Source organism: Camelus dromedarius, chromosome 4 (assembly GCF_036321535.1).
Source record: "Camelus dromedarius isolate mCamDro1 chromosome 4, mCamDro1.pat, whole genome shotgun sequence".
Taxonomy (NCBI): Eukaryota; Metazoa; Chordata; class Mammalia; order Artiodactyla; family Camelidae; genus Camelus; species Camelus dromedarius.
Genome location: NC_087439.1, coordinates 40,946,195 through 41,234,552, shown reverse-complemented (window position 1 = coordinate 41,234,552; position 288,358 = coordinate 40,946,195). Strand labels below are relative to the sequence as shown.

The 288,358-nt window shown below is 36.7% G+C and overlaps 2 protein-coding genes, 1 long non-coding RNA gene and 1 pseudogene across 11 annotated transcripts; 3 read left to right on the top strand and 1 right to left on the bottom strand.

Moving 5' to 3' along the window:
* The first annotated feature begins 26,340 nt into the window (after positions 1–26,340).
* On the top strand, positions 26,341–74,791 carry SLC38A11 (solute carrier family 38 member 11). Its single transcript, XM_010982455.3, has 11 exons — positions 26,341–26,454; positions 28,282–28,356; positions 34,343–34,477; positions 35,410–35,475; positions 39,641–39,747; positions 42,150–42,229; positions 57,529–57,599; positions 58,283–58,444; positions 61,474–61,586; positions 64,508–64,639; positions 72,365–74,791. The coding sequence occupies exons 2-11, from the start codon at positions 28,296–28,298 to the stop codon at positions 72,656–72,658; spliced, it is 1,221 nt and encodes a 406-aa protein (XP_010980757.1). The 5' UTR covers positions 26,341–26,454; positions 28,282–28,295; the 3' UTR covers positions 72,659–74,791.
* A 23,997-nt stretch (positions 74,792–98,788) lies between these two features.
* On the bottom strand, positions 98,789–135,706 carry LOC116153026 (uncharacterized). 2 transcript variants are annotated; one of them, XR_010380596.1, is made up of 4 exons: positions 135,525–135,706; positions 114,099–114,332; positions 110,961–111,051; positions 98,789–99,883 (listed from the first exon to the last, which is right to left on the bottom strand). It is a non-coding gene; the product is annotated as an uncharacterized LOC116153026 (long non-coding RNA). The 2 variants fall into 2 exon arrangements; XR_010380597.1 differs by lacking the exon at positions 114,099–114,332.
* LOC105091102 (keratin, type II cytoskeletal 7-like) lies at positions 111,316–113,226 on the top strand (annotated as a pseudogene).
* Positions 134,155–275,766, top strand: COBLL1 (cordon-bleu WH2 repeat protein like 1). Of its 8 annotated transcripts, XM_031451566.2 has the most exons (17): positions 134,344–134,407; positions 135,080–135,194; positions 152,547–152,621; positions 216,467–216,655; positions 229,400–229,601; positions 231,229–231,457; positions 232,269–232,307; positions 236,494–236,591; positions 236,704–236,940; positions 254,686–254,839; positions 255,310–255,384; positions 256,587–256,706; positions 260,590–260,824; positions 261,841–261,935; positions 265,560–267,220; positions 269,065–269,241; positions 274,490–275,766. In XM_031451566.2, the coding sequence occupies exons 1-17, from the start codon at positions 134,398–134,400 to the stop codon at positions 274,574–274,576; spliced, it is 3,798 nt and encodes a 1,265-aa protein (XP_031307426.2). In that variant the 5' UTR covers positions 134,344–134,397; the 3' UTR covers positions 274,577–275,766. The 8 variants fall into 8 exon arrangements, with proteins under 8 accessions (XP_064340930.1, XP_064340929.1, XP_064340932.1 ...); XM_031451561.2 differs by lacking the exon at positions 152,547–152,621; XM_064484860.1 differs by lacking the exons at positions 135,080–135,194; positions 152,547–152,621 and having other exon boundaries at positions 134,155–134,407; positions 265,563–267,220.
* The last annotated feature ends 12,592 nt before the right edge of the window (positions 275,767–288,358 follow it).

Genomic DNA, 288,358 nt, shown 5'->3' with positions numbered 1-288,358 from the left:
TTCATTTGTATCCTATTTTAGATTCCACACATAATTGATGTCATGTGGTATTTGTCTTTCTCTGTATGACTTACTTCACTTAGTATGATAATCTCCAGGTCCATCCATGTTGCTGCAGATGGTGTTATTCCATTCTTTTTATGGCTGAGTAGTATTCCATTGTATATATGTATTACAACTTCTTTATCCAATTATCTGTCGATATACATTTAGGTTGCTTCCATCTCTTGGCTATTGTAAATAATGCTGCTATGAACACTGGGGTGCATGCATCTTTTCAAATTAGAGTTTTCTCTGGATATATGCCCAGGAGTGGGATTGCTGGATCATGTAGTAACTCCGTTTTTAGTTTTGTAAGGAACCTCCACACTTTTCTCCATAGTGGCTGCACCAATTTACATTCCCACCAGCAGTGTAGGAGGGTTCCTTTTTCTCCACACCCTCTCCAGGATTTATCATTTGTAGACTTTTTGATGGTGGCCATTCTCACAGGTGTAAGATGATACCTCATTGTAGTTTTGATTTGCATTTCTCTGATTATTAGTGACACTGAGCATTATTTCATGTGTCTGTTGGCCATCTGTATATGTTCTTTTGAGAAATGTCTATTTAGGTCTTCTGGGGAGTTATTTTTTAAAGAATTTCAGTTTTGCAGGATGAAAAAAATTTCTGGAGATGGATACTGGCAATGTTTGCAGAACAATCTGATTATGCTGAAACACCACTGAACCAAACACTTAAAAATGATAAAGATGGTAAATTTCATGTTATGTGTACTTTACCGCAATTTTGAAAAATTGGAAAAATGACTCTGGTACCATATCACTCATCCTAGAACAAGTGGGTATTTTTCCTTCCCTTTGCAGTGTTCTCTCATAATGTAAAACACTCCTCTTCTCAAACACCCCTATTCACACTGCATACATCCAGGTTCTTTTTTCAAATATAATAACTCCAGTTGTGGATTACAGCTTTAGTTAATTCCAAATGGTACAGATTAAAGGATGATTTATTAAACCTTCAGATAACAAGAGACAAGCAACAGAGTTTTAAATAACCTAGCTGGTGATCACTTGCCCACCTGGTGTTTATATTTACTCACCTCACTGACTAGCCATCTGTCTTTTGTCTAGTGAACCTCAGCCTCATTAATCCACTTAGCAGCAAATATGATCACAGCCGGCAGTAATCAAAAGATGCTCCAACTTTAACAAGGCAGCTTGGATTTGTACAGAGTCATCTGAGTCTAAACCTGTGCTCCTAAGCCACTCCACTATATCGCCTCAATGAAACATAAAAACACTTTTTAAATAATAATTTACATTTTCAGCAATATATTCATATTACTTACAATTTTTATATTACAAAGATTTGAGTCATTATACTTATTTAAAAAGAAAAATCTGAAATCATTAAAAGTAGTTTCAAAAGGGTAAAATGTGTGTATCAAATTCAGAAAGCCAATAAAAACACAAAAAACAGTAAATTAAGTCCTTTAAGATAGGAGGAAGGGAGTAATTAATAAAATCAACTTTAGGCATTTTTTTCAGAACTAAAAGGAAAATAAAATGTAGTTGAAGATAATAAAGAAGTTAAGAGACTTGCTAAACAAACCGTGGAACATCAACACCCAGGAATCACTCAGTAATAACAAGGTGCGAACTACTGACACACACAACAGCTTAGACGATCTCAAGGGCATTATGTGAGCAAAATAAGCCAATCTCAAAAAGCCCCATACTATTTGATTCCACTTATATAATATTCTCAAATTACAAAGAAAACTTCCAAAGATACATAATGCATAGGGGAGAAGAAAACAGTTAGTATAAACCATAAATTATAAAATAAAATAACAAACTAAGACCAAAAATGACTTGCCACAGTAAACATAAATGGCCTAAGAGGAAAATACCATCAGATTGGAATAAGAGGTAAAATCGAAGTCATTGTTAATGACAAGAAGAGTAAATTTAAATAAACTGACAGAGAAATGTTGGAGATTTCCTTGGGGCTCAAAGGGGTTCAGAAAGTTTCTACAGTCAAAATGAAGATGAAAAAGTTAGAGGAGCAGAGAGGTAAGAATATTAGAATCAAAGGGTCATGTATCAGGGCAAAAAATATAAAATGAGAAAAATAATTATTACATATTTATGAAAATTACAATGTACAATAAAAATATAACAATTGTGAACAGTCCATATAGTATACAAATACATAAAATAGAAACCATTAAAAAAGAAAGAAAAAATTTACTTAACATTTAGCGTAACTCTTTAACAAGTAGATCAAAGAGATGAAACAGAATTTCAAGAAGAATTATAAGAAAAATCATAAAATATCAGTCATAGGTATGATTAGAGTTGATATTATCCAGAGAACACTCTTCTGCAACATCCACAGAAAAATATTAAAATTGACTCTATCAGTTTTAATAAAGTAGCATTTTTACTCATCTACCCCAAAGGGTTTATTCTTTCCATATCCATTGTGCAGCCCAAGATGGTAAGAAATAATATTTTCCAATCCTTAAAAGATCTTAGCCATGAAGATAAGAGTTAGCCCTGATTTGGTAGCGATCTTGTAAGACTCTTAGAGACCACATGCAAATAAAACTCACACCAGCCTCTTTATACACTTTACCTGACTATACCAGTAAAGGCCTCCAAACACATCCCAATCCTAATTCCCTGAAATTGTGAATGTTACCTTCTACGGCAAAAGGGACTATGCAGGTGTGATAAAGGATCTTAAGATGTAAAGATTATTCTGGATTATTTAGGTGGGCCCTAAGTGAAATCATGAGTGTTCTTACAAGAGGGAGACAGAAGGAAATTCCACTGCAGAAAAGGAGAAAGCAATGGGACCCTCGGGGCAGAGACTGAAGTCGTGTGGCCACAAGCCAAGGAACGCTGGCAGCCACCAGAAGCCGGAAAAGACAAGGAATAAATTCTCAATTCTCCCCTAGGACCGCCAGAGGGAGTGTGGCCCCAATGACATCTTGACTTCAGCCCAGTGATCGCGATTTCAGACTTCTGGCCTCCAGAATTGTGAGTGAATAAATCTGTGTTGTCTTTTAAGCTGTCAAGGGTGTGTTTTAAGCCACCTGCCACGGGAAACTAACACACGGACATTCTCATTGGGTGTCTACCTAGTTCTTCTCTCTGGGATTCTCAACATATCAGCAAATGACACCATTATTTTCCTTGTCACCCAGTCACCACGAACTTCACCCTTCTTGTATCTATGTCCAAAGTCAGAGGAGGAGAGAGAAAAGAGTGAATTTTCATCTTATTTCCTTCCTCTTTCGTGAATAAATCACATTTGAAAATATCTCTACAAGAGATAACTAAATATCACTTTAAAGTGAAATTACCTTAGTTTGTATTCTTGACCTCTCCTGGGGAAACTACCAGAAATGAAGAAAGTATCTTAGCAACCTAAAGGCAGTGGACTGAAAAGAGAGGCAAGAAAAGCACAGAGCCCCAGCCAAGTCTTTAAAACATTTTCTTGCATGCCTTCCTCCTACCAAAACTTGAAGTTGCTAATATACTTATCATTTTAATTTTATTTTTAATTAATGCTCTTAATGGAAAAGCAACGTGTTTGATAGATGCAGAGGCTACAATAAAGCCATCTGTCCTAAGAACCATGAAGCACACAATCTCATTCAGTACTTCTTTAAAGATTTCCCCCACCTTGATTACACAGGCCTTAATCTCAAGAGATTCAAGTTCAACAAAAAGTAGATCCTGTATTTCCTTCAAGATTGACCCAAAGGGACATAAAACAAACATTTCTTTTGATGCCAGTGGCCACTGTAGGAACTAGTTTGGGTCAGCTCAGTGTATCCATGCTTATATTTTCCTTCCTCAATTGTTTAAAGCACTTTCACTGCTCTAAAGTAAATAAGAAACATTTAATGACTATGGATTAGTCATAGGCTAACCAGAAAAACAGAAACCGTTTCCAGTGTTCACAGTGGAAGGAATGGAAAGCACACAGGTTCATGGAGAAAGGAGAGGCTGAGAATTAAGCAGTACCCTGGAAAGTAACCCTGGAGATGGGCAAGAGCAGGAAGTTTTATCAGTCTTCAGCTGAAGGGACAATGGGAAAACAGGCAATTCCTGGAACCAGAAAGCGACAATGGCCCTGTGGAAACTGGAAACTCCAGTGGGTCTGGATGCAGTGGAGCCTGAGCCACAGAGGAGATAAAACCACTAGAGAAGCCATCCTAGGCTGAAAGGGGTGGGGAGGTCTTAATTTCTCCCTCCACCAAACCCCCTCATTACCTTGCCCTCCAATCTTCCACCATCGACTTAAGCCTGCCTCCCCTCGACTTAATCCTGCTAGAAGTCAGCTAACATGGGAGCCTGGAAATGTCACCTGCAGAGGATCATCTGTACAGGAGAGGAGCAAAGGAGAGCCCTGAGGGCAATCAGCCCCAGGACCCAACACTTTCTGACACAATGATTTTATAGTGTTAGATAATGCAAACTATCATTTAATTCAACTCCTTCATTTTACAGAGAGGAAATGAGGTCCAGGGAGATGAAACCATTTACCCAAGTGCAAGCTTTTAGGTCCAGGCACATAGAAGGCTTTTATTAGGATCTACTATTTACTATGACACTGTTTCTGTTTAATTGAAGCCACGTGGCGAAGTGCTTGGTCGCTGGGCCCATTTCCAATTGATCCCTAGTCTCTGATTTGCCTGGTACACAGACAACACTCAAGAAAATATTTATCAAATTAATACAAATTAAAAGAGAAAACACAGCCCATCAACTGATTTGAGGTAGTTTTAAATGTTTTCCAGTTAATATGGGTTCCTGAGCAAGTTAAAAGAAAGAGTCTGCCAAAGCCACATCTCTTAAATGTTTTAAAGAAAGTGCACATTCTCATTGGCCTGTGATGGTTTAAGTTCTGTACCATTCAAAACAGGGACAAAGATATGATCCTCTTTGAACTAGTATTGACCTTTTATCTGAAATCAGTGAAGTCAGCATCAGGATGTCAGCAATGAAAAACTGTACCGGTTGTACAGGAGACAGATAAACAAATTTAAAAACTAATAAATACTTCTGTCGTCATATGTGGGAGGCATTGCCTAGAGTGTTTCCCCCACAGTCATGACTACGGAGCAGAAAAGGAAATGTAGGAAAAAATATATCCCAAGAGGGATATTTAAATAGCATGGTGGGCAGTGGGAGAACGATGACTAATACTGCTGTTAGTAGTGGTTTGGAAACAAAAGAGATAAGTCTGCTAGAGATCTTTTGATTTCCTCTGTTACTGTTCCCCTTTAAAGCTAATGCTGGAAAGGACGAAGAAAGGGAGGGAGGGAAGGAGGGACAGGAGGGATAAATGAAGGAAGGGTGGACATTGGAGAGAATGCCAAGTTGAAAACCTATTTCCTGCCTTTGGCCAAATAGTAATATACATATTTAAGAGCTCATTTTGCTGGAAACCCAACTTAGGTCAAATTAATAGGACTCTAGCATTACTTAAAATTTTAAATTAGTTCACAAAAACTTAACATGCATTGAATCAACATCATAACACCTAATGGAAGTCAAAGAAACTACAGTTCAAAATTTAGGGGAAGAGAAAATACTATTTCATCTGAAGTGGAGAGAATCTGAAAGGTAAAGAGAGAATGGCTAAATAAATAGAAAGGATTTCCTCTGAAATCACAATTGTTGGGAGATTTTTTTTTTCAGAAAGCTTCCTAGGGGTCAGGAAAGAACCTCTGACCCTCAGATCAGCCATCAGTCCACACCACTGACTGATAATTTAGGGGTGAAAGGAAAAGAGACCAAATGCGTAAGAAGGAAGGTGAAGGAGGACAAGGAAGGGGAGAAGGGTCAGGAGGAACTATTCTGTTTCAACAAAACTATGCAAAGTGAAATTCTGTTAGAACTTTCTGAGTCACATTAGGGATAGATGTGATGGTAGGTTTGATCCTTCTGCAAATAATTTTTAAAATACTAATTTTTTTAATATAGGATTTTTTTCTAGGTGACTGAAATAAAATGAAATTTTAAGTATGATTTGTTAAATAAATTTGTTTTCAACAACTTACATTAGAGTACTTATGTCAGGAGAATATATATCATGGGATTAAGTTGAAAAAAAATGGATATTAGACCTCAAAGTAAGTATAGCATAGGAGACAAGTAACTTAAGGCAATTTCAGCTGCTTCAGAGTTTTTCCTTTCTTTTCTTAAAAATAAAAATATAATCTTATTACCTTGCACACAGGTGAATAAACTAGAAAAAAAAATCAGGAGAGGAAATTCAAAACTTGCATAGAACAGGATAAATTCTATTTTAAAAAGGCATGTTTCTATTTCACTTCAGTGCTGGCCAAAAGATGTCATTTCTTAGAATAAATGTAATATCAGAATTAAACATTTTTAAAGTCTGTATTAGAAAGACACATCATCACCTATGTAATATTTTTGTCAACATTACTTTGTCTAAAAATAATCATGAATAAGTAATCAGACAAATTCTAATTTAGAGCAACCTATAAAAGGAATAGCTTGGACTCTTTGTTAACATAAAAACATAAAATAAAATAAACTAAGAAGGTAGAGATACTGTTCTTCCCCTTTTGCATCCATAGGGTCGGATTGCACTTCCTGGCCCCTGGGTGGTGGGTGGGGTTAGGTGATTAGTCCTAGTTGAGGATAAGTGATGAGTAGTTGTGACCAACCACTTGTGGGCCAGAGCATCTAATTGTTGGTGAGAAATTCACCACAGTTCTCTCTTTTGTCTCCAGCACAGTAGACCAGCAATTTTCTAGGTGGTGGTTGCCCTACCTAATGAGTTTCTAAATGACTACCATGAGCAGAGGTCTCCTTGGTACCCATACTGGGTAGTAAGAGCAAGAGTGAGCCACCTAGGATGGGCAAGAAACACACATGTTCAAGCACTAAGCTTTAGGGATGGCTTGTTATCAGAGAATTACCTAGCCTATCCTGACAGATAAATTAATCAGATTGAAGAATGTCCTTGTAAAAGGTGTATGCTTCAATAGCCTGGCCCATCATACAGCAAGAGAAGGGCCGTGGTACAGTACTCATGTTGCTTAAATGTTTAACACAAAACTCCTGGTTTAAATAAACTCTTGAGTTCACCCTCTATTAAAGACATTGCAAGATGCATAATATTTGTGTAATTGGCTTTCTGTAAATAAGATATTCCCACAATTCTTTATAGAGTTATACTAACATTAGATGGATCATTCTTCATTTATCTTTACTGGTTCTGAGCAACTGGAATAAGAAAGAGTTACTAGGAGAGCACATGAATAGAGCCTCCTGAAAGGAAAAGGAAAAGTCCTATTTTGCAGATGGCATTAGGCCCTCTGTCAATTAAATGAAGAGAAACCATTCATGAGAACTTAATCTTAGGGAACCCAAGAACTAGAAGCCAAAGGACAACATGTGGCGAAAGAATAAATTAGCTAGGCTTTATTCCAAGAGTTCCACCATAAACTGTGTGATTTTAGCCAGGTCACTCAGATGTCTAGAATTTCTTTCATGTACAGGTAAGATTACTTTAGGCCAACCAGGACAAAAAAAAAGATCAAACTCTTGTAGGCTCTTTTGCATAAAGTGTGAAAAACCATGTTATTTGAATTATTTATTTATACCTCTACATTGTTACAAAAAGGATTTAAAACAGATTCCATATTATTTTATTAACAACAACAAAAAAAACCCTTGCGGTTTTCTGCTACGATATTTCTGAGTCTTTCAAGCGTATTGTAGAATTTATTCACTCATAGATTGCATACAAGCTAAAGTGAAAGTGGAAATCTCTTCTCTAGAAACTCATAACACTTAGCACAGCAACAAAGAAAGAGGAAGATCATATTTAGAAGTTTCTGTCTGACTTCCTACATGGTAAGTTTTCTGATGCCCTACTCCAGACACCAAAATAACTGCATTTACCCCCAAATAAGATACTCAAATCTCTGTAAATTAAGGATAACCATTTCATAATATATATATTTTTTATTTGTAGAGTATGTGTAAGTTAATGATATCTTTTTTACCAACTAGTATTCAATATAATGGTATGGTTTTAATCTTCCAATATGTATGTATATAATCTAAAATACCAAAATATCACTGACTTTACTGTGGGTTCGTCACCAGTTGTGGGTTCTGGCTGGCAGAAGTCCCACCGAGACGGAATGAATTACTCAAGACTCTGTGGAAAAAGTCAAGAGAGCAAGAGGGAGTCGGGAGCCAACTCCACGAACCTCTCAAATGCTCCCACATTTATTGTGTACAGTCAAAGGAGAAATCACTGACAGTTGTGTGATGGAGTGCAGGAATTTAGGGAAAGACAGGGTGGGATCAAGATTGTAGAGTTTGGCTCAAGGTCAGAAGACCCTTTATGTTTTGGTAAATCATGTTCGTGTTGGCATCAGCGAGCCTTACAGCTTATCAGGGCAGAACATATGAGAAGCAGCTGCTTAACATTTTTCTTGGACTCAGGCGGCTGTGCCTGTCTTAGGTTGCCGCGCTCTGGGGATCTTACCCATCATTGGCTAACCAGCCTTCTCACCTCTGAGTCTGCAGCTTTTTATAACTTGTTTACCATTCCAGCCCAAGACTTGTTCCTTTGGGGGGCCTACAGTTTACCTTTAGGGAAGTCATGGGAAGAGGGGAGCAAGATACATTCTTATAGATATGTTAAAGCAGACCACCAGCCCAGCCAGTTCCTTGCTTTGGGGATAGAAGACTGTCTAACAGCAGGTACGCCCAGCGTTTATAGCCCAGGGCCTGGGTCATTGCTTTGAAAGGAGCAGAGTGCTATCTAAAACCTCAACTATGCAAGCAAGGCAGTTACTAAGCACATTTGCTCTTCTTTAAGGAGACAAGCGGCTGGGGTCTGTTACAATTTGTTAGCCCAATCATGGGCTCCCACACCTTACAGTATAATCATATATAAAGGTGATTAACTTAAGCCAAATGAATTTTAACAGCCTATTTTAAATATTTAAATGCTACGTAAATATTTTAAATTATTCCTTTTGTAAAACACAATTTTATAGGGTGTTGATAACTAAAAATCTACTCTATTATGGATTTTCAGAGGTCTTCATGAATATTAAATCATAAATTCTTATGGATTTCCCAATTGTTAAATGTCTCATTTCATTAGATACTGTATATAAGTTTTTGCAATGGAGTATTGGCCAAAGTATGAACTTTGGAATTCTCCAAAAGGGTTTACCAGCTTAACAAAGCACATATTGTATAGCCTTGGATAATCATCTACGTAAAGTGAAGAGCTTCATCACCAACATTTCTAAATTGGGGATGGTAATCTGCCTTGAGGGTGGTGGGTATAGCTCAGTGACAGAGCATTGCTTGGCATGCATGAGGTCCCGGGTTCAATCCCTAGTGCCTCCGTTAAGGAGAAAAGAAAATCTGCTCTCTCTAAATCAGGGATGGTATTACTCACTCTTCAGATATATTATAAACAATAAATAAATCTATTCAATTACATTCAATAAGTTAACAACCCCCACGTGAAGATGATCCAGGATGCAACAGTAAAGTTATATACGTGTGAAGTTATATACCTGTAAAGCACTGACCAGAAACCAAACACCCATTAGTTAATCCTTACCTCCCCTTTTCCTCAACCCAACCCAAACTCCTAATAAATGTAAGGAGAAATAGGGACAGTTTAAGAAATTTTCTTCAACCAATAAAAACAGGATATCTGAGGGCTCATCCATTTATTTTAGTCTATAGATAGATTCTTTGTGACTAAGAATACCAAAATTAGACATTATTTTTATCTCTAAATTTCAAAGCAGTTGTTAAGAGCTGTGATTAAGCTACCAAAGTGAAGAATCTTAGAAGAATAACGAACATTGACTACAAATTAAACTGATGATTACATATTCCCTCTGGTGATTTGAGAGGCCACTTCTAATTGTACACTATAATTCAATGAAAAAACTAGCTTACACAAAGCAAGTACTTCAGAATAAGAAAAACTCAGACTTAAAATGAGCTGTCAATGTAATGTGAAATGTTAGAGAGGAATAATAATTAAAATATGCCTCAAGGGCTAAGTGAGATTTTCTTCTGTTAAAGAATACTACAAAGGAGGGGGCATGAGGGTAAACAATTCAATCAAAATGGCCAGATGAATGATGCTTATAGGAGTTTCCTGTTCTTGACATCTGAGCCTCATTATAATGCTCTATTTCCTGTATTTCCTTGTCTAAATAGAATTTTGCTTCAGGCAACTTTTTGCTGAACTTCTGTGTGTAGAAACCAGGGACTTTTATTGAATTGTTTCTCACTGGCTACTTAATGTCAACAAAGCATTGAAACAGACTGATGCCCTCAGTTGTGTGACGGAGCATTCCAGCCTAACAGTTGGCTGCACAGAGCACACATACAGCTCATATGAGACAAGGCTAAATGCAGTTACAGAACTCAGAGCTGATACACAGAGGACTATCTTTTTTAGACAATTCACCTCTGAAATGCTTATAAAATAATTTAGTAAAAGATGATAAAACATCTTTTTTTTAGGAAACAAAGATACCACCTAATATGTTGGTCTCCCCAAATACATACTGGTTTAAAGGTTCATTTTTAAAATAAGTTATCTAAAACTTGTAATACATTTTCATGAAGGGAAGTAAATTTTGAGTGATGACAGCAGGAAGAAATAAATGTGGCAAAACAGTAATTGAATAAAACATAAATTCAATAAAATGGTATAGAAAAATCAATGTTTTAAATTTATCCTGATTTAAATATAAAGAGAATTAAATTGAGGATGAGAAAATGTGGTTTCTAATCTTTGTTCTGCCACTACCTATGTGGCCCTGAGCAAACTGCCTGGGGATCATATTTGATAGACACAAAAAATTGTACAATTTCTTTTAAATTCTTGAGAATTAGCTTTAGTTCTCTCCTTTGATAACTTGTTCAGTAACTGATGAATACTAGAGAATGATTTAGACTTGACTCAGTTCCTCAGATGAGCTGCATTTTCTATATTCAGTTTGTGTAAGTTCAACAAATATTTTTTGAGGGGCTTTTGAATTGTGGGTACTGTGTCTAAACAAAATATTTTAAAAGATACTTCATAAAAGATGATATAGGATGCTCAAATCACCAGTCATCATTAAAATGCAAATTAAAATCATAATGAGCCATCACTATATATCCATTAGTTTGTCCAATATTTTAAAGCTGTCAATATCAAATACGGAGAAGGATACAGAGCAACTGGAAGACTCATATGTTGCTGATGGGAGGGTAAAACTGTGCATCATTTATGAAGCTAAACATACACTTACCACATTACCCAAAAATACCACCAAGTGTTCACCAAGAGAAAACAATTCTCCATATTCATAAATGTTCATAGTAGCTTTATTCAGAATAGCTGAAAACTGGAAATAACTCAACTATACAAGTAAATTGATAAAGTATTCTCTGTCAATTAGTGGAATACTACTGAGCAAAAAAAAGGAATGAATTAACAATATACTCATTGACACAAAAGAATCTCAAAATCATTATCCTAAGTTACTGAAGCCAGACACAAATGAATACATACTATATGATTTCATTTGCATGAAATTTTACAATGAAAAAGCTAATCTGCAACAACAGAAAGCATATAAGAAGTTGCCTGAGCTCAGGGGTGGAGGAGGATTGACTGTAAAAATGCACAAGGAAACTCACTGAGGTAATGGGAATATTCTATATCCTGACTGGAAAAATGGTTACAAGAATATATGTCTTTTTCCAAACTCTGAGCATACACTTAAAATATGGATGGCCAGATTGCCAGGGGCTTCTGAGGGAGTGAACAACCTTTGGGGTAAAGTAAAACGTACTTGAATTGAGAGACTCCCAGGAATGGAGGAGGAATATGCAGAGCCCATGAAATCAATCCACAAGAGAAGAGAACACTTTCATCGTTTAAATCCAAAGAGGAGAAGCCTGTTTACAGTAACACCAGTCTTGTATGAGCTTGAAAGAGAAGCCTTTCCTAGACTTTCAAATGCCAGAGCTGCCAAAATCTGTTTGGCAAAATGAAGAGAGCAGAGGGGTCAAGGAAGACAGAGGAAGCCAACAAGTCCTCACTCTGGCTCCCAGACAACCAGTGCCCATCTGCTTCCCTGGAAAGCTTCAATTACTGAATTGAGACCATAAGAGTTTGTTACCTAAACGTCATGGGTGCTGTTGAAAATAACATTTGGTAATGAGGGAACATTTTCCTAATGAATAAATTTTAAGGGGAGAATCAAGGAACAAAAATAAAGTTATGTTCTAATCACAAGGTTTGCTATGCCAAAGTGACTTGGAAACAAGCAAGGTAACATGACCAACCATCCCCGACCCCCAGCCTCCTCATCGCTGGTTCTCAACAGAACGCTGAGAAAATCTTGACGCTTCCATCACTCAGTCAATCAGTTACAACTGGGAACAGAGTCATTTTACTAAAATGCAGATGCTGCTGTTCCTCTCTTTGAAACGTGTGTAGGTATTAAAAATTAAAATGGTAAGAGGAGAATCTTAAAAAGAGCATATAAGGGAACTGTGCACAAAATTTAGGCTACAAGTAACAGTTAACACAGTTAGCCTTTTCTTGCTCCACTGTGCACAATAAGAAGGACCTAAGTTCTTCTGCCCCGAGACAATGAAGACTTGACATCACTACAGCCAGGCTGGAAGCTAGCCTCTGGGAAGAAAGAGGAGGGAAGAATGGATTGAGGAAATTGGTAGAAGGAAGAAATTTGAAAAAAAAAAGAGAGAGAGAGTGGGAAAAAAAAAAAAAGGAAAATTCTCAGATTTCTGAGGTAGATTCTACTTGGGCTACTGGTGACATGATGAGAAAATTTTTTTAATGTTTGTATCATCCTCTGGACCCCAAACACAACTCTTTGGAGATGCTGTAGCCAAATTCACCACATAAAAGTCTGGATGGTCTGAGGTCCCCACAATACTGATCCCATGAGCTGGGCTTCCTACTTCTTTAAGGACTAGATCATGGGACCTTGCAAAATGAATTATGAATCATTTAACCACCAAAGACTAAGTTTCTCTGACTGTAAACATTTTTGTTATCACTGCAATCAGTGAAGGAGTTGCCTCTCTTGAATTTTATCAGCAGACACATCACCCACAAAAAGATGTCAGTTACTGGCTTACCAGAAAAATGATTAGAGATCATTTGAACCAATACAGAAACGTATCACAAATGGATTATGGAACAATAATAATTTCAGAGTTTGTTGCATTTTCCATTTCACTTTTCACATTATTTTAAATCCTACCTTTACCATAATATTTGAGTAGATAGCAAGAGACTTATATAAAACAAGTATATATAGTCACATGATACTTAAAATAGAAAATGACTTCAAAAGGAATTTCTAAAAGGGAGCTTTATCTTCTAATTAGGATACAGAAAAATGTATATATGAAAAAAATGTGGTTGTTTTTCTCTTTAGCTGAATCAATGAAGAGTTAATGTGCCCTGATAATCACTAGGGTAGGTTCTAATCTGTCAACCAGTCAATGGCCAGACCATTGGACCAACTACTGTGGCTTTCCTGCCAAGCACTAGGGATTGGGGTTGAGGAAAATAGTTCTAGCTAAAGGTGGGCCTGGGCCATGGCCTGAACCATGACCAGGATAGATGGAAACACTAGATGGCCTTAAGTGTCCTCTGGAACCTGTAATTCCCCATTCTATGATATGAGGAAGGATTCAAGTTGGACCTTGATCATTAAACGTAAGATAAGGCCGGGTTGTGCCAATTCCCCATATGGGGAAAAGGCAGAAAAGGGCAAAAGTGTACATGATTTATTTTCATTTCATTCCATTTAATTTAATTTGGTGTGTGTGTGTTATGTCTTTGGCGAAAGGGATGCATTCAACTTATTAGCTTACTCTTTTTTTTCCTTAGAAGTCACCCATAGAGAAGATTTGTAGGCTTTTTAGTAGGATATACTTCATACCAAAAAAGTTATCTGATTTGTACATTAAATTTTCCCACACACTCACACCCACACACCCACACCCACATACTTGCACACACACTGTCTTCTTATGGCCTGCTTGCCTTGGTTGTTGCTACTATTTCACATTTCCAATCGTTAACTCCATGGTTTCTTCCCTTTAGATAATTTACACTTTAATTGCAGTATGTTTTACATTCTAAATTACCATTTTTTTCTGCCTTTGTAGTAGGAACACTTAAGGCCAGGGCTACATGACGCATACAAAGATTCAGTATGGGCTTTGCTGTCCAGTGTTTCTCACCACATCTGGGTCAGGTCCCTGCAAAGCAAGGTCGTGAGAATGTGACCGCTGTCTGCACTGCTCTTTTCTTAGCCCTTAGAGACATACAGGTCCTTTTGGACACTAAGTTGAAGAAGGTAGTAGTATTTAGAATAAATACACACAGATTTTTATCATTCTTGCCCATACTATTTTAAAACTTCTTTTTATAATTGGGCTTAGCTCCTGACTGGCTATGTGGCAAGAGGCCACTTTGCTTACACTGACATTTTTCTAGAAAACATCTTAGAGTCTCTTACTGAGAAGGAGATAGGTTGGAATAGCTGTGGGAAAAAAAAAAAAAAACACAGCTGAGAATGGGAAAATTAAAGCAAAATGAACTGAAATTAAAAAATGATTGCCTTTTAAATAAAAGAGAAATAAAAGGCTCAAGTGAAAAAATGCTTTGTTTCATTCTTGCTTTCACTTCACTTTCCCACATGGCTCTCAATACAGAAGAATCAGCCACTAGCAAGAATGAAGCTACTTATTAAAACATGTTATTTCTAACTTTATAAAATACTCATGGGGCTTCATATTTTTTAAAAAAATCTTATATCTTGGCAAATTGAGTACCTTGTCTACTTTTTGTTCAGTAGTATATGTGTGGTACCTCCACACGTAACAGGAAGAAAGTATTTAGTAAAGGTCAATATTACAAACTAAGAAGTAATGAGAATTAATAATAAAGCTAACTAAAATCTGCTTTTACCTAGTTCCAGACACTCCTTTCTCTTTCTTATTTTATTTACTCCAATAAGACCTGGTTGCACTTTATTCCTCATATTGGGAATTGGCATAATCCTCCTCCCATCTTACTTTTCATGATCAAGGTCCAACTCAAATCCCACCTCACATCATGGAATTGGTGAATATCAGATTCCAGAGGACACTTAAGACCATCTAGTGTTTCCACTTATTCTAGTCATGATTCAGGCCACGGCCTAGGTCCACCTTTAGCTCAAATTGTTTTCCTCAACCCTATTCCCCAGTGCTTGGCAGGAAAGCCACAGTAGCTGGTCCAGTGAAAGGTCTGGCCATTGACTGTATGAAAGATTGGAGCTCAACCCAAAAGAGAACTCATCCCTGGGCTCGCAGCTTCCCAGGAGGAGGTGTGGTTCAAAAGGCTGTGCTCAATGGAGGTGAAGGTATTTAGTGAACCTGTCAAATTCACTTCCTCCAGAATTTGTCCAGGAAAATTGAGTAGCTAGCTGGTCAGTTGCAATAGAAGCATGGATAGATCCACAGGGAGAAGCCAAAATTCCATGAACTAAAGGTCACACTGGCCATGAAAGACAGAAGGCAAACATCCAGGGCTATTGAGAACCCTGCCAGATTTTCCAGTGCTAAATCCACTATGTAAATTCTTCTAATAACCACCTCTCCTCATTCCTAAAGAAGCCCAAGTAAATTTCTGTTACTTGCAAGCAAAGAACAACCAGCATCCTTCCTATCCTTCATCACCCCCCACAGCACTCTATCATACAACACCCCTGCCCAGTGATCATGCTCACGTTTAAGTATCTCCAGTAGAAGTTAAACACTCAAATTATCCCAGTATCTCTAGGAAATTAGATTACAGAGCCATTTCTTACACTGAGTGAAGCTTTATTCCCCTGAATCTTATATTATCCAGTTATTTAAATCTTCATAGAGCTGTTCATTATTCTGATTACTCTCTTCTGAAAATGTTGCAGTGTATTCATAAATTTCCCAAACTGTGGCTTCCATAGCTGAAAATAATAGTCCATGTGTGGTATGACCAAAACAGATGGCCTGGACTACCACTTTCCTTGTTCTGTGTAATATATTTCAAGAACTATTGGCTAAGACTTTTTTTCAATGACATTGTTAAATTATTTTAAACTTACTGTTAGCCAAAAGCACTAAAAACTCATTTTTAAATGAGTTTCAGATAACCCACATGTCCCCCCTACCATGGGCCTATGTAGTGGGTTTTTAGCTCCAAGATCAGGATGTTAAGTTTGTAAGTTAAATTTTATCTTTGCTAGGCTAAATTTTATCAGTTTCTAGTCTTCCATCAAATGTCTCTGACCACTGACTCCAGCCTTTTATAATCACTTGATCCTCTGTATTGCTCCAGCAAATACATCTATTTCACTCATTTGGTGCATCACTCATACCACTTAATCAAGTTATTTATCCTTTAATAAAGGTTGACTCTAAAGTATAGATCTGATATATCTTGTTTTCAGAAACTAGCAAGAGCTATACTCAAAAACCTTATTTGCAAATAGTAATAATAATAAAAAATGAGTATTGTGAACATATCCAGTAGGTCTTACACTGCTTTTCTGGTCAATGTCTGTGAGCTTCCAGATATGTGATTCGAGTAGGTCTGGGCAAGGGAGCCTAGAACATTCTTTCCCTTCATTTTGGAAGATGAGAGGATAATCCTCTTGAAAAACAAGTGAATAATTTTTACCTTCAGCTGTTAGTATTTTGGATGTCCTTTGCATCTATTTAAAATATTTCTAGTAAACATTTACAAGACAGCACCTGTCAGAGGTGTTGAAACGGCTTGATTTGTCAATGTTTGAAAATTCTCAGATTTAGACATTAACTCTACATGAAGTTGTACATACAGCTATAGAGATACAATAAAGAGATTAAATTACATCACTCAGAAGAAATTTCAAAATCATGTCCTATTAAAACAGCACTTCATCTTTATGCATTATGAATAAATATATTTTAATATATCCTTATAATTATTGTATGAATCACAGAATGATAATACACTGTATTTTGGAGTTAAAGGCAAAGAATTGATTTGTTAAGTGGAAACATTTAAGACCACATCACAACTTTGTGTCACTCTGCTCCATAATTTTTTTATTTTTTCCAATATTCTGGTTGCATTAATAAATGGAGATGAGCCAGACCTTTCTCAATTGCACAGAGGCCCTCGAGGCAAATGAGCATCACAATTTCATCACGGAAATATTCTCCTGATGGCCCTTATTTCTGGCCACATTAAACTTATTCTCACTTAACAACAAGGCGTTTTACAAGCTGATTCCTCTTGAGATTGTTTCTTCCATTTGGTACATTTTTAACGAGCAGCAGGAACTGTATGAATCACCATACTAGGTTCAGTGAAGAAAAAAACAACATCACTGACAGAACGAAATCAATGTGATCCTCTCCATCAAGGAGCTTACCATTCCCAAAGATGAGTCCGCAATTACCAACAGCACAAAGTAAAGGACTGGGTATTGTATTTTAGGAATAAACAAAACTACATGAGACCAGAAAGGAGACATCAATCAGATTAGAGATTTGGAAAGTTTGCCAGCTCCATATTTCTACAGTATGGGCAATCCTGGCACTAGTAATAAAGTTCTTTTTGGTCCCTTTGCTCTCACTTCCTGATTTTAACCCCACTTGCCATTCTTGGTGAGAAAAGGTTATTTCCGACACACATCAAGCATGAGAAAGCAATGCTGGGAGAGGAAACACAGTCACAGTTGTTGCTAACACTTCTGCTGCCAAAACTGCACCCCACTCTTTGCTCCAGTCCTGCAAGTTCTTGGGCTGATTTAGTCCAAAGTACTGTCCTGACGAGTCTCTGATCTTCCTATCCAGCCCTTTCTCTCAGTCTAATTCAACTGATACAGGGCTGAAATATTGCAAATGAAGCTTAATTAAAACAAAAGAAGAAAGATCAACATAGGTAAATGAGTCCTTCCTTATTTTAGTGTAACCTTCATAGATTACCTTGCCTGAAAGGCATGAACAGGCACACACACTCAATTTCATTTCTTCAACCCTGTCACTGTAAGTGTTTCCTCACCCAAAAATGTGGGCATATTTATTATCGGGTGATAAACACTGATACTCTTTGATTATAAATCTCAGTTTCTCACCTTAGTCATGAATTATGTTATCCACCTTGTAGTGGACATGAAGTGACTAAGCTGTAAGAGCCATTCACCTCCAGCTTCCGGAACTTGGGAAATGGTTCTGATTTTACAAAGTAAATATCGTGAGGTGCAAATATGAGGGATCAAATTTAAGTTAAGATTCCCAATAGAGAGACATACTTCCATTAAGAATCTTAAGTCTTAGCCAACGTATGCAGAGAGTACAAGCAGTAGAGGGGAAGAAGCTGAGCGTACACTCATGTCAGAGTTAGAGCTGCTGTTTTGCTGGGTCAGTCTTCAGGATAATGACTAAAGGCAAAGAATCTCTGTGATGAGTGATGCAGACCCTGAAACAAGACACAGACAACCAGTGCTTCCCAGGCACCCGAGGATCTAAGGATAAGATCAACACAAGACACAGGGAAGGGGACCCACATCATATTGAAGAAAGCATATTTCCCAGACATATTAGCCAAGGTTTATTACCAGTTCATTAGTAAGGCAAAACTAAAAATGTCAAAATCTAACAATTTATAGTTTATTATATATGCATGTAATAGTAAACTGTGTGTATATATATATGTATATGTATAACACACAGTGTTTAATTAAGCAAAATAAATTCTCCTATTACTTCTACAAGGAATTCAGTTAAAGAACCACATTAGGTGCTATAATAAAGAAATATCTGGATTGAATGAATCTTATTTGACTATTATAATCATAGCTTTGTACTCAGAGAAGGAGCATTAATAAAGATTCAATTTTTCTGTAAATGACAAATCACAAATAATAGTACTTTAAACATGATCAAAGTTTACCTCCATTTCACACCACCTGAACAATCCAGATCTGGCAAGACCAGGTCCCTTCTATCTTGTTACTCAGACATCTTCAATATGAAGTTTCCAACAGGTGGTTGGTCCAGGATAAAGCTCCAGTTTCATCCATCATGTCTCTGCACTCCAGCCAGTAGGAAGGAGCAAAATAGAGGTAAAGGCATTACCCTTCTCGTTAAGGATTATATTCCACCTACATTCTTGGCCATGACTTAGCCACAACCAGCTGCAAGTGAAAATGTGAATTTTATTCCTCTTTGTAAGTGGCCATGGTCCAGACAAAAATCAGAGACTCCACCATGGTGGAAGAATGGAGAATGGGTATTTAGAGCCGAACAGCAGTTCCTGCCTCAGTAGCCAAAATTCCCTCTACCTTATATGACTTTGGCCTGACAAATTACATTTCTGTTTGGATAAAGCAGCAGCAAACATTTACTGAGAGCATATTCTGTGTCAAGCACTTAATTAAAACCTTTAATTGTGTCCCCCAATTAAGATATGTTGAAATCCTAACCCAAATACCTTAGAAGGTGATCTTATTTGGAAATAGGGTTTTTCCAGGTGTAGTCAAGTTAAGATGAGGTCATTAGGGTGGACCCTTATCCAATATTGTTGGCATCCTTATAAAAAGGTGAACTTGGACATCGACACAGACATGCACAGAGGGAAGAGTGAGTAAAGAGTCACAGAGAGACTACCATGTGAAGATGGAGCACTGAAGCGATGCATCTACACACCAAGGAACACCGAAGACTCAGTAAACCACCAGAAGGTAGAACGAGGCAAGAAAGGATTTCTTTGCATGTTTCAGAGGGAGCGTGGCCCCAATGATACCTTGATTTAGAACTTCTAGCTTCCAGAATGGTGAAAATAAATCTCTGCTGTTTTAAGTCACTCAGTTTCTGGTACTTTGTTACAGCAGCCATAGGAACCTAACACAAAGAGGTTATCTCATTTAATTCCCACAACTACTGCTATGTAAGAGGTATTCATAGCATGTTATTCTATGTTATTATGGCATGTTATTCTGTTATTCTTCGCTTTTTACAAATAAGGAACTTAAGGCTCAAAAAGTTATGCAACAAGCCAAGATCCATTGAGTTTTGAAAGTCCCCAGGTTTTTCTGATTCCAGACCTGCAACTCCTAATCTGCGATACTAACTAAGGAATTAACCAAAAGCCCTTGTTTTTTAAATCTTCCATCCCTTCCCAGCTTGGGCACCACTAGAAAAAATTATGAAGTGCTAGCAAATATTAAATGGTATTACTATCCCCAGGTAGGTGCCTTTGCAGCATGATGCTGTAACTTTTCCTACAAACTGGGACACTTTCAAGAATGAAAATGATGCTATTCGTAATTACAGTGGAACAAGAAGCCTAAACCAGGACTATCTTGGGCAAACCAGGGCTTACAATTCCACTAATTTTAACTCACTCCAGAGTGTTCCACCCACCCTGACTCCTAACCAGAAATGTCATTATAGTGGCTATACAAAATTCGATTATGTTAGAAAACATCAAAAACCTTAACTATGCAGTAATAATAACATGGTACCACAAAAATAAGATATTCCTTGATAATGAGCAGTATAGAGACCACAGCAGATAGCTACAAAAATAATTTTGTAAGATGATAAATCCACAAAAAGAAAGAATACATTATTGATTATTTAGCCAAAAGCATCTGAGTAACTCTTCCAGACCTCTAAAAACTGAACACCCCCACCTCCGGAAAGTTAAAAAAGTGGGAAAAAAGGTTTATCTTGTTTGCGACTCTGCATGTGAAGGCTCTACTGATGCTAGCAGAATTAATAATCTAATACCGTGGAGAATATTAAGCATACATTTTTATTTAAAAAAAAATTACCCCCTTCTAGACTCCTTTCCAAAGTTGAAGAAAAAGTTAACTTCCCCAGGGAGGTGAGTTGAAAATTGTTGTCTCTAGTCTCATGCAAACTTGAACCTTAACAATGTCAGAAAGAAGTCAGATTAGCCATCAGGAAGAGCTTTGTAAATTCAGACTTCTGCCAAGATAGAGTCTTCTCTGTTTATTTCTAAGAGACCTAGGTGCTCTTAGAGGTCACCTCATCTGGACTGTAACCAAATACTGAAGAAAAGTAATAATTCTACATGAGCATAGTGTACTATTTACATAATTGTACAATCTGCTAGAAGTTCAAATTTAGGCTCTCTACATCCCTGAAAGTCTGGCTTCCATAGCCTTTATCTGGGGCTAAGACAGACTCAATAAAACTGCTGACATGCACATGAATATGCACTTATCCTCCACATCCAACACTGTATAATCTGAGTAAACTGTAAGGTTCTAAAATGTTAACTGTGTTTACCTCTGCATGGAGGGATTTCCAATGATTATGTGTTCTATTCTTTCTTCTTCGTGGTTTTTCATTGAGAATATAGTACTTTTGAAATTGTATTAAATTATACTTTTGAAATTAGAAAAAAAAAAGGTCTTTAAGAAAGATCATTAAATTATATATTAAGAAATTTCTGTTTCTGGTCCAGCCTATAAGAAGCTGGAATATGCCACTCTGTCTTAAACAAGAAGTAAAAAGCTAACCAAACTGAAAAATCAACAACTCCTCTTAGACCCTACAGAGAAGTGAGATCACAGGGCAAACTACTGCCTCCAAAATTACACAGATCATCAGACAAATACAGGAAGCCACAAACCTCCATGGGAACCAGTGCCAGGTAGGGAAACCTGAGCTGAAACTGATGAATTTGTACCGAGTCATCAGGGGCCCCCACACTTCTGTGAATTTTACCTCCAGGAGCTCAATCAAGCTCTCACAGTATATACTGGAGAAAAATCTCCTCTTGCTTCTTGCAGGAGGAGGGGAAAGGAACCATTTTTAAACACTCGAGAGCATTCTGTTCTTCTTATGATGGTCTGCCCTTAGGAGAAACTATTTAACCAGAGCCTAACCTGCTGACATTTTATCAGAGCTTAACTGACCTGGGGGAAGAAAATACATAACCCCAGCCTACTATAACCATTCTGTTCCACCTAAGGAGGAGAGGAGTCCTGAGAAGCATGTGTGGAGTTCACAATCCAGGGGTACCAGCTCACTAAAGGACTGAGATCTACTCGTAGGACCAGCAAATGCTTCCTCTCCCTCCTCTTCACCATCATGTTTCTAAAGGTCTATTTACAGCAGTTCCTTGTTCCCATTACCTCATGTCCAGCTATCAAGGAAAAGTTATAAGACGTACTAAAAGATAAAAAATACAGTCTAAAGAGACAGAGCAGGCATTAGAACCAGACTGTGATGCAGGAGGCACGTTGGAACTAACAGACAAGGAATTTTAAAAACTCTGATTAAGTCGCTAACTATTCTAATGGCTAGACAACATACAAGAACAGACAGGCAATGTAAGCAGACAGATAGAAATCCTAAGAACCAAAATAAAATGCTATGGGTAAAAAACACTCTCTAACAAATACAAATGCCTTGATGGGCTTATTTATAGACCAGATATGGCTGAAGAAAGAAGTTCTGAGCTTGAAGATATCTAAATAGAAACCTCCAAAAATGAAAAGCCAAAAAAAAAAAAAAAAAAAAAAAGACTGCAAAGAAAAAACTCCAATCCCGGAATAGGATATCCCCAAACTGTGGGACAACTACAAAAAGTGTAATACATGCCCAACAGTAATACCCAAAGAAGAAGAGAGAGAAACAGAACAAATATTTGAAAAAACAATAAAAATTGCCTCAAATTAATATCAGATACCAAATCACAGATCCAAGAAGCTCAGAAAACACCAAGCTGGAGGAATGCAAAAATATACTACATGTAACAAATATCATTTTCAAACTACAGAAAATCAAAGATAAAGTTCTGGGGGGAAAAATGGGAAAAAAACAAAAACACCTGACCTATAGAGGAACAAAGAAAAGTAAGAATTATATCCAACTTCTCCTCAGAAACCATGTAAACAAAAAAATGAAGTGAAATATTTAAAGCGTTAAGCGAAAAAACCACCTACTTAGAAGAATTCTGTACCCTGTAAAAAATATCCTTCAAAAGTGAAGGAGAAATAAAGACTTTCTCAGACAAACAAAAATTGAGGGAATTTGTTACCAACAGAAATGCATTTCAAAATATTAAATTAAGTTATTTAAGGAGAAGGAAAATTATATAAGTCAGAAATTTAGATCTACGTAAACAAAAGAAAAGCATTAAAGGAGGAGTAAGTGAAGGTAAAATAAAAACATTTCTTTTTCTTATTCTTAATTGATCTAACAGATAACAGTTTGTTCAAAATAATAATAGCAATGATATATTCAATCATATATGCATAGTGTATACTATTAGAAAGGCCAAAATGTACAACACTGACAACACCAAACACTGGCAGGAACTCTCATTCATTCATTGTATCATTCAATAGAAAATGGTATAGCCACTTTGAAAGACAATTCGGTGGTTTCTTACAAAGGTAAACACTTACCAAAGGACCCAGCAATTGTGCTTGTTGGCATTTGCCCAAAGGCGCTGAAAACTTACATCTACACAAAAACCTACACACAGGTATTTATAGTAGCTTTATCAATAATTGTCAAAACTTGGAAGCAACCAAGATATCCTTCAGTAGGTGAATGGATAAGTAAACTGTGGTACAATGGAGTATTATTTAATGCTAAAAAGAAATGAGCTATCAAACCATGAAAAGAAATGGAGGAAACTTAAATGCATATTACTAAGTGACATAAGCCAATCTGAAAAGGCCACATACTATAGGATTCCAACTATATGACATTCTAGAAAAGACAAAACTATGGAGACAGTAAAAATATCAGTGGTTGCCAGGTATTAGGGGAGGGATAAATCAGCTCAACACAGGATATTTAAGGCAGTGAACTATTCTGTATGATACTACAGTGGTAGAAACATACCATTTCACATTTGTCCAAACCCATCAAATGTAACAACACAAAGAGCAAACCATAATGTAAATTATGAACTGTGGGTGATGATGTGTCAATGTAGGATCATCAGCTGTAATAAATGTACAACTCTAGTGGAGAATATTATTAATGGCGGAGGCTCTGGATGTATGGAGACAAAGGGTAAATGGGAAATCTCTGTACCTTCTGCTCAATGCTGCAGTGAACCTAAAGCCGCTCAAAATAAAATAAATTCAATTTTTAAAACTTAATTAGTAAAGACTAAACACTTCCCCCAAAAAAGTACAGAAATCCTATCTTAGTTTTCCTTCGTTGTGTAACAAATACCCCCAAAACTAGTGGTCTAGAACAACAATAGACATTTTTTATTTCACTTTTGTGGATCAGGAAGGGATAGCTTGGTTGGGTGGCCCTGGCTCAGGCTGCATTTGGAATGTTGGCTGGGGCTGTAGTCATCTGAAGGGTTGACTAGGGTTAAAGGATCATTTTTCAACATGTTTTACTCACAAGGCGTTGGCAGTAGACTCAGTTTCTTGCTGCAGGAGCCTTGAATGTCCTCGTGACACTGCAGCTGGCTTTGCCCAGAGCGAGAGGTCTGAAAGTGAACAAGTTAGAAACCACAACGACTTTAATGACTTAGTATCAGAGATTACACATGTCGCTTTCATCATCTGCAGTTTATTAGAAGCAATTTTGAAGAAAGTCTGACAAAATATTAATATTTGTTACTTCGACAGTGGAGAATATATGAAGTTTATAATTCTCTTTAGGTTTTTCTCTGGTTTTTGCATGTTTCATAATTTTAAATAAATGTTTATGAAAAAAACTTCTTTAATTATTTGATAAGTAGATGTTTTATTACACCTCTTACTATCCCTGAAACTGTTCTTTATGTATTCTGCCTCTTTGTGATTGAATATTCTCTGGGCCTGTTTCCTCACCTTTAAGGTAAGACGGGTGAAAAAAGGGTCATTTAAGATTCTTTGTAGTTCAGATATCTAAGTGCCTTTCCCTTTCCATCCCCTGACACCCCACTCCGCCCGCTTTTAAGTTTCGTTTTGTGATTCCATTATCAATCCATCTTCCTTTCCTTTGTGTAAATCTCCTTTTCTGAAAAGTCACCTGGAAACATTTGACCAAAGCATGCTTAATAATCAGGTTTGCTAAAACTCTAGACAAGTTTTTCATTTTCCATTTAAAAGTTCTACATTTTCATCTGTTATCTCTGACATAAAAGAGGTGTAAGGAGCACGAGGAGGTGGTAATAGAGACGCTCCGTGGGAGCAGGGGTGCTACTGCTATCTTACCTGGACATCAGACTCCAGCCAAGGAGCAGCTAACTTGGGATGGACTAAATGAGTCCGTCTTAACTCTGTGTACAATCTGGGCAGGTCAGCGTGGGCGGAACAAACCGTACTTTGCAGCTGGAGGTTGGGAGGGAGGGTAAAATCAGGGAGGGGTGCGGGGAGAGAGGGCTGCCGGATCAGACACACCCTGTAGCATCTCCGCCTGAGGAAAAAGGTGCCCGTGGCTCCGCAAGCTCCCCAGAAAAACTGCGGAGGGCTGCTCGAGCCAAGGGAGCTCCGGCGGCAGCCCGCGCAGCCCGCGCAGCCCGCGCAGCCCGCGCAGCCCGCGGAGGAGGGGGCGGGGGCGCCCGCGCAGCCTCTCAACCCGACTCTCCGGCCGCGCGCTGACCCCGGCCTGGGAGGTCGCGGAGGAGGCTTTTCCCGCCAGCGTCCAGCACCCGGGGCCGCGAACCTTCCACCTACGAGGGCGCAGGTGCAAACATGGGCTACCAGGGGCAGCGCCAGGTCGTCCCGCCGCAGGTAACGCTGGAGACGGGCGGGTTGTGAAGGCAGGTCCCTTCAAGTTTCATTCACCCTACAACAGAGTTTAGCTGTCTTCATTTGGTGTCTTGATTTAGCACCGCGGAAGGTTCTCCAGGAGAAAAAGTTTTGCCTTGATATGACTTTTTTTTTTTTTTTCTTGGCGGGCGTTTTTCCATATAACCCCTTTAATTTCACAAAATCACATCACTGGTTCCTCAGAGATCCTGTACTCAAGGATTTCATGCAGCAGTCCGAGAACTTGGCGCAGCTTGTTATCAGGGCACTTTAGGATGGCGTTTATTTATAAAGTTCTGTTGAATTACTAGATATTATTGTTACTCTTCATTATCATCCTCATCATTATTTTCTTATCATTATTGAGATTACTTATTACTACTGATTTCTTGTTAGTCTCTTACACTGTGTATTTGTCTTACAATTTTATGATTTTTTGAGCTAGTCAATATGTATTTAATTGCCATTTTATATATAGAGCGATCTAGATGACAGAGAAACCCTCGTTTCGGAACATAAGCACAAAGGGGAAACTTGTCGTCAGTCTGCTGCTGTTTTTAATGTTGTCAACTCGATTATAGGATCTGGTATCATAGGTAAGTTTTTTGTTTTTTGTTTTTGTTTTTGTTTTTTTAAGTAACAAGTCTCAGTTTAAAACATTTATTGTGTTGGTAGTATTCTTAGATTATTTTTAAAGGAAAAAATCTTAAATTATAAAATCGGTAATTTTTTTCCCCATAAACGTCTTTCCTTTCTTCCAATGTAACAATGTGCACACATCAGTCTTTTCTGCTGAGGGTTGTGATTCATACTCTTTCCACGTTTTAGAGCATCCTCCACATGTGGTAGATTAAGGTGAAGCTGACAATGGGAGATGCTGATTTTTTTTTCCATAGGCTTCATGATCAATTGATAATGTTACCTAATTTATTTTTTTCCCCTTTTCCTGGAGTGACCACCATTGCTTGAATCACCTCTGTATGACCTTCTAGAAGTGTAAAACCTCCAGGTATTTGGAAGTATTGGAGGTACAAAAATTTAATGTGAAAACATAACAATCTTGTGAAAAATTAAATCTGTGCAGTATTTCCTTACCCATTTATGTAGTGTTAAACTTTAAAGTACAAACTTACTATGTAATCAATACATAGAAATTGGTTAAATGTTTTTTTTTTTAAATAAAGGACACAAATAGTCAGAATTGAAAGAAATGAGCAGCTCATATTTTCCCAAATTGAAGCAAGGGAAAAATTCTGACAAAATTAAGTGCATGGCATTATAATAATAAAGGCAGTTGTTTTTTTAGTGCTTATTATTCTTTTTATTATTTGAAAACATCCGATTTTAGAAAAAGCAGAGACAAAACAAAACCCTATAAATATTCATTGAGAATATTACTTTTTCCTATAAAGTTTTGACATTTTAGTCACAGTCATCTGGATTGACAGTGGGTGTGGGTGTGTGTGCATATAAAACAATTATTGCACAATTTAAGTTGCAAGAATAAGCAATTAAATAGTATTACTTTTCTTAACTTTCACAAGTTGATGTGTTTCTTGATTTTACTTTCCATATATAGACAATTTGTTTTTCAAATGGTGGATAAAATTTAGGAACCTGAGGCAAAGTAGTAGGAAGTACTGGCAAAGGCTTGTTTGAAATTCTGCCTCCATGTACCACGGAGGTTTGGGCAAAACTCTAGAGCTCATTCCTAATATGAACAATTTAAGCTGATCCATGTCAGCAACTTTAAAAAGTACCTCTTAATTAGGCTCAGCAGATTTTTTCGGGGGGAATTTTTCAGAGAATACAAATCCTGGATGGAAATATTTTAAAGATGTTTTATTTTAAATATTATATTGTCATTAATCTAAAATTGCCCATTTCCAGAGAACTTCATAAGAAATAATATTACTTACCCCCATCAGCTTTATAAAATATATTTTTGCCTCTCCTTTTCCTACAGGGTTGCCCATTTTGACCCCAGAGTTGGTCTTTCCTCATATCTCATAACCCTTCTACCCTCTCATTACCAGCTCTGCTTTTCCAGCCAGCATGTGAAGAGAGCAAGGGCAGCCCTGGGTCATTACCCTCCACAGATTCTAGGTTGTTTGTCCCCCTGACCCTGAAGTGAACATTTCTCATGTGAACTGGCATCTGTTATTCATCTGATGCTTTCTAATTCTTATTCTTCCATTTTATCAACTTGCTTTCTTGACAAGTCCTTAACTTACAACATTTTATTCTGAAATAGGTATTAATATGCTAACATTTAACTTTAGTATTCCTATGCACTGTTTGTGACTATGTGATATAAGCATGCCAATTTACTTAGCCTATTATGTATAGGAATTGGGGGGAAATATCTGTATTTCTGTATATTTTATTAATGTGACAGGTGGGGTATTTTATGTTTTTTGCAGGATTGCCTTATTCGATGAACCAAGCTGGCTTTCCTCTGGGAATATTGCTTCTATTTTGGGTTTCATATATCACAGGTAAAATACTATTTAATTGCTTATTCCTGCAACTTAAATTGTGCAAGAATTGTTTTACATGCACACACACCTACACCCACCCACCCACCCACACACACACACATCCTGTAACTGAATTTTCCAATTAAAAAGTGCATCAAAGGATCCTAAAGAATTTAGACATTTATGTCTGAAGAGATTTTCTTTTCTTGCTAATCCTCTGAACAGATTAGAAAAGCATTATATATTACCAGACCCAAATCCTTTTCATGTGCCTTTTTCACTTTATGCAGAACGTGGTAGATGAGGGAGTCATTTTAAAGATTGATTAAAGCTGAGACTCTCCTCTCAAAATGTAGACTTCAGGGACTCCTTTCCTGAAAAAACCGTGGGCAGACGCACACTAATGAACAACCTTTTCCAGCTCTGTTGGTGCAGGGGGCACCGAGAGCCCTGGTGCTCAGCCAGCCTGGGTCACCACTCCCTCCCCACCCAGCCCTTGTCTGCCCGGGCTCCCTGCCTACCACCGTCTTCAAGTGCAGCAGTAAGGTGCTTCGGTATCCTTTCTTCTGTTCTGCTTCTCACTTTTCATGCAACATGTTCATTCACACCCAGATTTGGCCACTCCACCGTTTAAGCGCAGGCGTTACAACTCCCAATCATCTCCCCTCCTGATGTTCTCACCCCTGCCCCGTCATCCCACCAGCTCACCTCATGACAAATGCAAGTTCTTTCCTCTACCTTAGAATCACTGTGTGTGTATGTGTGTCTGTGTGTGTGTGCGTATGTGTGTACAGCAATCACAAAGAGACACGCCCCTGCAGTGGTGGCCGCTGTGTGGGACCACCTTGATGTCTGTCCCCAGGGAATGCAGAACACCTCAGCTCTCTCCCTCTCCAGAGTGGGGACCTGGACCTCAGTGATATCACCTTCCTGTGGGGTCATGAACCCCAGCCACCATTTCCCCAGAGCCTTCAGTCAAAGACTGACTGGCAGAAGCCCCAAAGCTGGCTTCCCTGCCTCCAGGAGGAACCAATGTGTGGTGCACTTGGAGCTCAGGGCGCCTCTACCATGCTGGGCAAGGCTGCGGCTGGTCTCCACCCAAGACCACATCCCTGCTGAGCTCTCTCCCTGCCCTGTCCCTTTACTCCCCTTCTCCTGGGAGTGCTCCCTCAAATCCCTCACCTAAGAATCTCTGCCTCAGCTCTGCTTCTGGAGACCCTGACCAAGATACCATCCCTCACAAAACCTCAGGTTTCCAAATGCAGCCTGTAATTTGGCTGTTTTTCCTTAGGCTGAGAAAGAAAGTAAAGCATGTGGTAGATAGCAAAGTCAGAGCTGCAGAGACCCTGGCTCCCTTCCTCCCTGATTCTTCTCACCACCCCGACTCCCCAAACCTGAGCTGCTTTTAGTTTTTACAGCTCTTAATTTGTAGCTTAAGACCCATAACTTGGTAACATGGAACCCATTACTTTGTGCTTATTCAGAGTTGCTGGTATTTAAAAATTGCATTTTATTCATGAGAGCATTTATTACACTAAAAATTTCATTCAAGGATTTGCTGTTGTCATTTTTAATTTCCTGTTTCCCAGTCAATCAGCACTGACAAATAATTCATTTCCCCCCAAGTGTAATAACCAGGGCTTATCTAAGTGCATTGTAAACATTTATGCACATTGTAAACCATTAGATAGAGAAAATTTTAAAATATATACCACCTAAGGATTCAATCAATACTTGAGGAGAATGAATAGCTTCTTAAAGCCAAGTCACATTATACATCCATAGATCACAATATGAATAACTTTTTCAGCTGATGCTATACATAAACCTACAGCAATGACTATGAGCAATTCTTTGCAAAGCCATATATTGCAAAATTACTAATCCGTGGAAGTTAGTTACTCTTATTAATTAAGCTGCAAGATAAAAATCCTTAAATGATTTTGATGAATAAAGGATGACCACACAGATGCAAAAAAAAATTGTAGACTATGATTCATTTTTTTCTTTTTTTTTTTTCCATTTTATTTCGAAATTAGGCTTTTAAGAGCAAAATCTACAAATTGGGGTATAATATTGAATTGTTCTTTAAATTGATGCTCTAATTATACAGTGGTTTGTTTCTACAATTATTCTTTTGTCTTTCTAAAGTCTTTGGCTTTTTAAATGAGGTATGTCCAGTTCAACAAGTAGTGTTTCTAAGTTCTGTTTTCATGTTTGTGAAATGTTGGGGAACGAGGAAGAATTGTAAATATTTACACCAAATAGTTTTATTTTAATTTGCTTTAAGATTCTCATATTTGTTGATTAGAGTAAAATAATTTTTATTGTCCAAGCATACATAATGATGGAAAAGAAAATTTCCCTCTTAAATAACACAGATTCATTCACAGATTATCTAAGATTTTCATAAAATATATTTAAAGTGAGATCAAAATGTTACAGGGATTGATTTTGAGATTCTTAAAACTTTTTAAAGAAATTTATTTATAGCTCATATTTAACAAGTAGATGAAAACATTTATTATTAACCAAATTCTTACCAAGTTGTTAACTTTAAGCAATACATTTTGAACTTTTATAAAGTTAAGCATTCTCATCCCAAGCATACAGTTCTTCACCAAAACTTTACAATATCTATGAAACTGGTTACCTCCTGTTACTCAAGGCCTCATTGATTCTCTTCTTCGGCCATTAAGTTGCTGTTGAGTTTTCCTGCCTTTAGCATCTGTCTACTTCCTGATCTGTCCTCCATATTGTTGCAGGAGTTATCTTTGTAAAACTTCAGCATGGTCTCTGTTACGCCCCCACTCAAGACATGTCAACACCCTATAATGACAACAGAAAAAAATATATTGCATTTAAATTCTCGCATGTTTCAGCCACTGTCTACATTTTTTGTCTCATCTCCCCACTAATCTGACTTCTTTCACCCTGTCACCAACACTGCGATGTGTGGGATTTATGTTTTAGCCGTTCTGGACTATTCCATTCCCCACATGTAGAATATGCCTTCACACTGACGTTCCATGGACAGTCCCCCTGCTTGACATTTTTTTTACTTCACTACCTGGTGAAAAACTGTTTGAAGTATTTCAAAGCACTCCTCAGCTCTTCTGTGTAGCTTTTCTTAGTTTTGAACAAAGAACATAGAATTAATTACTATGCCATTTGTGCTTGCAGAATATTTTAAAATATATTTATTAGGTCATTTATCATGTTAAATCTGAATCAGATATGTAGACGTCTAGCCATCTTGCTATACTGATCATAGATTCATTCAACAAATATTCACTGACACTGCTGCCATTATAGCAATGAAGACCATTATTCCTGCCTGCATGAAGCTCACACTGTAGTATGTGAGGCAGGAAAAAAACCCACATAATTATAATATTTCATGAAAAATACCATAATACAAATATGTGCACAATAGGGATACTGGCATTTAACCCAGCTTTAAGGGTGCAGGCATATTTGGAGGAGAAAGAGACACCTTCGCTGACTGTTAATGGAAAAATGTGAGTGAGCAAAGAAGATGAAAGTGTACTCTAAGCAGATGGAAATGTGGAAATGCAGAAGAGAACTGTAGAAGTGATTCAGTCTGGCCAAAGTGTAGGGCTGATGTTCGTAAGTGGAAAGAGACGAAGTTAGGTTTGCAGAGGCATTTATGAAGGTTCCCATGTAATGATAATCATTACCATTTCCTGAGGACTAGCTCAATGCTGAGCATAATGCAGCCACTATACTTTATCTCCTGACTCCATGAAGTAGGTATTTATGTTCTAATTTTTATGGAGGAGGAAATTGAGACTTTAATAAGTTAAAATGATTTGCCCAAAGTCTGCAGTTACTGGCAGCAGAGTTGAGGTTTTGGTTAAGTGCATGGATTCTGGGGCTAGACTGCCAGGACTCTTCCTAAATGGGGCATCATAATAGCACCTACCTAGGGTTGTTGTGAAGATTAAACAAGTTAATATACATAAAGCATTTAGGAAAAGGCCTGACGCACAAAAACTGTTGTGAAGTATTTGCTAGTGTTTACCATTACCATCGGACTTCAAATACAAGGCTTTTTCCACCACCATTTGCAGCCTATAGATAATAACCAAGAATAGCACAAGTTCTCATTCCTTTAGCCTCTAGAGCATGCCAGGCATAGTGGTGGGCATTTAAACATCATCCTGCACACAGACTCTTCAAGGCTGGGCTATTGCCTTACTTTGCATGTGAGACTGAGGAAAGTCAAGTCCTTCACCCAAGATCCCACAGCAAATAAATGATTTTTTTCTGAAAAAAAAAATGAAAAGGAGTTGATTTTTATCCAGAGGCATCAGAGGATTCCCCAGGAGGATTTTAAGCAGAAGGCATGGTGAGATTAATGCTGTGGTCAGATTCATCTGATAGAGGGAGAATGTCAAGAAACTCTTGGGAGGAGATGTCACAAGTTTCTTGATCGGGGGCCAGATTGGTGGAGAGAACTATTAGGAGTTTTTGCAGTAATCCAGGTAAGAAGTGATAAAGGCCTAAGCCCTAAGATTAAGCAGGTTAGAGATTGGAAATGAGGAGACAGAGTTGAATAATTTATGATGCAGTAGTTAATGAACTTGGTGACTAAAGGAATATCGAAGGTGATGGATAATGAGAACTCTAGGGCGATTCTCAGGTTTCTGTTGATATTATTCACAGTTTAGAGAAATATGGATACAGAAGCAGGTTCCCGAACAAATACATAAATTAGAAGTTGGACATTTAAAATCAAGATGCCTATGAGATCTCCAAGGTAAAATGTTTATTAGACAGCTAGATGTAGAAATCTGGAGTTTTGGAGGAATCTGGGCAGAAGATACAAATTTGGGGGTTACTAACATCTGTATGAAAATTGAAACCACAGGCATGACTAAGATCACAGTAGCATATCTTGAAAAATGAGGAAAAAGTCCAAGAATCCAGGGTTTGAAGAGAGTTAAAGAAACTGGAGAAAAACTGAGTATAATTGGCCCAAAATGTAGGAGGAAATCCAAGAGGAAGTGATGTCACAAAGGCCAAGGGAGGATGATTGAGAAAGAGGGGAATGGTAAAGAGGAAAAATGCTCCTGAAAGCAAATATGATTGAGATTTAGGAGGTATCAGTTGGATTTATCAACTGGGAGCTCATGGATGAACTTGGTGAAAGAAGTTTCAGTGAAGCAGGGGGGACTCATAATTTGTCTTTTCTTCTTTGTCTTCAAATACATTTCCAAATAACTTAAAGGATCAAAAATTCAGCTGTGAATTTTGGAAGTGTGAGTGAGAAAAAAATAAAAAGCAGTAACTGTGTACCCAATACAGCAGTTGGTGTTCAAAAAACACCGAGTTAAATGAAAAAAGAGAGAGAGATAAACTTTTAATTATATAATATCTGTATATTTGTATCTTCAGCTTAAACTCCAAAACTGGAACTTAAACATCTAAATGGAAATTAAAAAACAATTCTTAGAGTGCTCTCTTAACCATAATAACTATAAAATAAAGTTACTAGTAGTACTTTGTTATAAACACACGACTTGATTCTTTTAAATCTTTTTTTTTTTCTGAATGCCTACAGCATTTTTTATTTTCAGTCTTTAAGCGTTGAATGCCTGTGAAATATTGGATTAATAACTACTTTCTATTGCTTGGACAGTTGAGCCACGTCTTGTTAATAGTCGTTGCTCTGGTTAGGTTAGGAAAGTAAAATGAGAAACCGAAGCTTTAACTCTGGTCTTCATACCTTCTTCTGTCCAGTTCATTGCATGGATATGTTACGTATCTTTGCATCTCAATTGAAAAACATATAACTGGAAACAGTACAGTTTCATGAAACATAATGTTTTATGAAAAGAAAGTAAGCCTTGCCATGCTAAATTACTGTAGCATTAAATCCTTCTTTAAAGTTTCTCTTTTTCTTTAAGTCAAAACATAAAAAGAAAACCTTTATATTAAATATAATCTGACATTTGTTTAATGGTTATTTTTGCCACAGACTTTTCCCTTGTTTTATTGATAAAAGGAGGGGCCCTCTCTGGAACAGACACTTACCAGTCTTTGGTCAATAAAACTTTTGGCTTTCCAGGATATCTCCTACTCTCTGTTCTACAATTTTTGTATCCTTTCATAGGTAAGATGAATGCAAAAATGAATATTGTAATTATTTGCATAAACACACAGCCATTTCTGAATAGAATAGTTTTAATAGTCATTAAATAGTCATTAAAGAATACTAGCGGTTGAAATATTTTCCACGTGAAGTGTTTATCTTTAGCCGTTTTCCCCTTGTTTTCTGGTTCTTTTGGTTGGTTTTCTACGTATTTCATTGAAATAAAATGAGGGTGATTTTCATTCAGTTAATGGTTGTAATTCCCTAGTTTGGTGAAAAATAGAATGAGCTGGTATTACACTGAATGAAAGAAATAATAGATTTCTTCTGGGGCTGAAATATTTTTTGAAAACCTAAGGATCTGTGGACATGATGTACAAGGTCAACAGGCTATTTATAGTTTGCACCTAGTACTTCTTAAATAAGTAAAATGTTAACATTCACCAATGGCCAAATTGACTTCATTTTAAAATTAGTAACACAGAAGCTATTGTTCAAACCACTGGTTCCTTCTGTCTACACAGAAGGCTAAGGATATATCTTCCCCAAATCTTACTTTTTTAACTGAGGGGATATTTTGGAGCCTTCACAATTTTCTATTGTTGTTCCTCACTTTGAGCAATACATGTGTTCCTAAAACCGTGTTTAGAAACTGAGATTTCATAACAAAACAAATTCCATTTTAAATGACTACCAAAACTCACTATTATTTAAAGATTGATTCTGAAAGAATCGATTTGTAAAATGAAAATCTTTTTGTGATACAAGTTGATATTATCCCATAATCTGTTGTCTAGTTATTTTTAAAGTTGTACATAATTGTTATTATAATATATACTTGAAAGTAAGATTATGCCAATATTTGGGAAGTGATAACAGATTACTTTCAAAATATTCAAGATGAAATATGTGATGGCTTGTTGGTGACTGTATTATTTTAATTATGTTTTTAGCTATGATAAGTTATAACATAATAACTGGAGATACTTTGAGCAAAGTTTTCCAAAGAATCCCTGTAGGTAAGTCAATGAATTTATTTTATATAGTTATTCACAGTTAATGTGGTCCATAATAAATTTTTTTCATAATAATTTTAAAGTAAAATATTTGCAAATGTTGCAATTGAGTGACTTCAAATATCTAGTAACATCTATGATCCAGTCTGATACTAAAGTATTAATCTCCTTTTAGATATAGTTTTGTTCTTATTTAGCTGTTTAATAAATTATTATTTATATACTTTGAATACTTTATTTTTTAATATTTTATGCTACATAGGTACTATTTGTGCTACACCATTTCTTAAATAAGCAAACTGACCTTTGTCCCCACAATTTGTATTAAGATATTTAATATTGTAAAATTAGCCTTTTTTAATGTGTAGTGCTGTGAGTTTTGGCAAATGCATGCAGTCATACAACCATGGCCACAATCAAAATACAGTACAATTCCATTATCCCGCCCCCCAAATTTCCTTGTTCCCCTTTACAATCAAAGTTACCCACATCTCCAGCCCCTGGAAGCCACTGATCTGATTTTTCTTCCTACTTTGGCTTTTCCCTGAATGCCTAATAAATGGCATCATATAGAAGGTAGCCTTTGCAGCTTGACCTCACTCACTTAGTATAGTCCATTTGAGATTCATCCATGTTTTGGGGTGTATCAGTAGTTTGCTCTTTTATCTTTCATTGCTGAGGAATATTCCACTATGTGGATGAATACAGTTTACCTGTCATCCAATTGAGGGACACTGAGATTGTTTCCAGGTTCATGTAATTATGAAAAAGCTACTATGCAGGGAAGAAACTATATTCAATACCTTGTAATAGCCTATAATGAAAGAGACTATGAAAAGGAAGATATATATGTGCAACTGAATCACTATGCTGCACACCAGAAATTAACACAACACTGTAAGTCGACTGTACTTCTATTAAAAACAAAGAAAAAGCTGCCATGAACATTTCAAGCAGAACTTTTCAGCATGCCGCTACCCCATTCCCTGTTGGCCCTTTTACCATATCATGGGCTATTGGAATAATTCAGAGATCATGAGTCTTTTTCTTTGAAGAGTTCTTCATCCAAGCCACATAATCCCCATTTCATAGTGACTTAACTCTATAGTTGTTTTATCGTTGAAACTGATGCAAAAACACCTTTCCTCTTAGTGCATGAATCACTCATTCTAGAGACATCCAAACAGAGTAAAACAAAACCTAAAACCTATTCCTCTCACAGAGTTAAGTGGAAACTAAAACCAGGGACATTTGAGCATCAAATCACAGACCTACTACTTGCTAGCTGTGTGACCTTGAGAAGGCTAATGCCCTCTCTGAGTTCTAGCCCCTCTTCACTAAATTATGAATTAGAGTATCACCTGCTTCATAGAATTAATGTGTGAAACAGGAGAGACAACACAAACAAGGCCTTGCATAGGGAAGGCTTACCCAGCATCATTCCCTGTCGTCTGTAGTTGCTGTCCTTGCCCCCAACCTCCAAATCATGTTTTCATAAACTGAGATCATGTGAGCGGATAGAATGTGAAAGAAAATGAGAAGAATATATACCTTATATACAAAATAATGTCAATTATGTAAAATATCTATTTCCATAAATAAGGACAAAATAAGAAAAGTATATTCACATATAAACTGTGGTTATCTTTTAATTGTGGGACACATGAGATTTTTATTTTCTTTGTTATTTTTCAGTTTTTCAAAAAAGCATTATGATTTAGAAAAAAGCTTTTTATCACCTTATTTTCTTATTTGAGAAGTAATACAATAGTGTGAGGACAATATTAGAAAACACAGCTAAGCAAAATAGAGAAGACAGGACATACTCATAATCTCCTTTTTTTGAGACAACCAAGGAGGGACAATCCTTCTAAGAGTTCATTCCTTCTTTCCTTTTTTCTTCCTTTTTAATGTATGCTTTCAGAGTTTTAAGGACGCATGAAACTTCAGACATTCTTATAAATAACACTATATGTCTTGTGTTATAACATGCCTCTTCACATTCTCATATCAAAATATAGGGATCTGTCCTATTTACTTTAACGGTAGTTCAGTATTCTATGTAGTATCTACTGTACAAGTGAGATAGACCACAATTAATTTAATTTTCTCTGAAACATTTTGATCACTTACTGATTTTTAATTTCACAAATAATATATGAATACATACTCTTCATAAAAATAAAACATCATAGAGAAATCTAAAGTTTCCTTTGAAACCCCCTTCCTGGTTGTTAGTTTTATAATCATCAAAAATGACTTTTAAAAAAGTAAGTCACATAACAAAGAGCACACTTGATTCTTATCACAGTTTTCTCATAGTTGTTAAATGGGATATTTTATCATGTGTGCTTTGTTTGTATGTCTTGTAAAGCCAAATTATTTTTGGAAGTAAGGAAAATCCTTAGCAAAGTCATATTTTTCCCCTGAAATATATCACCAATGTCTTAGACTGGTAAGTGGACAGTTGCTTTTGCTTTTCTCAGATAACCAAAGCCTTGGTTCTTGATACAAGTTAAAGTAATGAGAAATAATTATTAGAAGTAGTGTGTGTAGATAATTTTGAAATTTTTCAAAAATTTCAATGTTCAATTTTCTTTACTATTGTTTAAACATTTAAAATCCTTGTTCAGGCACATTTCTGTTAAAAGACACATGTAGGTAATAGATCTCAGCATTGGATTGTTAGTGAAAAAAGTCCTTTATGCTGATGGAGACCCTCAGTTACTGGGCTCCTCCGTGCTCTAGGGCTGTGAATTTTCCCAGTAGAAGGAAATATATTTTCTACCAAACATATTTGTAGAGCAAATGGTTTGAAGGGATACAAAGACCAGATACACAAATAATTTAATTCAAATTATGTTCACTGAGAACTATGTAAATAATTGAGTTCAAGGTTTTTGGAACTTGAACTTCCTGTTTTATTGTTTTGATTCACAATGTTAAGATGATTGTTTAGTTATGGCTGAATTGAATGAATACCCACGGTAAATTATTTCCATTCTGGTATATACGTGTGTGTGTGTGTCTGTGTGTCTGTGTGTGTACACACGCGTGTGTGTGTGAAATTTATGCCACATTGAAGTTCCCATCTTGGAACTTCCTTGTACGTTAGTGTATTGACCATTTAAGAAAATCAGTCTCACTTCTCAGAGTAATAACTCTTTTGTTTTTGTTTTTTACCACACTCACTTATTTGACAGACTTGGCTTCTACAGACTTCAGAGTCTGCAGAAACTAATGCACACAGACTTGGTACCACTGAGAACATTTCAAAAATAAATGACATGAACTCTGAAGGAATTTAATATGAGCTAAAAAAATTAAACAATGGTGTCTTCATTGGTTAGCTTCATTTAAAGCTGTGACTAGCCAGCTTTAAAAATACATAAATCCTTGTAAATATGTTTTATTTTGTGTTTACTTTTATTTATATTTGATCACACACACACACACACACACACACACACACACTCTCACACTCACACTCTATTATAATTTCCTTGTTATTAAAGCCAGGAGTCTGCAATGTACGCCAGGTTTCAGCAGCTTTCCTATGACATCTTCCCTATCCAAAAAGTTGCTCTGTCTACTTTCCTTCACTTCTTTCTCAGCAGAAGGATGTAAAGATAGTGAATATTTTTGTCTAAACCTTGATCTGTGAAATTTAAAATTTGACTCTTCAAATCTTTCTGGGACACAGAAGTTAAAAAAAAAAAAAAGCCTCAGAATATATCCTGTCCTCATGTAGCTTACTTTCTGACTGAAGGGCTTTGCCCTTAGAGGGTTTGGGACAAGGAGTGACATAATGGTTTTAGCCTTTGGAAAGGATCTCTGTAATTTCTAGGTTAAAAATATACTCTAAGGGGACAAAGGAAGATAAAAGCAGGAAAACTGACTGGGAGGCTATTAAATAATTTGAATGCAAAATATGATAACATTATTTGAACTGTAGGTTCATCCGTAAGTTATTTTGTATTTACATCTTTGTGAATTATTTCTATTTTTACACAGTTTTATGAAATTTATTTACCCAAAATTGTTGTCACTTATGTAGCGTTTTATATTATTTAAGTCATTTTTATAATTAAATATTTGACTGTTTTCTTGTGTCACTGGTGTGTTACTCGTATCTATTAACACTTTATAATATTTATTGTGTTTTTAGTTGATCCTGAAAACTTGCTTATTGGTCGCCATTTCATTATTGTGCTTTCCACCATTGCCTTTACTCTGCCTTTGTCCTTGTATCGAGATATAGCAAAGCTTGGAAAGGTAATTTTTACATTTTAAATAGGCACAGAAATGTACTTTGTTACCTGTGTTAATTCTGTCAAACTGCTGTCTATATGGCCAAGTTCTTAATTACAGTATTCATCTTTAGTTTCGTTTAGTTTACTTATAATTATATTAGAGTGAACTATGTTTGATATTTTATTTTAGGAAACTGATGGTTAACTAATTGATGAATATGAAATAAATATGTCCTTTCTTTTCCTTTTTAAGGTAGATTCTCTGATGTTAGACAGCACACTAAATTTAGAAGATATAAAGAACTCTACTTAAACCAAGTCTAATTTACTAAAAAAGTTCTGTCATTTTTATAGATAGTAAACAATTTAAAATTAAATTAACTTTAAGAAGTAAGAATTAATCACTTCATTGGCTTAAAATTTTTTTATAAATTACAGTGTCTATTGTGCCCGTTTTTTATCCTGTGAATTTAAATGTCAATATGTTGATTAATTAATTGTTAAGAGTCTGGCCAATACTTATGATTCTTATTTGCTAAAGAGAAATGATGATTTATTTCTAATGAAACCACCCAAATAAATATTCAGCTTACCACATATGCTTATCTTCATGCATTAGCATTTATCTGACTGTATTTTATTTTCTTACTCATGGAATGTTTGTATTTACTCAAAATATTATTGGTGTTGCATCTACATTATGCCAAGTATTCTAGTGAAACAAAATTTAAAGAGTTATTCATGTATTTTTTTTATATCCTATTTTGAAAAATTCAACAGTTGATTAAATTTACTTTTCACTGTGATATTTCATGTGTATCCACAGTTGTGAAGTCCCTCAGGTAGAGCTGAGTGTGGAGATGGTCTTCCAAAGTTTTCTGACCACTCTGCCTTCCTTCCCTAACAGGCACACAGAAATAAACCAGAGTGTATTAAGAGGCATTTTTTTGGTGAATTATCTGAAATGTCTGAACTATTTTCCATTTCACATGGTTAATGTAGACATAAATGCTTTCTTCTGAGAGCAGAAGGCAAGAATCTATGAAAAGAAAGCTAATAATCTATCATATTATTAATAACTGAACATTTTATCCCTAAATGTCCCTTAAAAATATCATATTGAAGTATCTAAATAAATCTCCCAGTGAGTGAAGTGGAGGGGTTAGGAACCCTGATCCAGAGTCAGGCTGCACGTTGGGCTCCCCTGAGCCACTTCCTAGCAGTATGACTTTGAGATTCTTTCCTAATATCTCATTGGAATAGAGGACTCGTAATAGAACCTTCTTTCTAGTTAAAAACTAACATCCTAGGGAACAAAATTAATGACAATCAAATGAATAAATGCAATTTTGTACATTATATTTTTCTTATCAGACAAAAAATTCTAAAATACGCTTATCCATTAAAAAATTGAGTAGCAATGCAGATCTAACGTAATGAGTGCACAGAACACATAACACACAGACCAGTTTATATTTTAACCAGTTGAAATAGTGACAGAGGAGAGAGGAAGAAGCAAAGACTTTAGAAACAAAGACCAAAGGGAAAACCCACATAGGAAAAATAGACTAATAGAGGTAGAAAGCTTAAAGAAAAAAGCAGGGCACCACAAAAGTATGTGTGAGTGGGTGGATGTGGGGCCATGTGTTGGAAGGAGCAGGGTAAGATACAGACAGAAGCTAAAGAAGCAATTATAGAGAGAGGAAAAAAAGCACAAGTTAACACTGAAACAGAATCTGAAGGAAAAAGAAAACATAATTTCACTTTATGAAATAGTCATATTTGTTACTTGTTCTATTATGGGGGAAAAAACTAAGACTATGATTCTGACAAAAAGTTACATGCCTGAAAGTCAAGTATCATATGATATCACTTATATGTGAAATCTGAAAAAAAATGATACAAATGAACTTATTTACAAAATAGAAAGAGACTCCAAGGCATGGAAAACAAATTTATGGCTACTAAAGGGGAAAGATCAGGGAGGGATAAATTAAGAGTTTAGGATTAACAGATACACATTACTATATATAAAATAGATAAACCACAAGGTCCTACTGTATAGCACAGGGAACTACGTTCTTGTAATTTCTTATAATAACCTATAATGGAAAAGAATCTGAAAAAGAATTTGTATATAAATATGTATACATACGTGTGTGTGTGTGTGTATATATATATATATATATAGCTGAATCACTTTGCTGTACACCTGAAACACTATAAGTCAACTATACTTCAATTTAAGAACAAAAAAGTTACATGCCTGAGATTATCAACACTAAACTATAGCAATAAACAACTAAAGAATTTTATTTTTAAAACTGTATGTAAGTTTACTCAAGTAAAAAGCAAATCACCTCATATGTTCAATAAAATAATGTCTGTTCTACTTACAGTACATCTTTACATTTTCCTTTGCAGATCTCTCTTGTTTCCACAGTTTTAACAACTCTGATTCTTGGAATTGTAATGGCAAGGGTAGTTTCACTGAGTCCACACATGTAAGTTTTGTTGCTTCATTTGATTTATACTCATCATTTAGATGTTTATATAACACATTATAAATACAGAAATATAAAGTAATGATGGTACCAGAAGCATCATTTATCTTTAATATTTGACAAAATGAGAAGTGATTAAGTTTAAGTAGACCTGTATTTTTCACCTGGACCCTGCATGGCTGATGGGATTAAACTTTATTATTTTAATGGCCTGCTGGAAGAATTAAAATAAGGAAGGGATTTTGAATAGTGAAAAATAGGAACAAAGTAGAGCAGTGGTAGACAGCAGAAGGAGAAGTGGTAGATGGCAGAAATTTCTGTATCTGTCCCAGAGATGGGTTTGTTCTTAGCAAAGTTTTCACCAGTCTAGGCTGAAATGAGAAGAATTAAGAATATAGTGCATGTTTTTCTCCATTAAAAGAAGTGCAATCACTTTGAAAACCCTTGATTCTCTGCTAAGATTATATTCTTCATTTTGTGTTAAAGTACTTTGTCATTTGTGAACTGCTGGTAATAGTTGATAGTGGTATTTATTTGTTTTTTATGTTATTATTCAGCCAAATAAAATGCTGCGAACTTGGTATTGGCTCCCCAGATTTTTAAAATGTTGCTTATCCAAGAAATTCAAAGTGGGGGCACTGCTGATCTAAACTACACAGTTTTTATGCTTTGACAACCCAGGTAAGGCTTGGGTTGTTTATATCCACATTCCCAAGAGAATGCTGGAATGAAACTACCTTAATTGGCTTTAAACACAAAACTGAATTCACACAATGCACAATAAGTATTTGTTGAAATAAATAATACGTTATGGAGTTTCCATGAGACCTTAAATAATATTTTCTTTATCCTAAATTACGCAAATAAAATTAACTTATAACATAAAACAGTACAAGGAACATGCTGGGTCTTCAATTAATGTTATCCATGAAGAAAGAAAAAAACCTGGTAAATAGCTAACATTGATAATGCCGTCCCTAAGGTAACTTACTTTTCCCTGTTGCTTAATTGTTGTTCTGCAAAATCATTTCATGTTCCACTATATATGCTTATATCTGGCTTCTTAATTTAGCAGGAAAATACCAAAAAGTATGCCTTAGATTTATTTGAAAGGAAATATAAAATATCTAGACTAATTGCATTTCATATAGTCTTTTCTTTGAAAAACACTTATTTTGTAAGAATTTTGATAAAAGGGAAAAGTATAAATATCTATCATGTTTATATTAATGTTCTCTTTGAACAATGTAATCCTAGTTCACAGTTGAACTATTCAGCTTGGCCTGCTGGAACAAAATACTGTAGACTGGGTGACTTAAACAACAGATTTTATTTTCTCATAGTTCTGGAGGCTGCCAGCATGGTCACATTCTGGTGAGGGATTTTTCCTGACTTGCAGAGGGCTAATGTCCTGCTATGTCTTCACATTGCAGAGAGTGAGAGAGACAGCAAGCTCTCTGGTATCTTCTTATAAAGGCACTAATCCCATCAAGAGTGTCCCACTCTTACGACCTCATCTAAACCTAATTATTTCTCAAAGTCGCATCTCCAGATACCATCACATTGGGGGGTTAGGGCTTCAACATATGAATTTAGGGGGGGGACAGTTCAGTCCATAGTGATAGTATTTTTGAAATGTACCTAGTTCACTTCAACATGGCCATTTATTCTTTCATTTAGTAAACACTTACTGAATGCCTATTGTTTCTAACCATTGTGCTGTGCCCTGAAAGAAAAAGAGCAGAGAGGCATAAGCCAGCACTTACTACAAGTTGTTCACAACCAAGAATGGAGAATGGATTTATTTTTAAAACAGAAAAGAAAAAGAAATGACAGTACAGTATTAGAAGTACCAAATAGAAGCATAATTGAGGGGCCGTGGCAGCACCAAAGAAGAGAGTCCTTAATAGTCTGAATTAAGGAGAGCTTCCTAGAGGAAGAGAAATATGATATGGGCGTTTGGAAAGATGGATCTGAATTTTTCCAGAGAGTTAAGGGTGTAAAAAGGCCTTGCAGGCCTGGGAAAGATAAGCATAGAAGCACAAACACATATATTAAATTCTACTGACATTTATTGAGCACTTGTTATATTGGTGCTGTATTCAGCTCTGGTTTTCAATTCATAGAAACAAAAGGCTAATAAGTATATTGAATAGAATACAATAAATAATAATTTTTGGTTAAAATTTTTAATTGTATAGGACAACTATTTTAATTGAAGCTTTTCTCAGGAAAAGTGATTCTGGAGAATAAATCATTAAGTTATAATAAAAAGTGTTATAGATTTGGTTAATAGGGTATTATGAGACAACATTGAGGGGAAAAGAAGCAAGTAGCTGAAAGTTGGAGGTAAATAAATAAGTCATTAATTGAGCCCCAGCAGAACAGTTTAATGCAATGATTGTCAACTCTGGCTTCACATTAGAATTACCTGACGAGCTTTTAAAAACATTGATGCCAGGGACCTACCTGCAGCGATTCTGAAGGAATTGGTCTAGGGGCCAGGCGTTTGGATTTATTATTTAACATTTGTGAGTCTGTGAACAAGGGTCTAAATCTACTCTTGGATTGAAGATTAAAGTCATTAGTGCACATTTTAACTAACACATTTCTAAAAACAGACTGAAGATTTTGTTATCTTAGTTATCCTTATATCATTATTTTTCATGATTCAGTCTTCACTTATTTTTTTCAGTATCTTCTGTACGCAAAATGTATTTGAGATACTTCTGTGAATACAGAGAAAAAAATACCTCTGCTCTGAGGGGCTCTCAGTTCAGTGGGGAAGATAAGATGCTACAAATGACTGTCATATAGGCAGTGTATCTTGATACAAAGGAAAGGGGAAGGAGAGACCACTTCCTGGTGGTGCTAAATGAACTGATTTTTATGGCCAAAGAGCTGTTTATTTCTGTTGTAAACAAAATGTGGCCTGTATCTTTTTGACCTTCCTCTAGTGCTGGTATCAAATTTTATCTGAGTCTGAATTTTTTTTTAATAACAAGGATTATTTACTTAGCTCTTTCAATATTTAGATGTTAAAGAATTGTGTTTTTTTAATACTGTGCTGCCTTTTATTTCTGTTTGAATACTATTGCAAACAACTTCTGTTTGTCCAGATCTACAATCAGGCTAATCAAATCCCATGTTCAGGGGTTGGCATAGTAACTAGTTAGGCAGACTTCTTTCTGAAAATATGACAACCATGAATGCTTATCATCCATAAAACATGAAAAATTCAATACTCATTTTTTCGTTCAGATGAATGATCAGAAAAGCTGTACTTTTTCATAGGGCTTTTAAAGTGGTATTTGAAAAAGATCTTTAAATCCACTATCAGAAAGGAGGAAGGTCTGCAATGGCTACTGGTACTGACCTTGTTACCATGGAAACACCTTTTTAGTGGTTGTATTTTAAAAATAAAACATACAATTCAATTTCCTTTTCCATAACTCATAGGGCCATAAATCCTGCTTTTGGATATGATTTGAAATATCTCACAGCCCAATGACTTTCAGTTCTTTTTGGAACTGAAATGTTCAGTTTTATTGTATTTTCTAACCTTTTGCTTTCTAAAAACTGAGGTGGCAAACCAATTTAATTGCTTTCCAGAAAGTGCTAGTATCAAAATGCAATAACATAGTTCTCCCATTTTTTTTCAAACTGCATTCAGAGACATTATCCCTGTGAAAACTTCCCATTCTCTGCCTCATTAATATTCAGTTCTTTACATTCAGGATGGAAATGATAGCATGTAGTCCAAATTTACACCTATTTTCTCTTCATATAACATCTCTTTTATAGCATATAGTCAATCAATAGTGTAGTATCCCAAACATAATTTTTTAAATGTATCTATACTTTAACAGATATTTATCCATATAAACTGTGCCTTTTCCAAGGATCTCAATACATGTTGGCTTTGTTATCCCTTATTCATTCTAACCCTGAAATTCTACAATTGTAGCAATATATAAAGACAAATTAGAGGGCATAAAAGAAAGATGAGAAAAAAATGGGTAAGGACAGAGAAATGGTGCATATTTTAAAAAGGGAGTGATTAGCTTTGGCAAATACTAGCCACTGATTTTTTTGATGGTGCATAAATTACTGCCTTTTTTCTTGTAAATGACAACAACCATAAAACCATAACTGGTTGAACTCACACAGCTATAAAGTTCAAGAGTATTCCTGTTATTGGATTTGATTGGATTTAGGAACTCAATCAATGAAATCATAGTTTCTCTTTTTTCATCTTTTGGCTTTGCTTCCTGTTTTGGCTCTAGTTTCTGAAAGATTTTCCCCTCATTGTAACAAGATGGCAATAGCAGTTCCAGCCTACATCTATTCAAGTCCAAGTCCATAAAAAGAGAAAGAGCTTTCTCTTTAATTTTACCTCAAACCTCACTTCCAGTATTAATTCGGATTGACTCTAATAAGGACGCCCGACGATCATGGCTTGCGTTGAGTTGCTTATGTTTAGGTTACATGCCTACCCGTGATGCTAAGGATAAGATCAGCTCAACTAAAGCACATACTATGAGTAGAGGGAAAGGTGTCCCAAAGGAACTCAAGGCAATGACACCAGGAGAAAAGGGAGTAGCCTTTGCATGATGCAAACTACAGGTGTGCACTTCAGGTGATAGGACGTTACTGGTAACCGTCAGGACATTCACCTACCAAATGATTAGAGAGAATTAAGACTAAGTGAATTTGACATAATCCCTCCTTTGTTTTTTAAGAGCATCAATGAATGAAAAACCACATGACATAAGAGTGGATTAAGACAGTAAGAAATCTAAAGCATACCTTTTTTACCGTGGGAGATACGGAACGTGTTGTAGACTAAGCCAAAAGATGGAGCCAAAGTCCCCCAGGAGATCTTGAAAAGTTGAAATTTATTATGTAGAGTAATCCTTGGAGAGGATTGAAGTAATGGGATAATAAAAACGATCTTAGGACAATAAAAATTTCATATGGAAACATTCTCTGTCGAAGTAAATTTTCCTAAGTCTACTTCCATACTAGCAAAATTTGCTAACTCATTTGCTAGAAGACCATTTGACTCCAAGTTCTGCAGTCCTACTAGAGACAGCTTTGTTTTCCCAGACCAATTGCTGTGGGGAATCAACGTATAGAACCATTGTTTGAATTGAATCTACGTGAAAATTGAAAGAACAGCAGTAAGACAATCTACTCTCAGAGAACAGTAGTCCAGTCCCTGTGTTAGTGGAGCTGGAGGAGCAGCCTAGGCTTCTCAATGATAAGAATTCATTCCACTCATCATCCATTATTTTTTATAAATGGCTGCCTTAGTGAATGAAGCTTGCCACCTGCCTGTTATTTCCAATTAAAAGCCAGACTGGCCTCCAAAGTAAAGTAACAACCAAAGAGCAAAAATAGAGTAGCCTGTTCTTTTGGCCAATAAGCATTTATTAAATGTCTAGCTGATGCCAGCTACTCTTCTAGGTATTGAGGCTACAAAGATTAATAGAGCACAGTCCCTGACCTCAAATATTTATAGTTTTGGATGAGGAGAATAGACATTCAATCTTAATATAACATTTAATAGAATTATGGCAAAGTGCAGTGGAAACAGGAAGAGTCCTTAGCCCACCTGGGATGGCAGGTAATATTTCAAGATATGACAGTATGTGATCTGCTTTCAAAAAATGAGCTGGCATTAGTTGGGTCAAAAAAGAAGAAGAGGGAGGGCTGGGAAGCTCTTGTTTGCGGAAGTGAGTGAGGCCCAGAGGTGTGAAATATATAATGATGGAAAGTTTTAGCACTAGGAGGGACTTGAAGAGGAGGGACACTGCCATTATTTAGGGGAACTGTCAAATAAAATAAAGGTGTCTCCCTGGAGAATTTTCTCAAAACACTATCTTGCTTTTATGTGTCTCCTCAAATATATTTTTTATCATAGTTTTAACAATGATCATGTCTCCATATTATCTCTTTTGAAAAAAATTGCCAAATAGGGTGCTTTCCTAATCCACTGACCTCTGCTCTCCCATCACCACCTTCTGTGTTTAGGAAGTAACTTGAGTGTTGGTGATTCTGAGTTGAAAGTTTGGCTACAGTGAACAAAGAAATGATTGTAGAGAGGCTGGTGGAGAGCAACATGGAAGGAAAGCTTCATGTGTACTGCTGAGAAAGTTGCATTTGTTCTTTGGTTGATGGGGCATTAAAAGTTCTTCAGCAGGACAGTAACCAGAGCGCATCTCCATTTTGGACTTCTCTTGCAACAGAGATGAGAGTAGATGGGGGTATAAAGACCTGCGAGGAGGTGATCTATAGCAAGTGTCCAGGCAGAAGGCAACTGGAACAATATAAAGGCAAGGTTGGTCAAAAAGAAGAAGAGGAAAAAGAGGAGGGTGTTGCTAAGGTCTCCAGCCTGGACAACCAGAACGGTAGATGGTCCAGAACTCCCCATCAACATGAGAAAATGAGACAGTCTGTTTAGTCAGTTAGTATTGACTGAATGCTTACTGGGCCAGTCACTTTTCTAGGTGCTGGGGCTCTGAAGGTCAATATAGCACACTCCCTTACTGCAGGGCTCTTACAACTTACTGGGGACAAGGAGAGGTGGATAAACATAAAAAAGATAACTTCAAAAGACTAACAGAATTATGAGCAGGGTGTTGATGGGAACATAGAGGAAAAACCCGAGCTTTTTTATTGAAGTATAGCTGATTTACAATGCTGTGTTAATTTCTGGTGTACGGCACAGTGATTCAGTTACATATATATATACACACATATTCCTTTTCATATTCTTTTTCATTATAGGCTATTACAAGGTATTGAATGTAGTTCCCTGTGCTATACAGTAGGACCTTGTTGTTTAATCTGTTTTATATAAAGTAGTTAATATCTGCAAATCCAGCTTCTTGTAAGTTGTTAACAAGGATAAAAAAGGACACAGATCTGGGAAAAACATGTTTTTAATATTTTAATATCAATTTTTAGTAACCATTGGAGTGGAGAGCGAGGAAGAAGAAGGAGTTTCGAAAATGCCAGTCTGGCATTTAGGGAGAGTCTGGTATGGCCAGGATTGCACAGGGACAGCATATAAGGTGAAGAGAGGTACAACCCAAGTGGAACCTCAGTGGTAAACACTCTTGACCCTTGAACAGTGCAGGTTTAAACTGCTCAGGTCCATTTAGATTCTCTTTCAATAGTAAATTCTACAGTACTACACAATCACAATTGATTGAATCTGTGGATGCAGAACTCAAGGAGGGTGAATTTAAGTTATACTCATATTTTCAACTGCCCTAAGGGTCAGTGCCCCTAACCCCTGCATTGTTCAAGGGTCAACTATAATTATCTGAAGTTCACATCTGAAATTACATTTGTTTTAATATAAACCTTGAGCGCTTGTGTTTAAAAACAAAAGGATCAGTTTTGATGTTTAGTGATACCCAAGGAGAATTTTCCTCAACAGCTGTACTGTATGTGTTCCTAACAGACCACAGCTGTGTGTAGAACAGACTCAGAAGAAAAGTGATCTGGGAGTGAGGAAATGGCAGAGAGCTGTCAGCTGAGGCCGAGCTGGGAAGTGGGCAGGTCTGCTGATGTCACTAATAGCTTGTGGTGTGACAGGAAATGTGGAGCCTTTGTGTGTGTGCCAGCCACAGCACTTAATTCCCGGATGTATCTGGTTGAAGAGGTTAATATGTAAGGCTCTCTTAACAAAAATGCAGGCTCTGTCGAGATTGTCTGATTTGGAAGGTGCCTGTGTTTAGCCGAAAAGAGTTTGGGCAATTACAACAGAGACGTGATGTCCTGTCCTCCTGATCAGAGGTGTAATGTTCTGGTGATTAGAAGCAGTCCCCCTGAGGCTTGTTTACCCCAGTCTGTGAGGACTGGCAATATATTTGGTAGGACTTACTTCCTACGGCTCTGCCTTATTACTACTTAGCTATTATAAAGATAAGGAAAAGTGTGTCTTTCAAGACAGGATGCAATGCCTGAATCCAGGAATCCAAATGAGATAATTTTGCAAAATGAATTTAATCCCCCAAAACCTCCCCACTCCCACCTCACACACATAAGGAAAAGGCTTCTAAATTTTTTATAACTAAGCATCTGTCTGGATTTTTTCAAAGTTAGAAAAGCAATCACTCTTTTTAAATTATTTGTCATACCAAGGCTGCAAACTGCTACAAGGCAGTCTCTTTTTTTGTTAGTATTCAAATAGGTTAGGACACTGGAAGCATTGCTCCTTAAATGATCTGAACCTTATAGTAAGCCTCCGTTATGTCGCCATGATCTATTTGACGTTTTGTAAGACATTTTAAAAGACCCTGCCTCTTCCTAATATTGCTTTCATTTGGATTTATTTTCCTGAAAAGAATATTCACGTATTTTTACATGACCAAGTATTTCAAATTGCTTTATTTTATTTTTTATTGAAGTATAGTCCATTTGCAATGTTGTGTTCATTTCTGGTGTACATCATAGTAATTCATATATATATATGTATATATATATACACACACATATCCCTTTTCATATTCTTTTTCATTATAGGCTATTACAAGGTATTGAATATAGTTCCCTGTGCTATACAGTAGGACCTTGTTTATCTTATACATGGCAGTTAGTATCTACAAATCCCAAACTCCTAATTAACCCCTCCCCACCCCCTTTCCCCCCTGGTAACCATAAGTTTGTTTTCTGTGTCTGGGAGTCTGTCTCTATTTTATAAATAAGTTCATTTGTGTCCTTTTTTTTTTTTAGATTCCACATATAAGCGATATCATATGGTATTTTTCTTTCTCTTTCTGGCTCACTTCACTAAGTATGATGATAATGAAATAGAGCTGCCTTCTACCAAATCCTTTCCTATTTCAGCTGTATCTTTTGGCATTTACTTTTTTACTTCTAGGGAATATGCTTGTAACTACTATTTCTGGATTCTCACTGCTGTCATATAGTAGATAAGGATCTAGCTCTCTCAGATTATTCTTCCTCTTCTACCATATCAATATGTGAAGACATAACACAACCTTCAAAATTCTATTTCCCTTTCTGTACATTTTTTTTCTAGAATTAAGACTTGCTTCTGTTTTTGCTTTTAATCATGTTTACCTGGATGTCCAGTCTAGCTTTTTTAAAAAAAATAATATATATATTTAAAGCAGTTTTGAGTTCAGGCAAAGTTGTGAGGAAAGTACAAAGATTTCCCATAAACCCTCTGCCCTCACACATGCATAGCCTTGCCCGTGATCAACATCCCCTACTCGAGTGGTACCTTGGTTACAACTGATGAATCTCAATCAGTACATCATAATCCCCCAAAGTCCATAGTTTACATTATAGTTCACACATGGTATTGTACATTCTGTGGGTTTGGACAAATGTATAATGATATGTATCCATCATTATGTTGTCATGCAATGTATTTTCACTGCCCTAAAAATCCCATGTGTTTCCCCATTCATCCTGTCCCCTACCCCAAACCCCTGGCAACTACTGATCTTTTTACTCTCTCCATGGTTTTGCCTTTTCCCAAATAAAATCTGATTGAAATCGTACCATGTGTAGTCTTTTCAGATTGGCTTCTTGCACTTAGTAATGTGCATTTAAAGTTTGCCCATGTCTTTTCATGGTTTGATGGCTCATCTGTTTTTAGTACTGAGTAATATTCTATCATATGGATATACCAGAGTTTATTTAGCCATTCACCTACTGAAGGATAGCTTGGTTCCTTCCAAGTTTTGGCAGTTATGAATAAAGCTGCTATAAACATCCATGTGGCAGGTTTTTGTGTGGAACATATGTTTTCAAATTCTTTGGGTACAGACCAAGCTGTGTGATTGCTAGATCCTATGGTAAGATTATGTTTAGTTTTGTAAGAAGCCATCAAACTGTCTTCCAAAGTGGCTGTACCATTTTGCATTCCCACTGGCAGTGAATGGGAGTTCCTGTTGCTCCACATCCTCACCAACATTTGGAATAGTCAGTGTTCTAGATTTTGGCCATTCTAGTAGTTGTACTTTTTTTCTTTCAAGGTATGTTGTACTATCTCAGTGTTGTTTTAATTTGCATTTCCCTGGTGGCATATGATGTGGAGTATCTTTTCCTATGCTTGATGCTCTCAGAGTATCTTCCTTGGTGAGGGGTCTGTTAGGTGTCAGTGGATCTTTAGCCATTTTAAAATTGGGTCGTTTGTGTTCTTATTGTCGACTTTTACATGTTCTTTGTATATTTTGGAGATAGATGAGTCTTTCATGAGATGTGTCTTTTGTAAATATTTTCTCCTAGTTTAGTCTTTGATTTTGATTGTTTTTATTACTCCTTTTCCAAATGCTCAAACATATAAGAAAATCTACTAATCTTAATATTTTTCCTGGAGCTTTTTTTTCCCTCTCTGAGCCTTTTTCCTCTTGCTCCTTTTTGGACAGAGTGATTTCTCAGTTTGCTGCCCCATTCTAGGACTTCCTTTCACCTCTTTTTTGTGTTAGATACCCTGTATCTAGTTTCTCGGGTCTTTCTTTCTTCTTTATTTTCTCCTTTTGCTGGACATCTGAGTATGTGGTGTCTCTGAGTCCTACACACACAGGGGGTTAGTGAGGTGAATTTCACATCATAGCTCCCTCTGTGTTGTTGTAACTTCTCTTCTCAGCAGTTACTTTGTAAACATCTGATTTCCTATTTTCAAAATGTCTTCTCCACTGATGTCTCTTCTTCTACTAACCTATTCCCTGTGGATTTAGCCCCCTTTTAAATTCCATCAGAGCATCCTAGTGAGATCTGAGGAGAAATCAGATAAATGTATATGTCCCGTCCACCATGTTGAACTGGATGTCCAAGTTTAACACTTGATTTTTAATTTGCCTGCAGACTAAAGTACAAATTCAAATATTTTATTTAAAACATATTTTCATCTTTAAGGAAGTTATTTCATTGTTTGTGGGGCTTGCACTATGCCATGGAGGATAGTTTGAGAATTATTAAAATTTATCCAATTTTGAATTATCTAGTGCCCTTCTTTGCCTCTTAGTTTACAGCTGCTATTGCTGTCTACTTGACTGAGAGATTAGGAAGAGAAAAGAACAAGCACTACCTGTATTAGTACTTAATTGAAAGCTTGTGAAGAGATACCTGTGAAAAACAATGACTGAAATACAATGTCACCTTGTTTTGCAAGCTGTTTCTTTATTTAACACCCAAAATTGGGAATTGATTACTCCTGCCTGTTATTTATGCATTTGGTGAAAGTTACTGTGTCTTCAATTTGGTAAAAATCATGAAAGATTAATTTTACATTGCTTCCAAAGGCAATGAAACAAACACAGATACACACACCTCAAGATTTTATAATAGGTGCAAGGCCATTTCACCTTATTAAAACAAAATACAGGACCTGAAAATAATTCCTGAAAGTGAATGTTTCCTAATCAAGTAAGGTAGCTTCTGTCTCTCTGTAATAAGGTAGTGTTAAGTGTTCAAGAAGTGAACTTGAATGTCCCAGTACTTACATTTAATGATTTCAAAGATAAAATATAAAAATATCCTTTCATAATATTTCCCTGTGATGAAATACAAAAGAAAGACATTTTATCTTTGCAGTATGGACAGAATAAAACCCTTTCTATAATCAGAAAATTATATGCCAAAAAATTAGTAACAAGAATAACCCTTAATTTATGTGTGTGTGTATAGATAGGATCTTAAAAATGTAAAAGGTTAATTTTATACTTTTTTTTCCTTTCAAGTGATTAGTCTAAGACGTTATCCAGTGATTAAATAATCAGGCAATTTGCCTCTCTATCCATTTTAGATGTCAAATATCTTAAGGTTTAATGAGTGCCTTCTTTTATTCAAACGTTTAATTATCTTCCATTGGTGGTGATCTGCACACCAGTATAGCAAAACTTATCATATCACCACAGAGCAGCTACAGCCTTGCTGAGAAAACTGATGGCTGGGCCAAGACACAAACCCTGGAATGAGGTGAGAAGCTCCGAAAACGCTGAGATTCTCTAAGTGGCTTTATGCAGCTGGAATTTGCACCCACTTGATAGACACAGTTATGCAGAAAATTGTTTGGGACATGAGGTGTGGATTAGAGTAGCACTGAATATTTGCTGTGACTATCCAAAGCATAAGTGAACCTTTTTGTCTTTTTCATTATCAAAACCGAAAGGCTACCCTTTTGCTTGGATGTGTGTGATCTGTTATCAAGATTAATTATTCACTTATTTAAAATAAGATAAATTGCCTTTCCCAAGGTCCCTTCGTTCTCTAGAAGAATATGCACACCATGATGAAGATTGCATTTCATGTACTTGCAGGTCCTTACACCCAGACTAAGACCTGTATTGTTATTTTAATGATAACATAAGGAAAGGGAAAAAGTAGAAGGCTGTCCCGTCCAACACTGATTGTCCAGTATACACCACTCTGTCATTAATTGGCTCATAAGCCTTCTGTCTAAAAATAGAATTATTAATATTGTCTCTGTTCTACAGCAGAAAAAACTGAGACCATTGTCGTTAGGTAGTCTGCCCAAAGTCACCCTGCTAGTATATCATAAAGTTAAAATGTGAATCCAAGTCTGTCTGACCCCAAAGCCCATTACTTTTTCCCATTTCAGCTTGCTATATTCCATATATTTTTTTCTTAGTCAAGACAAAAGTTGTCCTTCACAATGGAAGTTAAATTCATTATTGTCCTAGTTGTCACTTATTGGTAATACCAACCACAGTTTGACCTGTAGCCAGCAAATAATCCCATTAAATTAAAGAAGCAGGTAGGAGCCAAAGGAGGGTAAAGAGCTGGTCCATTAACACTTGCTGAAAAGATGCTGTGGACAGCAGAGGGCTAATTTCAGAACTACTGGCTTCCATTGCAAACTCTAGACACATACCAATGAATGCGGTTGGTTTCAGTTCCTCAGGGACATGAACTTTGACTGTGGCAACAGAAGAATCTAAAACAAAAAGAAATTGGACAGTGGCTCTTATTTAGTTTCTTCAGAAGAAAACTAGCTTCTGTTTGTACAAAAGAAATACTTCTGTAGGTTAGTTAAGATGTTTGATTTTGAAAAATTATTTGAAAACCATTTCTTCTTTACAGGTAAATTATTCTTTAAAATTTAAAAAAGGAAATGCTGATCCTATAGTTTGTAATAACAAAGTTTTTAGTTGATTCATATTTTGTAGTATTTCAATATGACTAGTGTGTACTGTTTTTCCCGTGTCTTTATTCATAATGACAATGTCTATTTGTTTCTCCTAGTCTGTTGCTTTTTACATTTTTCTTTTTTTTTACATGCAGATTCCCTAGTAACCATGGTCTTTTATAAGTTAACCAAGTACTCTTCTTGTTCATGGTCATACTCAACTCATTCTTCTACTTGCTTCTCAGAAAGTCCAAGTGGTAAATAGTAGCTGAAACTTAGGGCATAGGCTACACTGTAGGAAAAATGAAACACCTTTAAGTAGTTTCTTTAACAACTTTAGACCATTAGAAGATAATTAATGTTTCTGCAACAAAAATTACCTGTAGGACTCCTTTTAGATCTGTGCTGTCCAATACAGCAGCAATCAGCCGCCTGAGACTATCTAAATTAGATAAAATTAATTAAAATTAAAAATATTCCTCAGTTGCTGTAGCCATAATTTTAAATACTCAATAGCCACATGTCTAGTGGTCACCATATTGGACAGCGCAGATATAGAACGTTTCCATCAGCACAAAAACACATATAGAGGAGCGATTGGACAGGTATGCTGTGATCGGAGTTCACTGCAACAGGAGTAGAGGAGGCAGCAGGTGGCAGCAGCTCCCACTCAAAAAACTGCGAGACTCTGAGCAAACCTTGTAACAGCAGGATGCCTCTCTTTGGGCTACTTAGTTCCTTTGTGCCTGTAACTGCTCATTTCAAATATGGGAAGAAATGATATAATGCATAAACGCCACTAACTCTGACAAAACAAATGAGACTTTCTTGTGTCTACTTTGAGAATGAATAACAAACTTGTGAAATAGATGGGTTTATACCTTGTGCCTTTATGCTTTCTAGGACCTGTATTCCCTGTCCTCCTCTCCTATCTTCGTGTATTCTTCTGGGTCTCACTCAAGCCTTTCCTTTTCAGAGAAGCTGGCCATACTTTTGAACATTTTGCTACCTTTTATTAAATAATAGTGGATAATAATAACAATATTAATACAAAAGCTGTTAATACTAGTGACCATTTATTGAACACTTGCTGTATGCTAGGCTCTCTTCCAAAGTTTTACATATTTTTTTCACTTAATTTACACACTAACTCAATGAATTAGGTACTATTATTATTATCCCCATATTATAGATATCAAAACTGAAGCACAGAAAGGTTAAGTAATTTGCCTAAGATCATACAGCTAATAAGTGGTTGGGGACAGAAGACCAACACAGACTTTCTGACCTTGGAGCCTGTGCTCTTCACTATTACCTAGGGATGTGTTGATCAGGGAGACCAATCCCTGCCTAGAGACAGGTTGGCAAACATTTTAATTCCACTAAGAGAGAGGCTTATTTAAGCTATTTAAAGTGTATGTATTTCCAAAACTTCTTTGAGAAGTGTATCCACAGCTGGGAATTTGAGATGACTGGCAGTCCAGTACAGGAGAGATGGACAGATCAAAGAGACAAATCTCAACTTCTTTACTTACTATTTGTGGAAGCTTGACAAGCTATGTCACCACCCAGAGCTTGACTTTCCTAGTAAATTAAATGCTGATAATAATACTTGTGCTATTGCGATGATTAAGATGGCATGAGCTAGCTCTTGGAACACAAAGTACTTCTTCAGTTAATATTAGTTCATGTCTACCTTTCTCAATAAAGAGTAGTGCCAACTATGAATCTCCCTTGGGTAGGATGAGCCTGGAAGAATGAGTTAAAGCGAAATAAAGGGCAGCACTGATTAGTTGAGGAAGAACATTGCATTATTAATTTTTGAATCTTCCTCAATGAATATCTCAACTGATGAGTGCATAACAAATGTTTGTTGTTAAGTTGGTAAGCAAATGAAGTCACAGAATGGTCATCAGTTTTAAATATGTAGAATTAAGAGTCTTTCCAAGTGTTTGAGATGCATTTTTGAGGACTGGAGTGAACAGATAACGTTGATATTCCTCAGAAATGTACTTACAATTAAAAAAGATTAATAGGGGCCCCTTATTAAAATCTGACTTAAAGATACTCAGTTTGTACTGTGGCATCATTTCTTGTTCTTTTATGTGCTTATGCTTGCATTCATTTAATCATTCATCAAATTAACTGCTTTCTCTTCTAGACCAAAAACAGAAGATGCCTGGATCTTTGCAAAACCCAATGCGATTCAGGCTGTAGGTGTGATGTCGTTTGGTGAGTACATGGTTTCAAAGGCCCTTTCTCAATATGGAGTCTTCTGTGCCATGAAAAAGTGCTGTGTTTCATATTTGTGTCTGGAGAGCAGATGTCCTAAGTTTTAGACTTCCTATTAGCAGCATATGATCTAGTTTGTGCCAATATAAAATTAGTCTCAAACTTTTCTCACTCATCACTAAAATTTGCTTCAATTTGGACCAGGCTTTTGCTCATGCAGAAAATTCAACTAAAGTCATCTTGTTTCTTAACTTGAAATTCTAGCATGTGTTACGGACTTCTTCAAAACCTTGCACATGAAGTATTGTGAATTGGCCAGACATCTAAAGCAAGTCTGTTATATCCCAGATGGGAAAGGAAGTCTAGGACTGGAAATATGGTGTTGTTTAGATTTCCTTTAAGATTGGAAAGGCCACTAAGAAATGGAAAATGGGAGAGAAAGTTGGATAGGCCTGGTTTATATCAAGAGTGACATGAAGAGATCACATAAGCCTAATGTGTATGAAATCTCTCATTTCTAGAGTTGTGAGAAAGATTATTTCTGACATATCTAGTAAATTAGTATAGTTGAATTTCAGTTCATTAGTGTTTTCAAGGTAGCATAGATCTCTGAATTTTCAGAAGTAAAAAGAGAACCCTGGTGCTTGCCTTAACAATGCTTTTTTTTTTTTCTTGTATTGCAGCATTTATTTGCCACCATAACTGCTTCTTAGTTTATGGTTCTTTGGAAGAACCCACAGTAGCTAAGTGGTCCCGCATCATCCATGTGTCCACTTTGATTTCCGTATTTATCAGTATTCTCTTTGCTACATGTGGATACTTAACGTTTACCAGCTTCACCCAAGGTAAAATGAGAGAGTCAATCTTATCATACTTCGGTGCTCATGTGGAGTGGTGCTTTCACTTCTCATTTTAAGTACAATTATACCCCATGTTCTGCTTCAAAGTAGAACCCTTTCTCTCCCTACCTTGCTGACTCTCCTAATTTTCCTAATTTCCTCCTTTTGAAACTGCTGAACTTTTTTCTGTCAACCATGCTTTCTCCTTCCATGAGTTCACTTCAGAGCACACTCCTCCTGGCTTCCCCCTCTGCTAGTCCACTGAGGTGCCCCTTCCAAAGACACCAATGTTCTCTCAGTCTTCAAAGCTAATGGTCTTTTTCTGGGTTCTGATTCTTATGGACCTCCCTGAATCATGTAACAATCCTGAACGTTCTTTCTTTCCTCACATAGAGAAAGAGCAGTACCGTCCCATCGTTCACTCCCTTAATAATTTTTTTCTCTCAGTGAGTCATCTTTGCTCTCTCTTACCTCCTCTCCCCCACCCTTCCACCTCATTAACTGGCTCAGGCAAGCTGGCTTTTTTCTCTCAGTAAATTCTCTGGGAATTTTTATTGTTTTAACTGTAGTTCAGAACTTTCTTTTCATCTCCAGCCTCTTGCCTACAGGACATTTGTACTTAGTTGTTCCAGTCTTGCCTTAAACACAAAACAATCTTTCCCACAAAACCAGCCTCTTCTCTCCCCTCCCCCACCCTCATGGCAGTGCCCCACACTGAATACACCTCTTTTTTCTTCCGTTAATCCCGGCCCAACAACTTAGTGGTCATCTCTTCTATGTCCTTGACCCTTACACTCACTCATCTATGTGGTGTGGTAGGGTATTTGGACAGCTTGCTAAATGCGCTGGTTCATGCATTTCACAGCTTGTGCGGGTCTATTATCTCATGTGTCCTTCAGACAACCCTAGGAAGGTAAGTGGAATAACTAGTTTTACCCCCTGCTTAAACACAGAGAGGTGAAGTAACTTGCCCAAGCTGGCTGGTGACAAAGTAGAAATCAAGTCTCCTGACGTTCAGTCCCGTTTTCTTGACGTTCCATCTTGCTGTCTACCCCGTTTTGGTCACGTATGACCCATTAAAAGCTGTCTCTTAGGCTCTAGTTCTTCTTAGCTTATTTTTCAGATGGCATTGAGGTGGTACTCTTGGGTGGATGGTGCACTGTGCCAAATGGAGGTTATAGGTGACTATGATTATAGGGACAGATTGCTCAAGAAATAAAGAAAGATGGCTTCAGAAAAGATTGATAACATAATTGCAGTGCCATCAAAAACATAATACATGTGTGTATTGTTAGAAGGCAGTAATGAAGTGACCTTGAAAATCTTGATAAAAATTGTATTTCAAAAGATAGCCATGTATCACTATTGCTACATAGTTTGCAAAGACGATGGCCTATAGGCTCCAGGCTGTACAGAATCTTGGTTTTAAAAAGCCTTTTCTGTGAGACATAAACTCTCTTAGTCACACCTTCCTGGTGTTTTTATCGGCAATTGTTCAAATATAGTTAAGTCTTTATATAACAAAGCTGACAGGTTGGTTTTAATTGTCTTTCTTTTTTTTCTCTCTCTAGCTGTAATTACCTAAAATACACTCAGACTCAAGCTAGAATAAGCTGACATGGTTCTTCAGGCCACTTTGCCTCAGGCAGATCTAGTCTTGTTTGTGTAAACGGCATGCTGCTTTTCCCTTTCATCACATGAATTCCGGCTTGTGAGGCAATAAGAACTCTAGATTGTTCTTGATTTCCCAATGACTTTTGAAAAGGTTCAGGCCCATTGTTTAGTGGAGGTTAGTGAACACAGAGCTTGAGTTCTTTTCTTCTCAGAGTGTTGGAACCCTTTGAATTAACCTTTAAGCGGGCCTCTGTCACTACTGCTTTGTGGTTGAAGCTTATTCTGCCCAAAAGGGTGCTAGAAACTAATGTACATTTACTCCAGTTAATAAGGGAAGGGGAAAATAGTCACTCAAAGTTAGTCTTTGGAAGAGGCAGGTCATTTAGCTTTTTAATGAAAAAAAAGTAGAAAAGTATTGTTGTTTTGTTTTCTTTGTAAACAGTGTAGTAGTGTGGCTTTTATCTAATTTTCTATTCAGTCTAACTGAAAAATATGAACAACACTTTAAAATGTAAGCATGTTATATTTAGGAAATAAACAGTCCCAAATATCTTTTGTTTCCACATGGGGAAGTTTTTTACTGACATGACCTCTGTGCCCTCACTAGGATCCTGTATTTCTTTATAGGAATCCAAGAAAATACAGTCTTAAATAAGAATCAGTTCAAGGTTCACATACATGGTTCATCGTTTAGTTTGGAACTGATGAAATATAATACTCTGCCTGGGAAATAACCATATTTTCAGAGTTTTGAATCAGTGCATTTACACTTGGGTTCATCAGAGACCATGGAAGATCCTGCATGTTTGTAATTCCTCGCTGTCGCCCTGAGTTTGTGATTAAACCCTATAGCATGATATACAGGAAACTCAGCTCCCCACCTGCAGTAGTCTACTCTTCCTTTCAGGATTGTCCTTGATCTAAGAATAACATTTCAAAAGGAAATTTGTTTATTTTAACAGACTTTTTTTTTTTTAATAATGAAGTCACTTACTTACGAGAAACAAAGACCAGAAGCAAGTTTATAAAACCAATGCACAAGAATTTAGGGAGTTGATTCTGGTTTGAGTAAGAAGACAATGAATAAAAGTATTTTTCAGAAGTTGATACAAATTTAAGGCTATCTACTAAAAACAAACAAGAAGAAGAAGAGAAAAACTGATGAATTCACTTTCAAGTTGAACTTGTGCTAGTCTTAATATCCAGCAGTAATTACATAGTTATTGAATGCAAAACTTATATTTAGACTTGGCAGTCTATTCTATTAATTAAATTAAATGACATTTACATTCTATTAATTAAATTAAATGACATTTATGTAGCTTCTCTTATCTAATAAATATCCAGTATCTCATTTATCAGGTATTTATTTCAAATACCCAGTAGCTGTTAAAATAAATCTATTTTATATTATTCTCTAGGAGACTTATTTGAAAATTATTGCAGAAATGATGACCTGGTAACATTTGGAAGGTTTTGTTATGGCGTCACTGTCATTTTGACGTACCCAATTGAATGCTTTGTGACCAGAGAGGTAAGCATAGTTTCTCTCAGACACTTTACCTAGGTGATCTCTCTACTACATTAACTTAGGAAGATTCACAAATAATTTGATTCTGCAAATTCCCAAGCACATGGTAAGTAATATTCAAATGTTTACAAGATAAGCTTTCAAAAGTTGGATTTGAAAATCATGTTTGGTGGTTTAGTTTATATTAAGTATAAATATTTATACAATGCATTCCAGAATGAATGCCAGCCTTTAATAGAGTCAAAATGTTTTTTTAAGCGTTCTTTCAAAAAAAGTAAGTACTACGATTTAAAATATGTTTTACAAAATTGTCTTTTTGCTAAGATATTTTATAAGTCAGTATGTATTAAAGGCACCATATAACAGATTCTGATCAGTTTTATTATTTTTAAAAAACTAAAATACCTTATTTTTCATGAAAAACTAAAATTCAATTTAAACCATTAGTTTTATAGATATATTTCATTTATATATTTATTTATATAGATATATTTATTTATATATTTACACATATTTACTTGTATGTGTATATAAATGTTTATTTATATTTATATACCATATAAAATAATATAAAGAGTATGTTATTTATTTACATCTATATATCAATATTTGTACTTATAAAGTCACCTCCAAGTTATTTTATATAGTCCACCTAGACTTGTGGAGGAAGATTAGGTAAAAGAGAACTAATTATTTCTGTGTAAAATTGGATGACATGGCTTGTCAGGAAGCCCTGCTGCAGTAAGCTAAAAATATACTGCACAAGTTAGCAGAAAACATGATCCTGCTTCATAGTGGTTCTTTCAGGAATTGCACTGAAAAGGCTTAGTCTTAGGATCTATTCCTAAAGGCTGTTTACACAGCGCACCACGTCCTTGGGTCTCATGTGTGAAGTGAAATGCCTACAGAGCTTCAGATTCACTAACTAATGGGCAGGCTTCTAGAGGCAAACCAGTGGTTACCTTTTATGCCGATTCTGAGGATAGGCAACTGCACAGGGAAAAGGAATAAGGAAATGTTCAGCCCTATGAGCATCCTCTACAGTTAGCACTTGTCCCCACGTACAAATGCGTAACTCACAGGACAGCTCTCCTCCTGGAACACAGGGAGACGTAGATTGAACTTTATGAATATTTTTTAAATCTAAGCACTTTTAAAAATTTTGCTAACTATTGTTAGATGCAGGAAATGGTTCTATTTTAGCTTCTGCCCAGCACTTTAAGTTCAAATCTGACCTCTAGATCAGCAATAACAGATGGTGCATTCTCCTGTGGTTTCTGGTGAACTGCTCGTAGATGGTCTGAGTCACTCCACCTGCACAGCTTATGTCTTCAGTACTTGGAACTTGTGTTTCCTTTCTAGCTGCCATGACAGGAAGACAGAACTAAATCAAGATCTCTGCCATGATAACAAATACTAGGCAGAGGAACTTTGTATATACCTCACCTACTCACTTCCTTTTTCTTTCTCTCCTTTCTACACACACACACACACACACACACACACACACACACACACACACACACAAATATACAGTTGGCATAAATATAATCAAAGCCATTTCTATTCATAGGTCAAGTAGCCGGCCACGTACAAGGGAGCCAGAAAGCCTGTTTACCCCTAATAAGTATCTCTCACTAGCCTGCCCCATTAAGTGATCTTCCACTAAGGTATGATTACAATCATATCTTAGAAGCATCCATAAGAATGAACTTTAGATAAGATAATATTTGGAAGGATATTACCAATTGTAAAACCATAACTGAGTAAAAGTGATTAGTATCCCCAGTAAATTATTCACAGAGTTAGACAGCATCCAGGCTGTGGGGAATGTTGCTCACTTAGGAATGTTTCTTAGCACAGCTTGTAGAGTTGGCTTCATTAAGGTCCCCCAGCATCTGACCCTCTCCTGCTGTTTTCAATTCTCGTCTTGTGGTTCTTTTGCACAATCACCACCCTATTCAGACTGTCTCCTCCTTGTCCCCCTAGGGTATTTTTCCTGTTCTTACCTCTTTGCTCTTTTTCACACTGTTGCTGCAGTCTGTTATTCTGGTCTAAATCCCATCCATGTTTCAAGCCCTGCCTCCAGTCAAGGTAAGGCAAGCATGTTTAAGGAATGCTGTAGAGCTGATTACTCTCAGGGAGACAGATCTAGATAACTAAAGCTCCTTCTAGTTCTACATTGTATTTGATCTTTTTTATCCTGTCAAAAATTGATCACTGTTTGTTTCATTAGATTAGTTGGCTCTCTCCAATTAGGATGTTAATTCCTGAAAATAGGAACCATCTCCTAGACATTTTCTCTTAGCAAAACATAACACAGTGTGGGACACATTAAACAGGTAACTGTTGATCGTTTTCCTAATCTGAGTGTCAATGGAAAATGGTAATCAACTCTTCTCCATTTTTGTTGAGGAAAGGCAAGATAAGGTAGGCTTAGCTTGTATCAAATAAGATTTAGATTATATGAAATTAATTTCCTGTTAGTAAAGGATATTACACATCCATTATTATTAAAGGATATTGTGGTAACTCCTTCCTTAGAGACCATTCAAACAATCTAAATAGCGTCTGTAGTTAGTGGTAACCTTGTTGGACTCAAAGAAGAAAGATAAGCTGACTTCCCAAGGTCTCTCTTGAGAAATGTATTTATTCACACATTATTATGACATGTTCTGTGTGTGTAATATAATCCACTGCCTGTCTAATAGTTCAACAAAGAATATTTGTTATTGATATCTGTGTGTGTATGTGTAATTACTTTGGAAAAGATAGAATATTTATTCATATGGCTTAAGATTTGATTGATTGCCTTACTGGTAGTATTTTATACAGTCCTGACTACTATAATATGAAATACTCTCTTAATCAATCCTGCATGACTCTGAGAATCCCTCTCTAAATAATCTGTTTATATTTGGCAGGTAATTGCCAACGTGTTTTTTGGTGGGAATCTTTCACTGTTTTTCCACATAATCATAACAGTGATTATCATCACTGTAGCCACACTGGTGTCATTGCTGATTGATTGCCTTGGAATAGTTTTAGAGCTTAATGTAAGTACATTTGAAGATTACTCCTTCCCTTCTAAAAACCCCATTTAAAATAATGTTTATATTCAACAAAAGGTATATTTTTTTCCTTAAGAAAGGTATCACTTTCTGATGTGGAATAAAAATGTGTTTGTTATATTATAGTAAATATTTATAATGATGATATTGTGTACCTTATAAGACTGTATAATTTTAGAGCAATGGTTCTCCAGTGGGGGAAATTTTGCACACACACCCCCGTCAAGAGATTTATATCCATATCCCACATTCACCTACCCTGGCCCAAGTTATTTTTCTTTAAAATGTTTTTTACTCTCTCTAGGCCATTCCCTTGTAATCCTTACTTCTACCCCCCAAATCCAGGTCCTCATCATATCACATCTGAATTAATGCTGGCATTTTGCTTCAACTAGCAGATATTTAAGTTCTGCTTCCAATTTATCACCATCTTGCTTAAAAATCTCCACTTTCCTCCCAATAAGCATAAACTCTATTGCTTCTATAATCTGCCTTCTATGGAAAATTATTTACCATTGACTTCCCAAAATCTACCCTCAGCTCTAGTCAGTCTTACTTTTGACCTATAAGTAAGCCATATTAATTCTTTCTTTTATCCTTCAGTTTATGTTTATCCTTTCCTATAATTATTATTTTCCTTTCATTTCTGTCCAAATCTTACAAAGATTTAAAGTCTAGGGCAACTGCTAACTTGTTTATTTGTTGATCAGATATATAATGAATAATTACAGTTGACCCTTGAACAACATGGGTTTGTGCTGTGCGGGTCCACTTATACACATTGTTTTCGATAACTATGTACTACATGATCCTCAGTTGGTTGAATCCACAGATATGGAAGAACTGAGTATGTGGTGGGCTGGCTATAAATTATACATGGATTTCCAACTGCTCAGAAACTCCCTAACCCCCGCGTTGTTTAAGGGTCAATTATACTATGTGCTACATAGTAGAGTCACAAGGATGGGAGGAAGTCAGAAAAGATCCATGCTTTCTTGGAGCTTACAATCTCACAAATAAACTTAAAAGTTCAGCCACCATATAGGCAATGAAGAAGACAAAGGGAAGTAGGTGGACTCCTAAAAGACATTTTTGAGAAGAGATTGCAGAATTTGGCAACAGATTTAATTGAGAGGACAAGGGGATAGAGAGACACATCAAGAACGACTTTTTGGAATTCAGCAATTCCTCTATCCAAAGAAAATGAAAACACTAATTTGAAAATATGTATGTACCCTGAAGTTCAATGCAGCATTGTTTACAGTAGCCAAGATATGAAAGCAAACTGTGTTTATCGATAGATGAATGAATAAAGAAAATATGGTATACACATGCAGTGGAATGTTACTCAGCCACAAAAATGAAATCTTTTCATTTGCAGCAATATGGTTGGATCCAGAGAGTATTACGCTAAGTGAAATAAGTCAGACAGAGAAAGACAAAGACTGTAATATCTTAGTTATATGTGGAATCTTAAAAAAATTTAAAAAAAAAAACAAGCAAAACGGAAACAGACTCATAGATACAGAGAACAAACGAGTGGTTGCCAGAGGGAAGGTGGGGAGCAGGGTGAAATAGGTCAAGGAGATTAAGAGGTACAAAGCTCCATTCATAAAATAAATAAGCCTTGTGTATGTAATATGCAGCATAAGAAATATGGTCAATAATATTGCAGTCACTTTGTATGGGGACAGATGGTTACTAGACTTACTAAAATGATCATTTTATAAAGTATGTAAATGTCAGGTCACCTGAAACTAACATAATATTGTATGTCAACTGTGTTTCAGTTTTTAAAAGTGACCCAGAACAGAGTGACTCCTTAGTTCTGCTTTGTGGAAGCAAGATAATGATGCCATTTGGTGAAACATGAATAGAAGTGAATCTCCCACTTTATAGTCTTTAATCTTCCCTTTCAACAGTCCTCATGGAATTCTACTCAGAATCACACCACTTAGCATTTGTTAATCATGCACACAGGGAGGGCAGGCTTTTACAAATGGGATCCCAAGTTATCATTTATTCACTCCATTGAGAGTTAAGGGGTAGGTGAAGGTATTATTGTCAGGGCGCAAGATATTATTTCCTCCCAATGTCCTTTGGATTTGAAGTTCTCAACAAAGGCAGTGGGAGATTCAGTCAGGAACACACTATTGGGAATTTTCTTGCCGCAGCATATGTGGAACGTAGGGAGTAGGCAGCTTCCCCAAACCACAGAGGATAAGGGAGACATCTATTCCACCAGCAACAGATAGAAAGCTCATAGAAGGGATGGCCAATTATCAAAGGTAACATTTACCTGCCTCCTAATTTTGCATAGGTTAGTAGGGTCACTCAGAATCATTTCATGTTCCAACCTTGATCTAGGTAAATGGATAATGGCTAACTTAATGCACTAACATGATTTTTGTATTATCTTGTATCATGTATTATTTGGGCTGTCCATACACTTGCCTTCCCTACCAAAGTGCAAGTTCTTTGAAGACAGGAATGGTACCTAGCTGCCTTCTCTATCCTCTTCAGTATATAGCACAGGGCTGAGAACACAGTGTTCAAATTACCATGTGGGCAATTGCCCCTTGGGAACACAGCTGAGGAACTCTTTCTACAAATGCTACTAGACATCAGAGACATTCTTTAGTGTAGCACCAGGAAATTAAGTGTTACAAAAAATTGTTGGTGTTGATAATAATAATGGTAATCCTTTAATTATGCTGAGGAGATGATCAGCATGATTCCCAGCTCTGTTATTTCTTGTTTTGTGTAATGTCTCATTTGAGTTTGCATCTTTGTTGGAATATTGTAGGACTTTGACATGAGAGAAAATATGATTATAAGCTGCTTTACCACTCACTATTTTGATAGCCTAAAGAATTTTTTGTTCCCTTTAAGTTAACCAAGCATACACATGTTGCTTATTTTCCAGGAATGATATGTTTTTGTAAATTTGACCATTACTCTGTCAATTGTGAATCTTCCTGACACTTGGGAAACAAAATTATAAGCACATAATCACATTAACTATTCCCTGTTACAGTTATGTTGAAAATGTTTTGTGGTTAAGATGGTATTCTGGTATTGTAGAGTAATCAAAGAAAAATATTTGGTTAATACCTGTTATAAAGTCAAGATCTGAGCTGGCTTTGGAGAACTATTTTTAAGCATTTAAAACATGATTCTAGGTCCTTAGATTCTTTTAAAACCTGGTAATATAAACATTCGTAAAATACAGGGAAGGTGCTAAATTGTCATCATCTAATAACTCAATTACACTAGTTTTAAAGCACTTTGTAGGAAGTAATAAAATCTAAGATTTCCATTCTCTTCAAGACTACCTGAGTGTGTATTTTTCCAGTCTTTTGGTATGTACAATGTCATATTCAGGTCTTTATTCAACTCCATTTTGTGTGGGCATTTGTCATATTTAATAAAGCCAGATCAAGCATCATGTCTGTCGGTAATGCAAGCCAGGTCATGAGACACTTTAGAATAACTAAAGCATGTGGTGTTTCGCTTCTGAACAATAGTGTGAGCTAACGTGTGTGGAGTATTTACTATGTGACAAGTGTTTTGCATGCATTATCTTCCTTAATCGCATTAATTTTACAGATGAAGAAACTGAGGCACAGAGTGATTAGAGTGATTAAATAGGTCACACTAGTTTTCTTTTTTTAATTGAAATTAGTTGATTTACAATGTTATGTTACTTTCAGGTATATAACTTAGTGATTCAACATTTTATAGATTATACTCCATTTAAAGTTATTACAAAATAATGGGTATATTTTGCAATGTTATACAATATACCCTTGTAGCTTACTATGTTATACATAGTAGTTTGTACCTCTTAATTCCCTACCCCTATCTTGCCCCTGCCTCTTTCCCTCTCCCCACACGGAACCACTAGTTTATCTTCTGTATCTATGACTCTGTTTCTTTTTTGTTATACCCACTGGTTTGTTTTTTTTTTTAGATTCCACATATAAGTGATAGCATACAGTATTTGTCTTTCTATGTTTGACTTATTTCACTAAGCATAATGCTCTATTGGTCCATCCACATTGTTACAAATGGCAGATTTCATTCTTTTTATGGCTGAGTAATATTCCATTCTCTCTCTATATATATACACACACCACATTTTCTTCTTTATCCATTCATCTGTTAATGGACACTTAAGTAGGTCACACTAAGTGGTAGAATCAGGATGTGAACGCAGGCTTTTGAACCCTCTAGCCCACATTTTTAATCATTATGCTAGTCTGAGGTTTCCTAAGGCTTTAAACTGTGTAAAATGTGTGTTTATTTCTCTACCCATTTTTAAGTTAAAAAATCTATGCATTGAGTTTACCCGTAAGTGAGGTTAAGAATAATTCATAAAATATAGGCATAGACTTTAATAATGGGTTAAAATAAATACGAAGAGATGAAATCAAAAGTTTCTCATCTAAGTTCATAATTTTTAGCTAATAGCTTTTACCTTAGTTAATAATTGTAGTACTTTAGGAATTCTTTTCTATTGTGGCTTCTGAATCATGACTAAGTAGAATAAGGATATTTACAGATGAAACATGTAATAGAATCAGACCTTCAACTTGCAAAGTTAGGGAAATGCTATACTTAGCATAACTAAAATAATATAAATTATTCAGGGTTATATTAGTTATTTACTAAGAAGCCAAACCCCATTTAGAACTTAGCTTCCCTTTTATTTCATTGTTTTCATGGCTGCAGACAACAGTGACATATTTTCTAAGGCAAACACACCTTCCATTTTAAAGGATTCATTTTAGAAACAAATAAAATAAATCTAAGTTCCATTCTGAGTAATAAGAATCCAGCCCCTCAGCACTAGTGTTGCTGTTAGAAAAAAGAGGCACCTGCAGTAATTGGGCCCTATGGGTCTCTGCTTGCAGCAGTACAAAGAGAACAGATGAAGCAGCTGGTGCCTGTGGCCAGAGTAACCAGCCCAATCAGTGCCGTGTGCAGCTTGCAGGGGAAGGAAGGAAGCAGACCAGGTACCCAGCGAGAGCCCACATACAGAGTGAGCAAGCTGTGGCTTTGGCTGTCAAAGACCTCCTGAGCTAGAGTTGCTTTTTAAGGTATAGGAACACATTTCATGACTCCAGATTGACTACAAAGTAAAAATTTTAAAGATGTATAGCATTCTTTTAGTTTTCAGCTTCCTTGCATCATTTGAGAGGTTGCTATTCAGGTAGGAGAATTCAGATACTGTTCTACTCTGTACTGCCAGTAAAAATCTTGACACCTTCTGTTTATTTCCCTCTTGCAAACTGCAAAATATCCAGGCATCAGTAGTGTTATTATCAAGGGACAGTGCTACCCTGACTTTATAAATAAGGCTACATTTTACTGTCTTTTTAATAAACAGCTATGGTATTTATGTCCTGTCAAGAAATTTCAAAAATTACTCCAAAACCAGTGGTATATCCTTGGCAAAGCTAGATTAAACAGGTCAAATTAGTCGGACTAATTTATAGAGAATAGAGCAGATGGAACTGTTCTATCATTTTATTAATGATCTTGGATCCTAACAACAATCTCTAGCAAGACGGAGCTTTCAAATATTAGGAAAGTAACCGCTCTCTAGACAAGATACTCAACTGGACTTCTTCCAGTACAAACATCAGCTATATAGTTTTCCCACTAATTGCTACTTTCTCAACTCTTAAGAATTACGACGTAAACAGAACACCCAATGCTCTGCACTGCCCAGCAAGTTAGGTTTGGAAGAGTCCCAGGATGCTGACTGATGGCAGCTTCTTAGCAGCAGCTGGTGGCAGTTTTCATCCTGATAGCACTTTCACACTCCACAGGTCCAGATGACATAGCTTCACATGTTAGCTCCTGTGAAGAGAAGACACTCCCTATACACACATGCACGCACACACTCAACACACACACTTACATATATGTTTTTATTATTGTTTTCAGAATTATTTCATAGAAATAAGAGGATAATAAATATTATAAGCACAGATTGAGTTCTACAATATTTTGCATAATTTTAAAACCATTATCAATTTCAAGTGTCATGATGGAGCCTAAGGAATCCATAATTCATTGAATTCCAGCCATATGAAAATTAATCCTTTATGCACTGTGTAACTTTGTAGGTATTCGTTTGTATTCAGGTGCTGTGAATGGCAAAATTATATTGTCTATATATTTTAAACTAGTGCTTCTTAGTATTTTCTCACATTTGATCTCGGTAGAAATATTTTCCATTAAGTATGATCCCTTTTATTCTTCCCCAGATTTTTAGATGCTGCCAGGCTAGTCTGGTTTAAGTGTGCCCCACCTTAATTGGTATCTCTCTGGACTTTTGCTGTTTCTATAAACAATAAGAAAGTTATATTTTTAAAATCATAATTGTATATTTCTGGCATGAGAATAGTACTTAGTATAAAACACAATAAATTTAGTATGTGATGATACTTTAAAAATCTTTCTTTTAAAACTATTTTTATATAATGTGTTCTTTTAATCATCCAATTTCAAAATCAGTTTTCTATGATTTTTCCCTGGGGACAGTCTACCAAAATAATGTGTCAAAAACCTTTCAAAGTATAGATGATTGGTGTATAAGATTTTATTATTCTATTCTTCCTACTATTCTGAGTATTTACAAACTTCTGTGATAACTTTTTAAAATATGGACAATACGTATTTTATGGAAGATTTCCTTTTAATTCTAAACCATATATTTGTTATTGTATCTGTTTTAAAAGACTTATGTTTTATGATTTAAGAAAGTATTATTTGTCATATGATTATATGTAATATACTTTGCTAATATGTTATATTTTGTTTACTATATAATTAATATTTAACATAAAAAGAAAACTATATTACCTACAATGGATTAAATTTCAACATTATTCTTTTTGCAAAGCTGCTAGTGCAGATTTGGCCTCCTCAAGGGGAAAGTCTCTTTCCCTTTGAAGTGAATAACTCGTGGTCTTTTTATAATAGACAACACTACTCCCCATAATTTTCAGTCTGACATTCCCCCCTCAGGTTGGACTTATCCATAGCTAGTGTGGGGGATGGTGAATGAATCATAGTTATTTAGTTCTGCTGTCAATTTTCTAGGGTAATTAATGTGTTTAGTTTGACTTGAAAGAGGATTTAGAAATGCTTTTTCATGCTAAGTGCCCTTAGGGTTACAGTTTTCCTTCCTCATACAGCCAGGCACCTCCTTTCACAGAAACTCAAGTAAAGGAGAGAGAAGTCATAAGGCCTACATGCACCTCTCAGTAGTCCCTTTTTGTTCACAATTGATAAACAGATCTCTCTGATGTGAATGACATGGTAGATACATAGCAATTTGGAATGAAGATTATAAGGAAATAGAATGTGACTGAAAATATGGGAAATTTTAAGAGTTTGCCAGGAGTCAGTCTTACCATCTGCTTTATTTTCTATATTTTTTCTGATTATTTTTCTCTAGTCTAGTTTACTAGTATATTATTTAACTTTTCCCATTTATAAATATACCATCCAAAAGGGAAAAACCTATTCCTAAGTCTTTCTTGGAATTATTTTTCTCTCCTTCATTTGATTTAACTGAACCTATCAGACTTTTAGCATGTACAATGATAAATACATTTTGTAAATATTTTTTAAAACTGTCCAAGGAATGCTCTAAATGGTAACATTATCTTGTCTCTTGTTTTCAATACCCAGGGTGTGCTGTGTGCAGCTCCCCTGATTTTTATCATCCCATCAGCATGTTATCTGAAACTGTCTGAAGAACGGAGGACACACTCAGATAAGATTATGTCGTGTGTCATGCTTCCTATCGGTGCTGTGGTGATGATTGTTGGGTTCGTCATGGCCGTCACAAACCCTCAAGACTGCACCCACGGGCAGGAGATGTTCTACTGCTTTCCCGACAATTCCTCCCTCACAAACATCTCAGTGTCTCACTTTCAACTGACAACACAACCTCCCATTCTAAACATCAGTACCTTTCAGTGAGGTGACTGCTTTAAAAGACATGGATTTTTCGTAGACTTTTAAACTGCATAATAACATTAACACATGTTTTAGTCTCTATATTATACAGTTGTTACTGGGGCATTGGTGAAGACTTGGTTTTCTTTACTCTTTAGTCCAGTGTAAAAATTAAAAAGGCAAAGAAAATTGAATTTTTTATCTTAAACTGGGACAAAATAAACGCTTTAATGCACTGCACTAACTAATCTTAAATGCAGAAGGAAGAGTGAAGCCTCTGGCATTTGCTGCCGTCCTCTCAAAGCATTATTCTCTATGTAATATGTGAGCTAATATATTGTCTAAAATAAGTGGATGGTTGTGGGTTGGAATTTTGTGTATGTGTCCTTTATGAGAAAAATGTGCTTTTTGTCTTTTAAAGTCTGTGTAATCAAAGGGAAGGAAAACTCAAAGCTATTAATGAGACTAGACATCTCAGGAGCAAAGTAAGCTCTCCATTATAATTTCAGCTGCATTCCTTGTTTAGAGGGTACTGGATCCCTGGAGAAATAAGTAAACTTCTTCCCATGTTACGAAGCATGAATAATAGACTGGATGTAGAGAGTAAGGTGTGTGAGGAATCAAAACTACCTCTCAGGTTTTGATCCTGTGGGAATATGATGGTAGTGCCATTAAATATATTATAAAGCAAGGAAAAACCATAAGATGTTGTGAGGCACAAGCTCAAGAGATCAGTTATGCATCAGCTTTGCACCTGTTGAATGTGAAGTGCTGGCATGAATTATCGTCGGAAGCTGAGCTCTAGACTGGAAGCTTGCAGGAAGAATCAGGGCTACCAAAGTGGCATTCTCACTGCTCCTGGGGATCCTCGAGATTCCTGGGAGCTCTTGTTAACTAGGTTCTCCAGAAGCAGACATTAAGACAGAGTTTGGCATGGGGGCTATATATGAGGGATTATAAAGGAAGGAGGGAGAAAATGGGAGGGAGGGGGAAGCGGGATTGGGCAAGGAACACGGAACTTCAGTGCAGGCTGACAAAGCCTCTGTCAAGTCCGCAAGGAGTCTCGAGCATGCATGGCCCCTCAGATTTGTCCCAGTTCAAATGAAATAGCCAAGTTTTCATACCGCTGCCTCCATCAGTCCTTGAATGTGGGCAGCTCTTTGCAGCTGAGCAAACCCTAAAGGAACTGAGAGCTGAAGGTGGTCTGCTGGTGGCTGGGGCACCATTGCTTCTTTGTAGAGGATTCGGGAGGCACAGCTGTGTCCTCCACAGCTTGCCTCATTTTATAATGAGGATTTTTTATGTCTCTTAATGAGCTTTCATGTTTTCATATCTATGACAATTTTTTCAAAGTCACAAGAAAATTTGGAACCATCTGCGTGGCTCCCTTAAATCAAGTATCATCCAAGATTTCACTTCTCACCTTTCATTTGTATTTCAATCAAGTTGGCAATCCATAGTACTGTATTAGTTGTTGTCAAATCATGAGAAAATATCACCAGCAGAGCTAATACACATGTAATGTGTTTGTACAAATCACAGGCAAAAAAAGAAAAATAATCCCACAGGATCTGTAGAAGGATAGTTTCACAGCAGTTGGAATAAAGAAGTGGTGAGAGCTGAGTTGTCATGTGACTCCCAATAAGAAAGGCCTATTGAAAGCTCCCTTTGCAGGGCCACGCTCAGGCTTTGAGTGGTGATACTTGCTTCAACAAAACATCATCCATGCCACTAAATTAATTTAAATTCTGTTGGCTGTATAGCTTTTCTGTATTTAATCTGTAGAACTGTGGGTTTTTTATAGTCATTTAAGAATCATAAGGTTAAGTAATTCATGTCCATTTTTAGACTGATACATGTTTTGGTAAAGTAATAATAATAATTCATTATCATTTCATTCCCTCCTGGCAGAATATGAGACATTTTTGCAGCTGTCCATCCCTACATTACTCAGGACTGAGAAACACTGACCCACATAGTTGTTAGATAAAGTCATGAGAGATGAGATTTGCAAGGGTGTACAAAGAGAAGTACGTCAAGGATAACGTAATTTAGTACTTAACCTTCTATTATCTTGTACTTTTGGTATTGCTTCAGATACATTAACCTTGACTGAAGTAAGTGAAAAGCTCCTGATAGGAACTGAGTGATGCATTAAAGCCTAATAAATATTTGTTCTGTGTGTGTGTGTGTGTGTTTTCCAGACTCACTGTAGGACAAGACTACCTTTGACCTAGTTATTAGCTACAAGGATTACCAACATCTTTCAAATTATGATATAATAAATGTTAGAAACTCCCATCTGTTTTGCAAGAATACTTGTTTTTTATGTTACCAACATGCAGAACTTCAAGAACCTCCCCCATCTATTTTCTGCCTCAATTTAATAAGAGATTTCCACTGAAGCTCATTCCCTCCCTGCTACTTCTTGCCCCTGACAGAGCAATTTGAATCTTTAATCCAGTTTTTGAAATTGTCACTACATTTGACTTTATAAAGATTTTCTTAATTTACAAAAGGAGGGAAAGGAATAGTATCTTCACACGCGGATGTAAACATCTAGCCTAGCAATACATTTTCTTTAAAGATATAGATTGGATGGCATCTGTATAACTTATAAATTGGGCCCTTGTTCATGTCATGTACAATAGAATCTTTCATCTCAACCCTAACTTGAACCATCTTCAAATATCACAACAGGTAGCCTGCCTTGCATCTGACTGGCTCCAGTGGTATCAAACAATAATTGTTGCCTCTTGTTTCTCCTCAAAGGACTCAAATCCAAGTGATCCCACTAGGAAAATCCTAACCAGTCCTCTGCTGAAGACATACTGCACACATCTACCTAATTAAAGATTAATTCATTGGACAGGAACCAGCCTTCTTCTGGTTTATCTGCTGCAGTCTTCCCAGGGCAGTGGTGCTGGTCTGTTTTTCAAGAGCTGGCCACTGACAGGACCAGGTGTTGTCAGGTATTCTCAAGCATGGACCAGCCAGTGACCATGAGGTAAGGTATCCATAAATGCTTAACTGACTTTGGTGGAGGTAATTATTAGCTATAGTAATCAGATAAACTCCTTTAAGAACTTGTAATGATTCTAAGAAGTGTATAAAGGATTTGCCCGGATAACAGAGTAGACCTGCAGAGTGGACAAGAGACACCGTGAGCTAGAGAACACATAGACCGGGAGAGAAAGAAAAGAGTGCAGTCTTTCTGTAGAGCAGGGGTCCACAAACTTCAACATGTTTCAGAGTCACTGGAGAGCTTGCTTACACACAGAGTGCTGGGCCCCACCTGCAGTGTTTCTGGTTCGGTACTCTGGGTTGAGGCCGAAGAATTTGCATTTTTGTTGAAAGTCCCCAGGGGATGCGGCCGCTGTTGCTTGAAAGATCACATTTGGATAAGGATGGAGATTGGACATAAGAGAGATGCTAGATGGGGCCATCTCTTTAGAGGCTGTGCAAAAATGCAAGCGAGGTGTAGAAATGCCATGCTGGAGTTCAGGGAAGAAACTGAGTGGAGACAGGAGGGAGAGCTATTGGCATATGGAATGTACATATCCTTTGTCTCTTTGAAAAATCATTTGGCGCTTACAGAGAGGAGAGGAGAAACCAAGACAGTAAGATTAGTGAAGAGTAATGACAAGGGAGGGGAAGAGCCCTAACAAAGAAGAAAACAGAGATTACGGTCTAAAATCAACACAGCTGCAGTGGTTAAGCTGAAAGTCTGGTTTGGAACCTACAGGCATTCAGGGAAGGCTGCATGAGCTTCATAGCTCTTATGAGAAGGAAGAAAATATACCAGATCCTCAAAAGGACACCAAGTTTTCCTAGCACTAAACTCAACAAAATGTCTTACTTGGAAAACAAATCTTACTTGGAACATGAGTAAAACTGGGTTATACTTATAATAACATCATGCAGATAAAAGACTGCATGTAACTTTTTTACAGGACACTCCAATAATCATTCCACTAATGTTTGCTCATTGACAATGAAGATTATGAAAAAATTAGCTTTGGAATTTTTATGATGTTGTCCATTTATAGTCATATGCTAAATGTTCCGTTAAAAGAAAAAAAAAAAAACAAAAAACAAAGGCACATACAGATTTCGCCTGTCCTTAATTCCTAACTCCTACCTGATTCTGGTCCTTACCAACTCACACCCAGACTGATGCCACGGCCTCTTACCTGACCGTTCTGCCCTCAGACTGTCCTGTCTTCAAAATGATTTGTGCATCACTCCAGGAAACATCTTCTTAAACAGATGCTTTGATAACACCACTTGACTGCTCAAAAGCTTTCCATGAAACTCTTGTGCTTATAGAATAAAGTACAAACTTCCCGGCCTGTATTCAAAGCTTTTATAATATGGCCTCAGCATTCACTCTGGCCTCATCTCCCATGACTGCTGGAAGGAACCCTTTTTTCTAACATTCACAAAAGCATCGCTTTACACTAAAATTGCTCTCTGCCCCTTTTGCATTACACTTGAATTTGCGCCATTCTCTCACCTGAAATATCCAAACCCTTTTCCCCTACCTCCATCAAAATTCTCTCAATCCTTCAGTCTCCCTGTGCCATCCCTGACAAGTCTAGCTGCAAATTAGTTCTTCCTCCTTTGGAATTCTGTAATTCTTGTAGTTATGTTATATGAAGAAACCATGTCCAGCCAACTAGACTAAAATTTCCTTGAGGACAGTGTGTTTTAAAGCCTCTTTTTACTCTTCGTAGCCCATGGCATGGTGCCTTGAATGTTGTGAACACTTAAGTATTTGAAGGAGATTGATGGTATAAAAGGGAAAATGGCTGATTGTACCAATGGCCATACATATTGTTTTACTGGATTTTTTCAGCTACAATGATTGTCATTTGGTAAAGTAGCAACTTAATGTGATACAGTCATTTATCCAATCAGCCGGTTTAGATAATTAAGTTGGGTGTCTTGTTTTGCTTTATTACCATAGAACCTTCAGAGAAATTATTTGGAATATTCTTAAAAGGACTCTTCAAGTGCATACCAATCAGCACGTATCTTTTCACTTTCGTCTGCTAAATAAAAATTTACTTATCCCTTTCTTAATTATAAGTTCCTTGAGATTTAAGACCATGTCATATATAGTTTTCTTTTTTGCCAGTGTATGCTCATATATCTTACTCATTCAAGATCCTTGTTAAACATTTGATGACATGAATTTACCTTATTTAGATACATTTAACTAAAATTTACAATTTACCAGAAAAACTTACATTAACTCCTTCATTTACTATTATTTCTAAAGAAACAGTCAAAACTTTAAAGCACAATGTGTTTATGGTTCAGATACAATTATCACCTTGTTGAATCTCAGCAGGCAGCTCAGTAATTTGACAGAGCACTGAAAAGAAGAGGTGGTTTAGGAACACACAGGCAGCAATTTAAGAAAAACACCTCAGGCAACATATGAGTTTGCAGTTTAAAATTTGAAAGACTGAAAAATTTTATTTCCAAGGCACAGTGGCAGCTATGTATTTATCATTTTTTAATTTTGTTTTGTCAGAGGACAACAAAGCCAGTTCCAGAAAAACAAATCCAGTCCAGGCTCCTTATAATCAGGTTTGTCTCATAACAATATTGTTCTTTAATTCTTCAGGCTCTGAGAAAAAAAAAATAGTAAAACGTCTTCTAAGAAAAAAAGAAAAATTATTTTATCCCAAAACAGCACCCTTTGGATAACTTCTGACTTTTCTTACACAATTTTGCATTCTTGTAAAGTCTTAAAAAGAATTTTCTAAGTTACACCTTTTAATTGTTGTTTCTCCGCGTGCAAGAGGTAGACAAACTGGAAGCTGAGTAATACGACCTTGAGTTTTATGTGCTGAATGTTTCAAAGCATTTCAAAATGAATTTAGATTTGTTTTAAACACTGCAAGAATAATCAGGGAAGGAAATGTAAACATTTAGGAAAATAGGGCTTAGAAAACTCTTGGGTTTTGTAGAAGAGGCTACTTGATTGCACACAGTGGAAGATGCTTCCTGTTCTAGAAGACAATCTGAACTTTCAAAGTAGACATTTTAAACAAGGGATTAAGAAATTTTAAAATATTAGCTTCTTTTGGGTGGAAATTTTCTTGGAACAAATGCTTTTAAATGTGTAACCTAAATGCCAGCTGGGGACTCCTCACCCCCAAGTGAACTGGTTAAACTTGATCTTAAACCCCATTCCGCACTCAGGAGCCTACTCCACAATTTCAGCAGATTAGTCTGGCTTACTTTCTCACGCTTCTCTATGCCACTAAAAGCCAGTGTTCTTTTGCTCTGTGTCTGAAAAACTCCAAAATACTCCAGATGTGAAATACAATCCCTTCATCAATTTCCATCAAAATCTATTCACATCAAGCAGTGAGTGTATTTTGTATTGTTGTTGCATCTTCTGCAGATTTAGAGTACTTAGAAGGAAGCGTTGACCAATCGTTAGGTTTCGCCTTCTAAACTCCTCCTTTATTCCTTATTTTTCATCTCTTTCTCCAGATGAACAAGCATCTGTCTCCCTCTGACATCCCCAGTGAGGTGCCAGCACCTCCAGGCCTCTAGAAGACCCCTCCTTATGCCACTTTACCCCATACTTGTCACTGTATTTTTTTCAACACGAATAACATTCTCTTCCTAGGAAGAATTCAGATGAAAGCTGTCAGCATATTCATATTTTTCCATTTCCTTACAAATATGTACTCTGCCATTTATATTATGAATTATACTTCTGGTGACTTCACATTCCATAAAAAGAGAAGACCAGAAGACTTCTGCCTTGCATAAAATGAAAATTTGGGTTCATGGCTTCAAATAGGAACTATTCCATCCAAATGGGTTACAGAAAGTTGACCAGTTCTGCTGTGGTTTCCCAACATAGCGAACACACGTAGCTTACAGTTGTGTTCCCGTGGGCCCCTAATGTGTATTTCTAGCCATTGTAGTTATCACCTGTACTGTTCTCCAAGCAACAGATGGGTGTCTACCTACTTCCTTTGCACGTTGGATAAAACTGGCCTTTTGAAATAGCTTAGAGCAGGTCCAGCTGTAGTGGGTGGGTAATCATCTGCTTTATAAGGGAGGAGAGTCTGAAAAGTCTCTCTACTCATTTTCTCAAATATCTTGTGTAAATGATACTATGGTATCTGATATATTGTTGATTAATCTACATTAATTATAATAGAGACATCCCTTAACACTGGGGCATTAACTAGAGGATCCAGATAAACAATTAGAAAGTGTAGCTCTAAGAGGATGAGAATGTTGCTCTCTGCAGTTCTCTCTGCCTCCCTAAATTCCAGCAGCACTTCAAGATTTTGCCCAAATACTTCCTCCTCTTATAACTGAGCAGGCCTCCCCCATATCCTCTGCTGTAGCCCCTCTCTGAAGTGCCCAGACAATAGTATCTCATACATACTTCCTTAGTTTTTCAGGTGTTAAAAACCACCACAAAATCTAAGAAATTAACTATTTGATGATTGTGAGCAAGTAACCCCCAGAACTTCTGGCTCCTAAGTATTGATAACCGATCAGAGAATTGTGCACAGCTGATCATGTACCCTGGGCTGCCCCTCCCTCATTTGGTCTTTAAAAAGGATCAGCTGAAACCGCCTAGGGGCATTCAGGGTTTTCTTGAATATGAGCCGCTCCCCACCCTCAACCCCGCTGTTCCTTACTCGGCCTTGCAGTAATTCTTTCTCTGCTCCAAACTGTGGCGTTTAGGTTTGTTTGGCCTCACTGTGTGTAAGGCATGTGAACTTGCATTTGGTAACAAGCACAGGAGTCTGTGCCTATGGCAGGTCAACTCTGGCCAGAGGCATCCCCTTCCCTGGGTCCCAGCAGCTGCAGGAGCTCACTTTGCTCCCGTGAACTGGGAGGGACTCTCCCCAACAGGCATGGCTGCCCCGTGGCCGGAGGCTGTTGGAGCCCAGAAACATTGGGAGTTGTGGTCCCCATTCGGTGTCGCCTCGAGGTGAGTCCCTCCAGCTCAGCGCAGGCTGGGAATTCCCTCCACTCCATGTGGGCTCAATCCCACCGGGAGGTGAACCACTCTGGTTCCATTCTCTTTCGAGAGCTGGGCCCGTTTGTTTGGAGGCATGTCTGGGAGTGGAAGTGGCATTTTAGACTACACCTCCTCTGATTGTCTGTGCAACCATAGCTTATTTATTGTTTGTGTTTTTGTGTGTGTCACATAGGAGGTGAACCACTCTGGCTTGAGCAGGATGGGGAAATTATACGCACTTCACCTGGGCTCATTCCCTTTCAGGGAGTGAGTCCTTCTGGGCTCACTGGGAGCCACTCTGGGTCTGCTCTCTTTCAGGAGCCATGCTGCTCTGGAGGTCTCCTTCTGGTAGTGTTGTTTGTGTGTGTGTGCTTTGGCTAGTTGAGAGGTCTTTGGTGAGTAACGGGGCTGATGTGTGAAGACACCAGCGTATCCTTCCCTATTGCGCTGCCTTATGCCTTTGGTTGGGATTTTCCCTTTTAGGACTAGCCTTGGTCATTCATTCAGCTTCATCTCTGATGGGGCATTGGTTGGGGTTCTCCCCTTTTGGATTGATGGGGCATTGGTTGTGTTGACTGAAATAAACGCGCGGCCTAAAAGTTAAGAGTTATGTTTTATTTGGCGGGAGGACTCGAGCCAGGATGACAGCCTCTCAGATCGCCCTGAGGGACTGCTCCGAAGAGGTAGGGGAGGAGCTAGGATATATAGGAGCTTTACAACAAAGACCAGGAACAATAAAAGATTACTTGCTATCTAAAGAAAACCAGGCATCTCAAGTTAAAGAATTTAGTGCTTTTCTATGTATGGGAGGAAGCAAACATTTGGGACCACTGAATTCATTCCTTTGACAAGCACCTAGCTATCTAGGGCCAGTATCCTGTCCTTTCTTTTTCTGAGTCCGCTTAGAGTGCACCATTGTGAGTGGCTGCAGAGGCTGGAGTGCAGGCCTGTCCCCACTGGGGGGTGGCAGCAGCTGCTGATGACTTGGTTTCAGCATTCTTTGTTTACTGATATGTTTGCAGTATTTTCACTCACATTGCAGTATTTTCGTTCACAGTTGGAAATCTCTCTTTTGGGCTGGGGAACTGGGACCCTGAGAGATCATTTTTGAATTTTTATTTGCTTGATATTTGATAACATCGACCTTGAATAATTCATAGTCCCCCTACGGTATATTTTGCAAAACTGGGAGATCTTCAGCTATGCTCCTATAAATGAAAGAAAATATTTTTTATTGCAATGCTGTGTGAGCTCAATACTCCTTGAGATCTGGTGAACAATGTTCCCTAATGGCTCTGCTATTATGTCAAAGTGGGACATTTGCAATTTGGCTTTTATTTTGGGTGTGTGTGTGAGTATCTCAGTACCTGAATCCAAGTCCTGTTCTCTCTTCCTGGTTTTGCTGAAAATGAGACATGTGATGCAAGCGAATGATACATATATTATTGTCTATTACTATTATTTCTTTAAACTGAAGTGGATATTTGGGAACTGAAAACAACAATCCCTAAAAATAGTCAAGATAGTAGGGTTTTATAAAAGCACTTAGAGGAGGAATTTGCGTTTCTGTTCCTAAGCCTTTGAGATGTAGCTGATCTGCCTGGACTCTCAAGGAAAAAACACAAGGTTTTTTAAAAAACTGGAAATACTGTGAGATCTCTGGTTCTGTCTGTCTTTGCCTTAGAAAATTAACTTGTAAATGAGCTCTATTTAATCGACTTAAAAGTAAGTGCTTGCAAATTATATAAATTAAATAATTCTAAGTTTAAAAGAAGCTAGGCAACAAATTTCAGATTCATGTGATCTGGGGATTATTCAATACTGAATTAATATCAGTATTAAAAGTAGCTTAAGCTTGTTGGTATAATCAATACAGACATGTCTTTTACTGTACCTAGATTTACTGAAGGTCATTAAGGTCATGTTTCTTTTACAGAGTTTTTCAACAACAACAAAAAAATTAGCTTGGTGTGATGAAATTCTTATGGGTGAATTGAATGCATGTGGGATAAGAGATTTTGGGTAAACTCTTTGGAAATGATTATGTTTTGGAGATGTCTTCTTAAAGGTGATCTCTCTCTCCAGGTATTTGGTGACTTGAAATTTTAAAATTGTGCTGGATTGGGTTAAATGATGGAAATTTATTGAATAGTTAAATAGCTAGTTCATTTCCAAACAAAATAAGACACTGAAATATTCACTAGAAGTTAAGATTTTTAAGGATTGAGGGTTCTAATTTAAATATGTAATTACGGCTATTAGAAGTAATAAAGGAAACATTTTGGCATACAGTAGAAAAGTAGGATATATGTTTTGAGTAAAAAAAAGTATGAGGAATGGAATTGCATTTTGTTTAAAGAGAAAGAAAGTAACTTCATCCTAGAATTGGTTGATTCTAGATGGAAAAAAAATAAGGGACAAATTAATATGGATACAGAAAATTGTAGAATGTTTGTAGAAGGAGAGCCCTAAAACAGGAGTTCTGTGTGGTAGGCTGAGATTAGATTAAACTTAATTAGGTAAATGGACTTTGTTATTAAAAGTGAGCTGGTATAGGACTGGATTTCATTCCTCTCTGTGAAGAGAACAAGTTTACTTAGAGTGCTTCTGACGACAGATTGTGTAAAACTTTGATATTTTTGACAAACTTCCCATCAAGTCCTAAATAAATTTCTTTTGACTTCTGCTGGCTTTGGGATGCTTCAGAGGGTCCCTGAGACATCACAGAGAAAAACATTAAACTAACTGGGATTGGATGGTATGTTTAATTACATAAGGAGCATTGTCAAATGAATGATAAGCCTCCTCAGATTATATGATATGGATAAATGTTGTCAGTATAGGTATTCTAGAAATTATGTGGAGTTTCTGAAATTTGGTTATGTCCTGGTATAATGCTGTCAGTCATTCTAGTTGTTATCTTGGACTGTTGCACGTCGCAGCAACTTGATCAAGCTTCTTTGCCAAAACATTGTAATTGGATAGTTTACCTTCCCTTTTTGGGTCTTTTGATATTCATAGACAGTTAAGAATGCTTTGCAAAACTGCTTCATCTTCAAGAAGATTCATAAAAAGAACTTCTTGACAAGTATAGGTTTCTTTTAAATCATACAGCAGAGTTGGGTAAGATAATGGCGTTTTCACAGAGTACAACAATTCGTGATGTATAACAATGCTTGCTTTAAGTCTCCTGCTAAAAGCACATGTATGATGCTGTGTAACAATTTGGTATAAGTGATAAAATGTATGGCCTATAAAGTATTTCACCACTAACGTACTTCCAAGCCTGCTCAGGATACCTGATTCATATTCCCCCAATGTGGATAACTAGGCAAATATAAAGGAGCCCTAGGACCAGGGATATGATCTGAACCTGGGGCTGGAGCCACCTCCCCAGCACAGAGGGATAGATTTTGATCATCAGTGCTTTCTATTAAAAGATTTATAATCAAAAGAGAAAATGATGGGGAAATCTGCACATACTGAGGTATGGGGAAGTTATTCTGGCTTATGCATGGCTTGACTTAAACTTTACTGACCAACGATGCCTGTTTTATGGCCTTTTGGACATGCATTGTACATCTGCCTTAGCCTTGAGGAGGGGAATGTATTTGAAAGTCAAAATGGAGCAGCTGTGCTTCAGACATCAAAGGTAAAGCTAGGTGGCCCTTGTGGATGTGATTTCAGACATGATACCATATTGTTGAGAACTCTAATTTTCTGGCCTGTGTTGTATTCCATATGCCACCAGCCATTCTCAAAGCAGTGTCTGCTGGCAAGTAGCAGCTACAATCTCATGACCTCAAGGTCTCTTCCTGTAACTATTAAATTTAGACAATAAAATTCTTTAGATCAAATTTTAGCAGAAAAAAGGAGAGATGTGTAGTGGCCAACAGCTCTTCATATATATGTTAATACCACATCAAAAGTTAAAACCTACTCAGATAAAAGTAGGCCACTGGCCACCTGGCTACAGGTCTCCCTCAAAGTGCCAAGTCCAGACTGGTTTTCAGGCTTATTCTCCTGAATTCCTTAGGGAATGAGATCTTAATCATGCAAGACTTGGACCCAGGACTTGGAACTCAGGAATATTTCCCAGTTCAGTGTCCATTCCCCAAACTGAGGCAGGATTACAGCCCCATTTCAGCACGAAGTAGCCAGAGTTGTCACTGCTTCATTCCTTGAAAGATGGAGCAGATGAAACAGGATTATAGATTGAAATTCAGTTCCCCTAAAATCGGGTTCCTCTGCCACATTTATGATTAACCTTTCTATCCAAAATATTATTCCCTTTCTTGTCCAACACCTGATCTCTTCAAGAATGAGGAGTATCCAAGAAAAGGAGGGAATTATAACCAAGCAGGACCCTATGGGGCCTTCCTGGGACAGGCCCCTCCCCCATATCCTCTGTTGTAGCTCCTCTCTGAAGTACCCAGATAATAGTACCTTATGCATATTTTCTGAGTTTTTCAAGTGCTAAAAACCACCACCAAATGGAAGAAATTATCTACTTGATGATCGTGAACACATAGCCCCCAGACCTCTGGTGCCTAAGTACTGATCACCACCAACCAGAATTGTGCACAGCTTATCACATACCCTGGGCTGCCCCTCCCTCAACTGGCCTTTAAAAATGCTCAGCTGAAACCATTCAAGGAGTTCGGGATATTCTTGGACATGACCCCACCACCACCAACTTGTCCTTGTTCAGCCCTGCAATAAACTTTTCTCTGCTCCAAACTCTGGTGTTTGGGTTTGTTTGGTCTCACTGTGCATCAGGCACATGAACTTGTGTTCGGTAACACTCTGAAAGTTCTCCCAGCCTTTTCTAGCAGGCTGTAACTTTTCTTCTTCTGCAAGACAATGGGTATATATCTGACGATTAAAAGAAAGAACAATCCAGTGTAAACAAGAACTTTTTGACAGTGGAGGTAACTGCTGTTTGTATGGGCTACCGTGGGACCTAGTGATCCTTCTGTGCCTGGAACAACTTAGAAGTTAGATGAACAATTGCTCACAATGTGGTAGGTGGTGGGGGCAGTTCATGTGCTGGATAAAAACTGAACTTGACAATCTTTAATGTCTCCCCTTAAATGCTGAGCTTCTGGGTACTGCCTTGTGTCCTCTGATCAAATAAAATAAAAAGCTTTTCTGGAATTCCTTCATTACTTATTTTTGCATGTCTTTTTTTTCTAAATAAATAGTAAACATCTTTTAAAAAGTGGTCAATCATAACTTTTCAGTGCTTAGACCACCTTGCACAAATTACCTAATCAGAAAAATTTCTGGATTAAACCATAAAAGCTGGTTTTGAAAGGAGGTTAAGAAAGGGAAGGAAGGACAACCTGGAGAAGATAAAGCAGATCTGAAGCAGCACCACCAAGCTCCAAATTTCTAGGAATTAGGTTCCACTGAAGAACGAGAGCTCACAGAGAGTTAGAGGGCTCCTTCAACAGCTTCATGTCTTCTACCATCAGGTCTGGGCAGGAATTAGTGCTGCCACTGCTGATGAGCATGTGAGACCAATACTCATCCTCTTCTTCATCATCATTCCTGGTTTTCAATTTATGGGGAAGATATTTGCAATAGACACTAAACAAACTATTTAATAATTGTTGCAAATAGATCTGTAAATTCTTTGATTTCCCCCTTTGAATTGGAGGAAATTCTCTAAAAGCAGACCAGAAACCAACCACGGACAAGACATAGACAAATGCATCAAACCCATAACTGGGTTCACAAATGTACAGCATCTATTGGTGGTTAAGAGCCGGGAGGTGGATATACTGCCCTGCCCAGGAAGTTCGGTCTGTGGACCAGCAGCATTGGCATCACCTGGGAGCTCTTTAGAACTGCAGAATCGGGGGACTGGGAGGGATAGAGCTCAGTGGTAAAGCACATGCTTAGCATGTATGAGGTCCTGGATTCAATCCCCAGTAGCTCTGTTAAAATAAAAAGAGAGAAAGAAATGCAGAATCTCAGTCAGGCCCCTTTCCAAATCAACTGGAACAGAATCTGCATTATAGCAAGAGCACCAGGTTATTCATGTTCAAGTTTGAAAAGCACTAGTGTACAGGTGGCCATGTCCTTGTGAAGGGGATTATCAGAATAAGCTAGGAAACTTAGTTAAATACAAAACCACCTCCCAGAGAGTCTGTTATGCCCACGTCAGGACTTCTGTTACTGATGAGAATGTGTGATAACACATTTCTGGGACTTTGGGGAGGAAAACAACTGTAAATCATTGATTTGTGGCAATAAAAATTAAGCCCATTTCTGTTTATTGTGTTTTTTTCAGAATAATCAAGCATTTTAAAAAAGATTTTCCAAAACTGTCTAAAAGTTAAACACACTAGCCATACATTTTCTTTAGATCATAATGTTGTTTTTGTTTTTGTAACTAAGATAGAAACAATGCTACAAATGAAGAAAACTTAAGACATCCTTTTGGATTCTAGTTTGTATGTAAAGAACCCTAATGAGTAAGTCAGAAAGTTTTTAGCATAGAAATGTGCTTTGAGTTTACATCTGTCATCAAACAAATGAGGGGAGAGAGAATGGAGTCAGGAATATAATGGCAATAAATGTTTAAAGCCTGAGCATAATATTTATATTTGAATGCATAAAGAGGACAACTCAATAAATTATGAAAGTCATCAAAAGTACTCTTTCTGTTGCTTCTAGATTAAGTAGCTGATTAAACAAAATATTCACTATCATAAGATGTGCTCTTTAATTAGACTGAAAAGCAGCTTAAAATTTGTTCAATAAAGATGAACGTGCAATTACTTTGTCAACATTAAAAACTTTATGGAAGAAGTATGCTCTATTTAGAACTAAGCAGTAAGTGAGTCACACAATTTAAATTTAGTGAGGGTCTGGTAACCAGAGAAGGGAGAATATTCCTCATTCTGACTGCAAGAACCAAAGGTCATAGCCAGGTGAGGGCCACTGGGTTTCCTCAGTCACCAGTGTGACAAGGCTTGAGGTCTGAGTCCAAGGTTAGAAGGATGTATCTCAACCTTGTCCTTTTCCAAGTAAGCAAATGAAATCTAATAATGTAATAAATGAAAAGTAAAATGAAATCACGATATCCTGGGTTTCTGTGAGAGCTTTTCCTACATTTATTGATCATTCGAATGACTATCTACTGTATTTCATTTACTTATTTTCTCCCATTGGAGTTGCTTTTTTCTTGATGACTTGATGACATGCCTTTGTGAATAATGTGTTCAGTAACTTAAACAATATTTAGTATTTATCTTTTAATTTTGTGATTGATTATTTACCTGATGAGGTTTTTTGCTTTATATAGCCAAATATATTTTTAAATAGTTTTTGTAAAAGTTGTTCTACTCAAATGTACAGACAGTCCCCGACTCATACTAGTTCTGACTTATAATTTTTTGACTTTATGCCAAAGTGAAAAAAATTCGGTAGAAACTGTACTTTGAATTGTGAATTTTGAACTTTTCTCAGGGTAGCCCTGTGCAGGACGATCCTTCTGGTGATGCTGAGTGTAGCAAAGGCTCCGAGTCAGCCATATGAGCAGGAGGGTAAACAACCAGTACACTTACAAGCATTCTGTACCCGTACAAGCACTCTGTTCTTCACTTTCAGTACAGTATTCAATAAACCATATGAGATATTCAACACTTTATTATAAAATAGGCTTTGTGTTTAGATGATTTTGCCCAGCTGTAGGCGAATATAAGTGTTCTGAGCACATTGAAGATAGGCTCAGCCCCGCTATGATGTTCAGGTGTAGGTTAGGTGTAGTAAATGCATTTCGACTTGCACTATTTTCACCTTAGGTTGGGTTTATCAGGACTTAACCCCATCATAAGCTGAGGAAGATCTAGGATAATACTTTACACAAATCTTCTAGTTTTGAATTATAGTTCACTAATGTCTTTTAAAATACTTTTATTATAAAATTAGAAAGCACACATTGTAAATTAAAATGGAATAACAGCATGAAGGGAAAATTTAAATCACCACACTGTTAATATTTTGGTTTATTACCATACAGCCATTTTTCTATGTATATTTTCTCCAAGGTTGGGATAATGCTATTGTGACATAGCAAGAAATATATATTTGGATATATATTTGGTTTCTATCTACAGTTCCTGACACAGAGCTGCTAAAACCATTGCAATTTTCTAAGTAACAGGGTTCTAGAGGTATCTTTTGTCCTAAGAGTTGGTCTTTGACCCAAATTCCTGACATAAGAGCCTTTAAGACCCTTGGCATCTCTAGAAAGATAAGTGTGGAAGGGGAGTAGGGTTGGAGATAGAATTAATCACCAATGGTCAGTGATTTAATCAGTCATTCTTAAGTAATGGACTCTCCCAAAAGCTAAACAACAGGCTTCTGAGAGCTTCCTCCTCGGCAAGTGGCGTACGTGGAGAGGGCATGGAGGCTTGGTGCCACCCACCAGCCCTATGCATCTCTCCCAGTTGGCTGTTCCTGAGTTGTATCTTCATAATAAGTTAGTAATAGTAGACTGTGTTCCTGAGTTCTGTGACCATTCTTGCAAATTATCTCACTGAGGAGGGAATTGTGGAAACTCGTGATATATAGGGGGCCAGTCGGAAATACAGAGGTTCTGGACTTGTGATTAGAATCTAAAGTAGGGGTGATCTTACGAGACTGAGCTTTTTATTTGTGGGATCTGATGCTAACTCCAAGTGGATAGTGTCAGAATTGAATTGAAATGTAGGACACCAATCTGGCATCAGGGAATTGGTCAGTGTGGAGAAAAAGACTCATATATTTGGTGACTAAAGAAGTGTTATCAGAGAAGCAGATTTTCCTTAAGCTATCTATTAAGTCTGAGGCCTAATTTTTAATATATAATATTATGAGTATTTTCTCTTGTCATAAAGTAAACATGATTTTTAACAGCTACATAATACTCCACATTTCATATGTTCCCATATTTATTCTCCTGTTCTGTTTTTAGGGTGTTTCTCATTTTTGTTGTAAATAACATTAATGGGCATTCTTTAATGTGAAACTGCACCACATTTCATTATATCCTTAAGATAAATTTCTAGGAATAGAATTATTGAGTTAAATAATATGAGTATTTTTAAGGCAACTTTTTTTTCTTGCTGCAGAATTGAAATCTAGGTAAGCTAAAATTTCACAGGTGTACATGAAGTTCCATTTTGCCACACATTAACACTATATATTACCATTTAAACCTGTTAACCACTAGAGAAGAGCTATTCTAAATGACTTTAAAACAATATTTTGACTACTTTGTACATCCCTAAAAGGATTTGCTTTAAAAACAAAAAGAACATTAATAAAACTCCACTCTTTTATATAACTTTATTGATGGCATTTTTGGTAATGTAGGCATTGTTAGTCCAAGGCTCTTACCTGGGTATTGTGGCTTAAGGCAAATGCATAATTATAATGATGTCCTTAAAAATCAGGATTTTTGGACGTGGGATGCAGATGTAACATCTATAAAATTTTATAAAATTTCTGTAGCCCTAAAATTGAATTGAAAATATCTGTACAAATTCAAAAACTATGTTATCTTTAAAGAATTAAAAACATTTTTTGTCTCTGTCCACTGGAAAAGCCTAGAAGCAATGACCAATGTGTAATATATTGAGCACAGCAATGCCAAAACTGTGGGCTCCAAATACCTTTCCCACTAAAAGGAACCAAGGCTCTTTGAAGAAATAGCTCAATGCAGAAGTGGGAAAAAGATGTGCAAGATAAAAAATGGATGACAAAAAACAAAGCAGAACCATCAAAAAAACATGGAAGTCAGCTTGAAAAAATTTGATAGGACAATATGAGCATCAATCAGGATAATAATAGCAGTGGTTTAAAATGAATCCTGTATGTGCTCAAATTTAAAAAAAACTCATTCATCATCTTTGGAGGATTCAAAGGAACCAGTGCATTATTTGAACGCTACTAAATAAGAGGAAAATCAAGCATTTTTATAGTCTTTACAGTCTGTACTACTAGGTAATCAAAGAACTGATGAAAGGAAGTTTCTCTTTATTAAAATATTAATATAGTAAATGAAATAGTAAAATAGTAAATGAAAAGGGAATGATAGAATGAAAATATCCCCATTCTTTGACTCCTGATGACTGAATAAATATAAGCATTGATCATTAATAGCTTCTAACATCAAAATAACCCAATGTTGTTTGTTACCAATGGAAAACTGCAATCCCCCCTATCAAATAGTCCAGAAAAAAAAAATCAAACTCAAATTATCAAGCCTCTAAATCTAACTTCTAATTTTTAGAAAAGAAGGACAGAGAAATCTGTTATGACATCACTGGAATACAAATGGCAAAATTCAGACATGGAAAATTCTACAGAGCAAATGACTCAGTTTCTTCAAGAAATAAACTAAAAAGGGGGAGCAGAGAAAAAAGGAAGGGAGGAGAAGAAAGGCAAAAATAGGGAGAGGGGAAGAGAGATATGGGGGAGAAGGGAAGAGAAACTATCAATTGAATAAAACATGAGACATAATGAACCTCATCTTTAATGGATATGCACGTAACTGTTTATTGGTGAAATATCTGAGATTTGCCTCAAAATAATCCATTGGGTAAAAATAGTGGATGAAGGTATAAATGAAACAAGATTGTCCATTAAGTGATCATTTTTCTGTAAATAGGTGACAGGGACATGGGCATTTGTTATGCTATTTTCTCCTTTTGTATGTGTTAGAAATTTTCCACAATAAAAATACTTTTAAAAGAACAAAACACTTGGAGTATCCCCCATGAGGGGAGAAGAGGGAATGAATCTAATCACAAATAACTTTCCAGGCCTATAGGGAAGAAATTGCATAGTCTGACCCTTTTAGGAACTAATTTTTTAAATTGAAGTATAGTTGATGTACCATATTATATAAGTTACAGGTGTACAACATAGTGATTCACAATTTTTAAAGGTTATGCCCTATTTATAATTATTATAAAATATTGGTTATATTCCTTATGTTGTACACTTTACCCTTATAGCTTATTTTATACAAAATAGTTTGAACCTCTTCGGGAACTATTTTTGTTGAGTATTAAAAAATTGTGTGATACAGAGGGGGAAATCATGACAAAACACTCGAATTTTAAGTGGGGACATGAATAGATATTTGTGTGCTGGTGTTTATAGCAGCGTTATTCACAATAACCCAAATATCTATAAATTGCTGAATGAATAAATAAAACATGGTACACATACACACACACACACAGACACTCAAACACACACAACAAAACCATGTGAGCTCATAATCTTCTGGTCCTTGTGAAAGAAATGTTATCCGTGCCCAACTTAAAGGAGTATAAGATGATAGAGTTAGTTCTTGGAACCCAAATGATAGTAATTAGTAATACTTCATTTCCCTATTTTCAAAATGAAATGGAAGTGAAAAAAAGAGGAAAATGAAATGGAAGTGAAAAGATCATCAAGTATTTTTTCGTAGCTCTCTATTATTAATGTTACAAATGTAGTTGGCTAGAATATAGAATAAGCAAGCTTACCCTCTGTGTTGTAGATTTATAATTATTGTCTGCTGTGATTTTTTTTTTTTTTGGTAAACATAGTTTGCCTGTATACAAATGTGACTAAAAGACATACAGTTTCCAGATGGTGCACTCAAACATAAGGCATAAATAAGTCTCTCCTCAATGAGTTCCCTCTGACACTTGCTTCAGACAAGTTTCTGGGTAATCACAGCCGGGATAGCTCCTCTCAAGACCACACAGGGAAGATCACCGTTTTTTTCTTTTTCTGCATTTCTTCCCAGCAATGCCCAACCCTCGTGCTGTCCACAGGAGCACAACTCCCTCTGGGTACATAACTTAACACAACTCATTTAGGAACCTAGAATCAGAGACTAAATCATTCGAAAAGGCTCCGAATCTCTATTACAATAGGAGAGAATTTCAGAATACAGGTTACATAGTGTTGAGGTAATTTTCAAGTACACTGTCTCACATTCCTCAGTAAACTTGACACAAGTTTAAAGCCTTAAACAGTCTGTTCTTGGACGGCTTCACTTTTATTCCCCTTACAGGCAGCTGGCTCCTCCTTTGGCCTTGACCCAGGGTCACTGTCCTTTCTTGATAGACCTACCATCATCCCAGGCCTCCTCTGAGTTTTACTTCTACAGATTTCCTAGATCGTTAGAGAACCAGGCTCCTTTCCAGGCGGGGGTCCAAGTCAAGCTCTCTGCACTCTCGGGAGAACTGTTCTAGTAGCTCCAAATAGGAGCTGAGAATTTTCTGACCAAACTTCCTCTGGAGTCTGGGCAAAGATACAGTTTCCTGAGTTAAGCATCTTCTCAATCAGTACGTTCTGGGTTTCCTCTTAATTGTTTTACATTTTTCCTCTCTTCCTCCTATGTTTCAAAATTTTAAAGAACTTGTGTTCTCCTCTTCCTTCTAATCCTGATACATACACCTAAGGATTCCCCACCACCACCCTCCACTCTAAATTCTAATCGAAGCTTCTCTGAAAATCCCAAGCTCTAGATGCATCCTTGGACTTGTAACTTCTGCCTCACAGTTGAGTCCTTATCACAGATGCTTTGGCCCAGCAAACTGTGCAGAATTCTGTTTCCCAACTTAAATGGCAGTTTGGTGACAGCCACGTGTAGCACACATCCCTGGGGATCACCCCGAACCATGTGGATCCTGAGAGCTGACCGTGAGCTGTGGAGCCCCTTCTGCATTTGCTCTCTGTAGAGTGAAGCAGAAGCTCCTGAGGGGCACTGCATTCCTGGGAAAAGTTACAGCCAAGTACTGACCTGTGTGCCGGTTGGACAGCCTATCGTTTGCCTCAAAGTGGGACAAATCTAAGATGTCACTTAGGATCCAGAGCACCTCATGGAATCTAAGGCTGAGAAATCACCAGAAATTTCTCTCTTGTTGCCTTCTTCCCCCCTTTCAGTTCTGCTTTCTCCACTTCCTTACCTGCTTCTCCCTGGAGCACCTCCTAAATCTTGAAAATTGATACATCAATCCTCATCTCAAGGTCAGCTTCTGAAGAATTCAAACTGGTCCATGCCATAAAAAAGCCAACATTTAATTACAAACAATCCCCTGAATTCTGTAAAAGTGATCCAAATTTGGGAGATTTACCAAAATTTGGGAGGAGAAAGTTTGTACCTCCATTCTAGCCCCCCAAAACTCTAAAGGTAAAATTATCCCCTGCTAATTTTTCATATTATATTATTTTCTTGGGCATTGGCTTTTTAAAAGACCCATATTTTCATATTTCATATTCAATTCAGTTCAATTTTCATATTTTTAAGAATCAATATTTATGTGGGATTTTTTTAAGTATAAATTAGACAGAAAAGAGACGGATTTTAGTTTATCCATATAGTAACCTGAATACAATCTCTTGACTTGTATTTTTGCTCCCAAATATTTTGGGTTATTTTTCTTTATACCACATGGTTCAGAAATATGATCAGCTCCAGAAGCCATTTCACACAATTAATTTGGTTTATAAGTCAAACCCTAATGCCTTTCTAAGTTTATTATAAAATATTTAAACCTTGTAACCAGGTACATAAAGTTCATAATTTGAATTTTTTCACTTAATGTTATATCCTTAAAGCTTTTTTTGTTACAAATAAAATTTTAAATACATCAAAAAATATATTAATGAACAGACATTTTTATGGTGAATAAATTTACCTTAATTTTAGTTTTTCTGATGTTTCTAAATTATGAATATAATACATTATAAACATTTTTTCAACTATGTGTAAAAAATCTGGAGGGAAATACTCCAAAATGCTATATTTATGTTAGGATATTTTCTTTTTTCTACTTGTCCGTATTTTTGAGATTATTATCATGAGAATATTTTCATAATGATAAATTTTAAATACAACTAGGCATAAAATCAAAGAAAATAGAAATGTTTAAAAAACAAAACTTCTAAAAATATGTAAGCTCACATAATTTTCATAGATTTTTTAAAGACATCTCCTTTACTAAGCCACAAAGAAAATATTCTAGATTATGGTGGTTTATATTGGAAATCACAAGCTATGATTTCTCCACTTAGTAGATTGCCTAATACTAGAGCACAATTCATGTTTGCCAAATAAATTATATTTTATGGTGAAAAAGCTTTTATTTAGCTTTGCGTTCATTAACTGATTAGGCAAGATATGTCACAATGAGCATCACTAGGGTATGAGGCAAGTTTGGTTTTTTTTTTTTTTTTTGGTGCTTATATAACATATAGAGATTCAGAATTCATATCCACATGTAAAAGCCCTTAATCAAGGAAAAACCTGTTTACATAAGCAGGTTGAACATTCAGCAGAAGCAAGATACAAGAGCTTAATGTTTGTCTTCCCTAAATGCAAAGTAATGATTTGTGTTGGAGATTGACACTCATTGATAATCTGGCTATCATTTTACAGATTTAGTCACTGCTTTTAATATCAGTCCTAACAAAACTAAACTTTTGGTATAGAAAGTGCTTTATATACTGTTGAGTCACTTTGACTTCAATTTCAGAGTCCTCATACTTCAAATGCCAACTTGTCCTAATACATTGGAAAGAATGTTGAGATTTATGGTGCTAATTTAAGAAATAGAGCCCTTCTATTGAGAAAAGAGTTTTCTCATATCAACAGGAGATAAAAAATGACTTAGTGTTGATGTAAGAATTTCAGTCATTTGTAGGAGAGGTTGCACAATTATTCTTCCCTTAAATTTGTTTCCAATAAATTAAATGTGTGACATCTCTATAACAACACTCAAAAGCACTAAAACATCTAAAATAGTAAAGATCACCAAACTTTAGCTCCCACTTAATTTTCACTCAGGAATCACTATCATAGCATTTCTTTCGTTCAGCTGTTCAGTCTGCCAAGAGAAAAACCATAGTAAGAATGAACATAATTCTTGGTAAAAGAAATAAAAAAGAAAAAGCTTAGAAAAAAGAAAAAGCTTAGTAGAACAAACACTCCACCCCACCCCCCACCCCCTCCAGAAAAAAAGGACAATTACCATGCAACAGCTAGGCTACCATAGCAAGAGGCTCTGGGTAGTCTGTCTCAGGGGTCTGAACGATAGAAGAACTGTCAGTGTGTGGTGGACCCATTTGGATTCAGGCTGAACTGTGTCATTTCTTGAAGACCTTTCTAATAGCATGATCTTGTGATTATTCATGGACGAAACTCTTCTGTGTCATCTACAAAATTTGACCTCTACAGCTTTAGCTTTATGGAAAAAGTGAAACCGGAAAAATTGATTTTCCAGGCAATGATTTCAGAAGGAAAAATATGTATGTGATGTCTTGCAATTAAGGTGCAGTAAAACAAGCTTTTCTTCACCTAAGAGGTACTTTCATGGATTCAGATTAAAGTATATATAAATACTTACACACATATACATTACCGAAGTATCTGAAGGGAGAGTTAACATTTGAAGAGCACGCGTAGTTAATGATATCTTACATGAATTCAAAGCAAGAGAAGTCAGTGTGAACAACCTTTGAATTGGGAAAAAAAAAAAAGGCAGGTTGAAATGGCCCCAGTAATTATTTCGGCTGAATAAAGTCCAAAGCCAAGAAAGAAGTTCCAAAGATTTTTACAGAACCCATAGGACTCAACACAATTTATAAGCAGTGAAGTGTTGGGAAGAATCATAGCTACGTATTTAAATTAAAATATAACAACCAGTAGAAACATTATTCTGGCTGTAGTCATCATGCACAATCCACCTTCACCAACTTTGTGAAGCAACTAAAAAGAAAACCAAAAACTTTTTCTATAGTTATTCTAGTAATTTTGATCAGCTATAACTAGTGTATGAGAACATACATTTTCTTCTAAGATACTTTGTCAGGCCCTTTATTTACCAGCCAGTAAATATTCCTTATATTTACATATCAATTAATCTTCTACCTTAGTTCTCAGAAGTATGAATGCAACTGGATGGGCCAAAGACAGTGCCAAGCTTTTCACACAGCCCCTTATTTATTAATCACACGTATGAAACACCTAAGAGATTTTGCTAGTGAAGTGTAGCACTTAGGTTGAAATCCTGGCATGGTTCACTGCCACAGGGATGAAATGTAGAGCACCCCAGGGACCAAGCTTTTTTTCCAGCATGTTAAGGCCCGTTGTAACATTCTTTTAGCTTTTGCTGTCTGTTCAATACAAGCAAGTATATAAGCAAGTAGTGAATTTAGTTCATATTTGTCCTTGGCAAGTTTCCTTTGCCCTGCACTTCTCTCGACTACTTAGAGATTCACCCTAGCTGCCTCTTCCAACTCTAGTCTGAGGAGTGTCCTTTGTTGCCCTGGCTTCCCACCAAATTTACCCTGGAAAGGCCAAAACAAATAGCACCATTGACAGACATTACAAAATGTCTGTCACTTTGCCAGGGGCTCCAGCAGACTCACAAGCCCTCACGGGGTTTCTAGGGGTGAGCTGAGCCTCATATACAAATCTCCAGACTTTCTGGAGCTCTCTGCTGCTATGGATCAATGCTCTTCTTGTAGGTAGGAGGTGAAGATAATTTCAGGATGACTTTTCTGGCTCGTTTACCGAGCTTGCCTATGGGTCTCTGTCTGAGTATATGAGAAGCAGAGATAATGTCCCTTCAAGAGGAGCCAGGCAGGTAAATAAGTGGCTGCCTAGTCTCACCAGAAAAGCAACAGGACTCCAGATGCACTGGGTTATGCCTGTCCACTAAAACCCATGGTGTAATATTTTTAAGTCACGTAGGACTTTATTAAATAACAATGGAAAACCACCAGAGGGCTTTGAGAAGAGGAGATGTGTTTTTAAAAGGTTATTCTGGCTGCTCTATAGAATACAGATCAAAGAGGACAAGAATGGAAGTGAGGGGATGAGTCCAGCGTCCACTGTAGTGGTGTAGGTAAGAGAAGATGGTGGCTTGGTCTGAGGGACTGGCATGTGGGCAATGTCAATAGGAAAACAGTGCTCCAGTTCAGAAGAGTTTCTCTGAGGACCTTCTTTGTGGCAATAATCATATAGCAGAGCTTATCACAAAGGCCACCCCCGAATACAGCTGTGTTATCTCTGTATAACACTGTGTCTATTAGCTAGCCCCTCCAGGCTTCAATTTTCTCTTCCATAAAATAATAGCTAATAGTAGTACTTTTGCCTATGAGGTTATTTTGAGAATGAAAAATATCAATACCTATAAAGCTCTCGGAACAGGGTTTTACATGTAGAGTACAAATAAATACAGCCATTATTATTAACTTTATTACAAAGTGACAAATGGGAGGGCATAAATCAAAGTCTTTCAGTCACTCTAATATAACGTGAAGGATAAAAAGACAACCTTGCTTTACTGCACTGGTAAATATCTGATCTGTGATGAGCTAGTCCTCCTAATTACTGACTCTGGCCTTGCAGCACTATGAATGTCTCTATTGAACAAAATTCAGTTTAGCTCATGGCTGATTCCTGCCCTCAGAGTCAAAACACGGGAGCCTTTGAAAGACACAAGCAAGATTTTGTTATCCTAACAGAGTTATCTTTGCAGGGAGAAATTAGAGTATTTCTTCCCTTCTCTCCTTGAGTCCTACAGGATCTCTGTTAGTGCCCATGTCTCTTCCATGGCTCCAGCTCTTGCTAGTAGCACCCTCACCCCTTGCCCGGCGATCACTGTGCCACCACTTAGCATGGTGCTGGGTCTCCTCTGAGTCCAGCTGCTGGTTCCTGGTAACCACACATTCATATGTCCTACAGTCTGAAGGTGGTCAGAACTTCTCTGAGTTGCCTTCACTAACCCTTGTGTAGCTTCTCTGTTTTCTGTCACCTCGGTAATCAAGTCCCTGTATTAATCCTATTATTTGAAAGTTTGAGGGTGGTTTCTGTTTTCCTGGCAAGATGCTGAATGATAGAACATTCATGGCATCAGTATATTCATGGAGTTGATAAAGCAGAACACATTGGCAAAGATCAGAGCCCGCTATTCATAGAATTACATAAACATTCGGAGGCACGAAATCTCATAGGTGGATGGCGAGGGGAATACTTTATCTACCATGAGCTTCCACAATAATTTTAAATAATGCCTAAACTTTTGTTATAAAGATAATAGCCACTTATTTTAGAAAAAAAAACCAGAGAAGAGTCAAAAATAAAACCTTTTTTATTAGTTACTATTAATATACCTTTCCTGTATTGTACTTGGGTACTTGACAGTAGTGCTTAGGGTAGGGCACAAGGGGAAGCAGTATTCATATTTAACCAATTAAATTTCAGTTTGTTAGATCTGAGCTATTTAAGAGAGCATAGATACCAACTTAACATTAATTCTATGATGGCAGAGTTTGAGAGAGGTGGGGAGGAAAGGAATGAGGATTTATTAAGACTCTTTTGAACCCCTTGTCTGCTGAATGAAAGACCAGCAGGAGGCGGTGACAGTTACTAAGGAGGAACAAGCAGGCTCTGTAATCCAGGAGCTTTCTGCTCAGATGAACAAGAAAATACAGAGAGAGAGAGATCGTTCCTTCCAGGGGCAGAATAGATATATTCCTTTGAAATACACTGAGGTATGCAACCTCATATTCCACCTTAATTCCTAAATAATTTCTCTTCAGAGACACTCTTGACCTTTGTCTTGTTATCCATGTGCATAGAACATTCTTTGTACATTGTATATAAGAATACCAGCTCACGTGGCTGTAATTAAATCTTACCAATTGTATTCTTCATGGTAATTGATAAATCCCAAAGACCTCAAAAATATAAATAATTAAATATTCAAGAATCACTCAATTTGAAAGAACTTACCTCAAAAAATATAAAATATTCTAGAACTTGAAAGAATGTAGAGTTTATCACATCTGTCATTTAGCCAACCAGGAAAGTCTATAAGCCAACCAATAATCATTAATTCATCTATAAAACTCATCATTAAGCTGCATTCCTTAGTATCTCTTCATTACTTGTTTTCCTGTTAGTCTGTGTCACCTTAAGATTCCAGAAAGTGATCAAACAGCAAGTGAGGGTCTCAACCCAACTCCGAGGGAAGAACTACCTTAAGTTTCACAGAGGCTGCAGACAGCCCGCCTTCCGTGCTGGAGGCCAGAGAAGAGTGAACAAACTCACTCCCGCTGGTCAGGCAGAGTTGGCAGCTCTTCTTAACGACTGAATCCCAAGGCCAAACAGCTCTGCAATTCCTTGTTGCATCAGCCTCAGTCCGGTGGAGCGCACTTGGCATGTCCTATTTTTAAAGATTTAAAATAATAATAGATTTTACAATGCTCTACTGCAGTAGTTTAAAATCAGGATGTGTAATCAAAGTCTACCTCAGTTTGAAGCTGATAATAAAACATCAAAAAGTATTACAAAGTTAGAAACTGACTAAGAGAAAGTTGTGAAAATATATGTCTGGTATAGAGTATTAGCTGTGTATAAAAGGACTTGGCTTAATTATATTGCTTTTGGGCCTGAAAAAAATATTTGATTTTAAATTCTTTCCACATTAATTCCTAAGTAATTTTTCTCCGAAGACATATCTCCTGAGCCTCTTCTTCCGATCAACAGCACAGAGCACTGTCTGTACACTACGTAGGAGAATACCAGGATATTACTCACAGATCTTTAATTAAATCATTCGCCTTTTTAATTCTACTTCTCTTCCTTTCAGTCTCCCTCTTCCTTCTTCTTATGTTTCTTTATTTAGCAAAAAACCTGGTCTGTAACACTTCCTTAAGTTCCAACCCCAGTCCTGCTATTCACTCCTTTCCTTTTTCCACAAAGTACCTTAAAAACATATCTACACTCACTTCCTAGCTCTTTAAAATACTTGAAATCAAGACTTTATCACCACATTAAAAAATTTCAACTGTTATGTGTTAAAATTAGTGACAATTCCCCTGTATCTCTAGCAATTGACAAAATTGGCAATAATGCTGTTACAATACTAAGAAAATTCATCAGCTGTTGGAAACCAGTTATGACATACAGTATCCAGAATGTAATCTGTGTGCTCCCATTGCATCATTCACAACTCTCTTTGCTGTTTTCTTTGAGACATAGCCTGGTCTCAGTTGTGCAATGAGTAATTAGGAAAAGATCTGTGTTCAGTATGGAGTAAAAAGGTTCTAAGAGCAGCATTTCCTCCCCTAAGTCTGGAATGGGCAGAGTGGTGGTCTCAGCAGCCTCAGAGCAGCCCCAGAGCAGCCCCTGGGGGGGGGGGGGGAATGAGGAGACCTGGCAGATGAGCCAACTGGAGGGCTTTGTTTCTAAGCACCCCTAGGGCAGTAAACCGAGAAATTCACAAGAAGAGCTGAGGGAGCTCATTTCTGGCAGACTCGTTGGGAACCCAGATCAGTCTGGTTTGGGTTACATGTGTCCCTAACAAATTTAAAGAAGATTAAAACAAATTTGTAGAAGACTCAGACAATAGGAAACCACACAGTGAATTTTCTGAATTTTAATCAAACACTGTAAACATTTGTTCAGTGTTTTCTAAGTATAGGAAAAGAAGGAAGTTGTAGCCTGTGTTCTTGAGAAATTCGCAGTCTATAGTAAAAACTCCAAATAAAAAGAGGACATCATAAGGCCCTTGAAAGTAGCCCAGAATTTTATGGGAGCGCAGAAAAAACAAAAATGTGTTTCTGAGATGGGGATTCAGGTAAGATTTAAGTGGACCTGTGAGGGATGTAGTGCTGGTGTAGTATAAAGGAGAAACCAGGTAACACAGATGCAGGTATGAAATCCATTTCTATCGTGTACCAGTTAGGAATTGTGTTCAGGTATAAGCAACAGAAACCCCAAGGTATAAATTAAGCTTTGGTCTTTTTACCCAGCAAGAATTTCTGGACAGCTGACAGTGCAGAATCTCCTTCCCAGTACCATCAGAGTCCCAGGCTCCTCTCGTTTTTCTCTACCGATTTTAGTGTTAGACTCTCAACCTGGTAGTCCCAAGATGGTCCCTGCTTCCCCAGGCTTCTCAGCCCTACTTCCTAAAGAATAAGGAGGGAAGAAGGGACATGGAAGAGACAACACAATATTGCCAAAATGCCCAGCAGACTGCCACCTAAATCTTCTTGGCTAGAATGACATTAGAAAGCTCACTTTTTGCTACAAGAGAGGTTGAGATACATAGTTTCTTGCTTTCTTTTTTGTTTTAGTTAGTCACACTGTTTTACCCTTTCCCCCAAAAAAAATCAGGGTTCTGCTAAAGAAAAAAAAAGGAAGAAAGTATTAGGTTAGTAACTACCTGGATATGCCACATACCACTTATTAGTTGTGCAGCCAGTGTACAAATTACTAACACTTCTGAATGTCAGTTTCTTCACCTGTGAACTGGTTATAATAATATCTTCCTAGTCGGCATTTGGGTAGGGATTAGAGTTTATATATTTAGGATGGTCCTGATATGGTAGCAGCACAGGGTCACATGCAGCTGCTTTTATTACTGTTTGGTTGGTTGGCTGGTTAGTTGCTATGTTGATTAGGAACTGAAGGAGGAGGCAGATTTCAGTAGGTAAATATTGGAAAAATGAAATTTCAGATGAAGGAAGCAAGATGCCAAAAACGTGGAATTAGGTAAAATACATAAGAAAATCTAGAGTGTGTTGAGAAAAGTTTGTGTAGTTTAGGAAGACTCACCCATGTGAAAGAGAAACAGTGGATGGTCAAGCTAGAAAGTTAGGTTGGAACTGGGTCATAAGATGAATGTTGGCAGTGGCAGGGACAGGGGTGTAAGAGCCAGGTCAAGGAGTTTGGTTGTCTGGGAAGATAGTGAGGAATCTCTGAAGGTTTCAATCCAAGATTAAAGTCCAAGCTGTGCTTTATCCTGACCACCCAGACAGCGATGTATAAGATACTTAGGAGCTGGAGAGAAATCAAAGCAAGGGGAAGAGCAGGGAAATTAATTTGTATCCAAGCAAAACGTAATAAAAGCCTGAAGTAAGATAGTAGCAACAAAATGGAAAAGAGAGACTGATGCAGGTGTCATTTTTAAAGCACTAATGACAGAGTTTGGCATCCAGTAGGATATAAACGGTCAGAAAAAAAGATGGTGCCAAGGTAGTGAGCTAAACTTCCAGTTTAGTGGTGTCATTACCCAGGGTGGAGAGTCAAAGAGCAGGCCAGGGAGAAAGAAGACCAAATTTAAAAGTGAAAGAATGGAGAGGGAATTGAAGGGAGGGGAGAGATGGAAAAGTACTGAGAACAGAAATGTTTATCCATGTAAAGTAAAATGTATAAAAGTAGTTGTATTCTATGTGGTTGTTTAATCTGTAAAAAGAATTTTCTCAGGCAAATGAATGAATCTGCAGCAGCTAGATGCCTAATCCTAGTCACGTGCTAATCTGGCTGCACCGGGAGCTCCACCCTGTACACTTTAGAACAGTACTTGCCAACTGGATTAGCATAGAAATAGACCAAAAGTATGCAAACGGGTTCCTGAGGAATTCCCACTCCTTAGTTTTTCTCTCTCATTAGGATGCAAAGTTATGCCTCTGGAAATATTTGGGCACAGTTTGTCCTTCCTCGAGGCAGAGGGATGAGTTCATTTACCTCTTTGGTATCACTTGCAATGTTCAGATTGTATGATTGATTCTCCATTCTGGGCTCCATTTCAGCAGTTAAACGGTCACAATGGAAACCCAAGGAGAAAGCAGACTGCAGAATCGCTGCTGGAATCAAGGCACTTTGTCACTTTGAGAAGAACAGACTAAGGAACACAAGAGGTCTATTGACAGAATTGTTTGCTTATCATTTTTAGCGCCAGACATTTAAAACTAGGCAGGAAAGACCTTTGAAAAATGATAATCCCAGTTTAGAGTTAATAGAATGCTTTCATCTCCATGTCTGGGATTTTTGGTTATTGAGATTTAACATTGTATGTAGCCTCAAATCATCTAAATACATTCTTAAGGCTGCAGAAAGGGATAATTAGATTCTAGAATCATAATTTTGAAGAGTTATTCTGAAAATGATTTTAGTGAAAGCTTTTATACAGCTGCAATCCTTTTCATTAATTATTCATTATTATTTCAAGTAAAATGTTAGTTCATTTTAACAGAAATTCCTTTAAAAAATGTCATCATATGGGTTTTCTTTCAGTATTATGGTTTACTTTAGTAATAATCATTTCTCCCTGAATGAAACTCCACAGGAATTTACTACAGTAAATTAAATTTACAGTATTTAATTTAGTACCTGTTGTGCCTCAGGCACTTAATTAGCACTGATGTAAAAAGGCACAATTTTATTATGCTAAATCATCTCACTAATAATGTGTGATTAGGACTGAATAGTTTCAGGAGTCAAAGTGATCATAAATAAATTCACATTAGAGGGTGGATGGATTAAAAATCATGTTTTTCTCATCTTTTTGATTTTTATTACATGTGAGGTTACAGAACCCATGAACTTATGGCACTTAACCTAAAAGCAGTAAAAGTGCTAACGTGGGTATTAGCTGATATTCATAAATCACCTGATAGTAGAAAAAGTCTGTGGCACATCCTGAAGTTGGCAGCCATCTGCAACAAAACTAAGCAGATTTCTTTCCTCCTTCAGATTCATGGAGATACTCAGTCTTTGAATCTCACTCTGAGGTTTCCAACTGCTAAAGGAACAATGTCTCAAAGGTATACAGGACCTTCCTTGCAGAATTTTTGGCAAAAATGCCAATGTAGGAAATAGGAGCTATCTGTTACAATCTTCTTCTACATTGCCATAACCACATATTTTATAGACTTAAAAAGTAAGGGTTAAGTCAAGGTCATCCAGTTAGAGATTAATTTTTTAACACAAGTCTAATGTTCCATTTATTACCTTATTTTTATTACCTTAAAAATCACACTCAGCATATAAGTTAGTATCTGAACCAAGGTATCATGCCTTATAAGCAGCTTGTTTAATAAGCGCATTTGCTCAGCACATAATGCTGAGTTAAAAGAATTTAAAGAACTCAGATTTGGTTGCTTTTAGTAATTCTCATTATGACCTACTAGATTAAATTGCAAATTGAAATACAGCTGAAATAACTCTGTCACTGGTGCTGCTGTTATGACTAATGAAAAGATTTCTATTTCAAATACTCATCTCCAGAACATTTATTTTCATGGAAATATTCCATTTGCCAAGTACTAATGAGACATGTGTAGGACTCAAACATTGTGTTTGAATTCTTAAGAAAAATCACAGCTCTAGACTCAGAGAAGTGTGGGGACGTGGATGGGATTCCAAGCAGTTTTATTCCAATTATTTCTGATTTCAGTTAATGCTGTTGATCTTCAACTACATGTCAGAGGCTGTGCTTGACCCCTTCATGAACACGGTGACACCTAATATTCCCTCAAACATGGTGGGGTAGGCATGGCAATCTCCACTTCACAAATGATGAAATTTCAGGATTCTGAAACATAGTGTGATGTCTTATCCATAAGCTTCAGAGTAGCAAAATCAGTTGACATTGTCTGCTTCTGGCATTGGGGCCCAAATAAAAGGTAGTATATGATAAAATTTTAGTATTTATCATGAATTGGTTAATTAATTTATAAACCGGGCTGATAGTATTAGCAAACAAATAAATTTATACTTGAATAAAATGAAACTTTAGCAGGGCTATGGCAGTGGAACATATTGTGGAACTTTATATATTTCCATTTTGTTTAAATGTTTATCAGAGTAAATATTAATTGTAACTAAAACAAGTAAAATATAGGAAAATGGTGACCTTTGGTTAGATTTCTTTAAAACTTGGCATTGTCCTCTTGTTTTAATTTGATGCTGGGTCTCCCTAATATGTGTGGTGAAAATTAATATTAATAATAATAATAATAATAATAATAATAATAATAGAAAACATGTATGTTTTATATACTCAAACATGTTACTACCTGCCATGTATGTTCTATATATATTAACTTACTTATTTCTCACAACTAGTTGATTTAGAGATTTCCATTGTCTCCATTTTAGAGATGGGGAAGTTGCATCACACAGAAAGTTCAAGAACTTTCCAAGCCTACACATGTAGCAAGTGACACACAACCCAAGCAGCGTGCCTCTGAATGCAGACCCTTTAACCCTACTCTCTGTTGCTGTACCAGTTCGAACTCCCCTACAGTGTAGTTCAATGACTTATGAGGCAATAGATCACTTTGATAGTTGTACTTCAGCACTGGGGTCCCAAACTCCTATTCTCTACCTGATTTAGTAATTAGAGAACCAAATTACATTCAATTCATTTCAACACATACTTGCTGAGAACCTGTCAGATGCCAGTCTTCTGGATGCTTAGGATTTATCAGCTACCTTTGGACAGATGAAGTGGTAGAAGACAGAAAAAAAAAAAAATTCTTTGCCTGAATTCTCCATAAAGCAAAGCCTGTGACCAAGGGTTAATTAAGTGTAAGTGGTTAATTTAGGAATATGATCTCAGTGGACAGGAGTTAGATGTGGGATGAGGCTGGGATAAAAGAAGAATGGTGGAAGAATCAATTAATGGATGCACTAAGTTGGCCACCACTCTGGTTGAGTACTGTTCTGTCCCTTGGGATACTTTATGAAAAGCGTCCAGGAACATCTGCCTGAGGGAAGAAAATGCTCACCTCCCATTGGCCAATGGTAGCCCTACAAGATTAACTCCCCCACCTTCAGGTTACACTGATTTTGTACCCAGCTGATTCCCAAAGGAAGTCTGCAAAGAAGCCCTAAGGCCGGAATTTAAGATGTGAGTCTACAATGAGGCAGGGTCAGATTTCAGACAAGCTATCTGAAGCTGGTCAAAGCCCTCAGGGAACCAGTGCCCATGGCCAAAGCTGGAATCATAGGTGAGGCCAGCAGAATGGAGAGCTTTGCACAAACTGTGTTCACTGCAACAATGAACAAACAATAGTAAATCGCATAGTAATTGAGAAAGTGACAAATGCTATTGGTAAACAAAAAATAAAATAAAGCATTTTAAGGAGGTTTGTAATGGAAGGATTGAAAAAATTAGTCTGAAACTTAGATACATTGATCAGGGTAGCCCTCATTAAGAGGAAAGTGATTGAAGCAATGACCTGAAGGAGGTGAAGGAACAAGCCACAGAGATAACTGTAACTTAAACATAATCTGAGTACTATCAATTATTAAGAACTGTTGAATAATTTCCATCTATGATCTTTTTACTTTAGTATTTCTGGTTGAGGGGGTGAGAGGTGGATTTTAAGTGTTCATGCAAATCCATTATTAACCAAAATTTTGGTTTGGTTTTTAGGCATTCCATTAACTTCTTTCAATTTATTCTGTTTTTGTTTCTTTCATGTCAAATAAGGCAACCTTTTATCACTCTTAGGTAAGGAATTAAGAACAACACGGTCATAATGTAAAGAATGTTTCCAACCCAGAACCTCTCCCTTGATTCCAGACCTGCAGATCTAATTGCGGGCTTAGCATCTCCACTGGCATATCCCATAGACATGTCAAACTTATCAAGTCCAAAATTAAACTCCTGATGTCCTCCTCACTGCAAATGTACTCATTTTACTTTTCAGGTCAGTACAATTCCATTTTTTCAAGTTTTCAGTACCATAATCTTGGTGCCATCCTTGTTTCTTTTCTTTCCTTTAATTTCCATATCTGGCTTGTTATTAAATCATTTCAAAACACATGTTTCTATATTTCAAAATAGATGCAGAATTTAGCCACTTCCTCCTAGCCAGGGGCTTGGTTTAAGCCACCATCATCCCTTACTTTTATTACCACAATCACTTCCGACTGTCTCCTTACTTCCCCGTTACTCTCCTACAGACTGTGAAAATTTGCTTCAGATCATGTCATTCCTCACTTCAAAGGCTAAAGTGTCCTCCTGACCCATACAAAAGTCAAAGTCCATCTCTGACTGCAAGGTCTTGTATGTTCTGATTACTCATTACCTCTCTGACCTCATCTCCAACTCCTTTCTTGATCCAAGCAGATACAATGCCTGCCCTTAAGCCTTTGAACTTGCTATTTTTCCTGTCTGAAATGGTCTTCCCCCAGATATTGAATAATGATGTTCTTCAGTTCCTTCAGATTTTTCTCAAATGTCATATTCTCAGTGCCCCCTGACCCCACCTCCCACTCACTCCCCACTCCTAGCCCCAGCTTGAGGACTAGCACAAATTTCCCGCCCAACACTTCCAGTTGCCCTTCTTTGCTTCACTCTCCTCCTTAGCATTTGTCACTTTCTAATACCTTCCTTATCTCTGACTTATTGTCTGCCTCCACCACTACCACATAAGCACCTGACACAGTGCCAAGCACATAATGTATGCTCAAAAAATTTTTTGCCAAATAAAAGAATAAACAAATAGTTTCAGAGACATCCATTTGCCTCCAGGATAGTTATGAAGATGACAGTAGAAATCCAGGGAAAAAGAAAACATTCAGCTTTTGACAACCAAGGTGTAATTTTTCAGCTAGTCAATAGGCTTCAATGTCAAAATATGTTAAGAAACAAAATATTTTACAAATTTCTTTAGCTCCCATTAATGTATTAAGAATAAGTTTGAGCAAATTGCATTGCAGGGTTTTATTACAAACCATGAACCCATGATTTGGCATCAGCAACTTTCTTTCAGAAAGGAGGAAAGAGCAGAAAGCCTTTCTCTTCCTGAAGAGGTGATACTGGGAAGGAAAGGAGAGGCAGAGAAAATAACCTTCCAGATGTGTATTATGATCTACCTACACCTCTCAGGCTGAAAATCATGGGAGATAGGTACTAGTTGAGTTGAAGGGAGAACTGGAAGCAGGAGCTTTGGCCCTATCTTTCACTTTGTACTCTGGGACCAGTAGGTACCGTGAGACCATCCTCTCGCTGGGGCAGGGAGAGGAGAGTTGTAACAGTGTTGATTGAGGCAGTAGGTGGAAATGGTTAAAAAGGTAGTTACAATGAGGAAATCAGTGCATTCCTCAAAGCAAAGAACTTTAAGGCAGGTACCAGGGAGCAAGTGAAAGACACAACTAGAACAAATAAGGGATTTGTAGTGCCATCTAAGATCAAGATAGCATGCAGTAAGAGGGAAAATAATTAGGTTCTGCCCTAGTCAATACAAATAGACCATAATTTCCTAGCCATAGATTTCACTGATGAACACCAACAAGACACCCATGGATTGGATCAGACTGGATCAGACAAGTTGATGGATGTCAGCCATCAACCATTGCAAATCCAAACCAGCACAAAACCATAATGGGGCACTCCATCCCTCCAATGAGGACCCTAAATTTCCGCTTCATCTTGATGCCCTCTTATAAAGGAGACAGGCACAGGACACATAGTCCTGACTAAAAAAAGTTGATTTTTGAATTGACCAATGGTTTATCTAATTAAATTGTTTCAACTAGAAAGAAACTATCTACGCTGAAAGAAAATGATATACTTTGAATTTGCAAATTGAAGTTTTCCCCACCCCAGTTATCCCCACTGAATTATTGAGGTCTCAGATGAATTGTATCCGTTATAGGTAAATAAAAAGCCACACACATTTTTTGGGTACATCCCTGTAATAATGAATTTTCTACCCTACAAAGCAGAAGCATCATCCCTTACCTACCTGACCAGAAATTAAAATACTATGGTCGATCCAAAATGAACCTAATTAATCAATTCTTCATACATTACTTCATACCAATAATTATAGGGACAGGATAGAATTTCAACTCTGTCCAGAGTCTTAGAGTCTACACTTAAAGACAAGAAAAATAAGCTTTCACAGTAATGGAAATGTTGGCTCTCAACGTAATCTGGAATGTATCAAATGTAAAAATATATATGTAGAAAAAAATACACACATAGTTAAGTCTCCTTTCTTCTTCTCCCATGGTTCCAATGAAATTCAGATATATTTTCTGTATATTCATCATGCAGTCAACCAACACATAAAGTAGGAACTGACACCCTAAAGTGTTTCTAAATGGAACACCACCCAAATATACGGTCCTGTGACTGCAGGTAAAAAATACAAATTAGGATATCCCTTAATAAATGTAATACTTATGAATGAAAATATTTTCCTTGAAAATAATATAAAATATCTTTTTTTTATTTAATGGCAATTTCTTCCTTTAACTCTGTATTTATCTGGAAAAGACTAGTTCAGTGTCATCTGTAACAGGATCTCAGCTTTTGCATTGATCATGTAATAAAGAAGTTGAACCTGTCATTTGCTGAATTTAATTGCTATTTTTGAAATAAAAATAGGAGTTATATCCTGTTGTTGTTTTTGTTTGTCAGTAACTGGTTAGGAAGAGTTTCCTGGCTAAGCAATTAAGCTAATACCATAGTAATTACTTAAATTATAGATTGGTATCCAAGACCTACTGAAGAAAATTGATGGTCATGAAGACTTATTGACTAACCAAGACCAACTATTCTATCCAGCTTATAAAATCTCCAGAATAAGGCAGGCAAGAATAATTTAAATATTATTTGACAAAATATAATTTGATCCTGGTTTCCAAGTCATTTAAAATACTGTAACTGGTTTCATTGTGTACATAAAAATGAAAGTCATTCTATAAGAAATCCAAAGGTAAAGCAAAATATATACATATTTCATTGTTCTTTTTCCATGTGCAATTTACTAAAAATAATTAGCTCATGTTCCTTATGAAAAATAATTTAAAAATAAATTTTTTCACTGTTAATACCACTATCTTCCTATTACTCCTACTGACCACATTCTACACTCAACCATTGATATTTACTCCTCTTCCTCCAGTTCCAGCTCTCACTCACTCAATCACAGTTGTTCCTAAATAAGTAGCATATCATAGTCAAAATGCATATTCTCTCAGCTTTCTTTAGTATAGAAATGACTAGAAGGGAATGTAGATATCAAAGCTATCAATGAATTTACTGATTGGAAAATACTGTTGCAAATTTAACACAAGTAAGACAATGATAAATTACCAAGAAATAGACCCAGTGATTTTTATGTTCAAACAGAGTGATAACCTAAATTAATTAGTTGATTTAGAGAAATTTAATCTTTTCCTCTCATTTAACAGAAATTTCCAGGACCAAGAGCAAAGTAATCATCAAATGTTGCCATTTTAAGATTTTTAAAAGCTAATGGTTTAAAAAGAAAATTAAAACAACATGTTGAAGTAAAATTTCAAAGTGAAAAAATTATCAGAATAAAATTATAAAAAGTTAAGTATGAAACCTAAAGTAGATAATTATATTTTTGATCATATATCACTTTTTAAAAGTTGAAAACATGACTAATACAAATATAGTGTTAACTGAAGAAAAACACATAACCTAGAAGATGCAATTTATGTGTTATTCAGAGAGTACTTACTGCGTACTATAGTCTGGGAGACAGGCTTTCAGAGGGCTCTGAGGAATCGCTTCAAAGAAGAGGGAGGAGCCAGGATACATCAGAGTTTTTGCTAGAAAAAAAAATGTAGTCAAACACCAGAAGATTATTGCCGATCACAAAAGACAGACATTTCAAGTTAATGACTTTGTTGCTTTTCTATGTATGAGTAGAAGCAAGAGTTTGGGCTCATTGAAATTATTCCTTAGATATGCATCTTAACTATCTAGGGCCAATATCCTGTTTTCCTCCATCCTGAACTGCCTCCAGGCCTCACCGTCCTGGTGGCTGCTGTGGCTAACGGCTTGATGGTGGGCAACACTTATTGTTTATCAGAATGGCAGGCAATATTTTTTTTGTCTGCAAAAGAATAAACATGTGTCAAAGATTTACTTAGCTCATTAATTAAGGAAACAAGATGTTAAATCTGGTTCCAGAGTCAGAAATACCAAAAATTACCAGTCCAGATCTCAAAAACTTGTTCTTTTTAGTGGATGTAAAGTATGTTCCAATTTCATCTGAACTCACAAATATACAAACAAATAAACACAAAACAAATGATCCCCAAATATTATCCCTGGATCATAAAATAAAATAAAATAAAATAAAATAAAAGGAGGCTTGTCTTATTTCATTTTGACATGTGAGTATAGCAGGAGGAGATAATTAACTATAAGCCTCCTCGCTGAGTTCAGCTCCTCTACAGCCAAATAGCATTGAACAACTATCCAGGCCAGAAAATTAACTTTTGTAAAAATTTCATAAAGAATCTCAGATTGGGAGTTCGGCCCCCTGTCGCCCGCCGTTCAGCCCAGCCCAGTCCAGCCAGCATGTACTTCCACTTCAGCTCCCTCTCCGCCGCCTTCCCGGGGCGCGGCACCCAGGTGCGCCTGAGCTCGATGTGCCCCGGGGGCTTCGGCGGCGGCGGCAGCAGCAGCCGCAGCAGCCGCCGCAGCCGAAGCCGCCTCTACAGCCTGGGAGCCTTGAGGCCGCGCGTGGCCATGCACTCATCCTACGGGGGCCCCGTGGGCGCCGGCATCCACGAGGTCACCATCAATCAGAGCCTGCTGACCCCGCTGCAGGTGGACATCGACCCCTCCATCCAGCAGGTGCGCCAGGAGGAGCGCGAGCAGATCAAGACCCTCAACAACACGTTCGCCTCCTTCATCTACAAGGTGTGGTTCCTGGAGCAGCAGAACAGGCTGCTGGAGACCAAGTGGGCGCTGCTTCAGGAGCAGAAGTCGACCAAGAGCAGCCGCCTCCCGGGCATCTTTGAGGCCTACATTGCCTGCCTGCGGAAGCAGCTTGAGACGCTGCAGCTGGATGGGGGCCGCCTGGAGGTGGAGCTTCGGAACATGCAGGACATCGTGGAAGACTTCAAGAATAAGTACGAAGATGAAATTAACCGTAGCATGGCTGCCGAGAATGAGTTCCTGGTGTTGAAGAAGGGTGTAGATGTTGCCTACATGAACAAGGTGGAATTGGAGGCCAAGGTGGACGCCTTGAAAGACAAGATCAACTTCCTCAGGACTCTCTACGAGGAGGAGTTTAAAGAGCTGCAGTCCGAGGTCTCAGACATGTCCGTGGTCCTGTCCATGGACAACAGCCGCTTCCTGGACCTGGACGGCATCATCGCCGAGGTCAAGGCCCAGTATGAGGAGATCGCCAACCGCAGCCGGGCTGAGGCCGAGACCTTGTACCAGACCAAGTTTGAGACCCCCAGGCACAGGCTGGGAAGCATGGGGATGAACTCCGGAATACCCGAAATTAGATTGCGGAGATGAACCGGGCTGTCCAGAGGCTGCAGGCTGAAATCGACAGCATCAAGAACCAGCGTGCCAAGTTGGAGGCTGACATCTCTGAGGCTGAGGAACGTGGGGAGCTGGCACTCAAGGATGCTCGCGCCAAGCAGGAAGACCTGGAGGCTGCCCTGCAACGAGCCAAGCAGGACATGGCCCGGCAGCTCTGGGAGTACCAGGAGCTGATGAATATCAAGCTGGCCCTGGACATCGGGATTGCCACCTACCGCAAGTTGCTGGAGGGCGAGGAGAGCAGGTTGACCGAAGATGGAGTGGGAGCCATGAACATCTCTGTGGTGAATTCCACCGGCAGTGCTGGCAGTCAGCTGACCTTCGGGGGAACCATGGGCAGCAATGCCCTGAGATTCTCCAGTAGCGGAGGGCCCAGAGCCCTCAAGGCCTATTCCATTAGGACCACATCTGCCACTGGCAGGAGCACCCTCATCTGAGCCCCGGGCATGGGAGACCCTTATCCACACCCCGTAGTTACAAAACAACTCCCATCCCTGGTCCCAAGACTGCAAGGCAGTCTGAAAAATGATGTCAGAATAGCTTCCAATAAAGCAGCCTCTTTCTGAGGCCTGGGTCAGGCCCCCCCAAAGAATCTCAGATTGTATTTTCAATAGGCTCTATTATTGCAGATACAGTTTTTAAAATGCTTTTATTGACTGTTTTATTTGAGACTAAGAAAACAAAATCAAGAAATTCACCTCAACAAAGTTCACCTGTTAAGATCTATAAATTTGGGTAAATTCTTCTTGCTTCAAGGTCCCTAAAATACAATGAGCTATTTGGCCTACCAAGGAGTGACATAATTTACAGCCTGAAAGCTCTAAAATGAATATCAGGCCAATATTCTGGGACTGTTTTATGAGTATTGGTTTCACCTTTGGTCTTCTCTAGTGGGCTGTTAATATTTCAGGATATAGACTTAACAGGTGTAGAATGTGGATCATAAACTGTCACCGCTTAGACTGTCAGATGGTACTAAAAGACTGAGTCTGGAATTTCGATACTCTTTTTAGCTCTGAAGAGGACAACTTCACAAAAGCAGACTGTGGCCTAATTTCATGCTCAATACTCCCTATCTATCCTTATCTAAATATTTTCAGAGCAGTCAGAGTCATTAAAAAATACTAGTGTGGGAGATTTTTACACATCATTTCACATCGTTCTTAAACTTCTCTCTACCTCATGGAAGATGCTGGGTTTGAGTATGAACCTCTTTCCCAATTCACAGCTTCCCTCCCCCAGCCTTTTTCTGTCACCCCCACAAAAGACTTTAAAAGAGAAAAAAGGAGTTAAAGATTTAGCTACCCACCATTTTCTTTTCCTTTGAATTCTTGCCGCCAGTCATAGCAAAACATTATTTTCTTTTGAAAAACCAACCAGGTAATAACAATTTCTGTTCTGGACAAGCTTCTTTGTTAAAAGGAAGAAGCGTTGTTCCTCAAGCTCCTGTCTTATAGTCCATTATTCTCTTCTTGTCCCTGTCTCTCATTTTTGATTCACAATTGTATTGTCCCTCCTCATCATCCACAAAGTACACAGTTCCCTGCATTAGAAGAGAACAAATACTGCTGTATTATTTTTAAGGGCTTTAAAGATATTTGAATTGCTCATATTTACTGAGAGCCCACAAGGTCAGAGGTGCTTCAAAAAAGGTGTCATTTCTGTTCCCAAAGATGATGGTATTAATTGCTCTCAGTAATTAATTTACTGTCCAGACAACAGTAAATTATTACTCAGTGCTGATGAAATTACACAAATCCACTTACAGTTTTATATTCTATATTTTTATGATTGCTATCCAAAATTCACTGTGAAGTTAGAGATCATGAAACAAAGTAGTCCAGGAGAGGTAGAATCTGTAGCCTACTCAAATACATGCAGCACTGGATGTGTTCGTTGTCTTTCCCCAGAAAAGTATATTTCAAATAACTCTACCTAGATTTTTTTTAAATTGAAGTATAGTTGGTTTACAATGTTGTATTAATTTCTGTTATACAGTATAGTGATTCAGTTTTTAACGTATATAGATGTAATTTTTCATATTCCTTATATTACAGGCTATTACAAGGTATACAGTAGAGCCTTGCTGTTTATCTGGTTTATTTATAGTAGTTAGTATCTGCAAATCACAAACTCGCAATTTATCCCTTCACTGTCCCTCTTTTTTCCCCCTGGTAACCATAAGTTTGTTTTCTATGTCTGTGAGCCTATTTTGTAAATAAGTTCATTTGCCTCATTTTTTTTAGATTTCACATATAAGTAATATCATATGGTATTTTTCTTTCTTTTTCTGGCTTACTTCACTTAGTGTGAAAATCTGCCTAGATTTTTTTTTATCAGAGTTACACAATATAAATGTTAAAGAGAAAATTTGATATGACATATTGACATGATAACCTACTATATCAGGGATTGGCAAACTTTTCTGAAAAGAGCCAGATAGTGAGTATTTTAGGCTTTGTGAATATATATATCAAAAAGGAACATGGGAAGCACAAATAAAGACAGGACCAGACATAAGTAACTAAGAGACTAGGCAGGAAGGCAAGAGCTCCTCCGCTTGGGGATCCGGACTGGCTTTCAGTGAAAGCTGCCTGAAGGAGGGCTTATAGGAGGAGAACAATATCAGTGTTAAATATTGAACAAGGACATTCTGGTTATAATGCAGCTAATGAAGCTGCATTAAAAAACAAACCCTGTGCACATGTCCAAATCCCCTCTTTTCTTAACAAATGATACTTATCCACTAATAATCCGTGAACTCAAATGTCAGAAAGCACAAAAAGTATTCCAGTTACCCTAAAAGCCCTGAAAAGCCTCCGTGCATTTATAAAAATTAGCAGCATTTACTAATTATTACACCCAGAAAAATCCATCTACTTCTCCCTTCAATTCAATCCAGTCTCTAAACCAATGAATTTCCATCTGAACAATACTTCTACTGTGTTTCAATCTGTGCTGTGAATACTTAGTATGTAAGAAGCTCTATCTCTAAGGGGATGTTTGTACCAAACAACAGTAATAAACTAGGTGCTATGTAAGTAGGTAAGGTTTTCATCTGTATATCGTATATTTAACTTTGCTTTATGCATTAGATGAATGCCATTAAATGCTCTCAAAAAACAAACATCAGGGTATAACATCACATCTTCTCATTGCCTTATAGTGATATTTCAGAGATACTTAATCACTGAAGAAAGTTTATCCCAAAATATTGTTACAACACATTTAATCCTAGCATTTACTTTAAAAATCCCTCTCTACACACATATCACATACATTCTCAAGATTTGCTTACACTTCCACTGACATTTTTCTCTAACTTAGACAAGGTAGCTAACCAACCCTAAGTTATGCAACAGTAAGTAACAATTTTAATTTCCCTTAAGCACTATGTTAGCATTCAACAAATATTCCTATGATGTATTTCCATTAACATAGTTTGAAATGTTTTCTAATTTCCCTAGTGGTTTATTTTTTTTCACCCATGAACTATTTAGAAGTGTGTTAATTTCCAAGTACTTAAGATTTTCTCTAAATATCTGATTGTTACTAATTTCTTGTTTGATTCCATTGCAGTTAGAGAGTATATGCTGTATGATTGCAAATCTTTTAAAATATACTGAGTTTTGTTTCATAGCTCAGCAAATGCCCTAAACTAGTGAACACTCCACATGTACTTGAAAATGTGTATTTTGCATTTCTTGGGTTTAGTGGATTGTAAATATAGATTAGGTTTTAATGGATTATGGAATGATACAGATCATCTATTACTTTACAGATTTTTTTTTGTCTAGTTAATTAGAACTAACTGTAATACAACTCCCTCTTTCCTTTGCCCAGGCAAGTTCTTATAGGTGCAATGTTTTTGTTTTTTTTTTAAGAGAAAAAAATGACAATGTAAGAAGACAAAAAGTAGCTTTAGACAGAGTTTAGAATAAAAAGGAAAAAGGAATGATTCATACAGTTGTTGAAAAATGGCATCTTGGTTTTGTGGTTTTGTTTTTTGGTAAGAAGCTGGCAGCTGCTGGAGTGTTTCTTCACTAAAAAAAACTTTAATAACCAAAGACATCAAAAGAAAGCCACCCCTGCCTTGTCAGCCAAACCTCTCCCAGTTTACTGCCAGCCAAACCATGTCAAGTGGAAAGAGGACAGTTTAAAAAGGAGGGTGAGAATGGAAATAACCACACAGAATCAGAAGGTTGGGTACCAATTTCCTCACTCTCAATTCTCTCTCCAGACTGAAGCAAGCAGTGGTTGATTGTCCCTTTTGCTGTAAAGAATTAGTCTATTCTGTTTGAAGCCTCTGTGTACTGAATGGAAGGATGGTCAAGTCATTCTGATCCTCCTACGCCCTCATCTGAGAGTAACATGGCAGGAGGTGATGAAGTAATCATGCTGCTCTGTGTATCACTTTGAAATGATTCAGTCTCTTTCAAGTAAGGTTCAGTTTTGTAGATTTCTATCTCTACAGTGTGGCTTCTGGGCATATAGGGACTTCTGTGAACTCATGGAGGAAAGGGATAATGGTGTCAAAAATCCACACATGTGCCATGTTCTGGATCCTGCTGGGTCGGGATGGTTCCTGTACTGGTTACCACTATGATGCAACAGGATGCTTATTGCATTCAAGGCATCCTCAAGCCCTAGTGCTCTGTCAAGATCCCAGGCCAGCCTGTATCAGCCCCCTGGCTCTCTCAACACCTTCTAAGAGCTCCTGGCCAAAGAAGACAGCATGATGGAAGGAGCACCGTGTTGATCTTACTGATCTCACCAATCTTCTCCACCCACCCCTCTCACCATTGTGCCATATTTGTATGTCACCAAGCTGGCTCCTACCAGAGGCCTCAGGATGCAGGCCACACATTTTTGTGTTCTCAGGTTATCTTACACTCATCTGAGTTTTTCTAATACAGTTTTTTTTCTGGACTTTCCACCTTTGAAGAGGGGAGATGAGGATGCACAGATTTTTCCCTGGCTCTGTCAGTTTTTCTTACCTACTCCCTTAGACTGGAAAAGCTTTTCTCTACTTGCCCTTCCTCTCTGGAAGTACGTCAATTTAGTAACAGCCTCCTTCTTCATGGATCCCTTAGCCTGTTGGCTTAGCCTTAATGGTAGGTGTTGTGTTTCTCTCCTCAGCGGAAGAAGAAACCTTAAGACCTGGGCATACCAGACATGTGCTTGAAATGCAAGCTGCTGCCACCCTAGCTCTCAAGATGACTAAGCATGGAGATACGTTGGTGTATTACGTCAAATATAGTATTTCTGTTGAAGGCGCTTAAAAGTTTCCAGCATAATCTATAGTTCAATAGGGATTAAATTCCAGGTGCTCTGTAGCTGAAGGAGTTTGAAATGAAGCTGATGGAGGGACACCAAAGAGAGGAAAATATGGGAAGGGTGATTTTGTAGAAGTACAGACTTAATTTATCTCGTGTGTGTCCTAGACTATGAATTCTTCTATCCCATCAAGGGCCAGGTGTGGGATCATGGAAAAGTGGCAGAAGACTTCAGGGGTATTCAGTTTATGACAGAGTGATTAACTGTACTATTATTAGGCTGATTTTATACCTAGTTTTATATAAATGTGCAATAATTAACATTAAAAGAAAAAACACTGAGATACACAAGACGCTTTAAGCCATCTGATCTGGAAGACAATTTCCCAGTGCCACTGGCTGTTTTTGCTTCATTGGTTTGTTGATTATTTCATCTTTATACATAACAGCACAATTACACAGTCAACAGTCCTAAGACATAGTAGTTATCTAAACTGTAAGTCACTTTCTCATGCTGTTTGTTGTACTTGTTTTTATAAGATAGACTGAAAAATTGAGCTTAAACCAGGATAGAGTATCTAAAAGTTGCAGGTATGATTACATGCCATATACATTTTTAAGTAAATATATTGTAAATACATATGGTATAGACTAGTTGCCTGATTTTGGCTGAATTGAATCTCCAGTTTTAATTCTGTAAGAAGTTCAGAACTAAACAATGTAGATAATTGTTATGGGAGAGAGTATTACCCCAAACTGCAGTTAAAGTTATACCAAGGTTAGCTGTTGGCTGTATTAGAGTCATTTATGGAGTAAACATTTTCATAACCAGCAGGCAAACAAGACTGGTTGTCTTGGTTACACATGATACCTATCGGAATTGGCCCGTTTCCCTTGTGTGACTTTCCATATTCTGAATCATGATTATTCATAATTATGTTAAACACCAGTAATCATAAATTGGCAGGTACAAATCAGTAGTGGCATGACCATGATTTGTTTTCACACGTAACTTGCATACAGCAAGAGTCTTTTGGTGGAGGGAAATGTTTAAGTTGGCAGAAATACAGGGTGTTAAAGTTCAGTCAGAAGCACCTACCTCAATTTAGCTTGACTTTATTTTTAATCTATGATGGATCGTGAAAGCTAGACACTTGGGCTTATGTATTAAGTATAAACAATAAATATAAAACAACAATTGTACAACTTTGCTCTCTAAAGTAGACAGTAGATAAATACCTCATGTGCTGCAGGACAACATAGAGAAAGGTGATCATGATCTCTCTCAAGGAAGGACAACTCATGTCTCATACGTACCTAAAATGATTGTACAGGTAAAGTCATTTATGTATTTTTTTTCCTCGAATGAATGTTGCTTTTTTAATGAGCAGAATAATAATTATTATGAGTATTATTTCCTCAATGAAAGTAACAATGAAAAGAAAAGTAAAAATTACAAATAAAAGAGAAGGTATCTGCATGGCTTTTTGTTTGTGTTAGGAAGAAATCTATAACTACAGCTACAAAATAAAAGAACATAATTTCCTATAACTATACAGGTCCAGTGGCTGAAATGTGAGACAAATCTTGGTAACAGAAGTCCAACAAACATCTATCTTACATGGTAGTTTAAAAAGGCTAGGCCTAGCTCTAATAAAGATTAACAATTTGATTAATAATTCAGTGCAAATGCAGACCTCCCAGAAATTTTTCTTTGGACAACCTTTAAACTTACCCCACAGCACAAGTGTGGGGTATGTTCAGTTAAAATCAGACAGTAGAGAACTAATGTGAGGACACTAGCCCAGAATTACACAAGTTCATTGACATATTTAATTTAAAAAGAAGTTGGAAAAGAATAAATGTTATTCCTTTCCATTTTGTCTGATCAGTACTTCCTTTATTTAAATATCTTATGTAAAGGCAATCATGGATATTTAATAAAAGCACATTTGAATGAGTGAGAGACAGAAATGAAAAAGCCTAGTGAAGGGTCTGTCCTTTATTTGTCGATCATAGGCCTTGGCTTATTTTCCTTGAAGGTGAAATGCTCTGAGTCAATATTACTATTTAAATAGAAAATCAGTAGCATCTTCTAATAAGAGCCTGTTACAGCCCTGTGCTACCTGCATTACACTTGTGAAAGAGATACTAGTGGCTCATCCTCATTATACTATAATATGATGAAATGCTTTTTGCAATAATGATTGTGAGATTTCTTATCAGTAAAATGAAGGCAATAATGTTAACCACACTGTGTTTTTAAGACTCTTAAATAATGTCTACAAAGTGCTTCACACAATGCCTGGAACTCCAATAAGTCTTAAATATATGGTAATTAGTTGCTATTGTTTTCTTGGCTTTTCTGCAGAAGATACAGAACTTGAGATTGTTTGTTTGAAGAAATCTGAAAGACTGCTTCAAAAGTGACTGCAGAGAAGCCACCTTGGACGATTTAAATAATCTTTTTTAGAGTTCCATCCTCCCTGGTGCTGGCTGGCACTATCTATTACAATTCATTATGCATTTGTATTGTTCACGGTTGCATCAGAGCTGTCTGTTTCTACAAGCAATTCTTTCAAGTGCCAACCCAGAGTTCCCTGAGTGCATCCACAATCTGTGACACAGAGCTGGCCAAGGAGGACAAGTCTGAATTCATTAATAGAGTCACAGCTGTGGCAATTGGTTGAACTTAAATGAAAATGTCTTAAGTGAAAATTCTCCATTATTTTTTTCCCACGTTTTCAAAATGATGACAGTGATAGCCAAGAAATAAGATTTTTGTGAAAAATGGGTTTACTTTCTTTTCTTAAAACTTTTCCCCCTGGGAATCATTGTGTAACTTGACTCAAAACTCATACATGCAGGCTACTGCCTGTCTTAACATCAAGTTCATTTCAATTTCAAGAGAGAAAATCTTTGCAGAGTCTATGTGGCTGGTTTTTAACATCTTGTGGTAAAGAAAATGTGAATTTGTGCCTCCTGTGGGTCATCTTATGGAGCAGTTTGCTTAGGTAGCAGTCAACGGTGATCCAGAGATGCTACGTAAAACAGCAAATGTTAACACTTGACAGAGACATTGAGATGAGAAAAGATCTGAAGAATGAGAGATTCAAAAACATTACGGAGCACATCAATTTCTTTTTAAGGCACTTTAAAGTGCACTTTCTTTTCATTTCAACCAAAACATACATGACAATAGAAACTCATTAGAAATGTCAGAATTCTGAACTTTGTCTCACCACTTCTAAACATTAGTGTACACAGGCAAAAAGGACAACATCGTTTCCCTCTCCCAAAAAGCCTGCTTTGGGAAGCCAGCAATTTCCCTTTGTCCTCTCCTGGTTGTGTGTAAAACTCTCAAGACTGTCTCCTGAATAGTCGCTCAGTTACACATTCTTAAAATTATCACTTATCAAAGGAATTTGGCCTTTGATATGATATACACATCCTACCATTGAATTCAAAGTTCCCCTTTAGTTTTGACAACATTTTATTCTTCAGTTTTCTAACAACAAATGCCCTCCCGGTCCGGGTCCATGTTGAATCTCAAATTGAGAACTTATTTCAATTGCCACACATTAGGCCAAGCTGTTTCACAGTGAGGAATACTTTTGCACCCGAATTTTACTGATCCAAATTTATATCTGTTAACAAAGCCTTCCACAGATTTCTTCCAACTCAGAACTTCTGGAGCACTAGCTTTCTGAGCCACCTGTTTTGCACATAGGGATATATTTGTGTGCCTCTATTGGCTCATGTGTCTAACTCTAACCATGCCCAGTAAATGTCTGATTGACCTTATGCATACTAAACTTTATGCTAAACACTGGGGATACTGTCATCCTTAAGAATTTCTAGGTACAGTTAGGAATCTCACAGTTACTCAGTATATCCTCCAATTTTGGTCTCAGTAGAGACAAATAAGGGGCAATAAAAGATTTTTTAAAATGGTTTACCTCAAAGGTTCTCATATTTTGAGGTGTACTTTATACTTGGGCTGGAAGGGCAGGGTGAGAGAGGATGAGAAGACTAGGAATCAATATTTGTAACATGTATACTCAGGGATTCTGTTGCTCAGCCAGTATAAAATCCTCTGCCATTGATAAAGACCAAATCCTAGAAGTGTCACAGAATTACTGAACTCCAGTAGTTACCCTTATCTATATACTTCTTTTAACCTCTGCTTTAAGCAGGATTTTGTTAACATAATTAGTGGCTGATGATAAATTAAACATTTTGAATTTATATTGCTCTTCCCTTTAAGCTAGAAGTTCGGACATAGAATCTTAAACTCTTAGAGAGTAGAAATGGGGATTAGACTAAAGGAAATCCTGCAGGATTTTTGTCAATTATATTTGAATCTCAACATTGTGTTAGCAGATGGAGGGACTCCTAAATTAAGAAGCGCACCAAAGTGTGGGTTCTTGCCACGGGCTGTGAAAGAATTAACACAGCAAAGAAGAGGCAGAGGGATGAAGTGAACAGCTGCTTTATTGCTCAGAAGGGGAAATGGAAGGAAAGTGCTCAAGCAGGGAAGAGGCACTTGAGCTGAGAGCTGTCAGCCAAGATGGGCCATAGGGACAGCTCAGCCCAGGCTGGGCCACATAGACTTTTATGGGAGGCTTCTGCCATCATGTCTTCTTCTGGGTATGATGAGCCAATCAGTCCTTGTTCCAGTTTTTCAGTCTTTTCTGGCTGTTGTTATGGCAACTGTCAACTGTCATGGTGCTGGTGGGTGTGTCACTTAGCACGCTAATACAATATAAATCCTCCACCATCTTGGTCTGGGTGGGTCCTAACCCATTCTTGTTTCTTCTCTGCAGCTGCCTCCTAACACTTGGATAAGAATAATCATTTTTTTTTTTTTTATTTGAGGGAGAAGCAGGGGTATGATCCTGGGGGTAAGAGTCTAGGTAACAAAAGGGAAAATTGCTTTTAACCAGAATGCCTGTAATCTAGTGGATCAGCATCCCCCCAAAACACCATTTCCAAAGATTCTTTTCAGCCATGAAAGTTTTAAAGGGAAATGAAGAATAATCTCAGTTAATCGTGAGATAGGTGGTCAGAGTTGTTGCCATCATCTAATGCCTTCAAGTTTGTCCTAATCAGCTGCTGGGGCCTGTTCTTCTCTGACTCAGGGAGGCCTGGGAGACTTCAGCTTTTCTATAAACAAGAGGCAGGGGTGGGGGGTGTCCCACAGCGTCCTGCTCCCTTTCAATTGTTTATTGGTGTAAATCATTAGAGGAGGCATTTATCAAATACCACATTTTGTTTAGGTCTAAATATTAATTTTCATCAATATATTTTTATTAAAAACCTAAATAATACATGTAGATAAAAATAAGTATAAATAAACATAAGTAAATAGTAAATGTATAATACTAAATAGTAGATGTGTAACACTATTATAATACTTAAATTTATAAATAATATGAAGTGTACAAATTAAACAAAGTGTATAATGCTATTTAATACTGGGCTCTGCAAATATTCCCATTCACCACTCAGCTGTTGTTTTAACAGCTTCTCAACCTCTCCACATTTAGCAACCAAAAATTCCCCCAAATTACTAGGTATTTATCATCTCCTATGAGCTTTTACCCAGTAAGGATAGCTTTAGTAAACTTGAATTCAGATAACTATAGAAAAAGATTGTTCCTCTAAACGTGCTATCTATTTAGGAAGGTTATATGACAAAAGGGAACAACATTTTGATGAATGCTTTTTAAAAACAATTTACCCATTCATTCTTTCTTAAAGGATTTCTAAGTATATAGTTACTTTGAGGGGCATTTTACAGTTTAAAACACTTTTTATATTGTACTTTTCTTATAAAGTGGTACTTTTGGATAATGCCATCCTGGCATGACTGATTATTTTAAGGAGAAATGTGAAGGCCATTCCAATCCATTTTCACTCTACTTTGTTATTTATACAGTGATTCTAATATTATTATTATTAATTAGAATAACCTTAATCTAATATTAAAATACTGAAAATAATGTTATATTCCTTAAGTAATTTAAAAATGGTTCCTGGTGTTAAGGTAAGCTAATGTACTGTGTTCTTTACTGAGAAGTGGAGACTCCAGCACTACTCTTCCACTAATTTGTGTGTCCTTGGGGTAATCCTACAATAAATTTGAGCTGCATTTTATTTCTCTTTAAAATAAGAATAATTATGCCTTCTCTTTGCCTTATAAGCATGTTGCAAGAATTAATTACACCTTTAAAATATATAGAGCGCTTTACTACCTTGCAAGTAAATATAACAAATATCAAATGTATTATTACTATAATATTAGCCCGAGATTTTCTTTCTTTATGGTTTGCTGAAAGGCACCATGGTGTTATAGTTTGCATTCTTAATAAAATCTCCTTTATAAATTTTAAGATCTTTTTAAACCATATTTTCTTACTTCATATTTCTAAGGAATATGTTTATAAAAGAAAATTATAATTTGGAGTTAGCTACAACTACTACTCTTGCTAAACAACATAGATTCTTAGATTTGGAGGATAGCTAAAACATTGGCCTAACTTCCCACTCATAGCAAGTATCCTCTCTATAACCTGCCTGATAAACTGACTTTTAACCCCAATTTGACCTTTTTCCAGGGACCATTTCCCAGAGCAATGCATTGCATCTAAAAATTCTGGGAAAAAGAACATGCAGTGGAGATCAACAAAGCCAAAAGCCAATTATTTTAAAAGTCTTATAAAATTGTTACACTTCTGGCAAGACTAACAATAATAAAAGAGAAGACATAAGTAAATGCATTTGGAATGAAAAAATGTGACAATTACAGCTTTTTTCAAGACTAAACAAATAGAATATTATCAACTTTATGTTGATAATTTTGAAAATTTATGAAATGATTATATTATACATTTATATGAAAAAGATAAATTTAGACAAGGAGAAAAGGAGAAGCCTAAGTAAGAGCTTTGGTGCACATGCCATCACTAGGTAAGGCAATTCAAGAGCCCTGCATCAGTTTCCAGAAAGCTCCCCATGCGACATTCCTGTCTACTGCTCTGTAACTGAGGCTGGTTAATATACCAGCATGCCAGTGCTAAAGTCTTGGATTTGTTGTAAGTTACACACAAAAATGAATAAAGGTAGCTTGTGATGAAAAAAAAATACATTATAAAATAAGCGATAACAATCTAAACCATCAAGTTTATATTAGAATAGAGCTAGAAGATGATACTAAATCATTCTCATTCTTAGTTTTTCATAGCTAAGATTTTACTACCCTTAAAAATTAATCATTAACTTGAAGTATTCAGAAAATATGCCTACAGGAATAGCTGCTATTCAGCTCTGGTTCACATTGATGACCCATTGAGTTATTCATGTCTTAGCAAAAATACAAGAAGAAACTCTGATTTTTAAATGTGAACACTTTTCAAATTCTAAGAGGATGAAGTAATTCAGAGCTTAGTAACTGGAGTCGACAGAATCAAAGGTTTCCAATTAAATGATTCAATTGTTTCCAGTTTCTTATAAAATTATGGGTATGACATACGGTCATTTTGCTTTTCTAAAATATTCTACTATAGAACATAATTCTTTGTAAGAGTTATGTGTAAACCCCTTAACTATTCATATTCTATTTCTTCATTAGTGTATAGTTAGCTATATACCCTTTGAAAAGAATTATGACACCTCTGTGGGTAGGGCTGCCAGATAAAATACAGGACACTGAGTTAAATTTGAATTTCAAAGGCAAAACAAATAATTATTTAGTATAATTAAATATTGCATAGGATATACTTATCCCCCAAATTATTTATTGTTTATCTGAAATTCAAATTTAACTGGGCATCCTGTATTTGTAGTTACTGAATCTGGCAACCTATTTATGTTTTCTAATAAATGTAATGGATGCTTTGAGTGAATAATCTCTAGTCTTTCTCAGATTTAACACTGTATGATCCCTATTTATTATGGTTAGACTTTAAAAAAATATTTATTCTTAATTCAAATCTTGCAACATAGAATATGATACTAATTTATCACCATCTGCTTGATGAACAAACTAAAAATTACAAAATTATTTTCCAAAACTTCCTTCATATATGGGATTTGAACTCTCACTAATAAAACTATTATAATTATAAAATTACTAGCTTCACTGAACTGACTTGACTTTCAAGTTTAAACAGAAGGATTGTATTCCAAAACTACCATTTACTGTGTTCCACCAACTTACTCTTAAATTCGTCAACTTCCTCTAACGTTGGGGTAAAAAAAAAAAGGTGAGATCTTTCAGAAAGAATTGGAAGGAAGCTCTTGGGTGTTGAAATAGCAGTGTTAGCAATAGCTCAGCCTGTTCGATAGCATTGACAGACTGCAAAATTTATAACATGCATAAGAATCATGCCTGGAGTTATGAGACAACACTTAATCCAAATCAAAATATATAGAGAGAAAGGTAGCCTTACATTTGCCATGTGTAAAACTCTATTTGAGTAACACTCCAAATAAAAGGTCACTGATTATCGTAAGTAGTTCCTATGCAGTCAGGGAATTAAGAGGTTACAACTGATAGGGTTGTATATCATTTTCATTAGCAGCCTCAGAAAGAACATCTTAATCCCATTTTCATATTTTTATTCCAAAAATAACTCTATGTTTACTTAGAACATTCCCAGATCTCTGTATGAGAATATTTGTTCCTTTCTGACCAAAATCATTCACTTTATTTATTACAACAGGAAATAGTAAAGATCTAGGAAATATGTATTATTATCCCTGAAATTTATACAGAAACTCATGTAAATATGTAATCATATAAAAACATACCTAATAAGGAAAATCACTTTATTCAAGTAATCTTATCTTCTATCTACTTGTCTTCTGATGTCTGATAAATACTGTAAACTCAGGAGAAAATAGTTCAGTCAACAGTTCAGTCAACAGTGATCTACAGAGGTCCTTCTTGTATCTTTTTAAATTGCAGACTTAGACTGGTATGGCCAGAGCTGCTTCTCTGTATAGGCTAGACTTTCCACTAAGTCTTAATGAAATGGGTATTATTTTTCCCATTTACTAAATAAGCTTTAAAAAAAAAGCCTCAAAGTTGACACACTCACATACATAAACCAGTTTATAACTCCATCTTTTTCTGCTTTCCTATCATATCTTTCCACTTCTCCTATAGTTACTAGAGAGAATTAGCTAAAATAGCCAATAATTAATGTTAAAAAAAAACCCCACCATACCTGACGTGTGTTAGACATGGTAATTTCTATACACAAGATGGACTTGTGGTAGTACGTGCTTTCCATCCAACTATCAGTATCCTAAATATACATTTTGTAATTTATTTTCCTTGTCTGGCTGCCTTTCATGTTCCCAGAGAGATCTTTTCTCCTTGTAAGTAGAGGAAAATATGCAGTGTAATTAATTTAGCTGAAAAATTTTCACAGGATGGATCTTGCTAAGAATACAGAAGGATCTAATTCAACTTACACTTGTTCTGTACAGTTTTCAGAGTGTCTTGCATGGTTCTGTCATCCCACGGTAGAGCATGGATTATTAATAACAAAATTCTACATTTTATAAGTGCCTTAGATCTTTGTTTGGTCAAGGGTAGGTAGCTCACTCCAGGATGCACCTGAATTTCTGATCATTGAACTTTTTGTGTTTTGCCTCCCGGACCTTCATATTCCTTGGATGAAACTGGAAACATCCACAATCTCCACGTCTCCCCAGGCCAAAGTGGGTTCTTTGGGACAAGACAGGTTTAGGTAGCCAGTATCTTTAACACTGACCTAGAGTTCAAGGATGGGAAAAGATGTTCAGCATGTTCTTTATGCAATAACATTAATTTGCTGTGGAGTAACTTTAAACAATGCTATCCATGCAGCAAGGTAGCTGTAGTGTCACTAAAAAAATAAAAAAATAGACACCAGAAGAAGGAACTTTCAAACCCAGTGTTGTGGCTTTAGGCAGTCCATTTGCTTCAGTTCCTAGAATTGTAAAGTAGGGATACGAGTGTCTATCTCCACAAGCTCTTGAAGGGCTCAAACTAGACTCAGTGAATGAAAGTGTTTTGCAAGGTGTTACAATGCAAAGTCTTATTAGTAATCATCCATGTATATAAATTCAATAGTTTTTGACACAGTGAGATTGATTACTCAACACAGAGACAAAAAGAACTCAGAGATCATAGAATATTTATAGACTCATTATAGAGATAAAGGAAATGGAAGATTCCCTAGCTGAGTCACTTGATCAAGATCATCATAAGTACAAGAAGCCAGAACTCTCAGTTTGGAGCAGAAAGACAACTGCTTCATAGACCGAGCCTTAACAAAGACACAGAGGGCTCCCATTTGTAACATTCTTTAAGAAAAGGGTCTCCATTACCCTCACTGGACACTTACTCTGTTTTCACTGGTGGTTTTTCTTTGCCAGGAATAGTAACTCCCCTCATGTCGCCCAGACAATAAGCAGCCAAGCCAGGGATGTGAACTCAAATCTATCTGGCTCCAGATCCTGAGCTCTTAACTGCTGTGGAACTTAGTTAACCACACACATACTCAGCCTCCTATGAGAAAAGACGGAGGAAGGGGTGGCGAGCCCTGCCAGAAGGAAATATGCTGAGACTTGTTAGCTTTTATGCCTGGAAAGCCAGAGTCGGTGGCTGCCTGGCTCAAAATTGTACATTTTGACATACATGGAAACTGACAAGCAATTAAGAGTTTACCAAGCTCTTTAAGACTTACAAAGGGAGAAATGTAGCTCCTAATTATAGTTACAACTCAATAGGCAATATTAAAATGCTAACCACCAAGATTTTGTTAGGTTTATTATATCAAATAAATATAACTCGAATTAATTTTTCATCCTTAGCCTTTTTTTCAAGCAAGGAAATATACATATTTGAATGATGTTTAAACTTTAAATCACAAGGGTATTTTTTTTAACAACGCTGATACTTCAGTGACATAAAAGGGCTTATTCTCTTCCAGCGAGTAAGAAATTTACTGCCAAACAGGAACAGATTATATAATCCAGAAACAGAAATTCACTTTGGCAAAAGGACACCTTAAAGAGAGAAGGAGAATTTTAGACAACTTAATGCTGACATATCAGAATCTGTAGCTTAGACTGTGGATGGGTACTGAAAACTAAGCCCTCCTGCAAGTCCACTGTACTGAATATTTACACGCCTGCGTGCCTGTGCACGTTTCTGTAGGCTTCACCTCTGTCCTGGAATGTGGGCATGGGAATAGGAGAGCCTTTGCCTAGAAATGGGTATGATAATATAGAACTACAGTGCCATTTATAAGAGACATAGCATACTAAACTAGGTATTTTTTCTTTTGATATATAGGACTGAAAATACATTTATCTTTTTGAAGAGAGGTAGAGGATTCTACACTGATTACTGACCAATTTCCTTTAATTTTCACTTGGTTGAGGGCCACAAAAATATTATTGATGATCCCAGTGGCCTGTGAGCCCCTCCAGGGCAGTGGCAATATCTTTGCCATCTTTGTTCCCCAGGGACAATGCTTATATTGCAGACATTCAATAAATAGTCCCTTTATTGAAATAAAATTTAATTTATGAATATGCAATCTACTTGGAAAGTCTGTTTTAAGAAAATGTTCGGTGATTGTCTAAGTTTCAAAATATAAAGTCTGATGAATTAAAAGCACATTAAAATTAACCAGAAAGCACATGTATTTCTGTACCTTTAATCTCTAGAATGCTTGGTTATAAGTGAGCTTCCAAAAGATAAAAGGTATAACATGATAATATAATTATATTCTAAACATAGGGCCATGGAAAGTGTAATTTACATTTTTACTTGATAGACAGTATTGTTCTTATTTTCTTTAAACTTGATATAAGTAAATATTAATTTTTTTAGAGAAAAAAGGGTTTTACTTGTATTTTAGGAATATAATAGCCAAATACAACTTCTCTTTCTTCTACTTAACAGTATAAAAAGTGTAATATCTTCCACACTGACCCTTCAAAAACATACATGTGGTATGCAATAAAGAGGAGGCATACATTATAGTAAATACTTGATAACCTGAAGATTTGTATCAACACTTCATTCAAGTATGTCATGTATTTCACATATAAATGTCATGAGCATTCTTTACATATAAAAATAACTATGATTACCATGATTATTAAAAGCTATATAAACAATAGGGCTTTTAGGTATTGTATTTCCCTTAAAATAAATTTAATTAGCAATTGCTCTTAAAAAAAATTGCTCTTGAACTAATTTCAATGGACAAAGTGAATTCTGTAAGTTCTTATAATCACATACACTAGACATTATACTAAACATGAAATCATTTAAAAAATTAATTTTTTAAAAATTTTCCTGTGTATATTTCTGTCTTCAATGTAAAAAGGAAAAAAGTTTTCCAATAAAAAAAATTAAGAAAGTTTTTCATAAAATGGTGCTTTCTGTATTAAAGAAATTATATTATTGCAAAAAATTATATCTAGTGAATTTATTTATTTTCACCTATGAAACAATTGTTGGACAGTTTTAAAGTAAAGGATATTAAAATAAAATTATATGAAAATGAATATATGTATTTTCATGTATTACTGAAGCATTATGCTGTACACCAGAAATTGACACAACATTGTAAACTGATTATACCTCAATAAAAAAAAATATATATATATACAATAAATAAGTAAATAAAATTATAAATAAGAATGAGAGAAGAGGGAAAAGCAGATAGGCCAACGACAGAGAGAGGCGGTAGTGACCAAATAAAAACCCTGGCCCAGGATTCCTGGTAGCTAAGAAAAAGTAAGATTTTTGGTACTTTGAGATAAAGCTTTCTCATAGAACATATAAAACTTTCTCATGGAGCATTTATATAGGGAACATTGAATGTTAGCAACACTTGCAAAATTTTAACCTATTTTTTGGACTCTGTAAATTATAAAATGCTAAATGAAGATGAAATGATAATAAACTATTATGGATATATTCCAGACCTGGGAATAAAGCCGCAACCCCAGTTTTTAGCTCCCTGTTGTCATAAATAAACTTATGCATAAATACCTTAATGATACACATGCTTGCCTGAGATTTAGTAGCTTCTAGAAATACGAAGTCTGAATGAAGAAGTCCATTAAAATTGAATCCTACCTTGCAACTTCTCTGATCTTGCTATGGAAAGCCACACACACACACACACACACACACACACACACACACAATCTAGGAAGATATAAAATAATCACTTCCTTTATGTTGTAATATGTAGAAATGAAATGCATAGGAGGACATTCACCACCTCAGAAGTGTGATCTTTTTTTTCCACTTCAAATAATAAATCTTTTCAGTGGCACTTTTACTTGAAGAAAAGCATACTTGAACATTAAAAAGGTTTTCATCGTTCCAAAGTTTACAAAATATTTAGACATACCCCAATTTCATTTTCTAACAAGTTTTGCATTGCCCACTTGAACCTGTGGATGTCTGCTTTTTCTATAAATACATATGTATTTGCTAAGTATATAAACCGGTTTATTTTTTAATATTCTCCAGCAGAAATCTGAAACCTAGATTATCATCCAGACACATATATAGCTAAATAGACCTTTTCTCTACCTGGTGATTTTGAAATTAAATCCATAAGGTAACCATGTGGACAATAAATCTTCTCTCCCTAGCAGGATAAACTCAACTTTTATCTGTTCCATTTAAAATGGTCTACCAGCTGCTTTCAATTGTTCTCTGACATGAGGTCCCACTTGCCTCTTACAAGTCTTCTGAGGAGGGGAGTTTTTAAAAGATTCCCTCACTCTTTAATTCATTCCACAAATATGGGCAGAGAGCTTCCTGTGTTCTGGGCTATCCTTTTAGGACACAAAGGATGAGAGTGGCCCCTTAAGCCGTCCAACTCTGTTACTGTGTAAATGAATAACTAAAACAAAGTGTCATGGGGCCTGGCCCCACCTGGCAGAATCTAAAGCAGGCTAAGAAAGGGAAGGACTGATTCTCTATGTACAGTCCAGAAAATCTTCCAGAGGAGATAACACCTAAGCACATGCATTAAAAATGACTGGATGGAGTGGGGGAGGGGAGATTTCCAAACAGAGAATTTGAGCAGAATGTTGGAAACTTGGGCAATTTTGCAACAGTTCAGCACAATGAGTGGGAAGGATGTGTGTGTGTTTGGGGGTGGGGTAGTTTCCCACTATTATGTACAAAGATTTATAACAACGTCCATTGCTATTTTGCTAATGAACTATGTAAGCAGCAGATTACAGGGGAGACAGTTTAGTGCCCGCCATATGAGAACACCAAGCCTAGCCTATTAGGGATTCTGAAAGTTGTCAAACATAATTATATCTAGGGTAGGCTAAGGAATGCCAGACAACACACCACTCTATATTTTAGTAGCTTAACCCAAGTTTATTTCTTGCTTTATACAGATTCTGCTGTAGGTTCTGCGGCTCTCCAGGGCAGCTGTGCTCAGGGTAATAGTACAATTGTACAGGATCCCTCAGTCCTGAACCACCTTCATCTTAGTATAAACTTCCATGATTGCAGCAGCAGGAGAGGAGAGTATAGACTGTCAAGCACTGGCCCTTAAGTGATTCTACCAGGTAATGAAAGATTTTATACCTGCTCACATTTACTTACCAAAGCAAGTTACGTCACCATGCCTAATTTCAGTGGGGTGAAGAGTATAATCCTCCCCTATGCCTAAAACTCAAAGGAGAGCAGGAGAGATTGGTGAGCACTCAAAAATGCCTTCAGCAGTTATGAAATGTTATGGTAATGTTTTATGTTTCAGATTAGACTAATGGAGTCAATAAAATTACTAGCATGTCATAAATTAAGGTGGAAACTAACAAATGTTTAATCTTCATCTGGTGATGGAAAGTTACAGACTTTAAGTAGTTTCACTATTACTCAATGTTTACATTATTGTCTGTGTGAGCAACTGTAAAAACTAGTCATTTAGAGGCATAACTGATTCATGAATTGTTTAACCTGTGTTTAATAAAACCCAGATGGAGATAAAGGAATTGATTAGATATTAATATTATGTAAAATATTAAAAAGCAACTTTTTCTCATGTGGTTCCAATATTTTAACCCAAATAAACCACTTTTTTCTTTTCATAGGGAGAGATACACTGAAAGGAGTATATTATGCACAAGAAGGAATAAATAATAATGACTGTCCATAAGAGACAAATGGTATATTACTAGGTACTTCCTACATTAGTTTCAGCAATCTTTTTGGTTGCTACAAGGAGTAGTTAGTCAAGCACTGGTTCTAAGTATCAATTTAATTTTTACCACCTACCATGTGTTACTCTACTAAGGGTGAATTGGCTAACACAGATGTGTTACTTGATACTAATACCACAGTAGAGGCCTGCTTTAGGATGCTCCTTCACCTAACCTCTCTACTACAGTTTATTGAAATATTTTTAAACTGTAAAGTTAATTTCTTAATTAATTTCACATTACTTTTCTGAATGCAAGCTTTGGGCCCATCAAAAATGGCTTGCACCTGACAAGACTTGGCACTTACAATAACATACAAGATATGCAAATATACCAGTTTGTCAGGTGTAAAGAACACCTAAAGACCAGGCACGTGGGAACTAAAACGTACAAACAAGTACACGGTTGTGTTTGTGATTCCTTTCTTCCTGTAAAACTTGAGGTGAATAAAATCTATCATTCGATTCTTAGTTTATAGACTGTCATCAGACATAATATTGTTCAGTCCTCATGTCACAGCTATTATAGGCTTAAAATATATATATATGCCTTTAAAAACGGGGCAAGCTTAAACCTGCCCCTGATTACAGTGTCAAAGGTATGCTTTTAACAGAACAGCCACCTTAGAGGTCAGGTTTGAAAAATAAAAACACACCACCACCCCGGACGAGGAAGGTCAGCCCGCAGGGAGGGCAAGCTGTAGGCCCCGTTCTGCGAGTTTCTGCAGGCACTTCCGCGGCCGCCAGGGTCCTCCCCTCAGCTGCTCGCAGGGCAGGTGCCCTCCCTTCCTCCCCACCTGTGCGGCCGGGGAGCGTCGGGCTTCCCGAAGCGACGCCCTAGCGGTGGGAATGGGAACACTCCGCGTGGGAGCCTCCTTTCCGTTCGGCTTCCCTCGCTGGACCCCAAAGCCCCCAAGCCCTGGGGGAAGGAAATTACCACTCGGTTCTCGCCCACTCCCGCCCCGTTTCTCTCTCCGGCTCGCTGCCTGTCTCGCTCCGATGCCACCGAGCCCGGTCGCCACTTCTGGGTGGCCGTCCGGCGGAGGCGGCTGCGAGCTCCCGGGCTCTGGACAGGGAAATGGGGCAGGGTGAGTGAGCCGACCCGGGGAGAGGCCCGGCAGCCGCCCGCGGGGCAAGGAGAGGCGCTGCCTCGGCCGGGCGGGCACCGGGCTGAGCCTCGGAGAGGCTGACGCTCTCCCCTTCCTTCCAGTCGCGGCTTGAGAGCCAAAAGCGAGCGCGCTGGCCGGGGGAGGGAGGAGTGGGAGAGGAAGCCGCGGGAGAGAACAGGGAGCCACTGTCTCCTTTTGAAAAGAAAGTAGGAGCCTTCCCAACTTTTCCTCGCGAAAAGTTTTCCCAGGGCGTTTTGCTTGTGCAAACTCGGCCGGAGGAGCCCGGGATCGCACTGCCGGCGTGGCGGAGGTGCCTGTGCGCCTCGCCCCTCGCCCCGCTCCTCCTCCTTCCAGCCAGGGAAGCTCCGCTCCCTCCCCACGAGGCGCCAAATGGCTACCCAGTAACCCCACGGGGCGGGGGCTGCAGCGCCGCCTCCCGCCGCCGCCGCCGCCGCCGCTCCGGGCAGCCGCTAGACCCGGCGGCGGCGCGCCCGCGGGTTGGGAGCCGGGCCCGCAGGTGGAAGCGCACCCGGGAGACGGGCGGGCCCGAGGCTGGGGCGGCTCGGGCGGGCTGCTGACGTGCGGCCAACCCCGCTCAGTCCTCGGGAAGGCGCGCGTCCCGCCCTGACCCGCCGGCCTCTCCCACTCCAGCAGTGACGCGCCGCCTCAGAGCCGGAGCCCGCGCAGCGCCCCGCAGGGCGATGGACGGCAGAGCCCCGCGCGCTCAGGACTCCCCGCCGGCTCCCCAGCCGGCGGCCCCCGCAGGGTAAGCCTCCCGCTCCGCGCCGCCGATCACCGGGGACGGGGAGGGCGAGGGCAGCCGGGCCTCCAGCCGGTCACCTGGCTGGCAGTTCGCCGCCCCGCCGGTGGCCTGATTCTCCCTCCGCGGGACACGCGACCGACGAGGCTGCTTCCTCCCGGCCTCCTCCGAGGCTGCCCGGGGTCGGGGCTCGGGTCATTTTCGATTGCTTTCCTACCCGGGCTGCTGTGAGTTGCCTAAGGGCAGCTGAATGCCAGGAATTGAGCGAGGAGTCCGAGAGCAAAAATGGTAACAAAGAGCTCCTTGTTGGGGCTCTGGGAGAGCAGAGGAGGATACCTGTAAGTGAGCTCCTGGGAAGGGGGAGAAAAGTTTCCTTGGCCGAGGGCTGAGGCCCAGCAGGTGAGCAGTGTCAGGGTGACTGCTGGGAAGGGGCTTTCTGCGAGCGGGTGGAGGGCAACAGGAAGGTGTGCCAGCTGTCAGCCCGCATGACAGTTCCGGGACCGGGCCGGGTGCGCGCCTCTGACTGGGGGTGTGTGTGCTTGTGGCCAATTGCTGGTGCCAAAGCCCAGCGCAGAGTCAGACTACAAGCAATAGTTTTCATCGTATCCTCACGTGTTTAGAGGAGATTGGAGGGGAAGGGGCTGTCACATGGTGAGTTAATATTAAATGAAGCACTTCTTCCTGCCAGATATGCTAATAATCACTTGCTAAGCGTTTGGGTAAACAGTAATGAGAACAGGTAGTTCTGCAGGAGAAGGGGAGAACCTGAATATAACCTTGGTCTTGGTAAACAGTGAACACTTAACATGGGCGCTAGATGAGCTTCCGAAGTGGGAAACCCCTTTGAGGAGGTGTAACGTTTCTCTGCAAGTGTCCCCCCAACTCAATTTCTTTTCTGATAGTTAATCGGAACACAGAAATGCCCTAAAGAAAATATGAGTTTTTCAGAAAAGAAACGCTAAGGAAAAATCGACTTTGTAACTAATCAATGAGAGTTATACAGTTTTCCTGATTTAAGAGTAGAGAAGTCATTTTTCCCTGGAACATGACACGTGTTTCCTTAGAAGCAAGTCACAGCATGTTTATTCATCAGAGACCATGCGAATATTGGCAGTTGTCTAGAGGAAACATGGAAAAGTCTCAAAGCAACATGACTAATGTAAAAGATATTTATAATAATGCTTACGTAGAGGAAACATGTAGTGTATGAATTAATTCTTTCATTTTGTTCCAATTAGTTATCTTCTCCCCTCTGCAAATAGCTGTGTTTCTGTTGACTTTTGTTCCTATTCTTCCCTCAGTTTTTTCATTTTTTAGATATTATATATTCTTTCATATATTGTCACATTAGGATTATGAGGAAAGACATATATTGGCAGAAACATATTAATCATAAAAGCAAGGACCTGCAAATGGAACCCAGATGTATTCAGGTACCCCAAAATAAGATAGTATTAAATTGGTGGATTTGAAGATGGATTAGGTTAAGGTACTGTTAAAAAAAAAAAAAAGGACCCAGCATACACACATACACAAAATACACTAATACACTTACAGGTTGTTCAGAAATTAAATAATACTTTTGAGTGAAATAGTCAAGTGAGATCAGATGGTTCTGAGATAAAGGAAACGGAAAGAGCTTTCTAGTGATGATCATGACTGTAGTAAGATATGTCAGATTTTGCTTTTGAGAATTTAAAGGTTAAACTGATAAATTCTTTGCTTCAAAAGAATGTACAAAACTGCTTTATCTAATTTCTCAAATATGAAGGAAATACTTTTTAGGAATTTTGCCTTGCCCTTTCAAAATTTAAGGAAGGACATCTGGAAAAATGCTTCAACATCTTATCTAAAATACCACCTCCTTAATGTATCATTTTACTTTGCATTATTCTATCCGGAGAAGTTAACAATATCGGAAAGGTATAAACGTAAAAAAGAGTTTCCTCTCTACTTTTTCTTTTACTTGTCTGTCTTGTCTCTTGGCATATTCCAGGTGCCTATTATATAATATTTGTTGACTGTTCAGTATTCAGTGTTGTTTTTGTTCTTTTTCTCAGAACCCCAGAACATTAAAAAGGTTTTAATTGTGGGGAAAAAAATTATCCTAGATACAGGTATTTGGGAGGTGGCAGAGGAAATCCAGTCAATATGTTATAATAAATTGTTAGGTTTGGAAAGTAAATTCCGTACTATAAAACTAATTAAATCATGACTTATTACTCCAGTAGTCTATGAGGCCTAGTTTAGTCCTAATCCTTGGATATTACTGTTCTGAAGAATCCCTCTGTGTGTAATTTTCCAAGTTTTACATCGTTGTAACAGGTCACCTTGAAGGAATTTAGTTCAACTCCTTAATTTACAAATGAGAATCTGAAGCCGAGACGCAGTGATTTAACTGAAGTCCTGGAGCAAATTAGTGGCAAAACCTGAAGGAAAACCCAGGACTTTAGTTGCCCAGTTCATTGCGTTAACTGCATTTAATCTTTTCCTAACCACAATATGATAAATTTCAGAGTCAGTTGGGAACCTTATCTTTAGAACTACTAGTACTGGTTTTTCTTGCCCAAGAATACATATGTATATATTTAACCCTATGAAATTTAAATGTCAAAAGTGTAGTTGACCTTGTTTTGAGGGCCCTTAGTGTTGATTCTGAAACAAATTTTCAGAAATGGGTTAGGGTAAAAGAGCCTGTTTTTTAAAATAATTTTGCAGCACTGGCACTATGGAGTTGATTGAAGACATAGTAAAAATTAAGAAATGATTTCATTTCAGCCACTGTCTTAAGCTTTTATTTGGATGCATTATTGGTTCTAAAGTTTTACTGGTTGTATAAACTTGAGTACTTCTTGACTAACATTTATTCACTACTTAAAAGTTGAATGCCTTAGCTGAGGTTTCAACATTACTTGGGTATCTTTAAAACTAACACCCAAGCTCTCACACCCCTATCTATTCTAATTTTAATTGGCCTGGGCGGGGACAAGGGCATGGGGGGTGGTGGGGGTTAAAATGCTGCTAGGTGATTCTAATATGCAACCAGCTCTGCGAACCAAACTGTTGATTAAGTCGATTTCAACAGCTGAGGTAGAGATGAAGCTGTAAATGGAGTGGAGGTTGGTATTAATCAGTTTTCCGAAACTCAAGAGTCTAACTTTCAGCTTTATTTTAGTTTTTAAAAGATTCCATTTAGGTGCTTTACAGTATTGTTTAATTTTTTTTTTTTACTCTCTTTTGAGGAAATATATTAACTCCATTTTACAATTTTGGAACTGGGACTCAGCTTAATTAACATACGCAAGGTCATACAATGCTAAGGGATGCAAGAGTAATAGAAATTAGGTCTGATCCCAAAACCTATGCTCTTCACTAGGCCTGTCACCCAGTATGTTTGCTACCACGGACTATACTGAATGTATTATTCAAAGTGGCTTTATAGATGCATTGTCTTGATTCTTCTTAAAATCATGTTCATAGCATAATAAAAAAAGAAACCTCCTACATACTCAAATGCATAAGAAAAAGCCCAGTGCCTTGCATTTGAAAGGAGCTTAAATATTTGGTTTATGTCTTTAAAGTCGTATTTAACATTCTCACGTGTTTGGGATGATTTAATTTTACTCAGTAAATTGACAGCCTTCTTTTGTCAGATGACAGTCATATCTGTACTTATTTTTGCTCTTTGGCGGCTATTAAATTTATTATAGCATAATTCCGAAAGTGGGTTTTTGACTACCAAATAAGAAAAATGAAATTGTTTATTAAGACAATTCTAGACATTTTGTTCAAAGTCTAGTTTCCCCTGAATGTGTTAAAGGATAATTGAATAACATTGTCACTTAACCTCATTATTGAAGTGCCAGGTATATTTATATAATAATAATTGTCAAGCTTCATGTTATTGAGACAGCTGCTTTTATATAATTAATCAGTCAAAACTTGTGAGCCCTTATTTTATATAAAACATGTTTTTCTAGGCACTGAGAGATTGGCTCCTGATATTAAAAGCTTTACTAAAAAAAAAACTAACTATGAAGGGAAAAAACAAAGGAAGGGGATATTGTATAGAAGTGGTAGTTTGACATTAACTTTAAAAGTATTATAGCTATGCTTAGAACTTAAAATGTAATATCCTAGCTCACTTGTCAGCAAACTTTGGTTGAGCAAACTATGTCTAGAAGGTTGAAACGGGCCCTCCACCTGTTTATCTTTTCTCTTCTTTTCTCCCATTGTTTTTATTGTGGTATAATAGACATAAAATTTACCAGCTTAACCATTTTTAAGTGTGTAGTTCAGTGGTAGTAGGTACATTCATATTGTTGTGCAACGATCATCACCATTCATCTCCAAAACTTTTCATCTTGCATAACTGAAACTGTACCCATTAAACAGTGACTCCCTCTCCCCTGTGCTCCCTAGCAACTGCTCTTCTCCTTTCTATCTCTATGATTTTTGACTACTCTGGTTACTTTATATAAGTCACTGTCTTTTTGTGACTGGCTTATTTGACTTATCATAGTGTTCTCAGGGTTCATTCACATTGTATCACATATCAGAATTTCCTTACTTTTTGAGGCTAAATAGTGTTGCACATTTACTTAGATCCACTTATCTATCAATAGACACAGGCTGTATTTTAGTTATTATGAATAATATGGCTAGGAACATGCGTTCAAATATCTCTGAGACTCTGCTTTCAGTTTTTTTTTTTTTTTGCATTCTTTTTTATTGAAGTATAGTCAGTTTACAATGTTGTGTCAATTTCTGGTGTACAGCATAATGTTTCAGTCATACATATACATGTATTTGTTTTCCCATTCTTTTTCCTTATAGGTTACTATAATAAGATATTGAATATAGTTCCCTGTCTATACAGTAGAAACTTGTTGTTTATCTATTTTGTATATAGTAGTTGCTTTCAGTTCTTTTGAAGTAGAATTACTGGATCATATGGTAATTCTATTTTTAATTTTTTTGAGAACCCCCATACTGTTTTCCATAGCGACTGTACCATTTTACATTACTGAAAACAGTGCACAAGTCTTCCGATTTCTTCACATCTTTGCCAACACTTCCTATTTATTTATTTATTTTTGATGGCAGCCATCCTAATAAATGTGAGGTGGTATCTCATTGTAGTTTTGATTTGTATTTCCCTATGATTAGTTAGTTGAGCATTATTAATTGTGCTTATTGGCCATTTGTAAATCTTCTTTTTGAGAAATGTTTGTTAAGTCCTTTGCCTGTGTTTCAGTTGGGTTTGATTTTTTGGTTGTTGAGTTTTAGGAGTTTCTCTACATATTCTGGATATTAATCCCTTATCCTTTACTTGTTTTCATAAAGAGTATTCTTGGCACATGGCCAGTCCCACTCATTTGCATATTGTTTATGGCTGCTTTCATAATATAGTTGAGTAGTCCAGACACAGATATTATGGCCTTCAAAGCTAAAACTATTTGCCCTCTGTCCATATACAGAAAATGTTTGCTAACCCCATGGGCTAATTTATGAAATTGGTAATGAAGTAGTTATTATTTATACAAAATTTGTTTATAAGGGGTGTCCAAATATTGAACTTAAGTATAAATTGGAACAAAATGATGTTTTGTTTACATAAAGCAAGATATATCTTACAGTAAGAGATTTTGCAGAATGATGATTAGTGGTCTCTTTTTAACCCCTCCCCAAAGTAAAGACGTAGGCTTGGCCTGCTGGCAAGTATTGTAAAAGTTTAACATTTATATGATATCAGAATATACCTTAAAGAGAAATTCTGAACTTCTGTCTTGAAGACACTTTCATGAAAAATGACCGATGTATGGTTAAGGTGTTAGAAACAAATGTGCCTGAGAAAAGCTGGACTAAAGGTAGAAGGAATTCCTGTCTAGCCTTTTTCAGTTTATGCCTATTTTATGAGTTAAGCAAACTGTCTTTAAAACTTTCAGCAAGTGTTTTTGTTGTTGCTGTTAAAGATATTTCAAATCCTTAAGCTTTTAGAGCTCTATCATTAGGGTGATAGTTGTTATATAAGACCTTTTTTTTTTTTAATGACCTTGCTAAATTTTTTCCCCATCTGTTACAGTAAAAACAAACTAAAAGTATGGGAGAAAGAAGTTTCCCATGACTATTTATAAAGGGCCAAATGTCTTCAGTTTTCGTTAAGACTTCATATCTGAGGAATGAATCCCTTGGAAAAGAATCTCAAAGACTGACTAGTCTTTAGAAGAATGAAAGAGTGAGCTTCTTTTTTTCATATATTTTAAGTTCACAATGCTGTTTATAAATTTAAATACATTAAAACTATTTATTGACTTCAGACATTAAAATAAGAAAGCCGGGGAGTTGAATTGTGGAGTAGTTTGACAAAGAAAATGCTTTAGTTGGGATGGTTATCTCATATATAGAAAGATGAAAATGGTACTATTTGTAGCTTTTAACGTATTTTAAATAGTTACAAGTCTATACAGAGATCCGAATTTCCATGTTTCACAGGAAATAAAATGAAGGTGTTCGGGTTTCCAGCATGTGCGGTGCCCCACATTGGGCAATGTCCTGATTATAGCTGTGCCTTCTCATGCTGTGTGGCTCAGAGGCAGGCCTTCAGGAATTTGGTGGGAGGACTGTGCACTGCAGAACTGAGTCGTTTTCTTAACTGTCTACTCTCTAGGAAAAAAAAAAAGTGTAGTCCCATCAAGTCTTTCAGGTTTGTGGTTGTGAGATGATAAGAATGGAGGTGCTAGGTGAACAGGGAGAAGAATGATCTCTGAAATCACTCATTTTAATTTCTTTTAGTTACTCTTGTTCCCTTCCTGTTGAATGCCCTCCCTCATTGAAGTCAGAGCTTTAGAGATAATACAAATAATTATTTTTTAAAATAGACTGTGGGTTAATAGGACAGAGGTTTTCCTTTCTAATTGCCTCAGGCTTGTAGAAGATTACTTTGGATAGAATTAAAAGAGTGAAAATACCATCCATATTTGGGGGGATTTGCTTTTTAAAAATAACAAGTAGTTCAGAGGCAAGCCTCTGAAGTGGGGTCAAAAAAGAACCTGAGGTACAATAGTTTGATCCCAAAATCTGGTTGTGCTTTTAAAACAATAATTCTGATTTTCTTGTGTGTGGGGTGTAGGTTGACTTTAGATAGGATTGAATGTCAGAGGAATCAGAATATTTTTTAAATGATGATATAATTAGAAAAAGTGCATTGTTTCTCAGTGTAATTAATTTGAGAGATTAACACTAATTTGTACACATTCTGGTGTATTTTAAAAAATTAAATACACTATTTCACTTTGTAGCCTACCATTGCGGCCTCTGTTCTTATGCTGAGATATATGTGTAAGGAGGTAGTTAAGATGCTCAAATCTAGGTGGGACATTTATCACCAGTCCTTGTGGACTTGTGTCTCTCTAACCTGAACACCTGCAGTTTCATGCACATGCACACACACACATGCTATTATTTCTGGAGAGATGGAAGTGAGGAAGTATTAGATAACCCCAAGGGGAATACCCAGAGTTTTAACAGCTGCTAGAGTCGTGTATCAATTTAGTTGTGCTGGAAAAACAGGAAATTGAGTTACTAAGTCTGAAAATGGCTACCACCTTGCCATTCCCAGGTCTGATGGATGTGCTGTAGTTTCTAGACCAATTGAGTCCACAATAGCCAAGAAAATTATAACAACCATTGAATTGATTTTCTTCTTTGTGCTAAAGTGGATGCATGTTATATACAAAGTGGAAGTGGCAAAGAGAGGAGCAACCGTTTGTTTGTCTCTTCTTTTATGCCCGATAGGCAAGTATCACTGCTCCAGTAAAGAGACAGGGTCCTTGTCTTACAGACAACATCTGTGTTACATGGTCTCAGGCAGTGCTCATTATTCCCAGGTGTCCATGATTCGGTTAGTAGTTGGCAGCAAAACTACTGAGCAGAGTGTCCTACCAGGTTATGCGAGTGATTTCTTCCAGTCTTTTGTTTCCATATAAGGTGGTCATTCCCAGAAAGCAGTTAGATGCTTTAACTTAAAGCAAGAATCATTTTGCTGTGCTTCAGGAGAGCAGCCCTGACAGTGGCAAAGAATCTTAGCAGGTGGAAGGAAACTAAGTTTTACATTCCGTGTTGCGATCCTATGATTCCAGTCTTCTTCAGTTTTCTCTTTTGCTGAAATGGGGTAAGTTTTACTGTGTTAGTTTATTTCCTATGAACTTTTCCCCTCTTCTAGGAAAGTTAGGTGTGACTTCCTTTGAATGAAAAATATTTAACGCTAGTGATCTGAAAGCGGAAATAATACGGATTTCCCCCTCATGTTTAATTAGGGCAACTTTTGTATCTAGAACCTAGTCCAACCTGTAATCTACTCTAGTTTACCAGTTTTATTTTTGAAATACAGTCTGGTCTGAAGGAGCAATGTCTAAGAGTAGTTCATATTTGTTTGTGATTCTGTATGTATGTAGAAATACATAGGAAATTCGCTCCGAGATGATGCCAAGACAGTGCAGTCCTGAAGTTTGTGCTGGTAACTTTGTGAAGCCTAGGAACATGCTCCCAACTAACGTAGTGCTTATAAGTGGTAAAACCTAGAATGTACCTACTTACGGGCATTTTCAGAGTTTTCTAATCAAATTCAGGATTTCGTATACATGTATTATATATATATTTGGTGCATCACTTGGGATTTTCATTTTTGTGTGGATGATAGTTATTTAGGACACTAAGCAGATTATGCAAGCTCAATTTAGTAGCAATTTTAAAAGTTATCTAAAGATGTTGAATGAATATTTGCTGTAATTTTTGTATTCTTCCAGGTATTAAGCACATCAAAAGTTGAAGTTGGTTGTCATGAATCTTTGAACATCATGGACTTAGGGCATTCACAGTTTCCTTTTATCACCTAGGCAAGGTAGAGACCAAGTTTCTGGAACCCCATAGATAGTTGTAATGGTTTGAATACAAAAAAAATACCCCACGTATCATTGGTATTAAAGGAATAGCCTTGGAGCACGCAGAAATGATGGGCCATGCTGAAGGCATGCATAGTTTAGGAGGCAGGGAGTAAGTACACTGTTGGCTATTTAATTCCATCATCGACATCTTCACCACTTTATCGGTCTTTGCAGAGGATAGCATACAATTTCCTGTGAAGAAGCAATTTTTAAAAATTCTGGCACTTAGCCATTTTGTTTTAATAGTTAAAGCTATTTAGAATGCTTCACTCTCCAATCAGACCTAGTCAAAGCCGTTGTTTATTGTCATGACTGTTCATTCTGGCACATGATTTGTGTGACTAGTGAGGACCTGTCTCAGGGGCTGAGCTTTGCACACATTATCTCTGTGGCCCTAGGAGTATTTCCTTAGAATGATACTCGCCAATGCAGCCCTGTGTCAGCCATTCTTGTGGAAGCGGTAGGCGAGTGAGCAAAAAAGGAGGGGAGCTCTTAGGAGTTGAGAATGGAGGTTTTTTTTTTCCTTCCTGAATCGTAGAGAACCAATCAGCTTCAAATTAACACTGCTAATGAGAAACAGTTTTCATTGATAGATGCATTTGAAGTCCCCAAATTGGCTATATCAAAGCTGAAAAATGTTGAGTGTTTATTTTTAAAATAAAATGGGAAAATTTTCGGAGAAATGGTAATACCCTGTACATATGCAATTTGATTTTTAATTTTATATTTAAATACATTAAGTGTATCTCAGCTGTCTATATAATACTGATTTACTCCCTTTCCTTGGGCCTCTTGTGATCTGCTTATGTTTGTATACTACTGCTTCCTGAAAAAAAAATTAATTTCATGGGTTGTGAAGGGGAGAATTTTTCTGGCATTTATCCTGCTTTGGTTAGCCAAGTACATGCATGCTGTGCTAAATGGAAATGTAGTGATAATTAAAAATTTATTTGGGGATGTAGATGAAGAAAGGAACAGGAAAACAGGCAAAATACAGTCAATGATGGAAAAATGAAAAACGGAAGAGTCTCTGATGGTGGAAGAAAAGGCAGTGGTGAAAAACTGCTGGACTGTGCTGGCACTGAAACGGCACTTCGAGGTGTGAAGTCTTTAATCTCTCATGTTCAGTTGGTAACTCTGGTACTGTTGGTTGGTGAAACACTTCTGCGATCTTAGGTTATTACAAAACATTTTCTGCCAAAAACCATATATAACCTCTTCAGAAATACCATGTATGCTTTTTGGGGGGAGAGATTCCATCCAAAATTAATTGGTGATTATGCCAGTGGCAATCATTTTCTACAGTGGTGTTTATAGTTTACATCATTTATTCATTACTTTCCTAATAGGCAATATATTCAAATGACACAACATTCAAATGAGAAAAATGACAAAACAGTGAGAGCTCTCCCTTCCCCATGCCCCTTGGTTTTAATCATCCAGGTTTTCTCCCAGAGGCAGGTAGTGCTACTGGTTCTTGTAAATCCTCATAGGATACTCTATACCAGTGCTGTCCAATGGAAATAAACTTCAGCCATAAATGCAATTTTAAATTTTCTGGGAGACAGATTAAAAAATTCCATTTAAATGATACATTACATGATGCAGTGGTTAACATGCTTCTAGTTCTATAAAACAATGAAGTTGTCTTTAACAGAAAAATTATTTGATACTGTCAGATTTGCAATTTAAATAAATAAAGTAACATTTAAATTTCAGGTTCTTAGTCACCTCAGACACATCTTTAGAGCTGAAAAGCCTCATGTTGCTGGTGGCTACTCCACTGGACAGAGCATTTCCTTACAGTTAGGAGCAAATGAATGTGTGTATGTGTATTATTTCTTACTCTTTATGCACAGTTGGTAATACTTTGCACCTTGATTTTTCCCTTAATAATATAACTTGGTTATTATTCCATTTTATTATATAAAGGGCTCTTTTTCCCCCATGGGTGTGTATTATGTCCATAAGAATGAACCATACTTTATATAACCAGTCTCCCTATCGATGGATACTTGGATTTATTTCTCCCGTTTGCTGCTATTAAGTGGTCACTTTAGCATCCTTTTAGCAGTGTACAATCTGTTGCACTAATGCTCTTTCCTGTATGTTTGATTAAATTAACCAGATTGTGAGACCCTAAAAAGCAGAGACCATATTCTTTTTAAAAAAATTTTGATAGGACTTAAGAAAATTGTACACAGTAACGTGCAGGAATCATAAACAGCTCAATGAATTTCTATATATGCAAACATGTAATCACCAACCAGATCAAGATATAGAATACTTGTGGGACCTTAGAGACCTCCCTCGTGCTCTCTTGTAGTCAGTACTTCCCGTAGGAACCACTGTCTCTTAGCACTCTACCTCAAAACTCTTGTTCTTGGTTTGAGGTTCTCTTTTAGCGTTAACCCCTGCAGTGGTATTTATAAGAGATATATGCATTTCATTAGTAGTATAAGTGAAAATTCCCAGTGATGACACTGCCATCTTACACTTTTAGAAGACAAAAACTTTGGCCATCTTGGGTAGAGTTGTTTAACAGGATGTAAGTGCCGTATTATTATTTGCAGCCTAAATAGTCCTATTTCAATAGTGATGGCTGAGTAACATTTGATTTACAGAATAGGTCATAGGTTTTGAGAGTGAAGCAATTAGTCATTATATAATTAATTAGTGCATGAGATTTCTCCTCATTTGTGCCAACACCCTGAAATCTAAATTGTCAAGAGCTGATGTTTTGATTCAGTTCTTGAATTGGTAGAAGAAATTAGCCTTTTGCTGTGAACAGTGGTAGCTGAAAAGGGAGACCAAATAATAGAGGGTGTATTCTTCCAGTTCACAAAAGAAGAGATTGAGAATTTAGAAGTATCATGAATGAAGGAAATTACGTTGTCACAAAGGCACTTAGGAAAGGAAAATCAGTGTGAGTGCTCCTTCTCCCAGTGTTTTTGAGACTTACACTTCAAAATGGGTACAGAGCTGCAAATACTATAGTGGAAAAGAAGTTTATGCATTTTTTTCCCCTAAGAATGCTTTTGGCAACAAATTGGCATTTTACATTGTTCCAAAATAAGATGAAATTCTAAGGCAGAACTCATCAGAAAAAAAAAAAAACCTTTAGCTAAAGAGTGACCATTTAATGCATGGGCAGGTGATAGAACATTCCATAAAGCATTTTAAGCAAGCTGGATACTCTCCATTTAACTCAGCAATCTAGCTCACTGTTGTTTGAAGCAGCGAACCAGTACACTTGGCTCTCTGGCATTTAACAGCATTTGGTTTTGGTTTCAAATAGAGCTGGTCCAGCCAGAAGTCAGAATAAGCGCTTGGCAGGCAGCTGTTGTCGAATGGACTTGGAGGCAGAAGACCTGGAACCGAATCTCTGCTCTGCCACTCACTGGCTGAGGCACTTTCTTTCCTCTCATTGAGCCTCATTTCCTCTGTGGTGGAAGGAGATGATGGCACAGAACGAAAGTGTGGAAGTAACACCAGCACACACCAGGCATTCAGTTTATGTCTATAAAATTTTAAATATTATCTGCATTGCTGGGAAACAGCCTTTTGTAATACTGGCATCATTATGCTAATTGGAGACCAAGGAATGAGGGAACATGCTCTGTTCTTATTTTCCTCTCCCAGAACTGGGTGATGGGGTTAGTTTTTTCCCTAAGTCCACTGTGAAGGTCTCTGTGACACATTCAGGGGAGTTGTTCTTGGAAGGCTGAGTACAAAATGGGCACTAATCTTAGTGAAAACCCCGTTCCCTTTTAGAGGCGAGAAATGCCCTCTCTGAGATTAGGAATATGCTGCCAAGGTGATTGTAACTCTCATTGGTTCCTCGCCTCACCATCGTGGGAATTGCCTTACCTTTTACTATGGCACTTTTCTCCTGTGTGAGATGACAGTAACTCTAACTGCATTTCTTTGATTTTGTTAGGACTGATATGCAGTGACTGAAAATGTTCAGTTGTAGTATCATACACAAGAACATCATTATTCAAAAGAGGGAGTCAGAATTTGAGACACCATTCCAATCATAGGCTGTCATGTATTGAAGAGAATTTTTTTTTCAGAGATTAAAATAAGATCTTTCACCTCCTGGAAACAAGAAATTGAGCCATTACACCTTACCACCAATGCTGCAGAATGAAATGGCAATCTAGGAATTGCCTTTAGTTATTGGTAAGAGGAAGAGGGATCTGTAACTGTTGACTCTCCGCCTTAAGGGTGACTGTGACCACATCATTTGGCACAGAGAAGGCAGTGGGTAGCATTTATCCAGGTTGTGTAATATTGTAACTTTTTAGGGTCTCATGGCAGCATGATACATAGTCTGAAAATTAACCCAGCGGCACCCTTGACTAAAAGCCTGAAGTACAGAAAATACAGTTAAATTAGCCCTATTTGTTTCTCTGGATTCACTTTTTTATGTAATATAGGAATATTTTCTATATTCTTGGAGGTAAGTTTTAATGTCAAAGAGGAAAGACTAATTTAAAATTTCTTAATGTAATATCCACTTTTTCTTTGTAAGTATAATGAAAATTTTCAGGCAGAATAAATTACACCTATTCACAGACTCTGCACTTGAAAAGTTTCTTGAGCAGTAAGGTGTTCTGGTAAATTTACTTTCAAATAACGTGTTTTACAAGAATAAATTATACCTATTCACAGACTCTGCACTTGGAAGGTTTCTTGAGCAGTAAGGTGTTCTGGTAAATTTACTTTCAAATAACATGTTTTACAAGATAGTATGTGAAATCATACATATGAAGCCTCAATTGCTTTAGAGGTTGAATGAATGTAAATTCATTCAGATTTCCACTAATTAAAAGGATCAGGGTCACAGTTGCTAAAGAGCAGTGGATGAGGGCTTGAGTGACTCTGGTCATACAAGCAATGAGCATTTATGGAACACTGATGTTCACCAGGTTCTGTGTTAAATGCGTGACATGCGCTACTGCATTCAACAGTCAACAACCATTCTATAAAATCAGTGTAGTTGTTACCCAGGTTGTGCAGAAGAGGAAGCTGAGGCTTAGCGTGTAACCTGTCCAGGGTCACGTGGCCAGGCAGTGGCAGATCTGAGTGTGGGACCCACATGTCATTGCTTTGACCACTTTACGTTCTGCTCCCCTCCCTCCCTCTCTCCCCTAGGGGTGACAAAGCCAATGTAATTGGTAATAGTAGAGTGATGTTAAATGGGACTGAACCTTTTTTTTTTGCTGTTTTTTATTTTACTCTGATTATTAAATTGACATGCTTACCATAGAATATGTGAAAACAATAGGAATATGTAAAGAAAACATATCAGTATCTAGGCCACCTGGAGATAACCACTGTTAATATGATTTGCATTTTAGCATTTTCTAAGGTGCTTTCTGCATAGGACACAAGTTAACATGTTTTCCGTAAGAACAACTTCCATGGTCAAATAATTTGGGGAAAGTTTGGGTTAAACAAATTAAACTGTTTTCTTCCTTATACGTCTTCTCAGAGTCTGTATTATGCTAATGTGCATAATGCACTTCCAGAATGGAAACATGGAAAGTACTATTTTCCAAATTTATTTATCAGAAGAATACTGATTTGTATCTTGAAATCAGTGTTCTTTCAGATATAATTTAGGTAGAACATATCCTTCTGGACTTTTGATTAAACATTTACATTTTTAAGTAGAAATACTATTTTTATATTCCTTTTCTCCAGGATTTTGTATTATAGGTTATTTCAGTTATTTAAAACTCATTTTAAAATGCTTTTTGAAATAGTTGTATAAGAAACCATGTGTGTGCCTGTGTGTGTTTGCATTTTTTTTTTTAATATTTCATCCATTGTTAAACATGTGGGCTATTTCCAAAGAAATCATTAACCTTGAGAGGGTTGGAGTTTCAGATCTGGGTGAACGTGATTCCAGGACTAAAAGACTGCAAAATCTGTAGCAGTGAGAAAACCAGCCCAGGGTTTGTTACAGCTGGACACTGTGAAAGCCATTATAAGTTTCAGAGAAATCTGTGTGGATGGCCCTATGACTTGCCATCTGAGGGAGACGTGCCAAAGAAAGGACACTCTTAGGAGGAAATAGGAGTAGTCAGTTACTAGAACGGGCTGGGAAGTTAGGTGTCTGTGTGTGTAATTCCTCTCTTGGTTTGGAAGTATGCATTTCTTCAAGTGCAGCCTGTGTGGTCCCCAGGCCAGATGTGGTCTCCTCCCAGCAGCACTGGGGGAGCCTGGGCACATGGGGAGTTCTGGTTATTAATCTTTGCTGGGGTCACAGAGGGTGAGAGGGCTGGGAGTCTCAGGCTTCTTTGAAGAGTGGCAAAACTGGTCTTGTGGACAGGTTTGAATTGTGAGAAGGGGTAGTTTTAAACTTGGATTAGTTGGAGAGCTTTGGGGTTGAAGCTACTTTATAGATAACCCATTGTAACAACAAGGAGAACAAGAAATCTCCAAGAAAGAATCAACAATTCATTGATTTTTTTTTTAATTCAACAGGTACTTATTGAAGGCTAACTGTGTGTCAGGTTTTGGGCTGGGCATTGGCAGTTAATTGTATTGAAAATATACAGTACATGGAGGTTATATTCATAGAATACAGTCACTTGGGCTGGAATGAAAATATGATTCAATCTTATTAAAAAATACACATCTTTGAACAACCTCCAAGGCAGTGTAAACAGTACCCTCTCTGTTTTAAAATAAGGGAAGTCTGAATCTCTGAAATGCCAGTTACTATCCAGTTTCAGCTTTTCCTGAATATAGAACGTGTAGATGTGAATGTGCCCTCTCCCTACCCCCATGAAAATTCTCCCTGAGATTAGTTCTTCACAGTGGACTCTGGGAACTTCTTAGCATTGACTTTTCTTAGTCAGGACTGAATATCAAAACTATCTTTCTCAGCTGGGATTATTGATGGCAAGACTGGAGAATGCTGCCCTCACCAGGGCAGTGGACCTCAAGGCTTGGTAAGGTGCCAAAGGGAAAATTCCTAAAAGGAATATCCAGCAACCCAGGAGGCTCTCGGATTGTTGCTATGGCAGCAAGAGGTGGTTGACTCTGGCCTATTTTTTCCCTGCCAGGGGTTCCCGGGGCCCCCAGCTCAGCAGGCACCGGGCAGAGCTGCCAGTTTGACATCAGGCAACAGTGGAGTTTGTTCTTTATTTGACCAGACTCCAGCAGTCACCTTTGTTGCCTTAAACATGTGACTTATCTGTGTGAAGTGACAATCAAGAAGCATTGGGAATAGTCTAAGGGACAAAGGCATGGCATTTCAGGGAGATCTGGTATTGAACACTAGCTCAGTCACTGAACAGTTAGGAAATTTTGGACAAATTATCTCACCTCTTTGCCTCTGTTTCTCTTTTTTTTCTGTTATCTTTTTTCTTTTTTGAAAATGAAGATACCTACCTCATAGGCCCATGACTAGGATTAATTGGGAGTATTTATATGTGAAATTATGAAATATTGATGAATAATAAAATTCATTGACTGTGATTTGAATTTCACAAGTAAATGTCTGTAGCTAAATTACTAAGGTTTTTGAACATCAGCCACATGAAAAGTTCCTAAGATTGTTTTAAGCTGCCAACTCTTGGTTTCTAACAAGTAAATTAGTATTTGGTTAAGGACCATTTTTCCCCAGATATAAATAATGTTGTTTTGTAACTCATTGGTTCATAGAATGTGATTCTCTGTAAGCAGGTGTTCTGACCCTTTACAATCAGTAGAAAAGCCTCTACCTGGTAAGATGTGGAGATAGTGAGCACACAATGTGTATATTGTAAACCTTTATTCTTTTTCCTTCACAAAAAAGTAACCAAATAACCAAATATGTTCTTTCACTGGACTTTATTGTAGGCAGTGTTTCCCAATGAAAAGACCACAAGTCTTTAAGACCACAAGACAGTCAGTCCTCTCATGTATAAGAAGACTAGATTAATATTTTGGACCTTCCCTATCCACTGCTTGGGTTTCATCCTTTTTTTTCAGGAGCTGCAGTAGCAGAATACAGGTCACACATTGTCTTACTACTTCTTACTACATGGTCACATGCTTTGCACATCTGTAAACTATAAATTACCCCTTTACATGAAAAATTATATTTGGATGAGAACCGCTTATGAATTGTTTGTTGATGATACAAGTCTTGAAGTAAATTGTTTGAATAGATGATGCATTTCCTTTCTAAATTCTTGATAGGGTTAGTTCTCTTGACAGCACAAATTCTGCTGGGTGTGGAGCGAGAAGGTGTTCCTTCTCATCCTGCTTGTTCATGCCATATTTATGTCATTGCCAGTTTCATTTCCACATGGATACGCATTCAATTAAAAATTGTCAGTGCCACTTCTGAAGGAAGGAAGATTATGACTTTGGTCGTAAAGCAAACAGCTGCGTTTTTTTTCTTGTTAAGGTATCCCAACCAGGTTACTACTGGTCATGAACTATTGAGAACTGGTGAGACCCCTCAAGGTCATGAAGAAAGAAGGTATGATCATGGAAGAACGTAGCACACTATAGTGTGTTCACATTTTGACTGGTGTGTTTTCTAAAAATGTACATGTTCTTATTTAAACTGACTCTGTCTGAACAGTATGAATACTTGTAGCACATTACTATTTTGTGATTTCAAAGAAATTGGCATTCTTAAAGATTTGTCAAGCATCATTGAGTTTGCTGACAGTACTTGTATATTTTATAAAAATAACAGCATCTTGCTCTTGGCACTAAACTGTGCCAGGTACAGAAGGAGTTCATGAAGTTAAAAAAAAAATCAAGAGCCATGTATAAAATAAATAAGAACCAAGGATGTATTGTGCAGCACAGGGGATATAGCTATATTTTATAATAACTTTAAATTAAGTATAATCTATAAAAATATTGAATCATTGTGTTGTACACCTGAAACTAATATAATATTGTAAATCAACTATACTTTAATTAATAAAAAAAAGAGCAAAACTAGCCGTTCCTCCCCCCACCACTTCTGAAATAACTAAACAAAAACCTTTAAAAATCTTTTATTTTTTAGATTCAAGGACATACTTTAAATGGGAGTTAGTGGAAACCTGGTCTCAAGATTATAAACAGAAGACACCTATCAAGTTTCTGAGCAATTGTTTCCTTCTCTACTTAATATTCACTTCGTGTTTGACAGTTTGGCATCTTTTCTGACATCACTGAGCCTTCACTGCATTTTTTCCAGTTTTCAGTTTGATTAAAAAACAAATCACTTTCTACATTGTCAAAACTTAATGGTTTTCAGTCTAATAGGGGAAAATGATTGTGATTATTTCGCTTTTTGAAATTTTTATTTTTTCATTGAAGTATAGTAGATTTACAATGTTTTAGATGTACAGCAAAGTGATTCAGTTATACATATATATAAATATACTTTTTCCTGATTATGATCACCCTTTTCCTGATTATGGGTATTTTAAATTTATATTTCATATATCATGTATTCATGATGTTTGAGGAACTCTTAAAGTGTTTAATTTTCGTTCACTTTTCTCCTAAAAGTCTACTTCGTATCGTTTATCTCATTTATGTTTCTGTATTCATCTTTCTCATTGATTTTGTAAAAGCTCTTAATATGTATTTTGCTCTCAATATGGAAAACTTACTGACTTTTTATGTCTTAAGTTCTAAATATTTCCTCATTTTTATCATTTATCATGTAGCTTTGTTTATGGAAGCATTTTTAGCATTCTGGTTTCTTATTATTTGAGAGACAATTCCATGCATTTTCCTTTGTCTTGCTTGGAAATGAGTGTACTTTCTTAGAAATACATTCTGAGTCTTTAACTCCTTTATCTTAAATTTATGATAGATGAAATATTTGACAGAAACAAACCAAAGTTTATTCTTTAATGGTATGAAATAGGGTTTAAATTTTTTTTGAAAAGTTATTTCCTCAACACTGTCTACTAAACAATTGATCTTTTCCCATTAATTTGAAATGGCACCATTATTATGTACTAAATTTATTTTTATTCCTGTATTTGTTAATGGGCTTTCTATTCAGCCCCATTGATTTTTCTGCTTTTCTATCAATCCAGAATGTTTTACTTGAATGTGTTAAGTGTCTCTTTAGTATGTTATAATGATCTGGTTAGGTAAGTCTTAATGGTCAATTTTCTTTTTAGAAATTCTCCTGGCTGCTCTCAGGCATTTGTTTTTCCATGTTGAATTTAGCATTAGGAATGAGAATTGATTACTTGTATTCAGTTTTCATAAAATTTTTAGGGAGTTAATGTTGCTACTCTGTCAAATTTTCTCATTCAGGAACATGTCCCCAGCACTATTTTCTTCCCCTGACTTCTCACCTCTCTCTCACAGAACAGTAGATTTTACTGTTAGGGAGGTATGCCTTCTCAGGTGCCCTCTGTTGATAGCAGATCATCTTGAGGGCTACTGAACTGACCAGCTGTCTTCAATTAAGTAAGTTACTTGATCATTATGGTGTAGTGCAGTGGTTTTCAAGTGTGGTCTCTGATCAGCAGGATCTGTCAACTGGGAACTTGATAGAAATGCAATTTCTTAGACCTGCTTAATCAGAAAGTCTGAGGGTGGAGCCCAGCAGTCTTTTTTAATATGCCCTCCATGTGATTCTAACTCCTGGGAAAGGTTGAGAACTGGTGTAGTGGATAGAGCATAGCTTTGGAGTCATACAGCTGGCCCTTGAACAACACAGATTTGAACTGTGTGGATCCACTTGTATGTGAACATTTGTCACTAAATACGTACTATAGTAATACTTGATCTCTGGTTGGTTGAATCTATGGAGGTGGAACCAAGGACACAGAGAGCTGGCTGTAAATTTATGCCTGGAGTTTCAACTTTGTGGAGGGTCAGTCCCCCTGCCTCTGTTTCATTCAAGGGTCAACTGAGCTATAAATTTCCACTCTAAGCTGTTAGTCCAATGAAATTTTTGGGTAAGTTACTTGTATATTTAAGGCTGCTTATCCTCATCTGTATATATAAGAATTATATGTGCCCATAAGCAAAGGGTATAGATGCTGAGTAGCTATCATTGTTATTTGATTCCTTTCTAATAAGGGCTGAAAGGAGTGCACTGTGTGAGTATTGCACAGTAGTGGTGGTGTCTAGGGATGGAGGGAAAGGTCTGGACAGCAAGGGGTGTTGCTGGTTTTGATGGGTTCTAGATAATGCATGATGCCAAGAAGGGCATAAAAATTCCTGGTGTGGGGTGGTGAGGATAAACACTTTCAGTCTTGTTAAGGGTTCGTGCCTTTTAAGTGGGTGGACACAATAGCCTACTATTACTGAAGTCCCTGAATTCCATCTTAACGATATGTGTAGGATTAAATTATTACAGTTCCACTGTTACATTGAATGAAATAAAACTTGCCATATTTCTTTAGTTTAAAAAAATCTATTGTAGCAAATTTCTAAGAAATTTATGGAAGGATAGCTAGGGTACACAAGTGAAATGAGGATTCATATCTTCATTCAAATGGTAGAGATTAATAAGATACAAACGTAAGCAAATGTATAAAACCTTATCAATTATTGGGAAACTGGAAATATGTTAATTTATTCAACATATTGGTGAATGGAATGACTTTATGCCAGAAACTGGACTAAGTAGTCAGCATAAAATGATTAAGATTTAGGGATAGCTTATAAGTGGCTCATGATTGGGTAGTAGAAATAGCCAGTTGATGTGATACTGTTGGTGGCAAGGCTAAGAATAAATGGACACGTGGATGGCTGTGAGAGCCCTGAGGCCTCCTGGAAGAGGGAACTCTTGAGGTGATCTTGAAAGACAGGTAGATCATACTCCAGGAGAGGTATGTAGAAAATGCTGTAAGAACTCCCCCAGTGATTAGTTCTGATGCATGGCACCAGGGTTCTTACAGTGAAGGTGTCTTAAAGATGAATGGGAGTTGCCAAACCAGAAAAGGAAGAGGGACATTGTAAATGGAGATTTACATAGACCAGGAGGCCTTGAATATTGGAGAATGTAGAGGAGTCCAGTGTGAGTAAAGCATATGGGCTGGGCAGGGGCAGGAGAGGCTACCGGCGAAGCTGGGCCCCATTGTGCAAATTCTCCCAAGATTATGGTGGACTTAAAGGCTTTTTGTTTTAATATTTTGTCTTGTTTTTGGGTGGAAGTTCTCAGTTGGTGGTAGGTCTTCATCTTTCTTTTTCTTTTTTTTTTTTTTTTTTTTTGTAACCTATACCATTACATTCATAAGGAACTTAGGTTGAGTTCAGAAGAATATTTGTGTTACAAGTTCATGTTCATATAACACAATTTTAATGTGGGTTCTAGTTAGCCTTTCTCAGTATTAGAGGCTTTCAACTTGTGGGTTTAAAAGTTGGTTAGTAGTTTAAAAGTAGTTTAGACAAAGCCTCTTCCACCAGTGGGTGTGGTCTAGACTTATTCTTGCTGCCTAACTTGCCATGTTTGTGTGCTCTTGACATCCATATACCCAGGGCTTCCCCCACTGAGCCCATGGATGTTTCTTAGACCTCACTGGAGTCCTGCCTTGAACTTCAGGCCATTTGTCTGGGTCCTGACTCCCTGGCTAGCTAATCTTTTTCTCTTGGGGCCTAGATTTTTGTAGCCTCACTAACTAACCGTGAGCTTGCTATAACCAGAGAGACCCACCAGGAACCTTGCCACATCCTCAACCTGACTTTTAGATGTTCCACAAGTGCTTTGAGACCTGGCTATTATGTTTCATCCACCAGTGGATACCCCTTTACTATAGTATAGATACCCTTATAACCAATATTGAACCTGTACTCAGCAGCTTTTGGGGTTTATTTGGACTTTTGGTCTCAACATGCTGGTCAGCCCCTCTCATCCCAGCTCCGCTTAGCCCACTATTAACTTTTATCCTGAGTGGAAGAAATGTGTTTGTACATTATAAGGATTAGAAATTGCTAAATCCTGTGGACTCTTACAATATAACGTCCTGCGGGGAGGAAAATAGCTCAGTGGAAGAGCGCATGCTTAGTTTGCACGAGGTCCTCGGTTCAACCCTAGTACCTCCGTTTAAAAACACACACACACACATATAATGTCCTTTTCAATTTCCATTTCTTGATGCTCTGTTTTAGTTCTGGGCTATTTTGATAGCCCCTTCTTGCTCTGAGGTTTTATTTTTTAGAATTTAATATACTGTAGGGATATTTCCAAACCATGAGACAGTTGGTATCAAGCTCCTGCGCTCTCATCTGGAAGGTCTTTGTTGCTCGTACAGTGGAGGCCAGACTCTGCAGTCGGCACTGGGAATGCACAAGTGCCTGGTCCTAACCTTCCTTTCTGGCCTTGTCTCCCACCATCTCTTTCCACCCGCATTCTTTTCAGACCTGGGAGGCAAATTGTGGCATCTCCTGAATACCAGGAAGTTTCAGCCTCCTTGCCTTTGTCTAGTGTTTTCAGGGTGGAATTCTACTGGCCCAGCTCACTGCACAGAGCAATCCACACAGTTTTTTCAAGGCTCAGCTGCAAATTCCACTTTCCCCTCGAAGTTTTTATAGATCCTTGAGCCAGATATACTTCTTCCCTTTTGCTTTCATGGTTCTTTGCCTCTAACTCCATCAGAGCATGTGTTACTACTGTCTTCTATTTTTGTTTATGAGATTTTTTCTCTATAAGTTGTAAGCTTCAGAGTGAGATTTATTCATATTTTTATCCACACTAGCACTTGCTCACATAGTTTTGTTCACTGTGGGCTTTTAGTGATTGCTTTGTCCACATTAGGATTTTGGTAGTCTAAGAAACTTTCCTTTTTGCAGAGAGGGGTGCAGTGGAAGAATTTGTGTTTTTCCAGTAGTTGCCTGTATCTTCTAACCTGTCCTTCCCCTTTTCTCCCTCTTGTACGTGTCAGCTAGAGGAATCTGGGTGAATGCTTGAGGCTGTAAAAGAAATAGTGTGGGAACACTCCCCATTGACCTTTAACTAATTAAGGAAATTGTCATGCTGTCTTTGAAAGGTGATTGAAAATAGATCAAATTCTTACTACTTACTGATACTGTTAAACCCAAGTACTGTGCCAGCACATTCACATGCACTGGCTCACCTAATCCTCCCAACAAACATGTGGGTTCACGTTTCATCCCCTTTACCCAGGAGGACACTCTGAGGCTCATACAGTTTTCTTAACTGAGATTAAGGAAGGGACAGCACCTGGTTTTCATGTCAGGTCTGTCTGATTGCAAAGTCTATGTTCTTCTTTACTGTACTGTCCTGCTCTACCTGGACATTTGAGAGTATGCATTTCTGACCCCACCTTCCTGTGGCAGAGATCAAATCAAGTTCAGCTTCAAGATCAGCTCGCAGTGGAAAAAATGATTTCAGTGTGTGCCCTTCTCCAAACTAGTGCTTATCAGCTTATAGATGCTTACGGTGTCAGCAAGGTAAATTAACCTATCGGATTCAGTTATACAGAAGATAAGTTTAAAATGTAAATATTAATTCAAAGACATTTATCATATAAAGTCAGTCAGTGGACAAACACACAAAAAAAGATTTTTGGCTTTTCCTTCTTTGCTGTATGATTAGAGGACTGGTAATTAGATCCCATTGGATGATGGTAGATTTCAGAAGATAATGAGAACTTACACATTTTTCTAGAGTTTGGAGTGATTACTTTCAAGTGGAGCAGGAAAAGCTATGAATTGAGATCCTTTTTGGATGTATGTATGCTTAGTGTTTCTTTATATAATATGTGGAAGTTCTGGGTTTTTTTTTTTTTTTTTCTTTCTTTCCCCTCTTTGACCAAGTAGGACTTCCTGTGAAGGACCATTTGTCCTCAGAGAACTTCTGAATCAAGACATCATTGTGGGGAAAAAGAAACCAGCAAAAAGGATACCATATTATTTTACTATCCATTAATATTTATGCACTGAGATAAAAGTGAATGGGAAATGATTAGGTGATTTATTCGATGTCTGTTGAGCACTTACTATATTCTAGACTCTGTTAGGACAGGGAATAAGACAGGCCCAGTGACTTCCTCAGAGACTTTATAAGTGATGACCCAGCAAAGGATAAAGACTCTTTAAGTTTACATATGACAACAAGAGGAATGTACAAAAATTGAGCAGCATTTGTTAAGACCTTATTAGACGCTTGGTCTTAATGCTAAGTTTGTTAAATATGTTAGAGCATTTGTCTTTATAACAACCCTGTGTGAGAGATACTGAGCCTTTGTCTTTATTTATCAAATGAAAAAACAAAACAAAACAAAACCCGAGACAATGAGAAGAGAAAGCAACTTCTCCAAGATTACACTTGCTGCCTTGCTACTGTGATCCAGCCATTCACGTCTATGTGATTTTAGTATACACCATGTGACTTTCTCCAGAGATTAGTTTTCCAAAACTTCTTTAAAAATAACATTCCATCTGCCTGTTCTAAGTTTGTCACATGGACTTGGGTCTGAATTGAAGATGTGACATTCTCTAACTGGGTAACCTTGGGCAAGTTGCTTAACCTCTCAGAGCCTCTGTTCCTTTGCCCATAAAATGGGGGTTAAAACACATTTTCATGTGTGTGTAAAAGCACAAGGTAGTAGGACCCTAAAATCTTAGTTCCCATTCTTTTTCTCTCTTACTTTTTCGTAAAATGGCTCAACACAATTATGAAACCATATGAAAAAGATAGTACTGATTTTTTTTACCTTGAGCACTAACAGTTTTCTTGTAAACAACTTGAGGCGTTCCAGCAACCCAGTAAGTTTAGTTGTGATGTTGGAAAGAAAATATTGGGCTAGAAATTGGAAGTCCTGTGTTTAGTTTGCTACTTTGCTGTCCATTTCTTATTTTAAGAGGGACGGAAATGCTTTCATTTAATAATTACCTCATGACTTTTTACTACTTGTTCATGCTTGAAAGGGCTACCGACTCTGCAGTCAGGCAAAGAGAAATAATCCACACCCTCGATGCTCTGTTTGGATGGTGGGAGTCAGTTACATAATGGGAATAAGACTGTTTCTATCTCTTAAGCTAAACTAAACCACCATAATTCTAGAAAAAAAAAAAAAAAACTTTCCTCACAGATAAGCTTCTTGAGTGCCCAGTTTGACTTTATAATTTTGTAACATTTGGTTACTGCCGTGAGATCTTTTCAAGGTACTTGGTTGTTTACCCAGTAGTTAAAGTAAACGCATGATTACGAAATCTTTGTTGTTGATTAAACAACGATGTCATATGACAGTGTGGACTTTCTTTAGCATATTGTTCTGTTTAGCTGTCTTGAAAAGCTGGATTTAAAGTAGCAGCTGACTACAGTGAAGAAGTGTAATACTGTATTAATTTAATCACATATACCAATCCATTTGATCATATACCTATATGACTCATAACTAGAAGTATCTGTCACTTTCTAAAATATAATTCTGGAAAAGTTGTTTAAAAGTAGTTTTTGTTAATTTGGAAATTTAATTTTTGGTTGTATATGTACTGAAAGAAGTTGTTTAAAGGAATCAACGGTGAAATTTTGGGTGAGGGGAATAAGCAAGCCTTAATTAATTTGAATTTGCATAAATGAACCTTACTGGGTTATGCCATACTTATTAGGAAAATACAAAAAAGATTTTTTTCTATCTTGGTACACAATGGGTTGTAACTGCATAATAAAACTTAAACCATGACTTTCTTTTTATAAGGTCTATTTTGTGTTAAAATAAATCAGGGTGCTACTTTTTAACAAAACCCAGCTAACAATTACCAAGTGTGTACTGACTGTAAGCCAGGCATTGCACCAAGAGCTTAGCATGTATTTTATTTTTGTAGCAACTCAGAGGTGGGTGCTAAGATGCTTGTTTAACAACTGGAGGACTTTAGGCAGAGAAAAGAGAGATCTTGTCAAGGTTAGAGACATAGAAGATGGTAGAAGCAGTGACAGGGACTTGTTCACCCTCTCAACCACTAGTCACCAATGCTTCTGTGGTATTGACACAAATGTTCACCATTTTATGAAGATTTTTTCTATTTACATGAAATTTATCTTTAATATTTTATTCTAGAATATAAGTAGATAGGTAATAGATGGGAACTAAGTAGATTATAAAATGTTCGGACTACAGGGAGGTATGCCTCACCTACTTCTCTGCATAGATCACAAATGCCTACCACACAGTAGGCCAGATGACTGATTTCTAAAAATTAAATCAGTTAAAATACATTTTTGTGGAATGGTAATGTAAAAAATTATATATGTATAGTGAGTTAAATTTTTTTCTGTAAAACAGGCTTTCACGATAAAGGCATTCAGTGTTCTTGACTGACTGGTCTAGTTTCTTATATGATACCACGAATGCCAGAAATTATAATGGTTTTATTCTCTTTTATTTGTGGTGCTGGTTGTTGGTAAAAATAAGTCTCAGAGTACCTCTAGATAGTTGCGATGTCTTGCAAAAATGCTACCACAGAGGATTATAAATTTATATTAATAGTTGTGAGTAGATGTCTAGAGTTTGACTTGGAAACTATAAACAAAAACTGTTCTTTTCCTGAATTTTTGGAGACTGTTCAGATTCTTGATTTATTCTTAGCCTTAACTTGACAGACACTTGTACTTAAACTTTTCAGGTGTACCATTTTTTAAATTTGTTGATTCATCCTTTATGTCTTTCAGATAAGGATTTTTTAACATACAACGTTAATTTTTTTCTAGCATATCTTTTTTTCAGAATATCTCTTTAAAATCAGTAGTCAGACGGGCAAGAAATTGAGAGAGAAACTGGTGCACATATTTGCATTTGGGTATGGGAAGTCTAACTCAGTATAGAACACTGGTCACACATGATGGCATTTAGCCCTCTAATAGTCTTTAGATACACTGTATTTCATTGAATGTAAAATGCAATCAAATTTTAGATTCAGCATTATTTTATGTGCCACTAAAAGAAAAAAAACACTGCCAATTAAACTAGTACAATGTTCTTAATTTTTTAAATTAAGGCATAATTTATATATGGTAAAATTTACTTAGTTTAATGTTTAGTTCTGAAAGTTTTGACAACTGCAGTCATAACACACCATCACAACCACCATCAAAACTGAGATATAGAAAAAAATCCATACACAATGTATTACCATTTAGTTTTTGTATTATATTTAATGAAATTGAAAGAGATTTTAAATTAATTTGACACATTTTTGTTATATTATTCTTGTGCAGTCGTATAAAGGAACATATAAACAAAATAATCAAAAAATTTTTTTCCTTAAACTTCATATTCTGGTTCTTCTTTTGAACTCAGAGTTGTCAGTGAGTGTTACTTCACTCAGTCTTGTCCTCTGCAATCCAGAAGGTGGACAATGATACAGCACTTCTGGAAACATATTCTACTATTGCTCCTGGGCTTTTCTTTCAAGTTGATTATGTCCATTACATAAGTTTCTGCTACCATTTTCTTATCTGACTAACTCTAGGTTTTGTTTTTTCCTTAGTGGGTAATATGTCACTGGAAGTTAAGCAGATTCTGTTTAAAGTCAGTAGGAACTTTCACACAAATTGATGCTTGAAGCCTTAATGTTAGTCTTGCTGGATGCATTAACGGTTTCATCAGCCGTTAGTTGCTTTCAAATATCTTCATCTTCTCCAAGAGATTTGGCAGTTTCACTACCTCTTATTGTTTTGCTTGGCTGGCAATACCAAATGTGTAACTGCATCTGTGCATGTAATTCCTTGGGATTGAAAAAACATGATTGCCTGGGAAGGCATGTGGGCATACCTGTATCATGACTCTCATATGGCCAACAGCAAGTGTAAGACGCCAATGAATATAAGACACAACTAGATTTCATGTTTGTTAAAAAGTGAAAAAAGTGTGGACTAAAATTGGCAAAATATAGTTTTATGTACACCACTGCGTATTTTTATGCATGAGGAAATTGAAGTACACAGGGATTAGTTTAGGGTCTTAGAGATCTTTGGGAGCAAAGCTGGGGCCAGACACTGGGTTTCTGCCTGCTAGTTCGAAGTTCTTTTCATAATACCTCTGGGTGAGATGCTTTGATCTAACAGGAGGTTGATGTGGTAGCAAAAGTATTGACTTGGTGTTCAGACAGAGGGATTGTTCGCATTCTGATTCTGCACTTACAAACTTGTGACTCTGGAAGTTATTGTTATTCCCTGTCTCTCATTTTTCTCATCTGAGAAATGGGGTGATGATGATACCTACTTCAGAGAATTGTGTGATTAGTGAATACTTGCATAAAAGATTGGACATATTACTTCTCTTTTTTTAGCATCAAAAAATATTATTCTCTTCTCTCCACACTTTCTTCCTTTGTATGAAATTAAATCTATTGTCCCAAAATCTATGGTTTATAACCCTTGAGAATTTTAAGCTTCTCTATCATCTTCTGAAATTCTGCGGTCCCTGTGTGTGTAATGTGTTCTGCTATGACAGAAAAATCCATGAGTTTGACCACTGACATGAAATATACCCTTGGTAGTTCCTTCCACAAGTCATGGCAGCTCCCCAATTCAAGAAGTCACTTCAGCATAGGACTGCCCAGAAGTTTAAAGGATTTTGTGTTGCTTTGCTCTCTGTATTTTGTTTTGCAAATTGAACACAGATGAATTTTAGAAGTTATAAAACTCATTCAAATTTTCACCACCCAGAAATCATTGAGCATTTTTTCATATCATTTTACCAACTTTTTTTAGGGCTGAAAACATTACAGATAAAGTCCTCTTTAAGCACCACTCCTGTTCTATTCACCTTCCAAGAAGTGACCGAAATGGGTTAATGGTGTGCTTATTTCTGATCTAATTTTTATATTTATGTAAGTGTAAGAAATACATAATATTGGATGCTTTTACAGTTTACTTAGCTGATACACCCTTTTCATATATTTCTGTATTTTTCTTTATATTTCTTTTCAAACAACTTTTGCTTAGGATAGATATTATTTTTTAAAGCTTCTACTGTGAACTCGATCTCTGACATCTGAATTCCATTTGGAGAACTGCATAAAATCAACTGTAAGAGTTTTGAGCATTGGTGATTTGGAAAATTATCAGTTTTTAAAATCTATTCAGAGCATAGATAATAAACAATTATCCAAAAAAAATTTGGGTTTTAGGGTGTTTCCTTTAGCTGTTTTAAATTTTTTTTAATCCTGTGTTTTTATGACAGTCATAAATACTTCTGTATTGCTCCAATCTTCATCAAAACTTTAATAACTATATCATATTCAATTGCATTATTGTATCATTTATTTAACTCTTATGTGGCTCATTTGTTATATAATTACTTTTAGATTATTTGCTAATAACTCATATTTAGAAATCAACTTTTATTTTTTTTTTACTTTTTTTTAATTGAAGTATAGTCAGTTTACAATGTTGTGTCAATTTCTGGTGTACAGCACAATGCAGAATCAACCTTTTTTAAAAATAAGATTTCCTGATAAATATTTGCTCTGGAAACATGATGTGTGACATATTTATATTTTTAAAACATAACCCCTCCCTCAATCCAATTTTCAAATCTCTTTTTAAGAAGAAAAATCTTGAACTGAATATATTTCAAATACCAGAAAAGGAAAATGTTCCATAGGCAGGCATCCAAAAATATGTTTATCTTTCATGAGACATATAGTTGCTAAAAATCTTATAACTGAAAGATGATATAGATTTAGGTTGAGATCTATGAAAGTGAATTTTTTTCTTATACAGCGATATATTTCTCTTTCATGTGTATGAAAATATATCTAGTGGTATAAATCTGATGTTTTACTTTTTTCTGAGATTAAGTAAAATTTTCTCAACATCTCAAAGTAAAGTGAGATAGATGCTATTTAGCTTTTATTTTAAAGACAACTTTTTTGTTAAAATTGTTTACTAGAGAGTTTAAGTGAGTATTTCTAGAATTGTGACTCTGAATACAAAATTCTAGTTATATGATATGAATGTCATGTGAATATATTTACTGCATGAAATTTTGAGGTGAGGTGTGTAACGGTACCTAGGTTTGAAAGATTATATATCATAATCGGAACAACTCACAATACTACAAAAATACTGACTCTAGGTGTTTCAAAAGTAAAAATAATTTTGTGTTATATTTAATAAAAATGATTGAGTATTAGTCTGTAATTCGATGAGTTATTCAGATACTTAAGGTTTTTTTGTATGTATTGATGAGGTTCAATTTTGTAACAGTCCAAGAATATGCTGTGTCCTATTATAAATACATCAATACATTACTATCTAAAGTTGATAATAAGTGACAGATCTCTGAATGAAAGAACTGCAAGTTTGTTTTGTCACTATTTATGTTCTTTAGAGCCCCCAAATTTGTAATTTACTGATGAAGTCATTAGTAACTAATAATGTAAAGGTTAAATATTGTCATTTCTTCATACTCTGAGCCTTGGCTATTAGTTTTTGAAAGACCAATTCTGTACTATTGAGGTGTTTTACATTTACCTTAAGCAACTAATCCTGTAGAATTTTAGACCACAAAGTTATTTTCATGTTAATCTTCTGATCTTATAGATGAGAAATAGGGACCCCCAGCATGACTTTCTCAGGAACAGGAATTTTGCTGTCCAGGGAAATTTTGATTATGCAATGTAGATAATTCATCATCAGATTTATTATTTAATGGTGAGTATTTATTTCCTTTGTAGTTGGGTACTTATACCACATGGTTTATATGAATATTATTAAATATACTTATCAGAATATTAAAATGTATAAACTGCATATATCTTTCAACTTTGTGGTTTCCATACATATGTGGGAATAGAATGCTGAAGGTTACTTCTTTTCTTGAAATTCATAAAGTATAAATTTTATTTGTACCCAACTGAAATGACAAAATTTATTCTCTAAGTCAGAGTATACAGTTTTAGACAAAATGGGAATATGAGCTTCTTAATTATTGTTATTTTTTGAGGATGGCATAGTCTGATGATTGAAGAATTAAAAATCTGGTCTAGTGCTGTTCTCTCACGTAGGTACACTGAGGCTATTCAGTGAATGTTGTAGAAAGTACCACATTGTTTCGCTATAAAAAGAAATACTGTTCTTATTTTTAAAGAGTGGGACAACAAACCAGCTGTTTCTGGTTTGAATCAATTTCACTTAGTGATAAGTGTCTTTCAAATGCAGTTTTATAGAAAACACTACTTTTAAAGTACTGTGGACCTTTGTGCTCTATACTTAAACACAAAATTTAAAAAAATAATGTGTAGTATTTTATTTTTTCAATGTACTTAAGTACTTGTAAAATCTTTAAAAATAAAGTACCCGAGTACTTTAAAGTATTTTACTAAACTTCAAATACTAGTTAAAGTTACACTGTACCTTAGAAAACTAAACTGGGAATAAGGACTTAAGTAAATATGAGGTCAAAGTAGCTAAAGGCAGATGTCACAAAAGTCAAGCATTTTTCTCTAATGGCACTGACAGATTCCTTACTCCAACTTTATCAAATTTTATTTAACATTTGATGCTAACAGATAAGCCTCTTTGATTTCAAAACCAAATGCAAATGCTAGAAGTAGTGATTTAGAATAGTGAAGGTAGACTACCACAGGTGTGACACACTGGTAGCGAATGGTGATGGCTGAAAGAGACAAAACCTACTAGACCTGGACTCGAGGACTCTGCAGACCTTACCGTGAGGGTCCACACGTATGGGTAAGCCCCCAAAGTGTTATGTAATCCAGCAAGGTAGAGCAATGAAAATAATATTTACCAAGTTAAAAGAGACCATAAGGCATCAAACTAAGGTAAAATGTGCTTTTTGTACTTAAGGAGGTTGTAAAACTAATTATAGGCTGGACCAGAAGGAAAACCTAGTTTATTTCCATAAGTATGAATTGTACAGAGACATTCCTTGACCCAAAGATACTATTTAAAATAAAGCTCAAACAAGAACCACTTAACCACATAGAAATAATAATCAAATTCTCATAAGCTCTTCGGGTTACAAAGAAGAAATCAAAATAACAGTTATTGACTATTAGAAAAACAAATGCTAATATATTAATAAATTATATTCGGAAGCAAACACTTAAGTATTTTTATACTGCATTTTCATTATCAAACTGGAAAATGAAAGAGCATGAAGTAAGAACTTAACTCATGATGCTAAAACAAAACATGAAAGGATGAGGAAGTAAATAACACATAAATAAGCAGAAATTAGTGATTGAACAAATACAGAATTGAAAAACTAGGTTTTTATGAGTGGGGGAGGGCAACACAGCTCTTTTAGGATTTTAAAGAAAAAGAGAACAAAAATATAGAATCGAAGAGTTTTTAAGTTAAAAGAAAAAAATTATGGTAGTAGGTTTGAAATTCCAGATGAAATGCATGACCATTTAGAAAATACATAAATTAAAATTTTAATCAAGAATTAGAGCTGTTGAATCAAACTATTATTAAAAAATAAGAAAAATGTTATCAAAGGGCTGTCCTCCAAAAGGCTCTGGGATTAGTCAAGGAGACAAGCTAATTTGTTCTTCTAAGGAACAGATAACATTCTTTAAAGATTTACAAAGCATAGAAAAAACTATGTAGCTTCTGTGTTTATTTTTATGTGATGAGTACATCTTGACTGATGTTTTACAAAGAAATCCCACAAAATGAAAGAGGCCATCCTCTCTTATAAGTGTAACTATAAAAATTCAAAATAAAATAATAAAAGAATCTTTAGTAATAAAATAAGTAAATAATAAAATAATAAAATTTAACTGTCACAAAGTAGGATTATTATAGGAATTAAAAAATGGCTTATAGTTAGAAACTATATATCACACTAGTAAATCAGGGGAAAGTCATGTTCAAGGTTGCATAGTTTATAAGTGGCAGAACTAGGTGTCAAACTCAGTTTTGTGATGCAAAAGTCAGCCAGTCACTGTTCATCCCTGGGAAGTCACTCTTATTTCTCCTTACAAGTTAAAACACTTATCCTAGACTTCTCTGAGTTCATCTACCTTGCCCTGTCTCCCAGTTTTATCTCCGTGCCCTATCTCCCAGTTTTATCTCCTCTCTCTTGCTGAAATAGCTCCAAGAGAAGAGGCATACAATCTTCTGATCCAGTCTAGGTTCCTGACTGCATATTGTCCATTTGTCCTGTGAGTGATTACTGAGTGTCTGCTCAGGACCAGCCATTGTGTTCGTATCTGGGGAGACAAAGGTTCTTTACTGAAAAAGTTCCTGGACTATCAATACTTCTCCATACTGTAAGAAACTAGTTTTGAGAGGATGTAATTGTTTCCTTTTAATGGTCATTTTTATTCTATATTAGAAAATAGTATCTATCAGTTCTTGGATTTGATGCGTTACTGCTTGAAATAAAAAGTTAAATTGAGTAAAATACATAAATAAAACATTAATATTCCACTAATATGGTGAAAACCTTGAAAGGAAACAAAGATTGGGAAAGATCATATGGTATAATTGGGAGCTCAGACAGTGAGAACAGTATTTTTTATGGAACTGAAGTGTGTCTGTGTGTCTTTATAGCTTCTGCTTTATAGTTATATACAGTTACATACATATAGTTAAATATAATTTTTCTCTAAAGAGATAAAGCATTAAGTCTGGTCCTTCCACCACTGAATAGCTTTTCTCAAAAGATGATGGAAAATTAAAAACTCAGAAACCTAGACATGGAGGGATACTGATTAAACAATTGATTAAATAATATGTTTGTTAAGCCAATAAAATACATTATAGTTAATGATGAAATATATGCTGTTTTATTGAAATCAGGAATGAGTCAAAGATGCCTGCCATTACCATTACTATATAACTTTTCCTGAAAGCTCTAGCTAGTGCCATTAGATAAGATAGGGCAATGAGAGTTACACAAATTTCAAAGGAGTATGCTTTTTTCCCTCCCCAACCTCTTTTTTTCCTTCTTTCTTTTCCCTCTTTGGTAAGTAAGCTACCTAAAATCTAAGATTATCAGGGGAAAACATTTAAAACTAAGGAAAAGTTTTAGAAAGTTGTCTGGGTATAAAAGTTAGTATGCACACACCTGTTAGAATGATTAAAATTCAAAACCCTGATAACACCAAATGCAGGCAAGGGTATAGAACAGTAGGAACCCTCATTCATTGCTGTTGGGAATGCAAAATAGTACCTCAGGTGGGCAGTTTCTTGTAAAACTAAACATATTCTTAACCATACAATCCAGTCATCACACTCCTGAGTTGAAACTTTATATTCATACAAAAATCTTCACAAGATTGTTCGGATCAGCTTTATTCATAAATGTCAAAACTTGGAAGCAAACAAGATTTCTTTCAATAGGTGAATGGATAAACAAACTGTGGTATACCCGTACAATTTTGTTCAAGGATGAAAAGAAATGAGTTAATTAAGCCATGAACGGTTATGGGGGAAATATAAATGTATATTGCTTAGTGAAAGGAGCCAGTCTGAAAAGGCTACATCCAGTATTATTTTAACTATATGGCATTCCAGAAAAGGCAAAACAATGAGACAATGAAAAAAAAAAAATCAGCTGTTAGAAGTTTGGGATGGGGAAGGAGGAAAGATAAAGTGGAGCATAGGATTTTGTAGGGCAGTGAAAATATTCTGTATGATGTAGTAATAATGGACACGTCATTATGTTTTTTTGAAGCCCATAGAACTGCACAACCCAAAGAGTGAACCCTAATGTAAACTACAGACTTTAATAATGTTAATAATAATTTATCAATATTAGTTCATCAGTTGTAACAAACGTACCTCACTAATGTGAGATGTAAATAATAGGGGAATCGGGAGAGGAGAGGGTCACAGGAGATATGAGAACTCTATGTCTGATCAGTTTTTCTATAAATCTAACTTAAATTGTTTTTTAAAAAGTCTGTTAACTAAAAAATTTAATATGGAAAAATCTGCATCTTTGCCTCTTAGCCATTTTAGGCCACCATCATCTGCTTCCAGATCAGTGCAGTCTGCAGGGGACGGGGGAATAGATGACTCACTGGTGTGAGAAAGAAAATATTAGAATGTCTGTTAGTGTGTAATTTTTTTAAAAAAAGGATTTTTTTCCAATATTTAAAGCATGAATAGGCATTGAGGATATCACTCAGTTTTTTGGGTCACAGAGTCTGTGTGGTGCAGGAGTCGTGCTGAGGGAGGAGAGTATGAGCTTGCCGGGCTGGGGCCCCCTTGCTAGCCTCATGCTGTTGTACATGTCATGTTATTTATAAACTAATCTTCATGGTGGGAAGGTGTGCATATCTGCAAAGACATTGCACATTGACTATGATAAAAATATAAGCACCATGAACTACAAGAAAATAGCAAAGTCGACAGTTATGGTCTTAGTGTAAGCTTTTTGTCAGCCATGTTGTAAGACACAATGAGATCTGATAAGAATTGGAGCCCCAAAAGAAGTTATCAGACTACTTGAAATAAAGATTTACATCTACTTTTACTAATAATATACCATTAATAGCTAAAACGTATAAAATGTTTGTTTCACTTTATCATACATTTCAATTTCAATTTTGAAAAAGTACCCATGAATACAATAGCATATGTTATTTACAGTTATGAGCACTGGAGTCAGCTCTTTCCTTTCACTGATAGAGTTCTGTGATCAGATGCCCTTGGAGATTGCTGCTCTGGGTTAGTCTGCCTGGCTTTCCTGCCTCTGGTCTTGCTTTTCTCCAATCTGTTCTCCATATCAGCCAGGGAAAGCATTCTAAAATGCAACTCTGATTCTATCAATTTCTTGCTTGAAACAGTTTATTTCTGTGTTTTATGCTAAGGGCCAACTTCAGTTCTGTAAGATACGCTGATATGGGGGTCCTGTCTAGACGACTTTCGTCTCTCCCTTCAATAGGCTCTATCTTTCTATTTATTTGGGCATGTTGAGCTGTCACTTCTTCCAAGAGACCTTTTTTTAATCCCTAAACCAGGTGAGGTACACCCTCAGGCAGCCCATTGCCCCATCTGCTTGGTCTAGACTGTTGCTGTTTGCTTGTCTCCATTGTGACAAACTTCAGCAAGGATCTTCAGGACTTACCACCATGACTGTTCCAGTGTATGTAACACATATGAGTAGATAAGTTCATTAAAGCCTGTTTTAGAAGGAAAATGATCGGGGAAAAGGACTTTGTACACTGGTAATTAATTGATAAAAGATATAAGCTTCTTTATCCCTTCATCTAAAATATGTTAGATGAAGGATTATAAAAAATGCTATTTTTTTTTGCCAAACTTTGATTCTTAACTCTTATGATAACTTTTTAAAGGTAACATCACGTATTGTTACTAATAATACATGTATTGAAAGGCAGCGAAATGTGCAATAAATTAACTTAGTGTAAAATAGTTAAAAGTTACTTTCTAACTTCCTCCGAAAGTGTTGGTCTTTGTGACCAGTTTTACGATCTATGATAAGGATCACTAAGGCTTTAGATGGTGGGAGTTTTTTTTTCTTATGTTTAAGGAGATATTTACATCATAAAAACTAAATTAAACCTACATTGTGGGAAAAGCTGCGTGGCTGATGACCAGAAGGTAAATATGACATTTTGGGGGGTGGGTTATTTTCTGGGTTCTACAAAGAGGAATGGACAAATGGACAAACAGATGGACGTTTCTCTCTCTCCCCCCAACCCCATTCCCGTACCTGATGTTTTCAGGAAAGCACTCTTTTGTGTGTGGAGGTGGGACCTCGCTTAAGAATGTGTGTTTTTGAGTCTGATGCGTCTTGGAGCTCTTGGTGGAAACTTGCAGCCATAGGAGCTTCTTTAATCCGGTTCTTGGAGGGCCCTTGGTCTGTGGAGTTGAGTCTCTGCTGCATGAGTTAGAATTGATTGCTCATAAAACTAAATACTAATAGAGGCTGGGCTTCTAGTAGTATGTGGTGAGGTGTGGCAATATTTTTCATACTGTTTGGGGCTGCTTTCCACACGATTACTTCTCAGTATTAGTGATCATAGTACGTGTCTCCTGATCCTTTGGATATTACCCTTCTTTCCCTCCTTGGTTTAAAACAGTTTATTGTAGAGGAATCCCCTTCCCTCCCCTAGTATATTGCAACCTTTAGTCCTTGATCGAAGTGGCAACTTCTATTCTTCAGAAAGGGGAGGACCAGTTAGTTCTATAATGTAATGTTGTCTGATTATTGTTTGATTTTGGACAGTATCATGTCTTCCCTTAATTATTCATTTCTCTGTTTGCCTGTGTCTCTCTTCCCTCCCTTTCCTTCCTGACCCCCTTATTTTATGTTTGATTTTTAAATGGTATTCCCAACTTGTTGATAGTAAATATAATTGGATATTTCTAGAATGGTATAGACTTTAAAAAGCAGTTATATATCAAAATACCGGTATGTTAAAGAATGAAAGCTGTTAGTATTAAAATAAAACTATCTCAGAATTTTACTTTAATTTGCTGAAATTTCCTATAGCCTACGTCTCTGAACATACGTACGCTGCTCTAACTTCCTCTACCACATCCTCCAGTGCACCTTACTTGGAAAGTCAGACAGCGTTGTCTGATGTGTGGTGCAGTTGAAGCTGAGCGTACAGCCTTCTCCTGACTTCAGTCACCCCCATTCCTTGCTTTTTCCTGCTGTTCTGGGCCAAGTGAACTCAGTTTTTCCACATTCAAATCATTCCCTGTCCCCAAATTTATTACTGGCAGCTGCTCCCACACATTTAAAAGCACAAAAATTTAAAGATTAGCCTTCAACGTAGAGGGACGTCTTTGATCTGTGGGCTTTATGTTGGATATTCCTTTTCATTACATGGCACCTGGTGGAATTAGTGAGTGCTTCCCATGTGCCAGATACTGTGCTGAATGCTGTGAGGTCGCAAAAATGTAAGTCTTTTACTTTTTTTGTAGATTCTTTAATTTCCCCACAGCTTTTCTGTTTTGTTACTAGTTTCTGTGTTTCATCTTCTGTCTACATAATTGAGCATTGACTGTAACTAATAAATATAAAAGACGTTAAATATTTTGTCCTTTTTTGCATACATTTTTGTTTAGTTCCTAAACTCTGTATTTCCAGGTTCCAAGCTAAAATGAGCTCTCACACCTACTTCAAGTGTAGCTACAAAGAATCAGGAAAATATATTGTCCTTTTTATTTTTCTTTTTGAGTGCACAGGAACTAAAACGTGTGGTTCAAATGACTGGCAGTGTCTGTAAGAGTGTGTACTGTAGCTAAGTTTCTCTTCAGCCTCCAGAGCCATCATTATGCTAGAAATCTACTGCACGTTCACAGGTAAGGGAAGTAAATGTGCTGTTTAATTGTGCAATTACTTCTCCTGGCGTGGATGTTTTTACTTTAAAGTGGAGTGGAGGCAGGAACAGATAAAAAATTATGTGGCAGTCTGGATATCAGTAAAAGCCATTAATGATTTTTGATTAACATAAGTAAAATTCACATTTATTGGGCGTACAATTCTAGGAATTTTGACCCATGCACAGAGTCATGAATACACCACCACAGTCAGGACACAGAGCAGTTCCATCCTTCCAGAAAAACTCTTTGTAGTTACAGCCTCCCCCATGACTGACACCTGGTGACCACTGATCTGTTCTCTCTCACTATAGTTTAGCTTTTTAAGAGTGTCATTAAAATGGAATCATAACCTTTTGAGACCGTCTTCTTTCACTCAGTATAAGCCTTTGAGAGTCATCCAATTTTTAAGTGTGCCTTTTTATTGCTCTGTGTAATATTATGGGGTATGGATGTACTACAAGTGTGTTTATTCATTCACCCATTGAATGCTATTTGAGTTGCTTTCAGTTATGAGTTGCTGTGAAGAGAACACTCTTGTACAGTTGGTTTTTTTAAATTTACATGTATGTACTGTTCATCGTTTCTAAGAACAGTTTAGAGCTTTAGCTTTTTATACTTACATAGTTATCAAAGGAATAAATCTAACCACAAAATAAGAATCAACAGAATGCAGTAATCCAATCATAAAGAACAGTCAGATGTGCTTACACATATTCAAGAAATCAGTCACCTAAGTTATAAATAATAAGTTCGTTTGTGTCTTTTTTTTTTTTTCAGATTCCACATGTAAGTGATATCATATGGCATTTTTCTTTCTCTTTCTGGCTTACCTCACTTGGAATGACAATATCCAGGTCCATCCACTTTGCTGCAAATGGCATTATTTTATTCTTTTTTTTGGCTGAGTAGTATATCCAGTCTGTTGATGGACATTTGGGTTGTTTCCATGTCTTGGCTATTGTAAATAATGCTGCTGTGAACATTGGGGTGCATGTGTCTTTTTGAATTATATTTTTCTCTGGTTATATGCCCAGGAGTGGGATTGCTGGATCATATGCTAAGCCTATTTTTAGTTTTTAAAGGAATCTCCATATTGTCATCCATAGTGGCTGCACCAATTTACATTCTCACCAACAGTGTAGGAGGGTTCCTTTTTCTCCACACCCTCTCCAGCATTTATCATTTGTAGATTTTTTAATGATGGCCATTCTGGCTGGTGTGAGGTGATGTCTCATTGTAGTTTTGATTTGCATTTCTCTAACAATTAGTGATGTTGAGCATAGACACGTAGATCAATGGAACAGGATAGAAAGTCCAGAAATAAACCCATGCCTTCTTGTCAATTAATCTATGACAAAGGAGGCAAGAATATATAATGGAGAAAAGACAGCCTCTTTAATAGGTGATTCTGGGAAAACTGGACAGCTACCTGTAAAAGACTGAAATTAGAACATTCTCTAACACCATACAAAAAAATATACTCAAAATGGATTGAAGACTTAAATGTAAGACTAGATACTATAAAACTTCTAGAGGAAAACATAGGCAGAACACTCTTGGACATAAATCACAGCAATATATTTTTTGAACCAGTTCCTGGGGTAATGGAAATAAAAGCAAAAGTTAAAAAATAGATCTAATTAAACTTAAAAGCTTTTGGACAACTAAGGATACCATCATGTACAGGTTTTCATGTAAATCGTAGGTTTTCATTTCTCTTCTATCTAGGAAAGTGATTGCTGGGTCATATGGTAAGTGTATGCTTAACTTTGTGAGAAACTTCCAAACCATTTTCCAGAGTGGTTGTACCATTTTGTGTTCCACCAACAATGCATGAGAGTTTTGTTTGCTCTGCATCCTCGTCAGCACTTGTATTGGCCATATTTACTTTAGCCATTCTAATAGGTGTGTAATGATAGCTCATTTTGTTTTTAATCTACAATTCCTTAATGGTGCTAGATGTTGAAGAGCTTTTCATATGCTTATTTGCCTTTTGTTGATCCTCTTTAGTAAACTGCCTATTTAGGTCCTTTGTTGATTTTTAAAAACTGGATTATTTTCTTATTGCTGAATAGTAAGAGTTGTTTGTATATTCTGGATATAAGTACTTTGTCTAATGTGAGTTGCAAATATTTTCTCCCAGGCTGTGGTTTGTCCTTTATTCTCTTAACAGTGTATTTTAGAGAGTAAAAATATCTTATTTTGATAAGGTCCAATTTGTCAATATTTTTCTTTTACAGATTGTTTCTTGGTGTCTTGTCTAAGAACTTGGTACCCAGTTCATGAAGATACTTTCCTTTGTGTGTGTGTGTTTTAAGCCTTACAGCTTTTCATTTGTAACTAGATCTATTATTCATTTTGAGTTAATTTTTGTTAAAAGTATAAAATTTAGGTTTTGGGTTTTTTTTTTTTAGCATATGTATGTCCTATTATTCAAACATCATTTGTTGAAAAGACTATCCTTTCTCTATTGAATTTGATCCTATGTCAAAAATAAGTTCTTCCTATTGGTGTGGCTCTATTTCTAGACTCTCTATTGTGTTTTGTTGATCTGTGTGTCTGTCCATTTGTCAATATCACACTGTCTTGATTACTGTAGCTTTATAGTAAGATCAAAGTTGGGTAATACAAGTTCTCTAGCTTTCTTTTCTTTTTCAAAATTGTTTCTATTCTCATTCCTTTGCCTTACTACGTATTTTACAATCAGCTTGTCTATAGCTACAAACAGTCCATTGGAGTTTTGACTGGAATGGTGTTAAATGTATGGATGAGTTTGGGAAAAATTGACCTTTTTACAGTTTTGAGTCTTCTAATCCATGAAAATTGTATGCGTCTCCATTTAGTTAGGTCTTCTTTTATTTCTTTTATCAGTAGCATACAGGTTTCAGAATATAGATCCTATGTAGATTTTTATGGAATTATAACCAAGTAGTTCATTATTGTGATATTGTAAATTTTTCTTGGCTATTAAATAGAAACATTTTTTATTTTTGCAAAAGGAAATTACGAAAAGATAACTTTCCTTCTTTGCATTAAGAGACCCCTTCCCTGATCCTTGACCCTGAACTACGGGGCTTCTCCTTGCACTCTCTTTTTGCATCCATTATCTGCTTCTGAGTTTTGGGCTGCTTTGAGTCCTGGCTGGGGAATACTGATGGGAAAAAGTGGTTAACTCATTGCCAATTCAATGGTACTTTGACTTCTGGTCTTCTTCAGTCTACCTGCTCCAGTTTACTCTCAGAATCCTCCAACTGTTGCTTCATGCATTCTGTCCAAGTTTCATAGTGGTATTTTCTTGGAAAGACAGTAGAGTGTGCTTACCTCATTTTCCCTACAACTAGAACCGAGACCAGTTTCTCTTGAAGTGACTGTAATTAAGTGTTTTTAGTATCACATATCAAATTTTGTTTGTTATTAGCAGGCAGTCCATCTGTGTGTTGAGATCTTGTAACATTTCTCCTTTGTCTACTCTCTGTTAGGAAAATTACAGCACAACTCTTTTCCCAACTCTGAATACCCAACTCATATTTATATTCTTAAAGTATTTACTAAAGGAAAATATAACATTTTTGGCTTAAATAATTGGAATTGAATACGTGATGTCAGAGTAACATATTTATGACAATTTTCCTTAAGACAAGTCATGAGAAATTATATTTGAGTTGTTTAAGACTGCTTATGCTGGCAGTCTTGGCAAACTTTAGAAGGGATTGGAGAATTGATATTTTAAAAATAAATCTATGTGTATAAAACAAATTGTGGGAAATTTGATGTTATACATTTTAAAAAATTTATAGAAATAATGAGATGTAGAGGCGTATATTTTAGAGAAGGATGAACTTCTTTAATTTGCATAAACATTTCAGATTTTATTTACTTTTCATTCACTGCTTTAAAAAACAGCTAGTTTATCCAGAAATTCTGCAGTAAGAGTTTTAGCAATTTTTGTGTTGAAATTAGTGCAAATACATTTTCTTTTAAATTTGTTGGCTATTTTTGTGTTTAAAGTTTGTTTTTGGTGTGCCAAGCACAAACCAATACAACCATGGATTCTTGACCTCATCTCCAGTAATAATAGATCCTTTCATTATAAATTTTAATAATTCTGTAGTCAAGCATAATCATTTAGGAATAAAAGTATATAGTTTCAGTTTCAATCTGATTTCCCTGAAACTGAAAATACTTAGTAACATTTGTGTCTGTTATAGCAGATGGCGAAAAAGAAAAAACAAAGGAGAGGCCAGTTCTTTGGTGGGGGAAGGAAGTATTCATTTGCTTTTTCAAAAGTGGGCAAAGAATCCTCTATATTCTCTCCTGCTTTTCTTGGAAGAGAAATGTACGTTGGTTCAAAAAATATAATCGAAACATCTTGAAAAGACTAGCTGACCAAATATTTCAGTTATGCCTCATTTTGAGGAAGGATGGGCGTCTAAAGGGAGGACTGGGTAGATGGCCATGATGAAAGGAAGGTGCATAGACTCTGGGGTCAGAAAGATCCCACAGGATTTATTTGGACATTTTTGTCAACCAGGTGAGCTTGTGAAGGTATTAGACTGATAGGAGAATAAGTTGCAGAATAAAACATCATAAGTCAAGGGGTGATTGTATGAGTTTTTCACTACATGTGCCTGAGAAAACTGACCCTATTAATTAGCATCTGTGTGGGTCCCCAAAGGAGATACAAACCTCACAGTAGGTTAAATGGGAAGTTTAATATAAAGAATTATTAACTATGAACAAAGAGTATAATACAAGGGCACACTCTGTAGTACTGTAGGGCAGAGGGAGAGTCACCAAGGAAGGACAAGCTAGCAAAGGGGTCAGACTTCCTTGAAGATGTGGATCAGTCCCTGGAGAGCGGAGACGCTTGCTGGTTTAGCCTAGCTGGAGCTGCTCTGGAGTTTCTAGATAAGCAATAAGCTACTCTTCACAGTGTAGGTGTGGAGCAGGTGTGGACTGGCAGTGGGAGTCTGAGTGCTGGAGGGGGCAGAAGTCCTTCCCAGTGCCTGGGATGGTGGGAATAGGGAGGGTGGTGAAGGGTTGGGGAGGTTGAGTTGTTAGTCACACAGGTGACTGTGTGCAGGCCACGAGGGGCTTTGCCCAGAGAATCAGACACCAGCATAGGCAAGAGATCTTCAGTACATTTGGTCTGGGTTAGGGGGGTGTGCTCAGCAAGGAGCCTCAGAAGGAGGCAGCAAGGTAATGCAGGGATGGTCTACGCCCATGGCTGGGTCTACCAGATGTCTTCACCTCTGCACCCCAGACTCCCCAGACCAGGCTGGAAATTCTAGGAAACCCCTTCCTCTTCAGTGTCCCAATGCTCTCTAAATGAAAGCTTAGTATCATGCCCACTTTAAAGGAGGGATGCTTAAAAGGAATTCTGTTGTTTATCTCAGGGCATTGAAGAGTGCATTTGGAACTGAGAGGCACTAAATTGATAACTCACAGGGTTATGAGGGGTTATGCCAGCGTATCAAATCTAGACATTATGCATTCTTCTATCTGGAGATTATCTCTATGTACCCTTCAATGTGTAGAATTCAAGATCTGTTTATTCCCACACACATCTGTTCCTACCCAGATGAAATGCTGTTTTGGTCATGCTGGTTTATCAACTGCTTTTTTTCTGTTAGCGCTCTTCACCTTTCCACGCTGGTACATTTTCAGTTTGTGTGATACCTGGTCCATTCTCACGTTAGCTCAATTGTCTCTAAAACATTTACATACTTTGTTCTAATTAGGATCTAATCTGGGACTTTGTTTTGCGTCTGGTTGTGTCCTATAAGCTTCTCAAGTAATGACACTGACTTTTGAAAGGACCTAGCCATTTGTCCTACAAAATATTGCATTTTCTGTTGCTTCCTTTTAGTGGTGTTAGCTTGTTCTTAAATCTCTCTGTATGGAAAAGTTAAATCTAGGCAACATGGATTCAAGTTGAGTGGTTTTGGACTAGAAGATATTGTCGATGGCATATATTCCGTAGTTTGTCTCATTAGGAGGCACAGTGTCCAGAATGACCGTCATTCATGTGGCATCGTGCTCTTTGGACCACAGTGCCGTTGCTGCTTTCTTAGTCTGCCGGCTTCTATTTCTTGTATTTGGCTTTATTGCATATGGAAGATCATAATGTTTCAGCACGATAAAAACCTTTATACATTTCTTCTCAAAGTTCTTTTCTTCATTGTCTCGGGAGAAACTTTGAAATGATTTTTAAGGTTGTCAGTACACTATTTGCTTTTCAGATCTTTCTCTAAAATTAAGCATGTATTATTTTAGACTTCTTAATGTAGGAAATTCGGTCTCAAGAAAATACTGAAGCATCTTAGGTATTTTAGATGTTTGTTCTGTGTGATTTTTTTAATAAGATAGTATGGCAATTTAAAGCCCCCCCCCCCCCCTTTTCTTTTCTCCTTTGTGACATCTTTATTTTTCTACCTGGTATATGAACAATGTGAACACGGGTCGGAAAAATCAGCTACACTGAAACACTCGAACCAGTTTTAAAACAGAGCGGGCACAGACATGGAGAGAGCAGGGTAGAATTCCAGACCAGCTTTCTCCAAAGGGCTTGTCATCCAGGCCTGAAACCACAGGGTACGCTGGGCAGGGTCATGCAGTGTGGACTCGGGGCAGGAAGGACTAGGACCAGTCACAGCAGAGACTGCGGCTGGGCATGAGTTTCTCGGCTGCTGGCCTCATGCTACTTGTTGAAGTCGATCAGCCCATTGGAAGAATCCTGAGAAGTCACTGGGTTTCTGCCATCAAGCTCAGGCTCAGCTTTCTTTGCATGAAGTCCTGGAGAGAGGTTATTTTATGGGGAGGTGGTCATTGGGCAGTCTAACTACTCCTGGTGCAAGAAGGGGTTAGTACAAATTTGCAATGGTAAGTTTAATAAAATATAATATGGAATAAGTGGAAATGATTAGTAGTAATGACATGAAAAACATTTAAGTGGCATTGAATTCATTTTAATTTTCTAAACCCTGAGGGAATTGTGTATTTTTATCAAAAAGTAAAAACTGTCGTTTTCCTTCTGTACTTTCTTCTGCCTGTCTCCATCTATCTCTCTATGTGTGTATACACATATACATAAACATACACACATATATGCGTAACAAATCCCCTTCTGTTGAAGACTTTTCAGCTTATATCCTTTCAGCCTTGTCAATGCTTCAAAATACTGTGCCACTTTTTTAAAAAAATGTAAAGGCTCTCCTTTTAGGATGTTGTTATGAAGGAGTAACTTGACAAGAAACATCTTGGGTAGTTTCCCTTTCAAAATAAACACATTTGATTCCTTGATATGTGGAAGCAGCTTTTCCCTAGAGACGAAGATGAGGAGAGTCCTAGAAGGAAGTGGGCTTAGTGAAGACTGGTGACTGTGATAAGTATTTCTCACCATTCACTTCTGTTTGTATTGGCTTTTGCTGTTGGCGTTGATTTAGGAGGCTTAGGAATTCATATTCTTGGCTTTTCTGAACAATACTAGGTCTTAAACACTAGTACTTGTTGGGTGGGGAAAGGATTTGTGAGTTTAACAATGCCTTTTTTCTTGCGTATAAATGATATTGGCTGAATAAGAAAACATTCGAGCAACCCAAGGCAGGGAGGGTGGAGAAAGGGCTGGGGTGCTGGGAGGGGTGTCTGCGTCTTTGAACCAAAGCACTTGGTATATGTGTGTGTGTTGGGGGTGAAATTGCCTTGTGACTCCTGGGGAGTTTAAGTACCTGTGCCATGTCTGTCCCGAGCCCCAGTTAGTCCTGTTCTTTCTCCTCCCTTCATCTCTGACTGTACTGTTCAGGAGCGTGCACTTGACTCAACAATGGAATTTGCCAAATGGTATGAAATTTGCTGAGCCATCATGGTACCTAAAGTAAAGCGTCACTGAAATGTCAGAATTCTAAGTATGGTATCGTACAACTTTTAAGGATGTCTGCATATCCCTCACCTGATTTTTGTCTTCTTTACCTGCCTCACCCCAACCCCTCCCTCAGATCACCTGAAATGAACTTTTATTTGTATACTTCTGAAAATTCTTATCCGGACCTCCCCCTAGTATAAGATAGCCCTCAAACTCAAAGACATTCCTCCCACCCTTCATATGTAGCATTTAGACAAGGGCAGTTTTCTTTGATTTTACATCCATGGAATAATTTACATATACATAATTTAAGCCTTATAATAACAGGTAAGAATAGGTACTACTCTCACCAGGATACAGATGAGAAGCCTGTGGCTCAACTTCAGTTTTGAGGTTTGAATTTTTCCTTTTAAAGTAATGGGTGCATTAAAAAGGCAGTTCTGCTGTTACTTCCTTCAAATTCATTCTTCTTCTAAGTATTTGTGACCTGGTGCTTGTAATGGAAAACCATGTGATAGTGGGGGAGGGCAAGGTCCTAACTGTGACTGAATAATTAAATAAGTTGTGTCAAAGCTGCTTTAACCATCTTGCAAAGTTTTTCAAATTATGAATTTTAAGATAGACACACAAATCTCTCATCTGTAATTGAAAATTGCTTTTCTAATAAGTGACCCTAATGATTTTCATTCTTTATAACCCTTTACAAAGGAGAATACTTATCTTACTAGTTTTGCAGGTAAGCAAGATGATGCTAATCTCAGCCTGCTGTAAAATATGCACGTATACTTGGTTTTGAATTGCTGAATGCTTCCTCATGCAAATGTCTTCTTACTCTATGACATACTAGGATTTTTTTTTTTTTTGGCATTGTATTCCTCATCACATATAGACCCATTAATACTGGAAGGAGATTTCACATCGAACTTAACATGGAAGCTATAAAAACAAAAATCTGTCAAGGTACATGTTTCCTGGTCACTAACGATCTGAGTCATAAGGATCTGATGCAAGAACAAAGATTAATTAGGGTGAAACATTGTCATAAAAGTCTCTTACTTCTTTTCCTCTAGTATTTTCTGGCAAAATAAAATGTACGTCAAAATCACATGCGAAAATACTTGAAATTAAGTCTTGTTAACTAAAATATATCACATTTGTAAAAGGTTCAGTTTTACTAGTGCTGGAAATCTAAGATGGTATAAGCCTTTGTTATTTTTATTTTTTTTAAAGAAAAGACCAAACCCTTCCTTTAAAAGGGTTTATAAACCACTATCATGTAGCAGAGTTTTGTTGCTGCTGAAAAAAAGTTCCATTTATTTCTACAATTTAGTCTACAAGTCACCCTGGGAAGGGATAAATTGAGTATTTTAGAGATTTGAATCACATCCTACAAGGGGTGGGTCTGGCTCATAAGGGCAAATTTCAGAATTTCTGCCCCTCGTGGGGGATCTAGGAGCTTATTATCTCAGGACTTCATTTTGGAATTTAGAAGCAGAAGATAAACTTGATGATTCTTTTTACCCCAGGATGAGTAGTGATCCCTGATTAGAAATTCAGTGGAGTTGTGTGGTAAGAATGTTTATGGGTGGGAACTGCAGGGTGTGTCTCCCACTGGAATGTCTACTCCAAGGAGAGATCCAGGACACCATAGGATTAACCCTGGGGTGGAGCAGCACTGGGTCACTTAGTGTTTCTGAGTGCTGATTTTAGGGCAGGATTTAGCGCATATGCTTATGAGTCTTCTCTCCATACACAAATCAAGAGTAAAAATAGATGTTTCAAAAATTTAAATGTTTTCTGAAAGTCTTACTGAGCCTAAAGAACTTTTAAGAGACTTGAAAAGGGAATTTTTTTTCTCCATCACGATGTCTAGTGCTTGTTAAGGTATGTTACATGTGTAATTTTAATACACAGTGTTTAGTAGTGTTTCTGTGTGGTTGGTATTGGTCCATTTGACGGTTGAGGAAATTGAGGCTTACAGAGATGAAATAATTTGCTCAAGGTCACATAGTGAGTCTGAATTGGGCCCTAGGTCTTTTAAACTTGCAGTAGGTGTTTCTTAGTCATGATCCTGTTGTTAAAAAGCTGACCATTTTCAATTATAAGATAACTGAGATCCTATCTCTTCTTTCTGGAGCCAATCTTCTTTCTGGAGCCAATGGGAATTCGTTCCAGAAGTGAACCTACTCCTTAAAATAACCTCCCTTAGGTGTTTATCAGAGAAGGATTTGGATTAAAAAAATAAAATAATTGAGCACTTATCTTTTTAAGTATTTTAATATAAATGTGTGGGATCAGTTTTCAGTTTCAGAGCATAAAAGAAAAACTCGCAATTTTAAACAGAAAAGGGAATAAAATTTATAAAAATGTTGGCAGTTTGGAGCAGCAGGACCTAGGCTGGGCCTTCAGATGTCACACTGTTTGTCTGGCCTGCCAGACACACTGCTGCCTCTGTGACAGTCAGAAGCTGCCCTCAGAGTGTAGCTGGGAACCAGGAATCACCATGATGTCACTGCAAATGTGGCTCAGAAACCACTGTGTGCATTGTGCATTCATCCCAGGGGGCAAAAAAAAAAAAAAAAAAAAAAAGAAAAGTGTCCCAGGGTTTGCTTTGCTTTTTCATACTCATGAAATTAGTTCCTGGGCAATGGGGTGCTGGGCAGCAAAGCCCAGTGTCTCGTGACTTTGCTTAGTCCACCTTCTTCTTCCTGATCTCATGCCTGCATATGTGATTAGCAGCCCCCTAGTTTCGAGGGAGCCTGGAAAAAATAATGTATTGGGTTTTGGCCTCCGTCATACAGGAAGGCATACAGGAAGGTAGTTGGTATGGAGGTTGAGTGCCAGTTCACTATACCCACCATACCATTACCGAGGAATCCCTGCGATGGAGGAGACCTTGCTTTCTTTTCCATGACCACATTTCCTGACCGTCCTCACCTCTGACCCTCATTAAAATGCCACCTTTGGCCTTTCTGGTCCAGTGGAATATTTTTTGACTTTTCCTTTCCAGTGTTTTGAGTGGGTATACATACAGATGATGAGTTTTTTTTCTTTTTAACAAAATAATTTCTGAGAAACTGCCATCATAATGTATTAGCAGCTCCTAGATATAATCTGTTTGGTGTTAGGATGTTTGTTCATTTTTTTCCTTGCAGTTTTATTGAGATATAATCGACATACAGCACCATGTAAGTTTCAGGTGTACAGCATAATAATCAACCTTACATATATCATGAAATGATTACCACAGTAAGTTTAGTGAGCATCCATCATCTCATATAGACTAAAGAAAAGAAAGAAAATTTTTTTTTCTTGGGATGAGAACTCTTAAGATTTCCCTTCTTAACAACTTTCATATGTAATATACAGCAGTGTTAATTATATCCATCATGTTGTACATTACATGCGTAGAGTTGATCTTATAACTGGAAGTTTGTACCTTTGACCACCTTCATCCAATTCTCCTTCCTCCCACTTCCTCCTCTGGTAAACACAAAGATACTTTTTAAACCATGCCATTAGGAACTGTTTCAGTGAATGAATACTATTAAAAGAAATATTTGGTTAATATGTGCAGTTATACTTTTTTCTTTAATTTTGAGAGGTTGGACATTATAAAAAGTGGGACGAGAGATGCCAGAGCTAAACTCTTATCTCTTAATTCCAAAGTACGAGAAAAAAGCATTTAGCAACGTAACTCTATGAAAGTGTCCTAAATCTATTATGTCTCCGAGAGAGTATTCTGCCGAGTACTTTTTCAAAGGTAAGCTGCGGAGAATCAAGTGTGTATACAGTAGAAACTTAAATGTGTATGCACCTTTTTTTCTGAATGGCAAGTAATTTAGATGTGGACTTTCCTGGAGATTTCTGATGGGAGTTATCTTTTGGAGAGCATATTATAAGGCGATAGTTTAAGTTATGCAGAAGCGTGGGAAGGAAGGAAGTTATTCCTAAGCTAGAATTGTGTCTTTTGGCCTTGTTTTAGATCAGGTGCCTAAAACTGTCAAAAGCTGAATTGGCTTCCAGAGAGAAGTAGCGTGTCCTCCAAGCCCTTCCGTCAGTGATCGAGGCCGTGTTATGTAAACCATGTTTTCTTTTTGGAGCTCCTTGTGTAGTCTTTCCTTTTTAATTTTTTCTTACCTTCTTAAAAAGTTTTTATACTTAGTGAGCAAATATAAGATACCAGTTTATAAGTTAAAAGAAAAAAAATTGAATAAGAATGGCAATCTTTGGTTCACATTTAATTATAGAGAATTTGTATTTATATTTTTATCACCTTCATCTGTTTCCTCTCAATGCATTTGAGTATAAGAAAAAAACAACTGGTAAGCTAAAAAAAACAAAACAGCTGGCTGTTTTGGAAGTATTCATGATTATGTAACTGGCCCAATATGTATAAAACATCCATCAATTTAAGGGCAGGAAAGTAAGTAGTAATCTTAGCTGAGAATTATCCAGTTGTACTCAATTATTACTTATTTTTGAAAACGTCCTGTAAAAGGGGTAATTGCAGAGAGACTATCTGCAATTACAATCTAGAGTTTGATATGAGAAATAGGCTTGCTGATTATAGGTTTTCAAGTAGATATTTAAGTAGGAATTAGATTAATCTTCTCACCTATTCTGAAATCTGAATAGAAATAATACAATGCTGAAAATACGTAGGTTTTTGAGAGCTAGTGGATTGGCTGAGTATTCAGCGGAACCCTCTGAACCCCTGCTTGGTGACAAACACAGCTTCCACCTCACACCTCCCTCTCCTTGCCTGTGTTACTCGTTGTCTTCAAGAACATGGCATTTCTTTTGGAAGATGTTTTCCTGATCACAGTGGTAATATTAATACTATCTTTTCCCTGTGCTCTAATTTTGCTTCATATTATCCTATACTCTTGTCAGGATATAAAAAGGCAAGAATTCTCACGACCTTGGAGATTTATATCGGCTGGCCAAACACTCCTGACCACGTTTATAGCTGCCCAGCCCTCACCAGTTTTTTCTCAGCCCTCTCTAAATTGTCATCATGATTTCTACTAAGTTAGAGTATTCGACTCACCTGGTACTCCATCTTAATGTTTTGTGTTTTTTTTTTAATTTTAAAAAGAAAAACAAACAAAAAACCCCTCCTCTCTCATCCTGCCATCCGTCTCCCTCGTCACTGACTGGCATTAGCGTACCTCTGAAATGATACATTTAGGAATTTCACTCACTCTACAAATTGTCTTCCTCCCTTTCTTACTAAACCTATTGTACTGCTCTTTGCATCTCCCATATATTTATATATATGTATTTTTATTTAGTTGTCTGGCTTCTTATGCATTTATTTCTTTGTTCATCTAAACTCAAGGATCAGTCATTTTAACCCCCTTCAGTAGCTGGCTCAATTTCAAGTTTTCTCTTCTCCCTAGACAAACTTTTGCTCAACATGCCTCCAGCTGTAAAACTGAATCAGCCTAAATTATACTATCTTCCCATTTCAGTTCTCCAGCTGGTGGGTGCTACTGGAGGGAGAAAGTGGGCCTGGGTAACCTGACGGCAGATTCTTTGCATATCTCTCATGTAATTTTCATACCCTCCATGAAGTTACTGTTACCATCTTTTTCTAGATCAAAAAAAAAAAAAAAAGATACAAAGTTACAAAGTTGATTTGATCCCAGGCCTTCTGATGATCCCAGGCCATTGAGCAATAGATGCTGCAGTTCCAAGTGTCTCATCTGCACATCAGTCTTTCTTGGGGAAGAAAGTCTCTCTGACCCTGATTGTCAAAGAAGACTCCTGGGCTTCACCCTGAACCAGCTTTAAGCTGCAGTCCCCATAACAGTTCCTATAGCCAGAGTCATGCCAGCCTCAGATTGGTTTGGGCTTCAGTTAATGCCAGTCGCAGTAGTAAGGCTGTGAGAGTTGGCTGCTTGTTTTATGCCAGTTAGGGACCACTTATGTGGCAAGCTTATGGAATCAATCTCATCTAGTCACCGGAGCTGCTAACCTGTGCAAGAGGTAGGAAACGGGTGCTAAGGAAGCAACTGACAAGAGTCTGTTATTTTTATTCAGTGTAAAGAAAGGGCTTCTTACATTTTCAAGTTCTAATAGTTTATTTCAGATTTTGTTGCAGAAATTAAGACTAATTCATGAGAAGACAGTCTGAAATCAATAATAGAACAATTTTGTAGGGCTTACTTTCCTCAGAGGTCTCTTAAGGGAGTAGGGAAGGCATTACTACAGTAATTCCAAGTTGGGATTTTATGAGCCATAAGCTGAAAGATCAAAGATGCAAAGTTACTGAGATTATAGGTGAAAGTATAGCTCAGGTGATTGGCCAAGTTGTTCTATGATGGATGGCAAGTAAACGAGGCTACAGTATTTGAGGGATCAAGTTCACAGAGCAGGGGATGCAGGAGTGGAAAAGGCATAAGAAGTTATAATCAGAGGATGGGGTATTAAAGTTTGGTATTTCTGATGTGGCAAGCTTTCAGGCAGTGACAAGGTCCTGTGGTGATGCAGTCCAGGTGTAAGGAGGCCAGTTCACTAGGTAGGATGCTGAATGAACCATCAGTATGCACACTGAAGTTTACAGAGTACTGACAGCAAAAGGCAGGGAAGTTTGCTGTGAGCCAAATATCAAACTTCTCTATGTTTGTAGAAGGCAACATGGAGTTAAGTGACTAACATGGATAAAATGGCAATGTGCCTAGATGGTGAGACCATTGGAAGAAGAGGCATGGTTGTTAATAAAGTAGAGTCATCCATCAGTATGCACGGTGCAGAAGGGATTCAGGAAAACGCTGACTCTGCTCCCTTTCCCTGATCTGCAGAGGCAAGGTGAGAATCAAGTTTGAGACGTTTATGATGGAGATGGTGTAACCGAGGAACAGGCAACATACATTAAGGCAAGGAAGTAGAGGGAATCTTCGTAGAAAATATTAAGAATGGTGTACCATGCTTCTTGGGGATTGGATAGCAGTTCCAAAGGTATGATAGACAGGTATGTGGTTGGTGAGAAAGAACGGGGGAGAGTGACACTCAGGCCACTCGAGGCAGTGATTATGGACTGTGGACCTAAGGGAGATGGAGCTGTGAAATAAAGGCTCTTCATTAGGCTCTCTCTGGTGTGATTCAAGATGAGTTATTATTTTTATTTTATAAGTGTTATTATTGTTGGTTGCTTGAGTCATTCCTCCTACTCCACCCCGTAAATGAAGCTTCTTTCTTTTCTTAAAGCCCCACTGATGCCTGCCTCTGCTTACACCTCGTTCCTACATTCAGTTTTCAAAAAATGCCTCTATCAGTCCATCTCAACATCTAACATCCACAGCCCATGAGACCATGTCCGCCCTCACCTCCTCCAGGATGTTTTTCTTCATGCTTCTGCCCAGATACATACTGTCTTTTATTTGTCATGACTTTTAAGATGCTTTGTACCCATGTTATTTTGTGTGTATTTATGGCTGGACTGCATATTTTAGTACATTTCCGGTACTAACATAGTGCCTTGCCCTTTATATGTATAAAACACCTTTGTGAATATGGACTCCATTTGGAGTCCCTTTTATATAGAAAGTGCCCTCCAGTTTGCAGTTACCATCCATGTGTTCAAATATTCTTGATTCACTTCTCCATGCAACAAGGTCGACTTTGTTAACAAGAAATATTCTTATACTTAGGAAAACTGTAAATTGAACTTAAGACATTTATCTGAAAAGTTAGATTTATTATCCTTTTTATGCCATTGCTTCACTTCCATCCCTTTATTTCCTTTAGCCTCCTGTTCTATGCCTGTCTGTGTAAGAATGTCCCCCCTTTGTGGGGAGGGGATTAGGATTCCCTCCAGCTATTTTTTGATTGAAGAAGACCTCAGTTGTTGCCCACATATCAATTTCCTATTTTCTTCCTGGCGAATAAGCCTCAGATGTTATTTTTTCCTTTCTTGGCTTCAACCACCACTGAAAACCCCCCAGTAAATAGACAGCATAGTTAAATGATGACTGAAATATCTGTATAAGGTTTATTTTTGCTACCATAGCAACTGCTAGCAATTACATTGTCTCTCATTTTGGAGCTCCTAGCTCACATGAAATTGTTTGGTGTCACTTCCCCTGCTGGCAGTTGTGACTCTCTCCCTGTTTCATCAGGAAGAGGTTTGCCTATTGTCTTTTTTTTTTGCTTTAAAAATCAAAACAACACAAACAAAACCACGCACAACCCAACTCTCTAAATCTTTGACTTCATTCATGAGGTTCTAGAAGTTTTCTCATGAATGCACAAATACCCTTATTTTTATATCCATTTACTTTTTATATTCATCTTTTAAAAAATCATTCATTGACTCTTCTAGTACCAAATGAAAATGACAAATTTCCTACCCTAAAAGAATCCACAATGTAGGAAGGGAATAGATAAAGGCCTAGTAAGTATCATATAGAGCTTTTGTGCTCTGGTTACCCATGAGAGGCCTCCTCTGAGTGCTTAGTGAACACAGGACAGTGGGCTAGGAGTTTCCAAAGGGAGGAAGGGGGACGTATTTGAGATGTCTTTTTAGAGGAGTTAATATTAGAACTGGCCTTTTAGAACCAATGCTCTGAACAATGTATATGTGCATATCACCAAGGAATTCATGGAAGCAGCCATGCAAAATAATTATGTATGTGAATCGAGCACCTTCTGCATGCTTTAGCAGTGTGTAAAGAACTTGGGGGACTAAAGAAATATCTAAGAATTATTTTTAAAGGATAGAATTTAAAAGTTAGTTACACATACATAATGCAGACCTGAAAATATAACAATAAGATGGTCTAGATTATAAGCTTTCCATGTATTTGTGGTGTGACTTCTGCCTGCCCTGCCTGTGGTGATAGCAATCCCTTCTTCAAGGGTCTTAAAGTCTATTTGAAAGTGTAAAACGTGCATAAATGGAAACTTAGCATTTTAGTCTGTCCATAAAGTTAATATGAATGAAATTAGAGATAAGTTCTGTGAACACTGTGAAATGAGAGAACTTGTCATGACCTGAAGAGAGAAAAGAAGCCTGAGAAGGTTACAGTGGTCCACTTAGACCTGCTGTTTCTCCTGCCTGGACCCTGGTCTTACCACCTCCTCTTTATGGCTTGGTTTGGTGACTGTAGAAAGAGTATGACAGTATCCAGTCCTATCAGTAGTGTTTGATGGTTTAAACTTCATTCTTACCTCTTTGTTACAAGAGTAAAGTGTCCGATACCACTGTCTCTAAATATTGGATGTGTCTGAAATGTCTGTGGTGGAGGAGGAGCATTTAGTGTTTGATTCTGGCCAGCCCAGCCAGGACATGTGTTTCTGGCACTCTCTGATTGGATGGCCTTTGTCAGGGCCACAGCCCACAACATGAGAGGTGTGCATCCTGCCTTTCTGAAAGACCTGTGGAATTTTGGTGTTTATAGTTGGATTATTGCTATGGAGGTCCAAAAATACATAGTCATCATAATCACATGCTGAAGACTTAATCTTACCTTTGTAGAATATAAGAAACAATGTTGGAAAGAAGACAATCTACTCAACTGTTGATAACATTTTAAACCTAACCATTTTGTTTAAAATATAACTTTCTTTGGGAAGTTACAATTTTTTAGAAGATAAAACTCACAATGGATTTTCTTACTATTTCAGACAAGCTAAACATTATTTTGTTAAATAAGTTATTATTATTTAATAAGTAATTACATATTGTTATTATTTAATAAGTAATATATTAATAGACATGTTACTTTTGTATCCTAATTGCAGTTATGGAGTGTAAGTCTTTCATCAGACATCTACTTGTTATGTTAATAGCAGTCTTGAAATATATGGCTTTTTTTTTAATTGTGATAAAATACACATAACATAAAATTTACTGTTTTAACCATTTTAACATGCACAGCATTGTAGCATTTAATACATGTGTCATGTTATGCAACCACAACTATCCAGTTCCAGAACATTCCATCATCCCAAGAGGAAACCTGTAACCGTCAAGCAATCACTCCACATCTTCCCTCCCCCAGCTCCTGGCAACCACTAACCTGTTTTCCGTTTGGTTTTTAATGTATATACTTTGATGTCATAGTTTGCAGAATAGTGGAAGTACTTAAGTTTGGTCTTTATTGCTCAGTTTTTATAGTGGTATAATAATACTTTTCTATTCAGTGTGTTAGACTCATTTTCTGATCATGTGAGTATTTTTAAAGGAAAAAAAACATTCAGCAACACAGAGTTTCCTTAGGGATGTGCAGCTGTACTTTAGAAATTTTCTTTAATATTAAAACATTAGTAATTTTATTAATGGAGTAAAAAAAAAAACTCATGAAATTGGAAATAAGTAGATCAGGCATTTCTTTTAGCTTTTATAACACTGAGAATTAAGTACTATAACCATGCTAGCCGTGAAGATTATTCACACTTCTGTAACCTGTGGAATTCTGAAATTGTAAAGCATGAAAGTAAAAGGCCATGCAGAGTAACCGAGGAATTAAAAGTATCATCTAAATGAAACATGTCCTAAATTACAAGAATAAAAATTCCCTTTTTTCTACTGGATAGTCTTCTCTGAGGCTAAAGAAAAAATATCATTATAAAATATGTGGCTTTGTTCAGGTTTAAAAATTATGTACGTTGATAATGAATAATGTCATCAACTTATTTAGGAAAGCATTTGCACATCTTCCTTAAAAAGCAGTGATGATGTTTGAATACCTTGTTATGCTCTCGATACTGGTTGAAAGTAGGTCTATTTTACTGGTTTTCTCTGTGCGCCTAGTTCCCCTATGCTTTTTTTTTTTTTTTTTTTTTTTTTTTTAGCGTTTTGAGTACAGTGCTTATAGATAAGCTGTTTCACAGCTAAGCCCTTTGAAACAAAATCGGGTTGGAAGATTTAATTTGGAGCACATTTAAGAATTAGATTTGACTTTAAGTTTAGCGGATAAGCGTGCAGGTCTGGAGTCAGGCCACTTAGGTTCCCATCCTGCCCCTCATTGTACTATGTCAGTGAGTGACCGCCTCTCTGCACAGTCCTTATCCCTGAGTGTCTTGCAGATAAGCAGAGGGCCTGTTGGTGGGCTGTTGGCAGGGAGAACGGAAGAGGGCCTGAGAGGCTCTCTCCCGAGAGCATGCGCTGCTGTAAGTGTGCTGTGTGTGTGAGCTGCTGCTGGGGACCGGGGGATGCCAAAGCCTGCTTTTATCTAAAAATTGAAATGTTAACCCCACACTTCTACAACTCCTGAGGAAGAATTTCACTTTCACAAAACTGTTCCAACCCTTCTCCGTAAGTGTTCGCATACTGTTTTTCTTTGGATTCATTTTTGTAATGTTTTTGTCATATGGATTTGAGCTACCCTCCACCCCAAAAAAAGACTTTTTGGTTAAAAGGAAAAAAAGGTCTAATAACTTAATGCAAAGAAGATAAATGGCTGTTTTCTCTGTTATTCATGGTGATTCAAGGTGTTGAATCTTATTTTCATGTTTTCAATTTTAGAGTAGTGGAAATTACTTTTACAATTAAAATACAACCTAACTTTTACAATCCTAAAATACAGTAATTAAATTACAGGGGAAATTACTCACTGCTGGTGAAATTCTGGTAGGATGTGTGTGTGTATTTAATATTCTCTTCAAGATGAAAGAAACACCCAGGGGAAAATACGAGCATCACAGGCAAGATACTTTTAAAGGGTGTCTGTTCTAGAGTTTGACCAAGTGGAAGAGCAAATTGTTGACTGGGGATTATATTTACCCCTTGCCCGGAGACCTCACAAAGGGGCAGCATGTCTTCATGAAAACATAGCATCTCCACTGTGTCTTTGCCTGCCCTGCCTTTGGACTTCCACTTGGCCGGGCAGAGACACCGGCAGCACCGCCCAGGGCAAACAGTATTTGGTTTCTAAATAAGGCACGAAGCTGAAAATACACAGAAGTGCAGTGGTTGTTAAATCAATATGAATCGTGCAGCTTCTGTCCATACTTTGTGGTGATGGTGTCTCTGTCTTTGTGGCGCTCATAACCCAGTGTCCTGGGAGTTAAGGAAAATAGTATTTAACTCTTTAACTAATGTTTAATGATTAATTGTTTTTCAAGAGGAAACCACACTAAAAACTTGGTGTAGGAAAAACCCGTATGAAAAATCTCAAAAATTTTCCATGAGACTCACTCAGAATCCTTAAAAAAAAAAAAAGTGTGTGTGTGTGTGTAGTGCTTGTGTGCATCTTTAAGTTTAAATTGACTAAACTAAAAAAAATTTAATATTTTATTTAATTTTTTTACATTTTTATTGAGTTAGTCTTTTTTAAAACATTTTTTATCGAGTTATAGTCATTTTACAATGTTGTGTCAAAGAGTTATAGTCATTTTACAATGTTGTATCAAACTCCAGTGTAGAGTACAATTTTTCAATTATACATGAACATATATTCATTGTCACGTTTTTTTCACTGTGAGCTACCACAAAATCTTGTATATATTTCCTGTGCTATACAGTATAATCTTGTTTATCTATTCTACATTTTGAAATCCCAGTCTGTCCCTTCTCACCCCCCGTCCCCTTGGCAACCACAAATTTGTATTCTATGTCTATGAGTCTGTTTCTGTTTCATTATTTATGTTCTTTTTTTTTTTTTTTTTTTTAGATTCCACATATGAGTGATCTCATATGGTATTTTTCTTTCTCTTTCTGGCTTACTTCACTTAGAAAATAAATTTTTTTTTTTTTACTGATATACCTTTTTTTAAAAGGGGGTATTGAGTAGAATCAACTTCACTTTCTAAATTGTTTACCGTGAAGGTCTGCTGCTGTTCTTTTTGGGGCATTAGAACACTCAGTAAGTATTAGCTATGTCAGTGCTGCAGGCACTGTGCTGAGGAGTGAACCTCTATTAACGTACTAAATTTTCACAGTAACCCCCTGAGTGCACATTTCTATCGCCCCCTTGTGCAGATGAGGATCTAAGGCAGAGTGAAGATAAGTGACTTGCCCTGGATCACACAGCCACTTAATGGCTAAGCTGGGACTCAGACCAGGTGTCAGCTCTGTCTTACTGGACTGCACCACATTGAGCAAAAGTAGCACTTTGCTTATTGTAAGACAGGGGAGTGATGCTGTAATTATGTATCTAAGCTACAAAAGGAGTAAAAGTAATCGTATCATGGTTTTACAAAAGTGCTGGAGGCAAGCTTTGTTCTCAAGAGGCCTCCTTTCAGGCCTACCTGCAGGAGGAATTCGTTCCACAGGTGGAGGCCTGACCCACATTTCCCGCTTGTACATCTCTTACCTGCTTTTAATTTTGCATCTAAGCTGGTGGAGCTCTACCCTCTACATGCTTCTTCTTACCTCCCAGACTGAACTCCTGGGCCAGTGGCTGGTGGAGGGACCCTCGTCTGTGCAGTCTGTTGCAGGAGCTGGGGGCCTTGTTGGTAGCGGTGCTCACCAGGGACCCCTCTGCTCTGAGGAGACAGCCTGCCTGGGCCTGACTGTCTGTGGGAGGCTGGGAGGTGTCCTGCAAGTGAAAAGACTAGACTGACAAGATATCTCTTGTCAGAATTTAGATTCTGAGGGGAGCTGGCTGGGGAGGACAGTCAGACTGACAAAATAAATGAAAGAAGAATGGCAGTGATATGTGCTATAAAGAGAGTTAAAATGGAGCGAGGTGATAGCCCTATTTTAACTGGTTTGCTACCGTAGACAACATCCCTGAAAGTCTTGACAAGAAGCTGAGATCTCAGTGATGAGGAAAGTTCAAGGGGAAGAGCATCCTAGGCGAGAAGAGCAAAGGCAGAGCCAGGGAGCCTGGGAGGGCTCATAGAAGGCAGCCCTAGCAGGAAGCCGGGGTTGCCGGAGCCCAGGGGCTCCTGCAGGCACTGCGAGAGCCAGAGAGGCCAGGCTTGCTGGGATTCATTCACTGGGATGAGGCTTTTGGGATTCATTCTTAGAGCCAGAGGAAACCTTTGGAGGATTTAAAACGGGGAATGAATTGATGGAGTTTACGTTTTAAAATGATCATCCTGGAAGTTTTTGGAGGAGATTGGATTGCAGCATGAGTGCAGATGGCAGGAAACTGTAATGGTGGTGCAGGTGGGAGGGGATGGTGGGTTGACCTGGGATGGCTGTAGTGGAGATTAAGTGTAGGGATTCAGCGTCTATTTTGAACTGAATACGGGTAGTAAGGGAAGAGAGACTTAAGTTTAAGTCTTTGGTTTTTGGCTTTAGTGGGGCTGTTTATTGAGTTTGGAAAGAGCAGAGATGAAAGTTTCATGTTTTGGCATTGTCAAGTTTAGACAGTCAAGAGGAGACGTAAAAAAAATTGGCATTAATACCCAGGTAGGATGACCATGTGATTGTGCAAGCAGGGACATTTTTGAGAGTGAAATAAAGTGGAGTAGGATTTAGGTTTTAAATACTAAAGCTGGGACAGCAGAGGCAAACTGGGACTCTCTTGGCAAAATTGGAATGTATGACAGTGGGAATCTGCTTCCAGGCAAAGATTTCAGGATTGACAGTATCAGCTGTTTAGAATACTGCTAAGAAGTCAAGTGAGATAAGAACAGAGAACATGAGGGTCATTGGTGATAATAAAAATCCTGGACAGCCTTATCTTCTTGGGGCTAATGGGTGGCAGCCAGATGGGTGTGGACTTATGAGTAGATACAAGGTAAGGAAATAGAGATGGAAACTACATATACCCTTTCAAAGAGGTTTGGTTGTGGAGAGGGATGTAGGTGAAAAATATCCAGAGCTCTATAAGAGATCGTTGAGTCTCTTCCATCAAAACCGGAAAGGACATCCTAGGGGAAGTTTTCATTTTATTTTAGGCTAAAGCTGCATCAGATTTAATATTGCGCACGTGGAAGAATAAATATTGCTTCTATTAGTGAAAATAATGGGACATGCAATTTTGGATCAGGGTTTCTGTTGTTTTTATTTGAATAATCCATACTTGATTGTGAGCATTTCTAGAATTGTTGCAGAGGTGAACATTGATTTATAAAAGGACTGACTGTAAAATCTAGCCTTTCAGACTCTAGTTCATTCATATCGGGGCTCATATCGTTCGGACTAGTGGGGTGAAGCCATGTAACTCAAGCATCAGCCTCCACTAGCTGTAGTGGGGTTTCCATAAAATGATGCTTGTCTTGAACCAGTTGGAGCATCCGCAGGGAGTTTACCTGGTTCCTTTGCCTCTTTACAAAATTAAATACCTGATCTTTTCTCTGAATCTGATTTTCACATACCCAGCTTTCTTCAAACTACCTACAAATAATTTAAGATTTTTCTTTAATATCATATAGGCGTGTTTCTTTTTTCTTTTTCTTTTTAAATTGAAGTATAGTCAGTTACAGTGTGTCAATTTCTGGTGTACAGTACAATGTCCCAGTCGTGCATATACATGCTTATATATATATTCATTGCTTTTTTAAATCTAATTTTATATATAGGCATGTTTCTTAACGCTAATATCTGATGATTAAGTTATCTGGTGAGATATTGCTTCAAAATTTTTAAAAATTGTATAGGTTGAGAATTGGCAAGCATTTTAACTTCATAAAGGAGACAGAAACATTGAATTCTCCAGGTTTTAAATTGCTTGGTAAGTTATTTTTTTAAAATGACAGTGTAAAACACATTCTCTTCAGAAAAAGGTCCTGTGAAAATGTTACATGATCATTCCCGGAATGATTTTGTAAGACCAGTGAATTCCTTCTTTTACACATTTGCCAGAGGTAAGGAGTGCCTGGCACTTCCACGCATGATAAACAGTAGTGTTAGCAGCAGAACAGCACAGACGGTTTAGCGTTCTCCAAGTGTAAAGAGCGAAAGGAACGGGACTATTTCATGAGACTTCCTGAAAGGATCGCAAGTATATATGACTTGTAAAAGGTTTTAAAGCATTTCATATTTTCTAATCGTCTGCTTTTCAAAATGGTCTCATGTTTTACTTTGAACTACTGTTACTCTTAAACACTTTTAAACATGTGTGAGAACTCATTTAATCAAAATTTTTATAGAAAAAGCTGAAGAATTTATGGTTTTTTGATTTGGAGAGTATATTGTTTATTTTCCTTGACACATTAAATGTGTCACAGCCTGACTCATCACTTTGCTTAGAGTAACGTACTTCTTTTTAAAAAATGTGTATCCCAGAACTTCACTGTTTTTTTTTAAAGACCACACTAACCTCATCCCTTAAATAGATACCTAATATTATGTAATCATAGATGAAATATGAAAATGAGTCTTTTTGTATATGCTCAAATTTTGAGGTGGAATATCTGGAGGTTTAGTGGCTTAAAAGAAATAATAAAATGAAGAAAAATGTGAGCTAACGTTGTCTTGTGGTGGAAAATATTTTTTTCCAGCTTTATTGAGATGTAATTGACATTATATCAATATAAATGAGACATAATTGACATAATATTGCATAAGTTTTAGGTGTTCAGTGTGTTGACTTTATACACTTATATATTACAAAATGGTTGCTGCCATAGCACTAAGTTACCATTTCTTTTTTTATGATGAGAACATTTAAGATCTCTCTTAGCACCTTTCAAGTATATAATACAGTATTATTAACTATAATCACCGTGCTATACATTAGCTCTCCAGAACTTACTCATCTTATAACTGTAAGTTTGTACTCTCTGACCAACATCTCCCATTTTCTCTAGTTTTTAGCTCCCAGGAACCTGGTAACTCTGATTCTCTGAGTTCAGCTGTTTTAGATTCCACATGTAAGTGATATCATACAGTATTTGTTTTCCTCTGATTGATTTATTTCACTTAGCACAATACCCTCAGGGTCCATCTGTGTAATCACAAATGGCAGGATTTCTCTTTCTCATAGCTGAATAGCATTCCATTGTGTGTGTGTGTGTGTGTAATATACAACATCTTTTTTCACTGTTCATCCATTGATGGACACTTAGATTGTTTCCATATCTTAGCTCTTGTGAATAATGTTGAAATGAACATGTGAGTGCAGATATCTGATATCCTCTTTTTGTTTCCTTTGGATATATACCCAGAAGTGGGATTGCTATATCATATGGTAGTGCTATATTTAATTTTTTGAGACACATCCATACCGTTTTCCATAGTGGCTGTGCCAATTTACAGTTCCACCAAGAGTGCATAAAATTATTTCCTGTAACATAGCTGTTTAGTTTTTAAAGAAATCTTCTTAGAAGTGGTAAGATTTTTAAAAAATTAGAGTAGAGGAAAAGTAATAATTATTTGTGCCTAGGAAATATTTTATGTGTTTAAATTATAAATCAACTTGCTATTATAAAATATGTCTTAAATCCAGAAAATAATTTGTTAAATAAAATCAGAGTAGTTACATTAAATTAACAAGGGCTAAGTTTCTAAATACCTTGTAGAAATCTGACTTGCATAATTCAAATTTAGTCTTCCTAAAGAAATAAATACATGAGATTTATATTTTTCAAATTTCACTCACAAAGAAACTTTATCATACTTAAAGTTCATTTAAGTCAAAACAACAGAAAATGTAATATCACCATTTTTTATTTTAAAGATCAAAAAGATATATCAAGTTATTATCTCCCTCTGATTAACTGCTGCTAAGCACACACTGAGGATTAAAAACTAAACAAATCCATTTATCCATGTAGGCCATGAGGTCAGATACTTGAGACTATAAATAGGCAGATTTAATGATGCCATTAATAAGGAAGAAGAGAATATACTTCTGGGGTGTCTTGTTTACTTCCACTAAGCATATGTTCTTTAGAAAACAAATTACTGAACCAGGTGGAATAAGGGAAAAACTAAGGTGAGTAACAGAATTATTTAACACAAACCCATTATACATTCAACAGTAAGAGTATAATTATATTCCATTTTCATATTTGAAATAATTATGTGTTAATCTTTAGAATTAAATTTGAGTATTTTCTGCAGTCTTGGAGATATGACTTTAAATGGAGTGTGTGGATGTCTTCCTATCACTCAATAACCTTGTCAAAGGAAAGAGGATAGTTATTCATACAAAGATTGCAGTGATTATCCATAAGCTATACATATGGAGACATAAAACTGGAAACATGTTTTTTCTAAATCCTACTGTTTTCAGCCTGCCCACAATGCTGTCCCTGTTATTGACCCTATCACACTCCCTCCTTTTTTAAACTTCAATCTATTGTCAATTGTGTCATTGAACTCTCAAGAAATATGGATACTCCACTGATGAGTCTATTTGTTGGGGTAACTTGTTAATAGTTTTCACTTGGGTACAAGTGTACCCAAGCTCATTTTTTCCCCCCAAAGAGAAACTCTTTGGAAAACAATGTAATTAACTGTTGTCTAAATAAACAAATATTGGAAAGAGTTTAAATTGATGGCTAGTTACATTTGATTGAGGTGGGGTTTTTTTGGAGAATTATTTTTGTGGAATCACATGAAGATGACTTTCCAATTTTCATAATGAATTGGAAAAACAGTTGATCAAAGGTAGCTGTCTTTTCTTGAAGTGCAGATGTATTGGAAGATATCTCACCTAGTTCATGAAAATAAGCAATAATCCATCAAAGAGAAATAGTTAAAGGATTAGTTTTGCTTTTGAGATAAACTATAACATTTTTATCTTTTCTAGTTTTTACTTTTTACATTTTTTTTCTTAAGAAAAATGGTAGAAAGAGGTTAAGAAAATAAAGTAAGAATAACATGAGAATGGTGCTTAAGAAATTTGGGGGGACAAAAGAGAATGTAATGATGTTTTTGGGAGATCATTGCAGTAAATATATCCAATTGGTTTTTATTTTAGGATCAAAAAGTGAATGTGTCATTATTATTTCAGTTCTTTATCTTGGCTTTTGTAATAACAGGAACACACCTATTATACTAGACTTCTTGTGCTTAAAAAAAAAGTTGTTTTAATGGCTTTGATATTCTAAGGGCTATTTTTGAACAAAATCTTTGCTAAGACTTTGTGCTGCATTGACCATCAGTACTTGGCATGTTATGTATGGCTTTGTTTCTAGTTCCACCTATTTCCTTAGGGAAAGTTTGTATAAATGAGACTACTGTGTATTTCTTTGTAATTTCCTTCTGTTGTTTCTTGGGAGGAAGAATTGCAATAGATTTTACAGTATTTCTACACTAGATTAGCTACCTTTCTGTGGAAATGAAATACATGGTAGTTGAGAGGGCCAGGAATGAATGGTATTTTAGGTTGCTTAAACCAGGCAGATGACACAAAATTTACTTTTTAGAATGTGGGTGATTTCCTTTGCTTGTTATAGAGCACGAAGGCATGGTTCTGATGAGTGAATTAGTCTTTAGCACACACATGCCTCACGGTTTTCTTCTGGTGAGTCAGTGCTTCTTTTAGATGTTGTTCCAGAGAAAATAATAATACATTGTATTTATTGAATAGGTTCACACAATGTTGGGGGGTATTTTTTGTTTTGTTTTGTTTTGTTTTTTTGTTTGTTTGTTTGTTTGTTTTTGGATCTGTCACTCCAGATCTCCTATTGCTATTTCACCAGCGCTGGATGCCCACAGTTGGAGATTCAGCAATAGAATGCCATGGGGGAAAGGAGATGGGCTTGGAAATGAACTTCCCTGGGTTTCAAACCTAGATCTGCAATTTACTGTGACTGAGGACAAGTTAATTCTCCTCTTGGGGATGTGTTCCTTATGCTGTAAAATAGAGATTACAGCAACTCACAAGGTTGTTGTAAGAATGAGCTGTGATACCTGCATAGCTTCCCCCACATCGTAGTGTAATAGCATGCAGTGTCCGTTGTTACGTGTGCTCTACCAGTGCTCACTGACCGATCAAACCGAAGACACCGAAAGAGAAAGGGAGAACAAGGTAACATCTGGGGCTTTCTATGCATAATTGAGCAAAATTGTATAATAATAAACTATTTTTCCAGTACAGGAACTGATGTATTTATTTTTCTATCCAAAGCCAGTGTAGGTGCTGAATAAATGCTTGTTGTATAGGAGTGAATTAGAGAAATTAGAATTCTTTTTTAAATTGAGAAAAGATTTGAGGACCTGACTCTGTATATGTTGTGTGTATCTGAAAAAAAGAATTCATTGGAGAATTCATTCATTCAACAGTATTTTATTAAGCATCTTCTTTGTGCTGAAAAATATTCTAGATCCTTTAGAACACAGCATTAAACCAGAGAGTTAAAGTGCTGGTCTCAGCTTCCATTCATTAATTAGAATTCACTAATCTGAACTAATTAGTGGTCAGAATTGTGACCATTTATAAGAAGCCAATGAACATTACTGTCGCTGGATGAAAAATAAAGAGTATGTAAGCTGAGATTTCTTTGCTTAGTATGCCATTTGTACCTAAAAATAAGGAAATAGGAAGGTAAACTCTTTCACAGAGATACCTAGCTCTTTGTCAGTAAGTATTACTTGGTTTTTAATTTCATTGTGATGTTTTAGTTATGATGACATAAATAAGATTTCAAATGGATTATTTATACTTTTTATTAAGTTATTTTCTTTGGGATTGAAAATAATAGTCATGACAGAAAGAAAGGGATTGTTTCAGATCATTCTTCCCTGAATAAAAGGGATTGTTTCTACAGAAGGATAAAAATGATAGTTTCTGGAGAGTTATACTTACGTATTTATAGCTTAATACTGCTTAGATTATTATTCTATTGAGAGAATTATTCGTATCATTTGTGACGTGTGATCTGATCCATAGTGTTTTCATTTTTTACTACCTTTCTTACAAAATTAAGAGGCAGCTTATGTGATTTTTGATTGGCCTGCTAGTATTCAAGTTGATGAACTAACAAAATTGAGTTCTGGGCCGCAGTTTCTTGAAGATTTGTCAGTGTATGGATCAGAGTTTTCTAGCAATGCTATGTCTAGTAAGATTGTAGAAGCTTTTAAACTTCAGTGAAATCATTCACTGAGTCAAGTAAAATTTCCATTCCCTCAGTAAAATATGCCGAATGGCTGTCCTTGGCACATTGAACCCCTAAAGCCTATAAGGTACTTTCTAGATTGCCCATACATGCCTTTTTTATAAAAAATCTGTTTTGACTGTTTCCTAACCTGTTAAGGCCTGTTTTTACCATTACTTATTGTAATAATGAAATTTACCTAAATATTATAAACATACGATTTGAATTCAGTAAGAGAGTTGTTTCTGTAAAAGCAAAGTTAAGTACTTCAGAAAGAATCTTTGGTGAGTAGGCCTCCTGTGCCTCCCCCCCCCCCAAAAAAAAGACGTACTGTTGAATTATATGTGAATGAGAGAACTAAAGAATGAAATAAAATGATAAAATCAAGGAATTTGCATTCAAATTGCTTGCAGGTGTCTTGAAATCTTTAGCTCACTTAAAAAACAAAAAAGAAAGAAAAAGGGGAAAGGAAGGCGAGCCTTTGTGTGCTGCTTATGCCAGAAAGACAAGGTGAAAATCCAATCAGTGAGTACAGTTCAAATATAAAAATTTCACTCTGCATCAGAGATCCATGAGTTAAAATATATCTGTTTATTTTAAATTAAAATAAAGTGCTAAAGGTTTACTTGAACTTTTGATTTCTCACTTTAAATGGCTTTTTAAAGTAACCTACTGATTAGAAATATTAAAGGGTTTTTGGTATATTTGCATTCCTTTTTGATCATTATCCTAAATCACTCTTCTCAGACTGTTTTCTGTAAGATAATATTAATATGTATTCTACTTACATATTTAAAAACTCAACAGATTTCTTTCCCCAAATGAATTTAAATATATAAGAAAATACTAAAAATACTTATGCAGTTTTGTGTGTGAGTTTAAAAGTACAATTTTGAACTACACACTGTTGTGTAAGCAGTACTTACGGAGGGATCCTATCTTTTCTTGGGTTTAGGTAGTGAATCCAGTGTAAGTTAAATGTAGTTGTTTTGTGTTTTCATTATACAAACTACCCTTCCTTTGTTAGATATGTTAGTCTCTTCAATGATTGCTACTTTGTATCTTGTCTTAAAACAAATATGTTTAATTATATTATAGTGATTGTATATTTAATATTTGTACTAACCCCTTGGTCTGTAATTGAAAGAAGAGTGGTTTAATGGAAAAGCAGAATCTTGTGGTCCTCGAGCTGTTTTAATTATAATCAAAATGTTTCTTGGATAATCAATTTGTGTCTGAAGCTGTGTTTTGTATAGTCTGTGTGGCTTATAATTTTTGAGTATCTATTGGTCTTTCATGAATATGTGGTAATTTTAAATGCCAGTGACTTCAAATAACTTTGGGAAATCATGACTTTAAACTTTTCATATGCCTGGTGAGAATTGGCAGTAATTGCCTAGGGCTTGAAATGGGTTAGGGTTAGTGCAAAGATACTAGAAAGAAAAATGATCTTTACTTACTTCAGGCACTTACTACGAATATTAAGGTGGAAGAAACCTCACACATTTTTTGCTAAAGCTTCTCATTTTACACATGAAAAGGCAGCAGAAATGACCTTCATTTAGGAGATTAGTATATATTTGATCTAAATATATTCTAAATATATATTTTGATTACCTTAGTAGTTTCTTTTATTTCAGTTACTGTTTTCAATTTTTTTTTGTTCTGTTGTACCATGGAACATAAGATTTTTTTTGTTTTACTTTAGTAATTCTTAAACACAAAAGGAGGGAGTATTTATTACTTGTCATCCAGCTTCAAAAATGTTTGCCTTTCTTGCTTTAGCTAGCTCCTTCCCTCTCTGCATTTTCTTCTTTTTTTCTCTTTTAAAGAAAAATCCCACCCATAGCCATTTTACTCATAAGTGTTTTATTATGTATGTATAAGTAATAACTTTTATTTTTAAACATACCTTCCATGGTATTATTGTACCCAACAGAATGAATGGTTCCTTCTGCGTTTCATCTAATATCCAGTTTTCATTTAAATTTCTGTAACAGTCACTTTGTCCAAATTGGATTCCGTTTCACACATTACTTTGGTAGTTATGTCGCTTAAATCTCTCACTCTATGTAAGTCCTACCTGCCTCCCTTCTGCCCAGCTTTTCCCCCACATTGTCAGTTTGTTAGAGGAACTGAGTTGTAGACTATCCACATTCTAGATTTTGCTAATTATTATGTTTGCTAATTATTATATTAAACAGCTGAACTATTTGAGCATAATCAGGAAATGACTAATTTTTCATTCAAAAGACTTAATTTTCTGTGGAGCTGAGAGCAAGTGAGCTAGCATTTAAGAGTTTGTAGCAACTGTTTAAGATAGTTTAGCATTCTTCCAGAAATGAGCAGCCTAAGGTGTTCTAAAACTTGATTTATTCTCTGTTATATTTCCCCTGGTAATAAGACAGATAGAAGACAGTGGAAAACTGTGATTTAATTCCTCCCTGAGGAAAAGGTGAAAGGGGACTAGCAGATGTTAGACACAGAGACCCCCAACATAAATGCAGAAACCATGGGTCTGGGGTTTGAGAGTTGTGTCACTTAGTGAACGACCTCTGAGGTGGGAATAACTGAAGTAAGTCTTGCCAGGCTTCTTGGGTTTGAAGTCTTATTTTGTCGTATATAGGGTAATGTCTAGGCTGATCTTTTAATGGTTTATTTTCCAACAAAAGAAGCTTTTAGATCAAATACCTCAATGCTTATGTTTATGTGTGTAGTTTGCTGACAGTACTGTTTTCACATGGAAGCACAAGTAAGCACCTTTAGTAGACATTTAAACATGTGACCTTTGTTTCTTAATGAGAATGTGTTTTCCCTATATGCCTCTGTTTTAATAGCATAGGTTTATTTTTTAATACCAGCATTTTCACTTCTGTATTGATATATCAGATTTGTGTTATGAATAATGATATTTTCAAAATAGATTTTCAAATAGATTAAGAATTATTTTCATTTGTATGTCTTTCACTGAGTATAAATGAGAGCCTCTTGGTTCAGTAAGATAGTCTGTGAATGCGGTTCTGTATAGATTCTTTAGCAATTAGCCATCAAATGGAATAATATACATTGATGGCAATCATCATTTTTCTTTCCAGTACCTTTGCCTTTGTTTTGGTCCACTGGGTCTCAAACTGTTTATATGTACTGGATCACCAGTATATATCACCTGGACCCCGTATGCAGATTCTATTTAAAAAGGTATAGTGTGGGGCCACCCAAGTGTGATTTAGAATCACCCAAACGTGATTCTAATGCCCATCTAATTTTGAGAATCACTACTTTAAGATATATTTTTATAGTAAGTTTTTAAATTTTTAAATAGTTTGATTTGGAAGAAGTTGCAAAAACAGTGCAGAACGTTTCCCTCTGCCTTTGCCCAAGCTTCCCCCAATAAGAATGTCTTACATAACTGTAGTACGTTATCAAAACCAGGGAAGTGAATTTGGTATAATAGTGTTAACTGAGGTACTGACCTTATTCAGACTTCAGCAGCTTTTACATGCATTCAGTATCTTTTAAAAATTTGTTTTGATTTATAATTCTATGGAATTTTATTACATGTGTAGATTTGTGTGACTTCCCACAATCAGAATACAGAACTGTTGCGTTATCACAAAGGATCCCTTACGTTACCTTACTAATTACACCCTGCCTCCAACCCTGGCAGCCAGTGATCTGTTTTCTAAGACTGTAAGTTTGTCACTTTGGGACTCATGTAAATGGAACCATATAGTATGTAACCTTTTGAGACTGGCTTCTTTCCCTCAGCATAATCCCCTTGAGATCATCTAAGGTGTTGAGTGTATCAAGGCTTACTTTTTATTGCTGAGTAGTATTCCATTGCACAGATGCATCACAGTTTTCTCATTCTCATTTTGGAGCACATTTGGGTTGTTCCCTATTTGGGTTTGTTATGAAGAGAGCTGCAGTAAACATTCATGTACAGGTTTGTGTGAACATAAAATTTCATTTCTCTCATGTAAATACCCAGGAGTAGATTGCTAGGTTGTATAGTTTGTGTATGTTTAACTTCATATTATACTGACAAACTGTTTCCCAAAGTGACTGTACCATTTTGCATTCACCTTATATAAGCCACAAATGAGAGATCTAGTTTCTCCACATTCTTGTCTGCACTTGATACTATCAGTAGTTTTTGATTTAGGTGTGTGGCGGTATCTCATGATAGCTTTAATTTGCATTTCCCTAAATGGATAATGCTGTTGAACATTTTTTCATGTGCCTATTTACCATTCTTATATCCTCTTTGGTAAAGAGTTCAAACCTTTGCCCATTTTATAAATGGATTCTTTGTTTTCTTACTATTGAGTTTAGAAGGTTCTCTCTATATTCTGGATATAAGTCTTTTTGTTAACTGTGTTACTCACAAATATTTTCTCCCGGTGTGTGTCTTGTCTTTTTAATCCTTTTAACTGGGTCTTTCACAGAGCAAAAGGTTTTAATTTTTGCTGAAGTTCAGTTTATTGATATTTTTAAAAATCTTACTAATTATGTCTTTGGTGTCATGTCTGAGATCCTTTTGCCTAAGCCTTGGTCCCAAGGGTTTTCTCCTATGTTTTGATCTAAACATTTTACGTTTGTTTTACATTTAGATCAACTTTAGGTTAATTTTTGTATAAAGTATTAGTTTAGATTTTAATATTTCTAAACTCTGAGACATTATCTCCAAGTAGTTTTTCTAGCCAGTGTTTAACAAAACTTGTAGCTAGGAAAATTGATTTGGAAAAGTTATGTCAAGGAGTTTTCTTTATCCACATGCAGTGAATGTTATGCTTTTGAATATGGTTTACTCCAACTCACACCACTCCCCAACATCGATTTAAACTTTACAGAGACTAATGATTAAATGCTGTTTAGTATTTACCAAAGTACATTTTGGAAAGTAGATTATTGAGATTGTGACTTGAAAGCAACTTTTGCTTTCATTTTTTGGTTGGTTAATGTACCAGTATGCTTGCTTGGCTGACATATACATTCCCACCATTTAATATGCATATGTACATATATTTTAATAATTATAACATCCACATTTAATGTTTTATATAGTTCCTTACCTAGCATTCTTTTGAAAACTGAAAAAAGCATCCCAACTAAGAACTTTTTTTAAAGAAAATGTTTTTAGAGCAATTAATTTTAGGTTCACAGCAAAACTGAGCAGAAGATACAGAGATTTCATATATACCCTCCCCCCACGTTTGCATAGCCTCCCACAGTATCAGTATCCCCCCAGAGTGGTACATTTGTCACAGTTGATGAACCTGCACGGACAAATCATAAACACCCAAAGTCTATTGTTTACACCAGTCATCACTCGATGTTGTACATTCTTCAGGTTTGGACAAATAGATAATGATATGTATTCATCTTTATAGTGTCATATAAGATATTTTCACTGCTCTAAAAATCCTTCATGTTCCACCTATCCCTCCCTCCAACTCCTGGCAACCCCTGGTCTTTTTAGTGTCTCCATATTTTCACTTTTTCCAGAACATAATATAGTTGGAATTGTCCAATATGCAGCCTTTTCAGATGGCTTCTTGCACATAGTAATATGCATTTAAGATTCCTCCATTTTTTTTTTATGGCTTGATAGCTTATTTCTTTTATAGTGGAAAAATGGAAATAATGGAATAATATTCCATTGTCTGGATGTACCATAGTTTATTTGTCCATTGACCTACTGAAGGACATCTGGGTTGCAAACTAAGAACATGTTAACTTCCTTTTAGGGGTGAAAATGTCTTTCTTTACATTTATTCTTTCATGTTTTCAGAGAGCATACTGAGTAAAACAATTGTGGATGACTTTTTTTGTCTTAAATTTAATACATATTTAACCTCATTTGAAAAAGTGGAAATATATCTTTATAAAGCTTTTTATACTTAATTTTTATGTGCCAAAGAAAAAAGAAGCCCAAGAAGTTCTGCAGTTCTCTCGCCCTGTATGTGTGTTATTCATTTTTGAATGTTTGAATTGTATTGTAAATCATATTTCTTACCTTTTCAGACTAATTTTCATAAACTGCACTGGCTTTCCCATATACATTGTCTGCAAGGCATCAAATAGAAAGTTCAGAGGAAGCTTTCAGTAGATGATGCCGAGTGCAGTTGCTACTGCCATTTATTACTTACTGGGCAGAAGGCTCTGCACACAGTGAATGTGGTGGCAACTGAGCTCTGCTGGGTCATGGTTTTGGAGTTTCAGTTTGTTTTTGAGAGAAATTTGCTAATCTCTATAAATGTTTATGAATTCAATAAGATAAATATTTTTTAACGCAAGCACTTGTTAAAAGATTATCTGTGTAAAACATTTGCACAGGTCCTGGAACTAGATAAACATTCAGTTAATTTAGTTTTTGTGGGGTCTGTTTAGGACATCTTTGAAATGGTTTGAACGGACTCATTTCATTTTTAAGCTACTGACATTAGAGGACCGCATGTGGTATTTCTTTAATCTACCCAGATTCTTTCTACAGCACTGAGCACACAGTGGGTGCCCAGTTGTTGACTGTCTCATGACTCATTGTTTATATTGCTTTCAAGTCTGTTTTGTCAACTTTGCTCATTTGTTTTGATGAAATTTTTTTATCTCCTTTGATATGCTTATTTCTACTGAAGGCTTTCCTCATTTTCCTCTTGTTGATGTTTGACTTTCTTAACTCTGAATAAAATAAACAACCCACTTAAGATACTTAGGAAAGCCCAGAGACAAGCTGAAATTGCAGCAACGTTTATAAGACAGATGTGAGAAATTTAATTTTTAATTTATAGGTACATTTTCCTACTCTATATCTTCGTCTGTGGGCAGGTTCCTTGAGTGTGTATATACATATGTAAAAATATATTCACTTATATTTGTACATTTTTCTGTAAGTAAATTATATAACTCTGAAAAGTAACAAGGGAAATTTGTTTTCCTTCCTTTCATAAGGAATTTCCTTCTTAGATAAAAGAAAGTAAAAATATAATGGGGATTTAAATTTAGAAAAGTTATTAGTAAACTCTGGACTACTTTTAAGATTTGTTATAGTCAAGGATTCTGAGACCTTCCTGAATTTACACGAACTTGATTGACCTAAGTAGCAACCTTCAGACAGTGTTTCAGAGTTTACAAAATTTCTTAGGAAAGTAAATAATTAACTCTAATGGAATGCCTACTGTCCATCAGGTGTCATGCTGGACCAGTGGTTCTCAAACTTGGCTGCACTTTAGAATCACTTGGAGAGATTGAAAAATAAAAAGCCAAACCCACAGCTGGTTAACTCAAAATTTCTGGGAGTGGGACCTGGGCCTCAGCATTTTGTAAGACTCTGCAAGGGAGTCCATTGTGTAGCCAGATTTGAGCACCACTGGGTGAAGAGATGGGTGGCGGTGAGTGCTGGCACTGCTTTTGAGTGGTCAGAGAATACCTGCATGAGGAGAAATACTGGATCTGAAGTCTGAGCTGAAGGAGCAGGCGTTTGAAGTTCTTTGGTTAAAGGCATGCGGGCTGAGGGAGCAGCTCTGCATGACCCTCAGATGCAGAGGAACCTGCTGTTTCAGGAAGGGACAGAATGCCCGTGTGAATTACATGCAGAGTTGAAGCTGAGTCATTAGAGGGACGCTCAGATGTTGGCGGGGGCTGGCTCAGTGATCTCTTAGGCTTTAGTGTACATCAGAGTCACTTGGAGAGTTATCAGAGGTGAATTGCAGGTCTCCATTTCCGGTGTTTCTGATTATTTAGGCCTGGGGTGTGGCCTGAGAATTTGCATTTCTAACAAGGACCCAGGTGCTGCTGCTGCTGCTGTGAAATCTGACTTTGAGAATCACCAGGCTGGCTCATCTAGGGCTTTGCAAACCAGGGATGGGATTCGGGTTTTATTCTCAAAGCAATGAGGGACAAGTGAAGCATCAGGGATGTGATGTGATCTGACTGACATTTTTAAAAGATCCCTCTTGACTGCTGCAGAGAAGAACAGGTCTTGAGGGACAAGAGGAGAAGTGGGAGAGACCAGTCAGGCGCAATCCAAGCAAGAGATGACGGCTTAATTGCCAGGGTGGTAGCAGAGGAGCTGGTGAAAAGCACACAGTCAGGATATGCTTTAGAGTTAAAATCTCACAGGACTTGATGACGGGGAATAGGAGATAGGGACAGAGAGGCATCAAAATATACCTAGGATGTTTGCTTGAGGTAACAGGATGGTTAGTGGGGAACCGTTTGCAGGAATGGGAAATACTGGGGGAGGTTTGGATGCGTTTGGGGATTGGATGTAAAGAGGAGAATCAAGAGTTCTGATTGTGAGATGCCTATGGGACATTCAGATGGAGAAGACCATGAGATTTTGGGGCATGTAAGACAGAGCTCAATAAACAGGTCAGGTTGGAGACGTGAATTTAAGTCTTATAGTTGGTGTTTAAAGCCATGGAGTTTCATGAGATTACATGGGGGTGAGGATTGTAGAAAGAGAAGAGAAAGGAGCAGACAAGGAGCCCTGGGGTGCCCCAACATTTAAAAATCAGGCAAGGAGATGAGGGCATTGAGACTGAAGAGTGGCAGTGAGAAAGGAAGAAAACAGCAGGTTGTACTGTCACACAAAGAAGCCAAGGGAAGAGAATCCCCAGCAGAGGGCTTGAGCAGCAGTGAAATGTGTCCTTGTTGGAATTTAGGAACTTAACTCAAATGTGACCCAGACAAGATGTACAATTTGTCTGTTAGATTTGGGCACATAGGTGATTGGTGACCTTGACAAGAGAAATCTCTGTTGAGAGTCAAATAATGCCTTGGGTCTCCCCTCATTGCCTTTCATTACTGCTTAACTTTTAAGGCTACTGTATATATATTCATTCTGATTAGATATAAGGCTCATCCAGAAAAGGGACCTTTTGTTCTTACTTGCATACCTTCAGGCATGTAGCACAATGTTATGCCTACCACTGGAGCAAATTTTTGTTTAATAAAATTTTCTCTTGTTTCATTAAACCCAGAAAGAGACTCTCAGAAATCGTTTTGAGATATCGGTCTCTACTTTATTGTTGAAATGGATAGATTAGGGGCCATGAAAGCATTGCCAGAAGGACCGCTTCCTCAACACTGACCACAGTGCATCTAATGTTTGAGAGCCCTCTGCCCTGAGAGGGGGTGGCTGTTAAATTTCCTTCCAGTCATTAGAATGTAATACTTTAAAAACCTATTGTCTTAAGAATTATAATTCCATTCTTATATTTTGTCTTTAATATCAAAGTGGTATTTTTGTGTAGTAGTTCTCTGAATCTGTAGGGATATGACATAAATATAGCAAACAGATGAGATCCCACTGGACTTGAGTGGCTTATTAAGGATGCAAGTATACCTCATGTACAATTGAAAGCTTTTTCCTTTCAAGCTAAGAAGAGGTATTTGAGTAGATTTCTGTTGTTTTGCTGAGCTTCTGTTTTATCCCTTTTCATTTAATTTAAGGATATTAATATTGACAGGGATGGAGTAGTGATAACAATGGACACATGATTTTGAAGTGCTTTGTAAATCAAGTGGTTAAAAAAAAATCAGTAGTAGTAGCAGGATACCATTTGAATTTTGTGTTAAAGTTAAATTTGGGTATTTTTACAATAGTGCATAATATGAAAATGTACCTTAATTTTCATGATGAAAGTGGAGTATAATGTTGACAATTTTAATGAACGAAACAGTGCTTTACTTAAGCAGTAATTTAGTGTGGCTTGTAATTTTTAAGGGTTGATGAATGAATTTTTGCCTTGATACAGAAATGTTTTCTGTCCCAAATATCTTCAGTTTAACCTTCTCTCCACCACCCTTGTGTAAAATTTGCTGTTGTTACTGTTGAAGGTAGTGGCCTCTGAGGAGCAGAAACTGAGTCAAACTGGGCTACTGGTGAAGAAGAGCTTATGTGAAAATCCCTTGAGTAGAAAACTGGCTCAAACATCATTCCTATTTATAAGGGGTGGGGCACTTCAATGGTGGTCACTGTGATTTTAATATATTAATGAAAACTAGTATTCTTAATCCATAAATTGTAGTTGTTATTGCATGTTGATTTCTTACATTTCATTACCCGAATTTCCTGCATTTAGATTGTTAAAAACTTTGATTACTTTCACAATATCTTTGGCTTTGGGTGATATGTGATTTTGTTACTGCTTCAAAGCATCTCAACCAAAAAAACTTCAAGTATTGGTAAAGATGTGGGTAGGTAAAAGGCATTTTAAAGATTTTGCTGGTGAGTAAAAGGTCAAATAAGTTAACAAAGTCTTAAAGGTACTTGGGATTCAGGCCCAATCCAGGCCTCTGCCTGGTATTCTCTTTACTAGACTACACAATGTAGTAAACAAACTTTAACTAGATAGACACATTCCTGAATTTAATGTAAATAGATCACAGTTGGAAACCAATTTATAAATGATCCTACAGGCTCTCTCTGCCTAAATACTTCTTTTCTTTGAAGAACTGAGTCACATATCTCTTCTCTTTGAAGTGTAACTCCGTACCTGCCTCACTCCCCCACAGAGCTCATTTCAACTTGCTCTCATTGCTCTGAAATTTCAAGGTTACCCATCAGTTTTACGCCACTTCTTTCCTTGCTTTGTGTTTGATGTTTACTTACTTACACATTGCATTTTGACTGTTGGGTTTCTAATTCATCATGGAAGGATCTTAGGCTAATACCCACTATGCTTTCCAAATTTCAGGACCAAAGATGACAAATGCTTTATTATTTAAAGTAATGGGGAACACTAAGCTGTTCCCAGTAGTTCTATGTAAATAATATTTCAACTTGTGCTTTGTTCTGCTTTCCTTTTTTTTTTTTAAGTTGGCTTATCTTAAGTAATTTAAGGTGGGTTTTCAGCATAGACTCAAAGTACTTTAGGAAGTAAGACAGTCATACATACATAGAACATTAAAACTGTTTGTTGCAGTCTGCAGTAGACAGGGAAAATGTCCTAGGGAACTGTGATTCGATCTGGACCTTGAGGGTTAGATAATATGTGTAAAGGCAGAGAGGATGGGGAGGGCATTCAAAGAGGAGCAACACTTGGAAATGGGAAGATGCCTCCGATGATGGAAGCAGGGGGCGGGAAGGTGACGGTGGCAGCAGGAGTGCCTGTCAGACCTTCCATGGTGCCACTCCTCCTGAAAGCCAAGTCCCCCGTGGGCAAGTTGCTCTTGATGCTTTACCTCCCTGCACGCGGCACTTGGGCTTGTCTTCTGACCTTTCCCATGAAACTCTTCTAAAGTCCTGAGGTTCCCAATTATCCTTTGCTAATAAATCCAGTGTAAAATAAAATAAAAATAAAACATAATACATTCATTTCTAAAATCTAATACAGGCAATCCATATGTAGCGTGGTGGTAAGAACTTTTTTCCTTCCCAGTTATATGCTTAAGTAGCTCATTTTTGTGGGAAGTATTCATTAAATTCATTCATTCATTAAATATGAGTGCCTGCTATGTGGCAGACATTGTTCCAGAGATTCTACACATTAGCAAACGTGTGACACTGGGCAGTGGGGACGAGTCCCTATACTTATGGGATCAATTACTCTAATGGAAGGAGATGTGATAAACAAATATGTCAGTTGCTGATAAGCCCTCAGGCAAAAGTAAAGCAGAGAAACAGAGGTGTTTTCTTAAGGCCTGGAGCAGACCCTGTAGAGGGGACCTGAGTCAGGATTGTTCTGAGAGTGTTCAAGGAAAAGACAAGAGTTCATAGGATTGGAGTGCAGTGAGCCCAGGGAGAAAGTGGGAGAGAGGAGACTGGAGAGTCTAGAGGTAAGTGAGGATGGATTGTAAAACTCTAGACTTATTTTGGGTGAGGTCAGAAGCCAGTGGAAGGTGGGAAAGGAAGTTCGGTGATCAGACTTACCATTTTAAGAGGATCACTCCAGCTGCTGTGTTGAGAACGGAGTGTAAAGTGACAAGGCTGGGAGGAGGAAGACAGGTCAGCAGCTTGAACAGAGGTGTTTGGTAAATCAAAGTTGTCAGTGGGTTCTGGGTCTATTTATAATATAGAGCTGGCAGACTTGTCAAATGGATTGGATTGGATGTGTGTGAGAGAGGAGATTTTTGGCCCAAGCAACTGAAAGAATTATGATTTACTGAGATGGGAAGATTTGGAGAGGAAAAAATGTGGTTTGGAAAAGTAGGGAAGAGGAATTGGAAGTTAAATTAAATTGGAGATTCCAGTTAGTCATCTGAGTCCAGATGTCAAGTAGGCGTTGGGTTTACAAATCTGGAGTTGAAGGGAGAGATCCAAGCTGAATATTTGGCATTTAAGATTTTCTTCATATAGATTTTATAAAATTCTTGTTATATTTATTGTAACAATTTAAAAAATTCATTTGTGTTGCTACTGTGGAAGAAGTTTTTTTCTTTCATTATACTTTGACTGGTTTTTGCTTATGTTTACATAGCTATTGACGTTGGCACGTGTACCAAGCCACCTTACTGAATTCTCTTATTTATGAAAGCTTTTAAATTGATTCACTGATTTCTCTTCTCCTTTGACTTCACTGTGGAATTTCACCCAACTCTTCAATCCTAAGAAGGACCACTTTCATGGCTCGATTTGCTTTCCTCTGCCTAAAATATCAATTATTTCTTGTCTTTCCCTGTGAGTTTCTATTCATTCCCCCAAACCCAACTCATGTTTCCCATCTGTAAAACACTTCTGGATTCCAGGGAGTTTCTCTTCCTATGAGCTTCAGCTATACCATCTGTGTTCCTATATTGGAACAATCATCAAACATTATTCTAATTTTGTATGTATCTGTCAGTCCTTTTTGGGTAGGAGAACCGGTCTTGCTGTCTTTACATCTCCAGTGTTTAACTGAATCTGCTACATGATTGTTGTTATAGGATAAATATTGGTTGAATAGATGAGTGGTCAGTTTTGGCAGATTAAAAACATTTAGAAATTGGATAAAGTTTTTCTTCATATAGATTTTATAAACATATATATTCAAACACTTACAAAAGTTCATTTTTGTCACTATTGTAAAATAAATTTTTTCTGAAGCATAATATAGCTATGTAGTTTATAGTCCTAAAAACTAGAGGCCTATTAGTTTAGTAAGTTAATGTGCAATGTAGGAAACTTGTTTCTGCTTTTTCATGATGCTGAGTGCACAAAAATGCTTAGATTTGTGAGACCTTAAATTTTGAAAGTACTGAATGGCTGGATGTTACATATTTACTTACAAAGAAGTCCTTTTATCTTGCTTGGTTTATATTTTTGCCTAGGAGAGGGAAGACGGAGAAATTAAAATTTATATCTTCTGAATATAAAGCAGGAGTATTTGTTCTCCCAGAAGCAAGCGGGGGGTGGGCAAAAATAGGTGAAGGGGATTACGAGGTACAAACCTCCAATTATGAAATAAATAATTAAAAGCTCTAATTTTCAATACTTAAAAAAAGTCCATATCCTTACTTATAGTTACTTTATGTTCATCATGTCTCATTTTTTTCAACCCATCAAATCACTGAATTAGCCCATGTGACTTTTTAAAGAATGCCTACTACTGTTTTGTTATAAATTAGTGAAGGGGTTGTCCTAGTAAGTGACAAACTTATTTATTGGAATAATTATTTATAACATTTTTAATTGAAACAAACATAATTTATCAAATAACCAATCACAGTTCATTGTTCATTGCTAAGCACAGTGGGAAACACAGCATACATCTTTCTTACAGGGAGTAATAAACATAGGCAGAGAGATGAAACTGGTACCCAGGGGGAGAAATGGAAGAAAATGTTACATTTGAGGAATCTGCTGTATGTGCCACATAAGGAGACACTCAATATGGAGGGGTGGGAGGAGGGTGGTTTCAGCTAGACTTTGAAGGATAGGTAGAGTTTATCTGGATAGAGAGGCAGAATTCGCTTGGTTGGAAAATAATAGAGTGAATGGTACAAAAGTAAGAGCTATTATGAGGTGTGGAATGAGATACTGATCTCCATCCTGAGACAGTAAGGGTTTTTATAATTTGTCAGATCAGAGAAAATGCTATACTTTTGCTTTTCTATGGTGAACACACACTAGTTGAATTTAATGAAGGCCAGTATCTAATCTCTTTGTGATCATGTTTCTTTGTATTGCCAAGTGATGCAGGCATATTGTAGAAAACAAACAAAATATGCTGATTAAAAAAGGCAAAAAAAAAAATTAACTCCATCATCCCTAGTAAACTGACAATTAACATTTTGATGCTTTTTTTCCCTAGATGTGAAAAACATATACACACATTTGTGTTTTTATTAAATAGATCATATGAGCGAGTTATTTTTAAAATACATGTATTTTATGCTCTGTGTTTTGTTTTTATTTTAGGAGAAAACCAAAAGCCAAAGCACCACTTCCTCCAGCTGAGACCAAATACCTTGATGCCTCTTCAGTTGACAATTCTGTAGAATCTTCTACTTTTATCATGGAACAGAAAGAAAACACGATAGATAAAGACATTGAACTCTTAGTGGTTCTACCTGGGGATATTATCAAATCTACTACTGTTCATGGCAGGTACGATGGGGTGAATGAAATACCAGGACTTCCCTTTCTTCTTCTGTAATTGAAACCCTCTGTTGTATACTTGATTTTTTTTCTTTGACAGAATACTTCATTCATCACTCAGTAAAAAAAAAGTAAATGCTGCAGGGTATTAAAAGTTTTTCTAACAGTGTTTGAAATATCAGATCTATGAACACCAGTGAAGTGACTCTTGAAATTTGGAACTATATTATTATATTTTGTTAGTCATTTAATACGTTTTTTTTTTAATAGCCTTTCCCAGAGGAATGATAATCAGTTGCATTGATTTTGTATGTCAAACTTACAAAGCAATCCAGGGATCCATGAAGAAACCCTTTCCTGTCCTTTCCAAATCATTCTTTCTCTTTTAAGCTGCTTCTCCAAATTTGATTTTGCAGAAGTTACAAACTACTCTTAAAATGTAATACTCTCTCATTTATCAAAACAGATAAATATATCTGTAAAACTAGCAGGATCTTTCATGTCATTGAATGACTTAATAAATTTATTAAAAGTGTGGATACATTTAACAGAAATGTAAAATTAAACTTTAACCCAGCAAGAAGGGAAGATGTGATTTAGGAGATTTATATTTTTAACACCTGACTAAAAATTGGAAAAATGGAATAAAGCCAAGTGTAATTTTCCATTTCATTTCGAAGTGGAAAGTTACGTGAGTTGTATACTTGGTCTTGTTCCACCTTTCACCTCAACTACCTGTTTGTTATTGAGTCCTGTTTTAGAAATTTAAGCTGTTTTGACCTTAGTATTACATGTATGTGTGTGTGTGTGTGTGTGTGTGTGTGTGTGTGTGTGTGTGTGTGTGTGTAGAATAAAAGAAGAAGTAAGCAACATATTGGGTATTGCATTTTTCCAATGTGGTTTTGTCTAAAAGAAACTCATTCAAGATAATCTTAAGATTTACCCTTAAGATTATGTATAACTTTATGGAAGTACATGAATATAGAACAGTTCAGCGTTAGCAGGCAGTACATAGCATTGTGTATTAAATTCTCATTAAATTTAGGTAAGTTGCATTTTGCCATTTATTTTGTATTGAAAGTAGTTTTGGAGATCGCACATTGAACCACACTTAGGAGGTTGAGAACCCTGTGACTGACTTTGGAGTTTTTCTACCTCAGATGCAGCTAAACACCTGGGTTGTGCCTCTTCTGGGTGAGGAAGGCATCTTGTAAGTTAGGGACAATGGCCATCATATCATCTTCAGTCCTTGAAATCATACCATTACTCTGGTTTTAAAGTAATAATGATAATGGATATGGCTAGGGATGATAAAGGCAATTCTTCTTATGTTCCCTGAATTCAAGGTAACTTAAAAAAAAAGTCAGTATTTTTCCAAGTTCTCCACTGATGCTGACAGGTAACAATGGTTTCATCATCAGTACTTCTTAACATTATTTCTTGAATGTAGCAGTCATCTGTTTATATTGCTGTCTACCCTACTGTCAGCCTTCTGTGTCCTTTAGATTTCTTTTTTTTCAACCTCAGTCACTGCAGTATTAGAATCACGGTTTTCCTCTCTAGCCTGTCACCCATAATTACTTTAGACTTTCCCACATACTACCCTGAGCTAGCTTTTCTTCCGTTTCCTTAACTCTGGGAAGCTACATCCATAGTCCTTTCCCCCTGTGCACCTGGACGGTGGTGTCTTGTCACCCTGAAGTTGTTCTGATACTGAGATGTTAGGGCTCCCTCTTTGACACAACCGTTTTGACATCTGGCATATCCACTTTTTCTTACATTGATTTGTTCTTCATCCTCCTTAAAAGTCTAATTCCTGATCTCTCTTCAGATTGCTGCATTGTTCTTCATATTTGACTTGGATTCTGCAGCAGTCATTCCTGCTGCATTTATACTTAAGAGGACCCCAGATTTTCCCCACCCTTTTGACCTTCCGGTGTGTTTGCCTCCCAGGTTCCTAAACCAGAGTAATTTTCTATCAGTCAGCTTTTTGTTTCTGGGCTGCCAACTGTTGTTGAATTGCCTCAGTTTTCTTATCTATAAAAATGTTTTATAACTGAATTGTTGTTGGGATTAAATGAAATATTATCAGTGCCTGGCACATATTGGTCTCCTCCATTTTGTATTGAGAATTGTTTTTCTTAACTCTGGGCTCTCTCCACTTACTCTCCACCCTCAGGTTAATCTGACTGAAACACCCCTCTGTTTGTGGCACTCCCTTTGATAAAAGACTGCAGGGACGGCAAGTCAGCACCAAATTAAGGAAGTCCAAGCTACCAAGCCTGGACGCTGGGGCACCTTATTTTCTTCTCCTCTGAGGTGAGGCAGGCTTTCCTTGCCTACTGCCCTTTGAATATCTTAAGCTTCTGCTGCATGTGACTCTTCCATCCTACAGAGACTGCTTTTTCTACCTCCACACTTTTGGGAAGGTTTTTCCGTCTGGAGTACCTTGCCACCCACATTTTCTCCAGTTATGTCATGTAGCTCAAGGGACACTTTATATAGGTCCCTGATCTCCCCAGAATGAACTGTTAGCTCTGACTTCTAAACTCTACTGAAACTTTAAACCAGGAATGGTTATCACATCTTGTCCTATCCTATAATTTATATGTGTGTCTTATTTCTTAAATAAACCAGAAGCTCTATGCAGGTATCATTACTTTTCTTCATAGTGCTTAGCACAGTTTCTTGCAATGTAGTAGGCATTTAATAAATTCAGAATGTCTCCCTAAACTATTGTATGTAGATGGAAGTAGCAGCTTAAATGGTGTGTCTTGAAGCAGCATTTGGGTAGGCCCTCGTTGCTTTCCCAGGAGCTTTTAAATAAAGATACTTTCTTCAGGTAGAGTGCAAGGCAAGAATGCCCCCAATTCTGATTGCTTTTAAAATTCTGTTTGGGGCCCAAAAACTTCTGAGAGTAGAATTTGTTTCATATCCGTGTTTTTACTAGGGGCTTTGATTTAGGGACTTTGTTCCTAATAGTTTCATCATTCAGGACTGACTCAAGTTGTAGACACTATGACTTGTTTTTTTATTTTTAGTGTTTATGATTTAAAGTGGTTCTGTGATTCTGGATATCTTAGGAGTGATTCTAGATATTTCGGAGTGCTATTCATGATACCTTAAGACTGTGATTTGGGGGTATCTTGAATGTTGCAGCAAATGCTGGCTCATTTTTTAAAAACTCAGAATTTAACAATAACATCAACAACAAAAATGTATAAATAGAAAAATACATTCTTTCTGGAAAATGTTAGCTCCTGAATGTGAAGACCCATGACATAGATAACCTAAATTTCTTTATGGTCTTGTTACTGTAATAACAATAGGAATAGGAAAAATTTCAACAAAATGATGCAGGAATTTGGTGGGGGCGTCGGGAAGAGTTATTTTAAGTAAGTTTAAGGACTGGAGGTTTTCTCAGATAAATCAGAGTTCCATATGGCACTGTGAAAGTTCTCTAATATAATTTTTGAGATCATCTCTTCTTGATTTGTATAAATATTCCTTGTATATTCATTTTGATGGCATTATACATGTATATTTCCTTTGAAGAATAATATCAATATTAGACTGAAATAAATATTTAGAAAACTGATATACTTCATTTAACTTTTCAGACTTTTGTTTTCCTCAAAATGTATTCTTGGGGAAGATTTTAGCAAGCTTTCCTCTCTCTTATTGTACAGCTCATGCAGAGGTATGCTCAGAATGTTCCATTTGCGAGAATGTAATGCACAGCATGATCTTCAGAAGAATGTACTTGTTTGTACATTGATTTTTTTTTTTTTTTCACCAGAGAGCTTATTCAGATTAGGGAACACAATAAGGTTGGAGGTGGTAGTCAACGTGCTCCGGGGGAGACTAAAAACTTATTATCCTGAATCAGGTTAGTAGCCTTCTGCAGGCTTAACAATCTCTTGGTACCAGAGCTTAATGATACCACCTCTTTAATGACCAAAACTCCCCCTGTGTCTGCCATCCTGCTTTCGTGATCTTTTGCTTACAGTGAGGGTAGCTGCAGTGCCAGCCTGAAAACTCTTGAGCATTTCTGTGTCCTGCTATCATGGATAACAGGATTGAATGAAAGAGAATTAAAACACTTTAGTTAAATGTAATATCCATTATACTGTAGTATAGGTAGATATGTGTGTACACGTGTATATAAGTGTGTGTGCTGGTCGAGTAAATGGCCTTTTTCACCAGACAGAGCAGCTGTCTGCTTTACTAAAAGTGAGGGTTAATGAATCCTGCTTGTGAGCATTAGCGACCAGCTGCCTAGGGCTGTCCTCAGAAAATGTCATACCTGCAGAACAGCATAAACAGTGGTGCCTACCAGGATTTGGGAAAAGATAATTTTTAATGAAAAGAAGCGTATAGGCTGACCTGTTCCAGACACTACAAGAGAAAAAGAAAACATGTTGGTATGTGTGCACATCCCTCCAGGGCCTTACATTATAGTCAGGTGTCTGCCCAGTACGTAATCCTTTGTCATCAAGTAAGTGTTTGTTCCTTTTTCCTCTTTCTTTTTCTGGAACACTTTAAAAGCAGTTCTCATTTGGGAAATTTGATAGAAGATTGACATGAATCCTCTTTGTTTGCCTAGAAGGAGAGTATTCATGGCTATACTAGCATACTCTCTTGTCCTGTAATTTATGATATTTTCTGCCCTGAATGCTATAAATAGGAATTAGTTTTGATTTGAGCAAATCCGAGAGTACTAGGAATGAAAACACAAATAAAGAAAGCACAGAACTTGAAGTTAGAAACCTCAGGCTCTATAGTTTATTCCATAACTTGCTATATGACCTCAAGCAAGCCGCCTCACCTCTCTGGCCTTTCTGGCCAGAGTTTTGACTCGCACTGGGTGGGTCAGAGAACCAGCTCAGGAGTGTTTTACATGGACTACAGTGCCACCTACTGGGAAAAAGTAGACTATGAAAAGTGACAAGATAGTACTGGATCAATGTGGGTCAATTTTTGTTTTAAAAAAATAGTGATACAAAGACGATATGGATTTCAGAAGTGTTTCAGAATTTCATATATACTTCTATTTATTGAGAAGAGTCAGATGACATGTGGGGTAATTACATTATGTAATAAGCTAGTAGATTTTAAAAACACATTGCTGAGAATCTATTGCATGGCACGCTCACGTTGAACGCCCTAAGAATGCTTAAATTTTGATTTAGATACTTATTCAACTGAAGCTGCTTAAAGTTTGGATTTTAACTGGTAGCTTATTTAAATGTAAAGTGCTGCCCGAGTTTCTACCTGATGGTTATCCTGCACTCAAGGCTCAGGTAATGCCCCCAGCAGCCTGGAGCCAGGGTGCACACAAGCCTCTGGTGACTGATTGCTCTCCTGGTTGGGCAAGGGTGACAGAATACACACAGATGCCTCCAGTGTCATTCCTAGGAGGGTCATCCTCACCACCTTCCCTTCTCTGGCATCTACACCTTATAACAATGACCCTTGTTAATTTTATTTTTAATTTTTATGCCTATAAATGCAATAGTTGGACATTACAGAAAGTAGGAAAATACAGATAAGCCAAAAAAACCTTAAAACACCATGTCATTATTAAGCAGACAGATTACAACTATTAACATTGTTGTCTCTAACCTTTTATCCACACACACGTGCACAGACACACACACACACACAAATGTATATCTACGTACCTGCCTCTATAGGCACCCTTTTCTCTTTGCCAGTGTGGTATCATATTGCACATTCTGTCTTGGAACCTGCCTTTTTTTTCAGTGAATGATTTCTAACTTTCATGTCAATAAAATTTTATCTTATTCTGTGTCCGTATTTGAATTGCCCCAACTGAAGTGAGATATATTAGTAGTAGTTCTGTTTTTATAAGGGGTGTGTGTATGTGTGTTTAACAGATATGTTCTTAAATCACAATTTTTATGAAGATAATTATTTATAATTAACCTTGAAAATAACATCCAAGGTAAATGATCAGGTAGAGTTTAGTTGAAAATGGGGAATTTCATTTTTTTTTTACACTGAGAAATATCTGTTTTTCATATTTAAGGCCTTTTATCAATTTAATACTACTATGATCTGTCATTGTCTTCAAATTTTAATTCTGTGTTACTCTCTTCAAAATGTTTCCTAATGCATAATTCAGTAAGCACTCTCAACTCTGAGGTTAGGTTTATTTGTTTTATGTACCAGATCCACTTCATTTCATGCACACAAGTATGGTTAGAGAGCATTACTTGATTCCTGAACTCATTATTGAACTAAGTGGGTTAGCTTAAGATAAACAAACATCAGTAACAGTGGGGAATGTTCTAAAAATTCCCATATTGCTGTTGATAAGTTTAATTGGGTTGTTGGTATGCACTTGTAAGGGACAGCTAGAACCAATTCAACTCAACTCAGTTTTGAGGAAATTGGGTAAAATACTTTATCAGCTACTGGGGCAGATTTAAAGGATCATACTAAAGAAGTATCTTATTCATAGAGTTCAGCCCCTTATCAGATGCTTGAAATCCATCTAGTCATAGCAAGTACTTACCATCATGCATCCTCATTTTCCTATGACAGTCCCTCTTTGTACCTATCATCCCAGAGTAATTCCCAACGGTGGTCCCCTTTCGCTCTCAGGTGTCCCAAATTGGATGATAAATTACATAGCAGTCCTTTTGGAAACTCACCAAGGCAGATGTGGAGCTCCTCTGAAACCTCTTCGGTGAACTGTGACTTTGACTTTTGATACTTAAAAACACAAAAATGAAAGTCTTGTCTTATCTAGCAGGTGATAAAGCTAGGACAAAATTACCCTTAATATGTGCTATGACCCCACCAGGGTCACTGGTGGATTTAGGGGCTAATTTAGTGATGTCATCAATCTATGAACTAAAACTGCAGCAGACAGCAGATAGCCTGTTGCAAACCATCCGCCCTATCCTGAATCCTGATTTATGGGGTCATGAGGCTAAGATGCAGGTGGATGAAGAGTCAAGACGTTTTAATCCTGACTGCACCCTCATATGATGCATGCCCTTCATAATCTGGTCATGTGACTTCTCTAACCACAGTTTTTTCATTCGTAAAGTGGGAGTAGATTTGTGGTGGTCGTGAGCTCAGATGAGTTAATAAATTTGAAATTAATACAAGGGGTTGTTATTTCTAAAAGGAGTAGGAAATCTCATAGCAGTCTCTTCCATTTCAAAGAAGAGTTAAGAAATTTTTTTTTAAAAATCTACCCTCTAGGAAATCATTTTACTTTACAAGAGAAGAAAAAATCCATAAATAATATTAATACAAAGTGGACTCTGTTAAATAATATAAACCAAAATCCAAAGTAATGTAGTGAAATAGAGAAGACTGTTTCTTATTTGAATGAGGAAATGATGATCAAATTCAGCCAGTCCTTTTCAACTGTTAATTATTTGGCTGGGTTTCAGGTGGACCGCTGGCCTGTGCTCCCACCTCAGCAAACAGGAAAACATGCGTCCTTCCCGTGGTGACCCCGTGTCGAGCCTTTTAGCCAACTGCTGCAAAGTGCATCAGCTTAGGATAATTATCCTCAAACCAAAATTGTTGTTTTTGGTAGAAGTAGCTTGGCATCCAGGTGGATAATTCTAAACCATACTCAAGAGATGACTGTTTTCCGTAGGAGCATTTTGTGACTAGTTAATCCCAAAAGCAGCCCCACTGCTTGTGGGGCCTGCTTAAAAGTTAATGTCCTACTTTTATAGTATTAGGGCTCCTTTATGTAGAGCTGGCTGGTCAATAATTCCCACCCTCAAAATCAGCAAGGTCAAGGTCACCTCATCTGTGCTTTTAGTGCCAAATGCTGAGCCTTCAGTTAAATGCTTCAACCAGTTAAACTGGTCTGAGGTGTCTGGGGGAAAGGTCTTAGCCCAGCTTAATGCTATGTCCCACCTCTCTGTACAGATGTACTACAACAAGGCTACTAGTCAAGTTTGTTCATTAAAAAACAAAAACCAAAGCAGCTTTCTCACCTATGTGGTTTCCTTTAAAGCATGTGAATCTTCTTTCAGCAATTTTTCCTTTGCATGCAGACACTGTACAGACAAATCAAATGCATATTGTCTGCTATATGTTTGAGCTCATGGGTGTTGAAGCAGAATTACCTAATAGATAATCATTGGTTCCTATAAATTCCTTATTCAGTGACATTCACCTTACTATGTCCCTGGGAAGAAAGACTATAAGAGGTGGTCCTGCTAGAGAGGAATTCATGTCTAGGTATCAATGGAACCCAGTTGACATCTTTAGAACATTCTGCTCTTACAGTCTCCAAAATGTTGACCTGAACCCCTGTTCCACAAATGCCCTTTGTAATATTATTGTAAATTCCCAAAGGTTTATGTTCTTGGAACTACCTTTGGCTCTGACTTTATACCTTATTTTTGGATTCTTAGTTTCTAGTCTCTATTTTTTGAAATTTTTTTTCCTCTCCTTGATTAACCCCTCTTAAAGCTACCAGGACCTTAGCAATGCTTTGTGGGTCACCAGGAAGAGGTTAGTAAGCATATCGCATAGCAAGTAACTTAAATTAGCATTTTAGGCTTCCTGTTGAGTCCTTTCAGCAACCCTGCCACTTGGTAGTGTCTCTACAATCCTGGCCTCTTTCTGCTGGTTGGCTCCATTTTCTGTCTTTTGAGTAATTTTACCCTTTCCTTCCTGCATAGAATTTAATCAGTCCTGTCACCTCCCTACAAAATACATCTGGAATCTGACTAGTCTAAGTGACCACCATCTCTCACCTAAATTTTTTGCAGTAGCTTTGTAACTTCTCCCCAGACTATTCTGAATACAACAATCAGGATATAATCCTTTTAAAATGTAAAGTAGTTTGCATCACTCCTCAGAACCCTTCTGTGGTTTTCTATCTCAGTTCATAAAATCATGAAAAGTTTTCACTAGGCCCTTCAGCTCTATAAGATATCATGTCTACAGCTTTCACCCCAGCAAACTGGTTTCTGTTTTCCCTTAAACACAGGGAGCATACTTCTGCCTTAGGGCCTTTGCATTTGTCAACCCTGCCTGGTCTGTTCTTTCCCCAGTATCTCATTCCATTCAGGGCTCTGTTCTAATGTTGTTTTTTCAATTAGGACATTTTCGAATCTTCTTCCTTATCTTATTTTTCATTGCAGCATTTATTGTTATCTGATTACTGTACAATTTACTTGTTTCTTTATTCTCTTCTCCCCACATCACTGGTTTGAAAACTGTAGTATGTGTCAGAATCAGCTTCCCTTGCCTTATCCCTAGAGCATCTGATTCAAAGATCTGGACTGGGACTTGAGCACTTGCATTGGTAACAAGTTCCCAGCAATACTGATGCTGCAGATTGGTGAATCGCACTTAGGGAATCAGTGCACTAGAGCTACTCTGTCCAATAGGGTGGCCATTCACCACGTGTACATTTAAAGTATTTAGATTGAATTTAAGTGAATTCAAATGAAAAATTCAGGTTTTTGGTCCACTCGCTCAATGTATTTCAGGTTTTCAGCAGCCATATGTCGTGAGTGGCCACTCTATTGGACAGCACACAGACAGCAAATCCCCGTCACTGCAGAAAGTTCTCTTGGGCAACACTGCTCTAGAACAGAAACTACATGAAGATGGATTTCTTTTCTGTTTTTTCCCCTCAGTGTTATATTCTCATATTTATATATCTGGTCCATTGGGCTTACTTTAGTATAAAGAATAAGGTAGATACATAACTTTTATTTTTCATCAGATTTTTCCCAGTACCAATTGTTGAAAATTCAGTTCTTATCCCAGAAATTTGAAATATCATTATCACAGGCAGTATTAAATTCCCATCTGTATTTACATCTGTAATAGAACTTTCTAGTCTTTTGCATTTATCTGTCTGGAGTTAGGAATATTTTCTAGACAAAATTGGGATCTGGAATTACTGAATTAAAAATTGAAACTGGAATTATAGAGTGAGAGAATAAGATCATAAAAAGTTCTATGACTCATAGTTGCCTTTCCAAGAGTCGTTTTTATTAGAAAACATTTAGACAGTGAGTTCAAAGGTCATGACATGGCTCTAGTCAGAATGAAACTTTTTTGCTATGAAATCCGGTATAGTGTGCAAAGGTTATAGAAGACCAAATTGACTAAGGGAATAGGCCATTATTAGAATATTCTTGGCCTGTTACCCACTACCCCTTATTAAGTTAGAAAACTTATATATCACATATAGAAATACAGTAATTCATTAAGGCATAGCAGAAGGGTTAAATAACAGGTGTGTATAAAGAGTATTAAATTGTCTTTATCTTAAAAATTTTCTGAATATCTTTTTCCTTAAAAGTTAATACATTTGTACATAAAGGGATGAAAAATGGTAGCACAAAAAGGGATTAACAAAACAAAAACAAAACTTTACACGAATAACTATTTTTGTCTTGTTAACTTTTAGTGTATATTTCTGGCAGAGAGTCTAAAGAACTGTACATTTAAGAAATAAAAGATGTTTGAAGTGTAAAGTTTAGAGTTTTTACATTCATTAGTACATTTATACATAGAGAGAAGGAGAAATAGAATCTGAACATATCACTGTTTACTCATAGACCACAGTGGACAGCTCCCATTTGGTTGGCAGTGAAAATTCTCTCCTCTTCCAGCTTAACTGTACTTATATTGTATTCACCTAGACCTTATTTAATCCTTCTTAACTTTACCATCGGAGAAAGAAGCACCATTTCCAAATCTAGAATTGGTATGTAGCATCAAATTGCCGTCATAGAGTACTGCTACCAAAAAGTGAACTTCAATAATAACAGTATGCTAGTCATTCTCTCCATGAAATTAAATGTGTACTATCCAAAGCCAAAATTTGGGCAATTATAAAAAATTTATGTGAGCATACTAGCTCAAGAGAAGGACATAAAACTCCTAAATATTACTGTGCAAATATTTAATAAAGACATAGGAAATATATTTTGGGGACTGAAACATATTCAAGAGAACATTTTTTTTCCTGAGGGACTTACTCTTTGTTTTTCTTGATATATGTATAATGGGGGTGCAACTGGTATGTGGGAGAGAGAAAGGGGGTGAGAGTCCCATTATGAAATTTACCTCTTTATCCCATAGAAACTGGGTGGCTTAAGAATGGGCAAGATCCACAGATGGTGAGGCTGAGGTCGGGGATGGTTTGAAAATTTATATGAAGTGTTTGACCTGAAGATCCCACGGTGTCAGACAACTCATTCGTCCCCAGCAGACATTGCCTCTCTGGAAAGGCAGAACCAGAGAGGCTACAGACCTGGGAACTCCACTTAGGAGAGTGGGGGTGGGGTGCATATGAAAACAGATTGTACTAAATTAAAAGGGGCATACTGAACAGTGAGATTTTTAGCCTCACTTCCCTGTCGAGTTTCTAAAAAACCAATAGCCAGGTTCATGTATCTAGTCAAGAAATTGGAGAATTGTTTTTTTTATTGATGTTTGTATTTCCCATTGGAAAAAAAATAGCTAGCCACCTGATTACCCTCAAGTGAAGCTCATCAACCTATGTGCCTCAATTCATGAAAATAGGACTTTTACATACTGTTTTAGTGCTTGAGTCTTAAATATGAACTAACAGCTCAGGATCTCCAGATATTTGAGGAAAGCACATAATACAAAAGATTTTTTGGTGTGCTTTAAAGGCTGACAATTAAAAAAGATTCAGAGACCACATTGTTCTGTTGATGGTGTGAATGAGAAAACAAGTCTGCGTCAACAATTGGACTCTGTGGAAAGGGAAGCAAAAATTAGGAAGTGCCTCTGAATCTCAAGTTCGATTTGCAACTTCCAATTGAAATAGGTTCTGTATTACCATTAGCATTTAACATTTAATCACTATTTGAAATTATCTCATAATTTACTTGGTGATTTTTTCATTGTCTAGCACAGGAGTCCATAAACTTTCTCTGTCTAGAACCAGATAGTAAAAAGTATTCGGCTTTGCGGGCCACACAGTCTCGGTCACGTCTACTCAAATCTGCCGTTGTAACACAAAAGCAGCCCTAGGTGCTATGTAAACAAATGAGCATGGCTGTGTGCCAATAAAACTTTATTTACAAACACAGGCTGTGGGCCCACCTTGACCTGCAGACCATAGTTTGCGGACACTTGGTCTAGTCCGTCGAGCAGAGTGTTAGATCTCTGAGAGAAGGTATGCCAGAACACTTGTACTGGCAATGCACAGAAAATATTAAATGCTGCTCGAATGAATTAAGACATCTGTAGGACACTCTTCTTTAGGATTTTGTGGACTTCCTCACGTAGATACTGTCTAAGCTGTCTAAAGCCCAAAGGGTGGTGGTGGTTCTTAATGCTTCATTCTTATGGGAACTTTGGAATATTACTAGTTCACAAGCTGAAGACTTCTCATATTCCAAATGATACTATAAAGGAGCATCTGCTAATCTAAGTGACAGTTTTTGGGTAAGGAAAGGGCTTTTCCTTCCCTGAAATCTATAATATGAAGACAATTTAGCAGATAAAATATATGTAATATTTAAACCAACACAGGGATCCAAGCTCTCTTGACTACTATTCAGAATTTCTAAACTATTATAATTTTGTCTGCTTAAATATCTTGTAGTTAGATTTTTAAGCTGCTTTCACAAATAGTATTTTGTAGCTTTGTTTTATCTACTGAAAAGAGGTCCTAAGAAAAATGTTTGAAACGGTGACTTTGACAGTTAATGACATTGTTCTATGATCAGCATTACTCTTGTTTTACAGTAAACCTATGATGGACTTGCTGGTATTCCTCTGTGCACAGTATCACTTAAATCCATCAAGTCACACAATTGATCTGCTATCAGCTGAAAACAACCCCATTAAATTTAAGCCAAACACACCAATAGGAATGTTGGAGGTGGAGAAAGTAATTTTAAAGCCAAAAATTTTGGATAAGAAAAAACCTACACCTTTAATACCAGAGGTAAGATTCTCACTGTAGATTTTAATATCTTATGACTAAAATACTAAGCTGATTTTTTAGTCATTATCTGCAGCTCATTGTAAATGAAACAAAAATTGCCTTTCCTTGTCAAATTTGATGTGAATGTGGTTATCATGTTTTCCTGGGCCACTTTGTTTAGGATTCACTTGGTTATTTATCCTTGAATTTAACTAGAATTTGAGGAATATAGATTTTTAGATGCTCTAAAATGATCTGTATGACAGTATCAGGATCTGACAATTATGAATGATCTGTATTTTATTTTTTTTAACATTTTTTATTGATTTATAATCATTTTACAATGTTGTGTCAAAGATCTGTATTTTAAGTTACTTTAAAAATATATTTATTTTTAAAAAGGTTTTATAATCTTTTAATAAAATTCCTTTAAGAGTTTATTCAAATAAATTTTTGCCGTCTCTACTTAGTAAGTGGTGGTTGTAACTCACTAACTTCTAAATTATTGTTAATTTGAGTTACACAATGGCTCAGTTTTCTGTAATGTGTGAATTTTAAGCAAAAAATTTTAACCATAGTGATTCTAATATCTTCAATTCTCCTTTATTTATAAAATCTTATCGATTTCTATAAGCAACAGGGATAGAAGTTTATGGGTTTCTAGAGATGCTCTTTCATTAGGAACAGTATCAACCATTTTTAACTCCAGAAAATATGTAAAGCTTTATATATTGAATTAGTTCATTTATGTATGAGTACATATATTCTCACATTTTCTTTATATTCTTCTGAAGCTTTTTTACAAAAGGTTAGCTTTTTTTTTTTAACAATACTAAAACATGTTTGCTTTCTACAAAATGTGATTGAATATTAAATATTAACTGGGGTATAGGGCTATTTTCTCTCAAGATGTATGCTATTATTTATCTAGATCAAAATAGTATTATTTATGCTACAGCATGAGATTATATATGGTGTTTTAGTTTTATGAATATATGCTGAGGATTTGCAGTCTGTAGGTTTTACTTAGCATAGTCACATGTTCCTAAACTCTATTTACATACAGGATTTAATTCAATCACAACAACATGTTGAGATGCTTAAATTCATCTCAAATAATTTTAAATTAGTAGGATTCAAGGTCTAAGTAAGGAATATTTTAATATTGTTTACTAGTATATTAACAAAAAATTAAGTGTTTTAAACAAAATAGTCCTTTTTCCATTGAGAACTGACAAACCATTAGAAAGATAAATATTCCTCAACTTAAAAATAGAATAAAACATGTATAATTCTGTATTATTAAGTATGTTTGCTAATTTTAAGTAAATATTTTAAGGGATAAAGCAAAAACATCTATTTTTTGTGCTAGATATGAGGCTTTTATATTTCTTTTTGGATTTAAATCTACTCAATACTTTACAAGAGTCATGAATTTAATCTAAATTATTTAATAAGCAAACTCCAAGAATCTGGTTTGGATTTAGGAAGTAACATTAATCAAAAAGAAAATCTTATACCAAAATAGAAAATACTGTTTTTTTAATATGAATATATAATTGTAGAGTATCTCATTATTCTAGACACCATTGTAGAAAGTTGGTTTCAGTGACTTATGGTATAACTATGGCTTTTATCTGTGTTTCAGAAAACTGTGAGAGTAGTGATCAATTTTAAAAAAACGCAGAAGACAATAGTGAGAGTTAGCCCACATGCACCACTTCAAGAACTTGTCCCCATTATATGCAGCAAATGTGAGTTTGATCCATCACATACACTGTTGTTGAAGGATTATCAGTCTCAGGAGCCCCTTGACTTGACAAAATCTCTTAATGACCTGGGACTAAGAGAATTATATGCCATGGATGTCAGCAGAGGTAAGTAAGACTTTTCATGTTACTCATTTGACAGGATGTGCATATATGTGCATGTTTTGTGTTTATGTATGAGTGTTTTCAAATTCATAATGGCACATATATGGATCCAATAGCTAGAAGTCAATATGTGTCATTGGGAATAAGATGAGAAAACTAAATGTAATAAAATTTAACTTGAGTTCAGTTATTAAAATTGGAATAAAAACTTATCCTTCTTAGCTGAGATCCACATTTTACATTTTCCATCTACCTATGAATATTTTGGGCTGTAATTTAACTTAATTCTTTGTGGCTTTGAGATTTAAACAGAATATTAAAATTTACATGTAAATTCATCACTGTTCTGATGAAGTGTGAACTATGATACACTCACCGTGGTTTTGTTTGAATCTTATTATCTTTCAAACTTGGAAATTTTTCAACAAATCTTTTTCTTAGTTCCGTATCCAAAATCAACTGCCTTATAAATCAGTCTAATTTGAAAATTTTTCTAAAAAGAAATAGCTTGGAGTACTAATCTATAAAAATAACAATGTATTAAAATTTATAGACCTTATATAGTACTGGTTTCTTACAGTGATTCTTATAGATAAATGCAAGTTTATTTGTTCAACACAAATCTGTTTTAATAGGAGAAATAAAAGTTTAGTGAAAAATGATTACGTCCTTTGTGTATAGAGAACTTCAAACTATTCTGAGATTGTGGCTTTATATAATCCATAGACAACTGTTTCAACTCAGTGATGTTTTATACTTGAACAAACATTATCTTTACAGTCAGTTTAACCTCTTTTACCCCCTCCTTCCATAGCCACTTCTGTTACTACCTTCAATAACTCATCTTTACAAGGTAAGACATATGAAACAACAGAACAAATTATAATGTGAAATAAGTAGAAACAAATTATAATATGAAATCATTGTTTCTATTGGGTAAATTGAAAATAAGCTTCTAATTTTACTTGTTTTCTTAACATTACTATTATGTATATTCCATAAGAGACTTTAACTTAGAAAGTCCTTGGTTTTTATGTCCCCAAAAAAGAGTTTATAAGCTCTCTACCTTGACTTCTGAATTTAATACAATTAATACATTTCAATAATTGTTTGAAATCAATATTGTCTTAAGAATGTGAGAAACATATCTTGACTCTCAGACAAGTAAAAATGATTTTGCTAGAATCTTTATTGGGTATAAATGCTTACAGTTTGGTGGTTCCATGGAAGGGTCTCAGATTATTTTCATTGAAACAAGTATTCATAATAATCAGAGTATTATTATCATGGGAGATTTTTGCAGTCATTAAATTGTGAATATTTTGTAATAACATGGAAAGTGCTTATGCTAAAATCAGCTGCTGAAGCATTTAAATGTTTCATACAGTGTGTTGAAAAAACTTTTACATGAAATTTCTGAAAAGAGATATAGAAGAATTTTAATAGTGGATGCCTTTGGGTGGTAGGGCTATGGGTGGCTTTTTAAAAATTAATTAATTATTTAATTATTATTTTTATATGGGTGGCTTTTTTCATTCTTTTCTTTATAGGATAGAATTTTATATTGGAAATGTATTACTTTCATAGATGAAAATTTTATTAAAAATTAGCCAATAATAATAGAGTCTGGAAGTCTGTTTTCCCATTAAAAAAGCACAGGCACAGGTAATTGATTACTATGATAATTACCACCCTACAAAAAAAAGTAATAAACTTTACTCATTATGTGTTCTTGGATTATTGGAATCTTCCTTCTTTACCTCTTCTCATTTTTCCGTAACATAATGAACCTCTCAAATCCAAGAATTAAGCCAAGAATAAGTAATAGTGTGACTATTTATTTTTGGTGGATATCATGAAGATGAGCCTCATCAAAGGAGCTGAAAATTCTTTTGATATATTAAAGTGTGCACTGGCTAATAACCAGAAGATAGGCATTGTAATTCTTATACAGCATTAGCTGTCAAGCTCACTTGGCAAGCTGATAGGACAAAGGGCTTTGTCTGTCTGGAGCTCACCGTCCACTTCTATAATAATAAAGAGGTGGGGAAAAGTGTTTTCTGATTCTTTCCAGCAACAACATTTTGTTACTTGTACTTGGTTTTTGCTTCTAACTTTGCCACTCCGTACATACATAACCTAGAGCAAATTCCATAACTTACTGGTACTGGCCTTACTGTGAAGGTGCTGAATGCACTGATTTCTAATATCCCTTCCAGATAAAAAAAGTATATGGTTTATGCAGAGTATTACATGTTGTGAACATAATATGAAGAGACTGGAATGGGAAATTTAAAAAAAATTTCCTTTTACAGTGTCAGAATCTACAAGGTCAATCCAAATGTTGTAAATGCTCCTGTCTCCTTATTTTGTCTGATGTTATCAGAAGGCTTAGAACTTCGTGTGTAATTTACAGCCTCCCTTCGGGAAACAGGAAACTACAATATTTGAGTTGCTTTTCTAAGTAAGCTCAAGTCTTTGTCTTAGTGTTTAACTCTGACTTGTAGTAATCCATGAAGTTGAGCTTTAAGTGAAGAAGGAGTTAACTAGTATAGGAGATGCCTGGGTGCCTGGAAATTGCTTTACCAAAAATAAATACGTGAATACTCTGCCTATAGTTACTGCACTGCACCACCATATGAATTTTCTATCTACTATTCCAACTAAATTTAATTGTATATCTACATTCGATTAGTGGAGGTGTCTATCTTAAAACGAAATAGTAGCATTTCTTTTAAAAAAAGAGAGAAAAGAATAAGTTAGAGGTGTTATACATCATCTTTAAATGGATACTGGGTTCAGTTCTACCATTTAACGTCTGTGCGTCTTGATGTAAGTTACTCAAACACTTTGGTCACCATCACCAAGGACTGAGACACATAATGAGGTGATGCCATCTGCTTTTATTTCTTGATATTCCCAAACTTTGAAAAAGAGCTCAGAATAACAACTTGTAACATCTACCTCTCAGGATTGTTCTAAGAAATGAATTAGGCATGTGAAAAAATCTTTTACCATAAACTACTGTCCACAGGTCTATTATTACTAGTTGTTAATTGTCAGTTAGCTCACTGTACGGAATTCATATTGCTTATTTAGTATTTGAAGCACCAGATTTATGAAGTTTGAATTTGTGAAATATGGTTCTCTTTTAATGTCTTATTGAGACACATTGTGTTAATATATTTATTGGCATCAATTTTGCTTCCCTCGACTAGCCCCTACTTTGTCATAATTTATTTATTCTTCTTAACATTTCTTTTAAATAGATAGACTATACATTTACTCCTAAGAAAGGGGTATGTATTTAAGAGTATACATTGAGCTCTAAGTTCTGCTATAGATCCATCCCACAGATTTCAGTGTACAGTACTTTGTTTCAAGAGTCACTGAAATCATATTGTGGTTTACTGTAAAACCCATGTGTTTCATAGGTGAAATGTTTTTAAAATGTACAGATCCCCACTCATTGTGTGTGTTTCTTTCTCTCTCTCTTTTTTAAATTTGTGACTTATTTGTTGAAGAAACCAGGTTGTTTGTCTTATAGTGTTCCCCACGTTCAGAATTTTGCTGATTGCACCCGTGGTCCCGCTTACTGTGTTTCTTTATGCTATTTCTGGCAAATTGATTCTTAAATCTAGAGACTTGATCAGAGTTGGGTGAGATATTTTTGGCAAGAATACTTCACAGGTGGTATTGTGTTCTTCCATTAACAGACATGTAATTACAAGGTATCTTTTTTTGATGTTGTCCATCAGTAATCATTAGCTCTATCTTAGTTAATTAGGAGTTGGAAAATAATTATAATCTGTTGCAAATATTCCTTTAATTATTAATTGAGATATTTCTTTAAAAAGCAAATTTCTCTATGTCAGCTGTTTTGTTTCCGTAGATAGAATCCATCAGAAAAGGCAGGATAAAAGTGTGATTCTTTCTCTTACTCAGTTTTTTCAATAATTGGCAATGAGGATCAGTTATCTTTTTAGTTTTAGTATGAATTCATGGAGTTAAACATATGTGCCCTGATTCAATTTATTGAATTATTCTTATGATGCCCAAATTGTCCTGACTTCAGCCAAGAGAAGCCATATCAGATTGGCTCCTGAAATGGTTCCTTTGAGTGGGAAATAGTATTTAGAGGCAGTCTGGGCCAGGATGACTCAGCACTGCTGGATTTGTAATCTCTTTTAGTGGACATTAGGAAATACTTCTTTAAAAATGAAGTATTATGTGTACAGCCTTGAGGTTGGGTGTTTGCCTTTCTGATAGAAATGTGGTTTAATCTTAGCACTATTGACATTTGGGGCCAGCTGGTTCTTTGTTGTGGAGGGGCTGTCTTGCACACTGTAGCGCTTTCAGCAGCATCACTAGCCTTTACCCAGTAGTTGCCAGTAGCACATTCTCTTCACCCTCCCCTCAACTGTAACAAGCAAAATTGTCCCCAGACATTTTAAATGTCCTCTAGGGGGCCAGGGGTGGATGCAAAATCATCCCCAGTTGAGAACCACTGGATTAAAGAAATCATGTTTTTTAAACGTTTAACAGTGCGCCGAGTAATTATAATGAATCATGTTTTGGAGAATTAAATATTTCATAATAGTTTAGCTCTGAGAAAAATTATAAGTCAAAATAAACAAAGGGACAAACTGTATGATAGCAACTTTATATCTCATTTAATTAGAAAGTCCTTTTTACCTCTGAAATGTTGGTAATTGTGTAGGGAACACAGGCTCTGAGTCACAAAGAACTAGGTTTATGTCCTACCCGTGTCATTTCCTGACTGTTGGCCTATGTATCTTAGTTTCTGTAAGCTTCAGTTTCCTCTGCTCTGGGATAGGAACAATAATATTAAATTTCCTTATTGCTTTGAGAATTAGATAAGATATAAGATGCCTAGCAGAGTGCATGGTTCATAGTAAACCATAATGAGTTGCTTTTAGCATTAGATGAAGTAATGAAGGGAAAGTAATTGAGAGAAACCTTGGAGGTGAACATACAACTCCGTGTACAAAAGTAAGGTGCTTTTCTTCTATTTTTAGAGTCCTGCCAAATATCACAAAACCTAGACATTATGAAGGATAAGGAAAATAAAGGGTTTTTCAGCTTTTTTCAACGCAGTAAGAAAAAGCGGGAGCAGGTACGTATTTTCTTATATAGCATTTTAGAAGATTCTTCTAATCTGTTTTTAATTGCATGTATTTTTTTCTCTTGAAATTACCTGTCGATTTTGCCTTTTAATTTTTCATTAGACTGCAAGTGCCCCTGCAACTCCCTTAGTAAGCAAGCATCGTCCAGCTTTTACAAGGTACAATACCATTTCCAAGCAGTATATTTCAAACACACTGCCATCGGACGCACCCAAGAAGAGGCGCGCTCCATTGCCTCCAATGCCAGGGTCCCAGAGCGCCCCCCAGGACCTCGCTCACATCCAGGAGAGGCCAGCCTCGTGTCTGATGAAATCCTCGAGTATGGATGAAACAGATGAGGTGTGTAAATTTGTTTTGTTTTGTGTTTTTAGTATGGGGCAGGGGACCATCTGTTTTTCCTCTTACCTAACTTTTCCACACAGGCTGCTAATAAGGTTAGTAACAGTTACTAATATGTAATAAGATGAATAACTAGTTACTAATAAATTGGTACTGTGGACAGATTATATAGGTAGAGTTCTTCAGTGCAGTAAAGAATAAATACATCCATTTTAAGAATAAATATGTCTGTTTATATACAAGCAAATAAATCGTCCATAAACCTTGAAGTCTTAGTTTATTAGCCCAACCAGAGGTTCTTGCTTGATGCATGTATTAGGAATGAAAATACTTATTTTTGAATACCACTTTTTTTTTTTTTTTAAACAGCAACACAATCTTTACATTGCGTTTCTAACTATTAGATATAGTCAGGTCTTCTTGGCCTGACTCTGAGATTCTCAGGCGAGAAAATCCTTGTGCCTGCCTGGTACATAGATACTTTATAGTAAAAAAAAAAAAAAAAAAAAAAGTCTTTTTATTTTGAATATATTGCAGTTACTATCATGTACTCTTATGTTCAAGGTGCTGTTCTAGGTGGACCTTTTCCCCCAAACATTCTTACTGTTGCTTCTCTTTAATCCCAAATTTTCCTGGACATGCTGTTTTGTAGAAATCCATTTGCAAACAACTTTTCATGCCTGTAAAGTCTGTCTATTCCTTGCTTTATTCATGTGAATTATAAGTAAAGTTTAAGTAAATATAAGTGAACATAAGACCATATACTTTGTTGCTTGCAATCAGACAAATGATTTAAATAGCTTTGAGAGCAAATTTTATTTTGAGATATTTGAGACACTGAGAAGTTTTCTTGTATCTAGTTGAAGGATTTTATCTCCCCCTTGGAAGCTTAGTAAATTCAATGTTCAAGTAAATTAACCTTTCCTTACCAATTAATAAACATTTCTGTACTTCCTTAACCTTAGAAAAATTTTAAGTATAGTTTTTTAAAAATATTTTCACATGCATTTTATTTGTTTTTGGGTTTTTTTGAGGGGGTAATTATATATATATATATATATATATATATTTTTTTTTTTTTAATGGAGGTACTGAGGATTGAACCTAGGACCTTGTACATGCTAAGCGCAAGCTCTACCACTGAGCTACACCCTTCCCCCTAACTGTAGTTTTTAATGGTAATGTATAAACTATCATATGCATCTTTAGAAAGTAAATAGCAACTGGATTAGATAAAAATGAAGTCCCCCCCACCAAAAATACTGAAACTCAGTAGCTACTTGGAAAATCATCTATTAAGCTGTCTTATTATTTCTATTGACTTTCTTATCTAATGGTTGTGGTATAAAATCTCATCATACAAATCAGGAGGATAATTTTTTTTTTTCAAATTATAGAATCAGTTACTATAGAGTTTTCCAGGGCAACTGCGTAGTAGTTGGGTTCAATCTTAAAAACCGTGTGGGATTGCATTAGTCAGGGCAGAGGAACCCTGTTGAAAGATGAGGGAGTGGGAAGACTGCGACTTGCCTGGGCAGGAGCAAGAGACAGAGGCTGGAGCTGAGTGAGATAAGCGGAGACCAAGTTAGGGTCTCAAAGACTTCATTTTGTAAGCAAAACTACTTTGCATTTCTTCATAGTAAGTCATTTGAAAGGTAGCACTTTTGGGGTTGTTTTATGTTTTTAACAACCATAAAACTGCACTGTAAGAGTATAAATTATTATACTCTTGAGTGGCTACCAAAGTCTGTCTTTTTCTTATATAGAAATAAATCTTAGCCCCTGCTGACAAGCCTTTATTCCCGATGACTTCATCCAGTCTATTCCAGTAAATGTCCCTTGTGTTTGAATCCTGAAGGGTCTGCGTTATCTTTCTGATAGTCTGCTTCTTAATTCTAGGCCTTGCTACCAGTGACCTCACTAAAAGCCATTTCTTTTCACTCTCACCCTCTGCTCTATGACCAGGTAATGCCTCCATGTTAAGTACTAATCTTTTTTTTTTTTTTTTTTTTTAGTGTGTTGCCTTTGGCAAACTAGACATCTTTATATAATTTTCTAATTATTGTTTCCTTTGATCTGGACATCTGGATAGTTCTGCATTGTTTAATAGGACCTGGAAGTATTTGTTTTTTTCCTGGAGAAGCTGAGGAACTTTTTAAAAAATTTATTCATTGCAGAAGTTCTTAACAGGCTGTGGTTCTGTGTGTTATTGTGAGTGAGTGTGTGTGTGTGTACACGCACATGTGCATGCTCACAGGAATTCATGCCTCTCGAGGCATCCCAACACTTATTTCCTTAATATCTCGGCCATATTTTAAGAGAATGATCACTCCTTGGTCTTGATGTTTCTGTCTTCTTTGTTATAGCTCAGCTCTCTCTTCCTTTTGCTACCAGTTCCTTTTCCAGTTTGTAAATTTGGAGGTACCTGGATCCATGGTCTTAGCCTATATTTACTCTTTGAGAGAAAACATCTATGCTTTGTTGAGTTCTCCACTGTAGTGTTTTGGATAATATCCCCTGCAAAGATATGTCCAAGTCAAGGATCTAGAGATGAGAAAATCCTGGACTTAAGTTGGGCCCAAATCCAGTGATCGGTGTTGGTTTAAGAGGGGAGACACAGGCACAGAGTTGCAAAGGAGACGGCCCTGTGACAGCAGAGACCGAGGGTGCAGTGATGCTGCCACAGGCCAAAGAAGGCCAGGGGTCTCCAGAAGCTGGAAGAGGCAAAGAAGGAGTCTCCCCTAGTGCCTTCTGAGGGATATGGCCCTGCTGACACCTGGATTTCAGATTACTAGCTTCCAGAACTGTGACAGAATAAACTTCTGTAGTTTGAAGCCGCCCAGTCACAGAAATTTGTTACAGCTGCCCTAGGAACGAATACATCAGCTCTGTTCCAATTTCAATATTGTTGTACCTGCAGTTTGAACTCATGTTTGCTTGTTGACTCATCACTACCTGGAAATCACCGTACTTAAAATCAAACTCACCTTTTTTATTTTCTCCCAGATGGAAAAGCTCAAGATCATCTTTGATGTTTTTTCTTTTCACATCCAATTAGCAATCAGTCCTTCATCCAGTATCCTTTCACAGTGTCTCCATGTCCCTTTCTTTCATTCCCTCTGCTAAAGTCATGCCTCAGGGAAACCCAGGGCCAGAGGGGTAAGGGGAAGGTCAGTACATAACTTGTCTTGCCCCTTCTTGTCTTCAGAACACAAAGAGTCTGACAAGTTGCCACATAAATATTTTGTAATCATCACTTCCCCGTTCAGAAAGTTTGGATAGCTGGCTGTTATTTTCTGGGCATTCAAGGCCCTCTGCAAACTGATCACAGTTTGAGGGCGGGGGTGGAAGGCGCTACTTTGCTTCCTTCTTCCCTTCCTCCCTCCTTCTTTTCCTCCCTTTCTCTCTTTTCAGCTTTACTGAGGTATAATTGACAAATAAAATTGTAAGATATTTAAAGTATACATTGTGGTGATTTGAAATACGTATACATTATGAAAGAATTCCCACTATCTATTTAATTAACATATCCATCACCTCACATATTATCTTTTTCTTTTTTCTTTTCTGTAAGAACATTCAAGTTCTACTCTCTTAGCAAATTTCAATTATATAATATATTGTTGTCAACTGTAATCAACACATTTTACATTTACATTAGATTCTTAGGCTTTATTCATCTTATAGCTGAAAGTTAGCCCCCTTTTACCAACTGCTTTCTGTTCCTCCCATCACCACCCCCGCTCCCCATCCTTGGCAACCTTTTTCTGCTGTTTCTATGAGTTCGACTTTTTTTTTCAGATTCTACATATAAGTGATACGATACAGTATTTGCCTTTCTTTGTCTGGCTTACTTCATTTAGTGTAATGCCTTCAAGGTCCATCCATTTTGTTACAAATGGCAGGATTTCCTTGTTTCTCATGGCTGAATAATATTCCTCTGTGTGTGTGTGTGTGTGTGTGTGTGTGTGACATACATATATATATATTTAACATTTCACATCTTCTTTGTCCATTCATCCATATGTGGACATTTAGGTCATTTCTGCATCTTGGCTATTGTGAATAATGCTGCAATTCGAAATATAGGAGTGCAGGTATCTCTTCAATATCCTGTTTTTATTTCCTTTGGATACATCCTCAGAAGTGCAGTAGCTGGATTATGTGGTAGCTCTATTTTTAATTTTTTGATGAACCTCCATACTATTTTCCATGGTGGCTGCACCATGGGAAAAAAAGGGGGGGAGGAATTTAACACTCCCACCAACAGTGCACAAGGGTTCCCTTTTCTCCACATTCTTGCCAGCAGTTTCCCCTTATATTCTTGATGGTAGCCTTTCTAACAGGCATGAGGTGGTATCTCATTGTAGTTTTGATTTGCTCTTCCCTGATGATTAATTGTGTTGAACACCATTTCATGTACCTATTGGTCATTTGTAAATCTTCTTTGAAAAAATGTTTATTCAGTTCCTCTGCCCATTTTTTTCCCACTCTTGAGTTGTATGAATTCTATTTTGGATACTAACCCTTTATCACATATGATTTTCAAATATTATCTCCCTTTCTGCAGGTTGCCTTTTCATTTTGTTATTGGTTTCTAGTGCTGTTCGAAAGCACCATTAAAAAAATTACTCATCCTTTTCAGTATGCTTCTAACTCTGTCCAAAAGATTTGACATCACTTGTGCAAGACCCTGCTTCCTATCCTTTCAGAATAGTGACCCCCCCACCCAGCTCCATCTTCCTCATTCCTACTTATCCACTCAAATTTTACCTGTTCTTTTACCTGCTTCACAGAGAATTTTGTAAAGATGCTGTCATGGGGTGATCTTACTTTCTCTGAATTTGTCTCTCTTGTGCCTTTTTATTTTAATTTATATTTATGTGTAGGTAGTATATTGATATGATATTTATTTCTAAAGATAAAAAGGAAAATACAGTAAAAATTCTCCTTTCCTACCCTGCCCTCAGCCAAATTCTTCTAGAGGCAACCACTAACAGTTTCTTGTGCATTCTTCCAGACATAGTCGATGCATGTTCAAACCAATATACATCCTACATATGATTTTCTTTCTTGATGGTCATATGTTACATATACTATGTTATACGTCACTTTTTGGTACTGAATGATGTATTTGGGATATCTTTATCAGTACATAAAGGGCTTCCCTTTTTAAAGGCTGCATAATATTTACTCCTGTAAAGATAAACATTAAAGTTATTTTATTGTCTAAATTTTATAGCATTGTTAAATTCCTCCCCCCTTTTTTTTCTCCCTCAACCAGAGGGCAGGACTTGTGTTCCCCAGAAAAATTCTGCAACATAGTAGGTGTTTAAGTGATAAGTAAACTTTAACCACAGCTTTCACACATGTACAATATATACAATGAGAATGTCAGTCCAACAAAATTTTAGTATTTCACATGTGATTTGGTAAATTTTCAGAAGTACTTGGATAACTTAAAAATTGCTTACATTTACTTTTATATTAATTGGCCCAGGTAATTCTTGACAATAATTTTCTTAAGCTTTTACAGAAAAGCCAGAATTTTGGCAAGGTTATATTGAAAGCTTAAGGACCAACAACTAAAATGTAGTGTGTATTATTACACAATGCAATAAATCAAATGATCCCTGAATTGAAATTTTTACATAGCCAGATGAAAATATTTAGGAGATTCAGCAAAACATATACAGTTATGTATGAATTTTACTTATTTTACTGCTTGCTTTTTTAAATTTAAAATCGAAGACTGTCGAAATAGTCATTATCACTGTCCACGTTTTATATCTATTTTAACAATTTAGTTTTGAATTTGAAATTTTAAAAAGGCACTGTTTTTTACTGATTAAAAATAATATCAAGCTGGGAAAAAAATAAAGACATAATCATTTCCAAGTCCGTGAAGAATTTTGGATACATTCTTATCCTGTAATTTTTATTGTTTAGGAGGTAAAATAAACCACAAGGGCGCGCTGTTTAACAGAAGTACAGCATTCTGATTTTTCCGATTTTTTCCCCCAAAGCAACCTTTGAATAAAGCAGAAAGAAAATGTTGGAAATAGTTAAATTATATTAGAAATAGCAAATGCTTATCTCTTTTGGGTGAAGTGCCAGAAAACAGAACTAGAGAGATAAATAACAGTAATGCATGAAAAGTGGTTTATAATTAGCACAGTTTTATTCATTTTGAGATTTTATTTTAATGTTCTTTTAAGTAACATTGATATTATATTTGCCTTAGACAGGCTTACAGATAAGTCAGTCTATCAGTAGCTTGGAAAAATGTTGTGAACCACATTTATTTTATACATTTTGGCTGTCTATATTTAATAATTTGCCTTATTCCTCAAAGGCATTTCTCAGTCCTGGCAAATTAAGGTATTTGGATAATGATTTTGGAGCTTAAACTGAAAATATTCACATAAAAGGCCACTGATTTTCTGAGCTAATTTTGGCAACTGATTGTGCAGTTTCCAAAGAGGATTCAATTATGATCCCAGTTAGTAAAATAACTTATCCTGACCTTTTGGGGGAACATTTCTGCATCTAAAATGATTTCTACCCACCTAAAGAATATATTTAAAAGAATACATAGTTTACTGTCATTGCTACAGTGTCCTTTGCATGTCCCTAAATTTCCCTGTATTCTTTTCACAGTTTCAGGTCTTATGTCATTTTCCTTATAAAGGTGAATATACCATCTTGTACAGAAATACTCATTTGGAAGAGAAAACCATCCAATTAGAAATTCTCTGGCAGTTTTTCTTGGTACTTTTTAAGCATTTTGTGAATATGATTCTGCCTGCGATGTGAAATGTCATTTGTGCAACAGCATATGTAAGGGCTGGCCCATGCTGTCATTTACATGGACTAGCTCACATGTATTACTGCATAAAACGTGTACAGTTATTTACATAAGATTGTCATTTGTTTCATACATGACAGAAGTCAGAAATGCAATGACATTGACTTAAATTAAAAGTGACTTAGAACTCTGGGATTGAAACTAAGTTCAGAAATCCAGTTTCTGCACTGCGTCTGCTGACCAAATATCTGTGAAGAGCACATTTAACGAAGTCAGTGGCGACAGGATGTCCTAGTATTATTGACAAATTAGCCTTTTAAGCCTCTTTTACATTTGAAGAAGAGGAAGAAGAGCTGGACAGAAGCTGTTGGTAATCTTGACCCATAGAATTCACAGAACCTTCTGGAGAATTCATTTTTGTACATTTGGGGTGGCTTTGCTGCTGGGAGTCATGTGTGACTACAACAACAAATTGCTTTTCCCAGGCTACTAGCAAGGTACCTTGTTTTCTTTAGGGTGTTGGCTTTTGGTTGGAAACACAATAAGGAATCCTCTTGATTGGGCATGTTACTTGGTCTCATTTTGCATTCTGCTGCAGACAAACATTCAGATGTTGAGAAATTGAAATTCTTTGCCATACAGTATTATGCAAGTGAAATTTAATACTTAGACTGTTAGTTTTTTAACAGCTGATGTGTTTTTTTAAAAATATTTGACATTATTCATCTTTTACCCAATTTTATCTTTTAATATTTATCATGCTTTACAAGCAGATGATAGATTGTCATATGTTATGAAATGTGCAAGTGTACATGTCATCTTAGTTTCACTTAATGAGTTTCATCTAGTCATTTTATGCAGAGTCATTGAGGGTGTTGTAACAGAGCATGTATCTATAATTTTTCAGAAATATACTTTTTAGTTTTTCCTCCAGGTTACCATATAACATTTGATTTTCACCTCCACTCGCCACTTATAGTTATTATATAGAAAGTGGACCACACACATAATTCCACAATTGCCTAGGAACAGTGGTTGCCATGGCATTTTCAGCTTGATATACAGGATACAGCTGTCTGTACTTCCAAAAATATGACTTGTTTCATTCAGTCGAGAAATGCACCAGCACGGTATAATATTTAATATGCTTCCTCTTTTAAGGCTTTCCCAGGTATGAGACACAATTTGCGTTGCAGTTTTCATCAGATTTTTCAAAGGGTCATAATCACACAAGAGCAGACATAATGACTAATGCTTATATGGCACTTCCTAATGTTTCAGACAGGGCTCAACCACGTTACCCATATAATGTTCATGAAAATCCCCTGAGCAATTTCTTTTTAGGTTTCTGCCAGCTTTACCTCTGATCTAAATGTAAAGAACTGTGCTTATTATAAAGTTGTTAAATTTTAAAGAACAATACTGTTCAAAGAACAATAGGTCGTTTATGGAATTAGTGTGGATTTCTCTTCCTTATCTAATAGTTTATAAAAGTTGTGCCTCTCTGAAGTACATACTGAGTTAATAACATACCATTGAAAATAATCAGTGTTAGGAGTCTTCCTTTAGAAGTTCTCATAGTATGACGTTTACTTAGCCTTTCTACCGCTGTAACACTTGGGACCTCACGGGGAGACATGCCTTTCTTTGGTGACCAGCATGTATTAACAGAGGTCAGGGTGGAGAGAAGCAAGCGTCTTTTTGGAGCCACAGTGATAAAACGGTGAGGTCACTTGGATAATGCCTGTCATGCAACCTGGACTCCCTTCCTGGGAGGAACTGAGTTGGCCGCAGTTTGTTCCCTTGATTGCTGCTTTCCACTTGTCCAGGGCCGAAATCAGTTAGTTACCTGTTGATATTGAGTGTTCTCCGTCCTGCCTCTAGACACCCCTCTGTCTTGATCACTGTGACCAGAGAGAACCGTGGTTACTGCCATCCTCTGTCTTTTTAACTGAATCCTGAGCTCTGCCTTCTCCTGGTTCATCTTGTCTTTTTTCATCCAAGATGTACTACTGAGTTAGCATTTTTGGAATTTAAAAAAAAAATGCTCTAAGGAAGGAATTATCACCAATAAGACTTGGTTATATGCTTTCTCAAGGTACTGTAGGGTTGGTGACATGAAAGCAGATTACCTCAGGAAGTGAAAGATAAAACCCTTGCAAGGAAGGGTGTGACACAGGTTGTAAAATGTGTGTTCTGGTTTTATTCTGATGTGCGTGGAGAAGGGCTGGAAAGAATTATATTGGGGCAGAAGAAACCCTAGCCTGGCTTGAGAGAGTCTTGGATCTATAATAGGTCTATTATAATTCTTCTTTGTTTTGGGTCATTTCTCTCATTGTCTTCTTCATCTTCTCCCTTGAAAAACAAGCCATTGAACTTCTTTATGGCTTGGGTTTCTCCTTGTAGAATAAGGTTTTGTAGCTAAATTTCCAAAAGTCTTTTTCAAGACTTTCTTTCTCTGCTAGTACACAATTGTTTTGGTTATCTCATATTGGCCTTTAACAAATGAAAGTGCTCTGTTGCAGGGACCTTTGGTTTGATCAGTGTTAACCAGATATTGTACCTAATTGTGATATTACTCCTCTAAAGATTTTTGAACCCCAGAATACAATAGCAAAATGAAACATTGACTACCACCTTTTTTCCTGAACTCCTGACTGTAACACAAGAATCAACACAAGTGTTTTGGGCATTACTAAAAAGAGGTAAAAGATATAAAACTTGAAGAAGATATGTTCAGGTTAATGAGTTTATTAACCAGAGAACACAGATGTTATCATTGGCTAATGGTGAGTTTAAAACTAGATGATTTTGAGAGAAATCTAGCAGCAAGCTCAGTCACTCAGAATCCTCTGAAGAGGTCTAACTTTTGTTAGTAACCCCAAGTTGGTGATGATAATTTAGACACCTATAAGTGAATCCAGCTCTAACTGCATTGCTTCCTCTCATTGAATTTATTTCAGCAGATGGATAGAAACACCCTTAGAATTAGTAGAATAGGTGGGCTCTAATACTACTGCCCTGTTTCTCCTTTCTCAATTACAATAATCTGGTACCTGAAATGTCACCCCTATGTTTTACACCCCTTACTGGTATGATTTTTTTAAATCTAAGTTGACTCAGACAGGCTAAGACTTCCAGTGCTCTCAATCAAGGATCTTAAAACTGGTTTACAGAGAGAATAAGAAGAGAGTGTACAAGTCTTGGATTTTTAGAAGTCAGGAGGAAGTGATACCCAGGGGAGCAAAGAGTATAGAATAAGGAGATTTAGGGCAGCAAAATAAACTACCCTGGGCCCACCAAAAGATAGCATGTTAGGGGGGCAAAAAACATCATAAACAAAGAAGGAGACAGACTGGCATGTATGCATTCATCTAATACAAGTCAAAATATGTGCACGTGTGTTTGTGTGTGTGTGTGGACAGATATGAGATATTTGTGAAAGGTTGGACACCAAGACTTCTATGAGGTGACCTATATTTGTTGGAATTTACAGTGATTTTTCTTTTTTTCCTCATCAACGTATGAACTGTTTGCGTCTCGTAGAAGATTGTGCTAATTTTATAATCAAATCAGTAATGAAACTGATGTCATTATAATTTTAAAAAAACTTGTCTTCAGAACTTTGCCTATTTTGAAAATTCAATAAAATGTTACTTATACTTTTATGTTGCATTCACTATGATAGAATAAGTATATGTTTTGAAGTTTAAGAAAATTTATTTATTTGTTTAAGGTGTAAAATTATTTCAGAATTCTTCCATCTAGAGTTAAGAGTTAAAGCTTGGCCTTCAGTTATATGAAAGTTCAGTCCTTCGGTTACAATTCATAGTAAATTAGGAAAACCTCAGGTTAATTGTAAGGTTATTTTATAATATTTTATAGCATTTATTGAGAATGTCCAGGTTGGAGAAGAATAATGGGAGCCTGTCCCTTAAGAAGAAAACAAAATTGTATGAGTTTTAAGACAATTTTAAGAGATGGCTTAGGTTCTCTTTAGCCCCACCCCTCCCTACATGTTGAATCATATTATAAACAAACAAAAATCCAAAGCTTCTAATACAAACATTTAACAATGTCATTTAACAAGTTGGGCCATTGAATTTCCATCCTTTGATATAGTCTTTTTTAAAAATTATTTTTCTTTTTGTATTCTTTTAACTCTTTTATACAGAATATATTGATTTGAATAACTTACCTCTTATAATTCAATTATGATTAACAAAGTGATCTGATAACCAGTACAGAGCTAGTACTAAATAAATCTATTGAATGCCATTAAATTCTATTTTCTTCAGCTAAATTTAGTTCCATTTTGAACCAGTGAGTTCTGATCTGGATGTGAATTATGAGGGATTAACTATCTGGCATGGTTTTCAGCTTGACCTTGCCACTTTCATTAGTGACTTCTGTTTCTCTGTGCAGTGTTTTTCTTTTCACAGACCGTAAAATTCAGTGACTTGCATTCCTGTTAGAGGTGCAGTTTTCACTGAGGGCAGGCAGACTTAGTGACTCTAAGTAAAGTAAATAATTGAATATCTCTAATCATTAACCCAAGTGTTTTTCCCGTAGTGAGAAGAAACCCCTCTATTTTCCTGTTTTGTAAATCGTTTGGGCTTAAATATAATTTGATCACAACTCCTTTTAAAAGTATCAGTCATACTTTGACCAAAGGCAGTATACCTTAGCTAAGTGGTAAAAACCAAAGCCACATAAGCAGTTCTTTTCATTTTAATTGTTCACATTAAATTTATGGAATATTTCGAATTGGTATACTCTAATACACTTCCCTGTACCCTTCACTAAGATTTAACAAACTGGTGTAAGATATTTAGCTTTTTATTAAAGTCCTTTAAGGTAGGATGAAACTGCCTGAGGTGAGTTCCAGGTGGAGTCTACACACAGCGAATGTGTCTTACACATGGACTGAGCACCAGTCCGTGCAGTAGTGTCGGGGTGATTATAACTCAGGCTGACCCTCATAGGACTCCTACCACCGTCGTCACTGAAGAGAGTGCAGTCTCAGATGAATACCTCCTTTTATCCACATTCGTTAACCTCCACATTATAACTGTCATTTGCTTATCTTATTTATGCTGTCACATACTTGAAAATAGACAAATTACACGTGGTAATATCAACTACTGTTCATGGAGTGTGCACTGATGCCAGGTGCAGCACTAAGGACTTTACGCAGGTCGCTTCACGTAAGCATCCAGCCCCCGTGAAGTCGGTACTGTTACTTCTCCTGCTTTGTGGGTGAGGAGGCAGAAGGCTGCAGGGACAATAAATGCCACGCTCCCTGGTTTAAGCCCTGGCATTGACTCCAAAGCTTCTGTGTTTGGTAACCATTACACTGGCTGCCTTCCAACTTGCAAACCCTCTGTAAGCTTCACTCCAGTTAGACAGACTCATACTCAAAACCTGGGGTAGCTCAGCCCTGACTAATGCAAGAGCAGCAGTACTGGGAGTCTGGTAAGCAGCATACTACTGAAGTGTGCAGGAAAAAAAATAGGGTTTAAGAATGCATTGGTGGCCTTCTCACCTTTCTCCTTTCTTTTTTTCAACATTTTATATGGGAACTCATGATGTGTTTACTTAAATAACTGTGGTAGTTGAGTACGTCTGGTTTTTAGCAAACTTGTGTGCTGGGTTTGTATTATTCTGTATGTCTCCCACAATATACACTGGTTTTCTTGGCTTCAGTCTGTTTAGGAACACCTAGGTCTTCTACCTAAATACCCTTTCTTTTCCTGCAGACTTTTACCCAAGAGAAGGATGTTTTCAGTAGATACAGGATTCCAGGCGTTCCTCCATTTTATTATTAATAGTGACATTTTAGTTAACACAGAGTAACTCCAAGTTCGACTTGCTCCTGGCTGCTGCTTAGCTGATTCAAATTCTTTTGTAACAGTCTCTAAAAACACACCCACCCACAATAAATTTAAAAACTCCTGCCTCTGTCTTATAGGCAAGAAGAAATGTATATTAAGCTATTTCCTTGAATGCTAATACTAATATCATTCGTATCTCAGAACCAAACTTATATTCCTATTATTAATCTATGTTGATAATCTAAACTCACCATTCTTATTCCTCGAAAACTCCTGCCTTGGCCCATCTTAAGTCAGTTGTTAAAGTTATATTTTTGTCATAAACTTCATAAGTTGTAACCACTAATTACACCCTTGAATCCAGTTATGCAGGTAACATAAGTTTATCTGGTGGCACTACTGACAAGCATGTTCTCTTCTGATGTCTTTGTTCCTAGTCTCTGTGATCCAATTGCAGGTCTAGAAATATAAGTCTGTTTGCTTTCATGATACGCCGTGCAATACAGTAAGGGGGTCAGTCCTGCAGAATAAGGTTGTAACATATGTGCTCCCCTAAGATGTTCATGGCTTTGCCCTTCTAATGTGCTCTCCCTCAACTGTCTCCACAATTGCTATTAAAGATATTTTAGCATTTGTAACGCTGAAATATGTGTATTTTGACAAATTTTAAATTCTTTATCTATAGAAATGTAAATATCCTGTACAAAAAAAAAAGTTAGCTTATTTTAAGACCTCTAGGGTAATAAATGAAATATATGAGTTTATTTTTATTCTGTCTTTGAGTTATTAGGTCCATATAAGTTTGTGAGTCAGTGTATATAAATTCCTCCCTTTTTTATTTCTATGCTATCTGCTTTATTATATTATAACCAAAATTTAAGAGCTCTAACTCCTAAACAGATACTATTGTCTTGAGAAATTCATGTTGTGACTGTTTTTGTCAGGTAATATAAGAGGCCAATAAATGACAGTGACTGGAAACCTGACCTAAAGGGGCACAGGGCTTGCCGTGGTAGACTGCAGGGAGGCAGTCAGTCTAAACATGGGAAACGCGTTTTCAGCGCGGCGTTAGAAAGAAAAGCAAATCCTGCCATGCCTTCATGTTTCGCTACTTACTTACTGATCACTTACTGTGTTCCTGCTGATAAACCAGGTCTGTGACAGGAGTGAGGTGTGAACAGGGCTTTACAGAAGTAAACTCATCAAGAAATATTAAAATGACATCTTCTGCTTTTGATGTTTTTAGATCGGTATTTCAAAAAGTGAAGTGCCACATTGTTTTAGGAGAATGTTTGGCCTTCTCCCTAACGATCCCTAAATTTGTTGCTTTTATAAGATAGCAAGTGAAAGTTTCTGAACATAGAGCCGTATCATCAGTATGAAGGTTTTTATTTAAACTGTGTTCTATTCAAAATGATATTTAAATACTGCCAATCCCTCACTGCATTTCTTTCTCAGCTCTTTATCACCGAGGGCCTTTTCCTAATTATTTCAAGGGCCAAGCAGCAATTGAGGATCCACCCATACACCCACCCAGGCAGAGCCGGGGGTGAGGGGTGATCCTCAGATGCAGTTGGAATTGGCTTTAGTGACTCTGAATCAAAACCTAGGTTTGGGTGGCAGGCTTTAACTCTTCTCATGCTGGATTATGGAGACAGCTGAAGAGTTCTGTAGAAGGGACCAGAGTAATGAGAGGAGAGGAGGTTGGTAACTATATTTACCAACTTGGTATGGAAGCAGTTTAATGTTTTGACTACCAGGAAGGTCAGCCTGGTGCCACCCTGTCCAGCCCCCTTGTTGAGATGAGTTAACCTTAGTGAGAGGTGTGTTCTGCCAAGAGCCCCCCAACTGTGGACCTGACCCTGCTTCTGTCCCGGAGATGAGCTGCCTTCCTCTTCAGTACCTCCCACGGCTGGCAGGGAGGGCAGCTAACTCAGGCTTTGCTCTGTGGGGACAGGCTTCCCTTCTTCTCTGGCCAAGATATTACAATATTACAAAATAGTAAATTGGCCAGATTTTTCTGTGGTGTGTTGCACGACATAATGACTAATTAACATCTTATGAACGAGGCGGCTTCCCTTAGCTGTACTTACATTGTCTCGTAAGATCAAATGGCCAAGCTTTACATACTCTTCTAAGTCCAAGTTTATCAAGGCCTTTTATTTGCAAATGAAGAAGGCGGTGTTTGGTTCATTTCTTCCATTCACTCAACAGATGTTTAGTGAGAAACTTCTATGAGCCAGACTTTGTTCTGGAGATAAGCAGTGAGCAAATTAGGAAGGAAAAAAAAAAAAAATCCCTGCCCTTATAGCATACCTGGTGGAAGCAATAATAAACAAGGTAAATAAGCCAACTTAGTGGTATGGTAGAGAGTTATTAAATGCTGCTCATAAAGATGAAGCTGAGAAGAGGGACAGGAAGCACTGGGGGTCAAGGAGCTCACTGAAAAGGTGACATTTGAGAAATGACCTGAGGAAGATGAGGGGATAAGATGTTAAATTATCAGAAGAGCCTTTCAGGGGCAGGGAACAGCAAGGGCAGCCACCCTGAGGTGGGGACGCCCCGGCACATCTGAGGAGCTGCACGAAGGCCAGGGAGGCTCCCTCCAGTCCACACCGGGAGAAGGAGGTGGTTGGAGAGGCCTAGGGGCCAGGTCGCCGCGGGCCTTAGAAGTCACTACAAGGACTTTGGCTTTTCTGTGCCAATTGGGAAACCACTAGTGGGTTTTGAACAATGTGCCTTCACCTGATTTTTGTTTTAACAGAATCTTGTGCTGCTCTATTGAGGAAGGACTGTAGGGAAGCGATGTGGAAAAAGATAATCCAGTTAGAAAGTTCTTAGTGATGATTCAGACTGTGGTAGCAGTCGAACTGGATGAGCCAACAGGATGGACGTGATAGGGAATATGTGTGTATGGGAGGGTGGTGACCCCAAAGTTTCTGGCCTGGACAAATGGAAGAATGTCTCTTGATTGATACAGGGAAGACTGTAAGAGCAGGACTATTTTTAATGGGGTATAGGAAAGGAGGAACTGGCAGGATCTTAGTTTTAGACATGCTGAGTTTGAAATGGCCTTCTACATTAAATGAAGATCAGAGGTCCATGGTGGAGGCAGAAGTTTGGAAATTATCAACATATAAAACATAAAACCCAGAGAATAGTGGAGACATAAGAGAGTGAGTGCAGATACCAAAGAGGGTATGTCCAAGGACTAGCTGAAAAGGAACCAGAAAGAAACGTAGAAAACAGAGTTCAGATCTAGGCAGAGCAAGGAAGTATCCTGGAAGTAAAAAAGAGAAGATTTTAGAGGGTGGTCAACTCCGTTTAATGCTGCTAATAGGTCAAATAGATGCGTTCTAAGAAGTAACCACTGACTTAGTCATGGGGGAGGGCACTGATGACTTTGATAGTGTAAAGGAAAGACAGATTTGTACCCATGTAGGGGAAACCCAGTTCTTCCCTACTGTGTGTTTCTTCTCTGTGAGTCTCCTTTGCTACTCACACAAAACATTTCACTTCTGGTCACCAAACGTGTGGAGGTTTTCCCCTACACCACCATGCAATTTTTAGACACCAGCAGGTTGTCCAAGAATTCAACTAAATTCTGACACCATCTACCCAGAGACAGCATCTGATTCTGCAGGTTAAGGGCTCAGTCCCACAAGACTGCCCTCCCTTCCCCACATATACTTCGGACACCAGTCACAAGCCCACGTCATCACCTGTGCTCCTGACCAACAGGATATAGATTGGAGGTTCCAATGATCCCCTCCTTGGACTTGAGGTGCCAATAACACGACCCTGTTGTTACCTATACTTCTGACTGACTGGTTATGAATCAAAGGTTCCCTGGACCTCTTCCTAAGGTTCCATTAATTTGTCAGAGCGGCTCACAGAATTCAGGGAAACACTTGGTTACGTTTACCAGTTTCTTAAGGGATATGACAAAGGATATAGATGAATATCTAGATGGAAGAGATATATAGGGCAGAGTATCTGGGAAGGGGCACAGAGCGTCCACGACCTCTCCCAGCTCCTCCACGTGTTCATGGAGCTAGAAGCTTTCTGAACTCCATACTTCTGTAATTTTATGGCAGCCTCATCAAGGAGGCACGATCAGTCGTTAACTCCATTTTCAGCCCTTCTCCTTTCTCATGAGAATGAGGGCAGGGCTGAAAATTCCAGGCTTCTCATTGTGACTTTCCCATGACCAGACCTCATCCAGGAGCCCATCCAGAGTTGCCTCATTAGAACAAAAGACACTCCTATTACCCAGGAAGTCACAAGCGTTTCAGGAGCTGCGTGTCAGGAACCGAGGTCCAAGACCAACATGAGAATAAAAGATGCTCCTGTGTGCTTGTCACTTAGGAAATTGCAAGGGTCCTCTGTGCTGGGAACTAGAGGCAGAAACCAATGTATATTTTCTGTTATCTCACAGATAGGAACAGTTTTAATGGATCAAAGGGTGGGAAAAGTCTGACTGAAGGGTTTCAAGTGGAAGTTGAGAAACTGGAGACAAAAGCTATGAATAACTCTTTGAAGCAGGTTTGTTGTAAAGGGAAAGAGCAAGGTGACAGGGCAGTGGGCCAGGAGGCACCCGCCAGCCTGCTGACAGTCACATGCTATGAGTGTGAGTGTTACTGTGTACAGAGCCGACAACCTCAAATGACCTTGCCTTGGGTAGACATATAGATTTTTGAAATGTTTGTCATTGAGATACTTTGCTAAAAGATAAAGATTAATCAAACCAGTCTTAATGTACAAATATTCTTCCCCTTTTTAATTTACATTCAATGTTTTCTCCAGATTTTTCTTTGAAAGTTAGTTTTTAACTGTGTTGCCCATGAGTCTTCTACATTTTAATTAGTTGTTGACATGACAGCCTCCCACTCTAGCCTACCTTTCTTGAGAAGGACCATATTTTATTTTTCTTTACATATCCATTTCTGGCACAGGGCAGATACTCCATAAATGCTTTTTGAATGAATGGCCATTGTGTTCCATATTGGCATATGATGTGTTTGATATAAAGGTCAGTGTCTTTCTAAAGTTTGCTGTTCATTTCTAAATAGAGATTATGTTTGGTCATTTTGTTTTCCACAGAATCCCTGCAGAGCAAGCAGAGTGAGGACAGGCTCTCTGCAGCTCAGTAGCACATCCACTGGGAATTCATCTTTGAAAAGGACAAAGCGGAAAGCACCTTCTCCACCCTCCAAAATACCTCTGCAACAAAGTGATGAAAATAGTCACGTGACTGGTAATGGCACTTTCCCCGTTAACATTACGTTTCTGCTGTTTTTCTTTAATATACAGTAGACAGTAGAAATAACAGATCATAAATTATGCCTCTTTATTAAATAATAATAGTACTTAATCCTAGGCTTTTAATTGAATTCAACAATAATATTTAGATAGTCCTTGATTATTCTCTTTTTAAAATCTGCAACGTAACAAAATAAAATGAAAAAATTGTACAGCTCCATTATCCTAAAATGAGCATGTTATAATTTGTGAATCTATTCAGAAAGATACTGCCTTTCAGGATTGGAATGTAGGAATGGGGAAAGTAGATTTTAGTTGTATCACAGCTGGACAGTAAAATGGCTTCTAACAAGGTTACGGCTATCTCTTTCTGAATTATATAAAAATTACTAAGTTAAGCTACTGAGGAATTGTTTCATTTGTGAATGTGACTTGCTCATAAGTTGTGTTTCTTCTGTCTTCTAGCTGGGCAGTCAGTACCTGCAGTTCCTACAGACAGTGTCTTGGAAGCCAGCCTTCCTGAGGGCCTGTCTAGCCCGGGTATGGCACCTTTATTCCGCATCATGTACCTACTGAGAAAGCACTTCCGGGATAGATGAGGAATGAATCTAGTTGTAATGCTCTGAATATGAAAGAGACACAGATGTTTTGACTCCATTTCCCAAATGTTGTATATTATGAAGTAAACTCCCCCCCCCCTCCGCCCCCAAGCCAAGTTCAGAATGTTGGATACAGAAATCAAAAGTTCAGTTCTGTGATGTTCCTTGAGTACTTTTCCTACATGGTGTACATGGTCTCCTGCTTTTCCGCATGCAGTGTCAGGTCACCATTCACTAACCTTCTACCTAAGAGGAATGACACATCTTAGGAATGTACCTTGGTGTGTTCAGGAGAAACCTTACATGGAGGTGTAAAGCACCCTTTCTGCAACTGTCCTAGGTATGAATTCATAGTGTACTAACCTCGTGGTAAGTATTTATTATGCAGTATTTTCTATTGTATGGTTTTGTTTTAGAGTCTCTCGAAATACATGAAACGCCAGTTTAAAATAAATTGAATCTAATCCTATTTCCTAATTTTTTAATAATAGCTATTAGTAACTATTTTAAGAATAAGTATGATAAAGTTTCTTAATCCTTAAAGTTAGATGTAAATGAATATGACAGACTAATGTTTAATCAAAAATAGAAATTACTGTATCATACTTCAGCAAGGGGATATTTTGATAGGTAGGAAAATTTCTTAATATAACTACCTCATTTTTATCATTCATATTCACAAATACAGGAAAACTCAGAAGCACCCAAATGCTCCTGAATCTTTAACCCTTAGTTGATACTTAGAAATTTAAGAAATTTTAGAAATTTGACATAGAATTCTCCTTTCCTCTGTGATTAAAAACACTGTTATTAGATGATGAGTAATGATTTTTCTCAAGTCTTACCCAGAGTAGTATCGATGATACCATTCTGTTTCACAAAGGAAATCTACTAAATAATATCAAACTAGGTAAATGAAATGACAAGGTTCTGAAGTATTAGAGAAAAGTGGCTGCTGTTAACACTTTGCTTGATAGCTATGTCTCCTTCTCTTCCCTCTTTCCCCTTTTCCCGCTTCTTGTTTCATGCGTGGCTAACGGTGAGCTAACAAATCTGATTTCTTCCAAAATCCTTTTCAAGATCTCTATTTGCCTTGACCCTGTTGTCTAAGTGCTATTTCCACAGCTTTTACTTCTTTGGCAGAAGCCTCCCCTGGCCCTGGGCTCCCCGGTCGCGAGCAGAGCGCTGTCCCCACGCTGCCGGCGGGGGCGCCCCTCCCCGAGTGGCCTGCAACCCCCGAGGCAGCCGCCGCATCTCTGCCGTGTAGGTGACCTGGACTTCCCCGCCTGCTTTGGTGAAGACAGACAGATGTCATCACATACAGACTTGGTTACTTGTTGATTCTTTGTGTTAAAAAACGAAAGTAGTCTCTCCCTTTTTACTTGACATTTTATACCTTTTTTTAGGGTTTGATGTTTTCCTAATCATATAGTGGATAAATATGGCAACATATAAAATGAGTAAAATCAGTGGCTCTGAAGGATTTCAGCTTCTCTTCTATTGGCTTGCTTTTTGGCAAAACTGTTTGAATTTTATGATTTTCAGTGTATAACTATATAAATATAAAAATGCATATATATCTTTTCTTTATAGGACTACTCTTTTGTTATCTAGATGCAGCTTATTTTCTATGGTATTGCTTTACATTGGTATTTTTATATTTTAATTATTAGACTTATTTTGTTACCAGATTGCAGAGCGTTATAGTTAGGTAATACTTGAATTCAATCAGAAGTGACTTCGCTCAATTTTTCAGTGACTCAGAAAGGGGTCCTCATCATCTCAAACCAGTTATTTAAAATTAGTATACTATCACACACCCCTTATAGGAATGAAGAATTGTGTGGCCAGTTCAGAAAATAGTTTAGGAGTTTTTAAAAAAAATAAAAACAAGGATTCATTTTCTACATGACCCACAAATCCCACTCCTAATAATTTTCCCAAGAGAAATGAAAACCAATGTGCATACAAACACCATGTGAGTCTTTATAGAGTTTTTATTTGTAATTGCTTAAAATGAGAAATAATCTAATGTTCCTAAACTGAGGAATGGATAAACAAAATGTAGTATGTCCATAGACTGGAATACTAAAACCTATCCATAAAAAGCAACAAATAATACACACAACAACATGGATGAATCTGAAATGCATTATGTTAAGTGAAGGAATCCAGACTTCAATGGCTACATGGTATATTTCATTCACATGACACTCTTGCAAAGGCACAACTAGAGGGATGACTGTTGACAGGGGTTAGAAGGTGGAGCTGATTACCAAGAGGCATGGGGGATTTTGGAGGCTGATGGAATTATTCTGTATCTATGTGTGGTGGTCACACAAAGTTTTGACATATATGTATTTGACATATGTGTGTGTGTATCAAAACTGGACATTCCATAAAGTATTCCAAAAGTGGTGAATTTTACTGAATATAAGTTGTACCTCAGTTTTTAAAAATGAAAGAGAAAACAACTCTGGCAGCAACTATAATAGTGTCTGACACAGTGAACATTTTTTTTGAATGAATGAATTGGTTAAAAAGTAGTTCACCAGAGTTTAGATTTAAAACAATTCTGTTTTAGCAAAGAGTAGTATTTGTCAGACAATTTAGCCCTTTTGACCATCTCCAAGAAAAATATACAAGCTATTCCAAAAGGCTTAGTGCAATTTTAAGCTTTAACAACTTACAAGTGCTACAAACTTAACAAAGACATCTTTGGAAAGTTTAATTATTTAAATTTCTTTTATACATATTGTATTTTGTGAGTTTTAAATAATTTTTTAATTTCATTTTTTGTTTCAGTCAAATCTTTTAGAGGGACTGAAAAATTAAGATAAAAAATATTCAAATAAAGCTAAGTAATTGTAAAAGAATTTCAATAATTAACACTTTCAAATGATTTTTTAAAAATTTTTAAACATACTTTTGAAGTTGTTATATCTTAAAACTACACTAAGATTTTGGATACTCTGTGTTCTTTAGAAGTGAATTTTCTTCCTTTAGAACATATGAAGCTGGAATATTACAGTTGCGACATAACATTTGTGAAAATTATTCAGTGTTCACAGCCCCACTTCTTTTTGTTGTTGTTGCTGTAGTCCTAAAACTTGGCCATAGAATAAGTCTGTTAACACATACAAAACCAACTTGATTTAATAAAGCTTGGGAAAATCTGAACTAGTCAAACAGCAAAGTGTGAAAGTTCTCTGGGATGATTAGAATTTTTTAGAAGAATCACAGCCTTATGTAAGACTTTTAATGATAGGAATGTATTTCAAATATATATATTTAGAGAATTCTGTATGATGCTTGTAACTACTAAGTTATAAAACCCCAGAAAAGTAATTTGAAAAGGTTTTTGAAGAATGTGACTCATTCTTCATATTTTAAATAATTGAGACCAGTTTCTTAGAGAGGACCTCATACTTAAAGTTGTATATCTCTATAACATTTGTGATGGTCAAGAGAGAAATCAGAAGATCGATAATTTGCTAAATGTTACCTAGGTTACTATAATTTTCAAAAGAGCTTAATATATACCAAGGAGCCATTTATAAAACACATTTGCATCTAAACTATAGTTACCTTTCATTTTTCTCAATACACAGATTTCAAGTTACATAAATATACTCTTACTATATAGGTACAATAGGCTACTTATTATAAAGACATAATATTATACATTGGTATCAAAATGCCTATTTCACATGTCATGATAAAACAAGATTTACATACATAAAGTCAAAGATTTATATATATTAAAGTCAAATTCTTTAATATTTTTATATGAATCTATTTTTATTTACAACAATGTCATTAAAATTCCCCATATTTGTTTATTATAAAGCACAATAGCATACTTTTTTATCTATAATAAGATCCTAAAAATAAGATTAAAGACATTTTAAGTATTTCAGATATTCTTCAAATATGTCAAACTTTTTATTACATTTTCTAACTGGGCTTATCACTATAATCTAGGGCCATACCACCTTTTGTCCCCATCTGTTGTAGTAAAATTAAACTTCATTCAGTTGCTATTATGTAGGTAGAAGTATTGAATTATACGTAAGCAAAGATCCAGAACCTCATTCTTTGGTTTAAATTTACTTTCACAGCTACTGTGGACACTAACTGCTTAGGAGGTCTCCCTCTCTTTTACCCAGTTGGCCATTTGTTGTCAGTGCTAAGAAATAATGATAAAACATTTTTATACAATGAAATATTAACCACAGCTATTGAAAAGAGACACACACACACACTCTGATATGGGACGATCTTTAAGATACAGTTAAGTGGAGAAAACAAAGTTGGTGGAAATCATCAGGTATAGTATAGTTCCGTTTACATTAAATAAACCACCAAGAGAGAAAGAGAGAAGGAAACGTGAGTATGCATATCTGCTCATTATACTTTCTGATAATGTAGAGGAAAAAACTGTTAAGGGAAGTTGCCTCTGAGAAGCTAACTGAGTGGAAATTAAAATTATTCTTCATTGTATAATTCTTATAGAATACAAGTAGATACTTAAAGATACAAGTAGACTTGTATCTTTAAAATTATATTAAGCATCCAAGTAAGTGGCTTTTAACCCCGGTTGCACACTAGAATCACCTGAAGAACCTTAAAACTTGGTGCTACCCTTCAGAGATTCTGATTTAACAAATGTGGAGTAGAGTGTGAGCATCAGTATTTTTAAAAGATGCTCAGATAATTCTCAATCATAGGCATACTGGTAACTACTGAGTCAAACTTTATATAAGTACACTTGTAGCCGATACAAAAATCTTGTGTACTTGTTACTTACATTTAAAGCTACTACATGAGTGTAAAATAATTTAAATTGAAAGATTCTTAAATGAGATATGTAACTTGAAGCTTATAAGCTTAAATAACCTCTTCTTTCCTACCACAAATAAAACCTAGAGTGACACCATATTATTTTTAGAAATGTATGTCTGAGATAATCTGATTATATTTTAACATACTTATTCACCATTAGAAAAGTATTTTACTATATTAGCTTTGAATCAGAATTTAAGAGTCCAACTAATTATTATTTTAAAAATTCCTTCCTTGCCAGGATTGCATAGGACGAATGAGGAAAATTAATATTTAGGACTATATCTTCATTTCTTTGCAGCTGGAATGAACTCTGATTACAGCCTTGAAGAGATAGATGAAAAGGAAGAACTGAGTGAAGTGCCTAAGGATGAGACTGAACATACTTCTGTGAAGTCGCCAGACGTTCCCACTGGATCTACTGATATAATAAGTCCACTGAAAAACGATCCTGACTCAGCCCTTGGCAGTGATACTGGAGAGTCCTCACAGAACTCCAAAGAAGAAAAACAAGAAACTAGAAACACAGATGGACAGTAAGTAGTCTGTATGCCAGAAGTGTCCGGTGGTGGTTTGTTTAATTGATACTAGTCTTCTGAAATATACAACTGATATTTTAAACACAAACATAATCATTTCTTTAGTTTGTATGTTACCCTTTTACCATCATTATAAAAATGTTTATTCATAAAGTATCTATTTATATGTGATTGTTTTAAAATAAAATAAAATCAAAGCTACCAGTTCTGGTATCCCTGTGTTAGATAAACCACAACATGTAGTTATTTTTTATGAATATTAGAGTTTTTGTGTTGTGTTTGTTTTGCTTATTACCTTTTTGGCCTAAATTAACTATTTGATTTCAATTTTCACCAAATGCTCCTGAAGAATTTTTACTAACTGGTATACAAAACAATTCTGCCTGTTAGAACACGATGTTAAATCACTAATGTTATTTTTACAGTCAACTTTATGATGCAGAGAATGCTCTTTCCCCTTGGTCCTAGGAATCAAAAGTCATAGTACAGTACACTTAACATTAGGTTACAAATGCCACACCATGAATAAAGATGAAATCAAGTAGGCAAAATAAACTATTTTCATCAAGGTTTTACTATAACATGCATGGGATTGTCTCCAAATTAAACTCTTCTATCACCAAAAAACACAATGAGGTCAATCCATTCTGACTTGCCAGAAGCTGCCCTTGCCAGATGCAAGAAAAATGTCTTTAAAGGTAAACTGCATGTAGTTCCTTTTTCTTTAAAAAATAATTAATAATAACAAAAAGACACTTTTGGGGAAAATGTCCATTTTACCAAGCTTCTTACATCTTTCTTTGTAACAGGGCCACCATATTAAAACTAATGTTTCATAGCAGAATTTCCTCTCAGTTGTATTTTTTTCTTTGCCATTAAATTTCCAGTATTTGGCAGAAAAAGATGATTATTTCAGCCCATCTGTCTTTGGAAATTATTGCCTGTTTTCTCATCATGTACGTGTATGTGTGTCTGAATAGTATCAATGTATAACATATAGTCATATTTTGCAGTGGACCGCACATCATGGTGTATAATGCAAGCAATGAAGAGAGGGTGGTTGACAGTGTAAGAAACTTGAAGTCACTGGGCCCAAACCAGGAGAACGGTGAGTTCTATAAGCACTAATCGCTAACACTTTCATAGCACTTACTATGTGCCAAGGACCTTTCTTAAACACTTTACATATGTCAACTCACGTAATCTTGTATATTAACTCAGCTATGGGTATTATCACTTTAGTCCCATTTTACAGATGATTGAGCCACAAAGATACTGTGTAACTCAGTTGAGGTCTCACAATCCAGACCTTAGATTTGAACTCAGGCAGTATGTGTTCTATATGTGTTCACTCCAAAATGTGCTTTTTACCACTATGTGTACTAATTTCATTGCTGTTGTTAAATCTTAGAAGGTATCTCACTTAGGTCTTAAAGATGTATGCCCCGTGCACACTTGTGGTCTATTTCTCTTTTTTTCTTCTACTGACTCCCTAGTCCAAGCCTGTTTTACTTCCTAGTCAACTTGCTATACCTTGGGTGAAACTTGTCTGCCTGATTTTTTTCAGACCCAAACCATCAATTTATGTAACATTATGTATCAATATTTCCCACTACCCACCCCCAAACCAAGAGTTTATTCTCTTTCTCATGGTATCTTTCACTCAGTTCTGTCGTTAGGCCTATGCTCATTTTTATCTTTGCCTGGGAAATACACTTCCACCTATCTTCAGCCATTCAACTGTTATCCAAATCCTGCCACTTCACTTATTTTGTTACTTGATGACTAGAAACCATGTAGTTCTTTGGTTTCGATTCCTCAACTAGATTGGACAGTCTTGGATCGGAGAATTTATATCTGATACTTTGTTTGAATTCCTTATAGCACCTAGCAGAATACTGAGATATTGTTAAATATATATATTTAGGATTGAATTTCAGATAAATGATGCTATACAAATAGAAGGTGCAAGACGTATACAATTGTATAAGGGAATATGACGGAAGTGGCTTATGAGTTCTCATAGTCCAATCTAGTATGTTAATATATAAAACTAGGTTAAAATATAGGGAAATATATATATTCGTATTTGTGATATTGGGCTAATCCATGTTTTTTTCCAAACGTAAATATAGATATAGATATATATCATCTTATATATGTGGTATGAGTTGGTTAATTCGAATATGTAGGTCTCTGATTCATTTTTCCCTTGGTCAATACCATCCTGAGACACAAGGATCTAACTTACATATTTGTACATAATTTCCCCCTTTTTTCTTCTTGACTCAATATATACTGTTAAAAATTATGATGGCAATAGCATTTCTGTTGAGAAATCATAATTTAAAAGCTGTGTCCTTTTTAAAATAGTCAAATGAAATCATTTTTGCTAAGATTTTAAAGCATCATGTTAGTGCTAGGGTCACAAGTACATTTCTGTAATAACATTTCTTTTGATTTGCACTTGATTTGCAATGACGTTTGTCAACGTTTTGTAATTTTTAAAAATAATTTGTTATCCTTAAACTGGTTTTGTTTGTCTTTCTCCTTTTTTTAACCTACCCTGTACACTTACCCAAACCATCCTTTCATCTGGTTTTGATGTTGGTGTCAGTTTTGAGTAGGAGGAAGGACAGGATAGTACAAACTATACCTTCTCCCTCTACTGGCCATTCCTGAAAAATGACCTATCCACGGACATTTCTAGCATTATTATCAGGTTTGTAGGAGGATAGACTAGCTAATAAACTCAGTAGTGATTCTAGGTGTCCAGGCCTGACATCACTGAGAATTTTGAAATTTTGATGAGAAATTCAGAGTTAGACAATGGTAAGGAAGGTGTAACCCACAGAAAGTGTGAAAAATAAAACTTCAGAACTTAAAAACCCCAACAAATTAGGGTTTGTTACAGGGGATTTAATTTAAAATATTTTTTTATGTTGATTTACTTTCTTTTGGAAAATACCTATATTCGGTAGAAAATTAGAAATAAGAGAGAAGGAAATACATTTAGGCCATTTCCTGATGCCAGGGACCACTTTTTAAATTTCTTTTGTGCTCATATCAGCATTGAGTGTACTAATTTCCATACAGGTATTAAAAACACTTATGAACCAAGTAAATAAGAGCATGGGCAGAATTGTGCCTCTTTCATGGTTCCTAATCACATGTCCTTAATTTTATAAATCACAGAAGTTAATAATTATTAGTCATTGAGAAAAGAAATCACTTGTATAGACAATATATATTCTGATAATCCAGTTGCATTTCATTTGGGAAGAATAAAAGTTCCATTTTAGAATTATGTATTTAATACAGGAACCTTGCAACATAATATAAAATATAACCACCATAATCAAATAATTGTGCAGTTACTCAGGGTTTTAAAATATGAGGATCTTTTAAAAAATTATTTGTATCCAAATTTACCTGGCAACATGATTTTTATTTGCATGCATATCTTCCTTTTTTCCTTTTTTTTTTTTTCTTCTTTTTTGAATAAAGGAACTATTTTAAATAGCTCATGACATTTTAGGCAGTGAACTTTATCTTATAGATGAAACTAATGACAAAACTACACAGAAATACTTGATATCCTTTCACAATTTGTTTTCCAAGGCCCACATTTCACTTGTGCTGTGCAAACTTTCATATCTGAAAGCAGAGGCCACTGAGAATTTTGAAGATGAGGGCTAGTTGGTTATTCAGGAAAATGGATTCCTCAGGGCATTTGACAAGAGGAGCACAGTACATAAATCACCTGGCTCAATACAAGACACGCGTGCACGTTCATAAAGCTGCGTTTCCTTCCAGATGCCTCAGTCCAACTCTTTGCCATCATGCTATTGGCTGGCAACTGTTGCTTTGTTAACCTAGACACTGGCAAGTGAGTTTCCTTTTCAAGAGTTCTGAATTAGAATTAAGAGGAAAAGTAGTGCTGGGGAGAGGGAGCTTGTTTTCTCTACCTGGATTCTGTCATGAGAAAAATAAGGATACTTTTTCTTGCAGAGAAAAATCAAAACCCACGTGATTGTTTCATGTAGTTGAAACTACCCATATTGTGACTGAAAACAAAGTTCTCTAAAAGTCTCTAGCAGGACACCTAATACACAAAACAGTAAACTTAGGTTCTGTTTTTATTTCAGCTCTTAAAAGGGAAGGTTCTGTTGTCTGCCTTAATTAAAATGGATAGCATTTGCTGGGATTGTTCCCCTTTTAATGTTGGATATGAAATATAAATAAAGTAGGGGTTATAGAAAAGACAGTATATTAAAATGAAAAAAACAGAAGAATAAAAATACATTTTTTGAATTTGTCAATGTCTTTTGTTATGTTTAACAATGACTGAAATACGGTCTTTACTTATAATAAGAAACATAACTGTCTCCTGGGCAATATGCTATCCTAATAAGCATGTTAAATAAATAATATATATAATACACATTTTCACTTTTTACATCTGAGCAAACTGAGGCTCAGAGAGGTTAAGTAATAACATGATATGGCCACATAGGTTGTAATTAATCAAGCCAGATCCCAGACTCAGTCTCGATAGCAAAGCCCATGCTGTTTTCTCTGTATGCCACTACCTGTGTAATTTCTGTAAAATTAGTGAGTTGAAAATTATCTGTAGAATTCAAACCAATCTTTTTCAGTGTGGGGGAGGCAGGCATTGAAACCTTTAAGTTTTTCTATCTCTTTTCACATACTTCACCATTTTTTCTCTCAGTAGACCAAGATGAAATAACTGTCATTCCAACAAACACAGAAGATAATATGAAAAATGGAGTGAGAACAGAAATCAATGTAAGAGGTGTCGCCAAAAATAACAACGTGGACATGGAAGTTAACAGACTACCAAACTATCAGGCACATAAAACTGATACTGCTAGAAGTTACAAGGAAGATCATCTTGCTGTTTCATCAATACCAGATCAAAAACTGAATCAACCTAGTGCCGAAAAGACAAAAGTGCAAGATGCAGCAATTCAGGCAGTCCCTTCCTGTGACAGTTTCAGTGGGAATCACCAAGATCATAATTCGTCTGACATCAAAGTTGATGAAAGTGTACAAACTTCAAGTAACAACAAGTCAACTCAACACTCATCTTTAAGTCCTCAAGATTCTGTAGATACCTCAAGAGAATTCAAGTGTCAGGGCCCACTAATTGTACATTCAGAAGATCAACTAGCCATAAAAGATCCAGTTTATGCACATGGTAATGATGACCTTTTGCCTCCTGTAGATGGGACTGATAAAAATTCAGCTGCTTCTTATATAAAGAATTATCCACTTTACAGACAAGACTACAATCCCAAGCCAAAACCTTCGAATGAAATTACAAGAGAGTACATACCCAAAATTGGGATGACTACTTATAAAATAGTGCCTCCCAGATCCCTAGAAATATCAAAAGATTGGGAATCTGAAACCATAGGGTATAAAAATGATCAAGAAATACATGCTTTAGGGAAAAAGGACACTCATGAGAATGTGAAGGAAACTGCAATCCAAACAGAAGATCTGGTCATTTCTGAAAGCCCAAAGGAGCCACAGGCAGACCTGAAACCAAAGCCTACCCTAAAAACAGAACATCAGGTGCAAAGTGTGGAGAGCATGCCTCTCAGCATGATGGCGAATCCTCTGAAACCTACTCCTAGAATGATGAGAGACACCGGCACGGCTCCTTTTGTGCCAAACTTGGAAGATATAAACAATATTTTGGAGTCAAAACGTAAATCTCGGGTTTCAAATCCCCAGGCCAAACCAAGTTCTTTTTTCTTGCAGATGCAAAAGAGAGTTTCAGGTCACTATGTGACATCTGCAGCTGCCAAGAGTGTTCAACCTGTGCCTAATCATACACCAAAAGAATTAACAAAGAAAGAGGTGGAAAGGGATACAATACCTCCTCCAGAGCCAGCTCTTTCCCCCTTAAGTAAAACAACTCACTGTCCTCCACAGCCCCACATTAAACACACAGTTGACAGCAGTCAGACTACTGAAGCCTCTCCCCCTCCCATGGCGTCTCCCCCTCCAGTAGCCTCTCTTCCTCCCGCAGCCTCTCCTCCTCCCGCAGCCTCTCCCCCACCCGTAGCCTCTCCCCCTCCAGTAGCTCCCAAACCTGTTCCTCTTCCTGGGAGTCAGTCAGCAGCACTGAATCTGAAGGCTCTGAAAACGTTTTGTACCCCTCGACCATATTCCGGCTCTGCTCCTTCACCGTTTGCCCTCGCTGTGGTGAAACGGTCACAGTCTTTCAGCAAAGCCCGTAAGGAGTCATGCAGTGAAGAGGCCTGGGGCGCACACTCGCAAACTCCAACTGACTCAGAGGAAGGGAAGATTCCTTCCGTACATACACTTGTGGACGTCCCACAACTAGGTGTGAGTGATAAGGTAAATGTAACCTTTTTAAAAATAAGGGAGTCTTACAGAACAGGGTTTAAATGGGGTTAACAAGTATGTTTGTTGGTATGTTTGTAACTTAACTCTGAATTCATATTAATCCACTATCAAGCTACTGTTAAAAAAAAAGAGTGGTAATACATAGAATCTGATTATTTACTCAGAATTACTATAACTCATGTAACTTGATCATTACTATAAGAGCATCATTATATAATTGCAGTTTTAGCAAATATTTTAAAGTTTCTTTGCTTGTAAATGTGTATAGGGTTCTAGTTTAAACTCTATTTTTCTGTTTTGCTTATCTCAATTTATTTATGACTCTTCTGGATATTCTGGTTTATTTTCTTCTCCAAGTCTCCATAATAAAATAGTTTTAATTAAAAGAAACATAGCAACATCAAAGACTAGATAAAATATCCAAACATTTCTCAGCTACATGTTTTCTATCGTATACACTCAACCTTAGCTTACCATTGTTATATATAAATATTTTAAATTGAAACCAGAGTTTAAATATGTAATTTTCTTAATTCCCCATTTTATTAATTCAGTGTCAACTTTCAAGTTATATGTATGTTGACCAAAATATCCCTTAGCCACCATCTAACCTTAATAAGGTACAAAAAACGGGGGGTTTGTTGACTTTGTGTTTGGTCAACTGAGTGATATGATGTGCTAGATTCAAATAGTGAAAGGAAATGATGAAATTCCCAGTACGAATTATGATAACCCCCATGCAATTTCTTAAAAAAATACTTACATTGTATACTTTTACTCTGATAGTGTTTAAAGAATACTTTCATATTTGTATGACAGTTCCAGAAGTATTTTTACTATTTTTTCAAACATTCCCAGAGTAACAGAGCATTAACCATATTGCCAAGTAAAGATTTTCCCATAATTTTAAAGCAGTATCTACCTTGAAGAATGTTGCTTCATATATTTCACATTTATGTTTATTACTTTAATATAATGTCCGGGAGAGATATATGATATAGAGATTAATTCTTGGGAATAAAGCCTGTAGTTTTTCTTAGAATGGAATATCATTTCTAAACAACAGAAGCTTGATTTAGATAATAGTTTTTGAGCCATTGTCTGAGCTCTGTTTAGCTCATCTTTTGTAAAGATATTTACTTGGCAGTTTGAAAAAGACATTTTTAAGTTTGAATACAGTTGCCAGTAAAATCAGTTACTAAATATTCCTTCCTATGAAGTTTAATTAAATTTTTGATTCTTAAATTTGGAAATTCCTAATATTTATTTTTAGTCTCATGGGAGAAGTAAAACGTGGCTATCACTGAGTTCACGTGACTTCCAGAAACACAAAATAAGCTGTTACATGTGACATAGTCATTAATATTCCTTTATTAGAAGATATGTTAGATTCCTCCAATATGAATTGCCAATATTGGTCCATTTGTATGGTCAAAAATAATTTCACAACCCTAATATATTGGCATTATGCAAATCGGTTATTTTTTAGACTGTTCAATTGTTTATTATTACTTTGGCTCTTCTAGCCAACTCCATTGGAGATATCAGCATTATTTGACTCAAAGACAGTAAAATTACCACTGTATTCATGAAACAATGAGAGGTATCACTTTTCTTCCTTAGCCTCCTGAGTTCAAATGAAGGCAAATAATGCCTTCATCTTCCAGCTGAGCTCTGGCAGCAGAGATAACTCAGTGGAAGAGGAAATAGAGCTGTGCCTAAAACACCACTGTGGCAAATAGTGATGCTTAGAGCTTTTGATGATGAAAATGTTTTGAATAATGGCCCATTCTTCACTTGGTGTTCGTATAAATATTTCACATTTATTTTTATAGGAAAATAATTCTACACATAATGAACAGAATCCCCAAATACCATCTCCAACTGACTGCCCATCGTTCACCCTTAAGAGACAAAATTCTTCAACATTCCAAAGCTCTGACCCAGAACAGATCCGACAGAGTTTGCTGACTGCAATTCGTTCTGGAGAGGCTGCTGCCAAATTGAAAAGGGTAAGTTTTCTTTATCAGATGGGTGACAGGGGGTTTATTTTCAACACTGTCAAACTAATACTTAGGGGGAATTGTTTTCTGGCTTTTAAATCTGAATAGGGAATATGCCAGAAGGTACTCTTTTATGTCAAGCGGTCATTTTTGAAGTATAAGCTGAGAGAGTCCAGAGTATTACACATACTTAAAAATATGTCAGGTCTATTTTCCAAAACATAGGCCAGGTGCAGAACACGAGTTTTGCTCGTTATTATCTAACTATATATAGACAGTGCTCTGGACTCTTATTTTAAGAAATTGTGTTACCACAGCAAGAGAGATTCTGTGCAAAAGAAAATCCCTCCTTTATTCCAGAAAAGCTGCGCTATTGTAGGAGTCTGCAAGTTTTCAGTCATAGCTCCCAGTGATCCAAGTTATGACCGTACGTGGGAGTGAGTGGTTGCGGTGCGGGTGGGGAGTTTTATAGGTTAATCCAAAAAATGTAGGGAAAATCTAGAGAATTCAGATGAGACCTAATGCAGAGATTCAGATCTTAATAATGCCCTGCAGGAGTCCAGATTCTCCTTCCTGAGATGTAGGAGAGCAAGGAGGTGTGCTCCTTCTTGGGCAAACACCAAAAAGCATCACAGGGAATTATCTGTAGATGAATTTCCTCCCTTTGTCGCCTCCATCCTCTGAAAGAGGACGTGGTAAAGCCCTGCGTCTGGCATCATCACTTGGACTGCCCAGAGGCTATGTCTCCCTAAATGTCTTTCTTGTTCTTCCCTTAGTCATCTTGGTTGCAATTTCCTCAACACCCGAGACAAGAAAAGTACTTATTATTTCACTGACTCCCTAGGCATTTCATTTTGTGAATTGCTTTTCTAATCATTTTAGAAGCTATTTAGAGAAGAGTAAGAGACTTGTTGAGCAAAACACTGAACTCAACAGAAATGAAATCTGCGAAGGAACAGGAATGCTGCAAAGATAGAAAGGGGAAGGCCTCCGGGCACATCTACACGGCCAGCCTTGCCTGGCCAGCCAGCATCCCACGTAGGTTTCGGTGGAGCTGTGAGTGACAGCCGTTTTCATGGAGGACTTGGCACTCCCATCTGGGCCCACATAGAGACAAGAGACAAGGCAAGAGATTGCTTGCTCTTAGGAGTGGAGGAAACATGAAGGAATAATTTAGGGGATTAAGTATGAATTTCATAGATTGGTTGTAGAGTTTGAATTTAGGTGCCAGGCAGCAAAAAAAAATTTGGTATTTCACAGGTCATGAGATTTATATTTTTGTGGGGACTATATGCCCCTGTAAAAAAAAAAACATTGTACATCCTCATTTATGAAAATAATTATTTATAATATTGTAAATTAAGGATAAGGTTCAAACCAGTCACTTCCAGTTTAAAGTTTTCTCAATTCAGTAAATTTGATAAGCATCTTTTCTTAATGCAAAAAAACACCAAACATTACCAGGGATACAAAATTGAATAAAATGAAGCCTCTACCTTCTGGGTGTTTATAGTCTGGGACTGAGAAACAGTGGTACATCCAGCCCACAGGAGAACAGAAAATAATCTCAGTATCTTTGTATTAAGTCAGTGGATTTAATAATCAGTTTCAATGAACTAATTGCAGAAAACAGTGCATTAAGTTGGACATGCCTTTCCGGCCAACAGTATTGTACTGGCAAGCAGCTGTATGCTTGGTGTGTTATGGGCTCTGATTTGGCAGCCTCTTCACATATAAAACTCACAGTGCTTCCAGAATGAGCTGGATGTGAATCAACAACAGAAAGCAGGCACTAAGTGATGATCCTATAATTGTATCCTGTTTATAACTCATTACTTTAGGTTCTATTGAGTCTAAATTTTCTCTCTTTCAGTAGGAGGTTATTGATAGTTCTGACTCTACATAATGCCAGCTCCTAAATTCTGTTTAATGAAAACTCATTACATAATCCCTTTTCTTCCACTAAAGGTAGACTCAGGGTCCAGTAAAGTTCATGATATCCACACTCCATGATCAGCACCTTCACCTCTAGTTATATGCCCTACAGATGCGTTGTTATGTACCGAGACTCACATACAAGAATATTCGTGGAAGGTTGTTTATAATAGCTCCCAACACAGATAACCATAATATTATCCAAAAATAGAATAGTAGTATATTCAGAGAATGGACTATCAAGTAGCAATAAATCTGAAAAAATACACTAAACAATGTAGATAGAGACATAAAAATATACATGCAAAACTAACTAATATTATTTGGTAATGCATGCATTATTATATTTCAAAAAATTGCAGAATGTTGTAGGAATGGACACAAGAAAGGTCTCATTTCTTGTGATCTCTGCTTAAGCCTCATATTTCTGTCCTGTACTGAACATTTCTCCTGGTTTGTTTTAAATTCTAACATTTCTTTTATAGAACAACAGTTACGGTGCCAAATAAAATCTCCAGTGATTTTGACAGTGAGTTTAGATTGTTCATCAGAAAGTTGGCTCCGTGTTTCCCTGTATTTTGGCACCCAAATGTTCAATTTAACTCCAGGTACCAACCTGCCTTATGGCTCTTGTTCATACCCAAGCAATTAACCTTCATTATAATAATTGTTCTAATATGAATCAACTGTCTAGTTGATTGCTCTGGTGTAAATGCAGTCATGAACATGCCATGTTTTTTCATGTTTCTTAAAGCTTTTTCCTCATACCTTACCCTGACTCGACACCCATATAGTCACAGTGATTTGTCTTGTCTTCATATAAAGCATCCATAAATCTAGCACAGTATTTTTGTGTTTGATGTTCAGGTGTATATGAATCAGCAAAATTGTTTTCAGAGAGGAAGACAGACTAAGTCATCTATTATCATTGACTTGTGTTGACATAAGAATTTCTTTGGCTGTTTTCAGTTCTTGATGGTGCTTGATTTACTCAGGTTATTCCACTATTACAAGGAGAATAAAAGTTTGTAAAAATAAAGTCTGAAAATAAACTGACAAATGATAGTTAGTACTTGGTATTGAGTGTTTCCTCAGAAAGTGAAATTTATCTTTAGATAGAAATCTGAAGGGAAGAAGAAACCTGGGTAAGTCACCCAGAATCTTGCTGGCTTGTTTTGTTTGTTTAATTAGTCTGCTTTTTATTCGTAGTCCTTTGGTTTGAATTTGAGCAATCCAAGTGTTTCAGGTTGGCAGCTCTTTCTATATATATTTTCTTCTTTCTATATATTTTTAAAGTAAAAATAAATGATAGTTTCATAGTTATTGCTCCTTATGGGAGTATGAAAGCTATGTGAATATTCCTGAAAATTCCTTAAACTTCAAGGGTAGATAGTCAACTAGAAGATGCTCACAGCAGTAAATTCTTAAATGTTAGTTTTTAAAAATATCTTTATTACGAGTGTCCAGTAATCATTGTTCAAAAAATTCAAGCAATACTTTTTTACTTTATAAATGTTCATAAAAACTTACCTTATTCCGTTCAAGAAATAGTCATTGAACTACACTGTGCCAGGCACTAAAGTAAACATGAGTATGAAGTGGGTACAAAGTGGCATTAAAATAGCAAGTTCTCTGACCTCAAAAAATTCATAGAATAATATTCTAATGATATCTTCTCGTGTTTGAAAGTTAAGTAAACGATTTCTTAAACATCAAACAAAATACCACTTCCCCCCAGAGTAATTGCTTTTGATAGAGTACAGTGTGACCTTTTGGACCGCTTTTGTAATATATAAATATTTAGTTTTTCTAATAAAAATGGAATCTTCTGTAAAACATTCATAAACATGTCTCTTGGAAACTTCCCATTTCATTACATACATATCTATCCTGTTCTTTTAAGACTACATAGTATTTGACTATGTGAATGAACTATAGCTTATTTGTTCTATATTGGTAGACTTTTAACTGGATTCTAGTTTTTCACTCTATAAATGGTGCTACTTCTAGACATTTAGAACCATCAGAATGTTTTTGAAAAGCTTAAACCAAATTTTCTCTCTTTTACTTGACAAAGAATATGAAAACTGTAATGTTGGCAAGAATTACAAAAAGAACCCCTCACGCATAGAATTTTTGGACCAGTGTTACATAACAAAAAGTCATTACCTGTCAGTTTGTCGACTGTACTTGGAAAGAAACCCCACATGAATACTGAACAGGGTGCAGATACTGTTGGCAACTTTTCTTCTTAGCTATTTTCTTTCAGGTGGATAGTGTCAGCCACTCTGCTCTGCTCCATCCCAGTTTCATAAGACAGTCAAGAAAATTGGTTAGTTAAGATGAACAATCTTTGTTTAGTAAAAGGCAAGAACTGAAGCACCAGGAAACCAAAGCCAAACTAAATTTGCCAGTTTTCTTTTCCTTTTCACTAACTTACTCCCTTGCTAGCAGAATCTGTGGCTTTTTGTACTTCAGTTTTCTTGTGGTGGGAAGAGGATAATGTTTGGTTATAAAACTAAACTAAGTCAAAATATAATCTAGGCATAAACCGTTTTTCTTAAAATAAGGTCATACTTTATATATATATTTCAAAATATTATACCTATTTACTATTCAGAATCAAGATGATTTTCTTTTACATTCTTGGAATTTCAAGCTATTTAGGAAATTTTATTTTAGGGTTTTTGTTCACTTATAGTTTGTCAATAGGAAACTTTGCCGTAGAAGTTTGGAAGATGGTTTATTTACTAGGGAAGAAACCTCCTTTCCATCCTGCAGTTGTTTTGGCATAGCAGTTATAGATTTGACTTTTTTTTAGCCCTTTAGGAAGGCATTTTAAAAACCAAAGCTATTTTTTCTTATACATAAGAGGTACCTGGGACGGTAACTTCAAGTTAATATGTGTCATCAATACAAAAACTGCAGAATTCACTGCTTTGTGGAATTCACTTTCTTTTTCTGCATTCTCCTCGGTACTTTGGGGAAGCCAGAATTAATCTAGCTAAAAATGCACTTTAACAGCTTGGCCTGCAGTCTGTTTGTGCTCTTGTCCTTTGAGTTGATTTGGTAATTTTGTAAAGACTAAGATGTGTTAATGGATTATTTAACTTGTTTGTTGTGGAAATAACAGTTCTCTCATTTTTAATTTCATGGTAGAATGAACATTTATCCTTGATTATTTGAAATTTGTTGAATAATAAATACTAAATGTTAGCATTTACCATTAAGCAAAAGTTAAAATGTAATTGTTGAAAACTGAAAATCAGACAGCTCTCCCATGTTAAATTGATGTGTGCAAAGTGTGTTTCTTCCTTCTCAGGTTACTGTTCCCTCAACTACAGTATCTGTGAACGGAAGGTCAAGACTCAGCCATTCCATGTCTTCTGGTGCCCAGGATGGCCATTAAAATTTGCCCCACCATACTGCACTTCAGCACCTCTCCTTCACAGAACAGCTTCATACTAACGGAGAATGTTGGCAAATGTATATTCAGATGTACACTAATATATTATCTATTAAAGCATAAGAATTTGTGTTGTGGCTTCTAATGCCAGAGGAAGAATTACTAGAATTTATAATTTATAATAATGTTTTTGGCCTTTTTTTGCCTTAAGAGCTGAATATGCTGCTTTAGAACTTTAAGACAAGGTGTTAAGGACTTTCATTTTTTTCAAAAGAGAAATAGTTACCTTTTGTTGATTTCACTTATTGACATATTCTCTACAATGGTGACTTAGACAAAAGGATAAATTAAGATTCATAGACTTCTATTTGTGTGACACATAAATAGCTAGGCATAGATCTGACATTTGCTGCCTCAGTGTTACAGTTTAATTGGAAATGTTTAAGTTATATTTAAAGCCTCTTTGTGCTGAAAGTATGATCTAGAAAACTAATGATCAAGCATATTCAGTTTAACAGTTAATTTCAGTGATGAATCACTTAGTGAACAAGTCTTATCTTGTGTGTTCTTTATGTAATTACAAAATCAGTGTCAAGTTTATAGAAATTCATACTATTTTAATATTTTATTAACATGGACACACTTAGTTTTTTAATCTTTAGAACTTAAATTGCACAAGGAGAATTTTAAATATTTTCTGTATATAATTACGATATTATTGTCACACAGATTACACATTTTATGTGCCAGAAGCCTTAAAAATCTTCCTGTGAAAATGTTGATATATTGTGACAATTATTTCAAATTCGATATGTAGGGAGCAATAGGGGTTAATGTCCATATTGGAAAACTTCAAAGGCTACTTGGAGGTTTTAGGAATCCTGGTTTTAATTACAGTGATAAAACTATGCAGTTCAAACGCTAATATTCTAAATAATAATATATATTTACATTAAAGCTAAAACTGTTAAGGAAAACAATGCCTGATTTGTTGGCTTATAACTTGTTCTGGGGCCTAGAGCTTGTTGATGTTCTGTTCCTGCTTTAAGAATCTAATTGCTCACTTGTTCTAAAAGCTTTGTCAAACAAACAAACCGATGTTAGGTTGGTTTTTACTAAAGCTACTGGGATATCTGCCTCTTTGGAAAAATGTCTTGATTTTTTCCCCCTGTTTAATAAAAGCAAGTTATATATTTGGGATGCTTTTTTTTTAAATGCAGTTTGTGTCTATCAGTATATTTGTGTATTTCACCTGATGAATACATCTCTATCAGCCACTAAATAAACAAGTAATAGTAAGACCTACCATTTATCAGCGCTTCTAGTGTACATAAGCCAGGCGTTCTAACTCCACAATTTATGATCTAAGCATGTAAAATGCTTAGCAGAGTTCCTGACACATGGCAAGTACACATTAAAAGTTACATGTTGCTGCTAGTTTCTTGAATCAGACTTGAAGAACCTCATATGTTGAAACCTATGTTATGTCATTATAAACCAATAGGAAAAGTGGCAACTTCTTAAAAAACTGTGTTTGATTATCCACTTGGAAAGTAAATTTGAACCTCTACCTCAAACCATAAATAAATATTTGAGTTAAAGACAACTCTTAAAAATAGTACTTTAAAAACTTAGATGGATATATTCAACATTTTTCATACCTTAGCACAGGAAAACTATTTAAATAGGGCAAAAAGACACAGTAATAAGAGATTTGATACATTTAAAAATATTAAAATTTAAAATTTATATGTATATTAAGTACTATAAAAGTGAAAGGTTATAAGTAAGATGTTTTTAATATATACAAGGGTTAATTTGTGAAAATGTAAAAATTCCTAAAACTCATGAGAAGTCTATCCAATAGAAATATGCACACACTGAAAAAAGAAGAGTTATTCCTTACAAGAGGAAATCTGAAAGGCCAAACATCTGGAAAAAATACTCTTCACTAATAATCAAGGAAATACAAGATAAAAACAAAAGGAAGTATATTATATCACACCCATCAAATTAGTAAAAATGTAAGTTTCAAAATGACAACTTGTCAAGGACAACAAAACAAACTCATTGTTAGTGGGGAAAATACACAGCACAACCATCAAATTTGCAACATCTAGCAAGCTTAAAGATCTCTTACCTTGTTACCTTACAGAAGTACTTATGTATGTACTTAAGGAGACAGATTCAAGGCTGCCATGAATATTTTTAAAAGACCAGAAAGGAGTCCTAACCAGCAGTCAATGTTGGTACTATATTTATATAACAGATTTCTGTACAACAGTTAAAACTGAACAAACTAGAACTATGCATAACAACATCTCAAATGGATACATCTCAAAAATAATAAGAAAAGCAAGTTGTGGAACAATGCTTTTTTTATGATACCAGTTGTATAAAATATAAAATACGCAAAGTGACACTATATATTATGACTGTAAATATAGAAAAAATAAACAGGTTTACTAGTGGGAATCAAGAAATGAAGATTGGATTGGGGAGATTTACGGGAGTCATCAACTGTGTTGGCAGTATTTTCTTTTTATAAACAGTGGTTTAAACACAAGTTTTACTCCAGATTTTAGCATACTTGCGATAGTTTGTAATTAAAATGTCTTTTAAAGGTCACACAGTGATTAGGGGGATATGCACATAAACCATTAATACACATACATTCTGAAAAAGTTGCCTTAGCCACACTATTTCAGTAGGAAAACTTCCCTCTACTCAACTGGGAAAGAAATTTGAGACATAGTTTTCACTACTCATGTCCTTAAGTAATAGCAAAATTAAGACAAGGATTGATTTAGAATCAACTTTAAATTTCCGTATTTAATTTTTGGCATCTAAGCATCTTGCTTATCCTTTTTTTCTTATAGTACATATTTTCAAATTATCCAGATTCTATTGGTTAGTTGTTTGGCACATAGCTCATTTTAAAAAGCTACCTATTTTTAATAGTACCATAAGCAAACAGGTACTATTTATCTAATATATTTCCCATCCTCCTGAAGAGTGACCTTCCCTCCCATTTTAAGATCGGATTTGGCCTTGGCCACCTGAGATAGCAGAATCCACACTCTGCTTCTAGCTCCAAGTCCTTGAATGAGACCAGAGTATCACTGATACTTAAAAGAGTCCCACTGATAGTTATTTGCCTTGTGCCAGTTCATTTCTACCCACCACCAGTAGAGACAAAAAACAAAACACAAAACACACACACACACACACACACAAGTGCTAAGAATCAAACTCATTTTAAAATCTACTGACTTTGATAAATGAAAAAAAAGGGAGCTTTGCAATCAGGGGTCACAACAAAGATTTCCATGGATTGAATGTTTTTCTTAGATTATTTTTGATGTAAGAATTGCTAATCTGGTGTTTTAGAGTTTACACAGAATTTTTGTTATGTGATCCACACAGGGAACAATAAAAAAGTACACAAAGAAATTGCTACTTTACAAAGGTCACGCAACCAGACAAGTGGCAGAACCCCACATCTGATTTCCAGTCTGCTCTTTCCGATGGCCAAACTTTGCAAAAGCTGGAGAAAATGGTGCTTGATTTCAAGGGATACTTAAATAGTAACCTACTTGTTCTGGATCTTCAGTTGGTTTTCCTTTTCTCTTAAATGTTACCACTTTCCTGCAAGTTTTTATCCTTAACACCTCAGACTCTTTATAGGGGTAGATAGATTTTGTTTATGGCAAGAAAAAATGCCACCATGTGCTCTCTCAAAAGAGCTTTTCTGACAGGTATTTCGAGAGGAATTGTGAAACATTCTGGTAATTTGTGTAGAACTGTTGGCATTTCTGCTTCACAAACTGGAGAAATTCACTTGGAAGTCTTGCAAATTACTCATCTTGAAGAGGAAGTGCTACAATTCCAAACTTACAGTTTTGAAACAAGCAACTTCTTTCCCTCCCAATTTATTCTTACCCACCCCTTGTGCAGATGACAGTGATGGCCCTGATTCTTCACCTCACCTGCATCCACACCTTTTGCCACATGACTGCACTTCCTCCCACTAAAGAGATAGAGCCCATTTCGCAACCCATAGAAGCAGGTTTTGTGACAAATAGAATGAGATGAAAATGCCAGTTCTGAGACTAGATCTCAAAGTTTGCATGTTTTTGCTTGCTCTTCCTGTGCCTAAAATGCTGCGGTGAGAAACACCTCGGAGTTGGCTGAATGATCTGAGGATGAGAGGTGTACGGAGCAGGGCTCCCAACCGAGGTCAGCCTGGAGCATTTAACAGACCCCACCCGCCCCCCACTCCCCTGCCCCAGACACGAGCAAGTTCAGTCAAGATCAGCAGGTCCACACGGCCACCCATAGCTGGCTCTGGTGTGTGAGCAGTCAGTCATTCCATGATTGGTGGTTAGACAGCACTAATGTGGCAATGGATGCAATACAGCCTCTCAAACACACACATGTATTTATGACTCTACCCAAATCAAAATTCACTCAATCTGTTCAGGCCCACACACCCTGCTTCCCTGAGTCCCACAGACTTATTTCCTAAGTCCAACACAAATATACCTCAGACTCTGCCTAGCTCCCAACTAGCTCAGAACAATTCTAACTTAATAATTCCTTTATTATTTGTGGTGCAGAAATATTTTCTTCCCCTTTCCCTCTTTTCCTATTTTATCTTCAGAAGTGGGAGCATGAGAGCTCAACTATCAAAGAGATCCACAGCCCCCTCAGAGGCTCTTTGGACTTGTCTATTTCATATAGTTGCAAGCTAAAATACAGACTTCCCAGCCGAATTTGAATTTCAAAGAGAAACAGTGAGTTGCTTTTTAGTATAGGTATGGCCAATGCAATATTTGGGATCTACTTATACTAAAAAGTAATCATTTATCTGAAATTCAAATTTATCTGGACGTCCTGTATTTTTCTTTGCTAAATCTTGCAGCCTTACCATTTCAAGAAAATCTGGAAGGAGTAAATGAATCAAGAAGCAGCACCCACCAGGTGCAAAAGAGAGAAGAGATCAGGCACAGGCCAGGTCAATCAAGAAACCAGAAAGCAGCGTTGTGAAAAAGAGTGGCTCAACCCTTGTTCTCTTTGATTGTTCACCATTAGAGAAACCCTCGTATAGTAAGTGGGAAAAGGTTCACTGAAGAGTTTACAGTCAAGAAACCCTTTGGATGACTTCTGCTGGTAGGTTTCAGATACCTTCAACTCATCGGGAAATGATATACTTAAGAAATTCTGCTAATGTTTCATTAACCTCAACATCATTATTATGAAAATTATTGTAACAATTTTATTGTAACAATTGCTAAACTAGGTGGGAGGTATGTGGGTTATAATTATACATGATTTTTAACTTACCTGCATGTTTGAAATTATTCATAACAAAGCTGGGAAATAAACTGAGACACTCCCCTTATAGCAACCAGCTGCACTATTCACATGTTGGGAGGGAGATTTAATCTGTGGTCATTTGTTTCATTTCCACCAATGAAGAATTTTAGGCACGTCAGAGGAGATGAGGTGATGCAAGTATGGGTCTGGCAAAAGCAACTTGCTGTTAGCAAAGTTTATTGAAGGGTTTTATGGTTAAGTCTTAACTAAAAAAACTGCATGATTTGATTGAACATAGCATGATTTGATTGAATATAGCATTATTTGTAAGATGGAGGAGAGAAATAAGGAAAATGAAATTTAAGTACTACCTATGCACCATTTACCCTGCTAGGTCATCTTTGAGGTAGGTTTTGTCATCCCCTTTTACACATGAGGCTCAGAGCAGCTAAGGAACTCACCCCAGGGATACAGAGATTGAATATGGATACTTGATTCCATGCCCCCATTTTTTCCACTAGGGGCTGCTGCCTTTTTCCAGTCATAAATTTGTACTGAACAACCAATCTTCAAAAAGTTTTGTTTTTCTTTGCAATGAGTATTTCTTACAGAGCACATCCTTGGCCTTTGTAACCTGATCTCAACTGTCTGAACCTGGGGGGGCGGGGGGGGGGATCAAAACAAAGTGACCAATATTTCTCTGAGACCAGTCATTCTGCCATTTTGAAACAGAAAGTATGGTTGTTAATTTGTACTAGGTGTTGTGACACATTCCCAGTGACTATTAATTGAGCACCTCCTAGAACTGTGCTAAGTACTTTAAAAGGGTACATCCCTGCCCTCAAGGAGTTTAGAATCTAAGCCAGAGAGAAGTGGTACAGAAGCAGAAATATGGGGTAAACAACTCAACACTGCATTGAGATGTCCCAGAGGAACATCTGGTAGATGTAAGAGGCAGTGAAGACTTCAGGACGTAAAGTGGAAATTCTGATCTGCACTTTCAAAGATGGATAGGAGTTGGTAATGTGAGCATAGGAGGGAAAATGTTTACATTGAGAATGGGAACAAAGTCTCTGAGAGTGGTGCGCTTATGGTGAATTATGTTAACAGTGTGTACCCTATTCTAGAGTGGCAAGTTTGTTCCTTTACTCAATGAGCATGTATTTGTTGACAATTTTCTTTCCACCAGGCACCGTGCTGGGTGATAAGGAAACAAAGATAAATAAGACACAAGTCTAGTCCCTCTAAGCATTATAAACTAATGAGAGTTCATGAAATACGGTCATAAAGAAAACTATGCTAGAAAATTAAGTTGCCCACTTTTCTACCAGGTCATTTGACTTTTTCCTTTTTGATTTTTTTTCCTGTATGTATTTTTGATACTAGCCCACTGTTGGTTATATGCATTGCAAATCTCTTTTTTGGGGGGGGGATAATTAGGTTTATTTATTTGTTTATTTTTAGAGGACATACTGGGGATTGAACCCAGGACTCTACCACTTGAGCTATACCTTCCCCCCTGCAAATTTCTTCATATTTGTAGCTTCCTATTCCCATTATTTGTGTTTTTAATGAAAAGTTCTTGTTAAGTAATTGAATATATCAATATTTTATTTCATGCTTAAGTTCTTTTGTATTATATTTAAGAAATCCTGGAACTTCTGGGTTGGTAAGCAAGTAGAGATATGGACAGATTTGTGTGCCTGGAGAGGGCATGGAAGTTCTGTGCTCCTTCCCTATACCTTGTGATATCCATCTTTTCCATTGGATGTTCATCTGTATCCTTTATCATAACCTTTAACAAACTGCTAAACATATTTCTGGACTGTAAAAAAGACAGCGATAACAACAACAAGGAAACTTGCTGTATGACAAAAAGCCACCTCTTGACTAGCAAAGCTCAAATATTCTACCCATGAGAAAACCGTTTTGCACTTGGAGGAAGAAAGCACTGAAGATGAGATAAAGATGGCCGAGTAGAAAGATCCTGAGGTCACCTCCTCTCAGGAGCACACCACAACCACAACTATCTGCAGAACAACCATCCATGAAAAAGACTGAAGCATACCAGAAAAGATCTTCTACAACTAAAGACATACAGAAGGAACCACAACAAGATAGGTAGGAGAGGCAGACTCATGATATAATCAAGTCCTATATCACCAGGTGGGTGACCCACAAACTGGGGAATATTTATACTGCAGAGGTTCTCCTGCAAGAATGAGAGTTCTGAGCCCCATGTCGGGCTCCCCAGCCCAGAGGTCTTGCACCAGGAAGACAAGCCCCGAGAGCATTTGACCTTGAAGGCCAGAGGGGCTTAACGTCAGGAGACCCAAAGAATTGTGGGAAATAGAGACCATACTCTTAAAGGGTGCACATAGACTCTCATGTACGCTAGGACCCAGGGCAAAAGCAGGAATTTGGTAGGATCCTGGGCCAGACATACATGCTGGTCTTGGAGAGTTTCCCAGAGAGGTGCAGTGGTGGCTGCCACTCACCCTGGGGGCATAGACACCGGTGGCAGAAATATTTGGGAGCTCTTTCTACCACACAAAAGCTAGCGCTGATGGCTGCCATTTTGGGATCCTCCCTCTAGCCCATTAGCACCAATAACCTGGCTCCACCCAACAGCATGTAGGCACCAGTACTGAGATGCCTCAGGCCAAAGAACTAATTAGGTGGGGACATAGCACCATCCATCAGCTGACAGGCTATCTAGAGTCTTCCTGAGCCTGCAACTGCCTCTAGACAGGCCTCTACACATGGTGCTGCCCACCAGAGAGCCAAGACTCAGCTCTAGCCAACAGTGGGCAGGTGCCGGCTCTGCCATCCAGGAAGCCTGCACTAGCCTCTAGACCAACCTCATGCACCAGGCGGTAGACACCAGATGCAAGAAAACCACAATCCAGCAGCCTGCAGACCCAGCCCACTCACAGCAGGCCAGACCCTACGCTGGGACCGGCTGGGCCTCGGCCCTGCCCAACAGCAGACAAACACAAGCTTTGGGACGCCCTGGACCCCATAGCCAACTGTGTCAACCCCCCCCCCCCCCCCCAGTGATCTGACACCAGCTCTGGGGTCCTGGGCCCTGCAGCCAGACTCCAAAACCCAGCTCTGCCTGCCAGTAGCCCAGCACTAACCCCAGGACCTGGCTTCACCCAACAGTGAGAAGCAAGAGCCCTGGAGTCTTCTGGACCCTGACCTCTGCCCACCAGTGAGCCAGCACTGGCCCCAGGGTCCCCTGGGGTTCTGCAGTCAGCTACCTAGTGACCAGGCTCCACTGACCAGCAGCCAACTGCCTCCACACAAGGCAGGGCATGGCAACCAATCGGGCCAGGGGACAATCAATCCTAAAAGACCATCCACATAGTCAGCCTGTCACCACAGAAGGACCCACAAGCCTTCTTAAGGGAAATCTCTAGAGCATATAGCTTGTATGACGAGAGGGGAGTGTGCTGCTGGGATGCATAGGACTCATCCTACAGAAGCCATTTCTCCAAGGTCAAGAAACATAACTAACCCAACACATACATAAAAATATAAATAACAACTTAGACAAAATGATGTGGCAGAGGAACATGTTCCAGACAAAGAAACACGATGAAACCAGAACAAGGACCAACTGAAGTGAAGATAGGCCATCTACCCAAGAAAGAATTCAGAGTAATGACTGTAAAGATGATGAAAGAACTCAGGAGAAGAACAGGTGCACAGAACAAGAAGTCAAAGTTTTAACAAAGCATTAGAAAATATAAAGAACAATCAAACAGAAAGGAGGAATACAACAACCGAAATGAAAAATACACTAGAAGGAATCAAGAAGAGACTAAATGATACAGAAGAATGGGTCAGTGAGCTAGAAGACAGTAGTGGAAATCACTGCCACTGAACTGAAAAAAGAAAAGAAAAGAAAAGAAAAGAAATGAGAACAGCTTAAGAAATCTCTGGGACAATATCAAGCACATTAATATTTGTATTTTAGGGGTCCCAGAAGGAGAATAGAGAAACAAAGGGGCTGAGAACATATCTGAAAACATAATAGCTGAAAACTTCCCTAGCCAGGGAAAATAAACAGTTACCCACATCCAGGAAGCACAAGGATTCCCATACAGGATGAACCCAAAAAGGAATACAAGAAGACACACTGTAATTAAAATGACAAAAATTAAACATAAAGAGAACATGAAAAAGCAGCAAGGGAAAAGCAAAAAAAATTATATACAAGGGAACTCTCATAGGGCTATCAGCTTATTTTTCAGCAGAAACTGCAGGTCAGAAGGGAGTAACATGATATATTCAAAGTGATAAAAGGGAAAAGCTACAACCAAGAATACTCTACCTAGCAAGGCTCTCTTTCAAATTTCATGGAGAGATTAGAAGTGTTACAGATAAGCAAAAACTAAAAGAGTTCAGCATCACCAAACCAACTTCACAACAAGTGGTAAAGGAACTTCTCTAGGCGAAAAAAGAAAGAAAGAAAGAGAAAGAAAGAGGGAGAAAGGAAAGAAAGAAGGAAAGGAAAGGAAAAGACCACACTAGAAAACTAGAAAATTACTAAATGAAAAAGCACACTGGTAAAGGCAAACATACAGTAAAGGTAGGAAATCACTGACACACAAAGCCAGGAGGGAGGTCAAATGACAAAAGTAGTAAAATCATCTATATCCACAATAAGCAGTTAAGGGATACACAAAACAATTAAATATAAAATAAGATATCAAAAAGTAATCATGAGAGGAGGAGAGTACAAATGCAGGGTTTTTAAAATGCACTTGAAATTAAGAGAGCAGCAACTTGGAACAATTATATATATAGATTATGTATATATAAATAAATTATATTTATATATTATATATAGACTGCAAATATATATAGACTACAAAACCATGGTAACCACAAACCAAAAATCTATAATAGATTTACACACAAGAAAGGAAAAGTAATCCAAACATAACACTAAATACAGTCATCAAATCACAAGAGAACAAAAGAAAGGGGGAAAAAAAGACCTATAAAAACAAACCCAAAACAATTAACAAAATAGCAATAAGAACATACATATTGATAATTACCTTAAATCTAAATGGACAAAATGCTCCAAACAAAAGACAGAGTGGCTGAATGGATACAAAACAAGAGCTGCATACATGCTGCCTACAAGAGACTCACTTCAGAGTGAGAGACACACACAGACTACAGTGAGGGGAAGGAAAAAATATTCCATGCAAATGAAAATCAGAAGAAAGCTGGGGTAACAATACTTCTATCAGACAAAATAGACTTTAAAATGAAGACTATTGAAGAGACAAAGAAGGATACTACATAATGATCAAAGGATCAATCCAAGAAGAAGATATAACAATTGTTAATATAGGTACCCAACATAAGAGCACCTAAATATGTAAAGCAAATATTAACAGATCTTTTTAATAATTTAATGTATTAATTATAATTTATTATTATGCTTTTATAAAATATTAAGGCATAAAAGGAGAGATCGACAGTAGCACAATAATAGTAGGGAACTTTAACACCCCTCTCATATCAATGGACAGATCATCCAGACAGAAAATCAAAAGGAAACAAAGGCCTTAAATAACACTTTAGACCAAATGGACTTAATTCATATATATGGAGCATTCCATCTGAAAGAAGCAGAATACACATTCTTTTCAAGTGCATACGGAATATTCTCCAAGATAGATCACAAGTGAGGCCACAAAATGAGCCTCAATAAATTTAAGAAAATTGAAATCATAACAAGTATCTTTTTCAGCCATGATGCTATGAGACATAGCTATCAATTACAAGAAGAAACCAGCAATAAACAAAAACAAATGGAGACTAAACAATATGCTACTAAACAACCAATGAATCACTGAAGAAATCAAAAAGGAAATTAAATAAATACCTAGAGACAAATGAAAATGAAAACACAATGATCCAAAACATTTGGGATGCAGCAAAAACAGTTCTAAGAGGGAAGTTTATAGCAAAACAAGCTTACCTAAGGAAACAAGAAAAATCTCAAATAAACAACCTAACCTTACAACTAAAGGGACTAGAGAAAGAAGAATAAACTAAGTTAGTAGAAGGAAAGAAATCATAAAGATCAGAGCAGAAGTAAATGAAATAGAAACAAAAAAATAGAAAGATCAATGAAACTAACAGCTGGTTCTTCAAGAAGAACAAAATTGATAAACCTTTAGCCAGACTCATCAAGAAAAAAAGTGAGAGGGCACAAATCAATAAAATCAGAAATGAAAAAGGAGAAGTTACAATCAAAACCACAGAAATACAAAGAATCATAAGAGACAACTATGAACAACTATATGCAGTAAAATGGACAACCTAGAAAAAATGGACAAATTCTTAGAAAAGTACCATTTCCCAAGACTGAACCAGGAAGAAATAGAAAATATATAGAGACTAATTATCAGTAATGAAATTGAATCAGTAATTTGAAAACTCCCAACAGAAGTCCAGGACCAGATGGCTTCACAGGTGAATTCTACCAAACATTTAGAGAAGAGAAACATTGTTAATACCTATCCTTCTCAAACTATTTCAAAAAGCTGCAGAGGAAGTAACACTTCCAAACTCATTCTAAGATGACAGCATCACACTGGTACCAAAAGCAGACAAACCTATCACACACACACATACACACAAAGAAAATTACAGGCAAATATCACTGATGAACATAGATGCAAAAATCTTCAACAAAATATTAGTAAACAAAATCCAACAATACATTAAAAGGATCATACACCATGATTAAGTAGGGATTTATCCCAGGGATACAAGAGTTTAATATCTGCAAATCATTCAATGCGATATACCACATTAACAAATTACCAAAGAATAAAAACCAAATAATCATTACAATAGATGCAGAAAAAGGTTTTGACAAAATTCAGAATCCATTTACAATGAAGAAAAAAATCCAGAAAGTGGGCATAGAGGGAAGACACCTCAACATAACAAAGGCCATACATGACAAACCCACAGCTAACATCATACTCAACAGTGAAAAGCTGAAGGCATTTCCTCTAAGATCAGGAACAAGACAAGGATTTCCAGTCTCACCACATTTATTCATCACACTTTAGGAAGTTCTAGCCACAGCAATCATAGAAGACAAAGAAATAAAAAGAATCGAAATTGGAGAGTAAAAAGTAAAACTATCAGTTTGCAGATGACATGATACTATACATAGAAAACCCTAAAGACTCTACCAGAAAACTACTAGAGCTCATCAATGAATTCAGTAAGGTTGCAAGATAGAAAATTAATATACAGAAATCTGTTGCATTTCTATACACTAACAGTGAACTATCATAAAGAGAAATTAAGGAAACAATCTCATTTACCATCACATCAAAAGGAACAAAATACCTGGGAAAAAACTTACCTAAAGAGGCAAAAGATCTATACTCTGAAAATTGTAAGATGTTGATGAAAGAAACAGAAGAAGTTGACATAACAGATGGAAAGATATACTGTGTTCTTGGACTGGAAGAATCTGTATTGTTAAAATGACCAAACTACCTAAGGCAATCTGCAAATTCAATGCAATCCCCATCAAAATATCAATGGCATTTTTCACAGAATTTGACAAATAATTTTAAAATTTGTATGAAAACACAAGACTCCAAATAGCCAAACAATTTTGAGAAAGAACAGAGCTGGAGGAATCTTGCTCCCTGACTTCAGATTATATTAATGCTACAGTAATCAAAACAGTATGGTATTGTCACATAAACAGACACATAGATCCATGGAACAGAATAGAGAGCCCAAAATTAACCTATACACTCATGATCAATTAATCTATGACAAAGGAAGAACGAATATACAATGGAGAGAAGATAATCTCTTCAATAAGTGGTGCTGGGAAAACCTGACAGCTACATGTAAAAGCATGAAGTTGGAATAGTATCTAACACCATATACAAAAAGTCAAAATGGGTTAAAGACCTAAATGTAAGACCAGATACTATAAAACTCCTAGAGGAAAACATAGACCGCACTTTGTGGTACAAGCAAAAGAAACAAATGGGACCTAATTAAACTTAAAGGCTTTTGCACAGAAAACGAAGCCATCACTGAAACAAAAAGACAACCTACTGAGTGGGAAAAAATACTTGCAAATGATATGCCTGATAAGGGGTTATTATCCAACATACATAAACAGCTTATACAACTCAACTTCAAAAAAAGGAACAACCTGATTAAAAAATGGGCAAAAGAACTGAATAGACATTTTTCCAAAGAGGAAATGCAGATGTCCAACAGGCCTATAAAAAGATGCTCAACATTGCTAATCATCAGGGAAATGCAAATCAAAAGCACGAGATATTACCTCACACCTGCCAGAATGTCTATCATCAAAAAGAACACAAATAACAAAGGTTGGCAAGGATGAGGAGAAACGAGAAACCTCACACTGTTGGTGGGAATGTA

Excerpts from the sequence above, each read along its gene's own strand:
- SLC38A11 (XM_010982455.3), top strand. The coding sequence starts at position 28,296 with ATGAACCAAGCTGGCTTTCCTCTGGGAATATTGCTTCTATTTTGGGTT. Across the intron at positions 34,478-35,409 it reads ATTTTTGTATCCTTTCATAG|CTATGATAAGTTATAACATA; the intron begins GTAAGATGAATG and ends TTATGTTTTTAG. Across the intron at positions 42,230-57,528 it reads GTTTCACTGAGTCCACACAT|ACCAAAAACAGAAGATGCCT; the intron begins GTAAGTTTTGTT and ends TTTCTCTTCTAG.
- COBLL1 (XM_064484859.1), top strand. The coding sequence starts at position 134,169 with ATGGGAACACTCCGCGTGGGAGCCTCCTTTCCGTTCGGCTTCCCTCGC. Across the intron at positions 134,408-216,466 it reads GGACAGGGAAATGGGGCAGG|GAGAAAACCAAAAGCCAAAG; the intron begins GTGAGTGAGCCG and ends TTTTTATTTTAG. Across the intron at positions 256,707-260,589 it reads AGCCGCCGCATCTCTGCCGT|CTGGAATGAACTCTGATTAC; the intron begins GTAGGTGACCTG and ends ATTTCTTTGCAG.